Consider the following 253,798-nt stretch of genomic DNA (forward strand, 5'->3'; position numbering starts at 1 on the left):
CATATCCAATCCAAGATACGAAAATTGTAAATCCTACACAGACAAGGTTACACAACAACGACACGACGAGGCGGCAACAACCTTGGGATTGCGCCTTAACCAGCCGGATCTAAGGACCCCGCTGTTCCGCGTGATTATCGACTAACAACTCCAATAATAATAGATAACAACTCTGCGCGCCAGCGCACTAGAAAGCGGCGGCATTTTGTGCTTGATAGTCTTGAGTCTTCGTCTTACTCCACCTTTTAAAACAAATAATCATAACGAATTAAATTCACCACAAAGATTCATACACATGACACAACACATCGTGCGTACGTAACATGGCTAAATCGTTTTCAATAATTCTATAGGTGCTTGATGGTGGTGATGGGAGCAGGGCGGCATTTCCATCCTCAGTGGAACAGATCATAGCTTTAAAAAAAAATGTCCACATGACATTCAATGGTATAATTTACGCTCTTGCTAAGAAATACTCGTTCTAGTCATCGTCATTAGACATTCCTCTACCTGCTGCTAGGTTAGTAAAGCCTTGCAGGAAAATAAAGGAAGTAGCTCGGTTAACATAGAATTAAAGAAAGGCTGTCCCATCGGGGACTTGATTTTCCATACAACACATATTTTTTACAATTTTGTCTTGTCTTTCATGTATGACTTAATGTCAGACTAACAGTTAAAATTTTTGCACATTACATTCACTGATATTAAAAATCTGAAATGATGGCAATTTAATTGGAAGGGTTTTATGTCTCTCTGATAATCAACTTATGCCATTGCAATATTTACACGATGATACCATAAGAAGATAATTATAATAATTTAATAAAATTCGCTTGTCCGAATTTTGTACAAGATCAGAGATTTGGCTGAAACATCAGGCTCAAAAAAAAGTCAACAACTGATCTTCTTCCAAAAACTTCACATTAGAACCTGGTACCTACACTACACCTCAGACAATGTTATTACACTAGGATTTCCGTGGTCTTCGAAGACTTTCCGTGCCGTAGCATTGGTTTCCATGCGCTCTACGTGACCCAGCCATCTAAGTCGTTGGACTTTTACCCTTCTGGCTAAGTGTACTTCGTTGTACAGCCCGTACAGCTCATCGTTCCATCTTCTTCTCCACGCCCCTTCGATGCATACGGGACCGTAGATCGCACGAAGAACTTTTCTCTCGAAATGACCCAAGGTGCTTTCATCCGCTTTTGTCATAGTCCATGCTTCTACACCGTGTAGCAGGACGCGGGGATGATGATGGTCTTAACCTTACACTTTGGTTCTTCGAGAGAAGACTTTACCACCCAGTTGCTTTCTTAGTGCAAAGAAACATCGGTTAGCAAGAGTTATTCTTCGTTTGATCTCAGCGCTGGTGTTGTTTTCTGCGTTTACAGCGGAGCCTAGGTAGACGAAGCCCTTAACTACCTCAAAATTACGTCTGTCGATGGTGACGTTTTGACCGAGGCGTTCGGTGTTGTAGGTCCTCTCTTAACTTCATTAACCGCTTAACCCATTCTTACCGCTTTTGTCTAATTATCACAAAAGCCTCATTGACGGTGACTTCTTTCGAAAATGTCAATGTTATCAGCATATCCGAGTAATTGGGCAGACTTTTGTGCCTCTATTTTTGCCTTGGGAGTTCTGCACTATTCTTTCAATGACGATGTTAAGGAAATCACCTTGCCTTAAGCCCTTTTTTGACATCGAAAAGGTTGGTAAAGTTGTTTCCAACCTTAATCGAGCAGCTGAATTACTCCACAGTCAACCTGCACAAAAAGCCGAGACACGGATCTATATAGGTCGTAGCTTTAGATACTGCCATATGCGGCCTTGAAATCGATGAAAAGATGGTGTGTGTCGATTTGATGTTTTGCGGGTTTTTACAAGGTGTGAATATTTTGATCTACTGGGAACTTTCCTCATCATCAACCGAATCCGAATCGCTAATTTGAGAAAGCACTTTTCATGACAAGAATTACTAACTTGTCAATTACTCGCAAGAGGCAATACGAGCGAAAAAGACTGGATGGCATAGGCAGGGATCGAACCAAAGAACTACAAATCTAAAAAACCTTTTTTGTTTTTCTTTTTTTTAATTTTTTTTAAAACTTGTTTGTTTTTTGTGCCACCATGCCTATTTTACTTAAAACTAAACCCTTAAACTATAAAAACAAGTATTTAAGCCGGCCCAGGCTTTACTATACCCACTGTCAAGTGCCGATTGAAACCACCAAAACTAGTTCTCCTGCTTCTTATCAGTTCGGTCCGGTATGGACACAGCCCTACTGAACCTACTGAAAGGAGCTCTGCTCCGCCTTGTGCCATGACGTCCCGATCGTACAGGAGTCGCCTTTTCACGGTTCGTCGTCAGACGTGGTAGATAAGCGGAACTGCCAATCAGACCGCATCTATCTAGGAAGAGGAATGCCTCTTGTGCAATGAAGCCGCTCAAGAGTGCACTCTTAAAATACCCGTTGTTCGGATAGAACGCCCCGGAAATTAAATTGTTGGTGGAAGACATAGTTCTTGCAATGTGACCTCGAACGAGTTTTATCACGAAATTGTCAATTCTGTTGATTCGAGCGATTGGAATAGTAATGCACAAAAGAAGATTCTGCTGTTCGATATAAGAAAGTGCAGCGTCGTAAACACTGCCGCTCGAGCACCCGAAGCTTTTCCGTCTGGGAAGGGGCAACGTTGAATCACAGGACAACCATAATCGATCATCGGCTGTATGAGGACCATATAGCAAATTACCTTCACTCTGGGGTTAAGCCGACTGCTGTAAAGCTGCCGTTTCGTCATAGCGAAGGTTCTCTGGTCCTAGTCAGAGCGACATTTATAGGTTTGTCGAAATATAAATACTGATCTTACCAGATACTGAGGTACTTTACTTAACTTTTGCTCGCTTATCGCTGCGTGTGAAGATCAACGATGGTCATCTTGCTCCAATTCTTGCACGTTTCCCTCGTAGCCCTGGCCAACATAGAACTGTCGCCGACTTCTGGACATTTATTTTCAGTTTCCAGTCGTCGCAATATCGCTGAATCTTGTCGAAATCACGCTGCAAGAGAATTCTAATAACCTCAACCTTTCGGGCCGTTCTGTACGCAATTAGATCGTCGGCGTACGCAATTTACTTTTTAAGACTACCTATCAGATCGCTGGTATAAATGCTGAAGAGAATCGGCGAATTCACCGCTCCCTGTTGAATACCATTTTTAGTTGAGAATGTTGTGGTAGAAGTTATATTGCCACTTTTGACAACAAACTTTCTACCGTTGAGCACATCATGAAGTATATACTACAATGACTCGCTTATGCCAAGCCTTCTCAGTTTTAGGTAAAGACCCTCTAACCATACGGTGTCAAAGGCCTTTTCCAAAAGGGCAGTCGCCTGACACACTAATATTGCACTCAATATTATTAAATGTCAGTTTATGCTGTCAAATTTTTTGCTTTTTTTTTTAAAATGTCACAAACAGAAGATTAACGTCAAATTTCACGAGTATACTTATCTGTCACTAGTTCGACAAAAAAAAATAATATCCAACGTCTGAGATCAAAAAAGCTTACTCTTTGTCACTAACAATTATTGGATGACTAATCGGAATATTGAGTTCAAAATTAAAAAACCCAGCTGGTTATTGAAATACTAAACCCATAAAGATGAATGTTCCCTATCTTAATCTCTTAAAAAAAATAATTTAACAAGACATAAACTAACAAAATATTCAATTCAAAACATTCATCTCAAGATTTATGTTTTTTGTTTTGTTGTTGTTAGAAATTATGCAAATTGGCAACCGTGTCGGGTTAGAAAAAGTTTGAAAAAAAAATGTCGGCATCTTCATCGCAACTATTAAGCTTGAGGTATCACTTCCAACGAATCATCCTCATCATTATAATTAAAAAAAAAAGAAATACAAAATCATTAAAGTTAGGCAATACAAATCGAATAAAAATGATAATCTTTAAATGACCGCAGCAAAACAGCTTGACCATTTTTGTTGTTGTTTTGTCATGTTTGATCCGAATTATTTGGGTCAAAACCGCTGCCGTATGCATCACTGTCTAACATCATCTGGGTGGTGTGTCGTTTAGGTGTTTGTCAATTCTTTCGTCTGTAATATTTAATATTTCCTGAGAAGTATTATTTAACACAAAACACATCAATGAGCTTAGTCACTTTCATGCAATTTGGATTTGGAACGCAATCGAAAGTTGATCTGAGAAGATCATACAAAAGTCATGTTAAGTCAACAACTTTCGCGCGACAAAACAAGATAAAAATAATCATATGGAACCCACTGAACAAAGACTCTTGTCATGACCTTGATTCACCTGTGAGCCAAGATTATTGTCTTAAAATGATGGCCTCAATGTACATCTTGCACTTTGTTCATGTTTACAGAGAATATGTCGATTGTGGTATCTTGTTTGTAGTTGTAACAAGAGATTAACCGAAATGAGGACTTGAGATGTTGGATACTATGTGAGTTAATAAACGATGAATATTTTTGGGGAATATTTGAAAATTTTTGGTTTTAAAAGGCATTCAGGATTGTTCTATCTGCTTAGAGGTAAAGAATTATTCATTTAAATGTTTTAAAACGATACCGCTGGCATTTTACACCTGTCAAAGTCAACTGTCATTTGAAGTGTTATTTGCTATATTGACAATAATAGATGGTTTAGAAAAGTTAAAGTTATTCAAAATGACTGCAGAAGTCGTGATTCAAACGAAGAAGTTTTCACACATTATGTGATATTTATTATTTGCTAAGCATTTAAAGGAAGTGGAAGCGTTAGTGGAGTCGTTAGGCCTGTGCGTTATAGTAATGCACGCTTTGCCGAAAATATTACTGCTCCAGGGATGCCACTTGTTCGAAATTATAGTAATTGAAATTGTAATGTCGTCAGCTTACTTTCTTTATGTACTTTAAGATTTGAGCATATAATGTGTCAGGGCTTAATAATAAACTTTTATTTTTAGATTTTTTTAATTATGTTAAAGAATTTGATATATTCCTTCTCTATGAAACAAATGTAACAAGTGAAAACTAAGATAAGTTTACAATATATTTTAATTGTTTTGAACTGGTTTCGAATGCGGCAGTTAAGGCGTACAAGTGGCAGAACACTGTATGGTATAAAAACATCCTTACCAAAAAAGTTTAGTTTCTAAAAAGTTTGTAATGCTACAGTTGTAAGACTTTTACACAAAACCAATATGTACATTCGCCTGATTCACATAAATTGTACCAAATGGACTGAAGACTACGAACGGTTCAACAACATTATGCTACAACTTTCAAATATAAGTGTTCTCACTATAGGCGACTTTAATTCAAGAACTAAGAACTTACAAATAACGTCAAGCTGCAGTACAAATAACTCTTCAATAAACCTCAACAGTAGAAGTTCCAAGGACATTGTATGCAACCAAAACGGTATCAATCTTATTGAAGTACTTCAGATGTATGATTGCATAATTTGGAATGGTTGTACTAACGGAAATATCGAGGTTCATTATACTTTTGTAGGAGGCCAAGGCAAATCCGGAATTGATTATTGTGCTGTTAATAATGATTTGAAGTAGAAAGTAAAAACTACTCAATTATTGTTGAATGAATGAATGGTCAGAAGAAAAAACAACAACACAAAGTAATATTCAACTTATCCCAAGATTCAAATGGAAACAGGGTGCTGTAATAACATACCAACAAAAACTAGATATTAATCTTCCAGCTAAAAGTGGGATGACTAACTCGGTCGATGTACGTACTGACCAATTTCTAGGTTGTGTAAGAGTTTCCGTCACAAGAGCATCCAGGAACGCCTGTAAGTCCTTCAAACAAAAGTGGTTTGACAAAGAGTGTGAGAACTCGAGGAAAAAGTCCTTCAACCTTTTTTAAATGCATTTCGAGTTTTTAAACGGGAAAATTTTTAAAAATTGGTACACAGAAGCCAATTAACTATTCAAATATCTTTGCTTCAGAACGAAAACTGAGTTTGAAAACCAGCAAGCCTATATATGTACATGGTCAATCAAGAGATTCGAAACAATTTTGGAAGGTGACAAAAGAAATAAATGATCTTGCGAACCACTTCAAAAATATTCTACAAAACAAAGCGCTCCTTTAATTTTTATGCTGTACCTTTATCATCTGATGAGTTATTAGACCTTATTCTTCATAAAGCGAAAAATGATAAAGCCCCGGGTTAAGATGGGATTTCGAAAGAACAGTTCAAAAACGCTACACCAACCTTTATTTCACAACTTACATCATGTTTCAATAAAGTTTTTTCTAATGCTGATATACCTACATCGTTCCAAAAATCGGTTGCATTACCTATTCACAAAAAAGGAGACATTAATAATGTGAGAAATTATCGGAACATATCGTTTATAAACGTCATCTTAAAAGTGTTTTGTAGTGTACTTGGAAACAGGCTTAAGACATGGGTTGAAACTAATAATATCCTGACCCAATTCCAAGCTAGTTTCAGGAACAAATTTTCCACCGTCGACCATATATTTGTGCTGACTTCCATCGTTACAGCATTCCAAGCACGGAATAAGAAAGTTTATGCATTTTCATGAGAATCGGTATGCACTTTTAAAGTTTTAAATTACAAGCAGACTACATTTTAAAGATTTTATCCCGTCATGATGGCCGACGGACAAAACGAAAGCCACTTTATGAGCGAAGAAACGAGGACTGGTGGATGTCGATATGAAAGCTCTGGGAAACGCGTGTGGCTAAACAATATCGCTGAAATTTAAATCATGCTAAAGAGGTTTTCTACAAAATCATACGAAGCTATGAAAATTTGGAACGCGATGCTCTTATGCAGGAAGCTCGAAAATCACAAAGCAGGATTCTTTACTCACAACTGAACCTGAATCTTATGGAATCAAACTACTTTAATGATTCACTGAATTAAAGTCAAATATCTTTAATATTCAAAACAAGATTAGCTTAAATGGATCACCATACAACGGCAGCAAAAGAAGATTTCTTCCACTTCTTGAGTATATGTCCCGTTTTTTGGCCTACGGAAATGCAACCTTTGGAAAAAAATCTTTAACGCTGAAAGCTCTCCATTCCCTTTTGAAAACCATTTACACATATAGGATGTTAATTAAAACTGAATTTAATTAAATTTATTTCGTTTTTGTTTTTGTTTATCATTATACCTAGAAAATTATTTATTTTGATTTGCTAACCGAGCTGACGGCAATTTCATAGCTGTACCAAAAGCAAAACGAAACAATAAATTAATGAATTACTCATCCTTATTATAAAAAGCGTTTTACTTAAACGACATTTGTCAGTTTTTGTGGCGAGTCACTTTCTTGGCGTTTTAGAGTATGTATTGCGTTACTTATACGCTATTATTTTCAATCCACACACATTCCACATAAACAGCTGACAAATTGATAAACACAAGAACAAATTTAAATTTTTGAATTAAAAAAAAAATTTCGTTTGAAGCAATCAATCGATCGATCAGATGCTTTGGATTTACCAGATTGGAAGTAAGTACCTAAACATGATGTACTCACATCAGTATAATTTCTTGGGCAAATCATTCTATAAAGTTAATTTCCAGATTCGAAATGTACTTTAGGTTGAATAAGACGCCTTTGTTTATCTACTGAATGAACTGCAAGATAAGGTACCGAAAAGACAAAGCATGTTATCGGTGCCACTAATTTTAAAGCTTGCAGCTGTATTGAGATTCCTTGTTGAAGGCAGCTACCAAAAGGGTGTAGGTAATGACTTCAATTTGGGCATTGCAGAACCAACGATGAGACTCATCCTTAAAGAGATGCTTAAAATTATGGAATTGCACTCTTGCCCTTGTTAAATAAATACTCACTTTTCGAACTTTTCGAAAGTGGCGTTTTACTCTTCATAAAATGAAACCAAAACGACAACTACAATAGCGATAAGAGTGACGTTTGTCGATCAAAAATTTGGATTCCACTAACCGCCAAATGTCAAGTATTGTAACGCTAAATAAAACCCTACTATAACGCCCTTCGCAATACAAATTTGGTTGTGTGACAATTGTCATTCAAATAAAACGCCTACTACAATTAAGGTGACTTACTCTCTTTACACTATTGCTGCTGCAAGTGAAAGTGTGGCAGAAGGTCCGAATTTGTCAATAGTCAAATGTGGAGCGATATGGTGGAAAGATAATCGTCTGTTGAGAATCTGCTTTACGTGAATGATATGGTTTTTCAAATTTATTGGCGATTTCCAAACCTTATCATGAAATCAAACTAGTATTAAAAAATAAATCGCTGCGTGCATTATTGATAAAGCTTTGCTTTCAAAACGGAACAATTAACGACCTATTATTGTGCAGGTAAAACTGTTTATTGTACACGGTTCGGGTGGACATTCGATAGATCAAAATACTGAACTGGTGATTATGTATAGTCAGAATTCTGTGGGACATAATTCTATATTTCAAAATTTTGATCAGTCAATTTTAAAATGCTGTTAACAAGCTGAAAAAGAAATTTATAAAAATTTACTTTTTCAAATACAAAGAATACCATAATGGCTCTGTTCCACATATTTTTCTTATTTTGACATTTCTATTTCCTATTTCGTCTTCGTTTCAGTGATGATTAAGGATTTCCAATATCATTTGAGAAAAAGGAGTCATTTAACGGGCATATGACCAAATGCATGAACTATAATAATATTATAATAGCTGAAAGAAAAATTTAGACGACAAAAGTTCAACAAAAGCTATCGGGTTGGTGGTCATTGGATCCTCGGAATGATCAAGGATGAACTCACTGAAAATGCACGCAGTCCCGATGTAAGTTCTTACAAAATATTAAATTTTAATAAAGTTTATTTTTATTTCAGATATTATTTCATATTTGGAGGGCTCCAGATTGATCCCGACAATCCGCCGCGCCGTGGTATCAGAGGATAGCACCCAATGTAATGGGTCACAATGAGGAGTAGGGAAAAGAGCTTTTTTCAAATCACGGCATCAAATTTAATTCCTGGTAAAAAAGGTATGAATTTTGTGATAGAATATTTAAATACAAGCAAACTTGAAGTATAACCAACTTCGTTCCCATACAAAACCCCAAAAACGTGTCTAAACCGGGGGTTGTTTTGAAATTCAGACTTAAAGAAGACACACAGCGTTATGACTAAACAGTATCATATAACATTTTGACGATACAGAATTTTGAAAAATGAGTAATTTTAGCCGCTTCTATATACCTTTTGTTTTATTAAGACCAACTTGAAGCGACCGGCTTGGGAAAGTAATTTTTGAAAGTTTATCTTTAAGGTAAGGTGGTATTCAACTTTTTAAAAAGTACAGTCCGGGGCGGACATAGGCCTCAACCAACATGCGTCTCCAGCCAACTCGATCCCTAGCTGTCACCAGTTTCGCACGCCAAATTGGTTGAGGTCTTCACCCACCTGCGTGCGCCACCTGAGCCGCGGTCTTCCTCTACTGCGCCGTCCCTCGGGATTGTATTTCAAGACTTTCCGGGCTGTAGCTTTGATGTATATTCGGTCTACATGACCTAGTCATCTACGCCATTGGACTTTAATTCTATTGACTAGGTCAGTGTCGCTGTACATCCCGTACAGTTCGTCGTTATATCTGCACTCCATTCTCCATCTACTCGTATGCGTACGGGACCAAAAATCAACCGAAGAATTTTTCTCTTGAGGCATCTTAAGACGCTCTCATCTTTCTTTGACAGGGTCTAGGCCTCAGCGCCATTAATGATAACCGGGATGATGATTGTCTTATAGAAGATGATTTTAGATGCTCGAGAGAGGACTTCTGAGTATTACTCAATTGCATTCTAAGTCAAAAGAAGCAGCGATTTGCAAAAGTTATTCTTCGTTTGATTTAAGCGCTGGTGTCGTTGTCTGTGTTTATAGCGGTGCATAGAGGTAGACAAAGTCCTCAACTACCTCAAAGTTTTAGCAGTCCATGGTGACGTTTTGTCCAAGACGTCGTTGTTCATTGTACTGTTTTGATGACAGCATATACTTGGTCTTGCCCTCATTGCCAACTAAACCCATCTTCTTCACTTCCCTCGCAATGCTCAAAAACGCTCCAGTGACATCACGCTTTGATCTTCCAATTATGTCAATTTCATCTGCGTATCTGAGTAGTTGGATAGACCTTTGGAAGATTGTGCCTCTAGTGTTAACGGTTGAGTTCTGCACAATTCTTTCCAGAGTGATATTAAAGAAGTCGCATGACAGTGCATCGCCTTGTCTAAAACCTTTTTTCAATGACGATCAAATGCATCGGTTAGATCTTTTTTGACCTTGATAGAGCAGATGAATTCTCGATCGTCATTCTGTACAAGCAGATAGACGTTCACATAATACGGCAGAGAAAATTTTGTATGCAATGTTAGGAAGACTGATGCCTCTGTAGTTGGCGCTATTAAGAGGGTCTCCTTTTTTATGTATCGTGCAAACTATGCTTTCATGCCACTCATGCTTTCTTCCGACCATATTTGAAGTTGAGTTGGTGCATGCTCCCTACCAAGTCATGGGCTGCTGCTTTAAATAGTTCGTCAGCGATACCGTCAGCATCAGCAGCTGTGTTTGACTTCACTTCGTCGAGGTCGGGCAGGCGGAATTGTTGATCTAAGCCGCCTAGGATGTGCTCTGGTCCTTCTCTGCAGCGCCATTTTATATGTCTCTTGTTTTGCTGCGTGCGCTTGCCGGCACTCGTCGTCAAACCAGGAGTTTCGCTGTTGTGGTTGTGTGAAATCTAGCACTCCAGAGTCGGAATCTCTGATGGCAATGTTGCAAGGCAATGTTGCCACTGGTATTTAATCCTTAATGCATGTAGCATAGAGGTTACTAGAGACTCGGTCGGAAAAGGACATGGCAGTCTAATGCGATTGTAGCCGTCTAACGTCGAAACTTCTCACAGTACTTCCTTGTTTTGGCTTGGACCGGGATGTCCGTAGCCGTACCTTAGCTACAACGAGGTAGTGGTCCGAGTCAATGTTGGCCCCTCGGAAAGTTCGGACATCCTGTATACTGGAGAAGTGTCGTGCGTCGACCGCAATGTGGTCAATCTGGTTGACAGTTGATTGATCAGAAGATTTCGATGTCCCCTTGTGGATATTAAGATGTGTGAACTGCGTACCAGCAACCAGAACGTCTCGTCCGCAGCGAAATCGATCAGCCTGAATCCGTTGTCGGAGGTGGTGTCGTGCAGGATGTATCTCCCGATTGTGCCACCAAAGATGTCTTCTCTTCCTAGCTTGGCGTTAAAATCTCCTAAGATAATTTTAATGTCATAGCCAGGGCATTGTTCATAAGTCTTGTCCAAGAGCTCGAAGAATATGTCTTTAGTGTCTTCATCTTTCTCCTCTGTTGGGGCATGTGCGCATATTAGGCTTAGTTGGCAAATTTAGCCTTGATGTGGATTGTCGTGATGCGCTCGCTCACACTGAAGACTTTTTGCCTGAGTCTAGTTCCAACAACAAATCCACACCCAGATAGACGTTGTCTTTGTTATCGGTAGCAGTCGCCGTAGTATACATCGCAGTCTTTTAGTTTGCGTTTGCCCGGTCCATCATATCGCACTTCTTGGATGGCGGTAATCTCTGCCTTGCAGCAGTTTAGGGCTTCCGTTAATTGTTCGGCTGAATGTGGTCTGTTAAGGGACCTTACATTTCACGTACAGATCCGAAGTTCGTTGTCCTTATTTCGTTTGCTTGGGTTGTCAATAGGGAATTCCTCCGTACCCAAGGCTTGTTGTTGCTTCGCAACTAAAGTGTTTTCGACGTGGTCAGGAAGTCATCCCGACGGCACAACCCACAACCTGGAGGGCCAGATTCTTAGTAAAACTCCAAGGCCTGGGCTCCGAATATGTCGAAGGAGCCCTATAAGGTGTTCACGAAGTAGTTCAACCTTACTGGAACTGTAGATGCCACCGTTGATTCCATCTCGAGAATTCGTTCGCTACCGTCTGGATAAGGAGAGGTGCCTTGGTGGAAACACCTCTCCCCCCTCTCTCGTTTACTGCCCCCAAAAACTTTCACTAGGGTTAGAACCCTATCTCCAGTTGAGGTACTAGGCACCCGATGTTCACCGCGGGGAGGTGAGAGTAGGAGTTGATCGACAGAGGTGGGTTTTGAGAAAAACCTGAGGACGCTTGTGTCCTCTTGAATGCACATGTCTACCATTTGTCAAATTTCTCAAATTAGACAATTAAATTATTTGATTTTTGAAAATCCCAGTACCACAAATTCCTTAGAACTTCCCATCAGTTAAGCCGTTTGGTACATCTTTTTTTGTATCTCTTGTTCTTAAGATCTAAACCATTTAATTGGTCTATTAAGTTTTTAAGTTTCGGTCAAAAGTACACCAATGAATTGGGCCACCAAATTCCTATACATACTTCTAAGCATAATGTATGTATATAGGTATAGACAACCGTCTTTGTCTTATTGACCAAAACAAATTGATCCGACCATAAACATGATAGCATTTTGTATAGCCACATAGATAGTACAACACATTACACAGGAGATCAAATGTAATTTAATTGAAGGTAATAGCAGGATATAATAGAGGATTTGCGATTGGCGCATCCTGATATATTCAAATGCAGTTTAAACTGTCACTGCTCTGTTCCGCTGCTGGCCGCCAGAGATCAGGGAATACCAAATATCTGTCTTCTATACAGACTTCGATCTCACAGTATATAAATGGTCTAATCGTACTATATAGTTGTAGGCTAGTGAAATGTATAAGTCGATACTATACAGGTTCAGGAACTCTAGAAAGAAGTTGAAGAATTTTAATTTCAAAGACCTACATATTCTAGAGATGCCCATATTTGGGTTTTGATTGTCATCATCAGAGTTTCAAGCTATAGAGATAGTGGGGTTAGTATAAGCTTGTGGTATTATATTGCATTGAGAGGCACTCCTTTAGCTGAGGCCAGATGACATTGTGCACAAAAGAAAAAAAATCTATACAATATAGATACATATGTATATGTACGTATGGTGTATTTTCCCGGCAAATGGTATGACGTTCAGGTCGTAGGTTCACTGTGCGGATGTTTAGATAAAGAATCTTACATGGAACCCTTTAACGACGAGTCGTCCTCATCGTCGCTCAAAACAAGAGGCGATTTTCACATGACCTTTTGGTATTCAAGGTTGATAACGCCTTAAATCAAGACACACGCCGCCATCGTCGCGCCCCTTCGGGTAGACTGAAAAAAAACTTTATGTGAGTGACAGTGCACACATCATAAGGAATCAAGGCGGACACTGTTTCATTGGTGGAAGAATTGACAATTTGATGTTCAGGACAACCGTTTTGAAGGACAGTTAAAGTTCAAAGTAGTAAAAATATAAAAAGGAAATAAGATATAACCCCATTTCTTTTGGGAACGATTTAGGTTGCAGGTATATTTGATCATAATACTCGTTGTGAATGATCAAGAACAATTGTATGATATATTTCAATGAGTAAGCTTAATGGCCTGTATAACGAAGATAGCTCATAAAATAGCAGTAATAAAACAAAGCCTTTAAAATAGTTGCAAACCTAAGTGGTCATGGTAGGAGTAATGAGGCGGAAGACCATTTACCACTTGGTTAAAAATAAACGAAGTATATCGATTCATTATCTTAACGAAAGAAGGATATTTCGATATATTTTTGTATCAATAAAGTGAAAAGTGAGAAATTAAGATTGAACGAAGAAAAATGTGATTTTCACTGAGCTTAAACGCATAGAAGCCAAACTCAGTTAAAAATTCTCGTTACCAAAAGGAACAGGAGAAATACTTTCTTTAACTTAAACTTAAGGATTTAATAGGCCAACACTAGAAACTAATTTCCTTATCTCTGTCCTAAAATATATAGAACTGGCCCAAAAGAAGAACCATTAATTTCATCCGTTACCACTTTGTTCTTTTTATAGACACAAAAATCCATTACCCCAACTTAAACAATTTTTATCTCAAAAACACCACGAAAACTACTAAATTAACTTGAAATCCACAAAAACATCACATTCCACCTCACAAATCTATCTATTTACGGACCTGACTCACGATAAGTAGGTGTAGTAGAATGAGAGCCACTACAAGAGATACCTTTTCACAACATATCACGCTCGCCACATTCCGAACACATCCCAATTTGTTTTCATTGCTCACGCCTGCACCTCTTTCCTTAATCCCAATTCGAATTCCCTGAGTTTCGAGTATGTTTTTATATAGTTCAGTGGAACACCCTCACTACCTCACTAGACAATCTGGCTAAGGCTGTTTATTCGGTTGAGGTTGATAGTCGCCTTCATACAACTTCATCTTCAGCCAGCAGCAGAGTTTTGCTAAAGCTATCAGCACCGACTTTAGCTATGGTAACAACCATTGGAATAGAAAATTGCATGTCCACGTCCATTACCACGGCGACAGTGACTGAATTTAGTGTTCTTTCGTGACGCCTGCTACTGGTGCTGTTGCTGCTGCTGTGGCGGCTGTTATAGCTGATGCTACCACATTCCTATGCAAGCCGCTGGCGGTCACTAGAGGTGCGTTCTTAACTAACCACCACGGTACACACATGTTCATCATTGAAAAACACATGTGGACATGACCACGAAGGAACCGGAAAAAAAGACCAAGACCAAAAACTACATAAAAAGGTTGGACATTGTGTCCCTGCCTTTCTATAAGCCTCATCATCATGATCGTGGTTTCGGCCAAGTAACCCAACAGACAGTGATCTCTGGAACAAAGTAGGTTGCTTATGGTTATGGAGGATCAAGACCAAGAAGCTGTGTGCCCAAGACGTTTTCTCCTCATTTCGCCAGATTTTCGTTGTTAAGTTAATTTGTTGGTCCGCTTGCGTTTAACACGCAGCAAATGATGTGGGTTCCAAAGCCAACTGAACCCCAAAAAGATCTCGTTAACATGAGTAGTAGTAGTGAACGCGGTACGCCGCGCACGCCCGCCAGCCGCACCGCGGCAATTTTCGATATGGATGATGCATTATTAACCAAGCTCGGCTTGAGTGCGCGAGTCAATTTTCAAGCCCCCAGTTAAGATGTCGTCTTATCTATCGCGTCTCCGTCATCTTCGTCGTCGTCGCGTTGCGTTTCGTCTTGTCGTCATCGTCGTTGTTCATCGGCCAGAGGCTTGGTGGTTTTTTTATTTGACCCGAAAATTAAACTGCCGCAAAAGCGAATCGCAATGAAATGCGGGACAAGTGGCTGTGGCTTCAATCGGTTCCTTATGACCGTTATAATAATATAAAGTAGAGATATGCGATGATAATTGGTAGTTTTTATACATTTTTGATGTGATTTTTCTTTAAAGGCTCTTTTTTTGGCCGAAAACTCAAAGATGATAAAAATGCTTGGATATTGGTTCGTTGGGTTGGGATGCGTCCACCAGGTCCGTTGGTTTACGACGACATGATTATGTGGGTTAATCCGATTTTTTTTTTACTTTTCTTAAAGCGTCAAAAATGATGATGATGATGGCTATAATATAAAACATTTTTCGGTGGTTGGTAATAATCAATTTAGTCGTTTTTTTCCTTTTTTTTGTTGTTGATGGAGATTAAGGCCAATTTTCGGTGGTTAACGGGAGATTGAAATTATTTTTGATTGACTGGAAGGGATTGGTAGTAAGTGAGAAAGAGAGAGGTAGCAGCTTGGCGTATAAATAATATATGAACTTCATATCATGACAACAATTATTTCAATAGTTTAAGGAAGGGTTTATACAATTTGTGGTTATGATGGAGATGAAGAAGATGATGATGATAGTAGTTGATATTTGGAACGAGGAAGTGATTTAAAGATTGATTATTTTTTATATTTAATGATTGTGGGAATTGATTAAATAGGTTAAGTTTTTATTTTGTCTTGAATTCATTTAAACCTGATGATCGCTTTTTTATTTCAGCTCGCATGGTGAAGTTAAACAAAATTGCACACCTCTGGAAAATGAGGTTTCTCAAAATTATGCTCTGGTAAGTGAGTTTTAATAATATTGTTCTAATCTTTTGCAAACATCAAATTTTGATACATAAAGTTGTCGTAGCCCCAAGTCTGCGCAGTAATTTGACTTTCATTGAATTTAATGCGCAAAACTGTTGTTACGGCTGGTGCGACCTTCACTACAACTTTCCATCCCGACTGTTGATATGTCAATTTTTCATTCTTTAATCATGTTTTCCGAGGTTGTCGGAAATGAAAAGAAGAACACTAGTATTTGTAGATTTTATTTTTTAATAAAAAAACAGCCTTTTTATAAACAAAAATGACTGAATGTCGAAAAACAATATTTTCTGAGATAAAAATAGTTTGAAGACAATATTTTGTATTTTAAAAACTAAAACATCATAGTTGCGAAGCACCAACAAGCGAAGAACTCGTGAGCTCTAGGTGCATCAACGAGCGCCTCATGACCATCCGCATCAAGGCTTAATTCGGCAACATTAGCCTGATATGCGCACACGCCCCCACAGAAGAGAAAGGTGACAACACCAAAGTTATGTTCTTCGAGCTCTTAGATAAAACATACGAGCTGCGTCCTAGCTACGATATTAAAATAGTCCTGGGTGATTTTAATGTCAAGCTAGGACGGGAAGACATCTATGGTGGAATAATCGGGAAAAACAGCCTGCACGACAACACTTCCGACAACGGAGTCAGGCTCATAGATTTTGCTGCAGAGTGAAACGTCATGATAGCCAGTACGCGTTTTGCACACCTCAACATGCACAAAGGAACTTGGAGTTCTCCAGTTCAATCTACCGTCAACCAGATTGACCATATTGCGATCGACGCCAGACACGCTTTCTGCATCATGGATGTCCGAACTTTTCGAGGAGCTAACATCGTCTCGGACCACTACCTAGTTGTAGTTAAGGTAGCACTTCGGGTTTCCAGACCCAAGCCAAAACAGGGTGATGCTGGGAGAAGGTACAACGTCGAACGGCTACAATAGCAAGAGATCGCCAAATCCTTCTCCGACCGAGTTACATGTAAACTCTCTCGAAGTTCTTTGCCGCCTCTGATGTGCTGGGTTTTAAGAAACCATCAACAAGGAACCCCTGGTTTGATGAGGAATGTTGGCAGGCAAATGCAGCCAAACAAGAGGCACGCAAAGCGGCGCTGCATAAAAGAACAAGAGCTCTATGAGCAGCAGAGGCGAGAGTAACACCGACTTCTCAGAAGGAAAAAGAGAGGGCATGAGAAGCGTGCGGTCGAAGATGTTGAGAGGTTTAAAAGCAGGAATGAAGTTCGAAAGTTTTATGAACAGGTGAAACGAAATTCTCAGGTACATAAACCTAGAACCGAAGGCTGCAAAGACGAAAGTGGAAACATAATGGTGCAACCGGAGTCAATGCTGAGGATATAGAAGAACCACTTCTGCAGACAGTATAACGGCGACGACGAACCGAATTCCGCTGTCAGGCAGGAAGATCCATTCAACATAGACGAAGAAAGCCAACAATCCCGTCCTCCTGACTTAGACGAAGTAAAGATTGCCATACCTAAGCTGAAGTCTTAAAAAGCCGCTGGAGCGGATGGCTTGAATGTCGAACTATTTAATGCAGCTAGAGATAAATTGGTGAGGAGCGTGAACCAACTTACCTGTAAGATATGGTCGGAAGAAAGCATGCCCGGTGAATGGAACCTCAGTATTGTTTGCACGGTCTTGAAAAAAGGAGACTCTCTAAACTGCACCAACTATAGAGGAATGAGTCTACTTAACATCGCCTATAAAATCTTCTATGCCGTAATATGTGAACGTCTAAAGCCCATCGTCAACAACCTGATAGGTCCTTATCAGTGTGGTTTTAGACCAGTTTATCAAATGTTCACATTACAGCAGATCCTGGAAAAAACCCAAGAACCGCAAAGCCGCTTGTGACAGCTGTATATTTAACATCTTACTGCATTTTTTTAATTTCGTTCTTGAAAGAATAGTGCAGAGCTTACACGTCAATACTAGAGGCAATATCTTTTAAAAGTCTGTCCAATTACTAGCAAGCTAATGACATTGACATAATCGGAAAAACTCAGTGTGATGTCAATAAGGCTTTTGTGAGTATTGAGGCAAAGGCGGCAACAACTGGTTTAACGGTTAATGAAGGCAAAACAAAGTACATGCTGTATCTGTATGTCGTCAAGAAAGGACCGACGTCTTGGTCAAAACGTCATAATTCGATGCATCAGTTGTTAATATGAATGGGTTCGAAAAATCTGGATAACTTAATTATGGGGGTGAGGTCAGTTTACTTTTAAGCGTCTCAAAAGCAATTTGACAACTTTGTGTCCAAAAAAAAATTTGATTTTTCTTTAATAATTGGTTCAAGGGTTTTGCAATGTCAGCAAAATTTTGAATAAAACATCTGTAATAATTACAAAAAGCTAAAAATCTTGGCACTTTATCCGAATTGTCTGGTATTGGATAATCTTTAATAACATTATATTTGCTAGAATCTGTTGTCACGCCTTGAGAAGTTATTAAATGTCCAAGATAAATAACTTCTGGTCTCATTAAATCACATTTATTTGGATTTAATTTCAGATTGTATTTACGTAGTCTTTTGAATACTTCAGTAAAATTTTTATTATGATCTTTAAGATTTGAACCAAACACAATTATGTCATCTTTTGAATTGAAAATGTCCCGTATCAGTTGAAAAAGCTGTTAATGGTCTAGATTTTGGATGTATTGGTATTTGATGGAATGAACTTGTCTGAATTTTACACATGTCTCATAATCAATTTTACAGTTACAGTTTTTAGAGTGTTTTTGAATTCATCTAGGGTTGTAGGACTTGCATAAGATTGTATTTTGTTTTTAAACTTTTTTGATAATTTTGTGGTTATTATAAACTTGATAAGAATTAATCCCTGTGATTGTTTAAGAGTATCATGGTAAAATTTCATTAAGCCTACAGAATTATTCAAGTCTTTTTGATTTCCTTGGAATTCAGGTTTGACTTTAGTGGCTGTGAGAAAATCGAAATCAGCCATGTTGTCAATTTTTACCTTTAGCAAACCACGAATTTCAGCAACAATGATGTCAAACTCTTTTTTAACTGTTAAAATATTATCTATATTTATGAATTTCCTAATGTCTTCCCAAATGTCAAGCATTTCCTTGTTTGTCTTATCTATGTACGTTTTTGTGTATGTCCTGTTTGGTACTTTTCAAGATTTACCAAAATATTAAGACTCATTTTTTTTTCTTAATGCTATTAATGTTCTTAATGCATGCTTTCTTATATATTTTTTGTAATAACTATTTAATTTACAAATAAGTATAATTAGTAAAATTAAACAATTAAGATAAATAATTTTTTCAGTTAAATTGGAGTTATCCTTAGGTTCTGCTGCTATGTTGTTGTTGGTTGTTTCTCCCTTCGAGCTTCTCCCACCCATGATTTTTAAGGTCCTTAAGTTTCTGTAGAAGGTTGCTTTTGTTTTGTCCTTTATTTATGTTGATGGTCCTTTGTAGTTCAGCACAATTTCTCTGGAACTGTCTCTTCTTCTTTCCACCACGATGTTTTTTTTTTGGATAGGCTTTTGCTGTCTCTTCCTGTATTCTTCTATGGAAAAGGGTTTTGGTCCAGCTGTCTTAAGGATTGGCACGTATTTCGGTGTGTCTGCTGGCACTTCCTCAGGAGCGTATTCCAAAAATGTTTCCCACTTTTCGAAGATGCAGTTGATTTCTTCTATTGAAGACATTAGACATCAGTTTGGTAGGATTGTTGAGAAGGATCGCTGACGTCAAATTTGCTCATCAGATTAGGCTCGGACAGGATCGATGTTTCGTTACCAAACGATATCATTTGGTTTGGTTTTGTCAGTTTCGTTTGGGCAGGATCGTCATGTAATGTTTGATGTGAAAAATATGGAATGCAAGTGGATAGGGTTATATCTTTTACACTCTTAGCTCATTAGAGCCGCTTATAATTTCCGAGCAATCTCTTGCACGATTATGAGTACTGTCTTAGCTCTCCAGCCGATAGTGTGAGTCAAAACAACAAGAATGAATTCTAGATTAAGACTCCCCTTTATTTACAAATATTTTCTTATTTATACAATTTTCAATTTTGTTATTTCCTAGATTTTTCATGTCATAAACTATTAAGCCTATGACCCCAGTTGTTGCCACCCAAATTTTATCGATTTGAAATCCACTTGAGGAAAGAATCGTGACATAATATTTGTTCTACAAACGATATTATCACTTTGCTGTGACCGACATATTTTGTATGAACCAGATGTAGGTCGCAGTGCATATGAATGAATTATTGTTTTTGTTTTGTTTTCTTTTATTTTGCGTGGATACACAACACTATCGTACAATTGAAATTTCGTCCCTTCTTTACAAGGTCATGGAAACGTATTTGTCCAGGTTTACTATCATCCAAATACAATTAAGTCCTCTCTTTACTTTCCACTTTCCATGACAGAAACGCTGAAAAATGTCCAGCTTTATAAATATCTTAAAAAGGAAGGCTTTGTAATTAGCAATGGTGTGGATATCGTAGGAATAGGTGGACTAGCCTTCTTTTGGTTTACCTCATCCAACAATAGAAAACCATCATTATATAGTTTTGGATAAAGTGTGATTATTGCACTTGATTATCTAAGGCATTTGGCACAGTTCGGCATTAAGCTCTGTCATCAAAAATGCCTTCGATGAATTAGGCTCCTTGTTCATAAATAATCTTTGTCTAATACATCTAATCCAATAAACTGTTTCGCTGACGACAGTTCTTTCAGATTTTCATATTAATTTGTAACGGCAGTGTGGTAGGATTTCCCATTGGGGAATTGAACTTCTTTTATTCCTGACATTCAGGAGACTGGTGAAGCATCGACTTATCGCGAAGTGATCGATTTGGTTGAGAGAAGCTTCTCTATTCGGTGACACCCAGCTTATTTTCTGACACGGTTTGCGTTTAAACATGGTCTTTCCAATCACAAAACGGTAAAATTTCAGAAGTCCACATATCTCTCACCATTATATAGTTCAATTGCCCACTCCATGCTTTTAATGACATGTCTACACCCTTCGTTGTTATTATTAACCTTAGCATTCAAAACTCCTATTACCATGATTATGTCTCGGCCCGGTGTGTTTTTGTAGGCAGCACTTAGGCGACTGTAGAAGTTTTCTTTCTCTCGATCTGGGTCAAATTCCGGTGGGGTGTAACAATGTATGATGGTGAAGTTACGTACTCCAGAAATCTGGCCTTCAAAGTGGTTCCCATTTAATCGAACTTTTCATGGCTTTTTTTATAAGCATCAGTTCAAATCCAGCTTTCCAAACGCTCTCAGGTTACTTTATATAGAGAAATAAGTGTTACGTGTAGGAGACTTCTACTTGTCAAATACCTAAGCCCTAAGATATCTATCTTATAAACTATGAACTCTCTCTTTCTGGTTGAAGGAATCTATCGTTGCATGTATTTTAGAAACCAATTTCAAAACTTTTAAAACAAAATAAATTTTAAGTTTTGACAACTATTCAAGTACTGAAATTCAAATTTGAATAAGGTTAAAGGTACCTGCAATATCGTTAATCAAAAAGATACACCTGCCGAAATGGGTTAAGATCATTTTCATTTCTGATAAAATTTTCTCTGACCGAAATCATTAAGTTAAGATCACAATGGAATTCGCTTGAATCTATTTAAATTGTCATCTTCGATTATGGATCCTTTCAACAAAACTCTTAATAATCCTATCAAGCTTCTCAAAGAGTCAGACTCTAAGTAAATAAGTATAAGTTACCTGTCCCAACATAAATCAGTGGAATTCCAATATTAAAGTTGGAGACAAGTTTAAGGAGAAATTGAAATTTCACTGTGATGTATACAATTGCACAATAATTTCGATCTTCCAACCATTCGTTCGACTAAAGTCGTAAATCATTTCAATTGTTCATAGATCGGCGCGGCGCGGGGCGCTACGGCCGGCGCGGTGCAAGTTGGCTTTGATTGTAGTATTGATGGTTTTCTTCTTGGGCATTTCAGTAGTTTCTTTTAAAACCAAACATTTAATTGCCCATAAAATTGCCCTGGCTTAGAAAAATAAACACAATTCTTTTGCTGCCGAGGCTTACACTTTTAATTTCATTTCTATCACGTGTATAGCCATTTTCATTGCATTGGATTGGTAGGTAAAAGCCTATTTGAAGATTCCAAGTGTAAGGTGCAACCATACTATGAATGCCTTGGGTTGTGTAGTATCTTTTGTCGTGTTAAGGTGCCATTATAATTATTCTGCTTCTGATGTTGACCTTAATTGGAGCGCGCGCGGTCGCGGTCCTCAGCATCAACACCAGCCTCAGCATAAGCTTCTTTGTTCGGTGTTCGGTTAGATGAAGTTGTAAATCTTTCTATAGCCTCTCTCAGTGTTTTAAACTTTTTTGCACGAAAAATTGTATTTTTCTTTTACGAGTATACCTTCAGCTAGGTTAGGGGAAAATCTTTTGCTTGGTGCTCTCCTCCATGCTCTTAGTTATGCTCGAACAGGTGTAAAAATTAGCAAGTTTTCCTTTCCATCATAACATTGCCCAGCGCGCATAAATTTCCACGCTTGTATGGAGACGCGGCCGTGAATTATATTTAACAACAATAACAAAACAACCTAAGGTTTTTTTTCGAGCATCATAATAATTCTCAAACAAAACGCAATTATTTTCATTGCGTGGAAAGTTATTATATGTTTGGGAGTTTTTGTTTGGTTGTCGGTGATGCAGTTCAATTAAATGGTTTTGTGAAAGAGAAAATGGTTTTTATGTGGCTAAGTGATGAATTCACTTTTGCTTTTAGAAATACAATAAAATGTTTAAAGATTCACTTGTTGCGATAAGACTTTGTAATGTAGGTAGGTACTAAAGTTTCACCGTTTTATGTACATAGGTCTAATGACTTGGACCTACTTGGGCCAAACGAAAACCTTATTTAAAGGTGATAGGTTAATTTAGAAAGAATTTGTACAAGAACTCAAAGTGAAACAATGATCTTTGAAGTCTTTAGGTTAAACCATTAAATCTTTGACAACTGAGTGTTGATTTTGACCGCTTGCCTTCATAATTTGTAGGTTTCAAATTTGAAGTACACTTCTTCTTGTTTCTTTTGAGAAATAATGTTTGTACTTAATTATGGTATACTTTATTTCGTTAGTAGGCCTCCCCTTTCCGGCTCTCACATTGAATCAATTTTAACAAATAATGTGAAAGAAACAGAAACAGAAGGCTAGAGAAACCTGCAGGAATTATATTTTTAGTGTATATACAATTGTATTTTGTTGAAAAAATGTAACTTTTCTTTTTTTTTATACTAAAAGTATGAAATACTGGGAAATAATAAATCCCAAAAATGGTTTGAGTATTGAAAGAAATTATTTGAATGCACAAACAATTTCTTTCGATCCAGGACACCTCATACCGGAAAGAAAAACTCATTCCAAGAAAAATGTTACACTAGTAATCGAATATTAATAAATTGTAGTTTTGGATTAATTCAAATCATTTCAAAAGTGGATGAAGGTGGTTTTACTAACCTGAAAATGGCAAAAATGGCAAGTGTACGAAATATTAATTTTTAAACAAAAACTAGGAACTGTTCTGATTTATAAAAAAACTCTGAGAATAAATACCAAACCTGATGACATATAATTTATTTTCACTTATTAGTTACAAGTTATTAATATTGTTTACTGGCATAAGCCTCCCCCAGGGATTACCATATGTCTTTCTTTTTGGCTTCGTTGTACTAAGCTTCATCTAAGCTTTCTTGTTCTATTTATAGCGTCTATATTTCCGGTTTCATAGCGAATATCCTCATTTCGTACCCTTTGACTTTGTCGTGTTCCGAATTTTCCTTTCCATTTTGGTCTGACGTATTCTTAGCTGGTGAAGTGTTTTGCAGTCAAGCTCATTGTTTAAAATCTGTAAGTGGGAATCGGTAGAACAGTCGAAGATATATTTTATTGTGTCTGCCTTTTGGTCTAATTTTAAAATATGTTTAAGGCTGCAAAATCGTTTCCAGCTATTAGTGATGCTACTTGTCCTAAATATATGTAATCTTCTATACGTACCCAATTTTTCCTTCGTCCAACGTTATATCGTCTTTTGTGTGATTTTTCATGACTTTAGTTTTCGATTTGTTTATTTGAAGTCCATAATTTTACACAAGGCAGTTAGTTTCGTCAACAGGTCTTGAATGTGTGTATTGCTTTTGTAGAAATAAGAACTATTTCGTCTGCAAATCTTAAATTATTAAGAACTTTTCTACATATCCGTGTTCGATATTTTGTCTTGAAGTTCATTTTTTGGGAAATGTCTTTCAGGAATGAACTAAAAGAATTGGTGTAAGCGAATCTTCTTGTCTAACTCCTCTTGTTATATTAAATTTGGGTTTAATATTCTCTGTTTTGATTCGTGCAGTGTTATTTTTGTGTATGTTTCAAATAGTTTCTTCTATATTTGGGTTCATGTGTTGATTTTTCAGGGAGGACCATATTATTTTGTGTTCAACGGAGTCAAAAGCTTTATTAAAGTCAATAAATACATATAAAATAAACAAGCAGTCTAAATTCATTGAATTTTTGTATATTTTTTTTTTCAATTCAATTAAATTTATTTTTCTTCTTCTTTTACAGTTATATGAAATAAAAATATAATAATTTAAAACAACTAAAAATTCAACAATAAGTAATAATATTTACAATATAAACATTTTTTTAGTGTTTTTCACTTGAAAATAAGTAAGAAAAAGTAAAGGCACGACAAGTGTCGAAAGTACCAAAGAAATATTTAATTCAATAATACAAAATAGTTATTTAATCAACAAGTGTGGGGTAGAATGTCGAGAAAATAATATCTTTTTTTTTTTTTTTTGTAAGTGGATGAAATGATTCAAATCACTTTAAGTTTAAACCAATATTTTGATAATGTTAAAGACTGTATCAAAATCGAAGTTAAAAAGCCATTTTTTAATTTGTTTATTGAATAAATGAGTTGATCGAATACTACGTAATTCCGGGGGTAATGTATTGAATAGTATAGGTGCTACTGAGGAATAAAAGTTGAGAAATCTATGAGTATTGTGCACAGGAATGATAGCAAGATTCCTATCTCTACTCCGTAATGTGTAAGCTGGAGTATTGTGGCGTAGAAGATAACCACTTTGATACAGAAAAATTTGTAATACTTAATAAAAATAGAGGTGTTTCAGAGGGAGAATACAAGAGCTGACAAACAACGAAAAACTGTGTTCAAATTTCTTCTTCTTCCAGATGGTCCTTAAAATATGCTTTTGAGTAACTAACAAAGGTTGTATATAGTTTTTGTAGGTACCACCCCAACATATTATTCCATATTGTATTTTTGATTAAACTATACCATAATAAATGGTCACCATAAGTTCCTTGCAACAAAGGTTTCTCAAGTGAAACATGACATAAGTGGTTGACAACAAGTATTTTTTTAAAGCTAAAGTGTACACTTTCCAATTAATTTTATTATTAATTATCAGACCAAGATATTTATAGGCGCACTAAGCTACTTAGTGAGAATCTTCTACAGGCTATGCTGTGCTGAATAAGAAGTGGAGGATTCATATCTAAAGCAGTCAAATTGAAAAACATAACTCTTGTTTTTTTTACTGATAACAAGCTTATGAATGCCAAACCAATGTCTGAATAACTCCAAGTCCAAATTGATATCCGAAATTAAATCTAACATTGAGGGACTAGAATAAACACAAGCTATGTCATCAGCTACTTTTCCTTTTATGTTAAGATTAAATACACTATTGATATAGATAAGGAACAAAATTGGACCTAACACTGAACCATATGGAACTCCAAATTAATACTTCTGGTTTCGCTGAAATGACCACCTACCTTAACCTTTTGCTTCCTGTTTTTATGGTAGGAAGAAACCAATCTAGCATAAAACCTCTGAATCCAGCATTTTCTAATTTTCTCAATAATATGTCATTATCTACTGTATCAAATGCTTTCTTGATATCAATATATAGAGTAGCAGTGTACTTTTTCTGATCAATACTTTCGTAGATATGACAACAGTGTGCTAAAAGTGCATCTTCAGTTGAATTACCAGCTCTAAATCCATACTGATTTGAGCTGAAAAAAATTATTTTTTCAAGATAACTGACACACTTGATGACTTTTTCAAAAATTTTTGAGAATACTGGTAATAGGGATATAGGGCTATAATTATTTATACATTTTTTATCACCTTTCTTAAATATAGGAATTACTTCAGCTACTTTCAAACTTTGTGGGAATAAATGAGTTAAAATGCCAACCACATTATGGCCAACTTTTTTGACAAAGTTGTTGGAATAACTATTTTACGTAGTAGAAAACGTAATATCCAAAGCTTGAATAACTTTATAGACGTCAAACGAAGATATTGTGTTAAAGAAAAAAACTATTTGATTGAAAACTTTCATTAAAACAATTTTCTGGATAAGCTGATTCATTGTCCGTAAGAGGTCTTGTTAAGAATCATTGTCTAAATTCAGGTTGTTTTCTTATTTGATTGTTATTACACTTTTCTCTGATGGGCCTGTTTTGCAGAATAAATTGTTAAATATTTTTGTTAAAATGTTGGAAAGGGAGCTTTTTCCATATATTAATACTTTTGATGATATTTCGTCATTTCCGGTTATCCTCACACTCAAATCGTCATTGCGAGCGTTTTCAATGTACACAACTCTTCTTGGCTTCGTTATTCTGGCTAGTCAACACCGGCAGGAGGTTGAAGTCTTTGCTGAGCTAAAACCAAGACGTTGAAGATCAATCCGCCAACAACCTAGACTTGTGTCCTACCTCTGACCCTAATAACTACACAATCAGTGTGATACGGCCTCTAGGCACATCAGATCATTGTATCGAATCTGAAAAATTCTTATGCCTAAAAAATCTAGTTAAAGAAAAAACTCCTATGAGAATCGTTGGGCAATATGAGAAAGCCAACTGAGACGGTCTCAATGAATTCTTCAGGAACTTTAACGTGACGCTTCCTCGATAGTGACGTTGATTCCAGCGCATATATGATTACAAATTTAATTTTTTGTGCAATGAAAATTTGTATCCCGAATAGGGTGAAATCTATGAAACCCAAAGAAAACTCATGGTTTGATTCGAGCTGTAAAGAACTTATTAGGTTCAATGATGTAACCGGAATAAGTTCAAAAAAACTATAAGGACCTGTAATGGTCATATTAAAACAAAATTTTTGCATGATCAGAATTTAAGGCAAGAAATACTACAATGTCCCAAAGGTAGTAAACATTTCTGGTCGTTTGTAAAAAACGTACGAAACACCACGTCATCCTTGGTTCCAACGCTTGTCCACAACGACACTTTCTATGTAAGCTCAACTGATAAATCCAATTTGCTTGCAGCACCGTTTGCTGTTCATTCGACGCTACCAGATCGTGTCATGAGGCGATTCTCCTCTCCCTCCAACTATCCTCCAATAGCACTCACGTCCCTTCTTTCCAAGGTCATGGAAACGCTGATAAATTATCAGCTATATAAATATCTTGAAGAACAGAAGCTTTTTAATGACCGGCAGTATGGCTTTCGTAGCAATAAGTCCACTGGTAATCTCATGGTTTATCTCACCGAACAGTGGAACAAATTTTTACATCGTTTTGAAGAAAATAAGATTATTGCACTAGATATTTCACAAGCACTTGATAGAGTTTAGCACCAAGCTTTTTATCGAAAATAAATGTTTTTGGTATTCATGAATCTCTTCTTCTTTGGATTAAAAATTACCTTTCTAACCTTTCAATACAAGTTTTATTGGATGGTTTCAAGTCTAGAATTCATAAAATAAATGCTGGTGTCCCCCAGGGCTCCGTTTTGTCTCCGACTCTATTTATAAATGATCTTTTGTTTGCCACTTCTAATCCATTAAACTGTTTCGCTGACGACAGTACCCTCAGATTTTTGTATTCGTTTCTAGATTCACATCCGTGTCCTTCGGATGTGGAACTTAAACGGCAGCGTATGATAAGCTCATTAATTATGATCTTGACAGCATTGTTCAATGGGGAATCAAAATCCGTATAGAATTTAATGCTTCGAAAACTCAATGCTGTCTCCTGTCGTTTAATTGTGACACACCTGCGATGCATCTATCTATGAGTGGCACTTGCATCCAAGAAACTAATGAACTGTCATTACTCGGTATGTGTATTACAGATCACCTTTTATGGAATGATCACATATTTTTGTCTCATGCAATGTGTCATGCCTTCCGTCGTTTTATCGATATTTTTACAAAAAATGTTCTGTCGAATTAGCCAGTTGCATTCCACCCCTTAAAATACTCAGCCGTAATACTCGCACTCCCAGGAATGCTCATCAGTTTACCCTTGAGCTCAATTTCGGGCATACAGTCAAGTATAGAGATTCTTTCTTAAATCGCACATCTAGAATGTGGAATGCTTTGGCCAACTCTGTTTTTCCCTCCCATTTTGATGTTCAGGACTTTAAGACCAATGTGCACCGGTATCTTTTCTTTAATCCTTCCCTATTTTCCTAAAGCTCGCAATGTGCTTAAATATAAGCCTGAAAATTATATAAAAAACAAAAATTGAATACAGGGGTGTATGTCGTTATTGAATCTATGCTGTCTATTGTTTCTTCTTCTGACATAATTTCGGCTGAAGTAAACAGTTTTAAAAAAAATTGAGTTGCGTTATCACTGATGTCTTTTCGGTTTGTTATAATAGCTGTGTTTGGGTCCTTAATACTCCATTTTTGTTTTTTATTTAAAACTTTTTACGTTTTTTTAATTGATTTTGTATACGAACATCTTTCGTTATTTCATATCGGTTATATCTAATTTTCTTGTTTAAGTAGTTGTGGGGTTTAAGGTTTTTATCTTCTTAAAATAACAGCTTTGGTTTCGTCGGAAGTTTTTGTGTTTATTATTGAGATTTTTGCTGTAGTCTGTATAATATTTTCTAGATTGTCATATTCATATCGTGTTTGGCTGTTCTTAAAGCTGATTGATCTTTGTCTTTATATTTTGGTTATTAATAATTATTTTTTGGTAAGAAAATACTTTAGGGATAAAACAGATTTGTCGATTTCTTCATAAAATTTTATGGTCAACTTTTATATTAATTTTTACTAGTCTGTGATCGCTGTCAAAATGTAAATTTTTTTAAGATCTCTGCACCTTTTTTTTGGCAATGCCAGTGATACCAAATATAAAATTTAAGTTAAAAGTGAGTTATATTAGTGAGTACAGCGTTCTATTTATTACTACTTGCATTACTGCACTAACTAAATGTTACCAAAAACCGCTGATAGTATTACAAAAGATAAGTCTACAACTTCCTTTCAAAGTGCCTTCGAATGATTTTCATTTTGCAAAATTTTCCATTTAAGTTTTTTTTTGTGTGCCAAACAATAGAAATTCACTAAGCGAAATTTGTGTCCCCCACAAGATCATTACACGGCCAACTTCGGATCCAAGAATGGTTATTGCTATATGTTGTTACACTGTTAGACTGAAAGCTGCCGCCAGCTATTGGTACAAAGAAAAAAACAAGTTAAACAATCATTCGACTCGCTATGTATATAAAAACCACAATCCAGCCCATATCAGCTGAAACAATAATAATTTGAAATTCCTTGCGGCAGATATCCATCCATCTACCGATTTAACCGTCTTCTTCTTGGTTTAAGTTTCTCATCTCCTCTGGATTTCTATATAGTTGTTGTATCTAAACCTTTTTATTGTATTTCTAGCCTTTGTAGTGTGGTAAAGTCGTCAGAGAGACAAGACAAAAAATACCCATTTTACCCACGTTCGTACCTAACCTCTTCGACTCGTACCCACTATGAAGATAGTGGCGGCGCGTGGTGGCGAAGGTGGTGGCAGAAAAGCCTGTGTGGCACAAAACTCCCAATTGAATTCGCATTCCCTACGTAATAAAATAATATCTATACGTCAGGGAGTATGGAAAAAGAAGACTTCTAGCTGCTGCTGTACCTACTTGTATTGTGTGTATAGTTACAAGATCTTCCAAACCCAAAGAGAGGTTGAACTTACAGTTCGTATCTTTAAGCTAAACTCTGAGCTAAGCTGACTGTGGTCGGATGCATTTAGATGTAGAAGGAATCACATACAGTGGTTAAAACAGTGGTTGATTTTCTAAAATGAGTTAATACTCGTATATTGGAAACAAAACTGCTAGGATCCTGATTGACTGTTTTGTCCAGGATTTGGAACTTGAGGAAAGAAGTAGCCCGTTTTTGCTTGATTTCTTTTGTACGAAGGGGTGATGTTCTAAGAGTTCTACAGTTAATAAAAAGTTGCAATGGATCGAACGATCCTCGGTACATAAGATTGTCCAATTCGTAAGAACTTCATGAGCAAGAGCAACCCTGCGTTCAAAAAGATGGCTCGCAACTGCACATCTTAAGTTTAATTTTACGTCAACCTTTCCAGTATTGCGCGAAACTAAAATATAAATTTCTAATTTCAATCTTCGTTAAAACTTCCCTGCGATATTTTTGAACGCAGGGTCTTGATCATGGAGTTCTTACGAAATCTGAGTTCACAACAGATCAGAGCTTTCTTATTACTGTGTACTGTGCATAGGTTCTTCCCATCTTCAATCTCTGTTCTTATCCGGCCTTGAAAGGTTCCACAGTGCTTTTCCTTCATACACACTCATCGAATCACTGGCTGGACATATGAAAAGATGGATGGATGTGATCAATTCAGATACAAAAGTAGCCTTTAGCTCTGGACAGGGTCCAAGACATGCCAATCTCATGCGTTTATAGAATAAAAATCCTGAACCCTTTATAATAAAACTCCCCATCATATGGCTATTACAATCGACTGTGACCGAACGACCGATGCATAGATCGAGCGAACGACCGATGGATAGATCGAGCGATCGACCAAAAGCATCTTTTTGTATACCTTTTCTACATATTACGAGTATGTTGGATTTTACAGGAGTCAGAACTTGAAGAACTTACAGTGCCACAGTTGATCGACGTTGATCAAATTAGTTTCCCTTAGATCGCGTTTATGGAAAGTTCTACCAACATTTCGTTCTCTGATGTACTGTGTGTTAGTTGTGATGCCCATGAGTGATCTCTCGACGGCAGGCAAATCATCAATACATCTCTTTTCCTCCAGTGCATAGTCATACACATATACGTAAAAAAACAATTGTCTGACAATTCACGGGTATCTTTGTTTTCTCGAGTCCGTTTAATTCATTGTCAAGTGTAGTTGTCACACTCTCTTCATCAAGTGATACCCGTTGTCCTCATAGTCGCGTCCATTCTATCGCTGCGCCGCCGGCAGTGCCAGTCGCCATCAATTGATGGTTGACGAAAGAAATTTAAATTTACGAACCCTACTTTATACTTCCTCGAAATCTTGTGCCAATATTGTCAACATTACCCATCAAGTTGTCATCGCGAGTGCGTTCGTAGAGTATGTGATGGTTGACTGACGTTTGATGGTAGTGCGTGTGTTTGTTTATTTAACAAGATGATGTCGTGTTTTATGGAATCTTCCATTAATTGGAATCCTTCTTTTTACACCATGGGTGCCAAGTTAAGGTCTTCCTTACAAGATTGTGTTGTTTCCGCATCTTGATCGAGCTTCGAGTGTATCACCATCGGAGCAAGTGTAAGCAAAACCAACAAAAAAATTAATTGCAAACGAACGATAGTGTTAACTTTGATTGATTCGATTTCAATCTGGAATGGATTGCATGCTGTTGGAGGATTGATCCAACCCAACATAACGTGTGCAATATCAAAGGGTTTCGGACCGATTCGCTGCATAAAACAAGACTTCATCATTTCTTCGTCTTCTTCGACTCCAAAGTCGTCGCTGATCTATGTAGTTGTGTTACTTGTCTTCAGTTTTTGTTTCTTCTCCAGATCATGATCAAGATGATGATGATGCATGATGGTAAGTCTTTTGTTTTTCCCCCATTTCTTGTTTTATTAAATTTCTTTTAATTGTGCGATCTGCTCATCTGCTCTTTGCACAAATACACAAGATTGATTGGAAGAGATTGAGGAAGTCTTATTTTGCTCCTGGGATCAGCAGAAAAAGAAGCTAAAGCAAACCACAGCAGCAGCAGCTAAAGCTATAGCCGCAAAGGCAGAAGAGGAGATGTTGTGTCAATTAATGATATCTGTTTCTAGGATGTTCAAGGAAATATAAATGGTCATTGGTAAAGCTGGTTTTATGGGCCGGCTGGACATAAAAAGGATGGAATAACATAATAGCGACGTCTTACGCTGAGTGATAAAAAATGTTTTTATTTTTTTATTGATTTGAATTAAATTAAAACCTTTATAAGGATTAACCTTATAGGTTCTGGTTCGTCATCGTCGTTTTCTTCGCTTCGCCTATAGCAGCTTCATAAAATCATTGACTTTAAGGAAACAGAATACATTGATTTTTATTACAAATATAGACAGACGTATTTGTCAGCATTAAAATAGTTAGAACAATAATGGGCATTCCACAAAACTGTGATAGATATGTACTCCGACCCTATCCGGTTATTTCAAGCTGGAATTTTGCTTAAACCTTTTTTAGCTTGGCTTAAGGAATATTCCAGATAGACAAAGTTGAAATGTGCTCCTTTCGTAATCCTATGAAAAATGTCAAATTTTTTAATTTTTAAAATGAAATTTGGGATCTTCGGGTTTCGAGTAAAAGTGGAATTTTTCGATTTTGACATTTTTTCAAGAAATAGTGTCGACTGAAAGGAATGTTCATTGGAGCACATTTCAATTATGTCTAATATTTGAAAATAGGTATTCAAGCTTCACTGACAAAGTTATTTGTTCATACGTTACGTTAATGGCGGCAACTCTATTTTGTTTGTTATGGGAGCTTGTTTTCCCTATGGATATTAGCCGAGTATAACTTTTCCCAGAATAAATGGGTATAGGGCTATATGACAAAGCAAAATGCTTTAATAATTTATCTTTTTAATCCTAACGTGCACGATTCCTGTACAATAAGCCTGCTGCGTGCTGCCCTGTGTTAGGATATTTTAAATAATATAAAATTAGCATACAAGATGCGAGTAATTTTAAAATAAATCTATAAAGCTCTACGATGGCTCTAAGAGACTACACAGTCTAGCCCAACATCCATCAATTCGTCATAAAGCGAAAATCAATTTGCATATTCACCGATAAACCGTCAACATACATATGTAAGCACTTATCGATACAGCTTGGCGGTGTTTGCAGCTAAAATTGCATAACAAATGACGAAACGTTATATTTTCAACAACTTCTACCTCTACTTCTACTTTGACTCTACTTCGACTTCGACTTCTACCCACCCATCTATCTATCTATCAGACGACAGGTTTTCCAGCAGCGAGCTGATCTCCCACGGGGATAGACTTTGTGGTACATTATATAAAGAAGTTTCCCGCTGGTTTAATTTTATGCTCGTACACGGTCCAACATTTACACATTCGCCTCTCTAGATTATATTGACATTGAAGTTTCGCACTCCAAGCCTCCTGCTATCGGATACGGAACCTGATTGGGGGTCTTGGTGATTTTATAAGAACCAAAATTACATAAGCAAAAACAAAAGAAAAGTAGTCTCAATCTCTAGAACGACCTCAGTACTATTCATCGACTTGATGGCTACTGTATGCCTATGTATGTGCCTAGTCTAACCTAACTTAACCTAGCTTTCGGTCAGGTTCCGTTTTTTGGTTTTTTTATCTGAGTCCGAAACAGGTGAAACGATTCATTAATGTCACGATCCAGCCGACCGTAGCTAATTCCGTGACAGGAGGTAAAAGGCAGAAGGTAGGTGACTGTTGTTACTCTCGACTAAGCTAAGGATGATGCGCCGCCGTTGTTGCAAAGCAATCTTAGAACTCAGAGTCTGACAAGGTAACCAGGTTGTGTTTAATTTTTTCGCCACACTCACAGGTAATAAAAGCAAAACTTATCTGTAAGATTCTCGCTATCACCACCGCTCGCACTGTTTCGATTGCATAACGGTGATTTTTATTTTAAGATGGAAATGTTGCTGCCATTTCGTCTACATGTTGCTTTATCTGGGCGATGTATATGTTGCATGTTCCATGTTCAATGCTTTTTGTTCTGTTTTATGTTGATTTTGATTTAATTTTTGGTGAAGACTAGGTGGAATTTCCGGGTTTGACAATTTGACGCCAAAGTGACAAATTGTCACCCTATAACCACACACCAATCGTAATTCCAAGCCTACTTGCCTCATGTGTATGTGTCTTATTTTTCTTATGGACACATGTTACCAGATCAAGTTTTGTTGAAAATAAAAAATCACTATCTACAAATTCAATTCTAGATAAGTGGCATTCTACTTCTGGGTCCAGCTGCGCGACGCGACGTGACGCGAAGCGACGCTACGCTAAGCTACGCGACACATACAGGCCATTCAGGTAAAGTGCGTTAGCATTCGGGTTCGCTTGGACTGGAAGACTAACACGACGACGAAGAAGAAGACAACGACGACATGGACTGGACATGGTCGTTTGGAAGACGACGACGACGAACGACTACGACCGAGCGACGCGATGATAAGAAGAGACTCCACTCGGGGCAAAAAGCTATAGAATTAGATGTGTCTTCTCCTTTCCAGCAGCGCGAGAGCATCGATTATTATCTCCTGGTTGAAGCTGCTTGGTGGCATTCTTTTGTCGTCGCTCGTATAGTCGTTGTTCACTGTTCAGTCGTCTTCCAGATTTATATCCTTATATCTTGGAAGAGAAAAGGGAAGAGGCTTACACATCCAGACACATATCCCAGAGATTGAAATCGAGATGGTTTTCAGGCCTTATTAGTCCAAGTCGAGCGAGTAAACAGTTGCATGTGGAATGGAATTTGCTTTTTAAATATTTTCTTCTTCTGCGTCGCGGTCGTCTGTTTGTTTCTGTTTCTTCTGTTTGATGACGGCAAGTTTTGGTTTTTAATGCGTCTTGTTATCTTTTTTTGTTTGTGTTTTTAGTTTGATTGTAATATACCTACTGATTCTACGGTTCCCCCTTGGAGCGTTTTATACGTTTATAAGTGTCACATGAAGATATCGTTGTGGCTTGCTGGCGCAGTCTTCTGGTCTTTCTTTATAGAGATTGTCGTTTTAAATGTCACGTGTGTGTAGCGTATAGAGTTGACAGGCCGCAATTGTAAATGTTCTTTTTCTTAATTGTTTATGAGTGAATTTCAAGTTAAAAGGATATACTCGTACTTTGAGGGAAAATGAGAAGAATATAAAGTTAAATGTCGGTCAAGCCGTTCTCAAGGACTTTGACCTCATTGGCAGAGTAAATATTTTTTTGACGGGTCCTGGGGATCCTATAATTAAAAAGCAACTCCATGTTGAAGAAACGAAGCTCGAAAGAACCAGAGTCTAGTGACTTGCAACTCTCAACCATTCCTACTTGCGAGTAATGTAAGGGATTATAATAAGCCGACACCAAAACGGATATTACTACCCTTACAAAAACACAGCGTAAGCACTAGAAAAGAGAGAGAGAGTTTGAAAGGAGTTAACGATGCACATTGGTTTTAAATTCCTTAATATTTCAAACACTGGAAAACATAGAGTGTGGTAAAGCGTTCCACGTTCGCGAAGTATGGCTAAAGAACGGCTCTCTGTACTTGACAGTAGGACCAAAGTTGGACTCGAGGGTGAGCATTCCTAAATGCACGAGCATTGTGGTTGAATTGTTTAAGGGGTAATGCAGCTGGCTATTTCTCTAGAGCATAAACCGTTTAAATAAATGTAGAACAAGGTAAGACAAGAAACTTTTTGACGATGTTTAAGCGACGCAAATGATCCTATAATGGTATAATCACCAATTAATGTAAATACTTTACGTTCAATGCTGTCCAAGAGGCTTAAGTAAGTTGCAGGAGGACCAGCCCAGAGATGGGAATTATACTCAAGCTTTATACGTACATATATAAGTCTTGTGGATAACAGTCAAATTAGAGCGGGTGAAAAACTTCTTGCATCGCCTAAGAAAACCCAAACATCTTGAGCCATTTTTGGTTACTTCGCGTATGTGATCGTTCCACAAGAGCTGATTGGTGATACAACATCCGAAGTAGAGGGATGTGAGTCTGATAACGAATATAAAGAGCTAAGAGTACTGTCATCAGCGAAACAATGTATTTTATTAGAAGCTGCGGACACGAGATAGAACAGATCCCTGGGCACACCAGTATTTATTTTGTAGTTTTCAGACTTGAACCCATCCAATGCTACTTATATTGAACGATCCGAAATTACTTATGCAATGAAGAAAGGATTTATGAAAACCAATAGCACGATAAGAATGCCTGCTTCCAAACCCTATCAAATGCTTTTGAAATATAAAGTGCTTACTTATCTTACTTTCTCCAAAACTTTGTAAAGATTGGTCCTCTGTTTGGTGGGATGAACCATGATATCACCAGTGGACCTTTGCTGCGAAAGCCGTACTGTCGGTCATTAAGAAGCTTTCGATCTTCGAGATATTTTTTGAGCTGATATTTAATCAGCGTTTCCATGGATGAAGGATGATATCACCAGTGGACCTTTGCTGTGAAAGCCGTACTGTCGGTCATTAAGAAGCTTTCGATCTTCGAGATATTTCTTGAGCTGATATTTAATCAGCGTTTCCATGGATGAACGATGATATCACCAGTGGACCTTTGCTCTGCGAAAGCCGTACTGTCGGTCATTAAGAAGCTTTCGATCTTCGAGATATTTTTTGAGCTGATATTTAATCAGCGTTTCCATGGATGAACGATGATATCCATTGTAAACCTTTGCTGCGAAAGCCGTACTGTCGGTCATTAAGAAGCTTTCGATCTTCGAGATATTTCTTGAGCTGATATTTAATCAGCGTTTCCATGGATGAACGATGATATCACCAGTGGACCTTTGCGCTGCGAAAGCCATACTGTCGGTCATTAAGAAGCTTTCGATCTTCGAGATATTTTTTGAGCTGATATTTAATCAGCGTTTCCATGGATGATTGATGACATCACCAGTGGACCTTTGCTGATATCAACAGTGGACCTTTGCGCTGCGAAAGCCGTACTGTCGGTCATTAAGAAGCTTTCGATCTTTGAGATATTTCTTGAGCAGATATTTAATCAGCGTTTCCATGGATGAACGGTGATATCCATTGTAAACCTTTGCTACGAAAGCCGTACTGTCGGCCATTAAGAAGCTTTCGATCTTCGAGATATTTATTAAGCTGATATTTAATAAGCGTTTCCATGGATGAACGATAATATCACCAGTCATTAAGAAGCTTTCGATGTAGGAGATATTTCTTGAACTCATATTTAATTAGCGTTTCCATGGATGAACGATGATATCCATTGTAAACCATTGCTGCGAAAGCCGTACTGTCGGTCATTAAGAAGCTTTCGATCTTCGAGATATTTCTCGAGCTGATATTTAATCAGCGTTTCCATGGATGAACGATGATATCACCAGTGGACCTTTGCGCTGCGAAAGCCATACTGTCGGTCATTAAGAAGCTTTCGATCTTCGAGATATTTTTTGAGCTGATATTTAATCAGCGTTTCCATGGATGAACGGTGATATCCATTGTAAACCTTTGCTACGAAAGCCGTACTGTCGGTCATTAAGAAGCTTTCGATCTTCGAGATATTTCTTGAGCTGATATTTAATCAGCGTTTCCATGGATGAACGATGATATCAACAGTGGACCTTTGCTGCGAAAGTCGTATTGTCGGTCATTAAGAAGCTTTCGATATTCAAAATATTTCTTTAGCTGATATTTAATACGCGTTTCCATGACCTTGGAAAGAAGGGTCGGAAGTGCAATGGGTCGGTAATTAGAATGTGAAGAAGGTTTGAATGATGAAAAAGCTTATGCAGTGGTTTTGTCAGTGTTGAACAACATAATTCAGAACAATAGAGCGGATACCATCCGGACCAGTAGGTTTAAGTATGTTGAGATCTTTTAGGACTCTCACCACAGTACAAGTGCGTACAAAGATTGGCCTCATACAATCACTAATGCGTTCAATGACAGGAAGGGTCGTAACACTCACTGGCAGCGTTTAATTAGCGGTGAACTGCCTAGCATAGAGATTAGCTTTCTGAAAGGAGCTAACAAATAGAGTATCATGGACAACGAGTTCGGATACCGAGGAAGAGGAATAATTCCTTATGTTTTTTACGAATGAAAGATATGGGTTGTTGAGGAAATTTACCCCCTCAACCCTTATAACCTCTTTACAGCTCGAACCAAACCATGCCTTTTCCTTAGGTATCCTGCTTTAACTCTGTTTGGGATAAAAGTTCTTATTTTCAATAGAATCAAACTTGTGATCATATCTGCGCTGACGTTAACGCCACTATCTAGGGCTGTTACTAGCTTGCAGTGGTCTAACTTTTCTAACACCAGCAGAAACCAATCCATCAACCGAACTATCAAATATCATTGAAATTGTACGAGTGGAGTCAAATAAGATTTATGAAGCACAAACCACAACGTAAACTGAATTTCTGCTATAATGTTTGAACATAAACAGCGACTCATGATCCTCTTAAAATTGTTATAAGTCCATATATCCAAGCAAACTTCGAATCATAGTTCCGAAGTATAAGAAGTGAATAGAGTCATAAGGCCACTATAAGTTCTTTTAAAAGAATGGGGTAGTGCACGTCCGTTTAAGCTTTGTGTTGAAAAGTTAAACTAGTATCAACGGGTCTCTTTTCTACCTAAGCAACCGCCTTGAGTGGAAGCTTGACATTTTTACTTTTAAACTAGCGTAAATATAGGATAAGCACTACTTCAAATCATCTTCAAAAGCCTAATTATCAACATTAATATCCCATGGCATAATCTTATCTCATTCTTATTCTCAGGCTGTTCTCCACATTATTAATAACCTTTTTACCACCATCCAGAAGCCTACAGGACTTCTCGTTCCCACTATACTCAAATACAAATCATTACATGAATCAAACAGCAGCCGCAACAACAACAACTAAATTAATGCAAATCAATTTAATACCAATAACCTCCCCATTGCGCCCAATCATCAACTTTGGAAAAGGCCAGAGGCTATACACCAGATTACTTAACTTGCCTGTCTGATGTTGGTGGTCCCATCCGAATAGACCAGACCACTGGTCCATCTTCATTTCTGCTGTCGATCGATACAAAAATTACAGACTTAATGCCATCGTGACTAATGGTATAGAATTAACGAAGAAAACATCCTTGGTTGTGGACCATTAGTGGTGAGTGGATCATTGAGGCTCAGAAGTGGAATTGAACAAATGAAACAAAAATAGAAGAAACATTATAAGAAGAAAGAAGGACGGATGAAAGGATCTCACTTTCACATCACAAAAATGCACCTGCGTTTATGATAGCCATATCTTTATCGCCATCATCGCATTTGAAGTTCAAAAGTTCACAGTCTTAAAACAAAAACTCAGAAATAAACTAACACCACTTCACAATTGCCCCAATAACCTGAGATTCGAGTGGACTACAAACTGAAGACTCCGGACGCAATTATATGATTTCAACTACAGCATTACTCACAGGTGTGAGGAAGAAGTGATGTCTTCCGAAGGTGTCAAAAGGTGAAGTGGTGCCTTTTAATAGGACTACAGTATAACTTTATAACGAACAAACTTACGATCAGCTTGCAATGCAAAAACTATGAGCGAGCTGGTTTTGACATTGATGACCTCGATAATGGAACTGGCTTTCGCAACTATACAGTACAAGATTGCTATGAAATTATGGAGAACCTACGAGTATACTACGGACTGAAATTGGAAGAGTGTTGCATCAAGCAACAACAGAGGGCAGTAAAGAGAAACTATATAGGTAACTAACTACCTTTGAGACTCCATAAAGGTGATGGTGTGTAGCTGTATAGTAGATTTATGTTATAGGTACCTCGCGCTGCTGATCCCAACTGAGCCGTGTGGATTATAAGTTCTCGTCGGGATCGGATAATTGTCCCTTTTTGTTGCCATGAAGAAGGTTTCTATAAGTGAAAGTCTATTTCAGGCTAAACTGATGATCTTGGTCTTTGGGTTTTTTTCTTTCTTCTTTTTCGAAACGAAAACAAGAGTTATTTCCAAAGGCAGTAGGACGAAAAGTTCATGAAGGTTAAGAGAACAAATTTCAGTTGAAAAATGGAAAGTGTGAAGTAAGGCTTATGGTTAATACAATTAACCATTACACTCAAACCTCTTTGAAGATTTTGAAGAAATACAGGCCTTATCCTATAAAGTTTCATAAATATTAATTTTCTCTAACGTTGAACTTAGTGACTCTTAGTTTTTTTAAAGTTTTATTGTCTTTTCTTGTCACTTTAATGTTTAATGCTTAAGCAACTTCTTCGACAATCTGATCAATTTCATCAATTCATTTACAGGATTATCATAAACTAATATGTGTATATAAATATGATCATAAAATGGAAGTAGGCTCCTTGATCATAAAAATCAGAGCTGACATCTTCTATTATATGGCAATTAAAAACTACATTCTTAAGTGTTTATATATCTGGTTTGAAATACAATTCAAATAACATAATTGCAATTCATATTAATTTAGATATGTTTTTGATTATCAATTTTGACTCTATCCAGGAACTAATTAAACGATTCAATGTTTAATGGAAAGATTGTTTTATTAGAATGGGCATCAAACTATTCATAGATACAAATAGTTTTTTATACGCAGTTTATTGAGTTAAAGTTATGTCAATCATGAAGTTTAAAATGATTGCAATCAATTGATTGCATTCAAATGATTGGAAAAAATGAATGCAGTCTTTCTGAGGTCAAATTAGTGGTTATTGCAAAATGTAAACTCCCGATCTTTAGGTTTGTTGCCGAAAACTACAAAACAACTTCGAAATTATAAGTAAATGATTTTATTCAGTTTAAAGTTATAATTTAATTTAGATTTAAATTTTATTTCATTTTTCTCTACTTGTTTCTAATTAATTATTAAAGGCGCCAATTTTCATTTGAGGTTAGGTGATGTGTAAGTTTAGTAGCTCTTGTCACTGTCGGTTATAATTTTAGTCGGCTCTTAAGTCGTGACAATGCTGCCAGGTTTGGCGACATTCCCTCCTGGAAAGCTGGGTTTTATCGCCGGGTTACCACGAGTCGAGTATAAATGCCAGTCATCGTTTGAACTTTGGCTGATCTTGTTTGCCCATCCTTGCTTTCATTAACTTGTATGACTCTCCCTTTTGGCCAAGTACTTTTAGGAAAATTTGTATCCTTAATAACGGCTGAAACCATTTTGTCCTTCTTGTAAGCGTTGGAAGATATTCAGATACCCAATTCTTTCGAAGAATGAACCCATCATGACTAAGCTGTCCTGTCAGCTTTATACCACTCGAAGAACCCATTAAAAAATGATTGGGTTTCAAAGCCTTGTCACTGTCGCTCTCTATAGGTACGTAGGTAAGAGGCCTCGAATTTGTAAAAAAAAATTGTACTCCACCTCCGCCATCATTGTAAGAAGTAATTAATTTTTGGGGTTTCGACTTTGAGACATATGTGATATTGTTTATTTTCCTGAACGAATTAATCTTTGTCAACTCTGGAGGGATAAAAATCCATTTAATTCCCTCATTAACGCACTTTTTCAATACAGCTGTGGATCGCAACGTTTCTAATGCATTTTCCTCCTCTGAAATTAGAACCATTATCGGACCAAATCTCAATCGAAGTACCTCTTCTTGCAAGGAATCTGTGGATAGCCAAAATAGATGAGTCGCTGGAGAGACTATGTGCACTTTCTATGTGGAGAACTGTAGGCACGTAAACAGCACTCCCCACCTTTTTTCACTGCGCCGTCCTACCCTTACTACCATTGGACCAATATAGTCAACGCCAACATAAAAGAATGGTCTAGTACGTGCCAGTAATCTTGCTGGAGGTAAATCAGCCATTAGTAGCGGTACTGAAATTGTTCTCTTTATTTTAAACTCTGGACACTTTTGTTGAACTTTCTTCAAAACTGTTCGCAGATTTGGCATGTAGTAAGACTGCCTAAGTTCGTTCGCCACGGTTTGAAAATTTGAGTCTAAATAACGTTCATGTACATCTTTTACTATTAATCTTGTAATATAATGCACCTTCGGTAAAATTATTGGTCTCTTACAGTTTAATAAGACATCTTTGCATGCATCAATCCGACTTTGATACGCAATACATTATTTTCATCTAAATATGGATTCAATTCAATCGAATCGGCCTCGAATCGGCACAACCTATAAAGGTATGATTCAGCCCGTATGAGGTCGTTTTTCAATACAACGGTCATTTCTTTCGGATCTCTTCTTTTAAATTTAATTTCAATAAAACGATAAACATATGCCATGATCAGTCGTAGAATTTTCTTTAAATCTTTAAACTTTAAATTGCTAAGGTATTGTCTTCGGATTCCTATTTGTTTAACTAATGGCAATAACTTAACCCATTCACTCCATAAATGAAGCTGGTCTAGATGTATTTCTTCATTAAACATTAAACGCTGCATCCGAACTTCTTGTAGTAATATTTTAAGCATAACTGAATAATTTGCGATAAAGCCTATAGGATCAAAAGCACTCATCAGAATTTTCAAAATTTCTCTTTTGGTTGGTATACGCTCCCCGTTGAAAATCTCTGAGCTAAACTCTTTAGAATTGTTGAAAAACGAAAACTCATCCTCTGCAGGAGACCACCATAATCCCAAACATTTTTCGGCTTCATAAATACCAGTTCGTTGATTGAAGTCTTTGTCACAATAGGCAGCATTTGTTCCAAGAGCTTTTGTCACATTCAACAAGTTGCTCATGAAATTTTCAATATCAAACCCCCCTTGTTCATTGATGTGTACGACTTTTAATTTAATGAATGCAATCTATAAGTAGAATTCAATAAATCATTTATAATTGCTTCAATCTCAAAAGATTACATACATTTACAAGTCTCGTAGATGGATATTCATCTTGAATTCATCTTTTTCGGAATCTTTCTGAGTATTCCTAAGTTGATCTGCAGAGCCTTAGATACAATTGTTAAAAGTACTCGTACTATTCTTTAGTCAAGCTTTTTCTTCTGAACATAAACTTTGTTTGTATTTAAGAGATTCAACCGAGGTTTTTTTTTAATCGAAAAATCTGAATTCGGAAGTCTTACGTCCTGTCTTTATATTCATGGGTTAATACAATTGAGAACCATACATTTTTATAGATTTGATATTTTCAATTGTTTCTGCTGAAAATAATTCTGAGGAATAGAAAAACAAAACATGCGATAACATCTTCTCGATTTCCGACGTTTCCCAGACTCCACTTGTGATTAAACGTTCATAAACTACTACAAAGAAATTGTCTGAAGATTGTTTTTTATTTTTAATATCTCCAACGGAAAAGTGGAAAATATTGATCATTGTAAAGCGTTCCACATTCGTGTAGTGCGGCTGAAGAAAAAATCCTTACAGTACAATTTGAGATACAACTGGCTCGTTTAAACAATCAAAAAAAAAAAAATTCTATCCAAAAGACTCAAAAACATCATTGGAGCACAAGAAAAATACGAGAATTTTACTCGAGTTTCGGACGAATAAAATCTTTGTATATTAGAAGCGGTTTGCGAGGAATTTACAATTCCTTCAAGAGTAATTCTTGTCATGAATAAGTGCTTTCTCAAACTGCCGTTCGGATTCGGCCCAAAATTTTAGGTCCCTTCCATTCCTGACAACGGACTGTTGCGCCACCCCATTTGATTTGATTTGATATCAGAAGGGGTAAAAAACTTCTTGCATCGTTGGAGAAAACCTAGACACTTAGCAGCATTTTTGGTGATGCACATACATAGAACTGAAAGCTAGTAGCATTGAGGGAATGTTACATTATACATATGTAATTTTTTTTTATAATTAACAGTCACTCAAGGGGTTATTAGTATATATTATTTGTTTATATTCAAACACATTGCGAGTGTTAGGAAAATAGGGAAGGATTTAAGAGGAGATACTGGTACACATTGGTCTTAAAGTTCTGAACATAACCAGAGTTGGCCAAAGCATTCCACATTCTCGATGTGCGATTTAAGAAAGAATCTCTATACTTGACAGTACGCCCGAAATTGAGCTCAAGGGTAAATTGATTAGCATTCCTGGAAGTGCGAGTATTACGGTTGAATCGTTTAAGGGGTGGAATGCATCTAGCTAATTCGACAGAAAATTGTTTGTAAAAATTTCGGTAAAACTATGGAAGGCATGAGACATTGCGACGGTGTTATAGCGATGTAAATGTTTCAATTATATTTCTATCGCCCATAATTCTATGAATGAATTTTATCCAAGAGATTTATGTTTATTAAATTATATTCAAGCTTTGATGAAGGTTTTGTAAATTACAGCCAGATCAGAAGGAGTGCAAAATTTATTGCACCTTCGGAGAAATCCTAAGCACCTGGCAGCATTTCTGGAAATGTCAAATATGTGACTATTCCATAAAATGTGATCTGTAACACACATACCGAGTACTGACAGTTCATTAGATTCCTGGATGCAAGTGCCACTCATAGATAGTGGTATCGGAGGTGTGTTACGCTTTAACGACAGAAGACAGCATTGAGTTTTCGAAGCATTAAATTCTATACTGTTTTTGAATCCCCATTAAACAATGCCATCAAAATCAGAATTTAATGAGCTTATCATATGCTGCCGTTTAAGTTCTTCATCCGAAGGACAAGCATGTGGCAGACAAACGATCATTTAATAATATAAGGAAGAAAGTCGGAGACAAAACGAAGTTCTGGGGGACACCAGCATTTATTTTATGAATTCAACACTTGAAACCATCCAATACAACTTGTATTGAATTGTTAGAAGGTTATTTGTAAAGCAACGAAGAAGAAATTCATCAATACCAAAAGCCAGCTTTTTCGATAATAGAACTTGATGCCAAACTCTATCAAATGCTTTTGAAATATCAAGTGCAATAATCTTACTTTTTCCAAAACGATGTATAGAGTTGTTCCACTATTCGGTGAGATAAACAATGAGATCACGAGTGACTTATTGCTACGAAAGCCATACCGTTGGTCATTAAGAAGCTTTCGTTCTTCGTATCCATGACCTTGGAAAAAAGGGTCGTGAGTGCTATTGGACGATAGTTAGAGGGAGAGGAGGATTCGCCTTTTTTAGCGACAGGCCTGACAAATGCTATTTTCCATCCGCTCGGAAAGAGACCTGTAGAGTAGGAAAGATTTAAAAGAGTACGCAGTGGTTTTGATAGCTTTGAAGAACAATTCTTCAGAACTATTGGGGAGATACTATCCGGGCCAGTGGATTTGTGTATGTCAAGGTCTTTCAGTACTCGTGAAACTGCACGAGTGCGAAAGAAGATTCGTCGCATAGAATCGTTTACGCTCTCAAGAAGAGGAGGACTCATGCCACTTTCCGGTAGAGTCGAATTAACAGCCAACTGTTCCTCAAGCAAATTGGCTTTATCAAACGAGCTTACATAGGGAATGTCATTGTGGACGAGCGTTGGAACCGAGGATGACGTGGTGTTTCGTACGTTTTTTTACAGATGACGAAATTTGTACTACCTGGTTCGTCGAATATGACCATAACAGGTCATAACTAGCTTGTTGAAACTTATTCCGGTTTTCCTTAGTCGGATTGGTTTTATAACAAACGGAATCAAACCAAGAGTTCTCTTTGGGTTTGATAGATTTCATCCTACTCGGGATACAATTTCTCATTCTACAAAGAATTAAATTTGTAACCTTATCTGTGCTTGAATCAACGTCACTATCGAGAAATCATAGTGACCAGTTAAAGTTCTTGAAAAATTCATTGAGACCGTCCCAGTTGGCTTTGTCAAATTGCCAAACGGTTCTCATAGGAGTTTTAGAAACATTCAATTCCACACGGCTCTTGATCTGTCAAGACAGAGTTTAATGGATGAGAATCTAAAACCGAACATGAAAAGCTGAGGATACTGTCATCAGCGAAACAATTAAGTGGGTTAGAAGTCTAAGACAAAAGATCATTTATAAAAATGAGGAAAAGTGCCGGAGACGAAACGGAGCCATGAATTGGCCTAAACGACTATTTTGCTTGATAAGTAAAGCCTCTAGTCTTCAGGAATAAGCCCGAAATGTCTGACGTGGAATATAGCCACAAATGTTGAAAACCGTGACGGTTATATGCCAGAAATCATATTTTTACGCCATAAGATTATCTTTTGTTTTATGTCAATTTAAAAAAGTTTTATTTTTTTTTAAAAGTTATATACCTCTAATTTCTGAGGTAAATGATATAAATTTAAAACAGTATGTATTTCAAGTTTTCGTCGCATTTATTTATTTTTTGTTGAAGTGACAGCTGTCAGTTGTTTTCGACTTTAAAGAAATGTTTTTAACACCTCCTTTATAAGTGGAAAGGTTTTTTTTGTGTCATTGAGTCAAACCTAATTCTTTTCATTTGGTACATGAAGCTAAGAGAAGTTTAATATCTCCGATCTATGTATGTATTTCAATTCAAGTTCAAGTCGCGAGGCCTCTTATACATCAGCGGATCTAGTTTTTGATCCACATAATTGCATTATCTGATCACGAACCCACATTTAACAACCTCTTTTAATCTTCTCCAAAACTTACACAACCACTGCAAGGCTCACGAGTAGGTAGATATTTTATATCGGAACATAAAACAATTATCCAAACACGACTTCCAGTTCTGCGGGGCTTATTGCTCGCGCTAATCGCCTGTACATTATTGAATTATTTCCGCATCCTGTAAATAGAGATAGAGAGCCACCTGCTTACCGCAAGCCACACCATTTAGACCAAAAGACAAGAGCCAAGACACTCTGAAGAACAGAGTTAGTTTTTCTGTTAGGTCATCTATCTATCCCACGTTGAAGAGTAAATAAATCATGGCCATCAGTGGCAGGCAGCCGCAGCACAGCGTCAAGGCAATGGCAATGGCAACAACGGTGTGCATGCGCATGGCTTAAGCTCATTTGCATTGATGACCGTCCCAGCCATCACCGCCGCCGCCGCCAACAACAACAACAACCCTGCTAACATTGCTCCCTATTTCGATATGGGCGATTGGGGATCACACAGTGCATCCAGGCGTTTAACGCTAGATTACCATCCTCCTCATAAACTGTGAAAATTTCCGGCCCAAAATGAATAAAATAAAATACACTGCAGCTTGACGCGGAGCGGCCGGCCTTTTCACCTAAGTAATCGATATCGTGAGAGAAGGTGCATGCGTGAGGCCTGGCTAGGCCTATACCTAACCTACGCGTTTGAAGCCCTGAAGTTGTGTGGTTCGGTGATGGTTACTCATACTGCTTATGGAAAATGCCCACAGGTGATGTAGTGGCAATGAGAAGAGAACTAGTCGCACACTCCACACCAACTCTAGCGCATTATGATCACGCGCATCCGTGAAGAAGCGTCCACAATCATTCAAGTCACTTGTGCCTTTTTGCAGGCCATGGCTGCTGCCCTCCGTCGTCGTCGGGCCGTAGCTCGTCGAAGCTTCCTCACAGTCGTCGTCGCCTTCGTCACCGTCATCATCGAACTAAGTGCAGATTCGGTGCAAGACGGATGCGGATGGATAAGCCAACTAAGGTGTTTGGTAGGTTGGCCGTTGAGTTGGTTTTCCTGGCTTCTTACTTCACATAAGCACATAACAAATACATTCAGCCACTCCAGAAACAGGCACAGACTCACAGACCGGGATAGATGATGTGTTTCTTATATAGAAAGAGGAAAGACGAGTGGCGGCAGGGAGCGCGAGCGGTGTCATGAAGGCATACATAAAGCGGACAACCTAGGACCATCCAGATGCGGTGCGGGTTAGACAGCACAGATGTTATGCATTCTTTCCTGTTGAAGATGTTTTAGCAACCTGTTGCACTAGGCTAGAAGAGAACTCCGTTATTCCGAGTATATGCCATGCGATGTGGTCGCATATTTTATCATAACATTACGGGCACTCTAAAGATAAATTATTTTCTATTTTGGATTTCTGGTGCAGCCTATAACGCCTATGGTAATGTAGTGCGATGCGTTGTGGTACATCAGTGCTGCTTCTGGGGATTATTTGCGATGCGAATGTTTATTTAATGGAACTGGAACAAAACTAAGAACAGCCAACAAAATATCACTGTGGGATGAAAATTAGTTTTGGGTAATAGTTTTGTCAAGTGATTATATAGCTTGACAGGTTATAGAGTTTTTGGTGTACATGAAAGCGTTCCCACGTTTTCTTTCTTCCAATTTTATGGGAATGGAAAGTTGATTGCCGTGTAAATTTCATGCCTATGATATATAAGGAGTAATTTAGTTGTCAATCAACAGAAGAGTGACTGTTGAAAAATCGTCAATGACAAGTCTGCGCTTGCAATGCGTGCGTTGGTTAGAAATTCGTTAGGGTGCAAGAGTATTGACAGAAGAGACTTAAAATTAAACTATTCATATCCATATCCTAAATAATAAATAGAAAAACTAATATATCTCAACCATTCTTGTTAACGAGTAGTTTCAGTGATGGAGGGGACCTACATTTGTATGCCAAATCCGAACGGCTAATTTGAGAAAGCACTTTTCATGACAAGATGTAGTCCAAGGTTCATCCCTGGAGTACCGGTTGTGCTTACTTAAGGTGGAGCTACAGTCCGGGACGGACCTTTGCCTTAACCAACATGTGTCTCCAGCCAGCTCGGTCCCTAGTTGGCCGTATCTAGTTTTGCACGCCAATCTCATTGAGGTTCAAGCTGAGTCGTGATTTTCCTTCGGATTAGATTCGACGATCTTCTGAAGCGTTTATAATCATTCGCTCCACATGGCCTAAACAGCCTGTACAGTTCGTCGCTGTGTTTTCTCCTTAACTCTCCATCTATGCAGAAGGGGATTTTTTTCTTGAAGCATCCTAAGACGCTCTCATCTTTCTTTTACAGCTTCGAATCCTAAGCGCCATAAATGAGAACTTAGATGCTCGAGAGATGACTTTACTACTGAATTGCGTTTTACGCTTTTGTGGTTGTCTGAATTTATAGCGGTGCCTAGGTAGACAAAGTTTCAAAGCTCTAGATGTCCATGGTGACGTTAGATCTTTCAAGGCAATATGTAAGCTAAAGAAGGCAGCATTCTTCGAAGCTGAATACAAGAAATTAGTGTCTTGTTAAAGCGGAAAAGAGTTTTTGGCAGCAACGGAAAAAAGTTTTCAGTAAATTTTAGTATAGGTTCTGATCAGCTCGCAGATCACTTTCAGAGTTTGTTGAATCTGACAGAAAGAAAACAAAAAGGAAACTTCAATATGGTACTCCAGGTTTTGAAAATGAAGTGACTTCATCTGTAATAAACTTACAAATGGGAAAGCATGCTGACCGAATGGCATATCAGCAGAAATTTTATAAGTATGGCACAGCAGAGCTAATCAACCGACTGACAACTATATTTAACACTGTCATGGAAACAGGAATGATACCACTAGAATTCAAGAAAGGGAGCTTGGCCGAGGTATCAAATTATAGAGGAATATCCTTCCTAAATGCTTCATATCAAATATTCATGCTGGATTGGCAAAAACGTTTCAATAAATGGATAGAAGACAAAAAGCTCTTAAAGGAGTTTCAACAGACTTTGGGACAGGTTATTCAACGGTTGACCACATTTTTACCCTTAAAAGTATCGCAGAAACATTCCTGAATAAGGACAAGAAGCTATATACGTTATTCGTTGACTTTAAATCTGCATTTGATATGATCGATAGACATGCGCTTATCTACAAGCTGTATAGTAACGGAATTTCATAGAAGTTCGGAAGAGTTATTCACAACCTATATCCAAAAACAACAGCTAAGGTATGGAATGGAGACGAGTTTTCTAAAGGGTTTAAATCACAATCGGGAGTCAGAAAGGGCTGTACGTTGAGTCCGAGTCTGTTCGCTTTGTTTATTGAAGATCTTACGGACCTCTAACCACGTTGCATAGATTTCGCCGGACAAACAATAAAAGCATTGCTGTTTGCGGAAAACATTGTGTTTTTAACAGCATTACCTAAATCATTACAGTTTATGATAAACCGTCTGTAACAATAATGTCAGCTTTGCAGTTTGATGGTGAATCTTAATAAGTCCAAAATTGTCGCAATTCAGCGAAAGAAAAATGGTTCTATAATGGAGAGGTCATTGAAGTAGTCACGGAATCCAAATACCTTTAGTTCACTTAACAAAAAATTTGAGCATGGAAATCCATCTAATTGAGAAACTAGTTGAGGCTAATTGTGCAATTAGTGCAACTTGGAAAAGTTGTTTTTCTAACAAAAGTATAGAACACGCTCCGATTGTACAGGAGTCGCCTATCCACCGTTCGTCGTCAGACGTGGTAGATTAACGTAACTGCCAATCTATCCTGTAACAGACCGCGTCTATCTTAAAAATAGAATGCCTCTGATGGAATGAAGCCGCTCAAGCGTGCACTCTCAAAATACGGAGAGAACGCCCCGAAAATTAAATAGCTTCTCTTGCAATGTGACCTCGAACGAGTTTTAGCACGAAATTGTCAATTCTGTTGATTCGAGTCTCGTTGTATAGGACCTCGTTGGAATAGTAATGCACATACGAGGATTCAGCTGTTCGATATAAGCCAGTACAGCGTCGTAAACACTGCCGCCCGAACACCCGAAATTTCTCCATCTGGGAAGGGGCAACGTTGAACCACACAGGACAACCATAAACGATCATCGGCCGTAAGAGGGCCATGTAGCAAATTACTTTCACTCTGTGGTCAAGCCGACTGCTAAAACACAGCGGTTTCGTCAGAGAAAAGGCTCCTCTGCCCCTGGTCAAAGCAGCATTTATATGTCTGTCAAAATATAAATACTGATCTAACCAGATACCGAGGTACTTCACTACACTTTTGCTCGCTTATCGCTGCCCGTGAAGATCAACGATGGCCATCTTGCTCCAATTCTTTGTACGTATCAAATGCAGAAGAATGCACCGCTCCCTGTTGAAGACCATTTTTAATTAAGAATGTTGTGGCAGAAGTTACAACAATGGCTTGCTTATTCCAAGCCTGCTTAGTTTTTGGTAAAGACCCTGTAACCATACGGTGTCAAAGGCTTTTTCCAGATCAACCAGAACAGCACCTGTGCATTGTTGTTTGATTTATTCCATTGGATATCAAAAACGAGTCTAGACGCAGCATGAACTGTGTCATGACCCGCCTTGAACCCGAAGTGTTTATCCGGAATTAGAAGAAGACTTTTCGACCGAAGATTTGACAAGTTGGAGTTGTCCTTTCTCTTTTTCGGGAGAGGATGAACCACAGCGGTCTTCCAATGCATTGGATAATATGCATTATTCAGTGCATTATTGAAGAGCGTGGTGTAAATGTCAATTGCCTCCATCGGTAAATGTCTTAGTACAACGTTGGATATACTATCGATACCTGCTGACTTTTTGTTTTTATTGAATTGAAGATGAGCTGAAGCCAACCTTCGTCACTAACAAGGGACTTGGTCCCGTTTTCTCGGCGACTATGGCATTTGCCAAGGAACCGCATGAGACCAATTATTTGCTCATTGTGCTAAATAAGAAAGGGAGGATGTTTTACACTCTGTTGGAAGGTGTCCAGTTCTTAAAGAAATAAGATTAATATATTGAGTTTTTTTTTTTTTTTGTCAACTAGGTAGACGGCAGGAAAGGCCTGCTTTTTGTTTTTGTTTGTAAACTTTATACACAAAATTTGAATCAACGTTATCAAAATAAAAACAAATCTAATCTAATTTAATCTGTTGCCGTTTTGTCTAAGATGTCGTACTCAAGCTTTTTACCCACACTATTCAAACGCATAAGACACCTCGCTATATAAAATATCCTGTCATAAGTCATTGAATTGAAAGCAGGCGATTTTAACGCATATATGTATTTACATACATCGGATTCGATGATTGAAAAAAAGTTTGTAACGGTTCTTTAATGCACTTGAAATATTTAACAATCTGTACTTCTTTTTCCGTTATGCTGTTCTTGCCACTTTATACTGCGTAGGTCACACTAAGGATGTAACAGGACACACTGTTTGTTTTTTACGCCCCCACTTTCTATTAAAATATTCCCCATTTGTAATAAAGCCTCTTCAAGTAATTCAAAGCACAGTGAGCGAAAAGTATCTCCAAAACAACTCACTTATCAGTAACAATGTGCCACCACGCTGCCAATAAGATATTTACAATCTAATCCTCCTTCACCGGAAAGCGTAAAGCGGACTAACAAACTAAGGGCGGTATGTTATTCCATTACATCACACCAATCTCAACCATCACGAGATTATGTCAAAATCGTTACCATGCCACAACTAACAGACTTCTATTAGAAGATTATGTAAGCTCTCTTCGTTGCATCAGGAAAACAATTCAAATAGATCTCCCAATGTCTTATCAACCCCCGCCTCCAGGCCGTGGCGGCCTCTGTCGCCATCTTGGGATAAGAGGGGATAAGCATCAGGGAGTGTCTGTAGAATATAAAGAACAGACGGATATGGGGCTAAGTCGTGGCAGCTAATGTCTCTCCCATTTCAAGATCTCAGCTTTATGCTCTGTACAGAGTACCTATATCTTCGAGTGTTTACGACGACCGACGACGGAATTGAACCAGCTATCTAAACACTTGAACTTGTTCAACAACGTTGTTGTTCTTTTAGCTACAGGTTGCGACAACTTCTTTTTCGTCGCAATCTCCACCTCAAGCCTCTTGGGTTCACTGATGATGCTGTGTGATTCGCCTCTAACGTCGCGTCATCGCTCAATGTGGTTTGCTCCAATCTAGCGCCTTATATTTCTAGGTGAAGAGCATCATCATCATCATCATCATCATCATCAGCAGCAACAGCAACAGCAGCTGTACAGCTGGAGCAGCTGCCTCTAGGCCACTTATGTGCAATTTGGAACAATAAAACAGTGCGAACTGTTAGAATTACCACATGAAGACGATGACGAACAAGCGGTGGTGGCAGTGCAGCGGCGGCGGGTAAAAAGCTTTGGAGTGGATGGCTGGTATACATCTGGCGTGCAGTGCCAACGCATTGGAACAATCATTTAGAAGCAAATCCGCCCAAATAGCAAAACTGCTTCTAAAACGCACACGCATGCTGTTCGCTCGATGCAACAACTAGGAAATCCAGAATAACCGGCGGCGGCTTTGCTTCGGCCGCAGCGATGAAGACGACTTCCAGAGAGCAGAGAGACTAGTTTCAAAGTGCCAGCCAACATGAACGTCATAACCCGGTAGGTTGTTATCCTCAAGATTACGACAACGACGAAGTCGAAGACGATGATGATGATGATTTCCGGTTTTTGTATTTTTCGTATTTTTTTGGCAAAGCTGCGGTGGTCTTGGTCTTTGGATTCATCTTCGGCTTTAGCTTTGGCTTTAGCTTCGACTAGGTCTTGGTCATGCAAGTGCAACTTGATGCAACATAGATGCGTTATGCATGCAAAGAAGCGTAAGATCTAGCTTCTTATAACCAGCCTCGAGCCTAGGCTGCCACCGACCGCTGCCGCTACTGATGATGATGAGTTGGTTGTGCAATGGAATTCTATATTCGCGCAGGCAAAATGCGTAATTGAAACTCATCCATGGTTCCTTCTCTCGCCATCGTCGCCATCTCCTTAGGTTGCTGCTTCTTGCGCTGCATGCGGTGTTCGGTGATCGGTGATGGTGATGGTTTTGGCTTGCATCCCGTTTGCCGCAGTTGCAGTCCACAACATTATAGTTACGTATATGGGAGCACTCTTTTCATATTGCATAAGCACGGTTCCAACGTGATTATATCATAATGGAGTTGGACAAAAAAAATCGGCAAGAACGAATACCTATAACGAAAAGAAGTCTTCTTCCCCGTTGAATGTTGAATGTTGAACGTTCAACGTTGAAGTTGTCTTCTTCTTGGTCGTCGTCGTCTTCGTCGGCACTTGGCAGCAGCGGTGGTGGCGGTGGTGCGGCGTTGTTTTTCTCCCATCATCATCAGCATCATCATCGGTCCCGGGTCCCGAGATTCAGTTACTTTTCATATGGAACGATGTTTTGTTTGGAGCGTGTGGTGTAGCTTTCAGCTTCAGCGTTTGGCAGCAGTAAAATATAAAAAAAAACAATCCAGCGGTTAAGCAATAGAAATGTGGCAAAAAGATCGGGTTGAGATTTAAATGCGGTTTTGGGCAAAACAGGAAGAGAATTATATAAACCTTCTTCTTCTACTATATACCTACTTGAAGTATCGAAGGATGAATTAGCTGGTTCAGAGAGGGGCGTGAGTGTGTATTTGTGGGTTTAAGAATTTGTTTGTTTTTTATTTTTCGACTCCTAACCAGATACGGTATATCTACGATATTCCAAAGGCTCTGTGGACGAGTTTGTATAGACATTTGGTTTTGGTATAGAAATAAAGGCAGGAAGGTTGACTGTTTTGTGGTGCATCAGCACCATGTGTGTTTGTAAGTTAAAAATTCTTGAATCTTGGGTGTTAAGTAGGTCAGTTTGGCTTCTTGAGATGATGAAGATTTTATTTTGTTTAAAATACAAGTTGAGTTGAGTATATGTAATATTGTAGTAGGATTGTAGGTACCTACCTTTAACCAAACAGAGATTCAAGATGCAGAATCGTGCTTCAGGTTTTTGTGTTTTTTTGATTTGGTTTGGTTTGGGTGGAGGAATGTGTTGCAAAGAGGAACTTTTTGAATTATGTGACATGCCTATTTTGTTTGTGTACATACTCATACATAATGTTCCTAAACTGGAGTCGTGAAAATATGTATATAGAATTGGATTCATTGAACCGTTTTATTCAGGATGTTATTTAATTCCAACGAAACTTTTAAGGAAATGATTGGCGAATGTTTTTGGAGACATCAACAGTAGGGAGTATTTATGTGACGTTAACTGACTAGAATTGGCCTTACATTGTTGCGTTCTTGAACAGCGAACATTTTGACACTAAATATTGAATTTGATTTCCAAACTGAAAGTACATGTCTCAGAAGTGATACTTGGCTCAATAAATGACAACAACTCACCGAAAATCATTATTTTTGATGTGGATTCGAACTAACTTGTTGATCCCTTTCTCATACCCTACTGCAAAAGGAGAGCCACCTTATGTTTTATACCCTATTACTTAAATTTGAAAATCTAATACCCCTAAAACTCAAATCCCAACATAGCAAAAATCTATCTGCTCATTGTGTAGATGTAAAAATGTTCGGAATAACAGTTCTTAAAGTTTTTAGGTTCTTAGATATAATAGGAGTTCAAGCTTTTCATCACTGAATGTCACAAGATGACAATTCCAAAAGTGACAGCTGCCCGATATACAAAGAGTTGGGACAAAATCGTGAAAACACAAAATCCCGAAAATCCGAAATCCTGATGAGTCAAAATGGCAAAAATCCTAAATTCAGAATTCCTAAATTCTTCTCTAGTCAAAATAAAATTTCTTTTAGCCTTGTCGTGCTTGGCCTTGTTCTCCACGAATGTCATAACTTTGTCCATTTGGGGCAACCCCCTCCTTATCAGGGTGTTCAAGTTGGTTGTTCCTTTGCCCAATACTCACCTATTCATCCATTCTTCTTCACCCCCATTGAAGATGGTGCGATAGGCTCCAAGCTTGGTTCGGTCAAAGGTTCAGATAAGTGGTTTGTGCTCCTTTTGTCATTTTGTGAGCTATAGCCATCTCTTCTTAGCCGGTGACCTCTCTTCTTAGCCGGTGCCATGTTATTGCGATCAAGAGACCAAGTCAATGCCCGCAGCTATGACTTCTACCGACAGGTTGACAAATATCCTCGCAGCCATCCATATGGTTTTTTGTTGTTTTGCACGGTCATTGGTTCAAAGTTGCTTGTGTCCTACGCCACTCAGCAGAGTGCCACCGATTTGAGCAATGCCCCCTCAACCTGGCAAGGTGGAAACCCCTCGCAAAGGGGTATTAAGAATTTTTTCAATAGGTTTTTAAATTCTATCAATTTTAACTTCCCATAGGAAGTTTTTGTAATTTTATATTATAATTGTAACGTGAAACCAATTTTTGGTAAAAAAAAATCCGATTAACGTTTTTTTTATAAATCAAAAAACTGAAAAAATGTCACCTCGAAAATTTAACGAATAAAAAATGATTTCATCTCCAAAGTAATTTCGTGCAACAAAAAATAACGTTTTTAAAATCTTGTAAAATTTTGAGAAAAATCGAATTGACAGTTTTTTATAAAAAATTAAAACCTAAAAAAAAACATTTCCAAAAGTTGGTAAAAATTTAATTTCCACTTAAACATCTTAATCATCTTTTCTACAATACCTAGTGCTTTAAAGACAGAAGCAGGCACGTGGACTATCACAGATGAAGAATCTCTTAATCTGTTATTAGACACCCAATTTCCAGGTAGTTCTAACATACTCAACGACTTAACATCAGAGTCTCAAGCGATTTAGTTGATCTAATAACGCGGGAAAAACTGCAATGGGCCATAGACAGCTTTGATCCATATAAATCTCCAGGACCATATGGAATCATTCCGGCCGAACTACAAAAATGCTCAGACATTATTATTCCACCATTGGAAATCATTCTGACAAGCTGTGTAAGGTTTAGATATATTCCCAAAGCCTGGAGAATGGCAAAAGTAGTCTTCATTCCCAAAGCAGGGAAACCCTCACACATTAACCCTAAAGATCTACGACCAATCAGCCTATCATCCTTCCTTCTTAAAACCTTGGAAAGATTGATTGAAATTTATATCAGACATAATTTAAAACCATGTCTCATTTCCACAGCTCAACATGCTTACTCTAAGGGAAAATCAGTAGAATCAGCACTTCACTCACTGGTACGTACTATTGAACATTCCCTCGAATACAAAGAATATAACCTGGTAGCGTTCCTAGATATTGAAGGAGCTTTCAACAACGTCAGTTACCAGGCGATCACAAAAGCAATGGATAAGCTAAAATTAGAGAAGTCACTCATAGATCTTCTAAGTCTCATGCTCAAAAGCAGGACAATAATTTCTAACATGAGAAGTTTTACTACCACCAGATCGGTGAATCGAGGCACTCCCCAAGGTGGAGTCCTTTCGCCTCTTTTATGGAACATGGTAGTAAACGACTTACTTACAACATTGGAAACAGAAGGTTTCAAGGTGATTGCCTACGCTGACGACGTTGCGATATCCGTATCTGGGAAGCACCCCCAAGTTCTCTCGGAACTCCTACAAAATGACCTAAACAGGCTAACTAAATGGGCTAATCAATGTGGATTGGACGTCAACCCACACAAAACAGAATTAATACTCTTCTCGAGAAGATATAAAATTCCTCAGATTAGCCCACCCAAGATTAAAGGAATACCATTAAGCTTTTCCGACCAAGCTAAATATTTGGGCCTCATTTTAGACAAAAAACTAAATTGGAAGGCAAATATTGATGAAAGAGTCAAAAAGGCTACTGTAGCGCTTTTTACTTGTAAAAAGGCCATAGGATCAAAATGGGGCTTCTCCCCAAAAATAACCCACTGGCTATACACTTCGGTAATCAGGCCGATACTCATTTATGGAGCCGTCGCGTCGTATGGTGGACCGCACTGGATAAGATGGTAAATCTAAATAAGCTCATTAAAGTCCAGCGGTCAGCAGGTATGTGCATCACAGGATCACTTCGCACAACACCAACCGCAGCACTGGAAGTGCTTTTAAATCTAACACCACTTGACATCTTCTCTAAAAAGGTGGCTGCCAACTCATGTGTAAGGCTTAGAGCCACCTCTCAATGGACCAGTAACAATACTGGACATACAACCATTCTAGACAATTTCAGATCTATCCCAGATCGCTTAGACTATACCACCCCAAAAATTGTATTTGGTAAAAGATTCCATGTGTCCATCCCTTCAAGATCCTCCTGGGAAGAAGAGGGACCCCTGGAAGACGATGCGGTACACTTCTATACTGACGGTTCAAAGACCGATCACGGAGTTGGAAGTGGTATCTTTTCAGAACAACTGAATCTCAGTCTATCCTATAGACTTCCCAATCAATGTAGTGTATTCCAGGCAGAAGTAATGGCGATTAAAGAAGCACTATCCTGGCTCAAAGAAAACGTTATATCTTGTAAGGATATACGAATCTTCTCGGACAGCCAAGCCGCTCTTAAATCTCTCGCGTCTGTCTCCACAAACTCTCGAACAGTCCACGATTGTCAATCATCTCTGAAGGAGATGACGGAACAGTTTAACATTCACCTCATTTGGGTGCCGGGCCACAGAGACATTCCGGGAAATTGCAAAGCCGATGAGCTCGCCAAAAACGGAACACTTCTGCCTTATGTTAGACAAAAACATAACATAGGAACACCATTTGCTACATGCAAATATCTTCTCAAGCAATATGCTCTAGAAACCACAAATGCTAGATGGTCACAAAGCACCACCTGCCTAGCAACCAAGCAAATATGGCCAAGTATTGACTTAAAACGTACAAAAGGCTTGATATCCCTGAGCAGACAAAGTATAAGCTCTACAATTGGAGTAATAACGGGACACTGCCTCATAGGTAGACGTGCTCTGAGGCTAGGGGTCTACACAAATGACTTCTGTAGAAGCTGCATGGACGAGGAGGAAGAGGAAACAGTCCAACACCTTCTATGTACATGTCCAGCACTTTCATTAGAAGGAATTACTTTCTCGGTAAACCCTTCTTCGATAATACCAGTGAACTGGCAACGATTGACACAAAACGTCTCTCTAACTTTATTAAAAGTACAAAATGGTTTGTTTAAATTCATTACTCTCCCATGAGTAACCTCATTAGTGGTATCACAATGGACCCTTGAGGTCTACGTGTGTCAATGATATCTGGACAGCCACTCCAACCTAACCTAACCTTAACATCTTTTCAAAAACTTGAGATTATGGCTTAAAACTTATTTATCTTATAAGAAATATTTTTTTCAACATTCGATCAAAATTTGATAAAAATCGAATTGACACTACGAAAAAAATAAAAGCTTAGAATAACATTTAACAAAAGTTGGTAAAAATTCATTTTCGACTCAAATAATAAATAAATTAGGTGGCGCAACAGTCAGAACCAGGGTCTAGTGATTTAAAACTCTCAACCATTCCTGTGCAAATAATTGCAGGGATTTCGAAAACCTACAGTTAATATGCCTAATCCGAACGCCTAAATTGAGAAAGCACTTTTTTATGACATGAATTACTTTTGGAGAATTTAGAAACGTTGTTAAAATTGATTTTCGACTCAAAGATCTTTTTAAAACTTTGAGATATTGGCTTTAAACTACTTTTATCTTGTTTATATTGTTTCAACATTCAAAATTTGGGAAAAATATAATTGACAGCTTCCTTACAAAAAATAAAAACCCACAAAAAATATTAAAACTCTGTAAAAATTTAATTTCGACTCAATTAGCTTTTCAAAACTAAAAAATATTGTTTTCAAACTTTTTTATTTCACAGAAAATATTGTTTTCGATATTCAGTAGTTTTAGTTTTTTCATACAAAACAAAAACAAAATCTACAAAAAATAGTACGCAAAATTTGGTAAAAATTGATGTTCCGTTCTTGATATCTCTCAAATTAATTTCATTCACTCAACTTGTAAAAGTTTTAAAATGGCACATAAATTGGTAAACATTTGTTTTCGACTAGAAATCTATTTGACATAACTTGATTTTCAAACTAAACTATTTCTTTATATGAAAAATATTGTTGTCAATTTTAAAAATTTTAAGAATAATTAAAGTTATCAGTGTGGTTCTATCCCAGCCTCTTTTTATTCTTGTAATCGGTCCGATTTCCTAAATTTTGAATTTTGGCATTTGGCGGCATTTTTTGGTCCATAGAATCTAACAGTATGATTTTTAGAAAGATGTCTGTAGTGCGTGTTAAAATAAATTCGTTATTTCGGGATACTTTCCTCTTTCTGTCACATCTCAACTTCAAGAACTCAAAAACGAATATTTAACGAAGAACAAAATAGCACTTCCTAATAAATTATGCTGTTTTTGACATTTAGGGAAATTCAAAAATATAATCCCCTTAACACTTGACAGTTTTTGTTTACAAAACAATATCCCAAATTTCTATGGTGCTCAAAAGTGCATACATTTTAGACATACTTATTAAATTTAAAAAATCAACCATTTTTAATTTTGACCTCACTAATTGCTAAAATTTAGTTTAACTTAATTGATATTTTTTCATTATTTATTGGCCCACTTTTTTTAACGAATATCCCACATTAATGTAGACTCAAAATCCCTCGATACCCCACACATGTGTTATTGAGTATCAGACTAACTTGAGTCATAGACTAACTTCTCTCGCAGTCAGTTGTAAATCCAAATCTCTTATAATGTCAAAAACTTGTGCTAAATATAACCAAATCATTAAACTTTCTAAACTTTATATCGAGTGCGGCTACTACTGCTGTCAATTTTTTCATAGAGAATGTACTGAAATTGACTTTACTTCATTAACAAAGTCTAATATTTTCTGAAAATACAATTCGTGTTCTTTTTTTAACATTTCTTCAATTCTAAAAAGTGTTGAAGTTCTTTCTTATGGTATAAGTGAAATTAAAAAAGAGCTATCTGATTTAAAGTCGTTAATTAATATTAATCCCCCTCTCCGTTAAACGAATAAAAAAGTGTTATGCAATCACCACCGTTGCTGTAAATCATCATAACACTGAAATTCCATCTTCACATGGAATGATCCTCATCTCCATCGATATCACCAGGGCAGGGTATCAGGTTGACGTCATCTATACTAACTTTGCAAATACCTTTGATAGAGTCAGCCACATTATTCTACTGAAAAAACTATCAAGAATTAGTTTTCATTCAAATATTTTGCAATGGTTAAAATCTTATCGTATACGACACATTGAATTTGTTTCCATTGGTAATGTTCTCTCTACTCCTGTACATGTGTCATAAGGAGTACCTCAAGGTAGTCACCTGGGACCCTTACCCTGATGATTGCCTTCGCTTGCAAGATGACCTTAACATGCGTATTGAATGCAAGAAATATCAACTATCTAAAAACGTTTCAAAATGTCAATGTTTTTTTCATTCTATCGTTCTTACTATCCTACTTTCTTCGAATATAAAATTGGCAGTAGTGTTCCTGAAAGAGTCAATGAAAACTAAGATCTTGGTGTTGTTTTTGACCTCAAACTCAATTTTATCAAACATGTTGAATATATTGCTAAAAACTAAGCCCCTTTGGTTTTATTAAAAGAAATTAATCAGACCTTTTAGACCCTTATACTATTAAATCTAATTTTTGTGCATACGTAAGATCTATTTTAGAATATTGTTGTGAGGTTTGGAACCCATACTATAGAATGCATTCATTAAGAATTGTGCCTAGTACCTCACCTGGAGATTGGGTTCTAACCCCAATGGAAAGTTGTTGGGGGCAGCAAAGAGAGAAGTGGGGAGATGTGTTTCCACTAAGGCACCTCTCCTTATCCAGACGGCAGCGGAGGAATTCCCGAGATGGAATCAACGGTGGCGTCTGCACTTCCAGTAGGATTCATCTATTTAGTGAACACCTTATAGGGCTTGAATTATTCGGAGCCCAGGCCTATAAGGGGCGGTTTTATCTGGCTAGCCGTCCTTGGAGTTATACTACGGATCTGGCCCTTCAGGTTGCGGGTTGTGCCGTCGCCGTGACTTTCTGGCAACGTAAAAATATCATAGAACTTCGGATATGCACGTGCAATATTAGGTCCCTTAACAGACCACGTGCGGCCGAAAAACGGATTCAGGCTCATAGATTTTGCTGCGGGGCGAAACGTCATGGTAGCCAGTACGCGTTTTCCACACCTCAACATCCACAATGAAACTTAGAGATCTCCAGAGCAATCTACCGTCAACCAGATTGACCACATTGCGGTCAACGAAAGACACGCTTCCAGCATCATGGATGTACGAACTTTCCGAGGAGCTAACATCGAATCGGACCACTACATTGTTGTAGCCAAGGTATCACTTCGGGTTTCCAGACCAAAGGCAAAACAGGAATGTGCTGGGAGAAAGAACAAGGAAACCCTGGTTTGATGAAAAATGTCGGCAGGCAAATGCAGCCAAACAACAGGCACACAAAGCGGCGCTGTATAAAAGGACGAGGGTTGCTTATCAGCTCTATGAGCAGAAGAGGCGAGAGAAACACCAACAAACGGCTGCAAAGACGAAATGGAAACATCATGGTGGAACCGCAGTCAATGCTGAGGATATGGAAGCACCACTTCTGCAGACTGTATACCGGCGACGACGAACCGAATTCCGCTGTCAGGCAGGATGATTCATTCAACATAGACGACGAAAGCCAACAATCCCGTATTCCCGACTTAGACGATTAAAAAACGATTAGGTGGCGCAACAGTCCGTTGAGAATTAGGGCCTAGTGACTTACAACTCTCAACCATTCCTGTGTGCGAGTAATGTTGTCAGGAATGGAGAGGACCTACAGTTTATATGCCGAATCCGAACGGCTAATTTGAGAAAGCACTTTTTCACGACAAGAGTTACTCTTGGAAAATTTATCAATTCCTCGCAAGAGGCAGTACCCGTGAAAAGACTTTAGATGGCATAGGCAGGGATCGAACCCAAGACCTCTGGCATGACAATACAACGCACTAACCATCATGCCACGGGTACTACCCCCCGACTTAGACGAAGTAAAGATTAAAGACTAAGCTGAAGTCTAATAAAACTGATGGAACAGATGGCTTGAATACAGAACTCTTAAAAGCAGCTGGTTTGAAGCATGTACCAACTTATCTGTAAGATATGGTTGGATGAAAGCATGCCCGACGAATGAAACCTCAGTATTGTTTGCCCGATCCTGAAAAAACTAGACTCTCTAAACTGCACCAACTATAGAGAAATCAGTCTACTTACATCGCCTATAAAATCTTTTCTGTTAATTAGGGCAAAACAAAGTACATACTGTGGTCAAGAAAGGACATACAACATCGACATCTCGGTCAAAACGTCACCATCGACAGACGTAACTTTGAGTTAGTCAAGGACTTCGTCTACCTAGGCTCCGCTGTAAACGCAGAAAACAACACCAGCGCTGAGATCAAACGCAGAATAACTCTTGCTTACCGCTGTTTCTTTGGGCTAAGAAAGCAATTGAGTGGTAAAGTCCTCTCTCTAGTGACCAAAGGTTCGCAATATAATACCCTTATCATCCCCGTCCTGCTATACGGTGCAGAAGCTAGGACTATGACAAAAGCGGATGAAAGCACCTTGGATCGGTTCGAGAGAAAAGTTCTTAGTGTGATCTACGGTCCCGTATGCATTGAAGGGGAGTGGAGGAGAAGATGGAACGACGAGCTGTTCGAATTGTACAGCGACGTAGACCTATCCAGAAGGGTAAAAGTCCAACTACTAAGATGGCTGGGTCACGTAGAGCGCATGGAAACCAATCCTCCAACTTGTAGCGCGAAACTGGAGACATCTGGCTCATGACCGAGCTAGATGGAGAAGTTTTTGGGTGAGGGCCTAGTCCACATAGGACTGTAGCGCGACCCTAAGTAGTTAATAAGTAAGAAAGTAATTTGATATCGTCAATGTAACGAATATCCCACAAATGGGGTATTGAGTACCCAGCACCCTTAAATTCCCTGACAATGTTCTTAAACATTCAATTGCAAATAAATTTAAATCACATACTTAGTTGGTTACTCAAAACAGAAAACTGTTAGACACGCCTCCTTAGTCAATAGTTTCAGAAAACAAGCTCTTAACAAGCTTAAAAATGCTTTATTAAAAAGAAAATTATCCAATTACTAAGTAATTTCTTAGACTTCAATGTTAATTAAAAGTGTTAACCTATTTCACACTATATCATCATCATAGGTACCTTTTCTGCCTTCCCAGACCTACAGTTACATTCTGTACTTAAAGTTAAACTAAAATACATGTATACACAAAAGTATGCTCTTGTGCAATTTTATCTTATAGAACGATCAAACATTGAACCAATTAGACTTTGGCATCAGGCGTGTTGGTCTTGGTTGTTGGTTCATCATCTTCATCATAATAATATTTAAATATATAGTTATACAGTTCAGATCTTATGCAGTTTGTTGACAACAAAATGAGACCCTTGTAGAACACGCATGTACTACCGCTACTAACTTGGTCATAAATCCTCATGGTGTGTATGTTCAACTCGCGTAAGAAGTAACAAGTGCTGCGGAACCTTCCACGCGCATGCTAATCAATTCAACTCGAGGCGTTTTCTATTGAAATCTATAAATTATATTGTTAGGCTCCTGTCTGATACGTACGAGTATAAGTTATCTGCATAAGCCTATGTATGAAAGTATATTGGGAGGCACGCGTATGAGTATATGTACATTTCAAGAGCTTATTGGATTGAAATCTGGAATATTGTAGCTAGTCGTATATGCCACCGTCTATCGGCTTGCCTCATCTTTCTCGATTTAGAGTTTGAATCGAAATTTTATAACTTCCTTATGGCTCCCTTCACACGAGGCTCACAACTTGAGCTCGTTATTACAGGGTGTTCTCTTACAAAGGCTTCAAAATTTACAAAGATACAACAACTTGCTCTGTTGCAATTCCCCTTTGAGTTCTTCCACCGAAATCCTATGTGTACTGATTGCTTGATGTGTATTGATTATTGCAGAAAAGCACCTAGCAGGGGTTCTGACCAGTTTAACAAGATTATGCCATAGAAGTAAAATGTACCTTTGCTAACTGAAGAACTACATAAGAACTCGGAGCTTGTGTTAATGCCCCAGCTCCAGAAACAGAATTGACCACTTAGCAATATAGACTTCTTAGCAGCCCTCAATGCTTCTGGCACGATGTATGAGACATTAGCAAGATTACCCCTTTGTTAGATTATGTTTATCTAAGAACTACTCCGCCTAATTTTACCTACTAGGTAAATTCTAGGTATCTTTAAGGGATCTCATTAAGATATAGTCTGTGGCCTTGTACAGCTTGGAGTCATTCCAATGGCTACTTGGACTTGGAGTGAAATCTAATCTAAAAACACTCAGGTTTGAGTTTGTGTATAAATATCTAAGATCTTGATGATTTGCTCTCGCCTGGTTTTCCTTGCCTCCATTGCCATTTGTTATTGGAAGGAACTGATGCAACCAAAAACACAGACTTGGTAATGATAATAATGATGACCATGACGGTGATAGATTCTAGAGAACCGGGATGGTGTGATGCAATTACTTGCAATGAAACGCGTTTGGTTATTTGAGCTTCATCATTTTAGTTGTTGTTGTTGAAGATTTAGCCGGATCTTGCTGCTTTATAAGCATAAGAAAGATGGCAACAAGCTACAAGAAAGGCTATTCTGATGATGGAATTTTTCTGTAGATATGATTTTTATTTTTTCTTCGATAAAATGCTACGGCTCTCAGCTGGAAGAAGATTTATCAAAGATCTAAATGGAACGAGTTTTCATACATAAAGAGGAGATAAATTTGAAAACAATTAAAAAAAAAGATCCAAGATGAAAAAGAGTCTTGTGCCGCTCTTCCTAGAAGAGAACATTGTACACATCACACAAGAGAATAATATGATGATGTGTAGTCGGGACGGGATTTGTTAGACTATTATGATGCCTATTGTAGGTATAACAGGCTTTTAATTAGGGAAACATCAAGAAGGTGGAAGTGTTCATGAAATAAATGATTAAATAGCACTTAGTTGATGTGTGGCTTTTGGGTTCATGTTTATAGGATATAGTGAGAAAAATATTGCTTTGACCATTTGAGTGAAAATATTTATGGACAATATTGCAATGGGAAGGTTCTTCTTTTTTTCTTTAATGTGGGATACGTGTTTTATAATAATTGTGAACCCTTAATGTCCCAATTATAAAAAAGCAAATCGTTTTTAAGAAACATCAGAATAAAGTTGTGGTATTATAACTTCGGGTTAGGTACGATCTTTAGATTTTAAAAATATTGATTCAAAAAACGGTAAAGTTTTAACACCGATTTTGAGAATATGGCTTTTGATGAAGCAATATAATTCAATAAAAGCTGTTCACAAATTGCTATGAAGAACTAACTTCGCTGTGATTAAACTCACACTTACTTATGTCTTTGAGTAGGATAAACAAGAAACAAGCCTTAGTCAACGATGGAACACTAAAGTAAGGTCAGTCAATCAGTCTACAAAAAGCTCCAGAAAAGAGACTAACAGCACATTTTTAACCCATCTATACCCAACCAGAAGGTAAGGAATATAGTGAAGTAGTAATGGTAGCCGGTAAAAGCCGTACCGTAAAGTACCGTATTTTCGTGTATAAAAATCGGTTTTAATTTTAAGTCTTTATGGCCTTGCGTTAAGTTGAAAGAAACCTCTAGAAAATTCTCATAATTACCATTGCTTCATACAAATTATTCTACGTTTTCTTTAAATTTTGCAAAACTTTACTTCTTTAAAAAACTATTAGTGTTCAAATATTCTGTAAGATCATTCATTTAATGGTTTCAAGAGCTGTCATTTGACTCCTATCAAATACAGTTGTCATTTAAAGAGTCGAATTACTGTTGATGTTTACCCCTTACGATAATGGATCATTTAACAGTCAAAAACGTTAACTTAAGCTTACAACGGAAGTGGTGATTCAAACGTTGCCACTTTTGGCTACGCTCTAATTTCAATTAAGAATAGAATGGAATTGGCTGGAATTAATGGAAATAATAATGTTTTGTTTGGAAAGTAAGCGAAAAAAAAGTGTTAATCATCAAATCAATCTCACGGGTATCGTCCAGTTTAGTTGAAATGGAGAATGGATAGAAAATAATTCTACATGCGAGTGGATCAGATTCCGAACAGAATCATACATTCAATTCCATATTGCCAACGACATGTTACTTACTTACTTACTTAAGGTGGCGCTACAGTCCGGGCGGTTCTGGGTCTCAACCAACATACGTCTCCAGCCAGCTCGGTCCCTAGCTAACTGTCTTTTAGTTTCGCACGACATGTTGGCATAGGTCTTCACCCACCAGAGTGCGCCACCAGAGTCGCACCATGCATAACTACCTCGAAGTTATAGCTGTCCATGGTGAAAGTCGTCGTTTTTCAATGTTCTTTTTTGATGACAGCATATAATTGATTTTGCCCTCATTGACCACTAAACCAACTTTCTTCGCTTCCGTAGCAATGCTCAAAAACGCTCCACTGACATAACGCTTTGATCCTCCAATTATGTCAATATCATCTGCGTATCCGAGTAATTGGATGGACATTTGGAAGATTGTGCCTCTAGTGTTGTCAGTTGAGTTTTGCACAATTCTTTCTTCTCGATGTTGAAGAAGTCGCATGACAGTGCCTTGTCTAAAACCTTTTTTGACATCAAACGCATCGGTGCGACCTTGATAGAGCAGCGTGCATTCTCCATCATCATTCTGCATAAACTGATATGTTTGACAGGCATGCAAAACAAGACATTGCCCTGTAGAGCTCTTCCCTATGAATGCTGTCATACGCGACTTTAAAATCGATAAAGAGATGGTGGGTATCGATTTGAAGTTCCTGGGTTTTTTCCAAGATCTGCCGTAGTTTGAATATTTGGTGGATAGTGGACTTTCCTGGTCTGAAGCCACACTGATAAGGACCTATCAGGTTGTTGCTGAACGGCCTCAGACGTTCACATAATACGGCAGAGAGGATCTTATATGCAATGTTAAGGAGACTGATGCATTTGTAGTTGGCTCCGTAGCCGTACCTGGGCTACAATGAGATAGTGGTCCAAGTCAATGTTAGCCCTTCGGATATCCTGTATACTGGAGAAGTGCAGTGCGTCGATCGGAATGTGGTCAATCTAGTTGACAGTTGATTAATCAGGAGATTGCCCTGTCCCCTTGTGGATATTAATATATGTGAACTGCGTACATGTTAATAACTGATATTACGGTTGATTAAGTATTAAACAAAAAATATCATCACAATGTTTATATTAGAGTTATGTAGTTTGCATTCAATGAAATTACCTTTTTTTTGCAAACGAGCTTTCCTTAACGGACTTAACGGACAATTTTTAAAATAAAATAAATTTGAAATGTACGTCGGGAATAGGTATGTTGACGATGAATATAGATTATATTGAAACAAAAAAAACACTCTCCTCATTGCTTTCAATTTGACGGGCCTGTAAAAAGTTCCGGGCCCGAGAGGTTTCACCCCCTTGTCCCCCTCCCAACGGGGCTGGTTAGGTTAAAGTGGCTAAGTGTTGATGGAGTAGGGCAGAATTACCCCAGTTTAATGGCCCATTGTACATACATACATACTGAAGGGCTAAGCAAAAGACCGTTCCTCATTAAATAATACCCGAACTCTAGGCACATTAAAAACTAACGTTTAAAGTTCGCTCAATACAATTGCATACGGTCCAAACTTTATAATAAAACAGCCTTTTATTAAAAATATAGAGTACTTATTTAATAATAACCTTTACTTTAAAATCGAAAATTCCTCATTCTAATTTTAATTTATACTAACTGAAGAGTTTGTTTGATTGTTTGAACCCGCTTACCTCGGAAAATTCTGGTGTGATTTGAAAAATTCATTCAGTGTAAGATAGCTCATTTATTGAGTAACACTATATTATGACATCAAGTTTATACTAATCTGAGTGGAACACCAGTAAGGACTGTTTCGAAATTGGGGATTTTTTCTCTTTTGAGAGCTTCCACTTCGTATGCTGCGAAAATGCTTAAAGTCTTACTAAAATATAATATTGTACGGCTGAATCGTCCTCCTTTGATAGGTCCAAAAGAAAGTCCAAGAGGGCATACGTCTAGCCTTTAAAGCTACTATGTTCTGGTTTTGTTCTGAAATAAAGCAAGCGAGTAATTTCGCTGGGCTTAGCTGTTAAAAAGAATAAAATTGTATTGACGTCAGCAGCAACAAATTGTTAATTTAAAAGTTCGACAGCAGTTTGATCCTCATTTTGAGAATTTGTATTTTAAAATGTCAGCTCTGGTAGTTGTTGACATATTTTTATTCGATATTTTCATAACATGAAAAGTTCTTAAAACAATGATCTTACAAGAGTCCTTACAATATCAAAATCCTTCACATCCAACTTTAAACATTCAATTAAAGTTTGTAGTTCGGTTAAGTTTATTGATCCTTTTTCGTGCAAGAACCAAAATTGATCACGATTTTTAAAGTTTGACAGGCTCCAAACATTAAACAATCATATTTATTACAACAATCGATAGTTTCACTTAGGTACTTAATAAAGCATTTTCTGTAAAAAGTGACAAAATTACTTTTTAGAAACTCTAACAACGTTTGATACAATTTAGAGATGTTGTCCAAAATATTATTTTTCAGTCAATTCTTGCAATTTTTTAAGTATACGATATAATCACCAACAACTTAATATTACCCGCCCACTGACACGCCTATTTCCTAATGATTTTTGCTCTTGTACATCTTAAACAACTTAATCAAACCCTTGACCGATATAAATATGTACATCTTTCTTCGCAGTTAAGTAATTTCCACCTGCCAAGTTATTACATTCAATTAAAAGTGTTCTATTATGCAAAAATAAATCTACTCGGAGTAACTTCTCATCGTAGAAGGTTGTTAGTTTGCTCATTATCTATGCAACAACAACTACAACCACAACTTCTAACGTCATACTAGTGGATGAAGACTTGCTAATGATTATTCTTCTTCGTTAGTCTGTGTTTTTTCTTGTTCTTCTTCTTTATCACTTATAGCTTCCTTGGGGTTATTATGAAACTAATGTCTAGCAATTCACTATCGCTTTCGTTTACCGTTAGAATTATGCAGATAATTTCCATTGCGATGCAACTATCAAATACACACTTCTTATACTCAGACTAACATATTCTACCACAATACTAATTTGATAACCGTTAATATGAAAATATTTCTAAGGCTACGAACACACTTCTCAACACTCTTGAGACGCTGCTCTGGATGTATATAGTAGGGTGTGTCACATATCGAGAAAAAAATATATTTCAAACAAACTAAAATGACAAAATTATGTAATGATCAAACTTTATCTTCTGTTTCCAGTCTTTTGTTAAATTGGTTAAATTACAAATTAAAAAAGAAAAAAAGGACATAATCCCGAAAATCCAAAACCTCGAATATCCTAATTCCGAAACTCGAAGATCCTAACAATCCAGAATAATAAAAATTCCTAAAACCCGAGAATCGAAAATCTCGAAAATCAAAAATTTTAAAAGGCTAAAATCCCAAAATATAAAATAGTTGTTTTTGTTGTGAATTATGGGTACTTAATTTTATTTGGAAGCATGAAAACATTAAATTTAATAACGCCACACGATTTTGAATTTCTAAGCCAAAACCTTCCATACTCTTAGATTTGTTATAATACTTTTGACACGCAAAATACGAATTTTAACAACATAATTTGTTGCTGCTAATTCTTTACCAATCAAAAATAATATTCGTACAAATTTTATTCAAGATTCGTTATTTGACCAAATTTTTCATTTCATATAATTTCGGAATTTCATTTTTGGTATTTTGATATTACAGGATTTTGGAATTTAGGGAATTGGTTTTTGGGATTTTGGATGTTCTGCATTTTGGATTTGCTGTATTTCGTCCAAGATAAATCCATTAACTTTTTTAATATCAAAAAAAATTTAAAAGTAATGCTGAATATATTTATTACAGTAAAACGTTTAAAGTAAAGTTTTAGTACACACAAAACCTATGATAATAATTTAGTTGTACTTAATTTAGTTTGACACAAAATCTACCTCCTGTTTGGGTTTTGTTAAATCTTTTTCCCTTTCAACAATTTGAGTGTGACAAGAAAGACATGACAAATCAAAGGTTCCTACTCCGTTCTGTCATCAAATTTCTGATACTTATTTTGGTTGAGGATGTTTTTCCATAAAATCAGGCTTTCTTTTAAGCAGTGTAATACTCAAACCGAAAATACTTAAGGTCCTTAACCTAAAATCCAAAGCAGTAGTTTTCATAATTTCACCTATTCAATGGGTAATGACTAAAAACGTTATGGCAAAAATCTGCTTTTTCTCTCAAAAACTCACCGTTTCGTATCTTCATTTTAGAGCTCAATTCAAATTCTACTGACTGATTTTTCTTGTAACTTTCTTTCCAGCTTTGATCAAATAAAATTTCGAAAAGCCATTCTTTCAATAAAAATATTTCTTATCTCTTGGTAACATCCAGCTTATAGCTTAAGCTTATGGCTTATGACATTTCACAGATCCACCCTTATGCACAGATGGAAAAGAGTATGCAAATTTGTAGTTGTGTGCGTTTAAAGTGCGATGGTGATTAATTTATAGCGTTGGACTTGAATGAAGTGCGCTTTGAAGGTAGGCTGTTTGATGTTGGAGACTGAGAAATTGCCACAATAATTTAATAGAAATAAATTTAATTTTCTTATTATATCACAATTTGTAGACTTTAAGAAGAAAGACCTAGAGTGAGAGAGATTTTAATTGAATTTGGTTTTGTTCCGCCTTCCGAATTTGACATTAGTTAGCAGTAAGTAATTACCCAGGAAGAGATGTTTAAGGTATAGACAGACAGTCAGTGAACTTGGCGTTCTGTATTTTGGATGTAATTTCAATAAAGTTGAGAAAAATATCATTTGCCATCTGTTTTTTTATTAAACAATATTGTTGACTAAACAAAGAAAGAATTAGTGACGGACTTTAATTTGGAGAATTTTAATTTTTTTTAATCTACCGAAAGCTAAAAACCTTCAACAAATTTTCGACAAAATTGCAATCCTACCTAATCATTTCTTCCACAATTCGTTCACGCTCAGTTTGAGTTAGAGTTTCGATAAGTTGAGACGCACGAGAATTTGATAAGATTTGCGTTCAATGGATATTAAATTGAACTGGAATTGAATAACGATTTTTTCGAAGCTTTTTTTTTTATAGTTTACAGGCACTGGAGGTATTATTAGTAACCTTTATATGTTTATATTTAAACAAAAACACGCACTAAAAAATTAGGGAAGGTTTTAAGAGGAGACACCGGTGCACATTGATCTAACAGAATCTCTATACTTGACAGTCCGCCCGAAATTAAGCTCAAGTGTAAACTGATGAGCTTTCCCGGAAGTGCGAGTATTACGGCTGAATTTTTTAGGGGTGGTTTGTAAAAATATCGATAAAACGGCGGTGTTCTAGCGATGTAAATGTTTCGATTATAGTTCTATCGCTCATCATTTTTAAAGCCCTTTTTTGAATTCCATCCAAGAGATTTAAACTTCTTTTAGGAGGACCTGTCCAGATATGCAAATTATATTCAAGCTTTGGACGGTTGAAGGATTTGTAAATTACAGCCAGATCAGAAGGATTGAACAATTTCTGGCACCGTCAGAGAAATCCTTAGAAACCCGGAAGCATTTTTGGCATTGTCAAATATGTGATCATTCCATAAAAGGTGATCTGTGATACACATACCGAGTACTGACAGTTGATTAGTTTCTTGGATGCAAGTGCCACTCATAGATAGCGGCATCGGGAGTATGTTACGCTTTAGCGACAGGAGACTGCATTGAGTTTTCGAAGCATTAAATTCTACACAGTTTTTGATTCCCTATTGAACAATGCTGTCAAGATCATAATTAATGAGCTTATCATACGTTGCCATTTAAGTTTTACATCCGAAGGACAAGGATATGAATCTAGAACCGAATATGAAAAGCTGAGAGTACTGTCGTCAGCGAAACAGTTTAATATATTAGAAGTGGCAGACAAATCATTTATGAATATAAGGAAGAAAGTCGGATTACTCAGTATATTTCCGGTAGCGTCGAATTACCATCAAACTATGCTGCAAGTAAATTAGCTTTATCGATCAAGCTCACATAGAGAGTGTCATTGTCAAGAATTGCTTCTATAATTCAAACTCAAATAAAACACCACATTTTTTAGAGTGAAAAAGTTAAAGAAAAACGCTATAGTTGATTTTATTCTTCTTTACATTTCTTATTCTTTCAGACTGACTTGTCTTCTAATTTTCTTTCCAACTTTGTTGGAATAGAATTTCAAAAAGCTATTTATTTGTTAGAAATATTTTTCAAATCTTTTTACTATAACATCGATCTCCATAGTTAGAACTTATGCATTCAGAGACATCTACTGGAATATATTGTTTATTGAGGGCTATTATAAAATGTCAGAATTTTGCGTCAAGAAATCCTTCATTTTGCTAAGAAAACATTAAAATTTATGTCAGAATTAGATTTTATTCAACCGAATTACAAATATTACTAAAAATTTTAATTTAACAAATCTAGTTGCGACCTGAAGATTTTTGTTTTCAATTTTAAAACTGAGAACGGAAGATGGACCGATAATTAATAGATTTGTCTTTAAATTTCTGTTTATTGTTTATGAAGGTTTATAAAATTATATTATTATTTTTTTTATACTTTACTTTACTTTAGTTGGACCTACAGCGCATTGTGCTAATGGGCCTCAAGTAATTACTTTCGCCAGCTTACTCAATCTCTAGTTTGCTGACTACAGTTTCGAATACTAAGTTGACATGCGTCGGCCTCAATTTGATTACTTCGCCGGAGATGAGGCCTGTCTCTGCTTCTTGTTCCCTCAGGCTTGGCGTTGAATACCTTACGGGCTGGAGCTTCGATGTTCATTCGCTCAACCTGCCCTTACCATCTTAAGCGTTGAACACACAGGTTTTTGACCAGTGGCAAGACACTGTACAGCTCTTATAACTCCTGATTAAATCTTCTCCATCGGATCCAGAGCTACGTCACCTGAGTTACCTTCTCAGGAAGTAGGAGCAAAATACCAGATTTCGCTCTGAGAGACCAGCTCTAACGATCTCAGTCATGCGCAGGCCATGTAAGGAAATTTTAAAGTCATTTTTTTATATTGTTTAAAATTATTGTAACGTGGTATTTTCTTCTAACGCAACGTGTAAACTGACCCTAAACTGTTGTAAAGCATTAATTCTTGTATTTATATTATTAATCATAAAGTGACAATAAATTGACACTAGTGTATACAAATTTTTAATTGGTTGTATTTTAATCTAAAAAGCTGACAACTGAAATCCACTCAAGTCAATAGTTTACTATTCTTTTTAAAAATTTAAAAACAAATATTTATGTACATAATCTTCTTGCATCTTAAATTCATCACTTTTTTCCTAGGCTAGATATATGTACATATACAAATAACTTAGATTACTTAACTTACCTAGCTTCTTAACGATATACATATTAAGATTGCTATGCGGTACATACTTATGCAATATAATCTGACAAGGCTCTTATAGTTGAAGGAAGAAGAGTTGAAATGTATTGATGATATACTATTATGTGTCTTGTTACTATTCAAAGACTAATTTCGTTAAGGTCTCTGGTCGGTAATATAGCTCCCTGCAGTTCCCCTTACGGAGCATAGGGCTTCCAATACGTCTACGCCACATCGCATCGTGTACAGTTCCTGGAAATACGCTCCAAGCTTTTTTTAAACACTTTCCCAGTCGTGCAGTGATTCCGTTCTTTCTCAAGTAATTGTAGGTCGGCCCTGTTGTGTCACCGGGTTCGATTTCATAGTCTGGCCCGCTTTGCACCCGTTATCTTTACGAATAGTAGGACCAATCTACTTTAACTTTAATTTTCGCATAATAAAGTCTATAGGTTCCTGACCCGTTATCTCATCAAACACAGCATTAGAAATACAATTCTCAAGATGTTGCAAGACATCAACAAACTTTTGCAAGCTGCATCCATTTCTTTAATATTATAACTAAAAAGTTGTAGTTTGGTTGTTAAGCCAAGAGGAGTGTTTCTCCATATTTTGGATAGCATTCCGAACACAGCCTTTATATAGCCTTTATAATAGCAATCAATTTATTCGTTCTGTTCCTTCTGCAAGCCAACTAAATTACCTATTGACACTGTCAAACAACTTCTTGATCTCGATGAAACAACAGGTGAATTGATAATCGTTAGTAAAAGCACTGTTTGATGATGATACGCAAGTTGTTTTTGAAGTCCATACAGGAAGATCCAGTACGGTATCCTGCTTGTTCAGCGCCAAGTGTGCCTTTGAGGTGGTCTTTTATTCTACCTAGTACTATTTTTGCAATTTACATCCCTATTATGAGTATCAATTTGATAGTTGATAATATCTATCAACTATTTGATGAATCGGTATTATGAACATCAACTTTTAATTTTTGAACCGATTGTGAATAGTTTATTGTGAATGAGATTTTTTTCTCGTTTGACGTTTTCAATTATTGTTTTAAAATTTTGTTATGTGTCTGGACTTCTGTTGTTTTGCGAAAATGTAAGTTGTTCTAATAAAAAAGTTTTCATATTTTAAAAAATATATTTTATTTAGGAACAGAATAGTAAGTAACAGGAAGCAATTGGAAAGAATGGTAGAATTGATGGAGCAAAATCCTGAAGTGGCAAGGGGGATGTTGTCCAAAGTGGACCTAGGAAAAAAGTGGGAAGCTATCGCAGTGGAGTTGAATAGTTTGGGGCCTCCACAACGCGACTCAACCAAGTGGCAAAGAGTGAATATAATTTGCTTAAGTATACATTCAATTTGTAATGTTTTGATTTTAATAGGTATGGATTGATCAAAAAACAAAAATTAAAAAAAAAGTTACAAAAAATAAGATAGAGACAATTGCAACTGGCGGAGGACCTAATAAAACAATCCGATTGACTGATGATGAAGAAGCAGTAAGTCGCCTAATGCATTTTAATGCCTGTGTTAATCCCCCGGGTGTTGAATTTGGGTTGCAATTAACAAATTTGACTGACAAAGGTGTTATTGCCGACGAAGACGAAGCAGTGCAGTTCGAAGAAATTATACCCTTAGTGCAATCACCGAAAAATAGTTAACCAAGGACCTCAAATAAGGACCAAAATGAAAAAAAAAAAAGACTTGCATTGCTGGAAAACCAAACGTCGGCACAAGACAATTTTTACAACAAAATGATTTCTGAGATGAGTAGCATGCAAACAACATTGAATCATCTTAAAAAGAGTATGGACAATATTGAATACTACAACAAAAAAACTTATATTTTGAAAAAAGAAAAAAAAAGTGAAATCCTTAAAATTAAAAAAGAAAAGTTATTGCTCTACAAGGAAAACATCAAAAACAAAGAGAACGACAGAAAAACAAAACTAAAACTTAAAAAACAGCTCTTGGAAATCGAGCAAGCGAAGCAAAATTTAATGAACCATTATCATCCAGTTTGATTATTACTGTGTAATTAGTTATATGACTGAATTTAATTTAATTTTTAAGTTTTTATATGAAGTGAATTTTTAGTTTTTGAGTTTTTACGTTATTCTGTTTAAGTTTTCAATAAGTTATCTTTATTTTGTCTTTTAAGTTATTAAAACAACCATGAAGTACAAAAATTCCGCTTTTTTATTGATTAATTATTCGCTAGACATTTATTCATTTCGCATAAAACTTGCAATGGAATCTCTTATGCGGCTGCCTTCAATAAATGTTGGGTTTGCAGGATCAGGGGAAACATGATGGATTTCAAGAATATTCCGAACCGAATTAAACATCGTCAATAAAAAGTAATTTAAAAAAAAATGCGTACAAATCGCTGTTTCTTTAAATTTATATTTTATTCTATGGAGAGAATGAAAAAAACGTACCTTTTATAATTTTTTCTAAATTTATTTGAGACGTATCAACCAAGAATTTGTGGTTGATATGATAATTGATGTGTATCTATTTTTTTGATATCCGTAATACCAAGTAATATCAAAAAATCATTCACAATAATGATAAAATTCACAGTTCACCAACAAAGTTGATAGTTGATAGCCATAATACCAATGCATCAAAAATATTGTTATGATAGTTGATAGCTATAATAGGGCTGTTAGATTGTTCACAATATATGAGTTAACCTTTTTTTAGGAGCAGCATGGTAATCGTATATTCCAAGCTCTCTTAATAAGTGGTGCAGTATTTCACTCAATGTTGTTAGGGCTGCGCGTATAAGAGCTCTGCAGGAAAACCATCAAGTCCATCCTCTTTATTGGTCTTTAGTACTTTAATGACGGTAATGAAATCTTTTTTTTTGAGAAGTATGGTGCGTATTCAAGAGACTGTTACTTTGGACGGTTTATCGGGCATATAGTTCACTAACTTGCAATTACATGACTTTATACCGTAGAAAAGTGTTCCTTCCACCTTTTGATCTACTACTCATCCTAAACTAGAAGTTATTCGTTTGTGTCCTTTACCAGGTTTTGTTCCGAGCTCTGAACACTTGTATACTCTTTGGTTATTCTGTAGACGGTCCTACTAAAAGCTTTTTCTGCTTATCAGCTTATCACCCAGAACGTTGCGATGAACTTCATGCATCATCTTTATGCAATACTTTGACTTTGGTAAGATTAAAGCTTTTAATTGTTTTGTCTTCGTCGATTCTTTTCCAAGTTTCTTTGGAATGCGAAGCTATGCTCTACCATTATGCTCTTTCTTTAAGGATGTTTATCTTTATGACATCAAACGTCGGAAAAACTATTACTTTTACCGAATTAGAAAATCAACACCACTTCGCAGACTATTTTCACAATATAAGTCTAATGGCCCAACCCATATAAAACCAGAGTGCACCATAATAATCTGTGGTATTGAGAATTTCAGAACGCTGCTAATATCCTATTGCCATATCCAAGGACAAACACTGTGTGTCGATGATGCAGCACTTTGCCTATACTTTGCAACAAGTATGCCATAGAAACATTCTTTTATATAACCATCATGCCAGCCAACCATCCGTGATCGGGTGGTCTGCTTGCACTGATTCACGGTCATTGGCCGCATAATTGGTTGATGTATGCCGCCAGCGCCCGCAGCCGCCGCCGGCCACCGCGCGCCACCTCTTCCATGCAGCACTATAGCATCATCAGGCACAAAGGTAGATACTAGCTGCTGCCACAGATGTCGCATGATAACCATAATCATCATCAATATGATGATGATGATAATGATGATGATGCGTGGGTTTGTTCTTATTGCAATGCAAATGATCTAGACGGAAATAGTATCACGATCACCAAGTGGAATTCATCCAATAAAACCCTTATCTAATGTTGCAGAGGCTTGGACATGCACTCGGAAACAAAAGAAATTATGAAATATTAGAACTTTGATGCACAAAATGCCGCTCAATGATGTTATGGTGGTCGTTTGATCAGTGATCGTTATTGAGATCGTTGGTTTGTTAGTTGTTGGTTGTTGGTCGTTGGCCCGTGTAGATGCTGGCGGCATTGTTAATAGAGAAAATAATAACTTCATGATCAGCCAATGTCGATCGTAATCAATAATAATAATCATCATAATGGCGACTGGGACTGGACTTGGAGGCGATCGCGATCGCAATGTCGATGACGATGGCAATGGCAACTGAGAGTGAAACCAATGATTCGCAAGATGATGTGGAGAGTGAAAACTGAGCGAGGTATGGATAGATGAATTTTAACCGAACATGACCTTGTGTCACAAACGATATTTGCAATAATATAATGTTGTGGTTTGATTGCAACACAATATTATGGAATGAGGATATCAATGGCGCAGGTGGATGAGTTTCCATGCGGAAGAAAAATGATATTAAGATAGAAGATTGATTAAAAGAAGGAATTTATTCAAATGAGTCAGGAATTTTGTAGCTTATGCTTAGATAAGATGATGAATTTCTTTGAAGAGTTTTACGTTCGTCCATATTCGGAAAAGCAACCAAAACGTATTTATTAACACAAGATGGCACTGCAGTCCTGTATGATCGGTCCTTATTTCCTTTTTCAGCGTAATACGACATATAACTTAACTTAAATAAACTAAACTTAACTAAACTTGATACTAGCTTCACAATTTGTTTAAGTTTGGTTCTTGTTACCAGTTTTCAACATTAATTCATGTGTGCCCAAAGGTACACATAAAAGCTATTTAATGCACAAGAACTAACAGTTTTACTTTTATTAGATTTAAAATTAAAGGGGACTAGGAATGTGGACTTTAAAAGGAAAAAGTAAAGGGTATCCGTATCTTTCAGATGGGATTTGGAAATGTTGAAGTCGAAGACTTGCAAAACAGCGTTGCAGTGGCGAAGAATTCTGGACATTGGTTCAAAATGCCCGTAATAAGTGCGGTGATAAGGGATATAGAAAAGGGAGACAGATCGCAGTTTTTGAGGGTTAGTGTTAAGGTGAATATCACTCAGGAATGCCGGGGAATCTATATTGCCCATTAACAATTGGCGAGAAAATAATATATCAGCGTTTTTGCGTCTATATAAAGCAAACCTATCAGTTTTAATCGATCGGCATAAGGAGACAAGTTAGATGTATCATTCCAGGGGAGGCCATGTGAGGCAAATCGAACAAAACGTCGTACGTACTCCTCACGTACGTGAGGACGGACTAGGGAAATGTAAAGCGCTTGAGTTACATAGGGGTTGGAAAACTCTTTTAACCATCTCTTAATAAAACCGAGAGATCTATTAGCTTTATTAATAATTTGGTAAAAATGGAAATGGAAATTCAAGTGTTTGTCACACATAATACCAAGATCCCTAATAGAATCGAAACATTTACCTACATTTAACTTTAGGAAATTATGCCTGCACCAAACAAAAAAGATATTACATTTACATTTTTACATTTTGTAAAGTAAGGATTCAAATGGAGTTGAAATAATCTTGAGAATATCTGAGTTTTTTAATTTAAGACAGACATCGCTTACAAATTAGACTAAGAGTAGGGGTTCAAGGTGACTACCTTGTGGAACTCTAGAAGTACCATGTATGGGACTGGAGATTGTGTTACGGAAGAGGACCCTGTATGTTCTATTCGCAAGGTAGGAGCTTATCCTGCTTATAAATATAGATTGAAAGCCTAGGGCTCTAAGTTTGATATACATTATCTTATGAGATATTTTATCAAAGGCTTTACTGTAATACGAGTACAACATCAACTTCATTGCCATTCTCGAGGGCTGACCAAACCTTGGATTTAATTGCCTTGTTAATGAATCGAAAATATTAATCTTTCCATATATGAGGAAACACACCTTGGGAAAGGGAGAGTTCAAAGAGTGCAGTTAAAGGCTTTGACAGAGAATGCCAATGCATCCATTTTTTTAGAACAACTGATAAACCATCGGGATCAGGGCTAAAGCTTTCTTAGGGGCTTACTGAAAATGTTCAGTATAAGATTTGCTTTAGTTAGCAAATAGATTTGATATAGTTGTTGGATTTGAGGAGATTATGTTGGAGAAACTCATTGAAGGTGGAAACATTTGACATTTATAAACTTGAAAAATGTCCTTGCATCAGAAAAAATCTGATTTTCCATTTGGTTAGGGTACTGGTTATAAGGGCATTCTTTTAGTTGGTATCAGATTTGGACTGTAAAAAGATTCTCCAAAACTTGTTACGGTTATTCAGCCCATAGTTTAGCAGTCCAAGTTGGTCAAAATATGCCTTTTGTCAGTATCGGTTGAAGAATACAGAGGTTCCATTAATTGAGTATGCTTGTTTTCTAACATTCTTTAAACATAAGTTTGTGTATGTTCCTAACCAAATCATCTTTAGCCACCTTAAACAGATCGGCATTTAGACTGACTACTCCAGTGGCTTTGTTAGACTTCGTCCTAAATAGGACAATTTTTACTTCGTCTAAGTCAGGCAGACGGGATTGTTTACTTTGGTCATCATCGTCCATGCAGCTTCTACAGAAGTCATTTGTGTAGACCCCTAGCCTCAGAGCATGTCTTCTTATGAGGCAGTGTCTCGTTATTACTCCAATTGTAGAGCTTATACTTTGCCTGCTCAGTGACATAAAGCCTTTTGAACGTTTTAAGTCAATACTTGGCCATATTTGCTTGGTTGCTAGGCAGGTAGTACTCTGTGACCATCTAGCATTTGTTGTTTTTGTCTAACATGAAGCAGAAGTTTTCCGTTTTTGGCGAGCTCATCGACTTTGCAATTTCCCGGAATGTCTTTGTGGCCCGGCACCCAAATGAGGTGAATGTTAAACTGTTCCGTCATCTCATTCAGAGATGATCGACAATCGTGGACTGTTTGAGAGTTTGTGGAGACAGACGCGAGAGATTTAAGAGCGGCTTGGCTGTCTGAGAAGATTCATATATCCTTACAAGATATAACGTTTGCTTTAAGCCCGGATAGTGCTTCTTTAATCGCGATTACTTCGGCCTGGAATATACTGCAATGATTGTGGAGACTATAGGATAGACTGAGAATCAGTTGTTCTAAAAAGATACCACTTCCAACTCCGTGATCGGTATTTGAACCGTCAGTATAGAAGTGTACAGCATCGTCTTCCAGGGGTCTCTCTTCTTCCCAGGAGGATCTTGAAGGGATGGACACATGGAAGCTTTTATCGAATACCATTTTTGGGGTGGTATAGTCTTAGCGATCTGGGATAGATCTGAAACTGTCTAGAATAGTAGTATGTCCAGTATTGTTACTGGTCCATTGAGAGGTGACTCTAAGCCTTACGCATGAGTTGGCAGCCACTTTTTTGGAGAAGATGTCAAGTGGTGTTAGGTTTAAAAGCACTTCCAGTGCTGCGGTTGGTGTTGAGCGAAGTGCTCCTGTGATGCACATACCTACTGACCGTTGGACTTTGATGAGCTTATTTAGATTTACCATCTTGTCCAGTGCGGTCCACCATACGACAGCTTCATAAATGAGTATCGGTCTGATTAACGAAGTGTATAGCCAGTGGGTTATTTTTGGGGAGAAGCCCCATTTTGATCCTATGGCCTTTTTACAAGTAAAAAGCGCTTCAGTAGCCTTTTTTACTCTTTCATCAATATTTTCCTTCCAATTTAGTTTTTTGTCTAAAATGAGGCCCAAATATTTAGCTTGGTCTTAAAAGCCTAATGGTATTAATCTAATCTTGGGTGGGCTAATCTGATTAATTTTATATCTTCTCGAAAAGAGTATTAATTCTATTTTGTGTGGGTTGACGTCCAATCCATATTGCTTACCCCATTTAGTTAGCCTGTTTGGGGCATTTTGTAGGAGTTTCGAGAGAACTTGGGGGTTCTTCCCAGATACGGATATTGCAACGTCGCCAGCATAGGCAATCACCTTGAAACTCTCTGCTTCCATTTCGAAACTCCAGCCTTACTAAAATATTTGTACTGACTACTGCCTTATTTTCGTTGTCTAATCAGCTGTTTTAGTAGCACTACTACCCGTGGCACGATGATAAATCTTGGCTTAAATCCCTGTCTTGTCATCTAGTACCGGTACTGATTCTTGCAAAGAATTGAAAAATCCTCCAAAGGTAATTATTGTCATGAAAAGTGCTTTCTCAAATTATCCGTTCGGAATCTGCATAAAACTGTAGGTTTCCTGCATCCCTGGCAACATTTCTTTCACACAAGAATGATTGAGAGTTGTAAGTTACTAGGCCCTTGTTCTCAATGGACTGTTGCTCCACCTAATTTTTGTTTGCCGTTGTTGTTGTTCTTGTTTCCCCTCTTAAATTTTGCGGTGTTGCGTTTTCACTTATCAAAAAAAAACACGACAATTGTTACTTAGAAACGTTCCCTACATCATATTGTTAACAGCTTTGATCGCTGTAATTTAGTTCCTTTGCTGCTTCGGCCACTATTAATTTTGTTGGCTTTGTTTCTTAAATGTCTTTAATTTATTTTTAGTTGTAATTACAGTGTTATCAGTAATTACAACTTGACATGGTGACTTGGTGAGGTTAGGTAAATAGGCTTTCGATTGATTTATTTAGCACCACACTTAGATCAAAGTAGATCCCTTGTGATACCTTGAAAGCTTTAACTTCCCTAAAAAGTGAAATGAATAACCTCTGATTCTATCTGTTCTTATTTTCCAGACAGTTATAGACTTTAATAAAGCCTAAAAGACTGTTTCTTGCAAGTTAGTTAAGAATGTGTTAGTTGAATGTTATTCCTTAGATGACTGATAAAACTACGTACGAGTTATGAGTTATGAGAAAATGAATTGATTTAAATAAATTAGTTTAATTAATTTTATTCATTTATATGAGAAAATGTAAAAATTCCTTCAATTTAAAGCCAGGAAGATTTGGACTTGATTGTAAACTTTTTTTTCAAGACCACAAATATTTTTCGTTTTGCTATTTTAATGAACTAGCTTCTTTTGTTTCCTTGATCCACATAATTAGTGTTCAGCTTTTATCGTGTGTGTTACACAAAACATTTCATGGTGTCATTAGAATTCACCAAAGCAAAACGAAGAACCTATTCCAACAAGAAGTTATACTCACTTAACCATGAATAAAAATAAAACCTTGTAAAATAATGTGACAAGTAAATTATTATCAGACATCTCGCCAGCACTTAAGCCGCTGCGCTGCTAGCTGATGCCATGTCGTCGTCGAGCTTATAAGAAGAAAATTCTAATCCAACTATATTTAACGGGATTTGTGGAAAGAAGTCGTAAAAATTTGTATTATATTTTGTTTTTTTGTCAAGCTCGTCCTAAAGTGTTTCATTATGGGCAATTATAGCCCCAGTAGACATCATCCCAAAGTGTTTCCTCTATTGTTGTGAGTCTGGATGAGGTCACTCAACCATCCACGAAAAAGGTGGTAACACAAAGTCGACAAGTTCTTCCATCGTATTGTTGACATTGACAGGTTTGCTGTCACAAAACGCCACAAATTAATTCACACACAAACAAATTAGACAAACATAACAAAATTCAAAACGGAATTCTTAAGATCTGTCATTAAAATAGGCAAGTTTATTATGGTGGGATCTTTTAATGGCATGATAATGATCACCGTCATCACTATCATCACCATCATCATCATCATCAACGTCCAGCTCGTGTGGGTTCTGCCAAATTGATTAGAGTCACACGATGCCTATCATACAATCATTTGGACCGATGGAGAACTTTAATTTAAAGGTCTTTGCAAAAATAAAAATGATGTGTGTGGTGTGACAAACGAAAAGTCATTCAACTTTCGACAAAACAAAAACAACTCGACTAAGTTTATTTTTATTATTTGTTGTACAATTAGACGTTCCTAATTATTATTTTGTTATCAAGATAATTCAATTAATTGTGAATTTATTATAGTATCAAGTTGCTATAAAAAAAATCAATCATGCCAAGCGGTCCAGTCGGCGGCGGCGGCGGCCCGGTGCGGTGGTCATGAATAACTTACTTTGCATGTGGGCTTTAAATGATGGCAAATTAAATGCGAAAGTAGGTGAGCTGTTAATTGGACATAAATAATTTTTTAAAGTCAACATTTATATAGGTAGTCGTGATGTCGATGGTGATAGCGATAGAGATGGCAATGGCGGGCGGTGGCCTGCCCTTAAGCAAATATCAACAAATGAGGAGTATAAAAATTAAATTAAAAAAGAAACGTTGGCATTTGTTTTACATTTTATAGGTTGTTCTGAGAAAATCTGACAAGATAATTAGCCAGAAAGGTAAAAGACCCATAATCGTTAAGAGACCAGCAGGAGTCTTTTAATATGCGTAGTGCAAAGCTAAGTTAGAAGAAGGAAAAGGTAACTTAAGACCTAGTTTAACATTAATAGGTATCTTTCGATTAAAAAGAAATATTGATAGATTAGGTTAGGTATGAGATGTTTAACAAAATATATGTATTAAGTGGATTATTATTATATGAAGATATATGATATAAAAACATTTAATATATTGGATCGGGTTTAGGATTCAAATTTAAATATTTGTTTATTTAATTTGTTTTTGTTTGAATCTCTATGCCAAATTTTTAGAGGTATGGAACTTTAGGTTGTCAATATTTTTTATACGGGTTGAGAATACAAAATGGTAAAAGCTTGTGTGACATGAATGGGGAGTTTACATCTATTGGAAGACAGGGGAGGTCTCTAATTGGCTACAGTTTGTTAGGCAGTGACTATTTTCTTACACCATGACCTTTAGGCTCATTGCCAGGGAAGCTCAAAAAACAAGGTTGACTATAGTCCAGGAGGCGCAGGGTACCCTACCACCTCATAAGCCGTCTGGAATTGAGTGGCAGAAATCAATAGAACATGATGCGGCATTTACAAAACTACAGGGATTGCCTTGTGGTGGCAAAATGGCTACTTCCGATATTGTTTTTTGGTATATACCTACCTCGTCAACCGACTACAAAAATATACAACGGGTCTATTGGGATTTAATTACCGAAATTCACATTTCTTTATCTCAAATTAAAGAAAAAGAGGGTGATTTGATTAGTTTCACTGTCAACTCAATAAAACATTTAACTGAAGTTTAAAAAATTACTGTGGTATTTTACCACAGTTTTTAACTGTATTATTTGTGTAAATATATATACTAAATAAACGTACGTAAAAAACATGAAATTATTTTCTGCAACAAATTTTTCGATCCTCATTATTAAATAAAAAAAAACACATGCGAAATATAAAAGTATTTATCTTAACTTTTAAAAAACAAATATAATATAATATAATTTATATAAAACATTTAACAAAAGATAGGAATAAGAACTTTGCATATTTCATACAATTATTAACATTACATTTATATTTGTTTCATTTATAATTTTAAAAATAAAATAGTAAAGATAAAAACAATAAAATAAATATTATTAACAAAACGAAAAAAAAAAAATATAAACATGTAACAACATTTTTATTTGCATTAAATTTTAAACAATTGTCATCAGAATCTTTATCACTTAAATATTCTATTTCGTCATTTTCATCTTCATTTAAAATAATGTCATCAACATTCAAAGGAGTTGGGTCACCTTGAAAACAAAGTGGTTATAGCTGGCCATTTTTTATCTCCCATACAAAATTTTCTGGATTGACCTTTACACAATCTGCCACTGTTGCATTTTCCACATACAACTTATGAATATTGTCCTATTTATTTTTTAAACAATGACTTTAAACAAGGTGAAATTAAACTAGAGCCAAAATTTTGTATGTTCTTAAAAAATTACCAGAAGATACGTTCATTACTTACTTTTCCCAAAGCGGCCTGATAATGAAACGTTTTTCTAGTATTTCGAAAGGTTTAGCTTTTTATTTTCGAAAAAACTGGACGTATAGTCACAACCTGTAAATGCATAAAATGCAGGTAATGCGGCACACAAACTCATCCCTAGTTTTGCGGAAAGTTCTGTACAATGTATGCAACTTAGATTGTTCCTTTTTGAGTTGCCAAGCTAGCCAAATATTTAAATGGTTTAATTTATGCCAGACGCTCGAATCGTTACATTTGAATTTAGTTTTGCTTTGCTGACATGATAAATTAGTCTTGTGTCGGCTTCTTCATGACTGCATTTGTATTGGGACTCTTCAACCTTCTTCCGAAGGTTTTATATTATTGGATTTTGCTATGTTAAAATTGTATAATTTGAAGACTTTTTCAGCGCGATTTAATACATTGCTATGTTGTTAAATAAAGCTAAGCTATCTGCATGTGAAAAATACTGTTTTCGAGTACCCACTGAGACATTTAAAATACTAATTTTAATGTCCGTAAAAGTACAAAGAAAAAAACGTTTTCCACACGGAGAAATCGAGAGTTCGTCACAACGGAACAAAGGCTCCCTCTGACTTTAATTTTTTTTCATCAAGAAAACAAATAGTGCAAATAAATACGTATAGAAAAAGCGTTCCAATGACAATAAATGATAACTACCGGACAAATAAAATGTTGTGTGTTTCTGTGTCACTGAGGCGACTGCTGTTATACAGTTGTCATTGCAAATATTATTGAATACAGTGAAATTAATGTTTTCCTCTTTAAAGACGAATGTGGTAGTCAAACCAGACACATTACCCTTAAACACAATTTAAGAAAATTCTCTTGTTTCCTATATTTTCTCTTTTATACGGTTTACTTTTCTACAAAGACAGAGAGACACACTTACAATATATTGTTGTTAGCCAATATAAGTCTGCACAATGGTGACTTTGTAATGTTTATTGATGTGTATCGTTATAAATGTCACTTTATTACTTTTGTAATAATGTGTTTTCATTGCGAGTAGAAAAGTTGTTATTAGTCTTAGCACAAATTTTATGTCATTTTGTTATTTAGGAATTCTTATGTGTGTCTTTGTATCGCTTGAATTATTATGGTTTGCATTGCAGAGTTAAAGTGTTACGCATATAGTTATTTATTGTTCCTATTATCTTGTCACCTGATGCACATTAAATATAATTTAAAATAAAAAAAGAAACATTTGTTTCTTGACAACAAAAAAATAATTTTCACTTCATAAATAAATACAAATGAATGTGCCTATTTAAATTACCCCGAGTGTAAAGTGTCTATGTTGTTATAAGGATGATGTTTTTGATTTGGGAAATCAGTTGAAAGTTAGTTTTAGTCCACAAGAAGCGTAAAATTAAAATGTTCAATTTTAAAGTAGCATTAAACAAAAGAGCTGATGTCAAAACCTTTTTTTTTTGTTTTCAGGTATGCGTTGCAATTTTTTGGATTGCCTAATTTTTGTTTGAAGAGTATAATAACCATTTGTGAGTAGATTTTTCTGGGAATTTTACAGTGTCAAACATTTTCGATTGGTACATTTTTCAGTGTTCATAGTTGGTTTGTTAGTTTAAGCCTTCACCCAGTAATTTATTGTTATATGTATTCTTTAATTTTCTCTGTATTCACTGCATCAAAGTTCCAGTTGGTTGGGGTCTCCTTTTCTCTGCTAGTGCTATCTAAATTTAAGTTTTTTCAATACTTATTTCTTCTTCCTAATTAAAGTTGTGTGGGAAGACCGATTATACTGAAAACCTCTTGAATTTCATGTGATTCTTAAACTTATATTTGCAGCATCTTCTTTTCAAAATTCTCCTAAAGTAAGTTGCACAATTTTTGTATGAAACTACCTATTTCAATCTGCATCAGAAAACAACTAAGGATTCTAAAAGTAGCTACTTTTAATGATGCGGTGAAAAATTGAAGACTATGTATGTGATGTGAAATTTGAAAAGCTTTCTTATATCCTTATTGTCTTCAAATATGCAACTCTAGATAATCACTTTGTGTGAAAACTAATTTCACTTATCAAAAATGTTTCATCATCACACCGCGCCCCAAGGAAAAAAATGAATATCAAGTCTATAATCCCAGTTTCTAATTTAAAATGTTCATGTTTACTGATTCTGTCACATAAGGTCTTCAGAAATATTAATAACCTATCATAAAAAAATCTGCATTCATAAAGATTTTTCACAAACTAAGTGCTGCACCCAATAGTGATATTATGCGGCTTCACCCAATTCTTCTTTTTTTTCTGTCTTCCTCAAAGACTTTCATTGAACACAGTTGTCACTTTCCATGGTGCACACTCTACAAGATACGTCTATACCAAGTGCACTCCATGGAACATCTCAAATCACTTTATGAGTGATTTTCATTTACTATATGTTTTGTTGTACATCGCATCGCATACCACCAAAAAGTAGATTTTGCTTTCTAAATTGCGGATAATCTGTCATTTTTTCTTTCTCATACATAAAACATTTAGACAAACAACAAAAATGATTGACAATGAAGTGAAGAAACAAAACAAAATAAATAAACACAAATCCAACGAGTGCTTAAGTAGGTATTGAAAAATAAAAAAAATAATAGGTGCGACACATCTCTGACAAGATTTGTGTACAAAGACTCAAGCTTCAAAGGTACATATGTAGGTGGGTGGCCAGAGTACGGCCAGCGAGGCGTCTGTGTTGAATTGATGCTGGCTGATAAAGTCAATGCGATGCCCAGCTCAGCTCATCCAAACGACCTCGTGCGAACGCTATTATTGTGTCTAAAATCTAAATCTCTCGCTCTCCAGAGTCCATCTAGAGATTCAAATAACAAAAAGCTTTTCCATAATCATCGTCGTCATTTTTTTTCTCTCTCTTTCGACCGCTCTTTTTCTCTAAATTTTTTATTTTTTTATGAATGACCACAAGAACTTAAGAACCAAAAATTCCCCTCTTCGAATATTGTGTCGAAATTCGAAAGAAAGTTTCCAAACCGGCATTTTTGCTAGACCTAAAAATACAGACAGCTGATGATTGTACCTATATCTGCATCAAAAGCTCACTCTCTCTCTCGCTCTCTTTAAATCTGTTTAACTTTTTCTCTCATTCTGCTTCTCTATCTCTCCGTCTGTTGAAGATATTTCTTAAAATGCTGCAAAAGATTTTTGATTTTCTTCTTCGTTGCAATCTCAGATTCAAGACATCATCTTCTTCTGGTTTGTGCCACCTTGCACATCTGATCAGCACACACCACGCCACGACCACCTCGCTGCTGTTGGTTTACTATAAGGGGCTTTGATAGCAAGCACAGCACAGCTTAGTGATATATACAAAACCAGGCTAACAGTACCATTGCGGGTATGGATGGTATTTTAGTTGCTTCAGTTACTCGCGAGTGCTTCACCAATTCAGTCGTTTAGTCGTCGTTTGTTGTCTTTGCCGCTGCCGTTGCCGTTTTTCTCTTTTTTCGAGTTTTAAGACTTTATAAATGTCGTGTGGACGTGGATTCTTTAATCGGGATCAGTCTTAAATAGCTTCTGTGTCGGTTCCGCAATTAGGGTACATTGTTTTTTTTTATCCCGAAGATATTCAGTGACATCTCTGTCCTCATATCAGATCAGATCAAAAACCATCACCGCGCCACTAATTGACGACTTTCTCCGGTTCGACTCCTTATAAGCATCTCAAGTGTGTGTATCTTCTTTATGAATCTGTTATCAGCCCAAAACGCTTGAAAAAAAAAATCTGAAAAATTCATTAACCTGTAAAGCACGTATCTATCACCCAAAATAACGGCCGACCACAAAAAAGTGAGAGTTTATCCAATTTTTAATTTTTGATTTAAAAACGAAATTTGATTAAATTTTTGCAAATTGTTGAGCTTCACGTTTTCTGAGGTTATATTATTTTATTGTTGTATCTTTAATCTCAAAGTCAAAACATTCGTTGTTGTCACCATCATTTATTGCATCAGGACTGTGTGACCCGACAGAGAGGAATTAATATTCAAATCGTGTTGTGGTGTTCTTTTTGAAGTGTGTGATGTTGTAACAACTTTCCTAATGGTGTTCCCCTTTAGAACAACCCGACATACAGAAAATATCTAAACCACGACTTTAAAGTCAATTCGTCGAAGGAAACACAAAAACAAAGTATCTGTCTATCTATTTTTCTGCTTTAAGTTTAATTATCTTAATGGAATTGGGAATAGGATGGGTGATGGGATGCTGCAGTTGAAGTTGAAGCTAAAGTCGAAGAAGAAGAGCATGAAAATATTCACAGCTCCTAATGGTGGTGCTATAGAGGAATTTTACATCACATAGCTCCATAGTTTGGGGCCCAGAGCGAGTGTCTTAAAACCAATTTTCGTCGTCATGGTCGCTCGTCTTCGTCGTAGTCGTGGATACTCTGCTTCTCATTTCGAATTTTTCTCTAATTGCGGAATTATTTTAATTTACCTCGCGCGCTCAGATACATTTTTGCATTCAAATTAGAAAAATGTCTTTGGATTTCGAAAAAAATTCTTAGATGGTTTATTAATTGCATTGGTATGGTGGCTAACTTCTTCTATATGTTCTTGTTGTTCTGCTTCTTTTACTGGTGCTGCTTCTGGTGCTGCTTGCACCGCGGCGGAGTACCATGGCTTCGGCAGCAGATGGCTTCTGCTTTCGAGCAAATTGTTCTGGATTTGTTTCAATTGTATGTTTTTGTTTTTTGCAATTTAATTCTGTCCGTTTGTCGTGACATTTTTGCTGGCTTATTTTCTTTTTTAAGTCAGTGGCTAGTCTTAGGTTTTTCTGCATAACTGCATTGATGGTGCTGCTGCAGGAGCAGCACTGGCTACAATGGCTAATGAGTCTTGTGCGCGCGGCCTTTGTTGCAGAGATACCTTGCCTACATATATTCTTTAAATTTTTCTTCTTTTTCACTGCACCGTATTGCTGCTTTGGTGATGTCTGATGTGTGCGGTGTACGTTTTATTTAGTTTTAGTTCTATATAGAGGAGGAAGTGCTTTGCGCGTCAAGATACCTGTTATTAAGTGGCTAATTAATTTCGTTGTTAGTTTTAGTTTCTTTTGGTGGATGGGATGGTATTTTTGATTCTTTTTCTTTCAGTTTTTGTTCTTGTTGATTTGTAGGCTATTTCTTTACTATTTAAATTTCTGTTCTCTATATTCTTGCATTTGGGATTTAAATTATTTGAGTTATTTATTAGGTTAATGGAAATTTATTTATTTATTTTTTGGGAGATACTAATTTCATGCTTAAGCGTTAAGTGGGATTGTTTAAAATTATTGGTGGATTGTTTTAAACAATTAATTAAGGTTTTGTTATTTTTTTTTTGAATAAAATGTGAATAAAGCAAAATGATTTTAAGTGTCAAAATACCTGAAAGTCAAAAAATTAATTATGTTCAGAATTGGTATTATTAAGAACAAATAATATTCTTTATTATGAGTTTGAACTAGGGTCCTTCATTTAATTTAAACACAAAATTGATTTTACCATACATTTGAGAAAAAAATGCAAAGAATTCAAAACAAGAAAATCTTGGCCTTGTAAATATTATATAGTTACTTTCTTTTTATTCATTTGCGTTATCTATTTATTTTTTCAAATTGGTGCTAGGAATTTTATATAAGAAAAAATGGGTAAATTTTGTATTCGAAATTTGAAGTTTGTTTTTATTTTTTAATTGAGCCATGAATCAGAAAGCTTACAATGGTGACGTTTTTTGAAATTTCCATTACTGTACAGATTTTAAAATTTATAAGTCATTTTTAATATTTATCGTTAAGAATAATTATTCGAAAAAGTATTTGTACCCAAAATGTAAAGGTTTTTACTTTCGAAATTTCAACTACAAATTTGATTGTTTACCTTGTGTTAAATGTTCAGATTAATAATTTTAAATTGAACTTAAATAGTTTTTCGATAATTCTTAAATCTTAAAAACACAATTTACAATTGGTTACACAAATATTAGACCTTAAGCTAATTCATTTAATAATTATTTACAAAAGATCGAACTTTTCCTCTAATATCAAATTATACAGGATTTTCAATTTTGCGGTTTCAAAAGTAAACGTAAATATAACACATATGAAATATTTTTAAATGTCTTTTAATAATAACTTTATAATAAATAAAGTTTTAACGTTAAAATTATGTGTGTGAAACACTAAATCATTTAAATGACCACCGCGCGAATTGTTGCAAGCATCGATTCTTTTGAGTTAATTTTAGACCATTGTTTGACACAGCGATATCTCAGTCATAACTTGACGAATGTTAGTTTTTAAGTGCTCAATAGTTAAGGGTTTATCTGCGTAACCATAGTCTTTCACGTAGCCAAACAAAAAGTCAAATCGCATGATTTTGATGGACAGTTGATATCGCTACGACGAGAAATTTCGCGGCCAGGAAATGTCAATTGAATAAAGCCATATTTGCTCGAGTTGTTTGCTATGTGGCATCGTCTTCTTGAAACCACATATTCTCCAAGCCGTATTCTCTAATAGCAGGCAAAAATAAGTCGATTATCATGTGACCATAATGCTCCAAATTGATGGTGACAGTCGTTCCATCGTCGTTTTCAAAGAAGTAAGGTCCAATCACTTCTCCAGACCAAAGAGCGCACCAAACAGTGACTTTATTGTGGATGTAATGGCCTCTCTTGAATTAATTAAGGAACCCCAAATTGGACAATTTTGTTTTTTAAGATACCGAGTAAAAATCTGCTTAGTCGATAAAGAACCTTTTGTTTGAAAAATCCCCGTACATCCATTCGATGTATGTATCTACGACGCGACGTTGCAAATGGTCAGCTGGCTTTAGTTCTTGTGTGAGCTGGACTTTATATGGATGCAGGTGTATATTCAAATGCAAAATACGCCATAATGTGCCGTTAGGCAGTCCTTACTTCCGAGAACTACAAAGAATCGACACATTCGAGTCTTCGTAAGCACTTTCACTTACAGCATAGTAATTTTCAGTGTTATGAGCGAAACGATGACATGCCTTTCAATATCTGGCACCAATCCAGTCTCTCCAATTTTGCCAATTGCTTGCGTAGTAGGACGATTATGCAAACTATAATCTCCTCTTGAAGCACGATTTTTGTAGTAGGTTTTAACAATTTTCACGCGTTGTGCCATAGTTAACCGATCCCTTTTCGTAAATTTCGGACCTTCAACTGAACAATAAAATTGGTTTAGCAACTTAGTTTGACAGATGTCAAATTCTAGTCCTATCCTTTTTTAAACCGAAAAATGGATAACTAGTTATTACATAGGTACATATTATTTTTGTTTTTCCGAAACAAGTTTTTCTTTCCATTCAGGTGTTTTGTAGTTGCGTAGGTTTTTACTGTAAATTATCCCTTGGCTGATTTCATTCAATTGTTCATTAATTTCGTAACAGAGTTTTAAGTTATTTCCATACTAAATCTGTACAAATATTACAAAAAATCGGTACGAAAGAATTTCACCAAAACAAAAAACAGATTCAATTTTCATTGGAAAATAGTACGTATACGCCTCAGTGCATTACCGCAGTGTTGTATAAGAATAGAATATGTTTTATGTATTTTTGATTTTAATGTTTGTAAAAAATAGAATAGAAGTCCAAAAACATTGTACTTTGTCAAAAACATATGAATCAAAACTTTCGTAAATTCGCTAAATCACAGACAACTTAAATATAATGTTAAGTCATTGAAGGCAGTAATTCTAAAATTTACTTTTTTCACTCCTGTGAAACTAATAAAGTTTGGAAAGGTTGTAGATGTGGATAGGCCGCTATTACACGATTTCTTAGACTTTGAGAAAATAAAAAAAACCTTCCGTACAACATTTTAATGTGTCACTCTCTCTGAAAAGTTGTATACCATAAAAGTACCATTTATTTCCAGTCTCCTTACAAATATACACATTAAAAATCTTTAAAAATTAACCAATTAATTGATCTACGGGCCTGTGTTTTTGTAATTTTTAATTCATTTTCAAATCCGATTGTTTGATTCTTTTACTATTTCAAGGTTACTCAATTCAGATATTTCTTCTTCTTCTTAAATCACCCAACAAAACAAAAAACCAAAATCAAAACCAATATTTCTTTTTTTCAATTTTGAATTAATTAACTTACTTTGGTGTTTTAATCTTTAAAGCGCCTTAAATATATTTTTCTTTACAAACTTAGAACTAAAAAAAATAGTTATTTATTTTCGTTACCAAAAAAAAAAAAATGAGATCGAAATGTTGTTGAACTCAAATATAGAGACGATTTTTTTTGTTGAATTATTCAAGATACACTTTAAATTGTTTAGAATAATTATTATGATGATTTTAATTGCATATAAGATAAATAACAAAAAACACTTAAAGAGAAGAATAAGATAATTGGAAGTAAAACCATTTTACAATGACTTCTTTAAGGCACTTGTTTCCAATTTAGTTTTAATCAAAAGAAAATCATCTTTCTCGTTTTCGCCACCGCGCCGCCGCGCCGCCGCGCCGCGCCGTTGCCGCCACCGGCCGTGGTAGAGCGTTTCCTGGTTACATGGAGATGAAGATTATGATGATAATATTATGGAAAAGTGTGTTCTCTAGTTGTCTGTTTTATGTGATATGTCACAATATTCAATTTCATATTTCTTTTTCTTTGACAAACACACGTAAAAGATACAATTAAATCCTAAAAAAATCATTTTGCTATCTAAATCTTTTACAACGTCAACTTAAATTTCAAATAAAACTGCATCACGAATAATCAACGTAATTATCATCATCACCCGCACGTTACGCCTTACTTAGATATAAGTTGTACCTGGGGTGTGCATATGTACATATTTACGTAGTAAAATTTTCTTCAAGATCTCTTTTTCCTGCTTTAACTTTGGTTTTCAATTTCAACAATTTCTTGCCCGATTCCTCTTTTTTTATTCAAGCAATTAAATTTATTCATTTTCTTTTTCTTCTTCTTTTTCAGAGTTGGTATATTATCGCATAGGAGTTATAAAATTTATTATTTCCTTGCAATTTTGCGGCTCGGATTAAATGTAATAAAAAGGGCAATTTAATGTGAACTTAAAGGAGATAAAAACAAATAATTAAAAGCCTGCAAGACCAAACAACACATACAATAACATACGAACAAAGCCCTTATAATATATGATAAATTTTATAGTAGTTGTGTTTGTAATTAAAAATAGTACAACACACCAATTAAAGTGAAATTAAATAGTAAACATGCAACAAAAGAAGTAAAAATTGAAATAGAATAATTACATCTTAAATAAGAGAAAAGAAAAAATAATAATAATTTATTTATTCGGTTTTCCATAACACGCCTATTGTGTGTGACGAAAAGAAAAGTGGTTTGTTGAGTGCGCGTGCGTAAAGTTGTAACCTCGTTGGGCTTTAAAATACAATAATAATAAAAAAAAACAACAACAACAACATACAAAAGAATAAGTTCTACGAAAAGTACAATTTTCTTTTTCAATTTTAATCTACAACTGAGAATTCCACTGAACGAATCGCTGAGATTGTGAATTATTCTTGGAAATACTGGTAAGTTATATTTTTATATTCTTTTTAAAAGACTTACATTTTAATTGAAACATAAAAAAATAAAGTTTTTAAAGGTAGGGATTAAATAAAGCAAAGTTTGAAGGTCATCAAAATCACCTTATTTTAGATATATAGGTATATAATAAAAGCAATCAAAATTAAAGCTTATTGCAAGTTCTTTTAAAAAATGTTAAACTATTTAATATTTGGGTTATTGTTGGGAAAATACTCCTTTACTTGATCAATTTCAATGACTATGTTCTTAAAAAAGAAAAATATCGTGAAACATTATTTATTTTATATCCAATTGAGTTAAAAATATAAAGGCTTTGAAAAACTCGTTAAAAGCTTTGTCTGTACAATTCATAATCTTTAAAATAAGTTATTTTTTCAATTTGTATTATTTTTTTTTAAAGCCTATTGAAAATTTGGATATTAAGGTATACATAACGTATTTATGTGCCCACATGATGTTTTTTTGTTTTGAAAATATAACCTTTGCTACTTTATGGTACTTATGCAAATTAAATGAGAAAAAATGTTGTTATTGTTTTGAAAATGTCACCAAAGCCCTTTATAACCTTAAAGGAACAAATTTTACTTTTTTTTTGGAAGAACGTTTTCGACAGATTTACAAGAACCAATACTTTATCTTTTCTTTAAGTCAATACTAAATAAATCAACCAAATTGAAGTTTTTGTTTGTTTTCTAGAAATTATCTTCTCAATAAAAATCAAAAGCGTTTCTCTGTGAAGAAGAACTTAATTTCAATAATTGCAACAAATTTAGCAATCTTTACAAATTAGTGTCTTGGTTGTTTAGAAAATCGTACTCAAGTGGATGTAATCTACACCGATTTTTCCAAGGCGTTTGATCTTGTACAACATATTGTTCTCTTGAAAAACTTGAATTGCTTTAATTCCACTTGAATCTCCTAAAATTTATCTGAAGCTATTTGTTTGGACAAACACAATATGTTAAAATTCGTGATATTCTTTCCAATGAAGTACAAAGTTTGTCCGGTGTTCCATAAGGTAGTCATCTTGGTCCACTCCTTTTCATTTTATTTATAAATGATTTACTGAAATCTATTAAAAGTTCTAGATGTTTTTATGGGCTGATGATCTCAAGATTTTTAGTTCTGTAAGTTCTTTATCAGATGCTAGTAAAATTACATTGGATATTGATAATATTTCCAAGTGGTGTTTCATAAATGGTTTAAATTTTAATGTAAAGAAGTGTAGTATTGTAACGTTTTCTAAAATAAAGGATCCTATATGTTTTGATTACAAAATTGAAAATCAGTTTCTAATGAGGTTAACAAATAAAAAGGATATTGGTGTGATTTCCGAATATGAATTGTTCTCTCTTAATTGATAATGTCATTAAAAAAGCTACCGCCATGTTGGGATTTATTTCATTCGAAGATCCTCTTTTTGTATCCCTTGTAAGAGCTTTACTTGAATATTGGAATCCCTTTACACAGTCAAGTATTTTAAAGATTGAAAAGGTTCTGAAGAGATTTACAAAATTTGCTTTACGAAAGCTTTATAATTATTCAAATATGTCACCTTATGAGCTCAAATGAGCTTAAATTGACTTAAAACCTTTAGTATATCTCAATTGTAACATAAATTGTTCATTTTTGTTGTCTCATTTTAATATGTATGATCCATCTCGGAATTTGTGTCCTAGAAATGGTAATTTTCTGCGAAACATAATCCAATAACTGCTTCTTGTATTGCTTTTTACGAATTTGAGTTTGTTTGAATTTGTTGTGTTTTTACCACTGTCAATTTGTAAATATAATGTTTGATTTTAATGTAGTCTCCATAAAGTATTGTAACTTTAAAGACGAATAATAAAATAAACATTTTAAAAAAAATCATTCAATCAAATTTTTGGGTGAATTCGAATATAGATGTAACGAATTTGTAACTGTTATTTTTGATCTTTAAAAAATTTTAAAGAAGTGTATAAATTGAATCGAGTTCGAAATGTTAACGAATGCAAAGCTCGCCACATAGTGCCTAAATGTAGCAAGTAAAAAAAAAACAAAAAACCTATTTAAAAAGATAAAGACGAAACGAAAACGTTCCCCTATATAAGAGTTTCTCATATTTATGTAAACTTAAAAATAACACCCAATCGATTGATCTGGACTGTAAAAATCAAATAAAAAGGTGCTGGGGTGTACCTAGCCCATAACTTCCCAACAATAAGTGACAAGTATTTTTTTCTTTTTATATAAATTGAAATGCAACACAAGCCTTCAGTCTTATCTCTTCAATGTCAATTAAAAAAATATTTAAGAGTTAGTATCATATTTTCTTCGTACAATATTTGAGGTGACCAAAAGTTGTTTTGATTTGTATACAAAGTCCGTTAGTTGTATTTTGTTCAAGTTTATACCAATTTGGTATCACGTCAAAAAGAAAAATATGAAATTAAGCTGAAGTTGGTAGGTTTATTGGTTTATGAGGTAATCGGGATCAAAAGCATATGATAGGGTTTGGCATGAGGCTCTCTTAACGAATATGAGTGCTTTGGGTTTTCATGAGTCCTTCCTTCATTGGATTAGTAATTAACTTTTGGAACGTTCAATACAAGTATATTGGATGGGTTCAAGTCTAAAAACAACAAAATAAGTGGTGGTGTGCCTCGGAGCTGTGTTCTATGTCCAATACTTTTTCTCATTTATATTAATGGTCGCGTGCAAAATTTTAATCCAATTCATTTTTTTGCTGACGAAAGACTTAGTTTTTCATATTCGTTTGTTAAAATTACATTCCTCTTCTTTGAATGTGGGCTGCAACTACAAAATATTATAAGCTCATTAACTTCCAATCTAAACAGCATTGTTGAATGGGGAAAACAAAACCGCTTATAATTTAATGGTTCGAAAAACCAATGCTGTCTCGTATCGTTAAAGTGAGATATAATCTATGGATGGCACTTGCATCAATGCGACTTAACATCTCGATATTCTCGGTATGTTTATCACCAACCACCTCTTGTAGAACGATCACATACGCGATGTCGCCAAAAATTCTGCAAGGTTTTTGGGTTTCCTGAGGTGATGCAAGAAATGTGGCTGTTCTAATCTGGCTGTTCTCTACAGTTCTTATATACGGTCACAGCTTGAATATAACGCTTATCTCTAAGCTGGTGCTTCTGCACCTTACATAAGTCCCTTGGACAGTATTGAACTTAGAGTAATTAAATCGATTGGTAATAATATCGTCATTAGTTCAACTTGAACATTGACATTGACAGAAATTGAACAGTTCAAATGTAATACTAGGAATACTCATTAATAAACCGTAGAGGTTCGTTCATGAGCCGTACTACGCGAATGTGAAATGCCTTAGCACACACTGTCTTTTCCAGTCATATTTATTAAATATTCAGAAGTTCCAAACAATCTCTTCTTTTCCTGCATAATAAGAGTAGTAATATCCCCTTATTATAAAAAAGCAACAAATGTTAACTTATTTTGTTCAAACTGTTATAATAAAAAAAAAAACAATACACTGGTCTTCCTTAAAAGCCTATTAGAACATCTGGCTTTTAATATCGCCAAAACAAGATTGGTTTAAAGCCAATTTCTTTGCTAGTCTTAAAATAGTAAAAACGGAGAAACGAACGAACGATCGTACTTATACACACACACACATAAATCTCCCTAAATCTTTGATAGAGATTCTAAGGACCTTAAAATGTGGAAAAATGTCAATTCAATAACCTATTAGAGAAGTTAATAAGAAGACCTTCAGAATTTCAGAACTATCAGAAAAATGATAAGTTCTATGCCATTATTACAAAAATTAAATTTTGTACATCAACTAAGTCCAAGTAAAAACGCTAAGTATGCGAAACCGTTGTTATTCTTCATCATTTAACATAAAACTACGATATCTTTACCTATTATCAACAAAATACTGTTAATGCAAACATAAATACCCTCCTTAAGTTTAATTTTGGTATAAATTGTATAATACACAAAAAAATATCCATGAATATTCATTATCATTTGCTGGATAAAGTTTCTCATCTCTAAGCACAAGCCATACTAATCTCATTAAGTACCTTATTACGTATCTTTATCCATCCAAAGTTCAACCCCCTATTTAGAATTTATTTTATGCCCGCGATCAATTAACACACAATTTATTCTGTGTGCTCCTTTTTGTATAAATCTTTATCTTAAGCATATTTAACAGCTTCAGTTTAAATAAATGAGATATGTATGCAAATTGAACATTTTTTTTCATACCGCAAAGAAAAAGAAAAATACAAGCGAAACAGTTGTGCCTAGCCTACGCAAAAATTTAAAATAATATGCAAATTGTGTGAAAGTAGCAAAAAAGATTGAATTATGTATTTCTTTTATTAATTTTACAAAAAGAACAAAAATTAATTCTACTTCTCGTATGTCAGGCATTAAGTTTTCGATTCAAATCATTAATCAGTCAAAATAAAAAAGATGCTACCTTTGAAAGCTTATTTTTTGTATTTGCCCGTGAGATTTTATACGTCTAAGGTTGATGGTTGATGTATTGACTGTTTTGACTTGACCTCTCTCTTACGATATAAGCCACTGATAGTAATTTGTAATACATGAAAAAATAACCCTAACTTCTTGACCTAGTTGTCATGGTAAGATTTTAATAGCAAAGCAAATTACGAGCATTGATCAACATGTTGCTGCAACCTAATTTATCATACAATGTCTTCAAATCGATCACAGCACTAGTACTCAACCCATAGACAGCATTCCCCCTTTTAAAATGAAAAAACACCGTTAAATAGCTTCAAATCTATTTAATTACAAGACTACATATGCTTTGAAAAAACATTGTAATTTCTACAAAATTCAATTCGCTGCATCTCAAAAATAATACGAAGTTGGTTTTTATCCGACTTCAATTTAAAGAAACCAGAAATAAGAAAACAATGTTGTACAAGACGTCTTCGTATTGTTGTTGTTTTAGTTATTGTTCTGCTATTATTTATGATTATGATTGTTGATGATTTATAATTGTTTGATAGATTAACGCGCGCGTGCAAAATACCCGGAGACGGAGATACGCCGAGACTTCTAAGACTTGCACTGCACTGAGACTATAGTAGCATTGAATCACGGTGTCGTTGGTTGGATTATAAAAATGCAGAAGCCGTAGCTGGTTACTGCGTATCTTGATTCCGTAATCGATTTAAAACTGACATCAATCGAAATGACTGAGAAAAAGTAGAAGAACAAAACAAGTTATTTATCAAATCCGGGCTTCAATATTTACCCTATACTGCCTATGGCATAAAAGGTATAGAAAAATGCACACATTTAATAATTGTGGAATTCTACGCATTGTTGTGCATAATTTTGTAAATTGGATGAAAAACGATGGAGTTGTGAAATGTTTCGTGTGTTTTGTGTTTGAACATTTGTAAACATCAAAAACTGCATATATGTGTAATTTTTCTGACATTTCATAGACAATTGCTGCGTTTTGTTACCCTATTACCGACCATTATCCATATTGGTTATCCCGCTAAAATAAAACGATGTACGTAGAGTCAAGATATACCATTTTCTTGCAGATATCCTTTTTTTATGTTTGTTTACTTTTCAAACATTATGGGTTAATTTTTTTTAAATTACAGATCACACTTCCTTACCATTTACAACACAAAATATTCATCTGACACCCTCCATTATGAAAGCTTATTTTTAGACATCCAAAACTCACCCACTACTAGGATCCCAAATTGATACATTTCTCATTTTTGATTAAAAAAAACGAAGGTAATGGCCTCGCAACACAGTAGAACCTTACTGCAACCTTATGGAAATGTATAAAAAGATTTCAAATATTATTTTAAAACCCCTTAAAACCGATTACCGAAGATTTGTATGAATCCTTATCTGCATTTCTTGTAACAAAAAAAAAACATACGGTAACCGTTCCTTAACAAAGCCATATTTGACCCAATTAAATAGGGTATTTCATATTTTAGGATTGTTTAAAACGATTGAGACAAATACACTACCAACCACTAGGATGAGGCTAAAGCCTCAGTTTTGTACCTGAAAACGTTTACTACTTGTGAATAGGTACGGATTATCCCATTACAAATTTATTGAATAATATACTTACAAGACAAGAATCACGAAAAGCTTCGATTAAGGTGTCTTTGTCTTCAAATTGTCTGCCACCTAAATAGTCATGAACTAAAGTTTTCAATTATGTTAGAAGTCCTATGAATATTGTGGCCATGGCAAAAGTTCCACGTCTCATGATTGAATTTAACTTCTAACAACCCTGAAAGTGTCGATGATGACATTGTCCTGTTGCAAAATCTTAGCCAGGAGTCTAAAATTATTTGTAACTTTTGTAAATGACCGTATCAGCAAATATTTATAGTTGTTTGCGTTCATTATTGTGGACAAAAACTCCAAGTCGATTGTGCCATTTTAGGTTAAAGCTCCCCACAATATTAGACTTGATGTACGGCTATGATGTCTTTCCAAAATTAGCTCATCTTTTTCTCAGATCAAATAGTGAATGGTAACACTCATTGCTGATCTGACAGATAATTAGTTTTATCCTTTCGCTAAACGAATATGGTTGTGTATACGCTTGAACAACGCTGGAAATTTTGCCTTGCGATCGACTTGGAGAAGATGCCGATTTTGCCAAAAAAAAATCATCTTTCAGATGAAGCTGATTTTGATCTTGGCGGGATATGAAAACAAGCAAAATTGGTACATTTAGGGCACAGAAAACCCGCATGCTTTCATTGAAAAGCCGATACACTCAAAACGAGTCACTGTTTGGTGCGGATTTTGATGTTTGGGGCATTTTTCGAAAATGAGCAAGGAGAGGCAGTTACAGTCAATGGCGATCATTATCAAGCTTTGTTGAACGAGTTTTTGTTCTCAAAAATTGAAGAGGAGCTTTAAACAGGACGGTGCTACGTGCCATACAGCCGAAGCTACACTCGATGTTTTGTGCCCTGTTTAAAAAAAAAGAAGTTATTTTGCAGACCCTATAGAAATATATGTACTTTGTAGCGAATGGGGCCATTGAGGTTAAACTTTTTTCAGCCGAAAAGGCAACGCAGTTCTATACAGTGCTTCAAGCTCTTTTGCAAAATCCATTCGATGCCTATTGTGTGTTTTGCTTTAAAAGATGTTAGTTTTTACTTTTCTTCTCTGGATAGTATCTCTTGTTTGTATTATCCTTTGAACCATTGTTGCCCTTATTTTAGTCGCTCGTGAAATAGAATTTTAAAATTTGACAAAAGACGTAGAATTAACCGCTTTTATCATGATGTTGTTGTTTCTGCCTTTCTAGAGCTCATGTGTGGTTCAAATTAAATTAAAACAGTTTTGGTATTACTCTTTTATCTGTTCTATACAAAAGTTTTCAAAAGATCGCACGTAAACTTCTACACCTTTCTATACAAGTTTTTAATAGTTCATTATTTGATATTGGGAAATTGCAACGTTGGTTTCTAATTTTTCCTTTTATTTTATGAATTTGTAATAAGGAAAAACGTACCTATTCATAAGAATTAAACGTTTCCGGATACGAAACGTCTCTATTTTTAAAAACAATGCTAGCCAGTCAATGCTTGTCAATGGTTTCAGCGGTTTCAATAATACGGAGTGGCACAACATACCACACAGTTCGTGCTTCAATTGATTTATTAAAGAAAGCTTTTATTAACCATTTAGTTTCAAGTTTTATGGACCCATGAAGTTGGTGCGATTTAACGTAACTTAACTGATTTCTGTAGGGATATGTGAAATTGCTAGTCTTTGCAACAGATAAGTCTAACAAGATTAATTATTTGGAGGACAACATTTGCTTAGGTATTACCGATATACGGCTAAAATTTTTTTTTTAATTTTACACCCGTCTACGTCTATTTTAATAACTAATTTTTAAAAAGAAGGCCAGAAGATGAAGAATATTTTATACCTTCAAATAACACCCTTTACATGTCTTTACAATTTATTTTGAGGTTTTTAAACAGTTTTTAGGGTTTTGAAAATACATTCACTTGAAAAACACTTCAAAAACTGTTTTTCAAATAGGGTTTTCACATATTAGTTATGAGCCACGGTTTAAATTTCACCCAGAGGCTTAGGTGATTAGCGCTCTTATTCAAAATAAAAAAATAGGTTGGGATGCGACTCACACTAATAACTTCCCATCCCGTCTGCCGATTTGTCATGCTTAAAATGTTTGTAGGTTTTCGTGTTTTGTTAAAAAATGTTGCCAGTTGAATTATCCAAAATCCATATGATGAAATTGTTTGTTTTCAATATCTATTTTTGTTAACGAAATTTTTAGTTGAAAACCAATTTTTACCAATTTAAGTAGCAATTGCTACTGTCAATTCGATTTTTCTCAACATTTATTTTCTTCGTTGCGCACAATTTTTGTTGAGATAGAATCATTTTTTCTTTGAAAAATAAGGTGAGATTTTTATTATTTTTATTCAGTTTTTTTATTTCAATATTTCCATGGGTTCTTAAGCTATAGACGACGAAAAAACTTCCAGAACGTACGGACACACATACATCTCTCTAAAAATCTTTTTACTTGACTCTAAGGACCTTGAACCGTCGAGAAATGTCAAAATTTTCAATTCGACAGATCGAATTAATTGCAATAACTTTCTATGGGAAGTCAATAAATTGTGTTTTTTCGTGATTAAAAAACAGCTTTTCTATCAAAAACAAACGAAATTTGTTGTTGAAAGTTGATTTTTAAGAGTGTAAGAATATGAATGCTATGTTTGGTTTTAAAAAAATGAATGTTGGATATTTTTGATCTAAGGCTAAAAAAATAAATTTCAAACGAATGACACCAATCCCGATGCTGTAACTCCATTTTTAATTTTGCTTAAAGATGTGGCAGCATAAAAATGTTTGGTAAATAGTCAGAAGTGGACAAACAAACCCACTTGGTCAGATCACCCTAAGTCATTAGTTGTATTCTTTTGGGGGTGTTTCTATTAAAAGAAAAACTTAATACCTTTTTTCCTGGTTAGACAAGCGAGAACAAACGGTGAGCAAATATGATTTTGGAGCCGGGGTTCAAACTTACAAAAAGACTATTTCTTTGCCCAACCAACAATCAAGTCTTTAAACGATCAATGACGACACAAAGAAGGCCCACAGAAACTATAATAGCTGAATCACAAACACGCTTCAGCTTCGGCTTCGTCTGCGTTACGGTGAGCCTGGAGGTTGCTTTGAATGACATTTCTCTTATTTCATTCTTCCAAAGAGCAAATATTTTGTTTATTGAAATTTTGTTTACAGCTGTTGAGCTGTCAGACTATCAGCTGTCAGAATGCTCAGATAATTGAACTAGAGCTTCCGTTTGGAGTCACATTACGTTTCATTACGTTCTTTTCCTTACGATTGTCAAACGAAACGTGAGGTCGAAGCTCCATTGTGATAGCATGCATTGAATTCCTATGGTGAAGCCGAAGCTGAGCGTGTTTGTAATTCAGCCAAAAATTCAAAAACTTATCGCAACACAAGAAAATACGTTACTTTAAACTAAGTTTCATTTAAATCGGTTCAGTATTTTAAAAAAATCACGAGGGTCAAACTTAAAAACACTCTAACCCATTGGATCACATCAACGTACGCCCTTTAAGAAAAACAAACTAGTACAACCCCGGTTGAGTGATACCATATCATTATAATGGCTAACCATAACATATATAGGTACCGTTTTGTTTCTTGTGGTTGTCATCGAGATGTTTTGCTACCTCATGATGATGATGATAATGAGATCTTCCATCTTTCCCATCAAGAAAATCACACCTATCACCATCACAAGAATAGCAACAAAAAGCTGCATTTAATTAACTAGCTAAGTATATGCAAGCGGGAAGATATATCTCGCTTCATAATTTTTCCGTGTGAAATTGATTTTTCTTCTTTTTTATTTCTATTTTGCAACTTGTCGCACAGTTATTATGTTCACTAACCGCTCAACTCAAGTCACACCGCCTTAAGCCCGTTAGTGCTGCTTTATTGATTTTGCATAATTTTATATGAATGTTAAAGAAAACAAAAAGGGGGAAACAGAATGCTAAGAGATAGTAGAAGAAGAATGAGGAATAAGAATGAAAAGAAAATTTAATGAAATCTCTTCCATCCACGTAAAAACGTATAACTAAATGCGATGATGATGTTGAAATGATAATGATATTTATCTGTGAGAGAAGGATATCACATAACATCGGTTATACGTTGAAGATCTTTTCTTTTTTTTTTAAACTTTGAAGACAAAACGTCTTTAAGAAATGCATATTCTTGTTCTTTTATTTTTTTTAATGGCTTCAATGAACTCAGAATAGAGTTAAACTATTGAAATGCGGATATGTATGTTATGTTATTAGTTCTATTCTTTCCATAGGGAAGCCAAACTTGTATTCTATTGAGTTGAGCTTGTCTGTGCTTTTGGTAAGCAAAAGTTTGGACTTTTAAACGCTGATAAATCTTGGTAGTTGAGGATATCTTAAAGTTTATTGTTACGAAAATAAAGTTTTCAAAAAAAAAGCGATTCGTTCTGTAGATACTAGCTGTAGAGAAGGATACAAAAAATGGAGTCTTCTTTAGTAACATGCATAATGTGAGGGCGAAAAAACATTAAAAATAACAATTATCTGTTTAAATAAGAATTTAAGGTTGATATGCTATTGAATTTCTTTTCATTGATCATAAGACTTTAAGTTTAAAAGGTTCAGTGTATGACAATTAAACAATTCTTACAGAAGATCAAAAGAATCAAAATGTTTGAAGTTTAACTTTGATAAGTGAAGACGATAAAGCAACTATTTATTCTACGAGTCATGTACTCCTCATACATCGAAAGGTAAAAAAGTAAATTTTTCGAATTATTTGCGATCAATGATGGAAGCCACCTGAAACAAGAACATCAATTCCTTGCTGTAATAAGCATATGTACATACAATCTTAATCCTCCTAAACATCAAGGAAAAAATCTTCCCAATCATGTCAAGGGGCCCAGTTGTACCACAGAATGTTTTCAATACATTTTTGATTCATAGTTATGCTTTATTATTCAGTTAAAATTTGTCTAACTTATTTATGAATGAATTTCAAACATTTATTATAAAGGGTAACTTTTTGGCTATTATCTTTTTGGCAACACTGGTTTAAACAGCTGACGAGTGCGAACTGAAGAAATTATCGCAGCTGTATCGGCTAGCGTTAGTGATGGCCATCAATTATCGACTCGTCGCCGTTCGCAGCAATCGGGCCTCTCTTACTCAACAACGTAAAAAAATTTTGCTTAAGGATTTAGGTGTGATGGCTTTCAAAATACGGCTGGTGCAAGAATTGAAGCCGAGCGACCTACTGCAACGCACAATTTTTGGTAAATGGGCTCTTGAAATGTTGGCCGAAGATTCACTTTTTTACCGAGCTACCAATACATCCAGAAAAAGTCACATCGTAACCTAACTGTGAATGGTGAGCGCTACCGTGAGATGATATCAAACTTTTGTTTGCCCAAAATGCAAGAGCTTGACTAGCATGACATGTGTTTTCAAAAAGACGTACAACAATGGACTTATTGAGAGGCGAGTTCGGTGAACGTTTTATTTATTTTTAAACTTGATAAAACTGGTGGTCATAATAGTAAAGCTCCGGTTAAAGTACAGAATTTGGTTGCAAATATGATGTATTTGTGTTAAGTCATAACTCCTGCACAACCGTAGACTTGCCCATAAAAGTTGCTCGATACAAAATTTCACTATCTTGGAAAAAATCCGCAAGAACAAAAGATACGTGAAAAACCACCTTTAGTAAAGCAATTTCTTGATGAATAAAACAATTTCGTAAAAGTCAATAACAAAAAGCAGTATCGGCTAGTCCACTTATCTATCATTATATTTTCTGAAAGAATCGCATTGTTGTTTGCATAAAAAAGCCACTTCTAAAAATAACCTGTGTTGATACTGGACTACAACAAAACCAAAGATGGAGTCGATGTTTTCGATCATGTGGTTTTTATATATATTCCTGTACACGTCAAATACAACGCTGGCTGATAGTTGTATTTTACAACTTTCTAGACGTAACAAGAGTTGCGTCTGTCGTAATTGTCCGACAATACAACCCACCAAGCAAAAACTAAATCTATTCAGAAACAGTAAGCGCATGGAACTGGGAGGAAAAACTTCTTTGAATGTCCTACGCCTTATGGGAAGAAGTCTGAGAGGCTTAATAACTTTCGCTAGCTTACTCGATCTCTAGCTTGCTGCCTCTAGTTTTGAATATCAAATTGACGTGCGTCGACAATTTCCCTCAAGCTTGGCGTTGAATACCTTACGGGCTGGAGCTTCGATGTTCATTCGCTCGACATGCCCTAGCCATCTTAAGCGTTGAACACGCAGTTTTTTGACAAGTGGCAAGTCGCTGTTCAGCTCGTATAGCTCATGACATCACGCTGATGTCATTAGCAGAATTACCAGCGGTGCTTAGATAAACAAATTCGTTACCACCTCTAAGTTATACCTATCAATTGTCACGTTTTGACGAAGTCTACGTGTGAATCGACTCTATTTGACGACAGTAAATACTTCGTTTTGTCCTCGTTAATGTCAAGACCCATTTTCTTTGCCTTAGACTCGATATTAAAGAAGGCACCCGTCACTGCTCGTTTGGTTCCTCCCATATTGTCGATATCATCTGCATATCCAAGATATTGTGTGGATTTTTCAAAACGATGGTGCCACTTGTATTGGCGTTGGTATTGCGCACCTCTCTTTCAAGAACAATATTGAAGCAGCTATCGCCTTGTCGAAGTCCTCTGGTTGTTTCGAGGGTTTCGGTTGAATCTTTTCCAGTTTTAACGCAGCAACGAGAATTTTCCAACGTCATTCATCGTAATAAGTCGTATAAGTTTGGTAGGGATACCAATACTCAACATGGCACGGTATAGTTCGTTCTGTCTACAATGTCATAAGCTGCTTTAAAATTGATGAAAAGATGTGAGTTTTTATGCTATGTTTTTCGGTCTTTTCCAGGATTTGGCGTAGAGTGAAAATTTGGTCGATGGTAGACGTTCCAGGCCTCTAGCCACACTGGTAATGTCCAATTATTTCGTCAGTAAATGGCTTCAGCTTGAAACGCATGACAAGATCCTGTAAGTTGTTGTTGGTGCAGAGAAGGCAGTCACCTTTTGTATGCATCGGGCAGATGGTGCTCCACTCGTTGGACCCCCATGCTAGGTTTATGAATTATTTTTAGGAACGAATCGCAATCAATTCTGCAAAATGTAAGTGATCATAAAAACACGAAAAATTATTGAAAATTTATTTCTTATTAATCACATGAAAACAAAAAAGTTATGAGAGTTTAAACATGCCTTGAGAACATTTGGGCCCCTGACTTAAAGGAGGGTTAGCAAGATTTCCTTACTTGAGTTTTTGACCTTTTTATACAATTTTGAAAAAAAACACAACTATTTGAAAATAATTTCATTATCTGAGTGCAAACTTTAGACAGGTTTTGCAACTTTGTTGGCTCACTGATTGATAAAATTTTAGTCGGCCTCTATTGAAATAATAAATTTTTCTAACTCTTATGACTTCTCTATTTATATTAATGAACTTCCATCCTAACTGTGATAACTGTTAGTGACAGTGCTTGTCACATATACGCTGATATCGTCCTGTGTGTTACTTTTAAACTATTTGTGACTTGGGAAAATCTTGTTAATGAACTCGTCGGCAAAGTTTATGGTGCACTGTAGGTTTACATATCCCCAAGACCTTGGTACTACAAATTTTTACCTTTTTTGTGCAAAATAATCCTTCAACTTTATCTAAGCAAATAAACGTAAGCTCAAAATTCCCTTTAATAAAACCGTTTGTTATATATTTGGTCTAAGAAGATGTGATCGAATTGTCATCTGTAAATTATTTTGGTAAAATTCGCTTTTTCGAATTGATTTCGTCAAACCATCCCAATTATTCTTTTCTAACATCCGAACGCCAATTTTTTGAGAATTTTGTCCGTCTGTGAGGTCCCTTACCTTGTACACATGTTTCACATGAATCACACCTTTATTAAAAAGCTATCCAAACAAATTGAATGAGTCACCAGATTCCTGTTTGTGATGGTTTGGCTTCACAAAACGTTTGTCTTTGTTCTTAATTTTCCAGAGACCACGACTAAAACTGACTATCACTCCAAACGTAGACTTGCGCTGATGCCCTGCCCAAACAGGAGTAAATCAATGACTTCCATTTATGGTTTAAATAAACTTCCCATATTCTTATCTATTCCCATGACATTTGCTACCACAGCCAACAATCATGATGCGATAAAAGCATTGGAAAAAAAGACTGCTTACTAACCAGCGATTTTGTCTCGTTGACGTTACGACGACCCACAGCAGCGCTGATGGGAAGATCCCTCGCATGTGGACTGGACACAACTCAACTCTGTTGACAAATCTCATTAGTACATCATGTTTCTGAAAGTCATCGAACAAGGACAGTGCAGAAGATTGTTCTCCCGGGACGTAAAAGATCTCAGAGTTCAATCGACCAACGCAACCCGAACTGACGACGACGACGGCGGCGAAGCGAAGGCTTTGACTTTTTATCCACCGCACAGTATCTGCAAAGTTTAAAAACTAAAAAACTTAAAGGTCAGCAATTAAAAAGCGTAAATCATGCGAACATAGTCCTCGTCGTTTGTGTGAAAGTGTATGTAGTAAAAATTTGCCACTCCAGCAGAGTCTATAGCAGCAGCGCCAACGCGGTGCTATGCAATGATTCTTTAATGCCCAACCAGCAAAAGTGAGTAAGTCAATGTCGCCAGGGGAACAAACATCGAAGGTGTAAATTGCTTGACACTATGAGTTGTTTCAACCCGGGCGCCATCCTAGAAGAAGTTGTGAACAACCGCATACCTCATACGAGTGCGATTATACGAATATAAAACACGACGCGAAACACAACACGATCGGTGTCGGGCCACTTGAGGTTATTGTAAAAGTTTTTATTTTATGATCAAAATACCGCGTGAGAGAGTTAACGCGTCAGTCTCAGTACCTCTGTCCACTGCACAATATAATATATAGACATTGCTGCCATTCGCCACCATAAACACATGACTTTGACTTTGACTTTTCGCTGGACTATCACTCACTTTTTGTAGCCATACTACGCTTTGTATTAATCTTGAATTTTCCATCCGAACATAAACACAGCTAACAACTTTGGCAATTGTAAAGAAACTAAGTGAAAGGAGCGAAGTAATTTGACTTTTTGATTGACACTCGATGTTTTGTAATGGACCCCAATTAGAGTACTTTTGTTTTAAGATGTAGTGAAATTGGAACACACTTTAAATCATTGACGGTGACGGACAGACAGACGACGGACCCAAAGGAACGTAATAGTAAATTTTGTTTGATTTTGTTCACTTTTGTAGGCATACTACCTTTAGCAGGATGACATTTATGTTTAAGGTTCTTTTTGTGTGGGATCGATATGGAGGAAGCGTTTTACGATAGAAAGGATAATTTCAAAAACGATATTAACGATCACTTCCTCAACGTGTGAAGATTAGCAATGCTAACGCAAGAAATAGTGTTTATTCCTGAGTATCTTATTTAACGACTTCATATTAATGTCTACGTCTGGACAATTTCGTTCTTGTGGAATAGTTCAATGAGATAACTTACAGAGATGACGCTCTGGATTGTATTTTCTATGAAATACTGTAACCATAAACATTCTTGGTATAGCATTTCAAACAGAACCATGATTTTACAAATAATTGTACACAATTTGGAGCGTTGTTCAGTTGTGAGTCTATTAATGGTGAAGTGTCAAACCAAACTAAAAATAAATCACCTGATAGTTGACAAAATGGCCGCAAGTTATAACAGTGTTGTTAACTCAAATTGATTCCTCTAAAAACATCTTATTTTTCAAGTAAAATACCAAATTTGATAAAATTGATTTTGAAGTAGTGTCAGGAATTTTTTGAAAATATAGTTTACATTTTTATTAACATGAAAAGAGTTAAAGTTATAATTTGAAGTTTATAAATGGGTTTTTCATTTATTGTTTAAAATAATTCTGCAAAGCAAATCAACATTTTATTATTTGTTCCTTAAATATCCCATTATTAATACTCAAAGAAGTGTTGAACTTCCTGGTTATTAAATGAAATGCGTGGCTATCAATTAACATTGATTGAACTAGAATTTATACAAATCATTTTTAATGGGAAACAAGATTCTATGTAAAAAGCATAATAGAAATCGATCATTAATAATTGTCTTGCATTTCCTTTCGACGCTACGCAACGTAGGTTTAATCCATCCTACTTTACCATCAACACTTAATTAACCAATAGACGTATTAATAATATTTTCTCCTTTAAATTAGTCATTTATTAATGAAGAAGAAAAAACAAAATAATTTTCAATTCCTTTTTTATTTTCATGCCTTACGCGCGTAGGTTTTCTTTTTCCAAATTACTTAGATGATAGCCGGCACTAACCGTGAAGGTAATGGGGGTTTCTAGTGCCTATATAATTGATGTTGCATCGTCCTCGTTTCGCCTTGCTTCGTCTGATGCGATACATTATTTTACTCGCCAACAAACCGAAGCAAATCTTAAATACCAGGCTGGACCATGCCACGCCAGGCATCAGGTTCACCAGGTTATGTTCTCAAATTAATTACTCCTAGGTACAACAAGAAGGGAGGCGATAACATAAAACAGATCTATTTATTTTTATTTTAAGAGATTGAAAAGGTTTGAAAAGTTGTTGCATTTTTTTCTTAGGTATATCGATAAAATGTAGGGATAAATTAAATAGATCTGTACAAAAGTTAACGCCATACGTTCCCCATTTAATGTGACGATAAGGTCTGCAACCCACTTATTCTGAGAACTACAAATCAGGATTCTATAGGCTACCAATTAGTTATAAAAGTTTACAGTGTAGGAAGAAAGTAGGTTTCTAGCCTAATAAACATCAAAGGAGTGCTTCTAAAAATAATTTTTATATCGCTAACGTGAGAACCCTCTCAAATACTGGATTATGAAAGAAGTGTAGGTTTTTGAATGCTTGTAGCTAGAGGTTGTATACAAGATCTGAACAAATTCACCCTACTCATTTAAAATCTACGGAAAACCTGCAGTTAATCAAAAGTAGCTTAATTAACTCCAGAATATCATTACAAAAATTAATGTCAGAAAATTGCTGTGAACTCCCGAATTTCTAAATTTTCTTTCTCTGTGATAGTCCAAGTATCAAATAATTTTGGGTGACGCCTCCTTAGAGAACATTAACAATAATTTCATTGTTTAGTATTCGTCCCGTTCCCTCTAAGTAGAAATCAAAAAAGTTATACTGCAACTGACACAGTTTTTTACATGAAAGTAGATGCGTAAGACCACAGTGATGAAATTATACTTTTTGACAAAGTAACTTTAACATTTGAATTTGTTAACTTACATAAACATTTTTTGTTTTAGCTCAGAAATGAGTTTTGAACAGAGTTAAAACATATCTAGAGCATTTTCTGAACATCCTTTTGAACAAAGCGTGTTTTGAGAGCTCAAGATTACTTTTAAAGTGTTGACGGTTAAGTTTTGAAAAATTCGTTCCAGAGCGATATTGAGAAAGGGTCATGAAAGTGCATCACCTTGTCTAAACCGTTTTTGACATCAAATTCAGCGTGCATGCTCCATCGTCATTCTGCACAAACGGATAAGTTTGATAAGGATCCCAAAACTAGACATTGCTCTGTAGAGCTCTTTCCTATGGATGCTGTCAAACGCTGTTTTATGGAGGGTAACGATTTGAAGCTCTTTGGTTTTTTCCAAGATCTGCGGTAGTATAAATAGTGGACTTTCCTGGTCTGAAGCCACACCGGTAAGGTTGTTGACGAACAGCTTCAAACGTTCACATAATACGGCACAGAGGACCTTGTATGCAATGTTAAGGAAACTGATACATCTCTAGTTGGCGCTATTTAGAGGGTCTCCTTTTTATGTATGCTGAGATTCCACTCATCGGGCATGCTTTCTTCCGACAATATTTTGCAGATGAGTTGGTGCATTCTCCCTACCAAGTCATGCTTTAAATAGTTCGGCAGTTTTATTTGACTTCAGTTTAGATATAGCTATCTTCACTCCGTCGAGGTCGGGTAGGTAGAATTGTTGATCTGCGTCGCCTATGTTGAGTGGTTCTATGTCCATTACAGCTGAATTCGGTTCGTCATCGCCGTTACATAATTTGGAGAAGTGGTCTTTCCATTTGCTCTACATAGACTGCGGTTCTACTACGATGTTCCCCTAATCGTCCTTACAGGTTTCAGTTCGTGGTTTAATTTACGCACCTCATTGTGACATTCCTCTATCTTCTTGATCACGCACTTCTCATCATCTTTTTCATCTAAGAAGCCGGTGTTCCTGTCTCTTTTTCTGCTCGTAGAGCTCGCGAACAGACAACAGACTCGAAAAGGACGTTGCCGTTGTTTGCGGTTGTAGCCGTCTAACGTCGAAACTTTTCACAGTACTTCCTTGTTTTGGCTTGGACCGGGATATCCGTAGTCCGAGTCAATGTTGGCACCTTGGAAAGTTCGGACATCCTGTTTACTGGAGAAGGGTCGTGCGTCGATCGCAATTTGGTCAATCTGGTTGACTGTTGCCCGATCCATCGCATCACACTTCTTGGATAGCAGTAATATCTGCCTTGCAGCAGTTTAGGGCTTCCACTACAGATTCGAAGTTCGTTGTCCTTATTTCGTTTGCTTGGATTGCCAACAGTAGATCCGTCTGCATCCGAGGCTTGTTGGTGCTTCGCAATTAAGGTTTTTTTATTTGGTCAGGAAGTCACCCCTACCACCCAGAGAGCCAGAACGTTATTGTAACTCCAAAGACTGGGAGCCGGATAAACCGCTCCTTATAGACCTAAGCTCCGAATAAGTCGTAGTAGCCCTATAAGGTGTTCACTAAGTAGTTCAACCTTACTGGAACTGTAAACGCCACCTTTGATTCCATCTCGAGAATTCGTCGGCTGCCGTCTGTATAAGGGGAGGTGCCTTAGTGGAAACATCTCTCTTCCCCTTCTCTCGTTTTCTGTCCCCACTGGGGTTAGAACCCAATCTCCAGTTGAGCACCCGATTTTCTCTGCGGGGAGGTGAGAGTAGGAGTTGTTAGACAGTAGTGGGTTTTAAGAAAAACTCGTGTTCAGCATTTAATGCGCTTTAAAATAGTTCAGCTTAGATTGTCCGCTTCGCCGCGAAGCACATTCTTCAAAGACTACGTTAATGAGGAGAACTGTGGTTTTTCGTGGCATTATTATAGCTGGAATTGAAAGATATTGATGTGCACGACGTTTAATTTTAACAAGACCACATGCACAGATGCCTTTGCTCCAAGTCCTTAAACATGGAATACTTGAAGCTATCGAAAAAATACATCACCTTAGGTTTGAATTGATTATGAAAATTAATTAAAATGATATCTCATCATTTTCTTACAAAATACTTGCTAAGTACCAAAATGAAAGCCCTTGTTGAAAACCCACATGCTTAGTTAATAAAAAGTTCATATTTATCTATCAACCATTTGTGAACCCTTTTTGTAAGCTTATTGACACTTTCTCATTAATATTTTGTCAAATGAAAAGACTGCTTAATTCTTTTGAGTCCATTTTGAGATTAGTAAAAAGTTTTACATTAACTAAATTTCCAAAAGTCTTATGAAGTGAAACAAATTAGCGTGACATTCCTTGTCTAATAGAATAATATCTTTGATATTTGAAATTGATAATCCTGTTTAAAGGCTAGCAGAATTGTTTGCCCTACACAAGGACAATATTTTATTTGCCAAATCCGTTAAAATCAAATACATAATATAAAACTATAGTTTTAAAATTTTATATTTTTTATAAAACAAAAATTAAATTCAACATGCTTTAGAAAATTTGTTAAGTAACAGTACTTATTAAAGAAACAAATTAATTCATCAAGAACCTGTTGTCGTTTTATACTTCTCCGATACAAAAAGAAGCTTCAAAACATAAGAATTTCGGAAATCAGGCGAAAATCGTTTTAAAAAACACTGAATCCCTGTTAGTCTTTTTAATGGTGCAATTGAAGTAAGAAGAAAACATAGCAACTTTATCTAATGAAGACGAATCAAAAATATAACTATATGAACATAGACATAACTTTCACTTGCCAATACATACAAATAGGCAGTTTGCATTGAATTACTTCCGGAACCTAGTTAGATCATTATGCAAAAGTAGGAAGTCAGAGCAAGAGTTTATTCCTCTAAAAATTAGTATGTTATCCGCGTTATGAAGGATAGGGAAATTTTGTATGGCAGAGTCATTTTTAAATAGATTAAATAATAATGGGGCTAAATGGCTGCCCTGAGGAACACCAAAATTAACTTTCCTGAAGCCACACTATAAAACTATTAAGTAGGCTTAAAGTTTTTCGGTTCTATGCCCAATTGAAATCAAAGAAAATTGTTGTTAATTTTATTCAGCTTTCAAACAAAGGTTGTAAATGTACAATCTTTTTATAAATCTTTAAAAACCCAACCAATTTTCAATCGTGACTTGTGAGACATACTGTTACTAGCATATCTATAACAATTAGTTAACAAACGTAGATAAGTACCGTGATGGTATAATTTTTAACATTGTATAACAATGAGATTGGTGCTTCTATGTTCTATCCCTTCCCTATTCATTTTACAATAACAACCAGTTCCGATATGTAAGACTACTCATTTGGATCTTTTCCCATCACCATCATAGAAATCCTTCAGCACCCACTTTGTTGCCATATAATTACCAACTTGACAGAATTAGATTGATTGAGTAGGGTGGAACAGCGGAGCGATTGCTATAAACCTGCATCAATAAGGAATGCAGCATAGTCATTTCCTGATTTGACTTCTTGCATAGAGGGGGAACAACAGACCAGGAGAAATACAAAACAGAAAAGGTTAAAGCAGACGGCATGCAGCGCCAGTGTAGTGTAGCGGTCGGACGGTGACTTAGGCAGAGGCGCGCGGACAGTGTGTTATCATCTCATAGAATCTGTGGTTGAAGTTGCAACATTTTATGCATGAGATTCTATGTTGTATGTATAGCTCCTTCGCGTATATGTGGAGCGATTCTGGAATTTATTTTCTCCCCAACTAACCAGTAGGAGACAACGATGCGATGGTGATGGCGATCCGGTGATGGCTCCATATGTGACGATGGGACGAACGCGGACACAGTTCAACTGAGATAATCATGGCACTTGACTTATTGCCCAGAGAGTACCTGAGTTGGCCGACCAGCTCAGTGGCAGCAGCGGCCGGCGGCGGTGGCGGTGGCGGCACAGCGATAGTAGTTTTGCAAAACTAAAGAGTTATAGGATTTGTGAAAATTCAAATACACACAATTCAGGCTCAGGAAATGCCATAGTGGTGATAGTGATGGCGATGGCAATAACATGACGATGAACGGTGGGATAGTAAGTAGGTAAATTCCAATGTGGAATGTTATGCGGCATTGCGGTGTTGGGAATCATAGTTGCTGTTGTTGTTGTATTTGTTTGTTTTTGGTCTGAATCAACATTGCGATCGAGATTACAATCGGCAAACAAGTGCGAATTTTTGATCGTGTGTGGCACGAATTTCAAAGAATCGAACCAGGATCAAAATATTTTTGTCCGCGTGAAAAGCGATTTTCTTCTCCATATTGTACAAATACAGTTTTTATTTTCTCTTAAATTATGCGATGCAATGGCAATAGATAAGCAAATGATTGATTCCCAAGCAGATTTTATAATCCAACAACATACCTTTATTTATCTATTGATGATTGATGGAATATATGGAATCTAAAACGGGCGGGACTTATAGAATTATTGCGGAACATTGAGCCATCACATATATATCTGCTTTTAATCTGTTAGAAAAATGACTTTTGCATACTTTTCATTGAAAATTAATAGTATAATATTTTAGTGAGTTTATTTGATTCATAAGCAAATATGCAAAAGTTAACAGGAGGAAGATTAATTACTTTCCAAAAGTCGACTGTTCGGTCTAAGCATTTTAACTCAGAACTGTTTCAGATACAAAAACTATTATAGTTTACAATTTAATCAAAAGCTGTAAGCAATACATTTTGTATTACGAAAGTAAATATGGTGCACTTAGGCGTATGCGTATTTATTTCATTGAGATTTATTGTATTGTTTTTCAGAAAATTGATTGTCTAAAGCTAGTTATATATTCGTAAGAAAATTAAATTTGATTACAAGATGACTTGCGTCTACCGTTGTATCCACATTTAAGAACGGCTTTCTCATTTTACGTTCTTTATTCTTACAACTCTGCCACCAAAGCAAAAATCTCATAAATTACATATGTGGCGTTTTTATGTGCTTAAAACTTTATTTGTTATGAGTCTTTTTATTTATTTATTCATCAAGCAGATTAATATAATATAATTAACAAATAAAATATAATCTTACAGACTACAGAAACAAGGTTTTTAACTTTAGTAATAAGGAAGTGAAATATAAATAAATATATCTAAATATGTAAGGCTAAAACCTGAACCACCAGTGTAGAAGTTAAGTAATAAATATAGTAAATATTTTTTTTAAAGATTCTCGACTTTGGTAGGAAATGAAGTCAACATGATTACAAACGATATTAGATTCTCTAATGCACCGAGTTAGAGGCTCATTGAAACCATAGTTAACTATATGGTAGGATTCATGAAATAGAGTGCAAGATCGTGTTTTCCTATATGGAGCATATACATATACCGAGTAAGGACAAAAGTAAAAAGCAGTTTATATGAGAAGTAATAATATCACGTATGAAGACCACTGAAAAATATCGACGGCGAGTATCAAGTGGTGTAAGACCAAGCAGTTTATATCTGGTTTCGTGAGGAGGCATTTCAATGTTCCAATTTAGTCGGTGAACTACAATACGCGAACATTTTTTCTGAATCCTTTCAATCCTTAAACAGTGAGTTTTATAAAAAAAATTACAAATTACTGAGCAGTATTCTAGGCATAAAATAATGCCCCAAGGGTAAATAGATCTTTAAACTCTTTTGAGTTCCGAACCACAAACCCTAGAATAGAATTTGCTTTAGCAACCACAAAATCAATGTGGGAGTTGAAGTTAAAGTTTAGTTTTTCATCAAATATTACACCTAGATCTTTCTTTTCTCTAGGCTTAGTAAGTTGCGTTTTATTTATTTTGTATTCACAACAAATTCGACTAAGACTACGAGAGAAAGATAAAGATTGGCATTTAGAAACATTTGAGAAAAGCTGGTTAGCAGTGCACCAGCCAGATAAGCGCTCAAGGTCACTTTAAAGAAACACACAACCATCTAAAGATTTGATACAGCAGAAAATGTTGATATCATCCGCAAACATTAGGTAGAAAGAATTGTTGATAACCGTTGGTATGTCATTGATTAATATCAGGAGTAGAAGAGGTCCCAAGTGACTTCCTTGCGGAACACCAGAGGTTACATGAATTACTTCAGAAAATAAATCATTAACGCGGAGAAAATGTGTTCTACATATGAGATAGGACGTAAACCATTTTAAAATTTTTGAATGGAATCCGATAGATTACATCTTTTTTAATAATATAAAAAGGTTGACCCTATCGAAATCCTTCGAAAAGTCTGTAAAGACTACATCAGTTTGAAAACCATTTTCGAAATTTTTAGTGATTTGGTTAAAAAAATAGTTTGGTTTGTTGTAGTGGATCTTCCAGCTATAAATCCATGCTGAGATGGGGCAATCGTTTCCTTAAGAATAAAGGTTACTTTTTCATAAACTATTTTCTCGAAAATTTTGGGAATCGTTGACATTTTACTTATAAGACGGTAGTAAGAAACGTCCTGTTTAGAACCAGATTTATGGATAGAAATAATGTAATATTAAATTTTCCAATCGTCAAAAAAAAGCCGTTTTCGAGAGAAACATTGAACAAAAGAGTCAATGGCGCTGAAGCACAGCACAGTTTTTCAATACAATTGGTGGAATGCCATCAGGTCCCGGTTAAATATCATCATTGAGATCCCTTAGAACTAACTCAACATCTTTGCAGCTTAAGTTTAATCTTCCTATATGGATGGAATTATCACTTATAACTGATGAATAATTTTGAGGAACATATTATGGGGAGTAAACCGATTGAAAAAAATTTGCAAAGAGGTTGCATATGGTATTTATGTTAGTTGATGTAGTCCCTAAATACTGCATTCCATTAGGTATCCCGCTGAGCATTTTTTGTTGTTTATGTACGACCAAAAATGTTTACTATTTTGTTTCAAGCAAGATTTAGTTCGACACGTTCCTTATACGAAAATGTATGTACAAAATCGAATTGTTTTTGAAAACATAGATAGTTACTCCGGAGTGCAATATCATTGACGGAATTTTGATATCATTTACACGATTTATTTTTTTGGTTATTTAAGTTTGATAAATCTTTATTCCACTAATGGGGCTTTGAATTATTAAAGACAACGACTTTAGGTACAAACAAGTTTATTGCTTCCTTAATTGTCCGCGGCAATAAATTATATTCATCCGCGAGCTCATAATTATGAACGATATAGTTCCAAGCAACCAAATTTAAATGATTAATTAATCCTTCAAAATTAGATTTTTTGAAATCATATTTGACTACTCTTGAAATTACAGGTTTAAAATAGTCATAGAAACTAAGTTTTAACACTTAAGGCTAGGTGGTGAATACTATTTTTAAAAATAGGATAGTAACAATTTTTTACATCAGCAACAATTTCACTATCGATAAATATGAGATCAAGTATACGATTAAAACTATTTTTAAAATTATTTATTCGAGTAAGATTTAGTTCCGAAAAAGAATATGATACCTCGTATTCACATTCGTTACTAATATTAGATGCAAATCCACATAATTCAGCAGGATGAAATCGTCCAGAATAATTACATGTTTATTACTATTTAATAATATCACTACAATTATTTATATGGATTTTATATAATTCAAGAGAACTACCTGGTGGTATATAACTTAAGAATATAGTTAAGTCACAACTATTGTTGATCAAGCGATTTGGTTAATGTCGAAGCTCGATGGTAAATTTGAAGATGACGAAGGAAGATTAATTTCGTAACAGGAGAATTATGAGCTAACAGCAATCATTACACCTTCACCTCTTGTAAGATTTGTTTTTTCTAGACATCAGTCCTTGCGGAAGACTGAATAGTTATTATTATCAAAAAGTTCAGAATTATGAAATTTATTATTAAGCCAAGTTTCAGTAAACGTTAAGATTTCGTTATGGCATGGTAATGTATTTAGGCTTAAGTTACTAATATTTGTTCGTAAGCCACCAACGTTTTGGTAATACATGTATAAAAAAGTTATTTAAGTTCGAAGTTAAACCAAAATGGGAAACAGAAGGTACTAGAGAAACCGGATTTACGTTGTTTCGGTACTCCCCGGTGTCGCTTCTCACTATTTGTGAGGGGCCACAAAATAAAATGACGCCCGTTTTCTTAAATTAAGATTTCAGAAACATAGCTCCAGAAGAAGTAAGAATTAAGGTATTAAACTCTATGTCAATATAGTTTAAAACCTTCGAGATTATAAAATAATCATTTATACAAAATGTCTTTTTAAGATTTTCTTTTCAATTTTGTAAAACAATTACTTCCCATTCCTTAACAACAGGCCCTCCTTTTGTTTTTGATGGTTTTGTGCGTAGTCCATTAAACTAGCTACTGATTCTTATTGCAATCTATAATGTTACATAAAGTAATTACAGTAATTTATTTCAACTTTAGAACAACTGACCTATTACGCCCGGGAAATTCCCCTTTTGGGACATAGGGCTTCCATTACTCCTATTTGACGATTTTTGGAGATATACTTCAAATTCTCTCCGCTACATCTCCAGTCGAACGATTGCTCCGAAATATACCTTTTCCTGCTCTTTTTTGTGACTGTGTCTGTGACTTTCCAAGTACTATACTCATAAAACAGCACGGGTTCAAAATTGGAGCGGAACTGTCGTAGCCTACAGAATTCAAGCTTAAAGATTCTTTTGGACGGCATTCCGAACTTATTCTTCAACTTTTCTTATAAGCTGTTTTTATGTCCACTTCAATTCCACTATCTGTAGAGAATTCCATGATATTAGAAATCTTCTACCATCTCTACCTGTTGTTCAAAAACATAGACTTGGATTGGTAAGGATGTTCCAAGACTCATATATATTTTTAGTTTTTGCCGAGTTTATCCTTAGCTCCCCGATATCTGGTTCTCTCTCCACCTTTGTTGTCATTTAATGATTATTCATAAAAGGGAAAAAGTATACATCGTCCGTAGTTCAAATGTTTGAGGCGACACTGAAGAAGTGAAGAATCCATTGTACACTTCACTTATCACCAACAAAAACAGTATTGGCAAGAATATACAGCCTTGCCTAACACCGCTTTAATTTCCAAATTCCTCCATTATGCAAAACGTAACATTTGGATCGAAAATGTGTACTCTTGATACTAACAATCAATTCAACCGGGTTCCCCTTACTTCAAAGCAAGTCAAATATGTTCTCTTTTGATTATGTCTGCCTTCTTGAAATTGATGAGAAGAAAATTAAAAGGTAATCAATATTTTATGCACTGTTCGATGATGATTCGCTAGATGTAAATGCGGTCCATACCGAAAAGTCCGGGCGGAATTTTGGTGTTTCAGCGTCAAGAGTGTCTTTCAGATATTATTTTATGGGTTTTTGAGCTGTGTGAGATCTCTCTTTTTGGAAACTTGATAATCGAACTCGTACCTTTTTTCCACTCTTCAGGAAAGCCTTCTGTTTCCCAAGCTCTCAATAAGTAATTCGCTAGATGTTGTTGAAGCTGCTCGTAAGAACTTTACAGGAATACCCTAAAGTCAGACCTCTTTGTTGTTCTTTGTATTTTGATGAGGTTATGATTTCTTCTATAATGATACGTTAGAATGAAAAATTTAAAAAACTAAGCAGCACAAAAAATATTTGTTTAAAGGAAGTTTAAAGTTTCTATAATTTTCATACTTTACTTACTTAGTAAGCAAAAAGGGTGCATCTCTTTTTTAAGGTTTTTTACTAAGAAAAAAGGGTACAAAATGCTGTCTTTGAGTTTCTTAAGACCTATGATTTTACTTATAGTCTACAAGTTGATTCCAAAGACCTAAATAGAACAAAATTTCCTGGTATTCCCATATTATTTTGCTTCAAAATTAAAGATTCAATTCGATAATTAACAATTTGGCGAAACGAATATGATAACTTAATTATAAACATGCTAACTCTATTGTCCAAAGAAAGAAGACTTGAAAAAATAAAAGAAATATAATATTAACAACCATAAGACTAACATCAAAAGCATAAAAGAAACGATTAATAGGAACATCCCCCTTTTTAAAATTGATCAATAATCATCCCGAAACCATAAATTAAATTTCAAACTTTCAACACCTACAGAACTACTATACCTACCTCCCCTGGGGGCATCGATAGAAAGTAGACTTCTTCTTCTTTTCGTTTTATTGAAATAAATTTAATCAGTTCATTTTGGCGCTTGGGTTCATAAGTTTAATTATGATTTCGATCTCACTTAGAAACCGAAAAACGCGAAAAACAAACTCAAACCCTACAAAGTAGCCATCATCGATTGATCGCGATCAGGTTAACTTTAATTCTTTGCTTATTTTGCTGTAATTTATCATTATTTTAGACGAGTATAAAATCTATAATATTATAGATAGGTGAGATAGCCTTGAGGTATTTTAAGAATTTCTACTGAATGAGTTGTCAAAACAATCTTCCTCTTAAACCTTCGTGCTCAATGTTCATGTTGTGTTCAGTGCGTTTACTAAAAGGCGTTAACAAATTCGATGAAAGCTTCAATTGATGCTAGAGGTTAGATGTAATAAGAAGCAAAGAACATAAGAAAGAGGTAACTTTGTTCAATTGAACGCACCTTAGGCGTTCTTTTTCCTTCCTATTGATTATATCGTCAAGTTGGTTGAAGACTGACAGTTTTGTTTGTTGATTCTTAAACGTTTTGGTCTAGTTTTTGTGTTTTTGCTTTTGTTTGATTGGGGGCACTCCTGCGGGTGTTTGGAAAATAGAAATAGGAGACTTAACATTCATTTGATAATTTCCTGCTTCAATCGAGGCCCTATAGATATAGAAAGATCTTTTATTTAACGTCGGTTATTTATCATGACAAGTGCACCAATAAATAAATTAAAATCTCTCATTTATGCCTTCGAATAAGAAAACTCATGGAGCCAGGTGTCAAAACAAGAGCGTGTTCCCTTTATCTGAAGCATCCATTATCACAGTTGAATGTCAAATGAATATGGTAGAATGCTGGAGCTGTTGAGGATGGCGCTCAATAGCTGGGTCTGGCAGCCATTCTCATCGTCAAAAGGTTTATTCGTTGTATCCACACATCTTTTTTGAATGCGGTCTCTCGGCAAATAAAGATTGTCACGCAATCCTGGGCGAAAATGATGTGAGAACCATTAGCGCCAGAAAGACCGGTCCTTGTTGATTTGGTTCGTTAGTAAGTTCCATCTTTAGTTCGAGTCTTCATACCACAAACTGGACCAATACCACTTATGTACCGCTGAGAAGGATATTAGATGGAACTCCAAAATGGTTGGAAGCTGCAGGTACGTGTACAACGGCTCGCTCGCTCACTAAGTAAATTTTAATGAATCCCTCCCCTTATGCGTTCACCTTCATCATATGCTGTGGATGGTGAGACATAAGAGACTTGTATCAAGCCACTTCATAAATAAACTCATTCATGGCGATAATGTTGTTTTTTGTAATTATTTAACATATAAGAACCAGATTTGATTTTAATGAAATGACTAAGCAGAAGAGTCTTATTTGGTTTTTAAGTTTTGCACGATGATGTTCATGATGGTATAGTAATTCTATAACGTGTTTATTATGATGTCAGGTATACGATCAGTCTTTCGGTTGGTCTTATGGTCGGTGGTAGCGAGTTTCTTCTTATTTATAGATGTTGGAATGGAAAGGGACCGATCTTAGTCAGGTTTATAATTCGAAAAAAAAATATATATATAAATATCATGTTTGTCAGAGTACGAATATTATGGAAGTTTCATAAATGCTAATGCAGTTAAAGTCAGGCAGGGGTGATTGCTTATTAATGGAGACTTGGTGTAATTTGCATTGAAGAAGTCCGCACATAGATTTATTCTCGGATTGTGAATTCCAGAAGCTGTTGATGACAGGGTTGGAATTTTTAGAAAGAAGGGGAACAAGGTGATTTACCTTAGGTAAAATAAACAATGTTCAATTTTACTTTCAACTCAGTTAATTGTTGTTGATAAGTCATTTGATCTACTTTGTTAATGACTAATACATTTTTCGAATTGCCAAATGTGCAGATCTCATTTAACTGTGATAACAAACTCAACGCCATAAATAAGTTCAACTCCACCTGTTTTCAATATTGATTGGAATTTTTGTTATCTGCTCTTTCAATTTGAAGCAAATCAAAAAGTCATCTAGTTTGAAATGTATAACAAATTCGAGCATTTTCTAGGAATAAAAAAAGGTTTTTGTAGTCTTTAAAATGTATTAGATATGTTGTGTGAGTTTTATTTCGTTTGACACCAAATTTTCCGCGCCGCGTTACTCGCATGCTTTGTTTTAGAAAAATATTCGTTAGCCTACAAAAAGTGAACAAACTACAAATGCTGTCTCGGACTTTTTTTTAGAGCTATTAAAGAGGGTACAATTCAATCGTCTGTTATTTTAACAAAACTTTAACCGTTTACGTAGCGCACTAAGTGGAAGCTCTTAAAAGAGACAATAATCCCCGATTTTGAAACATTCTCTATTGGTGCTTCACTCGAATTAGTCTTAGCGTTACGTTATATAGCCTTTAACCTTTTCAAATAAATGGATTATCTAACACTGTCCTTTTTCAAATTAGGCGTTCAAATAAACAAGCAAACAAACCCTTCATATTAGTATACGAGTAGATCGAAGAATCATAATTCTGCAAAAGTGTTTTTGTTTTGGAAGTTAAGATGTTAAAAAATGAAATGAAGCAAAGGGAACGCATATAACCAATTAGCCGAACAACAATTTCCTATAAAGTTTCAAACATGAAAAAAATGTTAATTGATTATCGCTGACCTTTCACTGAAACTTACTTACTAACTTAAGGTGGTGCTACAGTCCTGTGTGAACTAAGGCCTTCTTCCACTACTAGATGTCTCCAGTTTCATGGTCAAAGTTGGGTGGTCAAAGTTTCCACTTGGGCGTGCCACCTGATTCGCGGTCTTCCGTTTCTGCGCTGTCATGTGAGTGTGGATTCGAAGACTTTCCGAGCCGGAGCATTGGTTTCCATTGGCCCTACCTGACCCAGCCAACTTAGTTGTTCAACTTTTACCCTTCTGGTTAAGTCTACGTCACAGCCCGTACAGCTCGTCGTTCTATCTCCTCCTCAACTCCCCTTCTATGCATACGTCTTATATAGTGATACTTTAGTTGCTCGAGAGAGCTTTGCTACTCAATTGCTTTCTTAACCCAAAAAAAAAACAGCAGGTTGCGTTTAATTAGAGTTATTGTTCGTTTAGTTTTCTGCGCTAATAGCCGACCCTAGGTAGAAGAAGTCCTATGACTACCTCAAAGTTACGTCTGTCGATGGTGACGTTTTGACCAAGACGTCGGTGTTGTAGGTCCTTTCTTAACCACAGCATGTACTTTGTTTTGCCCTCATTAACCGTTAAACCCATTTTTACCGCCTCTGCCTCAATACTCACAAAAGCATAATCGAAATCACGTTGAGTTCTTCCAATTATGTCAATGTTATCAGCATATGCTAGTAATTGGACAGATTTTTGAAAGATAGTGCATCTAGAGTTGACGTGTGAGCCCTGCACTATTCTTTCAAGTACGATGTTAAAAAAATCGCATGACAACGATTATCTAAAACTTTTTTTGACATCGAAAGGTACTGTTAAGTTGCGTTGAAATCGATGAAAAGATGGTGGGGTCGATTTGGTTATCCTGTTTTTTTTTTCTGGGATCTACCGTAATGTGAATATTTGATCGATTGTAGAATTTCCTAGTGTAAAACCACACTGAAAAGGACCTATCAGATTATTGACGATGGGCTTTAGACGTTCACATATTACGGCAGAAAAGATTTTATAAGCTATGTTAAGTGGACTGATTACTCTATAGTTAACGATGTTTAGAGGGTCTCCTTTTTTCACAATTTGGCAAATAATACTGAGGTTCCATTCATCGGGCATGCTTTCTTCCGACCATATCTTACAGGTAAGTTGGTAAATGATCCTAACCAAAATATCTCCAGCTGCTTCAAGGAGCTCGGTATTCAAGCCATCCGTTCCAGCGGCTTTATTAGACTTCAGCTTAGATATGGCAATCTTCACATCGTCAAAGTCAGAAGGACGGGTTTGTTGGCTTTCTTCGTCTATGTTGAATGGATCATCCTGCCTGAAAGCGGAATTCGGTTCGTCGTCCCCGTCTGCAAAAGTGGTCTTCCCATATCCTCAGCATTGACTGTAATGTTTCCACTTTCGTCTTTGCAGCCTTCGGTTCGAGGTTTATGTAGTTGTGAAATCCTCGTAAAGTCCATTGAAGAGAGATGCCAAAAATGTTTTAATTGTACCTAGAACATTTGTGCTATTTTATAAAAACTTGACCTTATGAAAAAACTATTATAATTCACAATAATTTGAAAAGTATTATTTGATTTTTGCATTTTTAATTTAATACAATTTTGTTGACCAGTGATTTCTATAAAAAAAAGTTGTGACAAATTTTATCATGGCACGCATCAGTTAAGAGATTAATTATTTCAAATAGAACTAAAATCACTTGTCGCCGAATTCTATAGAGCACTTTTTTAACTTGAATAAGTTTATTTTGTTTTAATTTTCTAAAAATTCTGATCGTATCAATATTGTGATGTTAATTGAGGGGCCCTTTCTTTTATTTTTCCCTACGCCCACACGTAGGCTATTGTAATAGTACGCCCGAGTGCTGACAACAGATGTATAAGATGGTGCTGCTAATATATATCAACAAATAAGTAGTTGCTTATATTATTTTTTCAAGATCAAATACAAGTTTCCTGAAATATATTTTCTTATTTGACTTTGCATAAAATGGCGAATCCATTAAAATATGTAGCAGCTTTTATTGCTAATCTTAAAATAGTATATACGAAACGTGATAAAAACGGAAATCTGGCTTTTATCAATCGTCAGCGGCATCAGAGGACTCGATTAAGATAGTGAAATTACGAATAAATTAGAGGAATGCAAAAGTGAAATTGTTGAAGGCTGATACGTTTTAATAGATAGCTTCAAAAAATTGGATCAACCGGATACTCTTTGCCTTTGCTGTAAGTCCATAAACCAAAAGAATAGCCCATAAGGCTTTAAGATTTCATGACAGTTTTAAAGAGAGAAATCTTGATTAGGTTTATCTTTTGAGGAAACCGTCAATACATTACCATAAAAACTCTAGACTCAAGTTTTAATTAAAAACATTTTTGTGACGAAGTAGTATTAGCACTATAGCCCTCACTGATCACTTCGATATAATAGGTCCCTATTTTAATAACGTTGGTCCTACAACTTTGCGGGCTGCTCTTCGACTTCAATTAAGTGATTGACAGTTAATTCCACTAATCAAATTATAGGACATTACACTGTCATCACGCATGCGATGTTTTTCTCCTTCTCCGGTAGTCTTTCGTGTGCTCTTATGGATACGGAAATTCCGTTCCAAAGGCTGCAACATGCGCTGTAAGCTCAACACGCTGCAATATATTGCACTGTGTCTTGATGCGCTGCGCAAGCGTAGAAAGTGGAAACATTCCCAACGAAATGGCAAATTTTTTAATGCATCTTCAACGAACCATTATCGCTCATGGTTTGTCCGGGCAGGAGGGGAAAGAAGTTGCAAGTTTGTTGGGTTGGTGATTGGTCGCGTATTAGTGACTGAAATACCGGAATTATTTCAAACGACAACAAGTGTGTGTTTTTTTGTGTCATCCGCCCTCCCCAGCCCGCTATAGATGTGGTGCCCTTAATTACATTTGCAACAAGTTGTTGAAAGTAGGTACAATTATCAGTGCAACAACGGTGCTACGAATGTTGGTATGCAATTTGTGCGACGACCGACAATGTGAGACTATACGAGAGAGTGGCAAGGGATGTTGCAACTTGAAAGACTTAAAAGCACCACCGATTGCAATCCAACCTGCTGATGAAGATTGCTTAGCTAAAAAAAAAGCTTTAAAAACCCAACAAATGTGGAGGTGCATATCACGAAAAGCAACGAACGACAACAACGCTGCACTCTGTGCCTGATGCCTTGTTTGAGCGGTTAATGGATGACAACTTTGCCAGTGACTTGAATTGAGAATGTCATGATGGCTGAGTGTAATTTTACGGTAAGATGAGGTTTGTTTTTCTGAAAGATAATTTCAATTGAAATGCTGTGTGATGTAATGACTTTTTATAGGAAGTTGTACAATGATTTAAACGGTCCTTCAATCAATTTAAGTAAACCTCAACGACAGTTGCAACTGCAACACAAAATGTCAGTCAGTCACTGGTGCAGTTGTATTTTTTTTAACGTTTTTTGGATACCTGTATAACGGTTGAACTTTGATTTGTATACCTACATTCTCTGTGTTAAAGAAATGGCGCTAGTTTAAAATTCATAATCAAGACATAAGCTTTTCAGTAACTTGGTGTACCTTACATATTTCTAACACAAATAAAAAACAATCATAGCCAGGCTTAAATTTGTCAACCGATTTTATTGTCTCTGTAAAATAATTCCTAGCCCATATTTGGGGACTAACATGGTTAGTGCTTTTTTGGGGACTTATATAATTTTTAATTTGGGGAGTTATTTCATTATAATGGTTAGACAATTCTTGAAGATGGGTACTTATTTCGTTATTTTTGTAGGGGGTTACCTTGAAGATGGGTACTTATTTCGTTATTTTTGTAGGTTGTAGGGACTTGTTTCACACATTTTCGATTTTGGGAATTTTATAATGCATTAAATCGTCAAATTGGGGGGTTTTCAACACAACCGTCTACTATAGCCTTTTTATGGAAAATAGGAGTAGAGTTAATGGATTGCTATAGAATTAATTGTTATTTTAATGTTGTGGGTCCCGTGGTTCCATTTGTTCGCTCTAAACAAGTAAGAAAGTTATAAGGTTGTTTTTAGAGGTATACAACTTTGCAACAATATTTCTGTTTTTTGATTGTATGTTGTACGCGCACTCAAAAGGTTATGAATGTCCTTATAATGATTAAGCATAGTGTTAACAATTCAGAAGGAAGAACAGCATAAGTTCTGAATGTCTGCGGTAAAACGTTTCACTTTCGTGTTCTCGCTAAAAAAAGAATCCCAGTATTTAACAGTTCTCACAAATTCGGGCTTAAGTGTAAACTGATGAGCATTCCTAAAGTACGGGTATTTTGGTTTAATTGATTGAGGGTAGGACTGCAACTGGCTATTTCGCTAAAGCATTGCTTATTTATATCGATTTGGCGATTAAAGACAGTATTCAGTTTTTGAAGCATTAAATTCTATACGTTTTTTGACTTCTTATTCGACAAAACTATCAAGATCAGGAATTAACGAGCTGCAGTTAGTTGGTAGAAAAGCTGATAATACATGAAGTCAGCTAAAAATTTAGTCGGTTATAAGTTTCAAACACACGATCATTTTGAAAAATAAGAAAGAGAATTTGAGAAAAAATGGATCACTGGGGCCGCCAAAGGAATTCCAGGCCCGGGACGGAAAAATCTCAGGCCTCCCCCATACTTACTATTTTTTTCAGAGTTTATGCCTACTGATATGGTACGTTTTAATTTCAATATCATACAATTGGGTTGAATTAACGGAAATAATAATTTTTTGTTTGCAAAGTGAACAAAAAAAAAGTGTTAATCATCTAATCAAAATCAATCTTACGGGTATCGTCCAGTTCAGTTGAAATGGAGGATGGATAGAAAACAGTTCTACATGCTAGTGGATCAGATTCCGAACAGAATCATACATTCAATTCGATATTGCCAACGAAATGTTATTATCTGATAATACAGTCGATTAAATATTTTAAAAAAAAATAAGCATAAATATCTATTACCTACCTTGAAAATAAAATAAAGCGAAGTAAAAATATTTGAAATTTGTCTTAAAAAAAAACTATGGATTTTAAAAGGTTTACATTAAATACTCTTTATCGTATTTCTTTGTATTCAAATATTATCACAATGTTTCCATTAGAGTAAGTTCTGGGAATAAATAGCATTGAGCAAACTCATTGGGGAAGTTCTGAATTGTTATTTCTTTTTTCAACTCTTGAGACACATGCGAGTTATACTTTTGGATGAACTTTGTTGCGGAGTTTTTAATCTCAATTTCGTCCATTGTTGAAAACTGCCATCAAAAATGAAATTTTTCATCGTATTGAACCGACGAGAAATTCCAGATATAATTGTGTTTCGCTTGAAATGTATTTCTTCGTCTGTTTCAATTTGCTCTTCGGCTCCTCGATTTCCCCAAAATGTCTCTTTAAATGAATTTTTCGGTTAGTTGGGAACGATTCTGGAACATCCCCCAATCCAGAAGCAACTGCTTTGCATTCAGATAAAATTTGATCCCATCCGTTTCGAATAATATTCAAATCAGATATCAAGTTGTCAAGACTTCCAATTTCAACGTCAATAGTCAATTTTCTGGCCTGAAGCATGATCGAAGACGTCAGGACGCCATTAACATCTTTTCGAGGTTTATCAGTTAAATGTATATCACTTAAGGCTTCTCATGATATTCTAAGGTTTTTCAGATGATTTGCAAATGGTTTTACTGCATCAATTCTAGCTGACCATCTTGTATCGGAAAGTTTGTGAAGCGATCCGGGCACATTTTTATTAATAATTTCCCAACGTTTGGCCACCACAAATTAAAACACTTTTGAATAAAACCAAAAAATGTGATTGCGGCAATTCAACATTCCGCTAAATCCACTCCAAACAAGTTAGCGCTGTGAGCTGCACATGGTGATAATAATCGGGGGCCCAGATCGGCAAGCTTGTGACTGATAAATTGATAGATAACATGCAAACAGGGGTGCGATCACAAAAGCGTGAATGATTTAAAATTTCGGGCCCCTAAAAGTAAGTGGGAATAGGTATGTATGTATGTACGCTCTCCTCCTATGTACGTACTTTACGGGGCCCTGAAAATGTCCCGGGGGTATCCCCCCTTATCCCCCTCCCTCTCGACTTATCTGCCTGTATATCAGATTTGAACTCGTCCAATACTACTTGAATTGAATGGTCCGAAAGGTATTTCCAACCCAACAAAAAAAAAAAAAGATTCATCAATACCAAATGTACGTATTTTGGATAAGAAAGCTTGATGCCAAACTGTATCAAAGGCCTCTAAAATAAAGTGCAATAATCTTACTTTTTGATCCAATGTTCGTTGAGATAAATTATGAGATCACCAGTGGGCATATTTTTATGAAAGCAATACTGTTTGTGATTAAGAAGCCTTTGGTCTTCAAAATATTTCTTAAGCTAAAATTGATCAGCGTTTTCAGAACCTGGTGGAAAAGGGCCGTACGGTAGTGGGGAAGGAGGATGTTTTCGATCAATTGGAAAGAGAACTGTAGAGTAGGCCAGATGGAAAAGCTTACACAGTGGTTTTGCCAGCGTTGAAGAACATCTCTTCATAGCGATGATACTATCTGATCCACCTTATTTTTGAATATCTTTAAGAAATCCAGCAACCTTACGAGTGCGAAGGAAGATTTGTCCCATAGAAGCGTTTGCTCTTTTTAAGTACAGGAAAAGTCATGTCACTTATTGACAGCATCGTATTAAAAGCAAACTGTGCTTCAAGCTGAATGGCTTTATCAATCGAGCTTGCAAAAGGAGTGTCACTGGAAACGAGTGTTAGAACCGACTATAACGTTATGTTACGTACAAATGCCAGAACTACCTTTGAGACTTACACAAATTTAATGCTTGAAATATTTTCCGTACAAGTCTTTCTAGCTTGTTTAAACTTATTCTGGTTTTCCTCAGTGGGTTGGCTTTGTACATCCGGAAACTTACATCTCCTCTTTACAGATCGAATCAAACCATGAGTTTTCTTTGGGTTTGATATTTTTTAACCTATTAATGATTTTGCTTATTGCTTAGTCTTACACATTTCCAAATAAGCTTTTCCATTTGTATACAAAATACCGGCCATGCTATATGTTAATTGACATATTTTCTCCCTTAGTTATTCTGCAATAAAATTTATTAAATAATTTCTCATGGCATCTTTGGTTGTCCGAAACAGGTGTTCCAAAAGTTTTAACTGAGAACATAACTTCACAAGAACTGTCATTCTTCACAAAGCCTGTCATTCAAGACATGTGCTTTCTACTGTCTATTTTCTCCAGTTCTTTTCTGACACAAATCGAAAACTCCGTTCGTTCCAAATGTTAAGGAAGTGACAAAACCATTATAAGATTTTTTTTATAAAATTAATCAATCATGAATAACTTCAAAACGCTACTACCGCAATTTAAAACTCCTTGGTTAGCCATTAAAAGTATTGAGCTCAGCATATATGTACTTAGTGGTTTACTTATTTCGGTAAAATTTCATTTAAAAGCAAAAAAATCAATTATTTTATCAAAATAAAACACAATTAAATTTAAATGCATTCAAAACTCATTAAACTCAACAATTCACACTGCCTCTGGCTGCAATGCAATTTAAAGTATTTAAGTTTCGACTGTGTGTTCGACTTTGGAATGCAACAGACCTCTATGTTCATAATATGGACACGGACAGGTGAAATTCCACACTTAATCCGACTAATTATGATTTGATTGGAAAATATATATGTATGTCTATAAGCACATACCTATAATAGTATTTTTGTTCAAATACCCAACGTTAGGCTTATAACATCCTGTTTCAAGTTCAATTGCTGCCACCGCCCAAAGAGTATTGAGTGTAGAGACAGAGAGAAATGGAAAAGACCGCAGATGATAGAAAGTGCATTTGGTTTAGTTGAATGTTATTATTATTACTATTAAAAAATTAATAGTTGTACATTTGTGTATTGAAAGTGCTAATGGAAATTTCGTTAAAGGAGAGTCATATTGACTCAAGATATACTCGAGACCAATGATGGTATAAATTAATGTATGTTCATTAATTCTTATGTTTTAAACATTTTTTTCTTCGGAATCGAACAAGTATCAGCTAGTATGCATGGTCGATACGAACCAGGCATCAGGCTAATAAAATCTGCCACAATTAAAATTAGTCAAGGAGGTTGGTTCCTCAATATAACGAAGTGTGTTAACTGAGGTCCGAGGACCAAGAAGTTACCTACCAGCTTCAGGGAATCATACTTGGTCGAAATCGGGTTTCATGGCTACTTATGTTTTTGTAAATCCTAATTTCCCTCGTTCAGGAAAGAAATGAATCAATGATAGATCATTGCTTCTATAGTGTTAGTTATAGCTATCGTTGTTTTTCCTCAATACAAATTTTCGAGATTTTAAAGCGATTAAGAGAGTCAGGTTTATTATATTAAAGATAATAAGGTGCCGATATTTCTACGGAAAAAAAAACAAATATTTAATTTAAACTACAACTTTTCTTTTAGTACACTTTTAAAGTTTTAATGATAAAAGCGTTGCAAATGTTCTTCGTATTTAAAATTTAAAATTTTCAAAACGAGAGTGTTCCACTAACCGTAGAATTTCCATTTGTCAATTTTCTTTTCATCAACTCTAAGGGACCAGCTGGGTTAAAGCAATCATTAAAATTGGAAAAAAATCCTTCTTTAAAACGCACCGAAAAGTTTTCATCTATCATTGGAATTGTGTAAAATTGGAACACAACTAATTTTTTAGTGACAAATAACTGCACAATTAATTAATTCTCAAAATAAAAATCTTTGTGTAACTTCCCTTCCATTAGTATATAATCTTCATTTCCAATCAAAACAAAACACTCTGATATATCCATTCAAACAAAATTCTGAAGGGGTTATTTCCTTTATATACACTTCGTGTCACATGAATAGGGACATGCTTTTTTTATTTGACGATATTTTACAGTTCCTAATTTTTTGGAAAAACACAAATGTGGAATGAGCGAAATTTGAGCACAGGACCGTTTCATTTCTTCAATAATTTCTTTTCTTAGTAGATTTATATTGAAAGCCACCCACACACGTTTTCCATGATGTAGTCCGGTCAATTTAGACATTTGACCCACGACAAATTCAGGGGAAGCTGAAAATTCTTAAAATTGTTTAAATTATAATTATAAACATTGTCTTAAAAGTCCCAACCGATCCCATGTAAGGAAAAAATTTTAGCGGGGTAATAAGGTCCAAAAAATGAGTTGTTCGCGATTTTCTTGAAAACGGTAAGTTTTATCGCAAAATTACCCCAGACATAATTTGTAGATCAGGGAATTTCCTATAGAAAAGGTATCAATAATTTTTTCCCTAAAAGTCACCGCTTCTGAGATATAACGATGCAAAAAATTGCAAGCGTCATAAACGCACACGTTTCCACGCCACCTCTGAGGTAGTGTACTTAGCTCGTTTTTTTTAACGTGGCTTCCCCAATAGGCCTATTCCACGGGTCTGTTGTGATTAGATTTAGAAATTAATAGTTTATTCGTCGGATTCGGAATCGTCAATCACTTCTTCTTCTTCCTCTTCTTCTTCTTCTTCTTCTTCTTCTTCTTCTTCTTCTTCTTCTTCATCCTGACTATAGGTGAATTGTGTTAAAAGTGAAGCATCACATGTTTCTTCGTCAGTATTAAATGAATCCTCTGTTGTTGGTGATTCTACATTAGAACAAGACTGGCCTTGACAATTCGTACAAGCCAGAGAACAAAACAGCCCAACTTTTTTGCAACCACATTTAGCATTGCATCCTTTTTTACAGTTACAAAAGATAGTGTTGAGCAATTTTTCCGGCGCAGGTTGAAGCAAAGTCTGAATTGGTTCTAATATATTATCGACCAACTTCCAACCCCAATCTGTTGGGTTTAGTTGATAACCAAGCCACACTTGAACTTGGTAGTATACCCGAAGAAGATGTTGATGAGCAGAGACTGAGGTTGGAGGAAGACAAGCTAATTGTACTTGTTTCTTATTTCGAGTATTTTTGACAAAAGATGCATATCGAAACTTGTCTAAGCAGGTAGTTTTTTTAGGAGCTCCGTACATACGAAGAAGAAAGTGAATTCCGTTGGTAATAACTTCTTCTGGAGTTGAATTACATTTTTTAAAAACTTCAGCAGTTGCAAATAAGTCTTGCTTTTCAAACATTTTGAATACAGTTGTTTTACCCCTCCTGTAAAATGCAGATGTCGTATCACAGCCAGTTATGGCGTGTAAAAATAGTATGTGATTTCGACACTTTGCAAAAGTCGACAAACTTTTTGATGAATAAAACTCTGATTGATTTTGAGATTTTCCTGGTTTTAAGAAGAAAATAGTTTTTTCAGCTGGACTTCGAGCAGTGAGTAACACGAGTAAATCTACATCTTCACCCACAACAATCGTTATATTTATCATGTAACTTGTTCTATTGCTGTTTCGATAATCAGTACATCGGCGTCGTTATGAGCTTGTTTAACCAGTATATTCTCAGCAGTAAACTTTTCTTTTAACATTGAAATAAATCGAGACTTGTTGTGAGTATTTGCCAAAAATTTCTGTTGACTAGTAGGAACTGTCATAAATTCATCAAATAAAATGTCGGAAGATGAAGATGTTGCCAAAGTTCGACGACGCTGTTCTGCTGCTTTAATATTTGTCGTGCAATCATTATAGCCATCAAATACGACAGTAGCTCTGGGACCAAAATGTCGACGTACATACTGAACGTACTTATCAAAAATAACACTGAATGTTTCTTCAGTATCCCAAACAACACTGTGCAGTAAATATCCACCATCAATAATGTACGTCGCATTATCGTATGTTAATATCAATGTTTACTTTTTCGAAACAACCGTAAATGGCAGACTTCTGTGTTTTACGCATCCCGATATCATCAAACAACGATAAAGGGTACGGAGCTAATTCATATTCGAAATATTATATTATTATTATATGTATTATATTTATATATATGTATTATTATTATATGTATTGAGTATTTAGACAAAACAGGTATACGACCGTAGCCACGCACACAACTGAACAGAGAGACAGATGTTGCCTCAAGGTTACACTATTGTATGTATTAAGGGATCGAGTTTCATTATACCTGATATTCTCAGAATAATACTCATGAGTATTTTATATTTTAAATGTAACTTAAAATCACCGACAGAAACATATTCTTACTTACATTACAGCTACAGAAAGTATAGGGGAGAGGTACTTAGGCATATTATGACGCTCGCAATTTTTTGCATCGTTATATCTCAGAAGCGGTGGCTTTTAGGGAAAAAATTATTGATACCTTTTCTATAGGAAATTCCCTGATCTACAAATTATGTCTAGGGTAATTTTGCGATAAAACTTACCGTTTTCAAGAAAATCGCGAAAAACTCATTTTTTGGACCTTATTACCCCGCTAAAATTTTTTCCTTACATGGGATCGGTTGGGACTTTTAAGACAATGTTTATAATTATAATTTAAACAATTTTAAGAATTTTCAGCTTCCCCTGAATTTGTCGTGGGTTTACTGATTTTTTGGTCTAATTTGACCATACTAATGTTCAATTCAGCAGTATATGGGTGCTGTAGTAATAGGTTCAAATTTTGCCCACGAATTTAGGCTTTTGTTGTATGTGTGGTATGTATTGGTGCTGTATCTTGTTGACAAATTAACTCCTTTTCTTAAAGCAATGATTTCACCATACCAACATGGTTTTGTAGCTGGTAGATCCACTCCAACTAACCTCACTATTTTCAGTAATTTAGTCTTGAATGCACTTGAAAAAGGTTATAAATATGATGTTGCCTATACTGACATGCCTATTATGTTTTTAAATTTAAAGTTCTTGATGTACGCGGATGACCTTAAAGTATTTCGTTGTATAAAATCTGAACATGATTGTTTCTTCTGCAACAAGATCTTGATCTTTTATCAGACTGGTGATTAGCTAACTGTCAGCTAACTGCATTTTCAAATGTAAAAGCTTAACATTTTCTTGAAATTAATTAATTTTATCTATAAAATCAATCATATGCGATTGTCCGTTATAACCTTCAAAAAAGATCTTGGTATGATTTTTGGTATAAAATTTGTTTTTGTAAAGCATATAGATTCTTTAGTTGTTAAAGGCAGTTCAACATTAGGTTAAATATTGCGTAACTCAAAGAAGTTTTCCGATCCACACACCTTTAAATGTTTATATTTTTGCGTTCGTAAGGTCTTATCTTGCATACTGCAGTGTAATCTGGAATGCTTCATATTTTCTCCATTCATTTAGAATCGAAAAGATCCAAAAACGATTTACGAGGGTTGTAGTGAAAAAACTTCAATGGCACATAGATCTTCCTACCTATGAAACGCGATGTAAATTAATTGGTATTTTGCCTCTTAACACTCGTAGAAACTTTACAGAGCATCAGATCATATTGATTGTTCACACATTTTAGTTCTAAATAGGATTAATGTTCCTGCGAAATTGCTTTAAATCAACCAATCGTTTTTAATGTTCCATATCATAGAACTGTGTAGGCTACCAATGAACGAACCATTATGAAGGCATTTATGAGAAACAAACACTGTTTGCGACATGATTGATTTTAATGTTAGATATTTATTTAATACAAATTTAATTATTTTACAAAAAATTATTCAGAAAATTGCGGAAAAGCTTGTTCCAAAATCGATTTGTTATTGATTGCCGTCATTTGAAAATCCAGCTCCAAGGTCTCGTAATAGGCTATATCCATCAGACTTCTCCAAATTATTTTTGTTATCAGACGTCGGTATGCCAAGCATCGAGCTTGATATTATTTGGTTTATGCGTGCAGCATTTAATTGTGGTTTTTGCTTCATTTTTTGGTGTCATTTATGGTCTACCTTCCGTATCACCCGAGCAACACTCGCTTTACTAGCATTTATCCCAGCTTTTCCTTGATTTTACCAATGAAAAGCTTTGAGTTTGAAGCAGCTCTTACTATCGCCCGTCTTTCCTGAGATAATGTGGCTTACTTGACTCTTCCTTTGTAATTTTTCCCATACTTTTCTGAGTCTTTGAGGTAGTTGTATACAACATTTGAACTTCTTCTAATTTTGCTGGCTATGGTTTTGTCGAGATCCCGGTAAGCTCGAATCTGTCCTATTTTCTCCTTGGTAAGACGCTTACCTCTACGCATATGTCTTTATTCTATGAAATTAATACAGGTATCAGGCTGCCAAATAATCAGAGTAGCCTTTTAACTGATCTTAAACACGCTAATAAGTAAATTTTGATCTTGTCCCTTGTTAATATGACACAGTTACTTTTTATGAACTTTTTCAAGTAAACCGTCATACAACTCGTATTTATCAACTAAATCCAATTTCGTTTGCAACATAAATTTAATACATACTTCATTTTTTGCGCATTTGGGTTTTTCCAAAAAACCTAAGAGTTTTAAAAGCATAGCATATAAATATGTATGCATTTCTTCTAGATGCATGTAGAACAGATAAAATTTTACAATCAATGATTTTTTTATATTTTTTGGGCATTTATAAATAATTCAACTAAATATTAAAAATACGGATTATTGATTTGGAATACCAATACGAATTTTATTAAAATAAAAAAAACTAATTCATTATTGCATCTTACCTCAAAAAGCAATATTAAGTATACGAGTGTTGCTTTCGAATTTTAAAACTTGGCTTGAAATAGTAATTTTGTAGTTAGATTCGAACTTAAACTTTAGAGAAAGCTTAATTTGATTGGCATCTACTTAAGCTTATTGACCAATAAATTCTCGGCTAAAGTTAAGTCTAAATTTTGGAAAAATCATTCCAGAGCATTTTAGACGGATAGAAAAATAACTAAGAATATTCATATTTTAATACTAATGGTTCCCCCTAAATTATACTATTGATAGCATTTCTTACGATCTTCTGTTGAAAGTCGCACAAAGTCAAATTTCCCTCGTTATGATCCCCTTCAAGGTAAAATTGTTTATGAACTCATTTTTAAATCAATTTACATTCTTTTTATAAAGTTGTTAAAACTAAAGCTTAAGATAATAAATAACTTCTTGCACTTTCGCTTTTTTATCACAAAAATAAAATAAAATACGTTATCATTAATCGCCCGATAATTGGATTGTACACCGTGCTGCGCGTGGCAGTTGCAACTTTGACTTATTTGTACGTTCATATGGTTGCACCACATTATCACACAATCTCATGCCACACGATCGTGCTGCTATATGCTCGTTAGATTAATTTGTCTGATAACGATCACTGTGATTGCGATGGCATAACCGAAACCAAAGCGCGAATTAAAAATTAAAAAAAAGAAAAAGAAATTCTTGGTAACATTGACGAAGCAACTCAACGGCAACGACAACGGCAACAGCAACGACAAAAACAACATGTTCAACTTCGTGTTGCATATCGATGGTATTTATTTTGATGTTGTATTGCGATATGCGGCGAGAGTTGCACTCAATCAATTGTTAATTTAAACTGTCAAAATATTTTATTTTTAAATATAAATTATTTAATTGCACTCGAAACGATCGATGTTGCAAGTTTCGCTTTTTTTAGCACATAATTATTTATATTTTTATACATCGCTTGTTGCACATTACATATCGGGAATATTAATCGTAATTAATTATGCAGTTAACTTGAAAACGTTTAAAACATTACAATGCTAAGATTAACAGCTTATGATTCGTCATGATAAAAATATAATACATAACACATAAGTTTACACTTCTGCTTTATGTTGTATAGAGTTTTCTTACAGGGACTTGATAACTTCAAACTCAATTTGTGAATGCACAATTTAACTTATTGTTGAGCTGTCATTGTCAATATTCTCAGTTCAATCAACATTTTCATCATAAAAGTACGAGCAACGTCTGCAAACATTGTCTACCAAAATTTGGCTTAAATACAACTTTGAGAGCTTTGCGTGATGTAGCCGTGTCATTAAGATAAACTGGTTGTTACTTTCATGGCTTTCTCAAGATTTGGACAAAGCTTAGGCTCATACAAGATTAAACTAACTTAAAAATTGAAGCCGAAAGACTATTTGAAGCGAACTCACGTTCTCCGATTGGGTTAGTTATTAAGTTTTTATTAGAAAACCCTTAATGTAGTTTCTTTTTAGAATAGTGCCTTTAAGTGAAGGTTTCAAAATAATTGAACTCTTAACATTTCCAAACCAAGGCTCTTTTTTTGCACCGTGAATAGCAACTATATACGGTTTCATATCTATTAACCCAACATCTTTTAAGTTATTTAAACAAAAAGCAATATTTCATTTATATTCGAAATTATTTACCAACTACCCATTAGATGGTTATTGCAATCGGTCGCATTTGTCGAATTGCAAATGTTTGCATTTCGTGACTTTTCAAGGTCTTACATACTTACTTATTTAAGATGGCGCTATATTCCTGTGTGAACAAGGGCCTTACCCAACAAACTTCTCCATCTAACTCGGTCCCTATCTATCGTAGATCACGCGAAGAACTAAGGTGCTTTCATCGGCTTTTGTCATAGTCCATGCTTCTGCGCCTTATAGTAGAAAGGGCATGATGAGGGTCTTATTTAGCAACACTTTGGTCGCTCTAAAAAGGGATTTGCTTCATCGAGACATCGGCTAATCTTATTCTTCCACAAATTATCAACCAGTAGCACTAGCGTCCTTTCTTCCCAAGGTCATGGAAACGCTGATTTATTATCAGCTTAAGAAATATCTTGAGAAACGGAAGCTTCTTAATGAACGGCTTTCGTAGCAATAGGTTCACTGGTTACATCGTTTTGGGGAAAGTAAGACTATTGCACTCTATATTTCAAATGCATTTGATAAAGTTTTTTTGCTATTTTATCTACTCGTAAAATACGTGCTTTTGGTATTGACGAATCTATTCTTCGTTGGATTATAAATTTTCTTTCGAACTGTTCAATCAAAGTTGTTTTGGACGGATTCAAGTCTGAAACTCTTAAAATAAATGCTGGTGTGCCTTAGTTCTCCGTTTTGTCACCGACCTTTTTACTCATTTTTATGAATGATCTCCTGTCTGCTACTTCTAATCCAATACATTGTTTCGCTGACATAGGTTTGGTTAGAGTGGCTGTTCAGATGTCATTGACGCACGTAGACCTCAAGGGTCCATTGTGATACCACTAATGAGGTTACTCCTGGGAGAGTAATGAACTTAAACAGCTTCTACAAAAGTCATTTGTGTTGACCCCTAGCCTCAGAGCATGTCTTCCTATTAGGCAGTGTCCTGTAAATAATTACTCCAATTGTAGAGCTTATACTTTGTCTGCTCAGGGATATCAAACCATTTGACCGTTCTAAGTCTATGCTTGGCCATATTTGCTTGGTTGCTAGGCAGGTGGTACTCTGTGACCATCTGGCATTTGTTGATTCTAGAGCATGTTGTTTCAGAAGATATTTACATGTAGCAAGTGGTGTTCCTATGTTATGTTTTTGTCTAACATTAGGCAGAAGTGTTCCTTTTTGGCGAGCTCATCGGCTTTGCAATTTCCCGGAATGTCTCTGTGGCCCGGCACCCAAATGAAATGAGGTGAATATTAAACTGTTCCGTCATCTCATTCAGATATGATCGACAATCGTGGACTGTTTGAGAGTTTGTGGAGACAGACGCGAGAGATTTAAGAGCGACATGGTTGTCTGAGAATATTCGTATATCCTTACAAGATATAACGTTTTTTTTAGCCCGAATAGTGCTTCTTTAATCGCCATTACTTCTGCCTGGAATACACTACATTGTTTGGGAAGTCTATAGGATAGCCTGAGATTCAGTTGTTCCGAATAGATACCACTTCCAACTCCGTGACCGTGTGTACAGAAGTATACCGCATCGTCGTCCAGGGGTCTCTCTTCTTCCCAGGAGGATCTTGAAGGGATGGACAAATGGAAGCTTTTACCGAATTCTAAGCGATCTGGGATAGATCTGAAACTGTCTAGAATAGTATCGCTGACGAAAAACTCTCCGTTTTTTAATATTCATTTCCAGACTCACAACCCACCTCTTCGGATGTGGAACTGCAACAGCAAAATATGATAAGCTCATTAAATTCCGACCTACACAGCATTGTACAATGAAGAATAAAAAATCGTGTGGAATTTAATGCTTCGAAAACGCAGTGCTGTCTTGTATTGTTAAAGCGATATAAGCACTTCCATCAACGAAACTGAAAATCTCGACATCCTCGGAATGTGCATCAGCAACACCTTTTGTGGAGCGAACACATGCGTTGCCGAAAATGCAGCAAGATGTATAGTTTGCTTGAGAAGATGAAAGAAATTTTTGTCTGCGTCTGATCTGGCTACAATCTACAAAACCTACATATATGGTGCTCCAGTAACTTATTTAAGCCTCTTGGACAGTATTCAAAGAAGAGTTGTTAAAATGATTGGTGACATTAACATCATCAACTCGTTTACGTCACTTGAACATCGACTGAAAGTTTCTTGTCACACCCTTTTTTACCGTTATTTTAATGGACTATGGTCCAGTGAAATAGCCATCTGCATGCCTCCCATTTCAAACAATTTTTTTTTTTTTTTAGGATCTGCAGTAATATGAATATTTGATCGACTTTAGAATTTCCTGGTCTAAAACCATACTGAAAAAGACCTATCAGGTTGTGGACGATGGGCTTTTGACGTTCACATATTACGTCAGAGAACATTTTGACTTTTCAAGGTCTATACAACTAAAAGTTGGTAAAAATCGATTTTTGACTCAAATATACTTACAACAAATAAAGATATTGGCTTAAAACAAATTTTATTTAAAAGAAAATCCAATGAACAGTTTTTGTACAAACAATTAAAATCTAGAAAAGATACTGCACAACATTCTTAAAAACTTATTATACACCCGAACATCTAGAGAATTTAGGGTAATTTTCTTAGAAAAATCCAAACTGCATTTTTTGTTAAACAAATAAAAACTTTTAAAAAATGATACTTAAAAATTTCAAGTAAAGCAAAATGTTGTTGCTAAAAAATAGTTTTCGACTCAAGTATTTAAAGAACAAGTAAAGATATTAATTTAAACCTTTTTTATCTCACATAAAATATTGTTAATAGTATTTTGTAAAATTTTTAGAAATATCGACACAAAGGCACGATTGAGAATTTATCAGTGTGGGTCGCTTCCCAACTTCTTTGAATCTATTAAAGCTGTTTATATGTAATGAACTGTGAATAGTACTTTTATGGTAATGGATCTTCTCGCTTGACATCGAAAGGTTAAGTTTTGTTAATCGAAAAAGGAACTAAATTAGTGTTTTATGGTACGTTTTTTTTTAATAAATAATTTTATTCTCAAAGCTTTGAAACTACGACATTTGCAATATAATTGTTATACGCCAAGTTTCTAGACACTACTAGACTTCCTTTTTACAGAAACAAACCCAGTCGATTTTTGACTCTCCTCTAGCTTCAGATCCAATTATGTCAGAAATACTTCCAATACTTGCTACAAGAAGGCTAAAATCATTCTCTACCCCATTTCGGCTCTGTAATATACAAGAAGTTTTTCGATAAAGCTAATTTACTGCCTCATCTCTATAATTGTGCAGCATTGAATTCGTGGTATCCCCACACTTTTTGATACAAAATTTTAACTAAAATGACCCCTTCGAAATGTAAAACAAAGAAAATTTATCATTTTCAACCAAGTATCTTTTATTGTTTGGAATTGCACTCTGTTAGAAATTCAATGTTCGTAATTCTAGAACTTTTCGTACTTCTAGACTTAAAACGCTGTTTTTTTTTTTTTTGTAGAAGAACATAGCTCACTTGTTTTGTTTCAAATGTTTTAATATTCTTTCAAAAAAAAGTCCCTCCCTTTATACTTAATAAGTTTACTCACAAATTTATAAAAGGTAGAAGTAAAATTCATATGATTATTGTTTCGATCATATGTTGAAATAATCTGATATAATGTACAATTTCAACATGAGCTAAGAATGTTAAAAGACATAACCTACTTGTTGAATAAGTATTTGTCTTAAATACTCAGTGAGTGTATTTCAGTCTGGAATCTTCTATTAAGCAAAGAAGTCAGGAATAATTTGTTTGTATGTTTTTGACAAAATGATTGATGAATATATTATCGGGTCGAATTTATTAAGTTCCAGTTTACTTATTTTTTTAGAGTAAGAGCACATCTCAAATAAAAAAAATAAACTTGAATCAATTCGAGTTCCCACATACAAAAATTTGTTCACAAGAAATCCTTCTTCTGACATCTTCCAAGATTTCCTTATAATTGGCAGAAAGGCCTCCATTAAACCCATACAAAACAAGTTGTATATGTATAGGTTGTCTCCAAAAAACAAACTAAAATAAAGTAAACCGCCATACAAAATGTTAACTGATTTAAACTTGACTTCTTCCGGCATTAAGGTGAGCCCTTTTGGCAGTTAAAAAATGTTCTTGTACACTTATAACCTTCACTTTTGGATTCCCTTTACATTTTATACTTTAGCTGGCTTAACTGGAAACTTTATTTAACGAAACCACGTTCATGGTCGTCATTTCATTAAAATCAGAACAAAAAAACGTTTCTTTTTAACTTGACAGTTAATTCGGAACGTCTCAGCTTGGTTGATACACAAATTCTGTAGAATTCTTTATTTTTATTTTCTTAAGGACAGGTTAAATAATGTAGGTATAGGACTCGTCAAAGAAATTTGGTTTTTTGGGGGGAAGATGTCAGAAAATAGCAGCACAAATAAATTTCTTCTGACGCATGGAGGTTAATATATGCATACGCAATACGCATACCCTAAAAAGCAATCACATTACTTTACAATTTTTCAAAATTATATAGGGTGTTCTTTTTCTATACAAGTTAATATTGAATTTCATCAAACTTATTTTGAATCAGCTTTTTAAGAATTATTTCTCTTTAAGCAAAATAAGATATTATAAGTAAGCATATATAAACTTAACACCTTTTAAGGTTGTCCAAACATATGTTGTAGTTTCTGTTTTCAAAAACTTTTTCTAGAGACTAAAAAGAAAATTATATAGGGTGTTCTTTTTCTATACAAGTTAATATTGAATTTCATCAAACTTATTTTAAATCAGCTTTTTAAGAATAATTTCTCTTTAAGCAAAATAAGATATTATAAGTAAGCATATATAAACTTAACATCTTTTAAGGTTGTCCAAACATATGTTGTAGTTTCTGTTTTCAAAAACTTTTTCTAGAGACTAAAAAGAAAATGATTTGTCAAGATAGGGTTAAACAATTTAAAAAGGAATACTTTTCTCAGCAGTTTAGGTAAAGCAAAATTTGAGTAACATAAGAAATGTAGTCTGAAATGTGTCTTAATTTTTTTTCTTAACATTAAAACTTTTCAAAGGTAATTTATAAAAGTCAATTATTTCATATAAAATTGTTTATCAAAAAACAAAATACCCTGTAGTGCGACTCATCTTCTCTGATTGTGTTTTAGGCTTAAAAGAATTCATTTCCTGAATTCTGTAAACGCATTGCCCTGTTTTTTTAAGTGTGTTTTATTTTCCTTTTAGCGTTACATTTATTTACCTCTTTAAAGTTTTCATTTTACTCGCTCACTGATAATTGGATGATTGGAATTGTTTGTTGAGACAGATTTCACCCGTTAAGTGGGGTACTCTTACCTAATTAAGAATCTTAAATTTAATGCAGTTTGGAAAAAAGTTGTATTATTCCTTAAACGGGATTTGGTCTTGTTTGTTTTTTGAAAAAGTCAATAAATGAGAAATAAATATTTGTTTGTAATTTCCGTCAAGACTGTCAATTTCTACCATTTCATAATAACTGGTGAAGGGTGTCCCATTAATAATTGATGATAAGCTTTGCCTCATAAATACTTAAGAGAAACGGAGTAGAATGAGTAAAGACAACGCAGTGACTACATAGGAAAGTACTAGTAAACAATTCCTAATTCAAAATAATGTTTGAAGTCCAAAACTGCGATTGTTTATGTGTATTTTAAGCCTTACGGAAAAAAAGATACAATGATCAAAAAACTTATGCAATTAACCTAGAATTATATTTACAAACAATGAACTATAGAACGCGTTAAAAAAAATTCAAATTGAATAAATAAACCATTTCCAGACCTACTGAATCACTTCTATGACGTCAAATGAGTTTTTGTTTTTTAATTTATATCTTCATTCTACACGTTTTATGGACCTTTTTCTCTACCAACTGACATATTTTTTCTTGATTTTCAAAAGGTCATGACTTCTCCGTATATAGGAACATAAATCTGATGGTTTTCAAGTTCATTGCCTGATGCCCTGACGTTATTTTTTTGCTTAAGCTTAGCTTGTGTAGCTTTATTATCTTTTTGCAAAGTAACAAAAAACACTTTGAACTGAAGTCACGGCATGGCATTTCCACAAAAGTTTAGAGTCAATATAAATATTCTGGCAACAACTTTATGAAGACCATCATGACAACAAAACATACAAAAGGGCAAGTAAATCTTTTGTGACGTGCCATTTACTGTCAAAAATTAACAATTAGCCGTCATGAAAAAGGGGTTATTTCGTTTTTAATGAATTTATGATGAATCTTTTGACACTATCCTCGTCATCATTAAATTAAAAAACTTCTTGAGATTGGCTTTTCTCATCAGTCAAAAAATATCCCATGTTAGATTGCATTGTTTCGTTTTGTATTCTGGTGTTTGTCTCGACGGTGCCTGAAGAAAATGGGTGTTTTACATAAAAGTTACACTTATACATCTGACAAGTGTACCCGTGCGGGAAATCCCGCACCTGAATTTTGTTTCTATATTGATAAATCTGAGTGTAGACATAATTTGTTTCTTATCGCCAAAAATGTTGTTTTTTATACTGGACCCTCTTATGAAGGGATTGCTTTTTTAGACCTGTGGTTTTCAAGAATTCAATGCGTCAAGAATTTAACTTTATTATAAATTATAAACACAATTTTCGACCAATAACAATAACGTGCCGGTTATTCTCTTCCAAGGCGTCAATCCTCAAATTCTCACACAAAATAGTCCAGGTGCGTTAAATCAAACTATCTTGGAGGCAATGTCACAGGCCCATGACGTGAGATGATATGCCCACCAAAAGTGTCCTTCAATAATTTGATTGTTTCGTTAGAGTCACGCGAACCGCACCATTATTTTGGTAATAAATTTGCACAATTTGCAAACGTTGTTTAATAGTAAGACTATTCATGTTTTGACAGCTGTCAAAAAGACCTAAATCGAAAAATTTTGTCCACATTGAAAATCACACCCGAGGGTAATTTCAATGCGAATTTCAATAAAAATCCTGCTAAAAAATTCCTCATCCAAATTGACGAAAAATGTATAAATTATTTTAATTAACTGCAAACCCGTCAATAACATTTATTCTTAAATTTTTCTTGAAACGAGTTTTTTGTTGAATGTAAGAGGTGTATCCCTAGTATCCATCAGTGATGGTTAGTGCGTAGGACTACCATTCCAGAGGTCTTGGTTTCAATCCCTACCTGTGCCACCTAAAGTTTTTGTCACGTGTACTGCTTTTTGCGGTGTGGAACTGTCAAATCCTCCAAGAGTAATTCTGGTCATAAAGTGCTTTATAAAAATAGCTGTTCGGATTTGGCATATCATCTTTAGGTCCTCTACATCCCTTACATGGAATGGTTAAGAGTTGTAAGCCCTGTAGACGGGCAGCCAGCAACAAATAAAAGTAACGTCGTTTCATTAAGAAAATATTTGGTACCATTGATAGATAGATAGATAGATAGAAAAACATATTTTATTTTCTTAAAAAAGTGGTTATAAAAACAAGATTATGCTGGTGTTCAAAATTAGTTAGGACAATAACTTTTTAAAGTTGTTTGTCAGTTTAAAGTTTTACTGTTTATATTTTAGCTTGGCTTGAATTTACTTTAAATATTATATTCATTTACAATTAAGTTGTGATGATTAAGAGCATATTTTAAGAGTTTGTATACATTTAAAAAACATTTGCCATTCAGTATTTGAAAAAATTCGATGCGATTAATTGTTCCAGCTCATAGAAATAATCAACGGTAAGAATTGAAAATAGGACCGATGCTGACGAAGTGGTAGGTGTTCTCAACTGCATCAAGATTACACATTGTGCATAAGCCTACAGTGTCATTCTAAAAAGCCCTAGCATTCAAGTTAAATAATCCACACCTCGTTCTTAATATCATACTTATCATTTCTCGTGAATTTGAGTCATTAAAATAATTCGGTGTCTCTGTGTGATACATTAATATACTCGTCGTGAAATTGTGATTGTAAGGCACGTTTGGTAGAATCTTTCAACTGTTGTTTTTTCACTTTCAGTTTTATCAAAAGTATGTTGTGGGCATGTTTCCAATCAAAATTAGTGGCTTCATAATAATTGACAATTATGCCAGTCGCGTGGAAGAGTCGTGACCATTCCTGGGCTAAATAAATATTTTTGGGCAGTACTGCGGATGAAAGTATGCATATTAAGTTAAAAATGGGTGAACTGAAAAATTTTGGAAAATATTTCAAATGTAGTAAGAAACGCTTTTGGAAAACCGGTTTCGATGTTTATAACGTAGTTAAGTGTATTATCTGGTAGGTTGAAACATCTTTTGAGGATAAACCTTTGAAGCTTTGCACATTGTATGTACTCTGTGTACCCCCATACTTGAGCACAGTAATACATAATTGATCTGGAGGCTGAGTCATGGACTTTAAACTTTACTGAATGTGGCACTAACTTATTTTTCAGGAACTTAGACCAGGTTGCGTTGATTGCATTTTTTTGTTGCAAGCCTCTTTGTCAGATGTGCAGACCAAGACATATTATATATGTATAAAGACGACGCCAAGCTTTTTATACTGGTTTGTTATTTTTACTTCTACACCTTTAAAATTCCATTTTTCGCTTAATGCTCTTCGACCTCCATTCCTAAAAATAACAATTTTAGATTTCTCAAGATTAACTTCAAGGTTCCATTTATCGCAATAGCTGCTGAACTTCGGTATAATTGTTTGAAGTAAAGCTGGACTCTCAGCGACAATTACAACATCATCATTCAAAAGAACATGTATTCCAATGGAGAGTTCACAATGTAGGTCATTTAAGAACAAGACAAAAAGCAGAGTGCTCAGAACGCAACCTTGTTTAACGGCTTTGTCCGTTACAAAGAAATTAGAGGTACTGCTTCCATCCCAGACGGCGACAACTGTATCTGTATGAAGGGCAACACTAGTCAAAAACTGATGATCCTGTAGTTGACACAAAATTAAACTCGCCATGGCGATGAAACCCAAAGCATCTCCCGCTAAGTATAAACGCACCGATGTCTTCCAAGAGCTTGCAAAACATATTGCTGTCACTTCAGTATCTTTTGACATTCTCACTTCAGTAAAAAGCTGTGATATGGATATCCGTGAATCGACTGTTCCTTTGATTCCTGTTCTGACGTTTCGATCCCCCATAAGTATAAAGTGGTTTGCTTGAAATTTATCAAAAAAAGTTTTAAATTTTACAAAATCACGCGTCCAATGATTGCAGTTAGATGTTTTTATTGCCGCAATCCAGTATAGTTTAAATTCTTTAAAATAAATTTCATAAAGACGTAATGATAAAACAATAGTTTCATACAAAAATAAGGTATCAAATTAAATTAAAAATCTTACAAAGCTGTTTTAAAGTTTGCCTTTTGGAGTTCCTTCCTAAAATCGGAAGGTCTGATTTGATGTGAACCTGTGATTACGTAGGCACGATCTTCGAAGCTGTCCCTTCGCGAACGTTCATTATCATCAATGGACGGTGAAAAGTATTAATCGAAAACAAGATCAATCCGCAATGCACTAAATCTTGTAACCATTTGAAGAATATTTTTGACACCTTAATGAAATCAGGTAATTAATAACTTATTTTTTCGACCCTTCCCGCTGTCTGTCACCATCTCGTACCATCAAAATTGTCTGCCTTTTTGATATTTTACATAAAATAGTAGGGTAATTGCGGGAGAGATGCCGCGTCGGGGAAGATGCCGCACTCAACCAAACTCATACATCTAGTCATCCACGGAAATTTTTTTTTTTGATTTCTGTTCATAAAGTACTCAAAAGAAAACGTACACAAAAAAAACAACTTGCATAGAATATGTAACGCGAGTTTTTTTCTTTCTTTTGTTTTACGCACCCTTTTAGACTATGGAAATTTTCCAGTATGTTGCAGTTTGTGGATCCAAAAACAAGTTCTCGCGTGTTTTCTCAAGTGTAAGTATTTTGTGTCATTAAATAGTGTGTAAAGAAGTGGTCGGTGTGATTTTTTGTTGTTTTCGTTTTTTTTTCGATATGAAACGTGGTGCGGCATCTCTCCCTCACTACGGGGATAGATGCCGCACTTTTTTTTTGAGAAGATGCCGCATATTTAAATTGTTTATTTTGCATTTAAAATTTAATACAGGAATAAGAAATGCCACGAAAATATAAAAGAACAACAAACCGAGGAAGTTGGAGCGAAGAGGCATTGGAGGATGCTCGAAAAAGCATTGAAGATGGGATGTCCGTTCGGAAAGCCGAAAAATTGTTTGGTGTACCGGCTAGAACTCTTTCGAGACGGTTAAAAGATGGAAATTTTGAAAAGAAACCACTAGGCTTTATGGGTAATTATTTACTTAATTAGTTATTGAACTTTGTGAAGGTATATGAAGGTAATTTGTATATCTATTGACAGGTGTTCTTGGAAAAGAAAATGAAAGAAAGCTAGCAGATCACATAAAAAAATTAGCGGCTGCAGGATTTGGTGTTGACAGAGAAGGAATTAGGAGCTTGGCGTTTAAGCTAGCGGAGAAAATGAATATCAAACACAAATTTAACTCAACTAAAAAAAAGCCGGATATGCATGGCTTGCCTCTTTTTTGGAAAGGAATAAAGACATTTCATTAAGACAATCCGAAGGACTTTCCCTTTCCCGTGCTCAGGGTATGAATCGATCGGCAGCAAATGACTTTTTTGAAGTTCTTCAAAAAGTTTTGACTGAAAACAATTTAATGGACAAACCCGGAAATATATTTAATATGGACGAAAGCGGATTACAACTGAATAATAAACCGGGAAAGGTGTTAACGCAAAAGGACGTTCATGTGGTAACTGCTAAGGAGAAAGGAGAAAATGTCACTGTTGTAGCATGTTGTAACGCAGAGGGAAACTTCTTACCACCTGTTTTGATAATGAAAGGAGTAAATAGAAAAGCAGAGTTTATGGACGGATTACCAAGTGGCTCCGATGTTTACATGAACAAAAAATCATCGTACATCAATACTGAGTTATTTTTTAGATGGTTGAAAGAACATTTCATGCCACGAAAACCTGTAGGTAAGACACTGTTAATCTTGGATGGTCACACGTCTCACAGCAACGCCTTGGAGATGCTGGAATTTGCTGAAAACAACAAAATCATTATCCTCTGCTTACCAAGTCATACTACACAAGCACTGCAACCTTTAGATCGAAGTTTTTTCAAGCCATTAAAATCGTTTTTCCATAACGAAGCCAAGGCTTGGATGAACCATCATAAAAATAGAACCATAACGAGGTACCAGGCTGGGCATTTAATTGGGAATGCATGGGAGAAAGCAGCGTCTGTTGGAAATGGAGCTTCAGGTTTCAGAGCCACAGGAATCTACCCTTTTAATCCTCAAGCTATTCCAGATCACTTCTTTAGCATATCAGACTCAGCTGCAGTCGAGGTTCAGCAATCGGCAGCTCTTCCGTCAGAAACGATCGTTTTATCTCCTGAATCGAACTTGAAACCGGTAATTCCAACCACCAGCAATACATCGCACAACTGTTATCATTCTGAAAATGAAACACACACTTCAACATGCTTCAATAAATCTACGCCAACAAAACTACTTCAAGAAATTTCACCACTGCCGAAAATTCCAGCGCTGACTTTTTCAAGAAGAAGACAGAAGGCAGAAGTCTTAACTTCACCCAGCTCAATAGAAAAAAAGAAGAAAATTAAGTCTCCAATGCCCCAAGAAGAAAAAAAAGCTTCAAAAAGGAAGATTGAGCCGGCTGCGAATCCTAATGTCTGTGCGGAATGTTGGGAAAATTATTTTTTGACAAAAAAAAGAGAGGATTGGATCCAATGTTCAAAATGTAGTAAGTGGCTACATGAAAATTGTACACGCTACAAAAAAACAGAATTTTCCCTCTGCACAGACTGTGGACGTGATGAGGAACGAAAAAAACATGCTGGAGATAAAACAATATAAAAATAACATACAAATTCAATGAATTTAATATGCGGCATCTCTCCCACACATGTCGGGAGAGATGGCACACATAATACATTTTATATTATTATTAATATTTATGAAATAATTTATAATTTTTTATTTTGATGTTTTATAATGGTAGAAAATAAATCCATTTTTAAGTTGTTTTTGAAAAATTGTGTTTTTTTTACTTTTATAAAAAATTACATCAATTTTTAAAAAAGCGCGGCATCTCTCCCGCAATTACCCTACTTTGCATCATTAAACCAAAAATCAGATTTGATGAAATGACGTTATTTATCTAATATTTTTAAACGCTTTAACCTTCTACCGACACCCTCTCCACCAACAGATAAGAGGTCTCAATGAAAGCATTGTCACTTTTAATGAGACAAAACATTTCACAAGGTTCATTCCCTAACGTAGATCATGCTTCGACCGTTTATAACGTAAAAAAGAACTCATCCCAAAAAATGTAAATACTGGGAAACTAACTTATCGAAAAAAATGGTTTGTGCATTCGATTACTTCCTTAAAATACAGAAACCATTCCTCTTAAAGTATTGTTCTGCCATTCTTTCATATTTGTATTAAAATACAGGTATTTCAAAAAATTAAAAATTTGAATTCATTAAAAATACAATTCGCATAGTCTGCGGAAAAGTCCATTGCTTTCGACATCTTATTTCTTAAAATTGGTGCAATCTTACGTTAAAAAGGGGAGACTTACTTTAACCATATAATATGTATAGTTTTGTATCATTGCACTTAAAGTGTCATAAACGCTGATGAAGGAAAATAGACTAAACTATCTCAGAACACAAACAAGAAACGTCTAATACTCGAACAATACCCCGTACTCGTACTTAATTTTAAAACATAGGACTCAAGCTGTTTACTTACTCCATGCCAAGCCATCCTTCTTTTCGGCGGCCATTCCTTTCCCAGTAAACTTCTTCATTCATTATTTTATGTAAAATGTACACAAGTACATCATTCCTGCCCTGCTGACCTAATAGCTTTATCATCAGTTAGAAGACTGTTTTTATTAATTCAAGTTAAAGTTCGTCTACCTTCAGTAATCTAAAACGGAAATTGTAATTGTTGAATAACATCGCACAATTGCAGCTACATTCATTCATTATTCTACATCATCAAATCAATTGAAAGGGCGACCTTAATTCTAATCGATTATATACGACTTACATAGCTAGAGTAGGTTATAAGTATGTAGCTTAGGACGTTCAATGAAAAAAAAAATAATGCTTAATCCATTTCTCGCAGTCAACATTCTACACTAGTTGATAATTATAATCTATACTACAGGTGAATGGTAGTTTTACTGTTGTACGTCTATTCCTCAAGCTGATGGAGATTCATTGCTACTGTTTAATCAGACTAGGCAGATGCTTCTTTAAACCCAGAGAATGTGCATGCGTGAAAGAATGCGAGCAAATCTATTATATCATAGCCGTAGCAACTGATTGATACAGTGGAGTCAAAAAGGACCGCACCATAGACTTTAAAAGAAACATTTTGTAAACTGTTGCATGAGGCCTTGAAAACTTGGAGTAGACCTTTAATTACAGGGATTCTGATTGAAAATCTTTTTGAAACGGAATTTTAATACTTTTCACATAAATCCAAATACTTATGAATAAAACATTTTCGAGAACCGTGTGATACGGAAAGTGTCGAATACCCAAAGTACAGCTTATAAAATTACTAAAACTTCTATTCTATTCTATTTATATTTCAATTTTAAATTGAAACCACTGATTGCCCCCACTGTTTCAGAACCAGTTCACTTCATTTCGTGTGAACTAGGAAGCAATCGCTTGCCACTCATTAAATATCATTAATTTTCTCTTAGCTTGGGATTCCTATTCATTCTTTTCTAAGCCATATGGAGGTAGAGGTATATGATGCCGAATGCCAAGTCAAAACCACGGAGAAGACAGATGAATGAGTCTAACAAAAGACCACAAAAAAAGACTTTACAACCATCCCAATAGAAGACGTATAAAGATAGGTGCAAGAAGAGCCAGGAGATGTTGGCCGTCATTTTTCAGTGCTTGCTCCTGCTGCGACTGCGCAGCCGTTTTCTTCTCGCTCTTACAGAAAACAGAACTCACCGGGAGCGGTACCAAAGTGTGAATGAAATTCCATAGAAAAACCATCCATCGCAATAGCTGCTGCTGCACCAGCAAAGCATTGATTCCATACGATCTATAACCGTGATTACTCCTACTCCTCGCTGAACGATTGCACGGACAGTTTACGAACTTCAAGCTGCAAGCTGTGAAAAAAAACCTGCTACAGGTATACAGGTGCCCGCAAGTGTTAATCGAAAGCGCGAAGCTAATTTCAGTAATAGAAATGAATTGCATGTCACATTTTGAAGCTACCGTTGTTGTTGCGTTGCCTTGCGTTGGTTTTGTCATGTCGTTTGTTCGTTGCGTTGTACCTTGGTTATAGGTATCGCCTGCCTGCCTCGATACGGTTCTAAGCCAAACTAGACAGCACAAATTGCGATCATTTTTCTAGAGGTGTTCTTCGTAGGATGTGTTATTCGTATTCCTGTAGCCATGGCATAAGTGTTCTAAAGGTTGTTCGAACAAAATACAAAAAGAAAAATCGCTTAAAAGAACATCATCTGGATCTGGTCTCTGCGACAGATTATTAAGACACACAAAGATGTTAAGATTGTTAGAGATAAACAGTAACAGATATAGATACCTTAGAAGATACTTGGTGCGCGCGAATGAGTGGGGTTGTAGGATGTAGGTACTGTAAGAAGACAGCGACGGACTGGACGAGACGACTTGGATCGGTTTTAAATTGATTCTTGACTTGTCTTGGCGGAGGAGGAGTGTAGTGAGTACTGTGTATGTTTATAGAGTGAGCCTTATTTCTTGTAGTACAGAAATCTTCCTTCTTTTTTGTGTTTTCGTTCGATGAAGCTCTTCATTTTGTCTCGTCTCGTCGGCCGTCGTCGTCATTGTCAGAAAAGAAGCAAATCGCAGTTACAGAAAAAGATATAACAGGGAAAAAATTAAACCAACAACAATATGCAAAAGCTGCACTGAGTCGCCTTGGCAGCCACCGTGCGTCCCAGTTGCTGCTTCCACCGGCCACCGCGCCGCCGCCGGATGCCTATAAATAGAAGGCAAAATCACTTTATGGGAACAGAGCGCACCTTAAGGGCAATAACCTAGAAACAAGAAGATTTTTGTGTCTTTGCTGAGATTTATTAGGAGTGTTAGTAGTTCTTTTTTTGTGTCATGAGATTGGTGTTCAGGTGAAAAGGATTTCAAGAAGATGTTTGTTTCGGATTTTATTGGTTTTATGAATTTTTGTTTCTCTTTTTGGACCGATCACTTATGGGCGAGGGTAGAGTGATGAAGTTGCCATTTGTCTGTTTCAAATATCAAGATTCTAACTTCCATTGGAAGTTATTGCAATCGATCCGAATTATTAAACTGATCTTAGATCTAAATCAATGATATTCAGAGATATGTCTGTGTGTGCGTGCGTATGAAAAATATTTGTAACTTAAAATATTTTATGAACAAGAAATGGAATTGTATTCTGAATAAACTTTAGCAATCAATAATAACGTTTTTGCTATATAAATTCTTGGATATTGACAACCTAAAGCGATCAGTATTTGTTGTCGGACTCGATTGCCCTCAGTAAACTTATAAAAGAATACGATCTTTTGGGAATACAATCATTATAAATCATTTCTTAAATTAAACTTAAATGTAACATTCGTTTAAGTCACCTTAAGATCCAGACTTTTCATTAAAAGACTTCAATCAATTTGTGTTAATAATTTTACTGCAATCATTGGAGGCTTCATGCACATTCCTTGTATTTATTTGAAGACTTAGCTTGCGTTTGAAGTTTTTCAATTGCAGAAAATTAATGTTTTTAAGGTCAAGCGATTGATGATTGCAAAATTGGAAGTATCAATATTTAGGTCCTTTTAATAAATGCGATCTTTAAGTTGAATTCAATAAATAATTTATATTGACTTCATTATTTAAAGATCTCTAGATGAAATCAAAAGATTGCATTTCTTACAAGCCCTTCTCTCAGATGGCTTAAATAAGCTGAGCTCTTAGAAAATTTACAAGAATGACACACATTGCATTAAAAATGTGTACCTCTGGGATATGACTTAATTCAAATCAAATGGGGTGGCGCAACAGTCCGTTGTGAACCAGGGCCTAGTGAGTTACAACTCTCAACCATTCCTGTGTGGGAGTACTGTTCTCAGGAATGGAAGGGATATACAATTTTAGGCCGAATCCGAACGGCTAGTTTGAGAAAGCACTTTTTCATGACAAGAATTACTCTTGAAGGATTTGTCAATTCCTCGCAATTATGACTTAATTATTTCGTCAAAATAAAATTTGTATTGCGATCAAGCCTTAGTCGCGTTTTGAATTAAATCTCTTTGTTTTACTTAAATTCACTATATTTGTTTAATAACATTTTTACAACTTTTCTTAGTATAAATAAAATAACATAACACTACTTAAATTAAAGTACGACGTTTAATAGATGGTAACTCTAGCCAGTTTTTGATTCTAATGTTCTATCAGTTTCAATTTATGATCATAATAATGAAATAGAGCTTAAAAATTATTCCAATAATATAAAAAAAAGATATCAAAAGAAAGCGAAAGGCTAAGGTTGTGCTGCTTTTCTTCTTACCAGCTTAAAAACGCAGAAGGTTGCGGCAGCAAAAAGTCGTTGACTTAAAAACATGACCTTCATATGCAACCACCATGAATAAAACATTAACACCAACCTACAAGGGTCAAATTTATTGCAAATTAACACAAACATATTTCAACGAAACAGGATTTAGAGACCATATAAAATAAACACAAATCAGGAAAAATGCATGTGATGAAGACATGCAATGAAGATCGTTTATCTTCTGCAGCCAAATGAAAAATGCTATAAATGTCAAATTTTAATTATTTCATTAACTTGTTTTCAGTACAACACTTTTGAAAGGTATCATTTTATTATAAGCCTGGAAATACAAAATCCTTTTTTTAAAAAATTGATCATTTATGACAAGGTTAACAGATATTCATTAACAATGATAATACAAAACAAAAAAATACTATTAATCTCAGTTGTATGATTAACGATGATTTTGAGGGACCTTTCAAAAGCAAAACTTGTTCCTATTCAATTATGTTTTAGGTATTGGTTTTCATTCATCTGTCCATATTTTCAACAACAAAGCAAAATTAATTGCTTGTGAGTATTGATCATTGCAAGTAAAGGTTCGAGACTTAGAGTTGAAGAAAAACGTATGTGCATGGCCATCATGACCAAAGATTTTATTGGGTGCGATATTTCCATGCTGCTCCTGTTTCCAGTTATCGTTGATCTTAACTTGAGATTATCTTGCGATTTTTAGGGTCTATATTGACATCGAAATTGAGATAAATGTAAGGCGCTCCCATACACCTTTAATAATATTGCATTTGATTGTAAAATTTCTAAAAACCGAACGGTACAAGCTTCAAAAACGTATTGAAATTGTGAAAATTTTTCAGTCTACGTGAAGAAGAAGGTCTATGCCAATGCTCCACATTCGGTTTAAAAACCCTTAAAATGTTTTTTGAGAAGTTTTAGAAGACATACAAATGTGCTAATTTGCAAAATTGCTGTTATGGTTTCATACTTAATGGGATAGCATCCACCTTATCATCAATAACCATCCATTGATTTCTCCTAAAAAAACCCTTTCTTAAGTGAAACCTCTTATTGAAAAAAGACCTATATAATCTTAGATCCCGCCTTTTAGCCGTAGAGTAGAGGCATGAGCAGATTAACTTAATACGACTTCAAAAACAAAGTATTGTCGATTATACTCATTCTAAAGTCCACTTTTATTAATATGTATGTTTATCATATAAGGTTAAAGGTTATACTTATGAGACGTGTGTATCGCACGAAATCAGCAAAAAGAAGGAAGTAATGTGTAATAATAAAATGTCTAAGCTATTTGCTTATCAAGTACACTTCTTTCGAATTGTATAGTTAAAACTAAGTTATTTTTAGTTAAGGACTGAGGAACTAGGGTTAGCTACATCTTTTACATTTTAAGAGTGTCCTTTGTATCTCATTTAAGTGGTTTAGCCAGTTTATCGTAGAGTTAGACATTTACTTTACTTACTTAGGCCTTCAGACCTGTTTAGTCCGTGGGAACACCTTTAGGGGCATAGGGCCTCTACTACGACTACGCGCCACCGGTAGTCGTAGTATGGTCTCCGAAGATGTGTTTCAGCTCCCTCCAACTCTAGCCTAGTGACGGTGATTCTGCCTCCACTGTCCTGCGTCATGTGCTTCTCGGTCGTCCAGCTCTTCTTCCTTCTTGTGTGAGAGGATTCCACTGCAATGCTTGACCTTCAATGCAGTCGTTACCTTTTCGAAGCGTATGTCCAATCCATTGCCACTTACGCCTTGGTAATATAGAGTCTATAAGTTCCTGACCTGTCCTTGTATGAAGAACCTTATTTGATATACAGTTTGGCCAGAAACGAAGGTTTGCAGCTTTCTTATAATGGCTGAAGTAACCTTCCAAGTACTGCACTGTAAAGGAGCACAGATTCGACATTTGTGCGAAACAGGCGTAACTTTGTTCTTAAGTTGATAGAGTTATTCCTCCAAATTTTCGACAGCAAACCGAACACCACCAGATGACCCTCCGCTTTTTGACAAAGCTGCGCGCAGAACATAGTTTATCACCAACAATATATCTGACTCCGCTACGGATTTCAAAATCCTCTGACAACCTACCATCGTGCAGAACGTGACCTTGGATCCATCATGCGTTGTCTTTAAAATAGCAATTAGTTTTCCTGGGATGCCTCTCCTCCGCAAAGTTAACCAGATGTACTCTCTTTGACGCTATCAAAGGCCTTCTCGAAGTCGATGAAGCTAGTGTAGTGGTTATGGATATTCAACGGACAGTTTATTAATGATCCGCAGGGTGTTGATATGATCAATGGAGGAGGATCCAGCGCAGAATCTTACTTGTTCGGCATCGAGTGTGGCCTCAAGGTGTTCTCTGATGCGTTCCGCTATGACTTTTGCTACTATTTTGGCAACGGCAGGTAGAACGCGAATTCCTCTCCGGTTTCGCATTTTGTAAGATCTCCTTTTTTGGAAGCTTGACGATAATTCCCTTCTTCCACTCATCGGGAAAGCTTGCGTTGGTCCATGCTTCTTTTGTGAGTGGATGAAGCAGTTAGCTTGATGACGTTGGCGCTGCTTATAAAAGCTCTGTGGGAATTCCATCAAGTCCTACCGCTTTGTTGTTCTAAATAGCTTTAATTGCGGCAATGATCTCATCTTTACTGCTGTGTGGATTCGAGGATTAGTTTGTCCAGGCGCTTCAGAAGGTTTCGTCTGTACGTTTTTTGCAAACACTCGGTTTTAAACCGTGGAAAATTGTTCTTTCCACTTTCTGGCTTGGTCATTCACCGAACTTATCACAGTACCTTCTACTTCTTTCACCAGGTGTTGTTTTAAACTGTTACGCTCGTCACGGCGCGCACTGCTGTGAACCTCTCTCTTTTTCATGTGGACTCCAGCTCATTTATTTCTTCCCCTTGTGCAGCACTCATTCGAGCCCTTAACTGTTTGCGTTTTTCTTTCCGACCGACTATTCTGTCAGCACCTGAAATGAAAACATCTTTTTACAGCATTCCAATGGTGTTCGATGTCGTCATGTACTTTGCTGCTGATTGTTATCATTTCGTGAGACAGGTAGTCCCTGAATTGTTGACGGATCGGGGAATTCTTTAGTCTGGCGTTTTTGAATTTGGAGGCTCGTGTTTTTCCGTTGGATCTTTGAACTGTGACTGTACGCAATCTTAGGGTAGCTATCATTATGTGATGGTCACGGGAAATTACCATGTCGGCGCCTCTTCTTTTTTGGACATCCAAGAGTGTCGACTAATCGTGAAGTGGTCAATTTAGTTGCAAGACGATTGCCTGTCCTTAGACACCCAGCTAATTTAATGAAACAGTTTCTGTTTAAACATAGTGCCACAAATCACAAGGCCATTGGCGTTGCAGAAGACAGTGAAACTCTCACCATTATCATTGCAATTGCCGACTCCGTGTCACATCCTTAGCCCGTTGTTGTTACTGCCAACTTTAGCATTGAGGTCTCCCATAGCCAAAACAATATCTCCGCGAGGAGTGTTGTTGTAGGCAGATCCTAGTTCAGTTCCGTCGGGGCGTAACACTGTATAATGGTGACGGATCGTACTCTCTCTGAAATCTTGCTTTGATAAGCTTTTTCCCAAGAGGCTCCCACGAAATAAAGGTTCTGATTGCCGTTTCTGTAAGGAGTAACCCAACAGCAGCTTCTCGAGAAATTCTTGGATCGTGACCAGAGTAGAGCAGTACAGTGTTGCATGTTGGTGATTTGTATTTGCCCGATCCCAATCATCGCACTTCGCTTAACCTTACGATAATGTGATAATGTGATACAGCGTGTTTTTTACCCAGTTCTGTAACCATTTCAATTTGAAGGTCACGGTATACCAAGGATATCTTTTGTTTCTTGTACAGACTTATTATTCGATGCCATAAGTCCAAACTGTTTCAGTATTTCCTTATATAACATTTGTTTGTTCTGGAAACAATGCTCAGAGTTCTATTCTATTAAACAGTACATTCTTCTTTACTTCAAGTTTGAAATAACTTCAATATAATAAGCGCTTGCCTTAAGTTAAGATATGTACCGTTGGAAAAGTTCATAAGACACTTATAGACCCAGACTAGGTAAGCCACCACAGGAAACTTCTAACGAAAATGCTCAAGAAAATAAACGAAAAAAGTAGAATAATTCCGAACCATCGGTTTTGGATTAAGAAATAAACATTCTACGATAGACCAAGTACATCAAATTGCAGATGTGGTGAAACATAAGTATGCTCGGCTATATTCCTAGATGTCGCTCAAGCCTTTGACAAGGTTTGACACTTAAAACAAACTTTTCAGAAAGAACTGCTAAAAACTGTAATCTAAAGCTACGAACCGACTCTTTTTAGTTTTCTACAACTAAAATTACCCGGGACTTACGAAAATAGAAGCAAGTGTACCGCAAGGAAGTATCTTAGGATCAACCTTGTGTATTGTATATACGAGTATAATTAATATTCAACGCTGTCATGTTTCGCAAACAAAAATATAAATACTTTTCGAGTTACTATAAACTGTACAGCAGTAATTTTCTCCAATTCTGCAGCTTGATTAGGAATCTCTGTGTACTCGTTAGCACGTTCAAAAGCGAGATCTAGATTGAACTGATAAGCATTCTTGGAGGTCAAGTTACTAATTGTTTTTAGGGTAGAAATGCAATTGGTAAGATTATTGTTAATGAAGGCAACATATTTCAACACTTTTGAAGTATTTTATAACCTACACTTGTAGACGCATAAATTATATTTATTTTCGAAAACAAGTCTAAAATAGAAACTCGATAAAAACAAGGAAAGTTAAATTTTATCTTATTCACACAATAAACAATATCACAACTCTATCAGAACTAAAGAAGCACCATCATAATTAAATGTGGGATTAAATTAAATCAATTTTTAAACCAATTCACTCAAGGCCTATAAATTCTTATAAATAGCCATCATTATACCAACTATTGATTTTATTGATTTCTTTCTTGATATATGTATAGAAGACAGCCACTCACGTTTAGGCCTCATTCTGAGAATGTCGATGAGAAAGCCTCATAGAATTGATTAGTTGTTGTTATAATTAAATACAAATGTCTTAATTTAAACTCTGATCACACTGGCACGAACGGACAGTGCAAATATAGGTCCATAAATTTAAATAAATAAATATACTATACGTATTTCTTTGTTTAGGCTCTTCTGTAAGTATCTACAAGCATCAAACGACGACAACAACAAAAACAACGAACAAACAAAGTTTATTGCACTTCTGTCAATTAGAGGTCTAATCAGCGTCTTTTACTTGATGAGACACAAATCTGAGAATTCTGTTTCCAGTTTAAGCCCACAATGAAAGTGATTAATTTTTGGAATGTTTTTTGGTAAGATTTTTATATTGGAGGAGGGATTTCATTTACATTTTTTTAAGTATTATTTAGACGAAATGAAAATTAACATCAGCCTTAGAGAGGAAGTTGTTTAATGGGCACCTAAAGTTAGTCCAATATTTATTCAAAAAACAAACATAATACAAACGAATATGCTTATTAGGAAAATGTATGGTTAATGAAATTTGTTTTATTTAAAGAAGTTAATCATCAAGTTCGTTAAAATGGTGTCAATGAACTAGAAGGGATAGAATTTCTCTGATATTTGAGGAAAAGATTTATTGGTTTACCCATTTGGGGGGGGGGAGGGTAAATTCGAAATCAAGTTAAGTGATAGTGAGAGTGTCAAAAGACTCAAGAAAATCATAAGAACAAAGACTTTACTCAACAAGCTAGTAAACATAAGAAGTTTCTTATATAATTTTATTTATGATGTTTTTTAGAAAGTAGCAGGAAGTAATTGGGTTTAAAGAGCTTTGTTAAAGGTATTGAATTATGAAGAGGTTTGACAAAGAACCTTCAAAATAAGACAGATTTTACGTCAAAAAAAGAGCTGGGATGTGACCCACACTAATAACTTCTCATTTGAATTGGTCTGTTAATATACATGGTTATCCATTTTTCAGTTTCAAAAGTAAACAAAAACACACACACATTTATTTTGTTAATGATTTTCTTTTGATTATAAAGTTTGAAGGTTAACATTACGTGTGAAACACTACATCGTTTAATTGACCACCACATGCATTTTTGCAAGCATCGATTCTTTTGAGGTAATTTTTGACAACTTTTTGACACACATTGGGAAGTATCTCAGACAAAACTTGACGAGTTTTTAAGAGTTCAAGAGTTAAAGGTATATCTGCATAAACACGGTCTTTCGCATGATCTAGTTAGACGGTTGATATCGCCACGACGAGAAATTACACGGCCAAAAAATGTCTCTTGCAATAAAATAAAATAAAAATAAAGCTATATTCGCTCTAGTTGTGTGGCATGTGGCAGCGTCTTGTTAAAACCACATATTCTCCAAGTCGTATTCTTCAATAGCAGCTAAAAAAAGTCGGTTATCATGATACAAGTACGCTCTGTATTTACGGTGACAGTCGTTTCATCGTCGTTTTCGACAAAGGAAGGTCCAATCACAGCTCCAGACTAAAGACCGCGCCAAACAGTCAATTTTTGTGGATGTAATGGCGTTTCTTGAATTACTTGAGGTTCCTCAGAACCCCAAATACGAAAACGTTCTTAATTAACATACCCACCGAGTGAGTAATGTGCTTCGTCGCTCAAGAAAAAAAAATGTTGTTCGAAAATCGCCGTCCACCGCCTGTTGCAAAATGGATAACCAGATATTTCTCAAAGTCTGATAAGATACGAATAACAATATTTTGTGTAAAGTAAGAAACGTTTGGAGTCAATAACTATCTTTGCTCTTAAGATACTTGGGTCGAAATCATTTTGTATCAGTTTTTAGTTGAATTAGTAGATTTTCTTTATTCTTCTTTAAAAATTAACTGAAAATTAACAACAATATTTTGGATATATAGTTGCTCCCAAATTTGAGATGCAATGTTTTTGGAAAATTCTTTTTAATTTCTATTTTTTCTTATTTTTTTTCTTGCGAATACATACAAAAAACATTACTTAAATAATAAACAAAAGGTAATATTTAAAAAAAAAACTTCATTATCTCAACATTTCATAGCAAAAATTAAGCATACATTTTGTATTTATGACTTCTTAAATCAAGTTTTCAAAAAAGGTACTGCTATATTTACTTGTTAAATTGAATTTGAAACCCATGTTCTTCGCAGTAATAACTTTCGCTTCAATATTCACTTCTTCATTTTTTGTGGAAATGGCAGAGAAAAGAAAAGAAACCGATTTTGGTACAAAACAATTAATTTTAAAACAATATTTAAACAATAAATATTTACTTAAAACTGGCGAAACCATAAAAAAACCTGAAAGAGGACAAAAATAAATCTTTTTTCAGAAAAACAAACGAGTAATTGAAAGAAAATTTAAAGTAAACCCCAAAACGAGTGTACCAAGCTTGGCGGCCGAAATGGCGACACTTATTGAAAGACCAGTTTCAAAAGAAACTATTCGTCGCGTTCTTTTGAAAAATTATTTTAACGGCAGAGTTGCTCGAAAAAACCTCTTATTTCCAAAATTAATTAGCGAAACGTCTTGAGTTCCCTAAAAAGCACCTCAACAAATTCCAAAGTTTAGGGAACTATGATTTGTTCTCGGACGAGACCAAAATGAACTTATTTGGGTCTGACGGAAAAAAAAGAAAATTGAAAACAAAATACCAAAAACATAAAATTTGGAGTTTTTTTTTGGTTCAATTTTGATAGTAACTGTGTGTTAAAATAACTTTGCTTTCGATATCTGTTTTTTCTCTGAGATGTTGTAGTAGACAACCAATTTTTATAAGATTTGTTGCTTATAAAAAATGTCAATTGGATTTTTTTAAGAAAATTACCTTTGTGTTTGGTCAATCTTGAGGTCAATATATTCTTGCGATATTCGAGTCGAAAATGAGTTTTTATTAATTTATGTTTTTTGTATATTTTTATTAAAAATTGTGAATTAGATTTTCTTGAAAGTTTTACCAAATGTTAATTTTTTTAGTAAATAAAATTAGTTTTAAGCCAATATCTTTAATTGTTGCAAAGATATTCCACTCAAAACTAAATAAATATCGTACATATGTACGAGTAACATTTTGTATGTTTTTTAAACATCCAGATGTCAAAATTCTGATGTTATTCTTCGATCTATAAAATTATTTTGCTTTTCATTAATTTTTGTGCACTAAATATTCAAAGTGATAACATTTTTTTTTCAACGAAATTTGTTTTTAAAAAACCTTTAATTTAAGTTTTAGGGACCTTGAAACTTGTAGAACTGTCAAAATTTTCAATTCGACATGTTTGACCGACAGTACAGATTAAAGTCAAAGAACTAAAGATTTGGGGCATATCTAACATATCCTTATGCACTCAGTTTGTCCATGATTTAGAGTTCTATCAATTTATTGTTAATTAACCGTTGACACCTTCACAAAGACTTATATCTTAAAGTAGGACTTAAAATAAATCACTTTCCATGACATCAGTATGGTGGCGAATTTTAATTGGCTACGGCGGCGCACCGGTCGTGATTGACTTCATTTCATATTGTAGGTTGTAGGTTTTGCTCCACATGCAGCATGACAAGCGGAGTATCACGAACAGGAAAATAATATATATGGAAAGGTATCTGTATCTGTATGCCTACTGACATACTGCTTCATTTTGAAGTTGAATCAAATGACCTAGAGAGTGGACCTTTCTTGAAAATATATGCCATTTGGTTTGAGTGCGATAAGGAAATTGAAGTCAACCATAACAACTAACATCGTCACGACGACCGACGATGACGGGCGATTCCGAAGAAGAGAACTGCAATGATGACGTGTTGATTACTCTTCGAGACCATAGAAACTTGACAGTACGTTCGGATTGCTATGAATTGATATTTCATATCAAAGAGAGAATTGAAATAAAAAAATATAGTATGATATTAATTTATAAATTTTTAATTTTAGAGAAAATAGTTCCCAAAATTTAATTTTCAAACTTCCATTGGAATTGGGAAAAATCAGTCCAATAAAAAAGCTTCTAAAACTTGATTAATAAGAATACATGAAGAATAAAAATAAAACCGTACAATTGATCGTGTGTTGCCATAAGTATATCAAATTTTGTGGAAATTTGTGTCAAATTTCCTAGAATAAAACTTATTTTTTATATTTAAAAAAAATCTACTCCATTTATTACACATTATATTCTTTAACAGAAATTATGTCCTTTTTTAAAACATTATTTTCTTTTCCTTGCAGTTATGCGCCCTAAACGGAATTAATGTTTGACACGCATGCCGGTCATAGGTAAGTGTATAAGTTACCAACAAAGTTAATTTTGTTTAGTATTACAATTTACTTATATTATAAAGCTGAAGAGCTTGCTTGCTGGTGTGTTTGTTTGTTTGAAGGTGCTAACCTCAGAAACTATTGATCTGATTTGAAAAATTCTTTCAGTGTTAGATAATTCATTTATTTAAGAAGGTTATAGACTATAAAACTTTCGCCTTTTAAAAAATGCCCCACTATACATTTTTGAACGGTAACTCCACAGGACGCAGCTAAATTGAGCATACAATTAAAAAAAATAAAACATCACTACAAACTTACTTGAGTATCAAACAACATAGTTTTTTTATGTTATGATTTATGTTATGATTTAAAATATTTTGTGTAGTTAATGTTTTAATGCGTTTTCAATAAGAGTTTTTACGTTAGCATTAAAAAAAACTGGTTCATGAATAATTTTTTAGTTTGTGACTTTACAAATTCCATCTTTCAGGTCTGGAAACCATTGTGGAGCATTTATATAGAGCTTGTCTCCAACGTGACCTTAAATACTTACTACTTACAGTCCGCAAAGGACCAACATGCGCCTCCAGCCGTGACCCAACCATCTAAGTCGTTGGACTTTTGTTGTTTTATCCAGAAAAAATTCCTTAACTAGCTCAAAGCTATAGCTGTCCATGATGTCGGTTTGTCCAAGACATCGTTGTTGAATGTCCTTTTTTAATGACAGCATATACTTTGTCTTGCCCTCATTGACAACTAAACCCATTCTCTTCGCTTCCTTTTAAATGCACCCCGAAATCACGCTTTGATCTTCCAATTATGTCAATAATATCTGCGTACCCGAGTAATTGGATGGACCTTTGGAAGATTGTGCATTTAGTTTTGATTGTTGAATTTTGCACAATTCTTTCTAGAACGTTGTTAAAGAAGATGCATGACAGTGCGTTATCTTGTCTAAAACCTTTTTTGACATGAAATGCATCGGTGGGATCTTTTCAGACCTTAAGAGAAAAGCGTGCATTTTCCATCGTTATTCTGCACATACGGATGAGTTTGACAGAGATGCCAAAGATAGGGAAATTCCGATTGTGTCTTTGCTTGTGCGGCATTTATTTCCGTCTTGTTGAAAATAAACGTGGTCCATATCGATACGTTCCCATTCGTAATATAATCAAGTAGTGACAAATTTGGAATTTCGCCAACACTACGGATTACCGCAGAAATAGGACTCATTAGCTTGCCTCGATCGATAAGCCATCCTTTAGTTTTGTGAAGTGAACATTTCTCATCATTTTTGGAGTGAATTTTAACAATCATTAGTATCATAAGATGACAGCTTTAAAAGTGATAGATGCTTAAAAATAGGTTTATTACTTTTTTCCTCTTTCCTCTTCGTCGGCTAATTATCTCTGTAGAATCATCAGATCTAAAGATGTTTCTAACCCATTAGTCTTTTCCTCAACTAGATCGTAGGTTCACCAATTGGCATCTTTATAAAAGTTGCTCTAACTTTAAAAAGCAGGCAATTCCAAATAGCAACTCCATTTTATTCTTCGTTTTTATTTTCTTAATTGGTATAAACTAGTTTATACTGTTAAATTCCCTCACTGATAGTTTAAGTTATGTGTCAAAATTACGGAAGTAATTTTTTCCAAATATCTGTATAGTAGTATTAATTTACTCGTTATTTTGCATTCCCTTTTTCGAACTTTTGAAGAATTTCAAGTACCTATGTACAATAAACGATATTGTTTTACCATTTGTTCCGGTTATGAATGATTTGAAAGTCCAATCACGTTCTTCCTCCTGCATCAGAATAAAAATGTCATAAAAACACAATTTTTCTTTCGTACAAGTTTCTGCATAAAAGACGGTTTATTGCATAATGTCCGCACTTAATAAACCATTCTGCTTGCGACACATAACCAAGTCACAGCCATACAAAATAACAACACGCCTGACACCTGAAAACTTCGTTACACGATCATAAATGCTGATGAAGACGATGGTAAATTTTATGACGTCAAGGTCTAAACAGCCTTTGCATTATAAATAACTTTGTATTATTTTTTGTTTTCATATTTTCATTAGACTTCTCAGCAAGCACGTGTTTAGGAACTTAAATTTTAATTATGTTAACAAATTTATGCTTCAATTCTGACATTTCAGAGCATTGAATGCAACCAACATTTTTATTAAACTACTTTCATTTTTGTTTGACTTTAAGTTAATTGCATTATTACTATGTTCATCAAGCCCTCAAACAAACTGGCAGTAATTTTACGGTGCTGTCAATTATTATTAAATTGTTTTCCCTTTTTTTTCAATTCCAATTCGACTGATTTACTTTGAATGTTAATTTAATGATCTGACGTGTCTTGGTTGCGGCAAAATTCAAAAAGAACTCTTCGAATTTCCAATCAAGTTGCAACTTTAGGTAGCTATAGAGACGTATACAGTTCGTAGTCTTCTACTGACGAGGGAAAAGTGAAACTGAAAAAAAAAATCGAAACAATCAGATGCAAGACTGATCGATTGCTGCCTGGCGATTTGATTAGCCCTTTTATGGATGTAATAATGATCCAAAAATATATTTGTAAATTTGTAAATATGAAGTGGCTTGCCAACGGCATCATATGATAAACCTTTAATAGATACTTTTACTTTCCAAGTATGAGTAGAAGCAGATGATGGCAGTGGTGGTGTGCGATGTTCGAAGACTTTGTTATTCCCAAGTGTTGTTGTATAGAATATAAGTTGGATAGGTTTCCAATTACAATGTGGGACTTAAAAATTATAGGTCCATAAAGGAGAGGCCTACTTGTTCTTCACATAAAGTACCGATTCAAGAGATAAATATATTTAATTGGTTTGGAAGCCTTTTAGAAAGAAAAAGTTCAAAGATTTTGGGGCAATGATAAGCAAGCTTTAGTGTGTCAAGAATTTTTAAACTTAAGTTATGCGTAGATAGGTGTTCTTGATTATACTGGGATTTTCAATAGTAGGTTTAAATTACTATAAAATAAAGAGTACTTTTTAAGAGAAATCTTTAAACGTATATTTTATTGTAAAGGGGAAGAATACCATTAACAATTTGAAGCTATATTAGCAAATGGATGAAGATGCAGAATCATATCTCTTTCATAAAAAACTCGAACGTTTGTGGTTCAATTTTTAAGGCCTTGAATCGATTGTGGAATATTATTGACAAAGTTGAACAAAACTTGAAGATTTCTATTTTCAACTCGTTATTTAGATTTTATTAAGTAAACCTTTTGTGATGATATAAATTGCAACAATACCGTTTAGCAGCTACTTCCTAACATGCATTAAGTATGTCGTGCGTCGTTAGTGCGAGTTTAAAAAGTCTTTTCGCGATTCGAGCTTTTAAATCTTTCAAGACTTTTATGGTTTAACCTCTGATTCCTGAGGTGAATTTAAAATAGCAATTTAAAATAGGGCGAACCATCACTTCTCAAATAGGTGTTTTTTACACAATATGTAGAGCTATACTTCAACCTTCTATAAAACGATTGTACTTCAACTAGAGTGACTCTATAATACAAGCTTTTCTCTCCAAACAAAAGTATTCCAAAATCTAGACCCATTAAGGAGCCAAGAATATAACCCAAATACACACTGTACACATTGTTTGGACGACAAGATAATTGACCTAATTTCTTACCCGGTTTTGGGTAGAGAGGGCCGATTGGGTGGACATCAAAACAACTCCCAGATGTGGCAAGAGGTATTTCCTCCTAATTGCTACACAAAACATATCGAACGCTAATTAAGCTCGAATGCAGGTTTGCATTACAATCAGCTCCAAAGAGCAGGTGAAGAGTTTCAGACTTGAGTGGGAGGGCTGCAGAAAGCCAGCAAACAGAATACAGATTTAGATTCAGATGAACAACGCACGCGAAACGATGCCAATGTGCCGACGCGACGATCGACAGCCAAAGTTAACTCCATTGTTGTTGCAAATTGCATCTAATCAACCATGCAGAAAACAGAGAATTTTGCCTATCTTGGTCAGAATCAGTGGCAAGCCAGAGAAAAAAAAAGTCTGAATTCGGTGTTATTGGAGAGCATACATACATATACACACACATGCATATAGGTTGATATAAGCTTGGTAAAGGACGAAAGGCGCAACCATTATTTTGTGGCAGCAACAAAGTTCAATTGGCGTGTGTTTTGTCCAAGTCTGACAACGCGTTAAAAAATCCGCCTTTTATACACTTTCTTGCTAAGGCCCGTTTATATGTTGCGCTACTGCTGAAGCTCCAATAGAGACCAGACGAAGACGGTGGATGTGGCGGTGGTGGCGGTGGTGGCGGTGGCAGTGGCAGTAGCATGTAATGTTAGGGTTTGAATCAGCTGAATTACTCTGAGTGCTGCTGTTGCACATTGTTGGATCGCAGATCACAAATTTGTCCGACACGATCTTATTTTGTGTTTGGGAGGCTTAGTCTAGCTGTCTGCTTATCGCTTCTTCTGTCCGGGAGGCAAGTGAATTTCACCGGACTGCAACGACGATGAAATCCTACATAATCCCCTCCCTATATGAACAGCAAAAAAGAGTGGAGTGAAGAGAGTGAGAGAAAGATCGGTGCAGTGGCGGCAAAAGAGAGTTACGATGGCATATTGGTGTGATTTATGGTCAAAGTCTTTGGGTGCTACTTTTCAAGGCGGATAAAGTGCGACGCGAAGCGACAACACAAAGAATACAAAATAGGCAATAGGATAGCTATACCGATGGACTTTAAAGCACAATTCATTAGCACACCGAACACGAATGGCACGACCATTGCGACTCAAGTCAAATCCAAGACCCAACGACATACAAGTCGACTACGGATAGTGCAAAGACCAGACCAACAACCAAGAGGAAATTAAATTAAATTAAATTAAATTCTCCGCGCCATGTTGGTTGATGTGCTCTAGTTTTGCTGATGCACTGTATCACACAGCACATTTATAAAGTCTAGTCTTTCACTTTTTTCACTTCTGTGTTTTGTGTGCTTGTTTATTATTTGTTGTTTTTCTTGAGAAGAAAAAAACTAATAAAATTCATTCAATTTAATGAGATGGAGAGGTGTACATAGCTGACAAATTGGTTTGATTTTTATTTGAATTCCATGCCAAATTTGGAACAATTTACTTTGTTAAATGGTTTATATTTGTGTAACGTGGAAAAATGTTGCGTCGTCGCTCGGTTGTACAGGAATATGCCCCATCGAGTTTGTTTTTTATTTACTATTTTTTTTTATTGGAAGTGAAATATTTTGTTTTAAAAGCTTACTGCCTTTGCAAATGTCTTGAGATGATCGGCTTTTGATTTTCGAAGGAAATGCAGGCTTGCAACCAAAGATGAAACCTGACTTTGCCTCTAGAAAAGTTTAGTTTTATTTGCAACTTAGACTAAATGGTTTCATGTGTGGGTGAAGAATACTGTTCTAGGCCTGGTACTAAAGCTGTCATTACTCAAAAGACTAAAATATATTTCCTATCAAAAAAAGTTCAGTCTTTAAAAGGTATAAGGGATCACTAATGTATGAAAAATAAGCAGTACCCGTATTTTGTTGGAAAATCTATCAATAGTATAGAAGGATTTTTTAAACGAATAACGAGCACAATATCCGCAGTATGAATACTACCGATAAAAGTTAAAGTAGAATCTTACTACAGATGGGTTTGTGACATTTGTACGAGTCTCGAATAGATCTTATGTAATTTCATGCTCAAATGTTGGTACGATTTATATTGCATTTGTATCTCGATGGCTGTGTTCGTTGAGTAGTTGTGCATTTGGAATCATGTGTTTTCCATTGGGGAAAAATCAATCTGTTACTGTTGATATTATTTAGTTTTGTTAATGAAAATGGATTAACTAGGTTTATTTTGCAAAAAAAAATGATTTAAAAGACATTCGTGTTTCCACAGCACAAAAAGATTAAAAAATGATCAACAGATTAACAGCACTTTCTAAAATGCAAATAGTGTTTCAGTGTTTCTTATGAAGTGCAAGTAAGATAGTTTGATTCGTGTTAAGCAATTAAGAATTGAATAGTTTAGCACCATATAAGAATATGCTACCTACTCCATGTGCAATATTTTTTTTTTTTTGATTAAAACAAATCTATATTTTTTTCATCACAAATTTTGACTCGACTCATTTCAACTCGATTCAGGTATATACAGAATTGAGGCGAGCTTCAATCTCGATTCAAAACCACATGTTCATGTATTAATCAACGAACAAACCCCCTTCTTGAATTTTTTTATTCAATGTCAAACTTTGTTTTAGAATCTCAATTTCCAGATGTTTTCTTACCATTTCTTCTTAAAAATTGTCAATTTTATTAGTTTTAGTAAGTTTTATTTGCTGAGTTAATTTTAACTTATGATTTTCACAAAAATATCTTCTGTTTTTTTTTTTTAATTATTATTCTTACAGGTCTTCTTTCAGTTGTACCAATTTTTAAATACAAAAAACTGGCTACTGCCTTTACTATTTAAAAAATAGGAAATAACACGGGTAGTTTGTTCTTAATCTTTTAATCGACGAAAAGCTAAAGTTTTTCTGTTTATATTTAATTTTTAAATCAATTGATCCAAAGTTATTCGTTGTCTAAATTCTCTAAAATGGCGCCCAACGCGAAATTTTACTTTCATTTTTAATATACAACTACTACAGAAACTGAGGACATTATTTAAAGTGACAAAAAGTCCCCAATGCGACTATAAAAAGTTATTAAGTTTTAAGCTGTTTTCTAAAATATCTAAAACATATATTGTTTTGTCTAAACAGTCGTTTCAAGTAATAAACGTTTATTTCTCTTTCATTTTTCTATAAATTGTTTTGGTCAAAAATATCAAGATATTTTTTAATTTAAAAAAAAAAACAAGCATTCCAATACTTATATTTTTTTAAAGTTCTGCTTAAACTTCTAGTCACTTCATATAAATAAAATAGTTAATAATGTATACGCAGGCGTATACGTACTATTTTAATTTTGTTTGTATTATTATTTTAGCTTATTTGACATAAAGTTCTAAGCTTTGAATTGATTTTAGAATACACATTTACACTGCCAACCACTAGGATGAGGGCACACGTTTTGAAATAGATTTTTGCTTTTTATAGTTGGTGGAAGTGTTGTAACCGGAAACTTTTACAACCTGTGAATAGGTAGCAGTTGAAAACTCCAATATCAAATAATAAACTACTTCAAAACCGCTTAAGAAAATGTTCCACTTAAGATAAGACCACTCCAAATATTTCCGTGTAGGAGTTTACAAGGCGGTCTTTTGAAAACGTTTGTATAGAATATCCAAAAGAGTGTCATAAAAAACTATTTTAAATTATAGTAGTTTGAAACACACATGTGATCTAAGAGAACTTTGATAGCTACTAGAAAAAGCAAAAATAGATGCTCTGAAGGATTTATAACCCTCAAGACTTCAATAAGCAAAAAAGCTTAACAGCAACAAAAACATTTAAAAAACAAACAAAGAATGGTACAAGACAGAAACAGAATATCATAAGAAAATAGGTTAATTCAATTAATAATTGACTCAAATTTCACTCTACCAACGACTAAAATAAGGTCCAAAAACCGAATATCTGCCAGAATAACAACGGTTCAAAGGCTAATACAACAAAGTGATACTATCCAGAAAAGAAAACTAATAAATAAACCTGTTTTGAGGCAAGTACACAAGAAGCATCAGATGAATTTGGCAAGAGAGCATGTTACTTGGATCAGTGCATGAAAACGCGTTGTCTTATCGGATGAAAAAATTTTACCTATAACGGCCCTTGACGGTTGGTTACAACATGTATTCCCATGATTTGAGAAAGAATGAGCTTATTTTGGAAGCAAATCATAGCCGCACATCAGGTGTAACAGAGTGTTGAGCTATAACTTACTATGGTACAATCGTCTATTAGTTTTTGTCCACAATCAACGGGAACAGCTGTTAATGTTTGCTGGAATGATCATTTCCAAAAATAAAAAGTATTTTTGGACCTTCACCTCAGATTTTCCAAAAAGGCTATGCCTTAGTTAGCAGTTCGAGGGTTGTTAGAAGTTGAATTTAATCAGAAGACGTGAAACTTTTGCCATGATCCCTATATTCACCACATTTTAACATGATTGAAAGAGTTTGGCCATAGCTTTTTCGTAAAGTCTATGGAATTGGCAGAAAATTTGAAGAAAAGGACACCTTAATCGAGATTAATTCCTGGCTCCAAATTTTCTGTTATTATAAAAAATATTGTTGAACTATAAAATGTAAATATTTCATAAAATGTTTCGTTATCTTCTGACATTTTGCATGCGGCCTTATCCTGTTGACGCACTTTTGTATACCCTCTTTCAATAGTTCATATTTTGATCTTGGGGAATTCCAACGCTGTTTCCAATTTACCTTTTAATTATATAAATGTATGTAAAATGGTGAAATGCGTACCTATGCAAATGTAGTTCAAATTTGCCTCTACAACACTTCCACCAGCTATAAGAATCGGTTCTAAAATGTGTGGCCTCATCCTAGTGGTGGGCAGACCATCTACTTTAGAAATTCAAACTTAGTTGTGGATCCCTTCTTTTTAATACCAAAAAAGTTTTACTATAACAGAACAACACAATCTTGCTAATCATAAACAATTATATAACACAATTTCGCTCAGAAAAAATTGGTACAAGCGTTTAGAACATCATCATTAAGAAATTGTAAAGTTCCTAAGAAATACCAATTGAGCACATAAAGTTCTTCAATTTTTTTTACATTTTTTACTATTTCAAGCAATACATTATTTGTTAACAGCATTTAAATTTAAAAGCTATTATTAAAAACGAAATTATTTCTTAACTTTTTCATATCTTTCTTGAAAACAATAAAACTACAGTTATGATATAAAGTTCTATTCTTACTAGCAGTTAAAATGTTCTCATAAAGATAATCTAAGCTATTATTTTCTAAATCTGAGAAATTGTTCGACGTCTGCTCAAAGAGGCTTAATATTAGGGTAAGGTCTGCGAATAGCGATCGATATTCAAGTAGAGTAATTAATTGTAAGCCTGAAAAACAGTTTTTGTGTTTCCAACTGTGTGTTTGGCATAGTTCATACTTTCAAATGACGTCCACATGCTCGTCAACAAAATACATTATAGTTGGTCTTTCAGAAAGAACATAAGCCACAGCCGACATCGTCTTATTGATTAGATGGTTTGAGCCAACGACTCACCGTTTCAGAAAAATATAAAATAAAACAAACTTTAGGTGCTTGTCGTATCCAAACAATAAAAGTTAGTCATTTCCTAACGAAAAACTTCAGGTAAAGGTGTCATCCTGGGACCAACAAATTAAAGTATTCTATTAATTCTTCCATTATTTTTTGAAGATAAATAAATAAATTTAGTGCAGGCATGCTTGTTCACTTTAAAACCACTCACTCAAAACTTACAACCTAGTTAAGTTGTCCTATCAAATGTTACCAATAATCATTTCTAATTTCTTTGTCTCCTTTTTTTTCTTTTTAGGAAATCATATCTTCTCCACAATGTGGAGTAGATGGCTAGTCAGCCCTCCAGTCATATTACTCTATTACCAAATAGTATTAACAATATCAAATTGCCTAAGCGCAGTGCCACTGGCAGCTGAAGCTGCCTACAGTGGTGCTGCTGCAAGTGACTTCATAATCAGTAGTAGCGGCAGCAATAGTGGCAATAATGATGGGAGTTTAAATAATAGGCATTTGCGGTACAGCGACAGCCTTAGTGATACATATAGCAATAGTTACGATAGCATAAGTGATAATAGTTATGATCATCTACCTGTCCCCGAGCCTCTGCTACCATCTCTATCCGCCCCCTATCAGCAGCGAAGTCAAAGTTATAAAATCAGCCCGAAACCATGTACGATTGGTAGCATCGATGGCACGTGCATGTTCGTGTGGGAGTGCATCAAGTCCGAGGGTCAACATGTTGGCATGTGTGTTGACACATTTATGTTTGGGTCATGTTGTGCGCACAATCTTACCCAAAACATTATAATGCCGCAAACGTTTTCCTTTACTCGACCACCTCCGTCGCTAGCCTCATCGGCGTATCTGCCGTCATCATCAGGTCATCATAAGCCCAGACCACCATCGAGTATAAGGTAATTTAAGAATTTTCACCATCACGTCTCGAGTATTTGCTTCATATCAAAATATGTTAATGACCTTTTCGTGTTTATTAGTGGAGTTACAACAATCGAACGACCGCATGGTGCTGGCACTCTTGTGGTCCGTCATCCGCCTGGACCCCATCATCAGACTGTCATCACCCATCATCATGGCAGTAGTAATTACTTCCAACCGCAGTACCAGAAGCCAGTCACGTCATCATCAACTTCATCTTCATCATCACCGTTGTCGACTTCATCGTCTACTCTGACATATGTGTCAACTACGAAGAATCCTAGTCTTACCAATTCATTAGTTGATATGGAAACATCTGCCAGTATTTCATCAAGTAAGTTTTGAATCATTATATTTTTGTGTTGTAATCGTTAGATTGACATATTGTATTCGAATATAGGTCTTTGGAATACATCACCACAGACAATCCAATGGCATATGACGACACAACCGAATTTCATAACGAAACCGAGACCCCCAGTTTGGGAGAAACCCTCGAAGCCGATCAAGCCATCGAAGAAACCCATTCAAACACAGGCGTCATTTATGACAACACGAAGGCCAATCGTTACATCAGGGAATTTCCCAACCAAAACGAAACCACAGGTAAAGATTTGTTAGGGTTAAGTTAGAAAGGGGGTGGGAAGAATTCTGTAAGCGTATTGAGCTTGTAACATATTGTGGCCCTATTTACCTGCTTTTTGGAGCTACTTCGCATAAGCAAATAGTTTCAACTGTTAAATACATTTTTCAATTGTGCGAAGTTAAAATATAAAACTGTCAATTTTTAAAAATATTCTTCTTCACTTTAAGCCTAATTTTCTTTGTACAAATTTTGTAATAATTTCCCTAAACTGAAACATAAAAATAGAAATAAATGTTTTGTTTGAAACAAAATAATATTTACTAATCATCTCATTGCAGACCTTTGGCACAAAACCAACGAAACCAGCGACGACAACTAGACCCTATTCACCATACTTTAGCAGTTCGAGTAATGCCCCACAAACTTCTACAACCTCTAGACCGATGGTTTCATCCAACCTCTACTTTCCGTCAACTCATCATTCGTCCCCATCACCGACGCCATCGTCTTCCTATCCAACTTTTATCTACCCCACAAGCAGCAAGCCAACAAAGGGTCCCATAAAATTCCCAACTTCCACATCAACAACTCCAAGCGTCTTCCCAGTCCGATTTACACCACCACCCCTTAACCACACAACCATCGAATCCAACGAAATTCTCAATCATGTGACGACGAATGATAATCCCATCAAGACCATTTCGGCAGCTCGAAGTGGTAAGTTTTAGCGTCTTTCAGGATGTACATGCACACAAAAACAACAGACAACTTTGACACAATTCACCAACATTTCTTTCCTTACAGAGTGTGGAGTTCCATCACTAGCACGACCGGAAACCCGCATTGTTGGCGGCAAGAGTGCTCCATTCGGACGCTGGCCTTGGCAGGTGTCAGTGCGACGGACATCTTTCTTTGGCTTCTCGAGCACACACCGGTGCGGCGGAGCATTGATCAATGAGAACTGGATCGCAACAGCGGGCCATTGTGTGGATGAGTAAGTTAAGATCGGACCAAATTTGGTCTCTGAAGTCTGTTGTCTCTGTTCATTGAGAACATTTCTTTGCACACACGCACAGCCTTCTTACCTCACAAATCCGCATTCGAGTCGGGGAATATGATTTCTCTCACGTCCAGGAGCAACTTCCATACATTGAGCGTGGAGTCTCGAAAAAAGTCGTTCATCCCAAATACAATTTCTTCACCTACGAGTATGATCTGGCGCTGGTGAAACTGGAACAGCCTCTCGAGTTTGCCCCGCATGTGAGTCCGATTTGTCTACCATCAACTGATAGTCTCTTAATTGGAATGAATGCAACGGTCACGGGATGGGGTCGGCTGAGTGAGGGTGGGACATTGCCATCAGTGCTACAAGAGGTAAGTTTTGTATGCTTAATGCTGGTTACAAAAAATTCGTTAAACGAGTACTCTTCTTCCGTCGAACAGGTGTCTGTGCCGATCGTTAGCAATGACCGATGCAAGTCGATGTTTCTGCGAGCCGGACGACAGGAATTCATCCCGGATATATTCCTCTGCGCTGGCTACGAAACTGGTGGACAGGATTCATGTCAGGGTGATTCTGGTGGACCTTTGCAGGTAAAAGTAATTTGAACATTTCGGTGAGAGTTTATTTATTCCGACTTATCCCAGGTCAAGTCACAAGATGGTAGATTTTTCCTTGCCGGCATCATCTCATGGGGCATTGGATGTGCTGAAGCAAACTTGCCTGGTGTCTGTACAAGGATATCGAAATTTGTTCCTTGGATTATGGAAAATGTTGTATGATGACTGAAATTTTTTAAAACACACAATAAACAAAAATTAAGCGGAATATTTAAATATTGTAAATACATGATTTTATTTAATTATTTTTTTTTATTAAATTTTAAACAAAATGTTATAAACTAAAGCAAGCACAGTTAAAAAAAAAAACGAAAAATATGTATAATTGCTTTGAAAATTGTGATTTCTTTCTTCTTAGTGTTCTTAAATCCTCATATACAATGTCTCATAGCTCATTTGTTGTAATTTAAATAATCTTATAACATTAAACATACATTTGTAAATAAATTTAAATAATTATTAAAAGATTTGAAAATTATAATTTTAATTAATTTAAAACTGTTGTTATATATTTTTATATTGTAAAATTAAATATATTAAACAAATATGCAAAATGAATAAAATTGAACACTGAATTTTAAATGTGAAATATATTTATTGCCTTAGTTAAGCAAATAAATATAATATTTTATTTTATTCAAATTTTAATTTAAGTTCAATTATGTATTTATAAGAAATTAAAATATGTATAATAACTAAAACAAATATCATATAATTATAAATTAAATATATTATGTAATTTTCTTGCCCAAAGATGCAAAATTAGAAGAAAAACAAGAGAAAATAATAAAACAAAAAAACATATAGAATTAATAATTTACTCTGAAAACGGTAGTTGTAGTTTTTGTAAAAATAAATAACTTAAAAAAAATGTTAAGAAAAAGTACTTCAGATCTTATCTTCTGATATTTTTAAATACAACATCAATAAGTTTTGATTTGCACTCTTAAACTATGCTGAAAAAAATAGAGTCAAGAAAAGTGAAGTAAGTTTCCAAGATTGAAATTGATGCTGCTTGAAAAAATGACTAGTTGCCTCGATCTAAATTTGTGTCTAAGGAATGCTGCTTACTTCTGTTCTCCCAACTTGCCATTCGTTAATATGCGTGATAATTATCTACGACACACACATAATTCAACAGTCACAATTTATATATATCTAGAAGTCTCAAAACAAAGCCCTTGTATCAAAGGGGAGCAAGTCCATATTTGTTGTCTTTGAGGGAACACCCAACCTGTTAAAAATCGCTATAATTGCTAAAATTGTTTTGTTACAAGGTCTTCAATTAATAAGTTCCTTTCTTATTCACTTAATGAAATGAAATTACAAAGTTATCACAAAAAGAGTGATTAAATTTGTTGTCAATTTATTTTTAAAGATCGAAACATCAATAAATAATTTACTTACTTTAATAAAAAATTGTTATAGTTCTGCAGTTTCAAGAACACTTAAGGAATTAATCCAAATGAAAGCATTTCAACACTAACATTCGATTTGGCAACGAAATCAGCATTTTGTTTAAGAAGAATTTCCAAATGGCAGTTTTTTGGAATTGTAATCTCTGTTATTGCCCGATTTTCATAATTTAAGTAATCAAATGAAGGTTAAATGTCAATTTAAATTTTTGTCACAAAAATTCCGGCATTCATCAGGATTGCTTTCATTCGTATTATTTCAGCAAACAATTCTCACAAGCTTAAACGTTGGTTCGTTTTTTCAAGCACAGGATTACTCAATATTCCTGTGATCGATTTTCTCAATAATTTAACTAATAAATAAAGACCATGGATCAATCTCAAAGTTAGTGCGATGGACTGTCATGCGAGAGGTCTTGGGTTCGATCCCTGCCTGTTCCACCTATAGTTTTATACACGGGTACTGCCTCTTGCGAGGAATTGACAAATTCTCCAAGAGTAATTCTTGTTATGAGTGTTTTCTTAAATTTGCCGTTCGGATTCGGTTTAAAACTGTAGGTCTCATCCATCCCTGACAACAATACTTGCACACAGGAATGGTTGAGAGGTGTAAGTCACTAGGCCCTAGTTCTCAACGGACTGTTGCGCCACCCGATTCAATTTAATTTTTAAAGGCATGAATCCAAATCAAAGCATTTCAACACTAACATTTGCTTTGGCAACGAATTCAGCATTTTGTTTAATAGAATTTACGTTTGACATTTTCTTGGAATTGTAATTTGTTATTATTCTGTTATTAATTTATGTAATCAAATGAAAATTAAATGCCAATATTTGTCACAAAAATTCGTGAAATTTATCAATATTGCTTTCATTTGTATTATTTCAGCAAATAATTCTCACAAGTTAAAACGTTGGTTCATTTTTTTTTTCAAGGACAGAATTACTCAATATTCCTGTGATCTAATTTGATTGGCAAACGATTGTTTACATAATTTCACTAATAAAAATAAGAACAGGACCAAGCTCAAATTTATCGTCTCAAAAATAAAGCATTCAACATGTAACCTTTACGCCGTTGTTCCCGAGAAAATAATTGATTTCTTGAGAATTATCCCAAAAACATTTCTCTATTCTTCAATCTACTGCAATCATAAGCATTCAATAAAAATAGATTAATTAATTTTCAAACCCAAAAATGACGTTTTTCTGAAAACATTGCATACTTCGCATATCTTTTCTCTGTCGCATTGTAGGAAGGCAGATGTACCAGGCGATCATGATTATTTAGAAGGTATAAGAAATTTGTTTATTTTGCTTGCATTCTTCAATAAAATATGCCTTGTTAGTGTAGTTGTGCTTTAATATATATATTATTTGTCATCTCCTATACATGCTTCCTAAAACAATACACACATAACTGAGGAATGTATAGGTGGGTGTGGTCACACGACAGTAAATTTGTTTTAATAAAAATACACTTCAAACAGAAGAGTAGAAAGAAAGAGACATATTTTTGTCTTTGACTCGAATGAAGTGTGGCACTAGAAAAAATTATAATTTTGGTTTCTGTTAAATGGGCACCCATCACTCAAATTCATAGCGAGTTACTAGGCGAACATGTTAAGAAGCAGGTATAATTTGACAATCACCATTCTTTCCCTGTTCTTTTCTTTCTTACTTTCAAGTTCAAGATCGCCCACTCCCACTCTTTTCAAAACTGTTAAAGTATTGCTCATTGCTAATGTATTTAGACTAATACTAACGAGCCAAACCGATCTTTCGTTCTCCTGTTTATTATATCCTCCTTGGGAGTGACTAATCTAGAAAGAAAAAAATACCTACACGAATCTTTGCTTATGGACAACGAATACCTGCTGTTTTTCATTATCGCCTAGTAACTCAAAGCATTTTTTCTATGAAAATGAAGCTGATGGAAGATTTTACCGCAACCCATATTTTTGTTTTGAGTTGTTTTACTTAATTCACATTCGCTTTGTACCAAAATCGTTGTAGTTGTTTTTGCTCAAGGTACTTATTGTTTTGCTTAAGCAAAATAAAATTTTTGGCGCCTCTTTCATGTTTCTTTTTCCTTTCTTCTGCATCGATAGATACAGACAAAAGAGTGAGTAAAATGCTGATCAGAGCCGTCGATTGGACTGAATTGTCAGTAATGAAATTCGGGATATAAAACTTTAAGGTTCGATGGTAGTGATTGACAAAGAAGCATTGTTTATGCTGTTATTCTTAACACTTCTGCTAAAAGGAGAATTGGAATTCATCTCGTATATCTTGACCTGTAAATTAATGTTTAATGGATCAGAATTTCGCTTTTAAATAATATTTAGACACAGATTTTGCAAAAGATTCTGATATATATTTTTAGATAAACTTTACCCTAAACATATTAACTCGATTATGAATATTGGTTTTGATATGGCTTCGAGTTTGTATCTCGAAACGGCGTTCCGTAAGAGAATTCCAGTATTAAAATTACTTACCATTTATTCGCTGTTCTCCTAACACTTTCACCCATTTTAAACTTCATATGCTTTTGAACTGAATTCTAGTTCTTATCAATGGATTCATAATTCATTATTTTAAATAAAATGTTCCTATGCTTATATTTTCATTAAAAAATTATGGACCTGTAATAAAAAGTTATTTTCTATTAAGATAAATCGTCAACTAAAAGGAATCATAAGTTTTTGGTTCTGCAAAAAAGGCTTTTTAATTTTAACATTGAATTTTCAAGTAAAGCTCGTTTAAATTACTGAAAAAACTGTTCTCTATAAGCTGTAGTAAATATTTCGAGATTTATTTGTGTAATAGAGAGAGAGTAGGTTACAAAAGTGACGAACATTGAGACGAATCTACTATCAAGGATGCCACATAGAAAAGATGGGGCATTAAATAACCTTAAAAACAAATATCTTGTGGTTCGTATAAGTTCGTATATCAAATCTTTCGTTTTACGTAAAACATTTTGGTTGTTATTTGCGGAATAAGATACAAGACACGTGCTGCTGTCTCCATTTGGTTTTATAGAATGCAGGTCGAAATAAGAAATTTCCAATGTATGTAGGAGTATAGATTTGATCCTAACATATGAGGATATAATATACTACTCACCTTTGGCCTCGATAAAAATATGAAAATTCAGATATTTCTTGCATTAAGCGTAGATCATATGGTATGGCTATTAGAACTCCACCCATCATGAGTCAATTTTGTCTCAAACTCCCACGCATTTTGATGTCTGTCAATTGAGCACAGATAATTGAGATTGTTCTTTTTTAACCTAAATAAAAGGTAACTTCGAGTCGAAAGAGCTCTTTGATTTGTACTATTTATTCCATGAAAGTGTGTTTGAGCCAAGTGAAGTCTTTTAACAGCTTTTACTCTCACAAATATGTGATAAAAACGAACCCGCTAAGTACACATAAACTTACATATCTTCAAGAGCCTTAATTTTTTTATTTATTTGTTTAATCAAAGTGAACATACTTTTTACGAAAGACGATACTGAGAAGATGAGTATGCTTTTTTAAAGTTCTTAAGTCTGTCTCAAGCATGCAATTGAACAAGCTGTATGCCAACTAGTTTGAGGTTTTTATTAGAAGTGCAAATGCACAATACTTCGATGTAGACATTGTGTGAGTGTTTGTCTAAGCAATTTAGATAGATTTACATGATCCCAATGTAATATCAGTTAACACTGGAGTGCACTCGTGGCCTAATATAGTAGACCACAGTAATAGTTTTCTTCATAGTTTAACAGAATTAAAATAATTTTTATTTTACTTTACACTCCAATCTAAAATTCATACATCATGGTTATTAAATGTTTAAGGCTAATTGAATATTACGTATAAATATTTATTTTATTTATGTACATGTTTTGAAAATAAAAAATTATTAACGTTATTAAATGGTCTACCATAGTAAGCCACGCGTGCATTGGTGTAAAAAAATAGGGCGTGTGTACTCCAATGTTAAATTAATACGTCTTTGAAAAATCTTTATAGAATAAAAAACAAGATTTGGGAAAGGTTTTAAGTTATAGAGTCTCAAAAAAACATTTAAGATAATTTTATTTCCCTTTGGGTTAAATGTCATTTTAAGACACAGACGTATGCAGGTAACACTAAAGAATAACTACTTATATCAACAAAATATAAATTGTTCCAAAATTACACAGTTTAAAATATCTAAACCAATAGGTTTTCATTCTTTCAAAAAATTAAAATCAACTTTCACTTAACTTAACATAAAAAACATAATTTTATTATTTTTTTTTTACATAATTTCTTAATAGCCTTAAATCTAATTAGAACTTAAAAACTTAGAGTCATAGTTGTATTTGGTACGTCACTGTATCACTTAAATCTAAAGCAAAACAAATCATGGCATAATTATCACATTTAGAATGTTACACAATTATTCAACTTAAAAAACATTATTTATAAATCAAAGCTTATAATGTACAAATAGTAGTTATTATCAGTTCCTACTTGGTAGCTTCCATCTTACTCTACTTTTGTGTCATTTATAAATAAAATTAAAACTATATAAAATATCTATCAATTTATCATCAGTTACAATTATTTGAACAAACTTTTTAAAATTATTATATTTCTATAGTTATTCACAACATGGTTCTTGTCTTATCTTACATCATTTTTGCTTTAGTTCGTCTTGTAACCTTTTCGAATGGAAGACTTTTCGAATAACGGCGAATTCGTATACACGTCCAGACAACGGCAAAAATAAAAGCACACGTTATCAGCGAAACAGCTAAGACAACATCCAATAGCAAATATTGAACCCATGAAAGCTTAACCCATGAATGACGCAAATGTTGAGTTCCATTATTACGGAGAACATATTCAATCCACCAGACGGCACGTTCCACAGGTCGCATTGGTTCATCGGTGAGGATTTTGTGCAGTTTGTTGATGTTCTTTTGATATCTGGAAGAAATGAAACAAAGTTGTATTAAGAACCTGGAGTATTTAAATCACGAGCAAGATTCTGCTTAAAATAATTTTAATGGCGTTAAAAAAGTGCCTTGAAAGAGTGTTTTTTGGATGCATTTATGAAATAAGCCGTGTTTTTTTGTATTCCAGTACAAGGTACAAAGTTGATTCATTATCACAAAAATAGCGAAATTCAGACTAGGTGTGAAATCGTGTAAGTCGATTTTTGATAGTTGACTATCAAATCAAGAAAATACGTCTGTGTAAGGTAATAGTCGATTTCAAAGCTAAAACACTGTATTTTTACACTACTAGAGTGTTTTTGTTTTAAAGTTTTAACAAAACAATTTGACATAAAATAAAAACATCAAGAAGGGGGTTTATTCGTAGACTACTATATTAACATGTGATGATGAAGCGAGCTTGAAGCTGTCAAACTTAATCATTTTTAAATCATCTTGTGCGTGGAAACACTAAACAGATTTATTTAATCTAACCTGAGATAAGCCTTTGGTGGAAACGTAGCAAAACGTAATTATCTTTTCTATCGTATTGTCTTGCAAAATAAGCCCAGTTAATCCATTTTCATTAAAAAACTGAATAATATCAACAGTAGCAGATTGATTTTTGTTTCCCAATAAAAACATATACATAATTCCAAATGCACAAATACTCAACGAACACAGCCATCGAGGTACAAATACAATATCAATAGTAGCAACATTTGAGAACGAAATGACATAAGATCCATTCGAAGCTCGTATAGATGTGAGAAACCCATCCGTAGTAAGATTCTACTTTAACTTTTATCGGTAGTATTCATACTGCGGATATTGTTTTTGTTATTCGTGTAAAAAATCTAACTATACTATTGACAGATTTTCCAATAAAACACGGGTATTATCACCTAAAATATACAACCAAACAAATTGAGTATAGCGACAGTAAGTAAGGGACTAGTACCTAGTGACTTATAACTCTTAAATATTTCTGTCTGCGAGTCATGTTTGGGACAGATACTTTGAGAAAGCGTTTTTCATGACAAGAATTACTCTTGGAGGATTTGTCAATTCCTCGCTTGTGAACAAAACTTTACATGGTTTGAACCCAAGACAAATGACAATCCAAAGCAATAACCATGACGCCATGGACATTTCTCGCTGTGAAAAATTGTCAAATTTAAAAACGAAATTTGGTATCAGGAAATTCCAATCTTATGAATGTGCTTAAAAAATTCGGTCTCTGTTTGCCAAACTTATAAAGCACTTCGTCAAGTGAACAATTGAAAGAATTTCTTGCTTAACTTGTATGCTAAAAAGAGGAATTGTCGTTTACTATGCCATCCTGAAAAAAAAACACTAATTGGGCCGGCTTGCAAAAATCTACCGTCAATGGCGAACGCCACATGCAAATTATTCATGATTTTTTTGTTTCTCATATTATTGAAAATCATTTGAGAAAAAGGGGGCCTTCTATCCTGCCATACATATTAAATATTTAGAATCACGCTCTGCCCTAAGACCTAAAGTTTTCCATACCGTTTTGGTCTGAAACTAATTCCAGCGGATATCTTTACCAGAGACACCTACAACTGCATCCCTGCCTTTAATTTAAGTAAAGACTTTAAAGTCATCTTTCCTAATAGAAACAAAACTAGACATATAATTCCTATATGTTGCAAGTAAAAAAGACTTCGATACCACTATCTTTCCTGACGGGTCGAAAATGGAGTCTGGGGTAGGGTATCATCTCGGGTCTTTAAATGTCTCTAAGTCCTTACGGCTACCTGATTTTCCAGTGTTTTTCTAGCTGAATTACCAGGAATCAGAGAAGCATGCAGAAGAATCAACTTGAACTCAAATCAAAGTACATGTAGCTTTTCGAAATGAAAAATAAAAACTATTTTTTAATACACAAATTTAATTTTAATGCAAAAATGAGGTTCAATTTTTTTAAATTAAAATGGTATTTAGTTTTCACTATATGAGCACTGTAGTCCGTTCGCTTTGATTTATGCCAAGTGAATAATGAATCGCTTTGTTTCTTGTTTTCCAGTTTACCGCTTACAAGAAAAATAGAAGTAACAGAAGAATAACATTCGATTTCGTTTATTTATTCTCGCAGGTATATAAAGAAAAGAATGAAGTACATAACAGATGTAGCTGTCAAAGAGTTGGCAATAACCACATACATAATAGTACATTCGACTACAACATCCTCTATACTAGGGATAAACTATCCGGCGTAAACATCTACCTCCTCCACTCTTATTTAGGTTTCTGGTCATAGTGGCATGGATGGAAATGAACGGACTGATAAGTTAACCCTGCAAGTAGTGTCCGACCGAAGGTCGATTTTCAGCCGAAGCCGAAGCCGAATTATTAGGCTGAAAGAAAATCTTCGGCCGAAGCCGAAGCCGAAGCCTAAGGTTAAAAAAAGTCAAGAATTTTCCTTTCCAATTGGATACAAATATTATTTTTATTGAAATTTATTGCTTACAAAACATAAGACAAATGAAATAAAAATAACTAATTAGTAATTATAAAGAAAAAAGAAATAAATAATTCATTTTTAGTAATATTAATTCAATACATTAATAATTAAAATCAAAGAGTCTAATGTTGTATGCTAAGAACAAAAGTTTTTCAACATTTTCACCACTCAAATTTGATCTTCTGTCCGCATATATGATGGCGCCTACTATGATGGCACACAAGTGTTTTGAAATACCTATTCAAAAATTTTAAAAATTTAAATTTTTTTCGGCGCCTGTTACGATGCTCGAATAAACAGATTCTTCGGCTTCGGTCAAAACTTCGGCCTAAAATGGCCGAAGCCGAAGGTTTGGCCGAATGTTGTTTTTTTGGCCGAACTTCGGCCGAACCGAAACCTAAGCCGAAGCTTCGGTCGGACACTACCTGCAAGGATCATATCTCACTTGCGGAAAGCTTAAATATTCCTCTTGGTTTTTAAAATACTTTTTTCAATCCACAGTTTATCGTATCAAAATGGCGCTCTCCAGCGCTATTTGTGTCACGCAGCAAGGGCTGCTTGTGACTCCCATATCTACCTATGTACATACCTTCCTAGAAACATTGAAACGTCGAAAAATGTAAAAATTTCAATTTATATAATCGGACCAAATACAATAGCTTCATATGGGAAGCTAAAAATTGTGTATACGCCCAAGTGCACCATCATAAAATTACATGGTATAAAATATATTTTTGTGGGGATAGATCATTTGAATTTTTCACAAATATTCGCTTTGCAGTGAATTCGTTCAAATTTGACTATTATGGTCACTTAACGAACATACCTACAGTTGTCATTGCAAAAATTCGAATTTTTAAATAACCTTTTCTCAAAATTGCAGAAAAGATTCTGCATTCAAAAGCATATAAAATGTGTAAAATGCCATCTTTTTAAGTCAAAACTACTTTAAAAACTATTTCCTTCAAAAAATATAGTAACTTTACCATCTCTTATTTATGTTTTATTTTTTTTTAATAGTTTAGGAACGTTCAAAATTCTATTAGCTATATTGTTTTAAATATACACGGTACCTAAATTGAAGTGCCTATTCATTGTCATTTCTCTTCAAAACCATATCACAATAATAAACACAGATATCAGAGTATTGATAAGGCAAAGCTACTGTCATTGGCGATGATCTTGAACTTGGGCCTTTCGACTTACATTTTAACTTTGTTCAAATTTTACAATTACAGGTAAAAAAAAATAAACAAATTACTTGGCACATTTTCAAAAAAGGAAATTCATATCACTTTTATATATTTTTACAGGTAACTTTTCAAAGAGAAAGACTGAACGAGCTGAAATCTCTAAAAATAAAAGAACCGTGTCGTAGTCATCAATCAATTTGTATTTAAACATTTAGTCTGCCAAACTTAAAGTTCTTATAATGATTTGCATTGAATTGATTTGCAAATTAAATTGCATGATTGCCGCAAAGCAAATAATGTCAATAATTCATCAGAAACAGAAACACAAAACATTCATCGGAGAAAATACAAATTGAGTATCTATAACTACAGCGATGACGAAGACGCCGACGTATGTATGTAACTGTAGGCAGTTAGATACACGAGCATGTTTTTTTCACTGCCCTCATTCAGAATTATTTATTACAGAATTGAAATAACATGACAGTCACTCAAATGCCATTCAAAAAGCTATTCTTACGTCAGACTTTTAAGTTTAATTTTGTAGAAATAAATTCATTACTGTCGTTCGGTTGATCAATGAGTCTGTGTCTTACCTTTGTGTAATGGCAAATGCTTCTATTTTTGCCAGTAATTCAGCTGACGACTCCATGTCAAAGTTTGACACCAAACCAGCATCGTGTTTGATAATTTGTAAAAGATAATGCTCCAAATTGCTTGAGAAAGAAATTCCCAGGATTGGTACTTTGTGATGGATGGCATCTTCGATGTCACGCTGGCCACCTGGTGTTATAAAAAGTTTGACATTTTCATGAGCTGCAAAAGTAAAAAGAAAAGAAAAATAAGTGCGGGAAAATTCTAAATAATTGTAATTACATTAACATTATTATTAATAGGTTTTCTCAAGTTGAATTGAGCACTAAACAATTGCTGAGAATTCTATGGGATTGGGGGGAAACTTATTATTCATTACTATTACAAAGAATTTAATCAATGCTTTGGAGTCTCAAGAAACATTTATAATGCAAAGTCTAGTTCTTTGAAAGTTATTATCTCATGATTTGAAAGTTTTTGCTTGTTTGGGTTCTTTAGTCTGAATATAAGGGAACACGGGGATCATAATTTCTATGCAGACATCAAAAGTAAGTAAACACAAGTAACACAATTTTGCGAATTTTGCTAAAATAATTAAAACAGTTTTTCTTTAAAGTTATTGTTTCTATTTATTATATTCTTAATGTATTTGGTTATAAATTCTTAAACAAAAATAAAAGTCGAAGTACTTGTACCATAATAATCGCATTCAATAGAATTGAATTGTGTAACAAAATATCGGGTCTTAATTAAAAACTACACTTTTCCTTCCCATTTATTATAAGGGCTTTTATTTAATAGGTATTTCATTTTGAAATTAAAAAGAGATTATTTATTTTTGAGAAATTTCATGGATTTACACTTCATTGTAAAGTGTTTGTCCTAGAAAAGTTCACTACTACCATCTAAAGGGTATTAAGTAGATTATGGGACATTGGCACAGACCATAGATTTTCAATAAATCAAAAGAAAAAATTGTTAAGATGTTTAATCGCAAAATCTTGGTGGCCAAATGTGATCAATTCTTTGAGAAATAACACTTTCACGTAATAATTTGAACTTTGATAGCAAAATGATCACCATTTTAATAATAAATTTTAATAATCTCAATGAATTTTTGAAGTGCGCATTGTTTATTTTTTTTTGAGTGACGTAATCAGTTATAAAGTGGTTGCTGATGCACATTCCGAGGATGTCGAGATATTCAATTTCGTTGATCCAAGTGCCACTAAGATATTTGCCACTATCTGAGGGTATAACTCGCTTTAACGATACAGCAATGGTCTTTTATTCTCCACTTTACGATGCTATTTAGATCGGAATTTAATGAGCTTATCATATTTTGCCGTGGGTTCCGTGGCATGGACTGTCACGCCAGAGGTCTTGGGTTTGATCCCTGCCTATGCAATCTAAAGTTTTTTTTTCACGGGTACTGTCTCTTGCGCGGAATTGACAAATTCATCAAGAGTAATTCTTGTCATGAAAAGTGCCGTTCGGATTCGGCTTAAAAACTGTAGGTTAACTCCATTCCTCATAACATTACTCGCACACAGAAATGGTTGAGAGTTGTAAGTCATTAGTCCCTAGTTCTGAACGGGCTGTTGCGCCACCCAATTTATTTTTATTATTTGCAGTTCCACTTTCGAAGAGAAGGGTTGTGAGTCTGAAAACGAATATAAAAAGCTAAGAGTGCCATCATCATCATAACAATGTATTGGATTAGAAGTAGAAGACAAGAGATCATTTATTAAAATGAGGAAAAGGATCGGAGACAAAACCGAGCCCTGGGATACACCAGCATTTATTTAATGGGTTTCAGACTTGAATCCGTCTAATACAACTTGTATTGAACGGTTCGAAAGGTAATTTCTAATCCAACGAAGAAGAGATTCGTCAATACCAAAAAAACGCATTTTTTATAAGAGAACAAGATGCCAGACTTTATCCAATGCCTTTAAAATATAAAGTGCAATAGTCTTACTTTCTCCATAACGATGTAAAGATTTGTTCCACTGTTCGGTGAAATAAACCATGAGATCACCAGTGGATCTTTTGCTACGAAAGCCGTATTGCCGGTCATTAAGAATCTTCCGTTCCTCAAGATATTCCTTAAGCTGATAATTAATCAGCGCTTCCATGACCTCAGAGACAAGGGACATTAGTGCTATCGGTCGATAATTAGCAGGAGAAGATTCGCCTTTTTTTTGGGATTGGCTGAACAAATGCAGTTTTTCAACTACTTGAAACATGCCCAGAGAAATAGGATAGATGGAAAAGCTTACGTAGTGGTTTTGCTATCGTGTAAGAGCATCTCTTCAGAACAATAGCGGGGATACCATTCGGACCAGTAGTTTTATGAAATCTTTAAGAACTCTCGCCACGGGTCGAGTATGAAAAAAGATTGGTCCCATAGAATCATTTACGAGTTCAAGAACTGGGGGAGTCATGACACTATCTTATAAAGTGGAATTTTCGGTGAATTGCCTTGCAAACAAGTTAGTTACCAATAGAGCTAACTAAGGGAGTGTCATGGACAACAGGCGTAGGAACCAAGGAAGATGAAGAATTCCACATGTTTTACGAAGGACCAAAAAACTCTTACTGCCGGAATTTTTGGTCATGTAAAAATTTGGTCCTTCGAATATAGGCGTTGCAGACCTTCCTGGCTTGCTTTCCTCAGTTGAGTTGGCTTTAAAACACAGGACGCTAACCTCTTTTTTCTTGATAACTTCTTTGCAAATCATAACGAACTATAATTTAACCTTGGGTTAGATACTTTTAACCCAATGTACTTATTTTGTATGTCCTATTATATGTCGTAAAGCTATTTCGATATTAAAATTCAACACTCCAAGTGCTTTTTCTTTTACTTGTTTGTATATTAATTTTTTATTAAAATACTTTCCTCGTTATTTTTTGAATGCACCTTTAAATAATAATAATGAAAAAGTCGCAACAGTGAAATGTTCAAATATTTGCTGTATCTAGAACCACTGTATCACCAAGAAAACCGGGATGAATTGCGCTAATGTTTAAACATTTTTAAACTTTGGGTGTAAATTCTGAGCTTGATACGTTTGTATGATATTATTGAAGTTGTATACTACAAGTAATATTAACCCCTTAGCGTCAGTTTTCAAATATAAATCCTTAATAAATAAAAGATTTTCGTCCAATCTTAAAATTTCAAAATATACAAAAGATGTTATCTCTGAAATCTTTGACTTGTTGGAAATTCTGTTTGTTTTTTTTTTACGAGGGAGGGAGAGGTTGTTGCCCTGTGGACATAGTTTTCATTTATGTTCTTCTTATCTATTCGGTTCAATATACCTTCAATCAAGGTACAACCTCAATTCAATTAAATAACCTGTTGTTAACATTATACAAGTAGATAGGTCCTCGTGGCTTGATGCTGTACAAAAAAAAAACAATTTATATAAAACCATGAGCCAGCAGAATCGCACTGGCACAAAATACAACAACGTACTTGAACTTGTCTGTTTAGTTCAGTTCGTTTGCTATTTGTAAACTAATGCTTGAGGATACTATCCACTTCACTTCACTCGGCGTATACCCCCCTACTAAGGGAATTTCCGAGCTGTCAATTATTGGATGGTAAAGGTGGTTGACAAGCAACACAAAAACAGAATGCCACCGCGCTTTAGTATCAGTCTCAGCCTCAGCCTCCTCCTCAGCATTTCTAACAAGACAACCACCAACAACAACATGGCAGAAAATCTTTTGTGGCATGAAAAATATCTAAAAACCATTCCGACAATCACCACCACCACCGCACAGCACCTCACCGCCACCAACGCCAACGGCACGCCAAGTTATTTATAGTTCTGCAGTTCGTTTAACTTGAACTACAAAAACAAAACACAGAAAATAAGCTCACTGATTCGCTAAGTGGATGATGATTTCTTGTTGTTGTAGCTGTTGCTAGGGAAGTGTACTGTATTCGGGACTTGGGATAGTGAGTACTCCGCACATTATTCTTTACACTTCGTGTTTTATATAAAAACTTAAATGAAACAAATCTGCATTGACGTACACTACGAACATACAAACAAAGACGACAAACCCTACCTAAACTGAGCTGGCTGAGAACTGAGTGAACGAGTGAATGAGTGACTGACTGTGCCATTGTCCATTGTCCAATTTGAATTTGTTTCAATTAGAGTTTTTGTTCAAAAAAGAAAACTCTCTTCTATATCGTCATCATGAAAGAAACTACTTAGCTTTGTTCGAGCTCTATCAATAGGCATTGAGTGTTGTATCTTTTGTTATTGTTGTAGAGAACTTTATGCACTACTTTACCTACGTACGTAAAAGTACAATAGGTAAGCCATGTTTATTTCATAATAATGACAGATACCACAAGTCTACAATTCATGCCACCACAGAATTGAGTACGTACTTAAGGTTTGTATAAAGATATACAAGAACATAGGTACGACTGAGTATTTAAGTATATTATTTTGTTAAGCTTTTGTGTTAAGTTTGCAAAACGTGCGTGCTTAACTGTCACAATTCTATTTTGTACAGAGAATTAGGTTGCCGCCAACAAGAGAGTGTGAATTGAATGACTTATGAGTAAGTACTCATTATATTCACTTAACAATACTCATAACACATGTTTTTGATTTGATTCCATTTAATAACGTGTTTGAAGTCTAATATCTGCTATGATACGTAGGTATGGTCTATATATGATGTTAACTGAGGATTTAATCAATTGGTATGATTTGTTTACTTCGAAGTAAATCCTTGTTCTATAGTGAATGTACCTAGTTTGGCAATAACTGTTGTGTTACATGTTTGTAAGCAACTTCTAAAAATATTTTATTCAGGTATGACGGGGTTCAACAGTTTATTCTGAGCCCTAAGAACAATACAAAAAGTTGAAATATGACAATCTCTTACATCAATCTTTCACTTATATTTTTTTTCAATATTTATTTTTTTATATAAGTGAAAGAAAGGAGTTGAAAAATTAAAATTCGAATGCAAGGAAGTCTTACTGTATTCTATTGCATTCTTTTCCCAGTGAAAGTAAACTTTATAGAATCTTAAAGAAAGCAGTCATTTTGGCCAGGAATCAATACCTGCATAATACGAGTACACCATCTTTAAGGCATGGAATGACAGTTGCATTAGAAAGTCTGAAAACCTCGAATTTTTCGGTACGTGCATTTCAACCCACCTCTTGCGGAATGATCTCGGGCAATGAGATGAAGTTTCCTAAGATGATGCAAAAAGCTCTCCTGTTATCTATAAGACTTTTGCATGTACTTGCAAATCTTGAGTACAATTCCAATCACTGGGGTGTTGCTTCTTCAGCTCACTTAAGTCTCGTCGACAGTATTGAACATAGAGTACTCACGTTACTTGAACACTGGAAGGTTCTTGTCTCATCCTGTTTTACCGCTCTTTTAACGGATTATGCTTTAGAGAAATATCCAATCCATTTCTGATTCCTCTTACCAAGCATTTCAGCCAGAATACTCATGAATCCAGGAATGCTTATCAATATTTTCTCAAAGCCAACTTCGATCTTACTACCATGTACTGAGATTCTTTCTTTAGCTACACTATACCAATGTGAAATACTTTACCACTCTGTGTCTTGTGTAGTCATTGGAATATTCGGGAATTCAAAACCAATGTGCACTGACTCCTTTCATACCCTCTCTTCTTTTCCTAATGCTAATATTATATCTTGACATAATAAAGGTAACAAAAATCTCCTTGAATTTGCACTTATTAAAAAAGTTAACTAAAAAAACATAAACAGAGGCTAGGCACTTTCATCATCTTTTATTAAGATCAAGGTAGGATAAAATGGCGGCTGTGGAACTCAATTGTATAAAACGCGGGTATGAGGGTTACACTTATCTATAAGTCCAACTTGGCGTATAAACCTAAACCTTACTGCTTATACATAACACTATTAGCTTACAGGTAGCTAAAATGTCATAAATGGTTTCAAATTAAAGGTTAAATTCAGATTGACAGAAAAATTGAATGTAGCCCAATGTGAGCATTTTTTTTAAGAAAGTTTTGTCCCAAATGAAGCAATCCGTGCACCTGAGACTAATACTCTAGCGGACAGCACTCATGGTTGTAAGAAAGTGAGACTCAATTTGAAAACATTAACTTGTAGTCAATCTCAACAGCTCAACAATTTACTTAAAAGCTTAGGGACAAATCAATCTGTGAGCCACAGTTCGAAGCAATCAACTAAATTTTCGAAAATTTCAGTGAGAGAATCAGTGATGGTGAAACCATCCGAGGCAGTAACTTGAACGAATTTGCGTTTCAGAACACTAGCCAACAAAATTAAGTTGTTTTTTGGCAATACAAACCAAACAATACTTTTTCAAAGGAATTCGCCGTCCTGAATTGGAATCTCAAGCTGTTCTAATACTCTGTGTTTAAGGTTTTAGGAAAATGCAACGTATTTCTTAGCAAAATATTTACTATACTATTTTACAAATTATAAATCTTTATGTTCTAAATAAAGTTTAAATAATTTTTGACTCTACTGAAGTTTTGAAAAACTTTGAATGGAATTCTTTTATGTTTTTTGAATAATTCGTTTTGCAGAGATATTTTTTGGTGCTGATTGCGGATTAGGACTCCCATTTTCAAAGTTATTTATATATTTTTTTCAATTTATTTCAAAAATTTGATTTTATATCCTTACAACTACGAATATTGATATATTCCGTTTCGCGTTTTTTTTAAAGAACCGTTTCATCATAAATGCTTCAGCGTTCTTTTAAGGTTTTATTGAGAGCTGAGAGTGAAGATCTACAACAGAAAAATGATTTATTGAACAAAACAATTATTAATAACTTGAAAACTAAATGAGATAGATTATAAAAACTGCTAGAAATAGCTCAATTTCGTCAAAAATGGTCTATTGAGCAAGATAGAACTCAGGTGACTTATGCAGAGCTTTTGAAAAATAAATAGGATAGTGAAATTATTAAAGGGAATTATGAAGTTGGGGATTTTAGATTTTGAAAATTTTATATTAAAAAAGAATTGTTTTTAATATTACGTCAAATGTTTAAAAAAAATCCTATTTTCAGGAAAAACTGATTTTCAACTCAAATATCAAGAAAATATATGAAGATATTCGCTTCAAAATTTATTGATTCATTTTATCCTAAATATTGTTGTTATTTTAGAATATTTTCTTAGAAAATCAAATGAGATTTTTTATTAAGAGGCTGGGATGCGACCCACACTGATAACTTCCGTCCCGTCTGCCGAACATTTGAAGGTTTTGTGTTTTGTTCAAAAAGTTGTCAGTTGAAATATACTACAAAATATCTAACAATATTTTGCAAATGATGATTTCATTCAGTAATGATTTTAAAATCTATTTTTGTTAACGAGATTTTCAGTCAAAAACCACTTTTTACCAATTTTAGTAGCTTTTGCGTACTATTTTTTGAAGAAAGTGACTGTTGGATTTTTATATAAATGTACTGAATGTCGAAAACAATGTGTTTTGTGAGAAATAATTAGTTTGAAGCCAATATTTTTAATTTTTCGAAAGTAATTTTTTACCAAATTTTCTTATTGTTTTAAATTTTTATAAAAAAACTGTCAATTTGATTTTTCTAAAAATTTTACTAAATATTGAAAACAATATTTGTTGTAAGATAAAATCTTTTTGAAGTCAATATTTCAAGGTTGGGGCAAGAAGTTAAAGTCGAAAATTAATTTTTACAAACTTTTATTAATGTTTTATTTTAGCTCTATGTTTTTTGTAAAACAGGAGTCAATTCAATTTTTTCAAAATTTTACTGAATGTTGACAACAATATTTCTTATACCATTAAATTAGTTTGAAGGCAATATCTCAATTTTTTGAAATGATATTTGAGTCGAAAATAAATTTTTATCAACTTTTAGTAATGTTTTTTCTTAGGTTTATATTTTATTTTTGTAAAAAAAACTGTCAATTCAATTTTTCTCAAAATTTATCAGATGTCGATAGTGTTTTTTATCGCTGCACAAAATTATTTTGGATATAAAATCATTTTTTTTCGTAAAATTTTCGAGGTCACAATTATTTTTTCTTCAGTTTTTTGATTTTTAAAAAAATGTTAATTGTATTTTTTCCAAAAATATGCTTGTGTTGTGTCACGTTTCAATATAAAATTTAATTTAAGTGCATACCGTTATTGGTTCGTGAGATATTTTGGGTTAGGCAAAATGTTCATCTTTTTTTAAATTGCTATGGTGAACAAACCAACCACTCAATTTTGTTGTGAGTCTTTTCTGCATTAAAATGTTTTGAAGTCGATATATCTAAAGGTCTTGAGATATGGACGACGAAAAAAACTTATATTTCGACTCTAGGGAACTTGAAACGTCGAGAAATGTCAAAATTTTCATTTCGACAATTCGGACTTATTACAAGAACTCCCTATGGGAAGTTAAAAATGATTTTTAAATCAAGTAAGAGAACAAGGAAACATATTGACTTTGCACTTTTTGTAAACAAAATGTGTGGATCATACTCAATTTCTTTTTAAAATACTGTATCAAGTAAGTTGTTCATATTTAGAGCAATACTGAAATTTGAAATTACTGAAATTACACAAAAAAGCTTTACTCGGTACAAAGCTAAAACATTATTGTATTTACCTAAAACTCTAGTCATTAAAATAGATAAACATTGATACATTATAAATGAAACACCAAAACTATTTGAAATTAGAAACAAAATAATTTGTCAATAGTCTAAATTTGTTTTGTGAAGGGCCATTGATCGAATGGCTAAATGTATCGAAAATGCATTTTTGGATTTTATAAACCCAAATAAAATCATAAAATACATATTTTAATGAAAACTTATTTACATTAAAAGTACCTACTTGTATGTGTATGCTTTTGCACTAAACTTAAACACACCTCCTCCTCATTTTAAACAACGACGTAAAAATATCTATCTAACGCTCAGCATAGCTGCGGCTAATCAAAATAAACTACACACATAGTAATGCACTTTCAGATCAAAATAATCAAAACAAAAATGTGCATTAAAATAATACTCGTATGCAAATTTTTGTTTTTATTGTCAATGTTTTTCCACCATATGGTAAGTGCACTGCACACGTAGGGAGGGGAGTGAGTCTTCCTGTTTTTGTTTATTATTATGTGATAATATCTATTATTTTGTTATTATTGTTTTCTGTTGATTTTAAGTTTAAAATAAATTGTTTATTTTCAGTTATTATTTTAATCTATCTTAACTACTTGATTATGTCCTTGGATGCATATTGCAAGCGTTTATATGTTTATATTTTGTTGTTAGTGTAGATAAATATAAACAACATTATAATATGTAAATTTTATTTTTCACTGTGACGCAAACAAAAATAGAGCGTAAATGCTGAATGTTGTTTTCTGTTTACTTTACTTTGTTGTGTTTATTTTTCTGCATTAAAAACGCATAAAAATATGAAAGTCAACAATTTTTTTTTGTTATTATTTTTATCTAGTGACAATATTTTTAACACCTGTCTATTTTTTGACGTAGCAACACGTCAACAAATATTTCTTGGAATGATTTCGACCGATTATTTTAATTTTTTGACATACCTAAATAATACTTAAAAGTTAAAGTAGGAAGTTGAAAAAGTTATCTTTCTTTTATTTGGTTATACTTAAAATTGGGTAATTTTTTCAAGAAGATTTCAAATTTAAAAAAAGAGGCTGGAATGCGACCCACACTGATAACTTCCCATCCCGTCTGTCTATTTTTATTGCATAAAGTTTGTAGGTTTTCGTGTTTTGTTCAAAAAGTTGTAAGTTGATTTATTTTTAAAAATGTCTAACATTATTTTGCATATAATGAAATAGTTTGATTTCTAAATTTATTTTTGATAAAGAGGTTTTAGTCGAAAATCAATTTTTACCAATTTTAGTAGTATTTTATAAAAGTTTTTATTTCTAATATAAACAAATACAAATTAGATAAATGAAATTAATTTGTAGTCAATACTTTTTATTGTTCACGAGATTTATGAAAAACCGGACTATTGGATTTCTATAAAAAAATTACTGAAAGTCGATAACAATATTTTATGTGAGATATAATAAGTTCGAAGCTAATATTTTTAATATTTTTGAACAGATATTTTAGTCTAAAATCAATTTTTACGAACTTTAAGAAAAGTTTTTTTTTTTCAAAACAATATTTCTCATAAGATAAAATAAGTTTTAAGCCAAAATCTCAAAGTTTTGAACAGATATTTAAGACGAAAGTCAATTTTTACCAACCTTTGTTAATTTGTTTTTAGGTTTTATAGTTCTTGAGATATTAAGGGTTAACCAAAATGTTCACCTTTTTTTTAAACTACTATGATAAAAAAAACACCCACAGACTTTGAAACGTCGAGAAATGTCAACATTTTCAATTCGCCAAATCTAACCCATTACAATAACTTTCTATGGGAAGTTAAAAGTAATTGAAAATTCAGAAGACAAAACGTTGTTTTTTTTAGCAGAATGGTATGAGTCAAAAATTTTCATTTTTGAGTGTTATCAGTATAGACCTACATCTTCTAGTTATTGTGGTGCGGATAGTGACACTGTCAATTTTCACAAACATTCCTGTCATCTTGTATGCATTACTGGCATTTTTTTAGTTCCACTGTTATCGTCGATAGGGTCGGTTTTTGACAATATCTTAATTTGTTTGTCCTTGTGACTAAAGATCACAAAAGTTCCAGTTTCCTTAAAAAATTAAAATCAAAAGAAAATACAATCTTTGAAGAGTTTCTCCATCAAAAAGTTAAAATCAACACCGATATCGCCAAAACTGATTTGAACCAGACAATTTTGAGGACGGACCTAGTGGTTCGGTTAGTGAAAAATTTGTTCTTTGTAAACAAGAGACTGACATTTAATAAGAACTATTACAGAACAAAAATTAAAATAAAGACTTTTACGATAGTGGAGCACTGGTTCTAAAAAATGATTTTAATCCCACTTTATTTAGATTTAAATCTCTCTATGAGCAGTTTAAGTTATATAAAATGCTCATTCGACTTGAAGCTTCATTCTTCCCATAGTTAGTTCTATGGAAGTCAATATGTATAAAATCAAATGTACGCAGGTGATGAGTTCCGCATCGGCAATTCAAATGTACACAAGATAGCGAATAAGGTGCATCAATTACAATATTAATGAGTTGATGAAGAAAAATAAAGTTATTATTAACACGCCTTTGATGGAAAGATTGCATTTGAAGAAGCAGAATACGATGTTCATAAGAAGGCAGGTCATAAGGATAATCTCAAGGAAATTATATTGAATTGATTCAATACGTTTACTATGAAGTTCGTAATAGGGAGTCCAAACCTATGAAGCTTTTAAGATGGGTACGAACATGGCAATTGCACAAAAAAAAGAGTAACATAGGGATTGAGCTCCTTTGCCCAGCGTTTTATAAAAATAAGCATAGGCCTTATTGATAATAATATTGATGTGATGTATAAATTCTAAGTTGCAACAGAAATGAACAACTAAATCTTTAAATGTGATATACAATAATAAAATAAACTACCGATTCGTTTTTTAGTAAAAGCTATCGTCTGGCATTTTAAAGTGTTCATGGGTGGACTTTATTATTTTAAAGATTTTCATATCGTCAGCAATAATGACAACTTCACTTAAGCGTAGACATGACGATACATCGTCAATAGACACGATGAACCAAAAAGGGCCAAGATAGCTTCTCTGGGGAACAGCAGATTAAGCCACAAAAGGTTCTGAATGACAAATTTCAAAATGTTACCTCATAGGATCTGTTTTCAAGGTATGATTTTGATCCAAGCTAAGAAAAATGATGGAAAACTAAGAGCTTTGAGTTTAAATAATATAATTCCGTGGCTAAATTGGTAAACAGTCAACTTCATAAGCTTGTTCTGAAGCGCTTGACCTAAAACGTTTGATCTTTTTTCACAATACCATGTTGCTGGTCGAAAATGAGATTCTTACTAAAAAAATGCTACGCTTTCACAAATAACTTGGTCAAACACTTTAGGAATGCAGGAAAGCTTTGCAATGGGCTTTATATATCCGCCTTGTTACCTTTGACTTCTTTCATATACTGGGAAGTTTGCCTGGGATTCAACTTAAGCATTTACACTTTTTAATACTACCGGGGTATACCATCGGGACCTGCTGAGCAGCCATCATTCAACACGGATAAAAGATCAAGGACCGTACTACGTAGCACAGGAATGTCACTGCAGCTAGATTGCGAAAGATTATAAAAAAATATACTTCATCAACTTCTTCAGAGCTATTAAAAAATGACTCACGGAAATATGTTGAAAGCGTTACAGATATAAACTAATTTATCTAATAAAAGGTTTTTGTAAGTGAAGTTAACTGGAAAGCCATCTGATTTAAGGTTACAAGTTTCCAAATGTGTTTAGGATTATCTTTTAAAGAGGTGCCCATATCAGTGACATAAATAGGTTGTATAACCTAAGCCTCTCTCTATAAATTAGAGAGAGGCTTACATTCGTTAGAAAGTTCAACATTAAAAGAGAAGTTGATTGGCGACAGAGTTTCGAGCTAAGTTTTCCATGCCTTATTTCTTTTGTTACGCAGTAAACGCAATTCTTTCGTATACCAAGGGAGGCTAAAGTTGGTATTTCTTGATTTCTTAAACGGTACATTTTTTTCCAAACAATAATTAAGAAAACTGCTTCGTCAAGATTAGAAAATGCTTACGTATAGGCAATTCCAGAAATGGTTAAATCGTCAGACAACAACTGGAAATTAGCTCTTCTGAAGTCAAAATTATAGAAGCAATCGAAGAAATTAATGTGTTTTGTAAGGTGATTATTTAAATCAAGAAAAATGTCCAAAGGGGAATGATATTTATTAGTATTAGTAATTCCTGATCTAGATTCTAGAACAAGAGTACTAATAGTGTGAGAAGAAAATACTTAATCGAGAGTTCGATCTTTTGAGTCAGTTTAAAGGATTTTATTGAGAAAAGATAGTTACAATTGTAAGAAAGAAAGAGGGCCTTCAGGCAAAATTCGTCTTTGGATGGAATCCAGTGAATGTGTAATCATTTAAATCACCTAGAAGTAAAATATTAGTGACAGAGTTGGACCAATTGATAAGAAAGTAAAATGCCAAGGAGAGTTCATTGTAAACAGACTCAGAACTTTTTGGAGGAATGCAAACGTTTAAAATAAAAATAGTCTTACTCTCTACGATTATATATACACAGGGCAATTCAATTGATAGTTCAAATGAAAAAGATACAGAAAAAGAGAAATTCGTATTAGAACACCTCCACCTAAATGCATTACCAACATGACGATCGTTTTTGTAAACTTCGAACTTTGAATCCAATAATGTTGATAAAGACCACCCACCGACCCAGCGCTAGAAATTTGGAGATACAATCATCACAAGATGGAAACATACAAATATGCTCAAGTAGTAAAATACGAAGCAATTACTAATCTTGTTTTGAGACCATTGGAAAATACTCACTTAGGTGTTAATGTCAAGGAGAAAGAAGATCTGCTTAATATTTAAAAAAAATCTATTTACATTTTTCTTCAAAGGTTCTTACGATTCTCTTAAGAATAAACGATGAATTTAATAATTCGAAGCTCAAATTACTCACACCTAATTTTGTTTTTTTAAATCAAATGCTGTGAGAATATTTGTAAGTTTTTGATTTTCGTTTTCATTGTTTTTGTTTATTTTTTCGTGCGATATTACTAAACAAATTATTTGAATTTAAACAATTAAATATTTTAAATGTTTGTTTTTAGTTTTTTAATATCTTAAAAAACGACAAAATTTTATAAAGTCAGAAAAAATAAAAGAGGAAAATTGTTTTTTTGTTCGAAAAGCGGCATAAATCAAAAAAAAAAATTTCAAAATATTACGGTTTCTGTGACACATATTCATCGCTTTGGAGTTTAGTTTTCTATTTACAATGAAAATCAATCAATTTCAAACAGTTCTCCTGAAATTTTGACATTCTGTCGGAAAAGGGACGAATAAATGAAAACCTTCTTTTTATTGAATACATTATTAAATATCTTGCCAAGCAGTGAGTAAATATCTATATTATATTAATTTCAGCCTCACATTGATTTTTTCCTTTCGGAGAAATAATAGTTTTTATTTAATGGTTAGTAATATAAACTTAAACTCATATACAAAAATAGTGAAAATAAATTATTATACAGTCCAAAACAAGAACAAACTATTGAAAACTCACCATCATATATTTCTTATCAAAAATGTATTAAAAAAAAAAAAAACAAATAAATGACACGTTCGAACATTGAGTGATAATGAAAATATTAAAATTGTAGTTCGATAATCTTTCTAAAGTATAACTAATTTTTTACATAACTGGTTAATTGATTATAAGTAGCAACTTTTAAATATTTTATTTCATACGTTTCTTTTTAATCAGAAAAACCTTGAAGTAAGTGTTATCAGCGAAAATCAAAAACGTAGAGAAAATTAATACTTTTCAGGTATTTCGTTGACGTAGCGAATATAAGTTTAAACAAGGTTACCATATGGTCTTTTAATGCTACAAATGAAATTAAGTCAAAAACTGATATTCAAAAACTTTTTGAATTTCTTTTGACATAATTGGCAAAAAATTTTTACCATGTTGACCAAACAGTCCAGCTCTTTAATAGAGTGTCATTTTTGTAGAATGTCAATTTTTCACATCAATTTTTTCAACTTCAATTGTAAATAACTTTTAAACTATTAATTTATTGAAAAGATAAACATCTTTTTTTAAATATTTATTTTTTCTTTCAGAATACTGAATTGTTGGTTAGATATGTACAAATTTCCAAAAACAAGTTACACCTATTTTAAAGGCTTGAATACATGAAAATAGTAGATCATAAAAAGTTACCTACAACATTTGTACATGTATGTACATATATTTGTTAGTATTTTTTGAAAGTTTTGATACAAAATATTTGTATACAAAAAAGAGACAAATTCTTAGGTGATATTTTCTAAGTTTTGAAATTTTAAGAAATCAACATTGATTTGGACAACAGACACTGCCTATTTGCACTGAAGTTATGAACGTGAATGTTTGAGCGACGGTTGGAAAATGAAGTGATAAAATTCAAAGTTAATTGCTCACAATTGCACGAGATCATAAATGGATTTTTTCCAATTGGTTTTCAAATAATTTATTTAATTACCAATAGTTAAAATCTATATGAAGTACTACGTGCAGTCCAACTACCACAAAGAAACCCTATTTTCATCGGAATCCACTGGAACGAAAAACATATACAAAGGTCACTACTGAACCGTACTGAAGTTGTACGGTCTGCTTTAAATCCACAAAGAAGGAAATCCAATGCGACCGATAGTGAATCAAATAAACGTCTCTTTGCTATACAATATCAAAGCGTTTGGTTGATGTTTTTAAGCCATAGGTTGGTCTGATGGTTTAAAAATCCAAGATAAAATTATGTTGAGTTTTGATGTTGAGTCACTATTTACGAATGTACCTGTGCAGGAGTTACTAATTAACATCCATGAGCTTATCTCAACATCAGGCATCAACGAAAACTATATGTCAATTTTTTAAATTTGTCTTTCATCAGAATATTTCGGTTTCAACCATCAGTTTTATTTTTAAATAGATGAAATTGCTCTATGGGTTTACGTTTGGCCCCATTAATTGCAGATATCTGGATGGAAAACTTTGAAAAAAGCTCTGAATAGCTCTGCAGTAAAACCAAAAGTATGGCTGAGATATGTGGATGATACTTTTTGTATAATTACAAATTCCGCTGGTTTGAATTTCCTGGAGCATATAAACTTATAACAAAAATAAAATTTACTTTGAAAAAAGTAAATGCATTTTTGGATGTGAAATTGATGCGAAATCAAAATGGCACAGTGTACAGAAAGAACCTACACACTTCTACGCACTACTATCGAATTTGAAATCTTTTTTCTCTACGCTAGTTCAGGAAGCCCGCAGGATATGTGACAGCGACCTTCTTGCCACTGAACTTTCAATGCTAGACAAAAGTTTTCAAAGCGAATGGAATCCAATTTCTGCAAAGCAAAAGGAGGATAGCGAAAAAGATAAAAAAGGTTTCTTGCCTTATGTAAGAGGTGTAACTGGCAGGGTGGGGAAAATTAAAAAAACAATATGATATAAACTCCATATTTGTACCACCTAAAAAAGTGATTAACTACCTCCAATGGGGTACCCTGGAGTTCTGGTTAGTAATATATAGGACAGACTCAGCAAGACATTAGCGCTGTAAGTAAAAAACTAAGAGAAAAGTCCACCATATGCAAACAAATTCTTAATCACCATTGGATTCACTTTGGACAAGCTAAGGTTCTAGTGAACGAGCCGCATTACATCTCTCACCGTTTAAAATAGAGCGTCACAAAAAATTTTAATCAAGACGATAGCTTTAGTCTGTCACGAACTTGGAATCCCATTTTAAACTTTCTACGGTCGATCCAAATGCCGCTTAACATCAACAGGGATGTAGTGAGCACGGTTTGGTCCAACTTGCGTTTCACCGCCTACAACCGCAGCAAAAGACAGAACCCCCTACGCTTAAATACAACTTGAGTATCAAACATCGCTCATAACATTTTTATGGTAGTTTCCCTGTGATTAAAAGCAAAACGTTCGGGTGTGTATGTGTACTTAATTGAACTCGCGGCTAATCCGAGTATTTAAAAATGTGTCAAGAAAACAACCGCGGAAACCTTTAAACTTACAAACTCTTCAATAAACTGATTCTTCACATGATAATGAAAAACTTTGTATACTTCTGTGTTGCTAACAATATTATCTACGTCATGTTTTCTGGTGAGGCAACACCTTGCCAAAGGTGAATAAGAACTTTAAAGACTGGACCGATCAGACTGAGTCTGGCATTTAAATTTAATTAAACTTCATTGCTTAAAAGGGGATGATTTAAACTTATATGGTACTTGGAAATCAAAGCCTTCATATTGTCAGAAGATGGCTACAGCAAGCTAGGGACAGTGCCAAATTGAAGGTACTTGTTTGTCAAGGTCAGGTGATAGGGTAACTTGAGCGTCTATTGGAAATCATTGTCAACATGTCCAAAATGTAGTTAGCTATTGATTTAAAACGTCAATAATTCAAAGAATAAGTATCCTTAATTGATCCTTTGGAATAAACGTCAACGCACTTCTTTGTTAGTTGGCTCATCTAGCCTTATTATCTGTTCTCATTTCTGCTTTATAGGTTACCTGCTTATGATAAATGCTAATGTCGTCTCCACGAGATAAATTAATTATTCTTTCCACCTCGCTAATTGTAACTTGTTGCATTAAATAGGCTTCTTCTAAACTCTGTTTTGTATGCCAAACAAAAAAGAAATACCAATAAATCTTGGACACTCTTACAATTAAGTCTAACGAGCCATGTGACATCAAAACGTGATATCATCGTGTTTTATTAGTTTGGTTCATGGATCTAAAGCGTCCCCCAATACGCAATAGAGCCAAAACATTTTCCTCCTTATTTTGTTTTCTTTTTTTGTAAGTCAAGGACGATTCTTCAATACATATATTTACTCGTAAATATACATCACAGGATATTTGAAATAAAGTTCATGTTGTGAACTCGAAAGTCCATTAGACTTTGGTCCCTAAAACAGCTTCCTCTATGCCTGCCTGTGCTGTCCAGTCTATGAGATGTTCAACCCAGCATATCTTATTTGTCATGGGCCCTAATCTTCAATCTTTCAAACCTATTTCCGACCTTCATAAATCTTACCCTTGATTGATTACGCCCAAAAATGTTTCCATTCAAAATATAGTATACATAGATAAACACATGTATTCAAAAGAATTCCCAAAACTCCCACTATAACCATATCTTAAACTATATATGACTTGACTATAACTCACCTAGCAGACTCTCCTGTTCAAAATCTGACCCTTGATACATCCTTGTCGTCGTATTTAATGCGTAGCCATCGCCAATTCCATTTGTATTAAGTACAACATCAAAGCTAGATTTTTCCAGTATTTTCACGAGCTTTTCCATCCGATGACTCTCCACAAACGCACGTGTAAGCATAGCCCCAAGATTAATGTATGCCACGATGTTATTTCCGCCAATGCTACCGCCGCCGTTACCGCTACCAGAACTAGACCCAACAGCACCACCACCGTCAGCACCAGCATTTATATTTGCTTGGCTCTCGAGGAAATGTTGCAAGTGCCATGGCAGCGATTTGTCCTCTATCGCATGAATGCCACCCATGTGAATGGTTGTGGGTCCAACTGGACGGGCATTGCCCAATGCCTGATAGCAATTCACCAGGAGTAGATCTGCATTCGATTCAATTTCCCAAATGGACGGTGTGCCAGGACCAAAGAACTTTTTTACAATTTCATCTTGTTTGGGTAGCTCTTCATTGAAGTAGAGATATCTATTTTATTTTTCGAACGTTTAAAAGGACGAAGGAGAAAGAAAAAGAAACATATTGTGAGATGAATTGATAGCAAATCGATTTGAAGGTGAATACGAGGAGTAGAGTATGGCACGAGTATGTGTGTATGTAAAGTGAAAAGCGTTTGATTGATGGGATTTTCCCGATTTCAAAGTAAAATAGAGGGAGAAAAACCCCATCAACTGATAATAATAAGAGTACTTGTGAAGTTCGTTAGTGTGTATGAATAAGTTTATCTGGAAGCTTACATAAACCGAATGAGGAACGAAGGCATCATGAAGTGTGACACAAAATGAAGAAGCTTAGAAAGTGCTTTGATTGAGTTATAAGAGTGCTTGCTCTATCTATCCAAGAAATAATGGCTAAAAGAGTATTTTGAGATAAATAAGGTCAATTTTTAAGATGCTCCTGATTTTACTTTCAAGGGATAAGTGGGTTACGTAATAGTCACTGTTGACCTTGATGACTACTGGTTGTCACCGGCTCCATCTTACTTAATTAACAAAGTAAAGGTTGAGTTTATCTTTGGGTTCGTAATTTGTAGATAATTTGAATGAATGTTATACATTCATGAATTGAATCTTTCATTAGTAAACTGAATCTTTTGATTAAATGTTTGTTGCACATTCTACACAACAGCTTGAAAGTCATCGCAAGCAGTTGTTTAAGTTTATGGATTCGAAAAGCAAGAACTTGAAACTAGAAAGAAAAATGAACAGCGTAATAGAGTCGTACACAAAGCGGAGCCCTGCGGAACTCCGGAATTTATATTATCAATAGCAGGATATCGGAGACAATCTTTATTTAAATTGTTTTTAAAGAAGAGCATAGGGACTGGAGCTAAACAAGTCAACTATATTGTAAAAGGGCACACAATGGCCATATTGTATTTTGGTCCAAAAGTAAAATTCAATGAGTGCAAACAAAAGTTAACAACATAAAGTGAGTATTTAAACAATGTTGTAATCTGTTTTACAATTAGTGTTTTGAAAAATATTCATGTTTAGAATTCTATATTGACATTAATTTTACATTATAAAAGGTTTGTTAAAATTTATTTGTTTTTTTTTTTAATTTATGTATTTACATACTTCTGGGCCGATCATGTTAAAAAAGTGTTTTTTTTTCACCAAAAATACACTACCATCTTCAATGGAATTGATTCAACATTTCTTACTTTTAAAAAAACAACATTTTACTGTATATAAACAAAATGAATTTCAAGAACCAGTCAAACGTGACAGTAATAAAAACTTTTCATAGCTTACTACCTTACTGAGTGCTGCCTAACATCTATGCTTCAATTTAAACGCTGCTATAACCGTTTTTCTTATTAACAACTTGGAAAGGCATTTATAATGCTATTACAAAACACTTGATAACCTGGGGTGAGTTCTTAATTCACGATTAAGACATTTATTTTAATTTGAAAATAAATTAACCAACAATAACTCATAATTTTCATGAAATTGTTTTCGTTAAAGAAACCAAACTTTTACCTCAAAAGAACTTTTAGCATGAACTTTGCTTCCATTTTAATGGATTATAAAGGATAGAAAAGAGGTCAACTTAAAAATACAATCTAAAGAGTTTGTTTTCAATATAACAGGAGTTTTTTAGTTCAAAACAGTCGTGTTTATTAGATTTCGCTAAACAACTCTGTGAATATTGACGCCGCACTGTGGCCAAAAAGGATTTTTTAAGCTATCATAATCACAACTTTTGAACGCACAATATTGTCCTTTAAAATTGACAATACAGAATGTTCCGGAATCATTGGCAGAACAAAAAAATGTATAAGATATTCCGTTACATTGCTAAGAGTCGAGGCACCGATTTTTCAGTGTTAACAAGGATTATAACAAATTTATTTCTAATTTTGTGAAGCACCAAAATGTTTAAAAAAAGACGTATGTAACTATACAAAAAAGGTCGTGTAAGTGGCGACCTTTTTTAATCAAATTTCAGTGTAAATTTCTCAAAAGATGATTTAACAAAAAGTTAACAAATAATTTGGTCAATTTTGCTCTGGAATTTTTTCCCCTTTTTGTAAATTAGCTTAAATTAAAAGCACAGTAAAGAAAACTCAGATTTTGTTTTAGTTGGTAGGTGATTTAATTGTACTATAGAAAATTTTTAATCTTAGCACAAAATTGATAAACGTTGACAAGTTCTACATACAAATCAAAACAGTTAACAAAAAACTGTTTTTTTCTCGCTGTTTTTAAGCCTAGATTTTAAATCATAAAAATAAGACACCAAATTTAGTATTTTCACCACGAGTTTTAAATTTTAGGACCAAGGGTTTTATTGAACGTATTAAATCTTCAAGTAATTATAAAAAGTCACTGTTTGGTGCACTCTTTGGTCCAGAGATGCGATTGCACTTTACTTTTTCGCCCAAAGTGATTAAAAATTACCTCAAAAGAATCGATGCTTGCAACAATTTGCGTTTTCATTTAAATAATGTAGTGTTTCACACATAAACCCGTGTTTTTTTAGAAAATCTATCAATAGTATAGTAGGATTTTACACGAATAACAAAAACGATATTCGCAGTATGAATACTACCGATAAAAGTTAAATTAGAATCTTACTACGGATGGGTTTTTGACATTTATACGAGTCTCAAATGGATCTTATGTGATTTCGTTCTCAAATGTTATCTTAATGGCTGTGTTCGTTCAGTAGTTGTGTATTTGGAATCATGTGTTTTCCATTGGGGAAAAATATTAATCTGTTACTGATGCTATTATTTAGTTTTGTTAATGAAAATGGACTAACTGAGCTTATTTTGCCAGAATAGAAAATATAATTAAGTTTTGCTATGTTTCCACTAAAGGTTAATTTCAGTTCAGATTAAATAAATCTTTTTGGTGTTTTCACCGCACAAGAATATTTCAAAATGTTTAAGTTTGACAGCACTTTCTAAAATGCAAATGGTATTTCGATGTTTCTTATGAAGTGAAAGTAAGATAGTTTGATTGGTGTTAAACAAAGAAGAACTGAATAGTTCAGCACCATATAAGAATATGCTACTTACTCCATGTGCAATTTTTTTAAAATTTGATTAAAACAAAACTATTTTTTGTAAAAGAATCTCAATTTTAAGATGTTTTCTAACCATTTCTTCTTGGAAATTGTCCATTTGGTTAGTTTTATTTATTTTTTTGCTGAAGTTCATTTTAACTTTTGATTTTTACATAATTTTCTTAAAAAAAAATTCTTCTTCATTTTTTTTAAAACTATTATTCAAAGAGGTCTGCTTTTAGTTGTACCAATTTTTGAATACAAAAATCTGGCTACTGGCGATGGAGTTTCTTGGAAATTTTCTACAACGTTCAAACTTTATAATAAAAAAGAATTGGGTAAAAATTACCTCAAAAGAATCGATGCTTGCAACAATTTGCGTTTTCATTTAAATAATGTAGTGTTTCACACATAAACCCGTGTTTTTTAGAAAATCTATCAATAGTATAGTAGGATTTTACACGAATAACAAAAACGATATTCGCAGTATGAATACTACCGATAAAAGTTAAATTAGAATCTTACTACGGATGGGTTTTTGACATTTATACGAGTCTCAAATGGATCTTATGTGATTTCGTTCTCAAATGTTATCTTAATGGCTGTGTTCGTTCAGTAGTTGTGTATTTGGAATCATGTGTTTTCCATTGGGGAAAAATATTAATCTGTTACTGATGCTATTATTTAGTTTTGTTAATGAAAATGGACTAACTGAGCTTATTTTGCCAGAATAGAAAATATAATTAAGTTTTGCTATGTTTCCACTAAAGGTTAATTTCAGTTCAGATTAAATAAATCTTTTTGGTGTTTTCACCGCACAAGAATATTTCAAAATGTTTAAGTTTGACAGCACTTTCTAAAATGCAAATGGTATTTCGATGTTTCTTATGAAGTGAAAGTAAGATAGTTTGATTGGTGTTAAACAAAGAAGAACTGAATAGTTCAGCACCATATAAGAATATGCTACTTACTCCATGTGCAATTTTTTTTTTAATTTGATTAAAACAAAACCATATTTTTTGTCAAAGAATCTCAATTTTCAGATGTTTTCTAACCATTACTTCTTGGAAATTGTCCATTTTGTTAGTTTTAGTTATTTTTTTGCTGAAGTTCATTTTAACTTTAGATTTTCACAAAATTTTCTTCAAAAAAAAATTATTATTCATTTAAAAAAAAAATAAATTATTATTCAAAGAGGTCTTCTTTCAGTGTTACCAATTTTTAAATACAAAAATCTGGCTACTGGCGATTGGTTTTCTTGGGAATTTTCTACTATACTATTTATAGAATGCCAAAAAAACACGGGTAAACGTTCATACTTTATAATAAAAAAGAAATGGGTAACCCTGTGTATTTAGGCACGAATTTCATGTTTAAACATAGAACAAGTCAAAAGAGCTAAAAGAAATATTTATTCGGCTTTACAAACCAACTGTTTGCAAACATAGTTGTCTTAGAACAGAAATCAATGTTTAAATTGGTATTGGTCGTACTTTTGCTAATATTATTTTTATAAGTTTTAAAATTTAGTTTAAAGTTAAGAAAATCGTCTCAGAAGTACAGGTAGTACCTTTAAGTACTAAAAGTCAAACTTTTCCTTGTCCAATTTGACAAGAAAAACTAATCTAAACTTTAAGGACCTTAGAAACACAAGTATATACTTATTATTATTATTTAAAACACAACGCAACAGCATTTAAGAAATTAAAAACATGATTCATATATTATCACTTTTGTGCTGAATTTTAACCAAAACATCGACCAACGACGACGCACACAATATCAATTTTATCAAAAATAAAACTTTATTTGTGTGAGAAAATAATTTTCTATAAAAACATTTATTTTTGTCCACCAAAACAAAATTTATACACCGCAAAAAAATAAAAACAACACCTGTGGCCTTGTTTGGCGTCAACAACAAACCGTTTCTTTCTACAGGAATAAAAATATAATGTAATTAAAATAAAAACAACAACATCATGAAAAAGTCGAGCCCCCTTATTTGAGATAAACGAACTATTCATTTACAATCTGACTAAAGGGTACACAACAATAATAATAATAATCTCTGTTTACTTTAATTTTTCTTTTAAAAACAAAAACATTCAGATATATAGTTACAGATAGAAAGATAGATAGATACGAGTTTACCTACTCTTGTTTTCAACCTACGCGTTATCCGCATTGCCAATATAACGAAAGTCGGCAGCAGATTCAGCGTTGTAGTCGCGTCGCCATCCACCGCTGCCGTTCGTCGCGCCACGTTATAAGGCAAGTTATAGATAAAGTTGTTTACCATAAATGTTTATGTAACATTCAGTACCTGCAGGCATCACAATTCACAAAGTGTTTGCATAACAATCTATCTTAAGACGCAGCTACACATAAATATACACCTGGACCTACCTGCTATGCTATATCTTGAGATTCCTTCCAGTTTACTGGCGAAAGAGTTGAGAAATTTTTCATAAACAAGTTTCATTGCAAAAATAATAGCAAACTTTATGAAAACGGCGTATTTGTAGCCGAATAATAAAATAACAATATTTTTCTCTGAAGATAAAGTAAATTTTATGCGAGTTAGTGAGTATGAGATGCGAGGCTCGCATTTAAGTTGTTTTGGTTTTGCTCTCCATTCATACACTACGAATTAGATATTTCAATGAGAATCATAAATTGATTTTGGCCAAAAGCCCACAGTGGTTTACTTTTATCTATTTACCCACGAAATTTCCCAACAATGAAACAAGTTTAAGTGGGAGATTTTTATGGACAAGTTTGGGTCTTGGAATGGTTTAAATTATTGTAAAACACAAATTGGGATTTCGGAGTTTGGATAAATACATTTCACTTTATGTGGGCATGAGCAGATAATAAGCAATGATAGTATCTCCTTAAATTTGTTTCGGAAACTATGACACCCGCCTACCCATCGAAATGTTTCTTAGGGTTTGTCATTTAATCAAACTAAATTTTATACTTGTGTTTTGCGTGGGAAATATTAAAATTTACAATTATCAAAATTGCAGTACTTGCTGCCATCGTAATAAAAGCTAAAAATCTAAAGCCTGAGTAAAAACAGTTGATTTAGAAATATTTGTGCAACATTTTAAACAACTTATTGTTGAGGGCCTATAAGTATAGTAGAAAATTCCCAAGAAAACCCATCGGCAGTAGACAGATTTTTGCATTTAAAAATTGGTACAACTGAAAGAACCTCTGTCAGAATAATACTAAAAACACACATACAGAAAAAAGTTTTGTGAAAATCAAAAGTTACAATTAACTTCAGTAAAAAAACTATCTAAAACTAATGAAATGGACAATTTTCAAGAATAAATGGTAAGAAAACATCTACAAATTGAGATTCTATAAAAAAAAAGTTCATTTAACAATTGCAGCTTTGATATAAAACGAAAAATTGAAGAAGGGGGTTTGTTCGTAGACTACTATATTAACATTTGGTGTTGAAGCGAGCTTGATGCTCGCTTCAATTGTTTGTATACTTGAATCGAGTTGAAATTTCGATTCCAGTCGGGGATCGGAGTCGAATCCAAATTTGTGAAGAAAAACCTGTGTGGAGGAGTTGGTTTTGGAGATAATGTATTATGGTCTGTTTGTTTGCATGTTTGTGTACAAAAAATATAGTTTTGTTTTAATCAAGTTAAAAAAAAAATAAACATGGAGTAGGTAGCATATTCTTATATAGTGCTGAACTATTAGGTTCTTCATTGTTTAAAACCAATCAAATTCTCTCACTTGAACTTCATAAGAAACATCGAAACACCATTTCCATTTAAGAAAGTGATGTCAAACTTAATCATTTTTAAATCTTCTTGTTCGGTGGAAACACCCAAAAGATTTATTTAACCTTAACTTAGATAAACCAAGTAGTACCCGTAACGTGATGCTGTGCCACCTAACTTTTTTCACAGGTACTGCCACTTGCGAGGAATTGACAAATCCTCCAAGAGTAATTCTTGTCATGAAAAGTGCTTTCTCAAATTAGCCATTCGTATTCGGCATATAAACTGTAGGTCCCTTCTATCTCTGACAACATTACTCGCACACAGGAAGAGTTGAAAGTCACTAGGCCCTGAATCTTGATTGACTGCTGCGCCACCTAATTTATTTATTTTTTTTTAGATAAACGTTTGGTGGAAACATAGTAAAACTCAATTATCTTTTCTATTGCAATATAAGCCCAGTTATTCCATTTTCATTAACAAAACTAAATACTATCAACAGTAACAGATTGATTTTGTTTTACCAATTGAAAACACATGATCCCAAATGCACAACTACTCAACGAACACAGCCATCGAGATATAAATACAATATCAATCGTACCAACATTTGAGAACGAAATCCCATAAGATCCATTCGAGACTCCTATAAATGTCGAAAACCTATTCGTAGTAAGATTCTACTTTACTACTGTGACAGTTCGTGATAAAAAGCACACAAATATAAACAAACTTGTTAGTGAGAAATCTCAGATAACTTAGACACTCAGATACCAAAGTCAAAAATACTAGTTTTTAAATTAAATAATCTCCTTTTTAAGAAAAAAACAAAAGTTTCTTTTGTTGGAAGTAGAGAAAAAAAAGAAAAAGAACACAAGATAAATGATGGTTTAGGTTCTGTTTAATGTTTCTATGAGCTCATGAAGCACCATCCAGAGCAAAACAACAATTTTACCTGATTTATCTATTACTCATAATATAAATATATACATACATATATGCCCGATACTAACGCTCTAGAATCTAGTTGCACCGAACTAGAGTAAAAATCTTCATCTTCATGCTCTTCAAAAGAATTTTCTCGGGATTTAAAAGATCAACATTTTTTGCACAAAGCTGAATTTTCAAATGTTATTATTACTCTTAAAATTTTTCTACACCATGCTTTTCTCCCCATTGGATTGGACAATACTGTCGAGATCGAAATTTAATGAGCTTATCATATGCTGCCGTTGAAGTTGCCAATCGAAGGACAAGGACGTAAATCTAGAAAGGTATACAAAAAGCTGAAGAAACTGTATGGGCAAAACAGTTTGTTCGATTAGAACTGGCAGACAAGAAATCGTTTATGCTATGACACCAGCATTTATTTAATGAGTTTCAGATTTGAAATTACCCTAATCAAGTTGCACTGAATGGTTAAAAAGGTAGTTTCTAATTCAACTGATTCATCAATACCAAAAGCATGCATTTTCGATAAGAGAGCTTGGTGTCAAATTGTTTTCAAAAACGATGAAAAGATTTGTTCCACTATTCGGTTAGATGAACCATCAAATCACCAGCGGACTTGTTGCTTTGAAAAAAGATTCTCCCCATCAGATCGTTGACATTCTCAAGAACAGGATCTCTCTGGTAGCGTCGAATTAAGAGTTAACTGTTCTTCAAGCACATTGGCTTTATCAATTAGTTAGTTGAAACCGAGGATGACGTGGTGTTTCGTACGTTTTTTACAAATGTCCAGAAATGTTTACTTCCCTTGGGTCATGCAAACATTTGGTTCGTCGAAACTCACATCACTAATCCAATGAGGTTTCTTTGAGCTTAATTGATTTTACCCTACTCAGGATGAAATTTCTCATTTTACAAAAAATTTAATTTGTCACAAGTGAGGAAGCATAATGACCAGTTAACGTTTCTGAAGAATTCCTTGAGACCGTCCCAACTAGCTTTCTTATATTGCCAAACAGTTCTCATAGGAGTTTTTTTCTTAAATAGGTTTCTTTTTAGGTAAACAAATTGTCAAGGATAATGACAGATTCAACAAATTGCTAAAAGTTAAAGTAGGCATTCCGCAATTTTAAGTAAAATGTTAAGAGATAACTATTTCATGTTAAAATCGTATAAAATAAGCTAAACCATCTTTTAAGCTTAATTACTTCCTAAAAGTGGATTTAACATTTTGCTTAATCGTTTAAAATGTTGTGCCAGTCATTTTAACGTATCAGCATGTTGTTGTTGTATTAAAGGCTGTATCAGTACAAAAATCATCTGTCAAAAAAAGAATATTGTTGAATAAATCATCAAGCAAGTTGTCGAAATGCAAAAAAAGCCAGAGTTTTGCAATGTCTAGATACATATACATATACACAAATTAAGAGGAGATTTAGGAATTTGAGGACGTATGGGTCAGCTCAAACCGTTTATCAATTGGTGGTCTTGAAACCATCTTTTTTTCTGTTAAAAAGTTGAAATATTTCTGTAAGCCTTGACCGAAAAGCAGTTTTGATATCCAGGATACAAATTGATCAAAGAGGGAAGAGAAAGCTTAGAACACGAGCCACGGCCAGGATGGCCATTATAACAAATTGATAAGCTACACTTTAAAAATCAGACAACTCTTGGCAATCCCAGGCGTTACTGGCTTTGTTGGAACATAAAAAGGCTCAGTGACACCCATTTTTAGTGACCGTTTGGTATTGCGTCGAGACATACAAATTTTGATATATCTAACGATGCCAAGGTGACAACTTGAATGATGTGATACATACACATGTAGCTTTGAAACTTCGCTGTGAAATTGAAAGACTAAAGCAGCTTAGAACAAATTACTATAAGGCATGAATTGTCTCATCCATTAGGACATCGTTCAAGCTGCCATTTCAAGTTTTTAGGAACGGAAAACCGAAGGTCTCTTTTAGGAAATCAAAATCTTAAATAAACCATAAACAAAATACACAAGCAAAATATAATTACAAGAACTCATACAGAACAAAAAAAATGCAAACGACTAAAACCCAAATATCGTTTATCTGCAATTAACTAACTATCCGAAATATGAGTGAAAACTCTTCCAAATGACCCGCTACAGTCGTCAATTTCAATCGGTATGTTCCTTTTTGGTTTACTGTATGCAGTTTATGTTCTATGAAATAGCCAATAGATTGAACCTGGAGGCTTCAGATTTATAAAAGGACTTTTCTCAAAAAAAAAACATATCGATGAACATTAGCTTTGAAGTTGCGATGTTCTAACAGGGAAAGGCAACGTAAATAACGTTTAGGTATTCGTGTATTGAAATCGTCGTTATAAATTCCCTTTAGAACAAATCAATAAAATTCCGTTCATTTAGCTTTGACGGGTATAACTTTAAAAATGATTGTCAGTAACGTTTAACTTCAGTAGCTAAATTCAACCATCATATTTAATATTGTCCTTTTAATTGGCGCCCAATCAGGGACTATATTTGTATTCACTTGATTATATTTTATTTTCTGTTTATAGTGTTAACTCAAATAAAAGTTCAATTAAAAATGTAAGACTAATTGCTTCTGAATGTAAATTTTATCCATGAACTTTTTTTTATCGTTTTTATATTTTGTGTGTTGTTAATAATTAAATCACCAACTACATCGAATAATGTGCTTTAACGCAGTATGTAAAGGTTTATAATTATGTAAAAATATTTACCTCAAGTGTCAGGATAAAATACGCGTGAATGACGTTAATAATAAAAAAAAAGCCCTTAATTGCATTTAACTGACAATTTCGTTAATAAATTATTTATGAAAAGGTTTATTGGAAGAAATAATATGTACAATCATATATACAAAAATCACATTTAATGTAGATTCAACAGATTGATGTGTGTCGGTTAGTGTGCCTGTGGTGTTCCGTTGGTAGGGTGATGTGTTCCAGGGGAAAAAATGTATTTAAGTCTATGCCTTTAAACCAAATTAATGAATAAAAAAAGAATAATTACACAACTTTAATGAGTTCAAGTTTACCAATCGTTTAATAAAGGTATTTTATTATATCATGGCTCCTTATAACCTAAAAGTTCTATATGAGCATGAAGTTATTGTGGATAAGTAAGTATTTTTGATTAACTTCTTGATCGCCTTGGACTTCCTTATAGTTTTCTAATGCCGAAAAGCATTTGTTTGCTTAACTGAAGGATACCTCTTGTATACCTTTATAACTTCGACGACAGATAAAAAAGTTGGAGAAAGTTTCAACAAGTTGACTTTGATTTTCCATTGAAAAATAGGTACCCGACATTTAAAAAGGTTGTTTGAAAAATTGTAATAGGTATTATTAAGGATTGGGTTTTCTAGCGTTTAACTAATTTATCCTTTTTGATAAGTTATCATACTGGAATGAACTGATCTGAAATAATTGTAGGTTGATTGTTCATTTTTTTATTAAACCTTATTAAGAGCTCATTCAATAGCAGTAATACTAATAGAACGTCCCACTTCTGAATTGTGTAATTTTATCAGACAATATGTTGAGAATGTAAGCAGAAATTTAGGAACTTCCTTATAGTCTAGAAACATAAGACGAAATTAGGAATTGGACTTGGAATGAAAGATAATAAGTAGGAAACTCTATTATAACTATATCTGAGTTCTTGTCTGGGTGGTACGTTTCAAAGACCACGAAAACCTTCATTTTTATCATTTACGCGGTTTCTACAAGCTGTAAGGATTTATAATTAAATATAAAGTTCAATATCAATATAAATAAATTGAGTTCAATATATCAAAGCTGCAAAGTAATTAGAAGATTTTTGATTAATAAAATAGAATAATACAGCAAAGAGTAAAATATATTTTAGCTAACTTAAGTAAGCTAGGAGAAATGAAGAAAATTTGCAGTTTTGAAGAGATAAGCATTTCAAATTAATTTGAGACTTCCATGATTTAAAAACATAAAAAAAGTAATAATCGAGAAGATTAAAGATAGATTCAAAGTTCTAAGAGAGTGAACAAAATAGAGTTTTTTTAAACAAATACAATGGAGTCTTAGAATTTTACAGATTATGTAAAAGTATATAGTTTCTATAATCAATATAAAGATTTAATGTAATTCCCAGCATACTGTGAAATACCATCGTATCAATGCAGTCCACGAATGAATGGAATCAAATCATTGAAGGCTACTTAAAGATTATATTGGGACTAGATGCGCCTTATGGCTTTACTCGTATGCTTTATTTTAGAATAAATTTGATAAGAATAAAAATGGTTATAGTGAGCCCACTTTAAAAGATAGGAATATGATGTTGCAGACTTTTTTTAGAACTATTAAGCACAACTTTTAAAAATTAATTCCTGCATTTGAAACATTGTATATCGATGGTCCGCTTGCATTAATCTTAGAACACCACTGAAAGAATGAATTTTTCAAATCGGACCAGTAGTTCTTGCGATAACCACGTTCAAACAAACAAACAAACACACTGCTTTATAATATTTTATTAGTATAGGAAATTAGTCGCGTTGTAAAAGTTACAGTTCAAAACACACCATGACTTGTTACAGTGTCAAAAACTTTGAGTTTTTCCACAGAAAGTGAAATATTTGTTTTGCTAATTTTAATTGAAATGCGCAATGGACGTTATTAGAAACAAACAGTAAGTCATTAATAAACATACACACAAAAAAGGACTCAGGATTGATTCCTGTGGAACACCTTGTCTTAAAGGCAAGATGTTTAAATATTTTCGTTAGTGACAACCCTCTGACATGCGTCTGTCAGAAAGATAGCTTTCGAGTAACTTAACTGCAATATTTCCAAACCCAAAAAGATATTTCAGTTTCAAGCATAGAATTTTGTGGTTTAATTTGTCGAAAGCCTTCGAGAAATCAAGCAAACAAGGAAATGTATCATAATCCTGTATTATATCTTCTCAATTGAAAACTCTTTATCTCTTCAAAGTATGGATCTGTCCTTTCTGAGAAATCTTAAGTAATCTCTCCAACATTGTTTTCAAGGAAAAAGTGTTTTAGCATATCAGCATCAATTTAACATTTAGAAACACTCTTTGAAGAAGAAATTTTCAGATGTATAATAGTTCCTTTTGAAGTTTCCAATTACTGTAATAGAATGTTTTCTTGATACTTTCGAAGGATTCCAATTAGAATCAGATGGAACATTTATCATTTTAGTTGGAATGTAATTATTGAAAAGACCTAAAACTACTTTTTGTAAATGATTCAATTAAGAAACAGGGTCAAAAATAAACTGACAGAAAACTCTCAAAGTATAAGGAAGTTTCATTTACTAGTGATATTCTTTTTAACTACACTTTGAAATGAAATAATTTAATTCCGTTCCGTGTACTCTCTGATTTATTCGAAGTTGGACTTTTACCTTTTGTCCATGTCTGACGTTTCAATGTTTTAAATAAATGTTTATCGCCATTGAAATATCTCAGACAGACCGAGTTTTTAAGCTTGAGCATGTAAAACAAAGAAACCTAGAGAAAATAATTGACTATATTAATTCAAACAGAAAAATTTGATAAGAATTAATTTTGTTTATACTTTTTGTGCAAAAGTCATTGTATTGACTGTGAAATTGATAATCTACAGCTTATATACATACATACGTATTCCTACAATTTTCATAAGGCTGTAAGTACCATAAGGCTTTAAGTATTATGGCTACTTTTCTGGCGCAGCAATAATTTTAAAACTGAAATGTTATGAAGTAAGAATGAACAAAAATAAAAAAGATGGTGAATGTCACCTGACTCTAAGAAATTTAATTTTATTTGGGTTAGTATCATTTGCTTCGAAATGTGATGTTTCTTACTTGATAACGTGTCTATTTCGCATAAAGTAATAAGTGAAATCTCAATAATATATTTCAAACTTAAAAATATTCCCAGAATCTTTAAACAAACTTCATAATCTAATCTAATTTTTTCGCCGCCAATTTCAGTTGTCTAACCCTACCTTTAAGCGTCTTATCATCGTAAAATAATATTATGAATCATAAACCATACAACTTCTGTAAAAAACTAAGGTTCAAATTTCATTCTCATATCAGATATTTTGGGCAACAAATATTTGAAAACATTCCTCAAATTTATGATAGTTTTTTTTTTCTTTAAAGTTATCATTTTATATTATTCACATAACAAAACAAAACATAAGCAAAAAAAAAATAAGAACATTTAAAAAATTGCAAAGTCACGCAAATTTTTGTCGGTTGCCAGGAAATTATTTATGAGTAAGACCTTGGAAAGTGAAAACTGAAATATGTTTTCCTTCAAATATTTTATTGACATAATAAAAGAACTTTTATCAACGAACATAATTTTATTTGGTGGATTAATTCAACTAAGATTTATTCTAAATGTGTTCGCAATTTTTAGAAACAGGAAGAAATAGTGAAAAACAAAATTCACAATCAACACGAAATACATATTATTCCTCTTATGTTTATCACAAAACTGAATAAAATTCAGGTTAAACAAAAAAAAAATAAAAGAAAAAAAAACATATGTAAATGTATGAAAAAAATAAAGCGAAAGTTGAAATCGATCTCGAAACTGATGATGCGATGATATTGTGATGTGAAAGAGTGCGATGCGAATTAAGTTCTGATTATTCTTACCTAGATTTCAAAGTGAAGATAGTACTGGCAACACGTTGGAATAGCGAAAGATCTTCACTGAATGGCATAAATATACTGGGAAAAGCTACCGGATGATTAGGATTGCCGATGACCTCGTGCGAAGTGATATACGCACCACCAGGGGTGATTCCAATCAGTGGAGCCTTAAATTTATGTGCAAAAGCATTCATCAGTGCTGGTCCTGACCAATCTACTAACACTGCATCGTATTCTCCTTCTCGATCTCTATTTCCATTATTATGAGCGTTAGAGAGACGTCTTTGGTGCCGACGAACTGTATTATTGGACATCAATAGCCCCTGCATTTGAGGTGATTTCAATTCGGCAACGGCCACAGTTCGCATAACATGAAACACGGTCAGCATCATATCCGATCCACTCATCATATTCTCTTGATTTTTGAGCATATTCAAAACACTCAATTCATGTGCGAAACTTAGATCGATTAATTCAACTTGTTTGGGGTGCACTGACCCTCCATTTGTAACCGACGACGCCGATGTTAGATTCACGAAATTTTCTGGATCGGTAGTCACGATTGTTAGATTGTGACCACGTTTCGCCAACGATTCAACTAGGGGACGATAGACAATTTGGTGATCGCGCAGGGGAACAGGGAGGATTACTAGAATTCGTGCCCCCTGAGTGAGGTTAAAAGTTGCCGCGATTAGCACAAAAATTGTGGCAAACAGAAACTGTGCTAACAAAGGCATTTTTTTTGCTTTAAGCTTTTGAATCTTACAATTCTTTGTTTATTAACTATTTTATTTAATTTGTATCTATAGAAACTGCACTGTGAGTTATTTTATTCTTCTTTAGATTATATTTCACTCAAAAATTTCGTTCTTTTTTAAACAATTTTATTTGATAACTTTTGCTTTTTGTCAAAAACAGTACCTATCTCAACGATACACAAACTAAAACTGATCGTGCAGCATATTAGAGCAGACGATTATAGTCTTTTTAGCGCACACTCTCACAACGTGGACATAGATACATTTTGTTTGAGTGTTTCTATAGACAAAGATACGATACGATCTTTGAGTGTATTTTTGAGCTTTTTTTGTTTGCTTTTTATTCACAACAAAGACAAAAAAAAACAATAACAAAAGAAAAAGAAAACAAAAAATTATTCGTTATCTTTTACGTGCGACCGATGTCAATTTTCGGTATAGCGACAGAAGACGGACGACTGATAATCCGTAGGAAGAAGAAAACTTGTGTGCATTGGTCTGGAAATTTAAGAAATATAGAATTTTTATAAAAGTCAAACACTCGGAGGGTGGAAGATTGTGAATATCTCGGAGGGAATACATCATCTCGAGCATCTTCATCTTTATTGAACTCGAAAACTAATTTACTATCGGTAGTGGGTATTTACTGCAGCCAGTTCTATGAAAGGGAAAAATGGGAAATAAAGTAAATCAAAGATTAGAGCACGATTGGGTTGTATAAACTAGATCTTGATGTTGGGATACGATTTTCTGAAAGTTATTAACTGAAGTTGAAATCGGTACGGTTTGAATCATCAAAATTGTTGTAGAACTGATAGTAATGGAGTCAAATGTTAAGGTAACGTATGTTACCATTGAAAAGATAGAAAAATTCACAGTACTACTGACCGAGTGTTGCGAACATGTGAAACAGAACCATTTGCTTGGAAAATCTACTCACTTCATTTTTCTAGATATAGAAACAAATGTTGATACTGGAGCGATGGAATGGTCCATTAACTGGATTGCTTAGTCTTTTAACTTACTTACTACAAAGTATTCAAAGTTTCCTGCCTGATAGGTGTTTCAGGATTTATGTTAATAAAAGTTCGTCAAATTGTTACCAAGTCAAACATGGTGTTCCGTAAGGATTTGTATTAGGGCCATTCCTTTACGATATCTATACGTCCGATATTTCCAACGCTGTTAACATAAATTGGGAAACAAGTGTAATGTATCTTGGGGTTTGCTTAGAGCAAAAACTTATCTACAGAGAACATATTGAAAAAAACGTTTAAGAAAGTTGGTATTGCGATTAAACTACTCTATCCCTTTATCAATAGAAAGTCGGACTTAGTAACGACAGTAAAATTATACTTTATAAATTGAGTGTTCAAGTAATTCTTTTGAATGGTTGCCAAATATGAGAAAACTATCCAAAGTGTCATATAAAAAAACTGCAGATATCTCCAAATAAATTGCATAAAATGATGCTTAATCTTTCCGTTATTATTCTACAGCCGACTTTCATAAAAAAGCGAATGTTGAAAAAATGTGTGATCGAATTGGAAAATTAATTCATTTGTATTAAAATGCGATTTTTCGGATAATCCATTGGTCAACCAACTAACTTCTATCCTGACCATTTTTCTGCCAACTACTATAATTGTTCATTAAAAAACTAATTTTACTTTATATTAATTTGTTACTATTTATTTTTAATATTAATTATTGATGTTTGTTATACTTCGTTTTACTTTTTTCCCTAATTGTTAAATTATGTTATTTACTTACTTAAATATTCTGTGATTGTTTTAATGTTTGTGTATTTTTTATTTACTTCTACGTGAGTTAAACGACTATTTATCAACTTGTTTTTATATGTTTCTATCAATTAATTTATTAATTATAAATGTTTATTTATTTATGTTTGTTTTTTTTTCATTCATCAATTTCTTTGTACCTGAATAGTTAAATAACTATTAGTTTAATTGTTTATTTTGTTTTTATTAAATTATTTATTGATTTATTATTTTATTCAATTATATATTATATTATTAATTTTGTTCAATTATTTGTTTATTTAATTTATTACTTAATAATAAAATTTTGTATTTATTTATGAATACATTCAATTTTTAAGTCTCAAACGCATAGTAAAATATAAACATAATTATATATATCCATAATTTATAATATTTTTTACTAACCCAAAATACATTTATTCCAAACAAATATGTCTAATTTAAAAAACTATGTTAAGGCACAATGTACGTGAATTGTTTTTTTGGTCATATTGAAGATTTTATTCTGTACTTTCCTTTAAATATTTATATCACCAAACAATTCTAAATTTGATTAATATAAATACTGACTCAGCAGAAAGAGATAATGGCTTTATATTATATCTGTATTTATGTAAACTGTGATATAGCTTATCAAATGATATTCAAATACGAAAATAAAAATCTTTCTATCTATCTACAGAAATCTTTTCCATGAAGAAAGCTTTATTTGAACCTATTTTAGAATATTTTAGTCTTAAGGTAATATTTTAACATTTGTTTGTGTATTTCTTTTTTTCATAGCAATTTTCGAAATTGTCACTCCCTTATTTGGCTCTCTCCGGTCGAATTTTCTTTCAATTCCGCAACTGATCAATGTGCAAATAAAAATTGGATAATAGAAATAAAAGGATGTGCGATATACAATATTCATTTAAAAGGTAACAACAAGTGCATTACGAAAAAATTCATGAGGAAAATAAAGGTATTGGAGTAACCAGAAAATGCCCAGGTTTTCCTTTCCCATCTTGCCAAAAAAAGTTTGGTTCACTACGAAGTTTATGAATGTAAAATTTTGTAATTATTTAATTATATAAATAATTATTAGTAACAGAATATTAATTAAAAATCAAGATTTCTTTGTAAGTTATTAAACAAAGTGCACACAAAATAGTTGTTTAAAGATGGTGAAACATGCCCAATAGTCAGTTTAAACTAGGGCTTAGTGACTTGAGAGAGTACTTTTATAACGAGAATTACTCTTGGAAGATTCGTCAATTACTTTCAGGAGGCATTACCCGTGAAAAAGCCTTGCTTATATTCGAGTTATGCCATAAAACAAGTAAGAGTGGTAAGTATCAAAAACAAAACTCTTCACTGTTTTACAGCATTCAAATCTTGCATGTCATAGTTTTTCTCAAAATCTCGAACGATTTTCTTAATAAATCCAGTCACATATCCCTATAATTTGATAAAAGTCAATTGTCATGTTTAATTACAAAGAAATACGATTTATGAAAACGTGTTCAAAGAACGTACAGTGTGTTTTTTTTTTAACCCAATACCTTTCGTTAAAGTATTATAAGCAAGACACAACAAGCTAAAATACGAGATGATAACAAAAAAAATAATTAAGAAAATTGTTTAGTTTTAAATAAATTTGGTATCTATATATGCACATACATACGTTCATACATATGTAATTTTTTAGGTCAACATTTTTTTAAAAGATTATTTTTATTTACGCACCTAGGTCAGCACATAAAAGCACATATTTCAGAGGAAATGGAGAGATGTATGATGCGTCGCAATTCTAAGAAGTAAACATATTTACACATGTTTATTTATTTGTAATTATTTACATTTTCGTAGGTTAAAAACGTCATTTTAACAAATAACAATATTTACATTATGCACAGTATTTTCTTTGATTTTTCTTCATTGTGCCATATTACATTTTCTTGTTTTGATAAAGCTTTCATACTTGCAGAGCTTTTCAAAGTGTTCATGGCAAATTGCCTAAAAGTATACTACACACTAGAAAGAAAAGATCATATTGAAGCCGTTTTTAAATTCTTATAAAATGGAGTCTACTGTAAGTTTATGGCTTCTATTTCCTTAAAAACTGTATGTGAATTTAGTAAAAATTTGGGAGAGTTCATAGAGCGTTTTTAATATAACATATAAATCTCGGAAATAGCTAAACTTGAGGTCTTTTTTGTAAGACGTGTGGTTTTCAAGAAAAAGGCATATATTTTGATTTATTGTCCGAAAAGTGAGCTTTATTAGAAAGATAAACGATGCTAATGAGCAGTTAGCTCAAATAAATTGTAGCCGAGAGGCCAAACTTTCGACCACTTTTTGCATCAAATGGGGGCCGTATGTCTGCGTAGACAACGAACTTCACATAAGCCCACAAACAATTTTTCAGTGATGCTAAATAGTTTCTTTGTGATATTAATAAGTGTCGTCTTGTTGGAACCAAAGTACTCCATATCAACGTTGTTCAGGAGCAAATCAATTATTTATGAAATTTGCAAGTTAAACTGAGCATAAATCAAAAGATGCTGTCAAAAAATATAACTCCGAAAAAAATATTGCCAAATTGAAAACCACATTGCTTTTTTGTTGTACCCGTGGCGTGATGATAAGTGCAAAGGACTGTCATGCTAGAAGTTTTCGGTTCAATGCCTGCCTGTACCAAGTACAAGTTTCACGGGTACTGCATTTTGCGAGGAATTTACAAATCCTCCAAGATCAATTCTCGTCCTGAAAAGTGTTTTCGCAAATTAGCCGATCGGATTCGACTTAAAACTGTGCACACGGAAATGGTCGAGAGATTTAAGTCACTAGGCCCTAGTTTTCAACGAACTGTTGCTCCACCTAATTTCATTATTTATTACGATATTTGATGACGATTTCAGACTATTCCAGTTTATTTTGAAATTTGTAAAAAAAAATTGTTTATAATTGTACAGTTTATCTGCACCAAGTTCTGATATTTTTGTTGATACAGAACAGGAAACATTACAATCTGTATACCTCAAAATATGATTAACATTTTCGAAACCATAAAGGACAAATACGCATTTCTCGTGGTTTGTTAGATCCTTTTAAATACATTTTAACTAACACCGTACACTCTAAAGGTAGAGAGATTACGTTTAACAACCAATTCTTCATGATCCTTAGAATAAATGAGTTTGTATCAAAAATTCGTAGTACCCGTGGCATGACGGTTTGTGCGTTGGACTGTCATGCAAGGGGTCTTGGGTTCAATCCCTGCCTGTGCCACCATAATTTAAAAAAAAAAAAAGAAAAAAAAAAAATAATTTTCGCGGGTACTGCCTCTTGCGAGGAATTGACAAATCCTTCAAGAGTAATTCTTGTCATGAAAAAGTGCTTTCTCAAACTAGCCGTTCGGTTTCGGCATAAAATTGTAGGTCCCCTCCATTCCTGACAACATTACTCGCACACAGGAATGGTTGAGAGTTGTAAGTCACTAGGCGCTGGTTCACAACGGACTGTTGCGCCACCCCATTTGATTTGATTTGATTTGATTTGATCAAAAATTCGTAAGCAATTTTTAGGTATACTTCGTCAGACTTGAGTTTAGGTATTTTTCAAGGCCTTATGTCACCAATTTTACTATTCATTTAATTTCATTGCAACCTAGGGGATCTTTAATGTCAAGTTATAAGGTTTAATCCCTCAGAAAATTCAAAACACACACAAATATGCTTAGAATATGCTAAATAGACTTATTTTCATGTCATAATCTTATTAAGTTCTATTAATATCAGTTCTCTCAAACTCTCTCAAAAACTCCCATCATGACATGAATATAATGCCCATATTCAATCTAACCATTACCACATTTGCCAAGAGGCAAAGCGACCCCAGGCGTGCATTTTATTTTGTCATCATGTTGATGCCCCAAAATATAATCCTATAAATCAGAAGTTATTCGTTACGCTAAGATTTTTGTTGTTATTTTTAGCCACTTTCAATTTCCTCCTCAATTACTTTATTGTAAGTTGCCACACAAGTAGCTTTACAAATATAAATTGGATGCAGGAGAGTAGGAATTTATTTAAAAATCTTTGCATAGGGTGGCAAGATATAGAAATACATACATACATATACTTATTGGTGTATGTATGTCACCAGAGAGGTACTTTGAAATTTAAATAAATTTTCCTCCTTTTGGGCCATAAAATTAGTTAAGATGGCTGTGATGGGTAAAAATACAAATTCCAACCTATTTTTGACATTCTCGGTCTTCTTGGAACGAAGAAAGAAAAAAAACTATAAATAGATTGGAATTTAAATGGTAAGATTTTGAACCATCATTATCTTCAGAAGTTCTTTTTTCTTCATGGTTCTGATAATGCTGAAATGATGCTTTTTTTAAACTTCAATAAATATAAATAACACATTTTTGATGGAAGTTCAGGAATCAGATTTTCTATCTTAAGATGGAGATTACACTGTCAAATAGCATAGATTTTGTCATCGTCGATAGAGGCGTTTTTGAAATTTTCCATACACAACTTATTATTACACACGCATTTGAAACATTGCTGAACCAGGGAAAAAGAACATTCATGGCAAAACTAAATATTGCCACCTTGTTTTAGAGAAACAAATGATACGTTTTGGAATATTAGAAAAATTATAGACTTTTTGTATTTTACTTTTTTTAATGTCGCATATTTGAAGAATTTGCCTTTAAATGCAATGCATTTTATTTCTATACAAGTTGTGGTGATTTATCGTCCATATTTTGTATTTACATTAATTTTTAAAACAAATCTGCATAGTTAACAAATTAAATGACAAGGATTAAGTTTCAGAAAGACAATCTGTTAATGTTTTGAAAAATATAAGTATATATCTTTTTATATTTCTTTTGTTAAAAAAAAAATACATTTGTTTGTCAAAATCTTGAGCAAAATTCAAACCGAAGCAACTTAAAAGATTCAAATTGTTCTGGTGCATGTAATACAGAAATCGAAAAGAACAATTTTTTTTTTTAGATTTGCAGAGTTATGACGCAAATTATTTTGACATGCATACATAATTACAGTAAAATGCGAATAATTGCCTGACCTTAAATCCCTCGGCTTAAAGATAATTATGCTATTCAGGAACTTAAGTATGATGCATTTATCAACAATCGCTCTCTTATGGTGCATTAAAAACGAGATACCATTTGCTAATAACCTCTAGAAAACTAGGTTAGTCATTCAAATACTTAAGACATTACTAAGATTTATCTATAGAAATCATCCAAATTCATTCCCAATAAAGAAGTTTTATACGGCGAAACGCTTACATCCTTGAACGGAACATTAACTTTACACTTGCAATCAGAATTTTAGAGTTTCCATACAATTATAAGAAAAACAAGGCAACAGCAAAGCAACTAGGGACATCTTCTCGATAGACCTTTACACAGATCCGCTGGCCCGGATAGTTTCACTCCAATTGTTGTGAAGAGGTGTTCTTCAACGCTGGCAAAACTACTACGTTAACTTTTCTATCTTTCCTTTTTCACAGGTCTCTTTCTGAGCGGATGGAAAATACATTTGTCCAGCCTGTCCCTAAAAAAGGCAAAATCTCCTGCTTAAGAAATATCTTGTAGAACGGAAGCTTCTTAATGACCCTTAATATTGCTTTCGTAACAATAGGTGCACTGGTGATCTCATCGTTTATCTCACCGAAGAGTGAGATTGGTTTGGAGAAAGTAGGATTATTGCTCTTCATATTTCAAAAGCATTTGATAGAGTTTGGAACGAAGCTCTCTTATCGAAAATGCGTGTTTTTAGTATTGATTAATCTCTTCTTCGTTGGATTAGCAACTACCTTTCTAACCGTTCAATACAAGTTGTATTGGATGGTTTCAAGTCTGAAATTCATAAAATAAATGTTGGTGTTCCCCAGGAAACTTTCTTTCCATAAACGATCTCTTGTCTGCCACTTCTAATCCATTAAACTATTTCGCTGATGGCCTTGAACAAAACTTTTCATATTCGTTTCTAGATTCACATCCTTGTCCGTCGGATGCGTATGATAAGTTCATTAAATTCTGATATCGACAGCAGTGTCCATTGGGGAGTCAGAAACCGTGTAGAATTTAATGCTTCGAAAACTCAATGTTGTCTCCTGTCGTTAAAACGTAACACACCCCCGATGCCGCTATCTATGAGTGGCACTTGCATCCAGGAAAATAATCAGTACTTGGTATGTGTAACACAGATCACCTTTTATGGAATGACCACATATTTGATATTGTCAAAAATGCTGCCAGGTGCTTTGGATTTCTCCTACGGTGCAAGAATTTTCTCACCCCTTCTGATCTGAGCCTTCATCCGTGCAAAGCTTGAATATAATTCGCATATCTTGGCAGGTGTCTCTAATAGAATTCTAAAAAAGACTTTACAAATGATAGACGATAGAACTATAATCAAAACATTTACATCGCTAGAACACCGCCGCAATGTTTCATGCCTTTCTATGTTTTATCGATATTTTTACAAACAATGTACTGTGGAATAAGTCAGTTGCATTCTATAACTTAAATGATTCAGCCGTAATACTCGCACTTCTAGGAATGCTCATCAGTTTACCCTTGAGCTCAATTTCGTACGTACTGTGAAGTATAGAGATTCTTTCTTAAATCGCACATCGAGAATGTGGAATGCTTTGGCCAACTCTGTTTTTCCCTCCCATTTTCAGCATTTTAAGACCAATGTGCACCGGTATCTCCTTTTCAATCCTTCCCTATTTTCCTAAAGCTCGCTGTGTTTAAATACAAACATAAAGGGTACTAATAACCCCTTGAGTGCTTGTGAATTTAAAAAAAAATAATAAAAAGTCAGTAAAGGAAAGTTAAGTATACGCCTGTATACCTCGAATATGTTACGAATAAAAAATGATTATATCTCCAAAATAATTTTATGCAACGAAAAATAACGTCTTTGACATTAAAAATATCGAATTAACAGTATTTTTTTACAAAAAAAAATAATAAAAACATTACTCAAAATGGGTAAAAAATGATTTTCGACTCAAATATCTTTTCAAGAATTAAAAATATTCGCTTTAAACTCATTTCATCTTATAGAAAATATTATTTTTGAAATTCAGTAAAATTTTTATAAAAATCCAACAGTCTGTTTTTGTCATAGAAAATAAAATCTACACAAAAGTAAAGGGTCCGTCAAATAACTTTTTATTTGAAAGTACAATCCTTCCGGTTAATAATAGGAAATAATTTCATTCAAATGGCTGACTGGGCTGGCCATGCAGTAGCCTACATGATCGGTCCAATTTTTAAGCACATTATCGAATGTGTGCAGCTGTATTTCACCAATGGCTTCACGAATATTGTACTTTGAAGCGTCAATTGTATCTGGCTTGTCGGCGTAATACTTATCTTTTTCGGCACCCTACAAATAAAAGTCGAACGATGTCAAATTGCACCTCTGAGGTGGCCAAACGACATCAGTTCTGTGGGTGATAATGAGAGGAAGCAAAACATCGGGAGTAGCCTCGGATGTAGGGCACGTAGCCCCGTCCTGTTGAAATAAATGTTTTCAATATCCTCCTCTTCAATTATTGTGAAAAAAATTCGTTCAATATGGCCGGATAACGATCGCCATTGACTGCAAAGGGTACTCCTTGCTCATTTTCGAAGAAAAATGGCCCCATTATGCCTCTGGACCGAAATCCGGAAAAATCAGTGACTCGATCGCAGGCCCACTTAGCGAAGCGAAAACGCATTTGATGATCAGTGAACTCTTAAACCAATTGGATTTTGTATTGCGTCATACCAAGGCCTTTATGCAAAATTCGTCTTAATGATGTCTCCGAAATAATCAGTTGTTGAGAACGACGGTGAATTGATGTTGATGGCGCTTTACGCACACTGAAGAAACTGGTAAGTGATTGTTTTCAACTCAAGTATTAGAAAAACTAAGAAAGAATCGACAGACGGGGGAAAGTTATCAGCTAATCATTTTCATTTTTTTATTTTTTGTTTTGTAGATACATTTTTTTATTTTCAAACACTCAATTTTAAATTTCAAAAATTGGACAGCTAAAAATAGAAAAAACATGCCGCAAATATGGTTTTAAATATTTCTTCCAGGGAATTATTGTGTTGCATAGGGTATTTTAAAACAGTATTTTAATACTAAATAAACATTTATTGTTCTTTTACGACAAATTTACAGCAAATTTACAACAATAACTTTTATTTTTAAACATTGTTAAATAGTTGATCTCACTTAGTGAAGACAAAAAGTTTAACACAATTATCCAATTTATTATTTGCGAATTCCAAAAAGATTTGTTTTTTAAAATGTGTATGATGGTTTGGGAATTATGTCTTCCTATCCTAAAAATACGACCCTCAATTTGTTGTTTTTACTTTTTTTGTGTTTTATTTTTAAATTGACACTATTAGAGTGAAAGTGGAACAAATGCGTTTGTGTGTAGGTTCATTGGAAAGTATGTTCACTGTCAAACAATACGTCTTTTGTAAATTCCCACTTATAAACTATTTTCTTTTTATTTTTAAATTTATATTTGAAATCTTTATGAGAAAGAAACAAAGACTCAGAATACTCGTATTATAATAATTTTTATTTCTATTTTCCTCCTTTTTTAATTTTTATTTTTATTTCTATTTCTAAAACAGCGGCAAGTTTCATCTTCGATGACAGTACGACGAGTTTAATGTTTACACACAAATTAAACATGCTAATAAATTCTGTTGATGATTCAGGAAAATAAAAATTACATTTTTCCATTCTGAAGCTTTGTGTACAATCTCCGATAAGATATTCATTGTGCTGCACGTCTCCGTGCGTCGTCACTTGGTGTCGGTGAGTCGCTTCAGTCGTAGCGTCAGTAGATTGTCGTCATCATCGTAGGCGGTAAAAATGTATTTTTGTATCTTTTATTCTAGGTGCATCTATGAGGGAAATATGCTTGGAAATATAAAAACTACTATTCTTCCATATTTGTCACTACAGCTCACAGTTATCTGTTGACATATAAGTACATCAAAGCTATAAGCTTTACAAACACAGAGCATTAAATTTCTGTACTTGTTAAGACTCAAGACAAAAAAATTGAATGCTGATGCATCAGGAACTTACCTAACTATAAACGAGGTTCGAGTAAGAGAATGTATTCCAATTCCGGTGTATCATGATTTTTCCGTCTTTATGAACATTTAACCTATGTACGGTTCGGTACGGTACGAGTAGGAGCACAGGTATATGGAATGGATTCAGTTCTGCTGTAGGTAGATAGATAGGTATAAGATTCGTAGTCATTTGAAATTGGAAACAGTGTGCTGTAGTGTAGATGCTGATACCGAAAGTATATTCGACAACGTAAATGTGATTTCAAATTCCGGTGCTTTTTTTTGGTACAAAGATAGAGTCAAGGACGTATTGAGAAGAAGATGAATTGCATATATGCTAATCGGTTTGCTAAAATTCTGTGAAAGGATGAATTGGAAATAGGAGGAGGGAGGGGGGTAAATAAACTCCATACCTGAACAAAATATCTCAGTTTTTTTAAAGGTTATCTAATTAGGCAGGTATTTGCTTTGTAAAGAGGGGGGCATTATTTCGGTATTAAAAAGAAAATATCGTATAGATTTTCAGTCGGAAAAGACTTAAGAGCTTTTAAAAGTCAAAAAGGGTATTTTTTATATTACAGTCAAGGAAAACTTTGTAAAGAAGCTTTACAATAAAACGTAACATCAGCTAATGCCAAATTCTTGAGCACAGCTAGTATCTCTCTTTGAAGCCGTCTCAAATTTTGGATACCAAAACCACTTTTTCTTAAAGTACGACGGAAACGGCTTAGGGCGATGTATTATTCTTTAGTTTCCTTGTGGATCAACCAATTATACCAGACTTACTGTCGAAAATTAACTCAAACAAACATAGAGTAAGGCTATTCTGTTTTTAAAATACCATGTTTAGTGTTTTAATGCAAGAACATGTTAACCTTTGTCTCGAGGAATATAACAACTGTAAGCATTTACCGATTATGATTCAAAAGACAAAAAAAATATCTCAATCAAATGACAACAAGTGTAAAGAGAAGAGTAGAAAACGTTAGGCTAATGATCAATTCGCTTTTTCCTTTTCAATCCAAGCCAATGGAACACATTTAAGATTTCAATATCTTGGGAGCAACTGGATGTAAACAGCCGTAACAGAATAACAAAGGCGCGTTCGGAATTCCGTTCAAAACAAATCTTTCAGAAGACCACTCCACAACTGTCCACTCAAATATTAAACAATCCGTACTGCTTTTTGTTTATGAGTGCAGTAGTTGGAAAGTCACAGCACTGTCACAAGAACGCTGCAAACCTTAGAGTAATAGATGTCTTCTCAGCTCATCAATATCTCCTATGCTGAGCTTTATGTAAGAAAAGGTTTGAATTATTATTATTGTACGAAGATAAAAGTTGGAATGGATTCGCCATACATTTCGGAAAAGCAGTGGAACCCACTCACACAGGAGGACAGACAAGTAGCCCAGCCTAGAATTACTTGGCGAAGCTACGTAGAATAGGCATCCACCGCACGACTGGGAAGAGTTAAAAAGAATTGGAAGTATAACTCCAGAAATTGTACACAATGGCGCCTAGGAGTTGTGAAAACTCTATGCCCTATTTCTAAAAAAAATTGGTATACCTATAAAATTCGTAAGGGGCACTTAAATTGTATTTTTAAATGGAATCGAAAAGATTGTTTCACTATTTAGGAAATACATTATCAAGAGAACTATAGAGATCAGTGCTTTATTGCACTTTCATGCTTTTAACGCTTTCCCTTTTTCTTCAAAGGTTTAAGATCATTGGCATTAAAACCAAAATCTCTTTAAAGAATAATCATTCATAATTGATGCAAGTATTCATGGACTAATGAGCAAATCGTATGTTTAAGGAATTTTTAAAACCCCAACTTTAATATTCATCTACTTGATCCGCTCCTGATTCATTCCTCCTCCGCTCCAGCTTCATTCTACTGTCATCAATAATATTGTGAAACTGAAATTCTGAAAAGTATTTTCCTGCATAACGCCCGTACCATCATCAACCACAACAACTAGAAAAACCATCAACCACCAGTACTACCAAAATTAAGAGTATCAGTCATTTTAACCAAACCAACAGAATCACTGATGGTTGAAGGATGCTTTTTCCGAGTGCGAGTGATAACTGATGATGCATTGTGAAACAGTGAGTGGAAGCTTTCACTTTTCAAAAGGAAACGAAAACAAAAAACATTTGATTTGAAGATTCATGATGATGCAATGTGATGTGGTTTTTCATTTTCGATTAAGAAGATTCATTTGAAGCGCATACTTTTTGGTTTTTCGAATTTGTCATACTTCTTGTCCTGGTACATTTGGGTAAATATTACAACTGTAAAAGTGAAACTTTCAGAAACGATAATGATATTTGATTTGACACTAACTTATTGAAGTGGAAACACATCATAGGATGTGATTTTTAATCTGAATATGTAACATTTGGTGGAAACCATGTATTGATGTGTGTTTGGTTAAATCAATTTAAAATATAAACGAAGTTTATGGAAAAGAGTACATACAAGTCATTTTTTGTAGTTTTGAATTCATTTCCGATCTGGCTTTACACTTTCTAATGAAATTAGTCTTAAATAATAGTTTTAATCGATGACACTGTTTTTAGTATTTTAGAGGCTCCGACAATACCAGGATCCTTAACACTAAACTTCGAAAAGGCGAAATGGAATATCTGGTGTAACAGGGCTTTCTAGTTTGATTGACAAGGAGAAAATGCAACAGTTTCAAAACTTTTAGATCAACCTAGAAATTCCTAGGAAACGCTCTGCAACTTAGTCAAACAATTATGATTTCACGGAAGGTTTAATAATAATGAAATCACTGAAAGTTGTTAATGATGTGGTAAAGAAGGGAATTAATCTGAAAACCGATTTTATAAAGTAATCACAAAAGATAAGGAACAAAAGTGATTCGTTACGTTAACCTCTAGAATAACCTTTTCCTCTAATCAATAACAATAACATATGTAAATAAGTTTGAACTTAACCCAATTTTGATTTTTCTACAAACAATAGTTTAAGAGATTAGAAATGTGTCAAGAAATGTCTTAATGTATACTTCATTGTAATGAGAAAGGTTTGAAATTAATAATGGATGGCGATATCAGCAACGGTGATAGCAACATACCCTTTAAAAAAAATGTATCCTGATAAATTACAAAATCATCAATATCTTTTAATGAGGAAATAAAAATCAATATTAATATTTTATTTTTGAAAAAGTATGGTCTAGTCAACTGAATATTATTTTAAAAATGAAGATCTGGATCATTTTGATTCATTTCAAGAACTCAATCAGAGAAGAAACAACGGAACGTTTTTGAGTTTTTGTGTTACTTAATTTCAAAAGCTTTATTTCTTTCAACAAAACATGGTGAAATATCATTTGTGAAATGAAAATTTGAAAAGAACGAATAGAAACAAAACCTGCAAAACCGCCACCAATTTTTGGAAACTAGCCTTGGAATTTAATGGTAAACAATTCGCAGTTCATAAGAAACTATGTGCAAACATTCTTTCCACTCATTTCAAACAATTATTGAATCCAAGCAGCATACAAACAAGTTGGCCTGGATTCAACAAAAAATCCTAACTTTCAAGAAATGGAATTTACTCTATAAGATGGAAAAGCGACAAATGCAAATTCCTGTTGAGTTCTATAAATACGGAAAAGTCATGTTAAAAGAACATCTGGTAATACTTTTTAATGGAGTATTTGAGAGGCATATTTCCGTAATTGAATTTCGAGATGCTATAATCTTTCCGATACACAAAAAAGGATCCTTGTTGGATGCAGCAAACTATCGTGAACTTTCTTTTCTTAATTCGACTTATAAGATTTTTACAACTCTGTTGCAGAAGAGACTCACAATTTGGATTGCAGATCAGAACCTGTTTAAAGAGACTCAAGCGGGCTTTAGATCAGGGTGCTCTACAATAGATAAAATTTTCATTGTCAGGAGGCTAGCTGAAAGCTTTATTAAGCAGGGAAAGAAATTGTATGCATTCTTTATTGACTTCAAACCAGCATTCGACTTAATCAACCAAAGGGCTACAAGCTTTATGGTCTGGGCTTGCCTCGAAGAGCTGCATAGAGGAACACAGGCTGCAATATGGAACGGAGCTGAGCTTTCTGATTGTTTCACAACCTCCACCTCGGGAGTAAGACAGGGGTGTACATTGAGTCCTATCTTGTTTAGCTCCTCATAGATGTCCTTGTAGATAACCTTTCAGGTGGTGTTGATTTAGCAGGATTGCGTATTAAGGTTTGCTGATGATATAGTAATTTTTGCGTATTCCCCAAAAACACTACAACTTATGATAAATAGAGAACACGACTACTTCTGCCTTTGGAACCTTACAGTCAATTCTCAAAAATCTAAGGTGATGATATTTTAGAAGGGAAGTGAACAAAATGAATCGAATGACAAGTGGAATTTTAACGGAGAAGATGTAGAAAGTGTTAATGAGTAAAAATACCTAGGAGTATTTTTTTCAAGAAACCTGAATTTGGAGAAACATTTTAGCGAGAAACTACAAGAGGCAAAAACTGCAATTAATATTTTATGGGAAAGATGCTTTATGAACGAAAACATAGCTCACAGTAGCGATTGCAAAAAGTCTCCTTTTGTATGGCTCGCAAGTATGGGAATACAAAAAGTTTCATACGGTGGAGAAACTCTTAACACATTATGTGAAGATAATATTTCGTCTGCCAAAAAAATACGCCAAATTACGTGATTATGCTGAATCCGGACTATCACCTCTATTTATAAAGACCCTTAAGATGCAAGCAAAATAATCCCCTGCACTTGTGGAAGATGTATCGCACAGTAAAGCTCTTATGTACAAGGTTATAGCGGCAGTAGATGAGAAGTGTAGAGCTGAATATGCACCTGAAGCAGTTGGGTCCTTGTTCAGAACAACTTACAATAAGCTCAACCATAATCTCGCAGATAGGAACTACTTCCAAGATGCAAATAATGTAAACATCATTGCTACAATGGTCAAGTAAAGGAGCGAACTACTCAACCTGAATTTCATACCGCACAGACCCGATTTACCACTGGCGTGTAAAATATTTTCAATTCAGCAGAGAAATAGTGAACGTCATACATTTCGTCGGAACGTGTCCAACTTTAAAGGAAACTAGAAGAAATATTCTTGAAAATGACTTTTTATCAGAGGAGCAAGCCCAAGCTGTATAACTATTCCAAAGTTGCGTAAGAAATGGAATTTACTCTATAAGATGGAAAAGCGACAAATGCAAATTCCTGTTGAGTTCTATAAATACGGAAAAGTCATGTTAAAAGAACATCTGGTAATACTTTTTAATGGAGTATTTGAGAGGCATATTTCCGTAATTGAATTTCGAGATGCTATAATCTTTCCGATACACAAAAAAGGATCCTTGTTGGATGCAGCAAACTATCGTGAACTTTCTTTTCTTAATTCGACTTATAAGATTTTTACAACTCTGTTGCAGAAGAGACTCACAATTTGGATTGCAGATCAGAACCTGTTTAAAGAGACTCAAGCGGGCTTTAGATCAGGGTGCTCTACAATAGATAAAATTTTCATTGTCAGGAGGCTAGCTGAAAGCTTTATTAAGCAGGGAAAGAAATTGTATGCATTCTTTATTGACTTCAAACCAGCATTCGACTTAATCAACCAAAGGGCTACAAGCTTTATGGTCTGGGCTTGCCTCGAAGAGCTGCATAGAGGAACACAGGCTGCAATATGGAACGGAGCTGAGCTTTCTGATTGTTTCACAACCTCCACCTCGGGAGTAAGACAGGGGTGTACATTGAGTCCTATCTTGTTTAGCTCCTCATAGATGTCCTTGTAGATAACCTTTCAGGTGGTGTTGATTTAGCAGGATTGCGTATTAAGGTTTGCTGATGATATAGTAATTTTTGCGTATTCCCCAAAAACACTACAACTTATGATAAATAGAGAACACGACTACTTCTGCCTTTGGAACCTTACAGTCAATTCTCAAAAATCTAAGGTGATGATATTTTAGAAGGGAAGTGAACAAAATGAATCGAATGACAAGTGGAATTTTAACGGAGAAGATGTAGAAAGTGTTAATGAGTAAAAATACCTAGGAGTATTTTTTTCAAGAAACCTGAATTTGGAGAAACATTTTAGCGAGAAACTACAAGAGGCAAAAACTGCAATTAATATTTTATGGGAAAGATGCTTTATGAACGAAAACATAGCTCACAGTAGCGATTGCAAAAAGTCTCCTTTTGTATGGCTCGCAAGTATGGGAATACAAAAAGTTTCATACGGTGGAGAAACTCTTAACACATTATGTGAAGATAATATTTCGTCTGCCAAAAAAATACGCCAAATTACGTGATTATGCTGAATCCGGACTATCACCTCTATTTATAAAGACCCTTAAGATGCAAGCAAAATAATCCCCTGCACTTGTGGAAGATGTATCGCACAGTAAAGCTCTTATGTACAAGGTTATAGCGGCAGTAGATGAGAAGTGTAGAGCTGAATATGCACCTGAAGCAGTTGGGTCCTTGTTCAGAACAACTTACAATAAGCTCAACCATAATCTCGCAGATAGGAACTACTTCCAAGATGCAAATAATGTAAACATCATTGCTACAATGGTCAAGTAAAGGAGCGAACTACTCAACCTGAATTTCATACCGCACAGACCCGATTTACCACTGGCGTGTAAAATATTTTCAATTCAGCAGAGAAATAGTGAACGTCATACATTTCGTCGGAACGTGTCCAACTTTAAAGGAAACTAGAAGAAATATTCTTGAAAATGACTTTTTATCAGAGGAGCAAGCCCAAGCTGTATAACTATTCCAAAGTTGCGTAACGATGTAGATCCAAAATTATGTTTTTTCTGTTTTTAAATTGTTTTTTTTTTCTTCTTTTAATTGTTTTTTTTTTTTCGTTAATTACAGTAATTTAATCTATAAAAGTTGTCAATCGGGCAGATGGCAAATGCCATGCTATTATGATTTTTGTATTACAATATTTATGTAATAATTGTGAAATTAATCTTTTAACCAATAAAAATCAACTGTCCATCTATCTATCTATTTATCTATCGATAATAACTTAGAAAGTGGCAGCTTTCAAAATAGTGGACTATTCAAAGTGACAAATCTTATTGAAAACCACTTTGAAATAAGGCGACAAAAACTTTTATTCACATTATTTTGAAAATACAAATTAAAACGTATTTTAGTCAGGCATAATTATTTGCCATTATTTCTTTTTGCTGAAAACGAACTCTTCCCTTAAGAAAACTAATAATATCCTTACCGGGGTAAAACTTACAAAACAATATTATGATTATATATCTAATACACTACAATTTAAGGTCATAAAAAAATCGTTTGATATGAAATGTTTAATCTGCTGAATGTGGTCTAAACGCGTTTTTCTCGAATAACTTTATTTGTTCAGTGTTGCTGATATTGGTTCTATTGGTTTGATAACTTAAGAGGAAATTATTAATTGATAACCTTTTAATATGAGTACTCTTGAATTTATACTTCGATGATGTATGAGGTTTTCAATTGAACGAAGTTTGGAAATAAAAAAGCGACTTTTAAGGGCAATACAAAAATTTTGTTTGTAACTATGCCATGATTATTATGATAGTTAAAATCTATGGTTATGATACACTAAATACTTTCAGTTACTCTACTGTCCACTGGCCTCTGTGGAAAAAAATTTATTGCACCATTCGAAAAAATTGCAAATCAATTAGATTACAATTAATCCTAAGACTATGATAACAAGTAGAAGTAGATTTATACGAATGTATAGAATAAATCTAAAGTATAAAATAGAATATTCTATTGACTTACATTATATAATCATAAATTAAGAACAATTTATTCAAATATTATTAAAAAAATTATTTAAAATGTCTTAAAAATATCTGTTGAACAATTGAAAAAAAACAACCCTGTTAAAAAATAGATTTGCCTTCCTGAATCCACGGGAAATGGGTTAATTTCGGCCATAATTGCTACGATGAAACTGTTCATAAATTAAAAATCGACAATGTGTTGTTCAGGATGGAGCATTTTATAATGATAGCAACCGAGGACAATTAATATGATAAGTTATGATGTCTCTAATAAACATCACTGAAAAGTATACTCTACGATCTTTAAGAGATTGTATTTCAACCGCAAACACCTAATACTATAAGACGGTCTTGGAATCCTCCATTTTAACTCCTAGTGAAATTCTTTTGAACTCTATCGATTCTATCCCTTGACTTATTATGATAAAGATTCCCGACTATGATGCAATACTCCTGAATCGAAATTACTAAAGAATTGTATAGTGATTTTAAAGTACAGGGATATTAAAATTCTCTAGTGTTTCTTTTGATAAATCATTGGCTTTGTTAATCATATCGTCATAAGGAGTTAAAAGTAAGAAGTTTATATCTAATCAGATGCACAGCTTATTTTACGATAAAGTTTGAGGTCATCACTTAAAAGTACCCAACTTGAATCATTGAAAACATTAGGACTGTCATTTACAAACAACAACAAAAAGTAACAACCCTAAATGACTTCCTTGTGGAACCCTTGATGAAACAGTGATGTTATACAGTGTGAGTACGAGAAATCAATTTTAACTTTCTAAACTCTTGATATGTACTACGAAATATATTTGAAGGTTTGGTACAAACTAGATTTTCGAAAAATGTTGGTAATGCAGAAATTGTATATATTGGTCTTTAATTAGTGATTTCCTGCCTCGATTCCGATTTAAAAGTTGGAGACAAAAATTAATTTTTTTTAGGTATCCAAAAGTTTGAGGTTCGTAATTCAAAATTATCTTTGTTATTTTTATATGATTTGTGCGATTTATTTTTTACATTATTTAACCTCTTGTTAAATTAAATTTAAATTTTTTTAAGGCACATAGATATCAATTGCATCCTTTAAGATGATTGTAAATTCGAAGTTAATATTAACTATCCCGATGAACTAACAACATTATGGCAAGATAAAGATGAGAAATAATCACCCATTGCATTATAGTCAGCTTTACGAAAATTAATAACATGCTTATTAAAAGATCTTTCTTTCTTTAAAAAGTAAAACAAAATGTTTCCGTCAATTGCTACATGATGTCACTTACTTATATCGATATTATTAAGGGACAAAAATTATGGAATATACATATCTAGATTTTGGAAACATTAATTGAGTACTTCTTCCAAGAAAATGTCAGCAAACCATCCAATATTTCTAACATTTACACTGATATGACTCCTTAAGTAGTTTGCATCATCATCGTAGTTCGAGCCTCTTTTAAAAACCTCCTCAAGACACTTTAAAGTAAGAAAATTCCTTATCAGCGTAAACAGAAAAAGTTCTCAACAAAAAAGGAATACTCAAAAACAAGACAATTATCGTGGAATAAGTTTTTTGAACGCTTCATACAAAATTTGTACGTGGATTTTAAAGCAGCGTTTTATGCGGTGGACAGAAATGATACAAACTTAATGGACTAGGGATGTCTATGATGCTAAAGCCGCGGTTTGGAATGGAGAGGAAATCTCTGAATGATTTCAGATTGAAACAGGCGTCCGGCAGAGTGTGCGTTGAGTCCTCTATTATTTGCTCTCTTTTTGGATAACTTTACCTACAATATTGGTGAAGGAGTGAAATTCGCCGAGAGAACGATCAAAGCACTATTCTCTGCCGATGACATTGTGCTGTTTTCTAATTCACCCTAATAACTGCAACTAATGATAAACCAGTTACATAGGTACTGTGTAACGTGGAATCTTAAGGTAAATTTAAGTAAATCTAAAATAATGATATTCACGGACGGAGGTGGAAGAAATTGCTTAAATGAAAGATAGAGCTACGATTCGAACTTGATTGAGGTGGTGAAGGAATTCAATTACCTAGAGAATCTTAGTATGGAAAGACGTCTTAGTGAGAAACTTATGAAAGCAAAAAGTGCAATCGGAACTTCCTGGGCAAAGTGTTTCTCAAACAAGAACATAGCACAAATTTCGTGTGTTTGAAGCAGTGTCTACGTCTATTATGTTTTGCGCAGCACAGGTTTGGGGGTACAAACAGTACGAAAGTGTGAAAAACTGTTAAGATTCTTTATTAAACGAATATTTCATCTCCCCTACAACACACCAAATTACATAAGTGTGCTGAAAACTGGACTATCGCCCCTTTTTATTCAAACCTTAAAACTAAATATAAACTACATCAACAAAGTTCTGCAAATGCACAATGGAAGATAACCAGAGAAAGCAGCCCTCTATGCAATCAATCAAAGAAGTAATTGGTACACAGAATGGCACGAGCTGGCTTTGTTCTGTGAAATGTCATTGGATCTGGATCTCGGTAACGTTGATGATTGCAAGGTTAAACTGTATGAATTAATTGCAAGGGTTGATGAAAAACTCCATACAGAAGAAGCTTCAAATTCAATGTATAGATTAATTTATAAACATCTCTGTCATAACCTTGGGCCATATAACAGTGTGGATGTTATTTTTATGATACTGAGACTTCGAGGGGAGCTCCTGTATCATAACTAAAAACCGCATAGGGATCGACCAAGACAATGCAGTTTATGTAAACGAAGGGAAAGATGTTCTTCACTTCTTAATAAAATGCTCTGTGCTAGTAGAAAGTAGAAGAGCCTTCCCTGGATCAAGTTGCCTCACGGAAGAGGAAATGATGAGACTCTTAAATGAGATGATTATGGAAAATCTCTTTATGTACTGCAAAGTGGCTAAAACTTACCGGGACAGAATAATCTGCGGAAGCTTCTGAAAACACATCGAAATTAAAATTTATCTTGATTTTAAATTATACATTTATTTGCAGACATTTATTGCAACCATTACTTTATATTGCATTAAATTTATTTTGTCAACCTGGCAGACTGCATTGCCATACTAATTGTGATTTTGTAAATGTATAGTTATGTTAAGAAATAATGAAAATAAAATAAAGTCTAATATAAATCGAAACATTTCAATAAGCTACAATAATAAGTTGAAACAATTTCGAAAAATAATTATAAAATTAAAAGAAAGTACGTATTCGCCGTAGTGTACATTTCATTCCTTTTAACCGCTCAAAGAAGAGCCTACAATAGATACATGTCTCGTTTAACTTTTGTTTTTTGCTAATCATACTGCATATTAAAAATGGAGTTCCACAAGGATGTTCACTTAACACTTTTGTTTTTCTTTCACAATATTTCATTATTTTAATTTTTACATCAAGAGAAGTAAAATGTAGTTTTGGGTCAATGTCAAATATAAAATTTACATTGCAGCAATTATTTGCGCACCATAGTAGTAAATTCCTCGTCAACTCAAAATGAATAAAAGAACGTTTAAAAAAAAACATATTACCGCCAAAAACTAACGCAGACAATTTAAAAAAATAAAATAAAAGGAAAAACTTTCAACAAAGTCTACCTACTCGCATCGAGTTTGTACAGCTCTTATCTTATAGCTGAAACAACCCAAAAACGACACCAAAAAAACACACACGTTAAACCAAAACCATTTAAAAGCAGAGCTCTAGTTTTGGCCTTCTTCCTCCTTTTGTTAGAGTAAATGTGATTGCATTAGTTTTGAGTTTTTTGCGGATGTATAGAGAGTGAAACCCGGAAAATGGTGCTCACTGCTAAATGGCATGCGGTTGATGGTGTCTTTCTATAGTTTTGGATTAGTTTTTCAAAATGTTTTATTTTTTTATATTATTTTTCTTGGTGCGTTGGCTGTGTCGGAATAACACAAAAGCGTGCGACACAATCCGTTAGAGTGTCATTTTGTTTGTTTGTTGGTTCTGACAAACGCAACAACCAAAGTGATAGTTTCCTTTTTTCGGGGTAGTATTGACATTAAGTTGATAACGAAGCGCCTTGTATTTTATATTTTTCAAAAAGAAGTTACAAAATTGAAGGCAAAAACGTAAAACAATATTGCTTTAAAGTTTCTCTAAGAATATTACCCTTAACTCAGGTTATTCGCTTTTATTTATTTAATCAATTAGAAAGTTTTTTAATTGTGGGATTTGACAGTTTATTTAGATTTTAAGAAATTTGTGCGATTTTTCCTTAGTATGGCATCAGGGTTATTAAAAAAATCTATTGTGTGTGTTGAAGGTTAAAAGCCAAAAATTTGAGTTACAATGTTGTGGGGCTTCCTTTTTACTTCTATTCTATCTAAAAATGGTAATAGGAATTTTTGAACGAGTTAATATTAATTTTTTATTTACCCTTCAAAATGTACACACATTTCTTTATTTAAAAAAATAATATAGCACGTTTTGAAAGCTACACGGGATTTAAAGGAATCTTGAAAATTATCCGTTGAGTTTAGAGTTTTTGATATGGACACGCTTCTTCAATTATTTTAAAAGCTCATGGTTATAAGTTCGGAGCACTATTTTAACTCGTATCAATGTTGTCCGCTATCAAATTATTTATTTTTAGTTTGGTTTGACATTTTAACATGAGCAACGATTCCAAGTTTTGCAAATTTATTTTAAAAGTAATGGTTCATGGGTTTGGATAATTGGTCCTTATTTCATTAAAAATGATGTTCGCTATAACGTTATAGACAATGGTAAACTCTATAGAGACATGATTACTGAATGAACTGCTTCAACAAAACATTGCATCAACACAGCTCGTGATGCAATCGATTTATTGAAAGGAAACACTGCTTAGTTTCACGTTGCGGACACGTTATTTTGGCCTATAAGATCGAGTGATTTGGCACGACTTGTCTATTTTAAGAGGCTTGTTAAGTCGAAAAAAACGCCAATAAGCACCAAACGATTGACGAAGTAGAGAACAACGTTTGCCACATTATTGTCGAACTATAGAAACGAATTGGATACTCAAGATTAGACTACGTATGACTTACGCCTGGCTGATATAAAGATTATCTTTCAAATACTAAAGTAAATTTCATGTCAATTCAAAAAAATATTATTTTACGTTTTATTGAATTCTGAAGGTGTACGCCTCTGAATAAAAATTTTGTATAGAACCTATTTCATAAAGAAGTTGAACGAACTTAAAATGTGGAATTAAATTTGTCAAGATCCATTCAGCTGCTAAAAGCGCATCAATATTTTTATTCCTATAAATAAAATTTCTTAAAAAGCAGCAAAAGTTTAGACTGGAGGTCTAAATACTGTTTTCTTACCATCTTTCTTTCTTTTAAAAAATAAAGAGAAGCATTACAAATTTTACATTTCCGATTTCCGTAAAAAGTACTTGTAAGAGGTCATCATATCATAAATATATGAGCTTGATTGTCATTCAATAATATCATCATCGTCATCAATTGATAAGTGACTTTTATCCATGTAAAGCTATTTTACTTCACTACACAAATGTTAATCCATTCATAGGATCAAATAAAAACAACAACAACCAAAAATACCTAAACCTCTAGGAAGCAGAAAAAAATCCCTATAATTGGCTTGTTATCCTTTTATCTTTTTAAAATTTTATAAGAAATTTTCTGTTCACGTATGCACATCCACTGGACTATAATATGGTGACTGAGAGACTACACATAGGTTTATTTGAGAAGGTAAAACATCCTCTTCCACATCGTTACCAAAAAACAAACCGAAACAAACCAAAACCAAAACAAAAACAAACGCAAACCTTTGCTTTCTTTTCCAACCAACCAACCAACAAACAATATTTCCCTTCCATACACAAAATATTCCCAAAATCATACCTTTTATCCTCGGAAATTTTGTTTTCAATTTTTGTTTTGTGTGTTTTGTTTACATTAGTAAAGATGGATACGTATAGATATATCGGGTTTGGGGGTATAATACCCAAATGAAATCCCTCGCCCTGACCTTATGCATCATAGTGTTCCAGAACCGAACCAGTGTACCAGTATTCAGAAGAGTTTACCCCAACTACACCCCTGAGTATTCAGCGTCGTCATATCTTAGGTAGCATGATGATGATATACCCAAAACTTACCCGCCACCGTCGGTCGTCATGCACTAGCCGCACTTCACCCCGCATCATCCAGTGCCACTTTTATAAATGGATTTTCTATATCACATCCCCTGGCACTATGGCATACTAGGAATAGGAATAGCAGCACTACCGGTCGATGGGGGTTGGTGCGGTGGTGTATGAGAAAATTTTACAAACACAAGCAAATGCGCGTGTCTCTTCTCTTTGGATATTGTATTTGTAAATATCTTTTTCGCTTTGGGCTCCCCTTTTATCTTGACTATCTTTGTACTGGTATGACCAGAATTGGGCAAATTGATAAAAAAAGAACCAAAATCAACGCAACAACCCGAAGTTTGAATCCAAAAGTGATAGCAAAAGCAACAGAAGAAGACCCTTAAAAATATACTTATTTCCAAAAACAGTGACTTTAAAAAAAAAGAAGAAGAAGCATCCGCCACACCTGTTGTACAGACGTTTGTACAAAAGCTCACGAGAGTGGACATGACTCATGATCATAAACCTTAATTCGCGATCATTAACTTGCCATCGATCTCAACAGCTTACCGTTTAATACACAAGCTTCAAAATAGTTCTGCACTAGGAACTCGGATGTAAAATCATCTTTTATGTCCAGTCACATTTGGCTAATTCAACAAACAAATGTGTCCCATTTTGGGAACGCCAAATTATGCCATCAACGTGGGGATGGGATTTCCACAGATATTCTTAAAAAAAACCTGAAGGAATAGCCAAGGTTATGCTCCGTTCTAATCAAAGTCTCTACAAACGTGTCCTCAAGATCTGTTTTGAAAAGCGTTACAGACCAATGGAAAACTGGTAAATTCTAGTGGTAACGCACAATTTTGCAATCATACTAAGAACTGATAAACCGGAAGAATTAAAAGCCTCGTTTTAAGATTGCATATTCTACATAGATGAAGCGTTATTTCAGCCATGTTTAGCAAGATGCTCCATATCATCGATTGCCTAGAAGTTTTTATCGTCAACTATCTTTTATTACAAGTAGCGTTAGTGGGTTGGACAGTCATGCAAGGGGTCTTGGGTACAATCCCTGTCTGTGCCACTTAACTTGTTTTGCAGGTACTACCTCTAGCGAGGAATTGACAAATCATCCAAGAGTAATTCTTGTCATGAAAAGTGCTTTCTCAAGTTAGCCAGTCGGATCCGGCATATAAACTATAGGTCCCTACCATATTTGAAGGCATTACTCGCACACAGAAATGGTTGAGAGTTGTAAGTCACTAGGCCCTAGTTCTTCATGGACTGTTGCGCCACCTAATTTATTTTTATTTTATTTATCTTTTTAATCTTTGGGGAAGAAAACTACTCAAGAAATGAGTTCTCAGCTCGTAAAATAAAATATTTGATCATGTTTTGCATCAATAATTTCTGCACAGAATTTTTACAGAAATTGAAGACATGTTCTTGCACCACTTCTTTTCCATGCAAGATGACGCTCTATGTCACATTGTTCATGCCATAATCGAAATTTTGTGTACAAAATTCTCAAAATCACTTTTTCAGCGGTATTGACGATGTCAATTGGCAACCTAGAAGCTGCGATTTAATCACTTTGTCCTTTTTGGTGAGGAACGTTAAAGCTGCTGTTAGTTTTTTAATGTCAGAGATCTGAGTTCTTCTTCAAAGTTTTTTAACGGGCAATGCCTCTTTTCGCGAAATTGGCCCAATTGTCATGAAAGTTATTCTTAAACTAGCTTTTTAGAAAGCACTAAACTTTGTTAGAAAGAAAGTAACATTTTTTAATATTGTCCCCATAAAAAACCAAATCAACACAAAGCGTCTTAGTTCTTATTTTAACATACATTTGTATGGTCACACTAACAGCTGAAAAGTATTGAAGCCGTACTCGTATTGTCTTTATCCCACCTCTCTGGCCTGGCCACTGTATTTCCACCACTAGCATCGATACGCATTTAACGCTGACTAGCTGCACCTCCATATGGCTCCATGGACTCCATGCTCCAACGCCATACCGGCTTAAAGCGTTCACAGTCCACACACTTCTCTGTGTTTGCAAACAGCACACACACACAACGAAGTGCTTCAACACCCATATAAGATGAAATTGTGAATGGCTTGTTGTGTATGGGTATGTGTATGTATGTAAGCTTTGTACTCTGTGCTGTGATATGATGGGGGCTATTGACAGGCTTGCCAGATTTATCACTATATGTATTTTTTTAAAGAAATTGTGGTAAAAACTTTCTTCTCCGATATTTGTTTCTCCATCTTTTCAATATGACTTTAAAATGTGTTCCTTGAAAAGTATCTTGAAAAGTTAAAGGAATAATAAAATGAAGTCATAATAATTGTCAATTGGGTTGAAGAAACTAAGACAGTAGCGGGTATGCTGTGAAGTTTTGATTTTGAGTTTCAAGAAAAAAGCAAATGGGAATGTTGAAATACAATTTTTAAAGCTGAATAAGTCCGCCCTACTAGTGTGTTTCTTATACATTACCGCAACTTATGCCAATTAAAAAGAGAGTTTTCTTACGTGAACACAATAAAAAGTTGAATTTTGGATTCATGGGCTTTTATAAATATTATGCATTTATTTTTTAATAATACATTTTTTTTTTGCTTTTCGAACTCGCGTCGACATTTCTAGAGTCTTAAGTCGATGTAACAGATAATAACATCGAAAGATGCTAAAAGGACTTTCAAGAACCAATAACGCAAACGACTTCAATTCAATTTTATATTACACATTGTGACCTAATACAAAATTGGTTATTCGAGTAAGGGTTTTTTTCTAAAACCAAAAACTTGAATCAAAACATTTGTCACCTCGAATACTTTCGAACAAAAAATGTACATACACATAAAATAAAAAAAATTAATGCATTAAGAATAATGTTTTTGACTCCTGGTAAAATTTTTGGAACAAAATGAAATTTTTATGATAAAAATAAAAGCCTAAAAACAATTAACTAAATGTTAGTAAAAATTGATATTGGACTCGAATAATTTGATCTGATAATTTGATAGTCGCAAAAATACAAAATAACAATCTACAAAAATACTACGTAAAATTGATTGAGATATTTCGAGAATAGATACGAATATTAGCTTCCGTACGATCGCGACGTTTTTTTCGTCGCCCATAGCTTAAGAACCGGAAGAGATATCGACTTCAAATAAATGTTGTTGTAGTGCAGAAAGATGCAGAAAGGGCTCTCAAGAAAAGTGAAAATTTTGGTTAACCCTAAATATCTCACGAACCAATGTCGTTAGAGATTTGAATTAAATTTTATATTATATATTGTAATGCGATACCAAACCAGTATATTTTTGGAAAAAAATCCAATTAACATTACCCAAAGTTGGTAAAAATTGAATTTCGACTTAAATTTCTTTTCAAAAACTTTGAGATATTTATCTTTAAAAAAAATATTGTTGTCACCATTCAGTAAAATTTTGAGAAAAATCTTTTAAACAAAAAATAAAATTTTTAAAATTATAAGAAATGCTTCTAAAATTGGTAAAAATTAATTTTCGACTAAAAATCTATTTAATAAAACTATATGAAAAATATTGTTGGCAATTCAAAAATGTTTAAGAAAAATTCAACTGACAACTTTTTTAACCAAAAACGAAAACCTACAAACTTTTAAGCAAGACAAATCGACAGACGGGATGGGAAGTTATCAGTGTGGGTCGCATCCCAGCCTCTTTTAAATTATAAAATTTGGAACGTTGGCATTATGTGAAGTCGTATTCTTCAATAGCAGGCAGAAAAAGTCCGTTATCATACGACCATAACGATCCAAATTGACGGTGAAAGTCGTTTTTAAAGAAGTAAGGTTCAATGACACCTCCGGACCAAAAAGCGCGCCAAACTCAAACAGTGACTTTTTGTGGATGTAATGGCCTATCTTTAATTATTTGAGCATTCTCAGAACCTAAAATACGACTGTTTTGTTTATTTACATATCCAAAGATACCGAGTGAGAAATGGCTTAGTCGCTGAAGAAAATTTTATTGGAAAAATCACCGTCCACCACCTGTTGTTCAATCATCCATTCGACGTATCTACGACGTTTAGAATGGTCGCTAGCTTCAGTTTTTTGTATGAGCTGGGCTTTATATGGATGTAGGTGAAGATCCAAATGTAAAATATGCCATAATGTGCCGTAAAACAGTCCTTATACCTGAGAACGACTTGAAATGGACAAATCAGGTCTTCGGCAACTCTTTCTAGTTTTTAATTTTTTCACTTACAGCAGCGATATTTTCAGTGGTAAGAGCAAAACGATGATGAACAAGCCTTATAATATCTGTTACCAATCCGGCCAATTCAAATTTCTTCACAATTTCGCTCATTGCTCCTCTCGAAACACGATATGTGGCTGCGGTTTAACTATTTAGTTTGGCAGATGTAAAATTCCAGCCCTGTA

At 34.5% G+C, this 253,798-nt stretch overlaps 3 protein-coding genes across 5 annotated transcripts; 2 read left to right on the forward strand and 1 right to left on the reverse strand.

Moving 5' to 3' along the window:
• The first annotated feature begins 15,973 nt into the window (after positions 1-15,973).
• LOC129940623 (serine proteinase stubble) lies at positions 15,974-180,731 on the forward strand. 3 transcript variants are annotated; one of them, XM_056049013.1, is made up of 11 exons: positions 15,974-16,042; positions 95,340-95,923; positions 167,653-167,700; positions 177,237-177,855; positions 177,937-178,211; positions 178,278-178,483; positions 178,802-179,180; positions 179,268-179,457; positions 179,540-179,837; positions 179,907-180,056; positions 180,111-180,731. In XM_056049013.1, exons 3-11 carry the CDS (start codon positions 167,688-167,690, stop codon positions 180,243-180,245), a joined length of 2,265 nt encoding a protein of 754 aa, XP_055904988.1. In that variant the 5' UTR covers positions 15,974-16,042; positions 95,340-95,923; positions 167,653-167,687; the 3' UTR covers positions 180,246-180,731. The 3 variants fall into 3 exon arrangements, with proteins under 3 accessions (XP_055904988.1, XP_055904986.1, XP_055904987.1); XM_056049011.1 differs by lacking the exon at positions 15,974-16,042 and adding an exon at positions 89,631-90,160; XM_056049012.1 differs by lacking the exon at positions 15,974-16,042 and adding an exon at positions 90,286-90,502.
• On the forward strand, positions 75,559-76,156 carry LOC129948486 (uncharacterized). The gene is made up of 3 exons (XM_056059503.1): positions 75,559-75,590; positions 75,645-75,822; positions 75,878-76,156. Exons 1-3 carry the CDS (start codon positions 75,559-75,561, stop codon positions 76,154-76,156), a joined length of 489 nt encoding a protein of 162 aa, XP_055915478.1.
• Positions 180,732-185,758: 5,027 nt separating the features above from the next.
• On the reverse strand, positions 185,759-224,641 carry LOC129938384 (UDP-glucosyltransferase 2-like). The gene is made up of 4 exons (XM_056045911.1): positions 223,692-224,641; positions 208,739-209,265; positions 190,760-190,979; positions 185,759-186,471 (listed from the first exon to the last, which is right to left on the reverse strand). The coding sequence occupies exons 1-4, from the start codon at positions 224,423-224,425 to the stop codon at positions 186,171-186,173; spliced, it is 1,782 nt and encodes a 593-aa protein (XP_055901886.1). The 5' UTR covers positions 224,426-224,641; the 3' UTR covers positions 185,759-186,170.
• Positions 224,642-253,798: the final 29,157 nt, after the last annotated feature.

This window comes from Eupeodes corollae, chromosome 1 (assembly GCF_945859685.1).
Source record: "Eupeodes corollae chromosome 1, idEupCoro1.1, whole genome shotgun sequence".
Taxonomy (NCBI): domain Eukaryota; kingdom Metazoa; phylum Arthropoda; class Insecta; order Diptera; family Syrphidae; genus Eupeodes; species Eupeodes corollae.

Coding starts and splice junctions, on each gene's coding strand:
- LOC129948486 (XM_056059503.1), top strand. CDS start 75,559: ATGTGTCTGGACTTCTGTTGTTTTGCGAAAAT. Junction 75,591..75,644: donor TTCTGTTGTTTTGCGAAAAT/GTAAGTTGTTCT, acceptor TATTTTATTTAG/GAACAGAATAGTAAGTAACA. Junction 75,823..75,877: donor ACTCAACCAAGTGGCAAAGA/GTGAATATAATT, acceptor TGATTTTAATAG/GTATGGATTGATCAAAAAAC.
- LOC129940623 (XM_056049013.1), top strand. Junction 179,458..179,539: donor GCGGGCCATTGTGTGGATGA/GTAAGTTAAGAT, acceptor ACACACGCACAG/CCTTCTTACCTCACAAATCC. Junction 179,838..179,906: donor TGCCATCAGTGCTACAAGAG/GTAAGTTTTGTA, acceptor TCCGTCGAACAG/GTGTCTGTGCCGATCGTTAG.
- LOC129938384 (XM_056045911.1), bottom strand. CDS start 224,425: ATGCCTTTGTTAGCACAGTTTCTGTTTGCCACAATTTTTGTGCTAATC. Junction 190,980..208,738: donor TGAACAGGAGAGTCTGCTAG/GTGAGTTATAGT, acceptor TTACTTTTGCAG/CTCATGAAAATGTCAAACTT. Junction 186,472..190,759: donor GCATTTGCCATTACACAAAG/GTAAGACACAGA, acceptor CATTTCTTCCAG/ATATCAAAAGAACATCAACA.